The following is a 270110-nucleotide window of genomic DNA, read 5'->3' as shown; positions in this document are numbered from 1 at the left end:
TACCTGAGAGTGATTGCAGTCAGCCTGAAGCAGTCTGCGATTATTTGGTGACAGGTTGCCTCCATCCAGGCCACCAGTGCATTTGCAATTGAAACTCTGGGTTTGGGCAACTGGCTGCTGAGTTCCAGTGCATCCCGCTGATGGTCACTGGGATTTTGATCTGAGGAGTTTAGAGGCTGGATGAACACCCTGGGCTCTAGTTTCATGTTCCTCGAGTTTTACTCAGCAGCCTTTTTCAAAGTAGCGGGTTACATGGTCATGCTGTTGTCAAACATGCTATTGCCCTACAGGGTCATATTTGATCTGCTTCACCATTTAGATTTATGGTACTTGCTTAAGTAACATTAATGCAAACACTAAAGGTTCCCCTGAAGAAAAATTTATTGCATTGCATGACTGAAACCGATAGATAATATGGTGTCCTTGCGGTAAAAGGTCCCAGTTTTTCCCAGAAACATTTTGGAGCAAAAATTTTGTCTGTTGAATCACCACAATTTGCTCTTGCAAAACCAAAATCCATTATCCAAAAAGCAACCAGTCACCATTATGCAAAACATTTGAATCAGGATTCTTAAGAATGTAAAATCCTTTTAAAGCAATGTTTCTATTTTTATCAGCTTTCCAAGCATCACTGCTAAATTGTGCACATCTCAGCTTTTGAAAATAACATTTACCATTATGCATTTACCATTCACAGGCCCTTCACACCCCAAGCACACCCACACACGATTTTTATTTTGCCTCAGCTGAAACCGAGGAAGGATTGAAATAGAGAGAAAAGGCTCTGTTTACAAATATAACCACCTCAAAGCTGATGCACATGAAGCACTAGGACAATGTGGGCATGAATCTCTACACTATCTCCCTTTATTGTATTGCTATGCATTCAATAACGGTAACTAAGGTCTTTCATGTAATGGCAGAGAGGACTCTGCGTCCCACATAAAATAGGCTTATAGGCTACAAATCTTTCACTTATAGTTGCTTATTGTAGTCGCAGCACTTCAAACATCCTTATTCAAGCTTATAATGGAAAACGTACTTCACGTCAACTCAAACAGGTAAATTCAACTGGTATTTGTTTAGAAACAACAGCAAAGTGATGGGAATCTTCAAACTGATGTTCTAATAGTACACTGAAGTACATATTTTGCTGTTATTTTAGTGACAAGCTGTTTTTAAGTTGCCCCCTGTTATTTTTTTCATTTATGTCTGAATGTACAGTTTTTCACCTGTTAGATGTCAACTTACACCTTGAAACTTTAGAGTGACTTTGGTGGCTTTCAAACATGAGTCTGTTCTACTTGAACCTGTCCAACTAAATCTCTGTGCAAAGGCTGATTTCTCTCTCCAGTTATATTTTTACGAAGCAGAATAAATCTAGCCAGTCTAATGGTGCCCATTGATTTATAAATGAACAAGATCAAATTCTTTGGCTACCAACTGTTTAACAAGAAACCCACCTGTCACTCGGAAATAGCCACATCCCACTCGTTCTTAATCTTGACTCACCTGATTCATTCAATCTCTCAAGTCCTCACATCAGAGTCTTCCTATTTCTTAAGAAAATAACTTTTAGGTATGTGTTCATCTACTGCGGATTGTTTTTGTTGATGATGTTTTTTAGAACTGCCACTTCATCTTTTGTCCTCCACTTGTCCAGTTTCCTCAAATTTTTTAGAGACAACCTGCACACCATGCTGAAATGTGCCAGCTTTTTGGGAATCACCAAAATTAGTGAAAAAGCAGAAAATGTCCAAAGAAAAACTTTGAAAGACCTTCTTATAGCCTGAAGAACTAATGCTCAAGACCACTTTAAAAGTTACACGAAACTCGGGCTCCTTGGAAACAAAATATAAAGAAATGAGAGATGGCTCAAGACTTTTGCACAGTACTGTATTAGACCTGAAGGATTTGACAACTGTATTTCTTTTCTCTAGCTTCATGGGAAAGCAAGGCCAAAGAAACCCCTGATGTAGCTTTAAAGGTGAGGCAATGAACCGTATGGATGTGGTTGTGTGTGCTCTCTTTAGATATTTGCTTAATTGCTTACTGATCAGTAGGAGGCAGATAGCCGGACACTGAGTTTTGGAGCCATCAAGAAACAAAACACGGTCAATACGTGACTTGGAAACGATTCAAAGCTCTGTTCCAGCACTCAATCAAAATAATATTCATAATGAAATTATAATAACCTTATTGCTTGTTTACATTAATGACCCTCCATCTCTAGGAAGGCAGGCAACCAGCACATACACATAAGTAAAGTACACACTGTTAAAGTCTTTTTTTTTCTGAGCTTTCCTTTTTTCTTTTTCTTTTTTTACATCATCTTTAAATAAATGGAAAATGTCCGTAAGAGTTCTGTAAAACGGGGTCACCAGGGTGTTATCGGCGGAAACCCTCCGAGCTCTTTTACTTCACAGCTTCCCTCATAATGTGCGAATTTGCTGAATCACACAGAGTAATGCAGCACAACCGATTCCATGATTCAGTCATCGGCCGACCTGTATGCGATATAGTACAGTGATGGCAGCACATACTGTGTGATTCACCAGCACTCACAAAGCCAAGTGTGACTGTGAGGCTGAGGGTGGATGGAGGGCATGTTTCTATCACCATCCAGTGTGACTCAAATAATCAGTGTAGCAATCTTAAAGTTACACTCTCGAAATCTTGTCTTCGGCTGTCACCCATTTACGGCCCTCTCAGAGTTTCACATCGGGGTAAATGTGAAAGCTTGTTCTTCTGCAGTCCCATCAAATAGGAGAGTAAAGGGCACTACTCTTCCTGACTTTCTGGGTTGTCAGTGCTAACGTTTCATAGTGTGACTTCACTGCTGCAAAATGTCAGCTCATCACAAGGTCAATGATAGCATCTACTGCAAAGTGTTAGAAGTAGGGCTTCGTACCTGCTGTGGCTCATCAGAAACAGAAATCATTCATAGAACTTGCTCCTGCATATTCATGAACCCTGTGACCACCTGGGCTGTTCCTTCAGTCCATTTAACCTTGAAGAGCATAGCAAGAGTTTCTTCTGGCTTTCTGCACAATGTGAGCTCCAGCATGCAGTTGTTACATCTTTTCTCAGTGTAAATAGAAAATAGGATTTAAAACCTCTGGCGTCTGAGGGAGTGCCATGAATTACAAATCACAGCTTTGGCATGAGACTTATGAGAAAGTATGAGTCACAAACTTGAGATACAGAGTTTGAAATATTTGTGGCTTTCACCAGGCAGATGTGGTCTAATATGGTTGTGCTGTGAGCACTCTGGGAAGTGCAGGATCCAGCATTTAGTTTTTTGGGAGTTTTTTTTTTGTTGGACACTTTGATAATTAAGCCATTTTCAGATCGGGTTTGGTTGGGGTTCACAGTCCCGACCTATAAATGTTATTATTTTGAGCTTTTAAAAAAATAATTCAATAAAAGAAATGTGGCCAGTGTCCATTAACTGTAATGTGCTGTTTCTGTGTTGTGTATACATGTTGTGTGCACACTCTCTGAAGCCCACAGGGTTGTTCTCTGCTTGCTCTGAAAGACAAAATATCCTTCTTCTTTTTTTCTTTCTATTTCAGTCTCGGGTCATGGCACCATCTGCCTTCCTGAACACATTCAGACAGTGTGTTTTTAAAACAAAGTGCATGTGCACTTTCAAGCCATCTTTCCATCATCATCTTGTGGATCCTGTTTAATTCTCCCTTCACTTCTCCCTACTTCAATGAACAGCCTGGAAGTGCCAGATATACACACTCTGTGAAATACTGTAATAACAATGATAAAATCTGAACATAAAAAGCTGTGTCACTGAGGCTGTGGGCGGAAAGCGGGCAATTATCGCAGTATTAATTTTAAGAAAATGAGGTTCAGAGGGAGGAGGAGGAGGAGGAACAGAGAGGAATTATTTGTGGTGAAGAGCCTCAGCTGCAAGGTGACACAAACATGACTGGAATATGAACAAGCTAACCCTCCTGCACTTACCCACATATGGATCAACAGGATCTGTTAGAGACAGTGGCACTGTATCTGTCAAACACCAGGACAAGTACAAATTGCAGGCCTGTCTTCAAACAGCAGCATATTTGTGTGTGATATGTTTGAAATACAACGATTAGAGCCTGACGGATGGTGGAAGTTCTGGATTATGTACTTACCAAACCCACCAGCAGTTAGACACTAAGTGCAAAAGATCAGCTTTGGCTAAAGAAATACTGGCATGCATTTTCGTTACAGATATAGAACAAACCGATTTTCTTAAATTAATAAATATAAATACCTCATGGTATCCTGTGCTACTCTCATTCTTTTGCTATTTAATCTTCAACACAATGCATAAAACTATAAAATGCTTTCTTAGTGATGATTATTATTTTCTATGAGCCATTATGGGGCACTTTAAGTCTTTTTTAAATAATTAAAATTAATAGGGTAAATAAGTCTGAATTGATTGCACATAAAGGAAATATTTCAAACCTCTTTTGGTTTAATGCTGATGATTAGCGCTTACCTCAAGCACCTCAAATTATTAAAGATTTCCTAAAAGCAATCAAAAAAGAGTTCAAAATACATGTTTAGTTATATATTCAACACATTGTTGGTGGTCCTTTTGAACGAATTACTGCTTCAGTACAGTGTGGTGTGGAGGCAATCAGCTCGTGGCCCTGCTGTGTTATTGAAGCCAGAATTGCTTTGATAGCCTTCAGTTCGTCTGTATTTTCTTCCTTGTAACAATACTCTGTAGATTCTCCGTGGGATTCAGGTCATATGAGGTGGCTGGCCAGTCAAGTACAGTAATAACATGGTCAACAAATCATTTGGTAGTAATTTTGGCACTGTCCTCCTGGTAAAGGAAGTCAGCATCTCTATAAAGCTTTTCAGCAGATGGAAGCACGAAACACTCTAAAATCTCCTGGTAGACGGATGCATTGACTTTGGATTTAATAAAACATGCCACCCCAAATCATCACAGACTGCAGAAACTTTACACTGGATACAAAATATACTTTGATCTGAAAATAGGACTTTGAACCACTAAGCAACAGCTTGGTTCTCTTTCTCCTTAGCTCAGGTAAGACACCTCTGACACTGTCTGTGGTTCAGGAGTGGTTCGATATTGTGTGTGACAGGAATGTGACAGTTGTAGCCTCCAGAAACTACTCCTGGTGAAGCTTTCAAAGTTCTTGAATTTGCTTTTCTTGTCAATCCTCTCAAGGTTTTGGTCATTCCTGTTGTATTTTCATCTTTTTATACCACACTTTTTTTTTCCAGCCAATTTTCCATTGATCTGCTTCGATACAGCTCTCTGTGCACAGCCAGCCTTTTAGTAATGATTCTCTGTGGCTTACTCTCCATCTGGAGGGTGTTGATTGACAACTATCAAGCCAGCAGTCTTCCACATGATTGTGGCTGCATCTACTCAACTAGACTGAAAGATAAAATGTATCGCTACAAGGCAACAAAATGCAAATTCATTATATTGTGGGTAATAAGTGGTTTTAGAAATAGCCCATCACTCTATATATGAATAGTAAATATTAATTAAAAATGTAAATATAAGTAAACTGAAAAAGATTTTACCTTCTTTTGATTCTCTAGCCCATTTTCTCTGTCGATATATAGAATTTCCTAAAGTACATAAGCAATATTGGGCAATGCTAGAAGCTAAGCTAGAAGTGGCCAAGGGTAAGCAGAAACACTCATGGTTCTAGATCTCTGTCGAGGACTTGAGCAAAAATTCACAGGGGGCCCCACCACCCAAAGTTCAGCATCATTATATTATAAATAATAAATTGTATAACTTTACCCTTTTCTGAAGAACCAAGAACAGCACAAGAAGGAGTAGCCTGCAGACCGGTTTGTACACTGCCTCCATCAACCACAGATGCTCTCTGCAGGTAGACATGCCGTCTGCAGACTGTCCCCGCGCTAACATGCTGAACCCCAATTTCAGCAAAAACACCCCGCCTACTTCGACAAAGTAAAACAGCGAATCTGACGAGCTGTTCCAACATGTTTCTTTGATTTACAACAGCTGTGTTTCCTTATATTAAGGGTAAGCTGTCTAAATGTGTAAATGTTAGTCATTTGTGTTAGGACAGCTCAGGTTACGCATCATTCATTCTGCAGATAGTTGTTTTATTACATTTTCATAATGTAAACTAAAAGGCTGATTTTTTTATTGCTCATTTTGCAATAGTACAGTATTATTGTGATACTACAACATTGTGGAACAGGTATTTGTAACACTGTGAAACTGTTCACCCGCAAACGGCAGCTGTGATGAACTACTCTGTCAACCTACATGCTGCACAGCTTTGGAAACAATGGACTGTGCTTGTCAAACTGTAAAAACTCTTTCTACATTGCCTCAAAAGCCATTTTCTGTTAATTTGTCGTGATAAACACCTGCTGTCAGGTGGGTCAAATGCAAACACGTTTCCCAGATTGCAGTTGTGCTTTAAATTTTAGCAACAAAACAAACAGTAATTCACCCGTTAGCCTCTGCGATGGTTTTTATAATCAGCTCAGTTGTGACTCACCTTCAGTCATGTTTTTCATATGTACCCATATTTCATATCTGTGTTCTCAGCTCTGTTTGATTTATACTTTCTGGTTTTCCCGTCACAGCACAGATGTGACTATAACTCATCACACGGGTGCGTGTAAACTTTAATCCTGAGGTCATCTTCTCAGATAATCGTGCCATTTCCTCTGTTTTTCCCTGACCAGGTTTCACTCAGGTTTAGCGATGACACAGTCACAGCTGGTGCGATGTTTTTCTTTTTTCTTTTCTTTTTTTCATCAAAGCATCCGAGCAGTGGGCTCATCATTCACCACAGATGGAGTGAATCAACACAAACACATGATGGCTATCTGCAGTACATCATACAGACACACAAGGATAAAAAAGCACACCGCTGGGTCAGAGTGAACAAACAACATTCATTTTAATGAACTGAACTTTTTCATACAGCAGCAGGGAAAAGGCTTTTTGAGGCCTGTCATATGAATTTAGCCGTTAATAGAAAAAGGACTGTGCATACTGACAGGGTCAAAATGGCTGTGTGATTTATAATAAGCCTGAGAATAATTTTTTAAAAGATGTTAAAGGTGGTAAGAGCCACTTCAGACAACTGCATTTTATGTGTACCAAGACATGCCAGTGATGGTTATTTGCTTTCTGTGGATTCATTTTTTAAAAATCTGTGATTTTAATTGGTTTCTGATTACATGCACAGGACACCTTTAAAGCCGTTACATATATGGCCAGTCAGTTATTTATATTAATATTACAGACAGATTTTATCTATGCGCATCTACTGAAATGATTCTGTCTCTCTGATGAAATTATGCCCAGTATTTACTCTTTTAAAATCTCATATAGCGTACTGTAAGCATATGTTTGACATTTCTGGTTATGTCAGGGACACTCCGTTAAATTAAATTAAATTACATTTTATTTATATACAGCATCAATTCACAACAATATACTTTTCACTGTAAAGTAAAGACTCTACAATAATATTGAGAAAGTTCCAACAATTAGATGACCCCCTCTGATTGAACACTTAATGACAGTGGCAAGAAAGAACTGTTTTAACAGGAAGAAACTAGGCTTAGGGAAGGGTAAACATCTTCCACTAATATGTGGTGGGGTGAGGGCAGACATAGACAGCACAGAGCAAAGAGAGACCTAGGATAAAACATTAATCAGTCACTGATTCAGCCTGGTCTTTTTGGAAGTGCACGTTTGGGCAAATTATATCAGTTATGGTCTTTTCTAAATAAATTAATCAAAATAAAGTTCCCATAAAGATATCCGTCTGGGTAATTAAATCCGACATAGGAACATACTAAAAGTCAATGATAAAAATTTCTACTTAATTTAATTTACTTGATTTTTTATTTTTAAGGCAGCAGTTTGTTGAAGCTAAACACACAGACTTCTCATTGAATCAGATACAATCTACAAAAGTAAAATAATACATTTGATTAAGTTGGTGTGTGACCATGTCTACAAATTAAGTAAGTTTTATAGACGTGCCATCGAGTAAACATCTGATGGCATGGTCTGACACTTGTATGAGGTTTTGAAAAAAATGTATAGGTGATGGCAACCATGAAAGTCCGGGCTTCTAAAAATAAAACACAAGAAAATGTTGTGAAACAGATCATGTTGCATGAATCCAGTGGAAAAGTTCCTGCAGCCAGTGAAGGCAGCAGTATTTTATTGTCTCATTTGGACCTTACAGAGTTAAAAATGCGCGTGTGTGCACGTTTGGTCATTGCATCTTTGTGTGAGGTGATTAGAAAGAGGAAGGTGACAGAAAAGATTTATTGACGGTTCACTTTCACATAGAGTATCTGGCAGCCTTGTTTATGTCCCTCCGGCCTCAAGTAAAGATTGTTTTGACTCTGCGCTAATAACGACTCTAATTTACACCACAGAGAAATGTCACCAGCAAATTAATTTGAACACTGTGTGCTTGTTTGTGACTGACCAGGCATGACTGTGAGTGACCTGGCGTGAGGCGGCAGCAGCAGATCTTACAAGACAAAGCAATATATGTGATATAACTTGTGGTTTTTGCTTATATTTTGAATTTAATTCGGTTTATTTCATGCAGGCATGACAGATTAGAGCAGAAATATTAATCTTTCCACTCTCCCTCAAAAGTTGCTGACTTACAAAAGCAGCTTTTATAAGCTTAGATGAGCTCAAGACAGACAAATGTGCCCAAACACACAAATAATCCAATCAGCTGACAAACTTCTGGAGCCACAGACGGCCAGTGTTTCCCGCACGATCTGATATCGTTATGTTGGTGTTGTTCCCAGATCAACATAGTAAATGTTGTTCCAGGATCAACATTGCAAGTGACCAATCAGAATGTTGTGACGTCATACTTTTGCGACTTCGGGAAAAACCGCAGTAAAACAAAAAACTGTACTTAAGCTGCGAGAAACCGCCTCTTTCCGCCGATCAACGGACCCTGACCCTAACCCTTTAATAAACACTAAGCAGAATTGATATTGTCCTTGCAACATTGGAATTTCATAAATGCACGAATGGCTTGGCGCGCCAACGAATAACGTCACAACAATGTGATTGGTCACTCTCAATGTTGTTCCAGGAACAACACCAACACGATGGTATCAGATCATCCATGTTTCCCAGTGTCCACGCTGTTACAAATGACATTCACTGACATTCTTAAGTCTTGAACTTACATTTCATATAAAAGATGAATGTAGTCTTTGTCATAACAATTAGTGCTGTCAGCGTTAATCTTGTTAAAATTACGTTAATGCCATAACCGCATTAACCGCATTAAATCTCCGTTAGCAAGCTAACGTGGATCGCCCTGTACCAGGGGCTGCATGGCGCTAACGCGTTAACGAGCTAACCGCGCTGACGCATTGGTGCCATGCAGCCCCAGGCACGGGGCGATCCGCGTTAAATCACTATTGGAGATTTGGCACGTTAATGCGGTTGTGGCATTAACCGCATGGCGTTATTTAAACGAGATTAACGGTGACAGCACTAATAACAATTGATTTTTACATCAGACAATGACATTAAAAGTGCTCCAGGAATACCATAAAAACAGTCGAGACATCCAATTCAGTTAAAAAAGCATCCTCAAATAAGAGGAGCTAAAGCCTAATAGACTGCTAATGGCTACAGCTGCTTGTACTGGCTAAAATGTTAGTCGAGGAAATCACTCCACTAAATTTAAGCCCTAAAAATGTAAACATTCCAGTTAAAACATCTTCAGCTCAAAGACAAGTAAGAACAGAGACATAACCCTCAAAAGGCTTTTAAAATGATTTTTTTAAATGACATGTGGACAAAAGAGCCACACTTCTCAAATGTTTGTTAGTCTTTATTGTGAGACCACAGTGAGAAGAGAAGACAGGAAAGCTGGGAGAAACACCTTGCAGTAAATGCCTTCAGGGCCCATTCAAACTTCGGTCTTTGCATTAGCCTAATATCATAAGGGTACCCTTCTTTATCCAGTGAGCTAAAATGGCACGCCACGGTGCATTTTAATACTAATTTTCTGGAGATTCAGTCTTTCCAATTATCACCATTTCTTCAGCACAATATTGCTGCTTCCTATTGTCCAAAATGTTCAGTTTGTCCTTGGGAAGCTTTCACCTAGCAACAGTAGAAAACTGAGGAGGAAGAAAGTGTTTGTCTGTTTCTTTAATCGGGAATGATGAAGATGAGAATACTGTCCACTCGCTTTACGCTTACACCGATTACCATCTGGCGTCCTCCGCAAATACACATGCTGCTGTGCAAGTGGGACTCCATCAAAGTGAATTTAAATGGTTTACAGTCACCGAAATTCGTCACTGGTACTTTTTTTTTTCCAAAGTGAGCCCCCACTAAGTATTTAGCATTTGAAATACACTTTATTTTTCTGCTCAGCAGTGAGTGCCCAGAAATGTGAAGTGTGATGATTAAGGCACCGGTCATTGCGTCAGTTCAGTATAAAAATAAGCCTTAACAATGTTAGTGATTATCTGGTCTTCAATATTAATTCCTCAGATTTATAACAGTTAAAAGGGCAGGTTTTTTATTCAGGGGCCATCTGTGCCTGTGCAAATGTTGGAAAACAGTACCTCTAATTATCTGGTGACACATAGTGGCAATCAGCAATCAGCCGAGCAGTTTCAGCTTGCATATAGCTGGGAAGGTTTATGTCTCTGCTTTTTCTATATTCATTGTTTATCTGTTCAAGACCAATAAAATCGAACAGGTGAGGGTTTTTTTAAAGGCAAACAAAAATTAATGACCCCTAATAAGTATTTACTGTAAGTAATACAGCCCTGCAATTATAAAGTTATCTCGCTAAAGTCGAAACTGAGGCTCCACGCCTATTTTTCATAATCGCCCGCCCAAAAAATGACGTGATTTTTCATTTGAACCGGACGCTGCTCTCATTCTCCTCGTCCATATGTCATTGTCCTCCACGATAATCCTAATTACTGTGCGGTCAGGAATAATTGCTTCCTCTCTGGCATCATTACTCTCCCTACTGTGGGTACTCTAACCACACACTTTTCTTTTTCAGTTTAAGATAAACAGCACATTGATTTCTACTCCGATCGGAGTCCTTCTCGTGTAACAGGTGGGATTTCTGACATTGTGCCAAAAAACAACAATCAACACCTTTCACTGCTGCTTCTGTCAGTCTACCACTCCTCTCTGTTCTTCTCACCCCTCGGCTCCCGTCTCCTCCTCTCCCCGAACTCTTTGCTCCTTGTCAGAAAAATACAATTTTCAGAGGAGATTCACGGCGATTGGGTTAAGAGATCATCACCCACTCGTGTGCGCCGTTCAGGTCAGAGAGGCAAGTAAGCGACGAGCATACTCGAGTCCCCAGATACATCCGGTTACCATGGCAACTGTACGTGAGCGACTGGAGTGCTCTGCGTTTGTGTCTGCGTGTGTGTGTTTAGCTCAGAGCTTCCCATTAATAAAGAGTAATCGAACGCAAAGACTTGAGCGTTGACAATACAAGGCCGCGCGGACGGTTGTGTTTTCATGTTTCTGACTGAAGGGCAAGGAAACAAAAACAAGACTGTGATGAAACTTCTTTGTACAGGGAAATCTTCCATAACCCTTTAAGAGTCAAACCAAGTAGTTCAATGAGAAACAACAACCGAAACGTTTTAGCAAATGATGGGGCTAAAAAGGAAGGGGTAACTTCTTACAAGACAAAACTAGCTCCCATGCTTATTATAAATGTGACAAATATATCAACGTTTGGGAGGAGTGTGGACACATTTTGCACTTTGGTTCAGGAACAATAAGATACTTTGTGAAGTGTGTGGAGCAACTTTCAGCGGTAAAAACTTTTTAGTCAACTTAGTCAAACTGATGCGGGAGGGCTGCAGTAATAACAGAAATTCAACACTTTATATAAATGCATTTAATTATTAAATCCATTATGCATTTAATTAAGTGAATTAAAACTGGTAATAGCAGCTGGTTAGTTTGTGATAATACTCATCACTCTGACCTACCTTTGCTGCTCTTGTCTTGAAGTTTGTGTCCCAGCAGCTGGTCGGGGTCACACTTTGGCCTCAACACTTTGCATATAACTGGGTAGCATTAGCATTTTATAGCCGATAGCCTGTGTTGTGTATGTTTTTTGAATAAACATTTTAGGAAATCCATGACTTTCTCTTCTATTTTGATTAGACTGAAAAGTTAAGGTTGCATGAGCCTCGTAGGATTTGTTTGATTGTTGGGGTTTCTCTCTAATACAGGCAACTGTGTGATTTTGCACTATATAAATAAACATTTAATGAGCTGAAATTGAATTATATTTAAAAAGATACAGCACAATAATGTAGGCAGCAAATTTTGATGTTCACCTAGACCATTCACAATTTCACATAAACTAACATTAACTTAATAATCAGAATGTTGTGGTTGACATTTCACTGAAAGAAATGGATAAACTGTAGAAATGGAAAGGATAAATGATAAAACCACATTCATAAATGTCAAAAAATAGCTAGCTAAAGCATAGCTAGCACTAAGAAATAAAGAATTTATTTCATAAATAAATTTAAAAAAAAATGAATAAAATGTTTGTAAATTTGATAAATGTGTGGTTGAATGACTAGCTAAGAGTACAAAAAGGTTATTTAAACACAGTGGAGAAATGGGTGAAATTAATAGATAACTGGTGTTAAATGGAGGAGTAGCTAAAAGTAGATGATAAAGTGCTTCAATGGTAATTTAACAGTGAAGGCCAGGTGAAACAGTAACTAACCATAATTGAGAAATGGTAGACTAAAAGCAGTTCTGATCCAGTTTAAAAGGAACATTTAGAAATAAAAGATGTTTTTGAGGTAAGCGTTTGTGTCAGACCACGCTGTGAGTGTACGTTACATCCTTTAACACAGGATGTCTCTAACCAATGGGTGATGTGATGGTGGCTACATCCAGCATTATATACACTCTCTTACTATGTTCATTATTTTATTTTGGCATGCTGATCAGTGCTAAACACAAATAAGTAAGCTGCAGCAAAGTCTATAGTACAATAGCTAGACAAATGTACATTTTTACCTGATAATGACACAAAATAAATCCACCCATTGTTACAATTATCCCATAAGGGAACATGTGTTGAAAGTCATAATGTAAATAAAGTACTAAATATCAGGGCAATCAATACTACTGTGTCATGAGATGCAAACTGAGAGGGCCGCTAAGATCATTTGGCTTAATTTTTTGGGAAACACTGATTCCATCGTAATTCACCCAGTGGTGAGATATAGGTGACAAATACGAGTCCTTATTTTGATTTTCATGTCATTTTATTTATTAATAACAATAATAATAAACTTCTAGCGTGAGAAGATTCACGAACGGTTAAAGGAATCAAACCGAGGTAATACGTGGATCCAGAATCGATACAGGATGACACATGAAGCTGTAGACTGGCCCAGCGCATAGGCGTTATATGCTGCCATGCTATATTTAAACCTTGGCTTCCCACGTAACACTACAAGAGCTGAGACACATATGTAATGACAGCTTTACTTGACTACACTGTGATATCACCCCCACCCCTCCCAAAGTACATCTACAGGCCTGTGTGTTGCCACATTGTGTTTAGGGCCAGAGTTTAATGGGTAAGCCACGGGCCCAGCAGCACATACGCTGACCTACATCTCAGCGAGGGCCTTATAGGGAGAGCATGGGATGACTCATACATACAGAAAGGAGAATGGGATTAAACACCCGGAGTGCATGGCACCAATGGTGATGTGATTAGGTCACGGCTGACCTGGTACACACGAAACTTTCATAAAGAGGAACAATGACATCAAGCCGCATGTCTCCAAAAGCCAAATCCGTGTTGCTCAACACAAAGACATTCTTCTCTAAAGCCACAAGGAGGATGAATAAGACTTTGCGCTGTCACCACAATGGAAATCACAAGAGATGCTCAAGTCTCTAATGTAATTAACAAAGAGCTTGCACAATCTTCATGTAATTTAGTTACAGCTGACCTAGTGACAATGCAATGTAATTGAGAGTGGATAATCAGGAGTGATTGATTATCGATCTGTGTAAACACTGTTTTTTTTCAATCAGAATTCAAATACTCTACGTGTGGGCAAAAGGACAGCCTTCAAAGTGAGCACGAAGGGCTCAGGGTGAGACTGCAGCCTGTGTCAAGACTTTCTAAGGTAAGCACTGGTGAGAAAGTGAATCAGCAAAGTGTGAGAGAAAACGGACCAGACTGACCTTTGTGCAGTTACTGGCTCCTACCTGCTGACAACATCTTTATGGTTGATGGCGTTCAAGGTTAAAGTGCAACTTTACACCGGCGTTCATCTTTGGTGCGTGTGTGCTGACTATAAATACCACTTTTACAGTGACAGCAAGGTCAAGGATTTCATGGTGGGGGTAATGTGATGTAACAGATGCTGAACATTTCAAATCTATACATATTTCAAACAGTGATGAGAGGGCGATCAGCTCCATCCTAAAATTTACCAGTATCACTGGCCTCATGCGAGTGATCGTTCTCCAGCTAGCGTCAATTAAAAACTTCCTCACGGTTCACCCTGACACAAAGGACACGCACACACCTCTTCCTGATCAGTATATCCACAGATATTTTTAACACGTGCAACATTAGTGCCCCTCATGAGGAAATATATCTCCTAAGACTCCGAGTTCAAAGATACATTTGGATTTGGATCGTACATCCAGATGAAGGTAAAGCTCTGACTTATTATGAGCTGCCTTCAAGGAGTTTAGCATTAATGTTAAGGAGCAGTTTTACATTAATATGATTCCTGCAGAAATAAATTTGACTCCAGCTGCATGAATGAACATATTATGCCTGAACATATTAAAATATTATGTGTACTGGGACATGATAGGCTTAATGCATATTCTTGGGAGTTGTGTGTAAAGGGATCTCTTTGCAAAACTGACAAATTTCTTATTTATGGTTTCATAATGAATTTGCTCACCTGTGTGTGTACTTCATGAGCACAGGTTTAATTAATGCTGTGCTGTTCAAATATTATGCTCATTTTGCTATGATTTTTCTCAGCTGTGCAGACCTGTTCGGCTCTTCCCACGTCTCTGGAAACCTGCTAATTAGCGCTAAGTTCATACAAAAACAACACTACACTTCTTGGATGAGCTGATTGTTTATTTGTACTGCCATGGTGATTATTAAAGAGCTGCATTAAAATGCTCCAAAAGGCACCAACGGCATAAACACAGTCGAGAAATCTTGATTTAGTGGATGTAGTGATGAGAGGTTTGGTTCTTTTCAAAGAGCCAGCTCAAATGGCTCTTCAGTTCTAGGCCTTCTGTTGTAGCCTAATGGTTTGTATGTTGATAAGCAACTTTTAAATCAGTGTTTTTATAAACATTTACCACCACTGTGGAGAACTTCCATGGAGTTTAAAGCCTGGCCAATAGTTTGAACCCTATTGTCCTCCACAATGGACAATGTACCTTTGCACTATACCCGCTGTTTTCAGAGTGTCTCTCCCCTTCCTTCTTTCATACAATGGTATGGTCCTTGTCTGTCTTTGCATGTATGGGGGGCTGTATGGGGGACCATCAAGATAAAGTCCCGCCTCTGCCAGCTGAGCAGGACCGTCTGAAGATTCAGCTCTTCTTGTTCACTACAAAGAATCAGATTTCAGAGTCATCTCGTTCGCAAGCGACACATAACTAAAGTGAAGCCTTGCAGACAGGACGTCAGTCATTTGTTGGGTTGTTTTGAAGCCAACCTCAATGCACGTAAAGCTCCGGGTCCTGACAACATTCCTGGTCGTGTACTGAGAGACTGTGCAGTGGAACTCACTGATGTCTTCACAGACATCTTCAACATATCACTCATCCAGGCTGTCGTCCCCACATGTTTTAAAGCCACCACAATCATTCCGGTTCCAAAAAAGTCATCTCCCTCCTGCTTTAATGACTACCGTCCTGTTGCACTTACTCCCATCCTGATGAAGTGCTTCGAACGACTAGTCATGCAACACATCAAGACTGTCCTGCCCCCCTCCCTGGATCCCTTCCAGTTTGCCTATCGGCCCAACCGCTCAACCGATGATGCCATCTCCACTGCACTCCACTCAGCACTCACACACCTGGACAAAAAAGACTCATATGTTCGAATGCTGTTCATAGATTTCAGTTCAGCATTCAACACCATAATCCCCCAACAGCTCATTCAAAAACTGGTCCAGCTGGGGCTCAACACCTCACTGTGCAACTGGCTGTTGGATTTCCTCACCGGAAGACCTCAAGCAGTACGGGTTGGCAGTAATACATCCAGCACCATCATTTTAAACACGGGGGCCCCGCAGGGATGTGTGCTGAGCCCCCTCCTCTTCACTCTGCTGACCCATGACTGCACTCCATCATACAGCTCCAACCTCTTCATCAAGTTTGCGGACGACACAACGGTGGTGGGTCTCATTAGCAACAGGGATGAGACCGACTACAGAAGTGAGGTGAGACGCCTGGCCACGTGGTGTGCTGACAACAATCTCTCTCTGAATGTGGAGAAGACGAAGGAGATTGTTGTGGACTTCAGGAGAATGCACACCCAACATGCTCCTCTGACCATTGACGGAGCGTCTGTGGAGAGAGTGAGCAGCACCAAGTTCTTGGGTGTGCACATCACAGAGGATCTCTCCTGGACGTACAACACCACAGCACTGGCCAAGAAATCACAGCAGCGTCTCTTCTTTCTCCGCAAACTAAGAAGAGCAGGAGCACCAGCCCCCATCATGTACACTTTCTACAGAGGCACCATCGAGAGCATCCTGTCGAGCTGCATCACTGTGTGGTTTGGAGCCTGCAATGCGTCCTGCCATAGAACCCTCCAACGCATAGTGAGAGCTGCAGAGAGGATCATTGGTGTCTCTCTCCCCTCCCTCCAGGACATTTACAGCACCCGTCTCACTAAAAAAGCCCTTTGCATAGCGGCTGATCCCACACACCCAATGCAAAGCTTCTTCAAGCTGCTGCCGTCGGGGAGGAGACTGCGGAGTCTCCAGGCCAGGACCAGCAGGCTGAAGGACAGCTTCATCCATCAGGCTGTCAGGAAGCTTAACTCCCTCCCGATTCTGCCCCCTCTCCCCTCTCTCCTCCACGGTCTCACTGAACTCTGTCACACACACACAAACACACACACTCTCTGACTCACTCACTGGCCTGCACCAGTTACCAGTCACTTTGTGGAGCATTGGACTGCCATTACCTCATAAGACTTTGTTGTTACACTTTCTCTTACCGTACACTACTAAATCTCCATTTGCACTATTTGCCTATTTGCACTACTCTGCCTGGTTTACACTCAATGTCACTTACCCATTATATTGTATATTGTATAGCTTTCTTGTTATATGTAAAATTGTATTTATTTAAATTTTTACTTTTTAATTATTTTACTTGCATTTTTTAAATCACTTTTATATTTAAATATATTTAAATGTTCATTTGCTATTTATCTAGGGATTGAAGAGTAACGCAATTTCTATTCTCCGTATGTCCTGTACATGTGGAAGAATCGACAAATAAAGTTGACTTTGACTTTGAAGTGGCCATTTGAGGAACTGCATTTGGTCCAAGCGTGCTTTTTTTGCTGCTGATGACCACGATTAACATCCTTCCAGATTGTGGGTCAAAGAGCATTATGACTTTCAACACACAAGTGCAGTAACACACTCCTTTAAGGTGCTTTTGTAATATGTTACACTTTACAGCACCAGTGTGACCTTTTTTATTTTAGTATATTACGTTTGTTCTTGAGTGGAACGATGTTTAGTTTATCCACGTGCCATATAACAGCAAATTTGGGATAATAATCAGAGATGAACACTGACATTAGAGAATAAGACTTCACTACTTCTGACTCAATTTTGCAGTTGGATACATTTCCATGATGATTTACATAAACACATACTAAAACTACAATGTGACATAAAAGGAAATATCATTTGTTGGTAGTTTTCTGTGATATTTTGAATAAATGATGTAAACTAATATTTAACTACTTCCTCTAAGCAGCTTTAGGAATCTAAACTACATGTTTCCATTGATCAGCTTTGCTGTAGTTCAGCTTCTCCAGTGGGAAGTAAAAATAGTTGGTAAAACTATGTAGTTACCCTCACCACTGCCCAACATCCAAAGGCACCAATTTAATTATAATTTGATTTACTGACCCAACAATATACCCCAAGGATTTGGAATGGAGTCTATGTCTAACCATTAGCTTTACTGCCAACTGTCAAATGGCAAAATTCCCAGCTCCAGCTCTCTGCCAGAATACAAAGTGTTACTGGCTCAGAGTGTGACTTTCTACCAAACTTAATGGATACCTGTTTATGTGCTTTTTCCATATCCTCTGGCATTGAGAAAGGGAACCAATCAAATGGGGCAAGGTAAGGTAAGGTTCCTAATGTATGACTCCCTCCATCCTTCATTAATTCCATCTGTGAGGAAAGTGACTGATGTCAACTGTAAATGCTGGGCTCCCCCTGCTGGTTGTTACTATATTGCATCAGACAGAACCTGTATATTGCTTTGGGCTCACCTACTAAACAGGTGTTTGTCCACAGTAAGAGTAAGGGGTGAGCTGACCTGTCAGAATCTCTGGTATTTCTAGCCTGCCCAGGAACAAATGAAAAACATGAGAGGAGCAACAAAAAACACAAAATTTTAGTTTGACTGAATAATTCTTAGAAAAACCTTAATATGCATGGTTATTATATTTACAGTAACATAGTGGATCCATGTGTAGGTGAAGTGGTTGACACATGAACACATGAAAGATCACCGGTTTGAGACTATGAGGATACAGTCTAAATAAAGAAATACACAGTTTTTGTTACAAAGACCCATTATTTTAAAAACTTGCCTCCGTTTTTAATGAAGTAATAATGTACAACATAAAAAATGTCTACAAAGAAAAATACGATAAAATTACGCCACAAAAAATCTTCTGTTTTCCTGTGACCCATTTTGTCTGTTATGTTAAGGCTTAAATATTTTGTCAAACTCAGTCTATGGAGTTTCCTGAACAGAAAAACATAGAACAAACAAATTTTTTTTCTTCTTAACTTTGTCATAAGTTGAGATTTTGAAAATAATTTGCACAAAATTCTTGCAGGAGGCCTTGTTTATAAACACACGAGATACAAAATATCTAAATGAGAATAAAACGAACAAAATTTAAGTTCATAGTTATGATCGCTACTGTGCGTTTGTGTTTGGCAAGGCCACCTACATAGGTGTGTGTGTGTGCTGTGAGGAGGAGGGGGAGGGCGAGGCGGCAGCGGTGGAGGATGAGAGTGTGGACGGAGGGGGCTGCGGGGTGGCGGAGGAGGAAGAGGCGGAGGAAGCGGAGGCAGCGCTGGCAGCTGAGGATGACGTCTCTATCTTGCTGCTGTGCGTGATGAAGCGCAGACGCAGCTTCATGGCAGGACGCAGAGTCATGATGATTTTCTCCACCTAGACAAAGCACAAAAAAGGTGGAAGGATAAAGGATGAGAAGTGAATACAGTGATGTAGACAGAGCTAAAAGCAGGAACTAAACAAGAAAGGCAATTAGGTTGTGTCAGAGAGGTGCTTTGTAATTACCAGTTAAGCATCACATCAGTATTTATCACATTTGCTTCTTTAGAATTACTGCACCAAAAACACAGCATATTGTGTCCTGTGGTGGCTTGGAACAAACCTGCTCTTATAAAGTCGGGCACGCCTCTGGGATTGCACCTCAGCTCAAACTAAAACGGCAAAAAAGTGATGAAAACCAGCCAAGAGATGAAGTCTCAGGATCGCCTCTCTACTTTTTGAAGATGATGAATTTCTTTAAGCGGTAACCTCCAGGTCACGCTGGTGAGGTTTGCAGCTGAGAGTGAACACTTGAAAATGAAAATTAGTGCCTCTGAGCCTTAGGCCGGGATTCTCAATTGGTCAAGAGTGGAGTGGCCACTCCTGATCAGGAGTAAGCTGTTGCTCCAAATGGAGGCGTTTAAGTATCTCTGGGATCTTGGTGTTTACAGAGAGAAGGTACTGGGTTCGAATCCATGACAGCCTTTCTGCTTGGAATCTGCAAGGTTTCTCTCAAGGTAGCCTGGCTTAAATGGTGTTTCTAAATTACCCACAGGTGAATGTGAGTTCAAATGGTTGTCTGTCTGTTAGTCTGGTGGCAGACTGATAACCTGTCCAGAGTGTATCCTCTCTTTCACACTGACACAGGATAGGCTCCAGGTCCCTTGCAACCCCTGGATGGATGGGTCTTGTTCACGAGAGAGGGGAACAGACTTGTGCAGTGTTGACATCCATGCAGAGGCTACCTGCTGTTGTGAAGCTGTACATCTACGGTCCTACCCTCACCTATGTCTGTGAGAACTGACCAAAAGAATAAGATTGCAGATATAAGCACCAGAAATGAACTCCATCCAAACGGTGTCTGAGCTCAGCCTTAGAGATTGCGAGGGACTCAAAGTAGAGCCGCCACTCCTCCACATCAAGAGGAGGAAGATTGAGGTTCGGGCATCTGATCAGGTGAGATATTTCTGGCATGTCCCACCAGAGGGAGGCTCCAAAGAAGACCCAGGACATGAAGGAGAGATTACATCTGACAGGTGGCTTGGAAACATTGCAAAAAGAGGGAGGTCTGGGCATCTGTGCCCATGTGACTCAGATCCAAATAAGCAACAAAAAAAATGAATGAGTGGATAAATGGAGATAAAAAAAAACAGCAACTGTGTTTTGAGGAGCAGCATGCACTCAGAATGTGTGTAAAAGCCACAGATTTCTTGTCAGTTGGTTTTCCCTGTTTTACATGATGATGGTTTCATCATCTTCTTACTGCAGATTTTAGGGTATCTATTATTCAAAGGGTAGCACACTTTTTAATCTCTGTGCACATAATTACACAGTCCTACTGGCATGTCATCATTTCTCCAAACAAATTATATTTAGAGACTTTCTGTTTGGATTTATTTGAATTTCTGCAGCAGTTCCGTTTTCTGGAAGCTTTCATCTGCAACATAATAGGTCAATTTTGTGCACAAATCTAAGCTGCAGTAGTATACGGTGGATAAAAAAAAAAGAAGCAGAAAACAGGGTAACCCTTGCCTCAGTCAGGCCTCTTATTCAAACCTGCAGGGAAATTTCCGTTAGCAAGCGTGATATTTACAGACAAACAATGCTGTATGCACGCCTTCGCAGTGCAATTAAACAAGGCAATGCTGATAACTGCACTGTATTTAGAGGGTAATATTTAGGGCTCATAAATAATATTAATATGGTTCTAGTGCAGTGGTATCAAACATAAGGCCTTGGGGACAGAATCCCCTGATGATGATGCTAATCCGGTCACTGGACAACTTTAGAAAATGTGAAGGAGTGCAAAGATTTTTAACTTTCAACTGTATTTTCATCATTTTTACAGCGTTTCCTATTGATAAAGACTGTTTCCCCACACTGGCAATAACAGATAAACAATTAAATGACAGGAACTTTCCTGTTCCTGTATCCACTATTAGCGAGTTCACAATAAATCAAAGCTTCCGTTGCTCGCATGCAGTTGGTCCAAAATGCCACAGCTTGTATTAACCAGTGCTCGCCCATCCTGGCCTCCTTCCGCTGGCTCCCTGTTTGTTTTAAGATTTTATTATTTGCTTTTAAAACCTTTCCTGGATGACCACGCGTGTACTGTCTGAGCTGATGACCGCATATGTTCGCTCAAGATCGCTGAGGTACATGGACCATTTTTTCAGTAATCATCTCTTAATTATGGAATGATCTCCCTGCCCATCTTTTAGGATGATCTCCTCATTTTTAAAAAACTCAACACAAACTGGCTTTTAACTCACAACGACAGTGGTGTGTTCTTACTTTCAATATATTATTATTTTTATTGTTGTTGTTTTTTTATTGTTTCACTGATTGTGTGTGGTGTTTTGGTGCTTTGTACAGCACTTTGTCAAATTTGCATGTATAAAAAATGCCCTATAAATAAAACTGGATTGGATTGTTGTTGTGACACTGCTATGCTCCAAGGAGCCGTCAAAAGCTCACCTGCTCCTTCACGCTGTCTCCAGTGTACATGTATTTAATGTGATACAGGAAATCGCAGATCGGGTCCATGTAGCTGAGATGCTGACAGTGTTTGTCAACTGCCTGCAGCATCTCATAGAAGGCAACACCAATCTGAAATAGCAACACAGAGCAAAATGTACAAAAATCCACCAGGAGAAAGACAAAACTAAATGATATCTTTCATGTAAGATAAACAGAACGTCTGAAGTGTACCTCCAACATGCAACGCGTCCTCTCTTGCTGGAAGCGCTGAAGGAACGGCCCCACCAGGTGATACACGTACAGCAGCTGGAACTCTGTCTTGACGACTGGCTTCAGAGTCTCTGACAGGAATCTACGCAAAGACACAGAAAGACATGAGGAGAGCAAAAAGAAACAGTCTTACAGGATAGAAACAAGGAGAGCGCCTCACTTGGGGATCAGAGACAGCTGTCCGATGGATGAGTGATGCCACACGGCGTGTGCTAATGCTAGCACGTAGCTGCAGTTCATTTCACTGTAGCTCTGGTGGCAGGCGGTGAAGTCAAGCAAGGCAAAGGGATAGCCTGTCCACTCTGTCTCTGATGTTAATGCCGGAGAGCTGATCACAGAAACGATGCGGTCGTGGAGAACGATCCAGTATGGTTCCTGAAGAGGAGATCACAGGTTGTCACGGCGACAAAATCTGAACATCAGTTTATGGTGAAAGCTGAAAGTCAGAGTATTTTTCTTACTGGAAGTGCAGTGATCACAAGTCCAATGGCATTCATCCAGGCAGTGATGTTCTCTCTGGGGACCAGAGGCTGACTAAAAGGTGAAAGGAGAAGATGATTTTAGGGATCATTAAAATATTCTGCATACACTACAGAACACTATTAATTCCAAAAAGATGCCATTTAAGCCTAATGAGACCCATAAACTTTACAGTGATTGCACATGGCTTGCTTACTGCACCTTTTCAACACAACATTAAGCAAAGCGTTTCCCACATCTTTTCCTGGCACGGCCAAAGCCATCAGCTCCACACAGGTGACGTGCAGGGCGTGGGCCGCAGGGTTGGGGAACTCGTTGAACCTCCAGTCACAGTTGGGAAAAGGACCCGGTGACTTTCCCGCCATGGGTGAGGTAAAAGCTAAGGAGGATAAACAATCACCAGAGGAGAAAACAGCCTTCATGGAAGCACGGATGTTTTACTTGTTCCACTTTTAATTAAACGCATATTGTTTTCGTGGAGCACACGAACCCCATCCAACCGATTTTATCTTGTTTTTAATAACTCTTTTCTACTTTAACAACCCCCGAGGCTGCAATAAAATGAGCTTAGATGGATTAATAAATACAATCCCTCTTTAAAGCTATTAAGGGAGACAAGAACTCACAGCGGTAAGGTAAATATACTTTCCAGCAGCCCAAAAGACCAATGACTTTCCATGACCAGACATTGGTCTTTTGTTGTTAAGAGTGATAGATTAATGAAGGATATTGTCCACAAGGCGTCCAATCAGCTTGCAGTAGTAGGTGTCATCAGGGATCCACACGTTTTCTTCACGGGCATTCATGCCAAACCTCAGATAGGTTTCGCTGAGACACCAGCCTGGAGTGCGGTTGTCCTGCAAAATAAAACGTTACACTGATATCAATAATTGCGCATTAGCTATTCAGATACATGAATTAATGAATGTGTCTTCTCTGTTTACCTTCAGTGAAGACATGATGGCATGAACCAGTTTTCTCTTGAGGTTGGTTCTGTCTCTCAGGTGTCTCTCATAGTAGTGAAGGGTGTTGTACAGGTAGGTCACAGGGCGATCTGCAAAGAAACGCAGCGGTAAATACAAATCCCCAATTAATGGCAAAGTTCACCTTCCCTTTTTTATCCCAAAAAGCTGATTCTGATAAGTGGATGACTGGAGAAGTTACTTAGATGAGTGATGAAACATTTCTCCCACTGAATGAGCTGCCTGGGATTTCCTGTTTCAGAATGCGTTAAGACGTCCTAGTGAATCCAACTCCCCTCATCTTGGACCCGCACAGTCCTCCTTGTAGCCCTACTCACCGTGGAACTTGTACAGCCCTCCCAGATGATCCAGCAGCGTCTCCAGAGACTTGGAGACAGGAAGGAGCTCCAGGAAGCGGTGGATGACAATGTCAAAAACGGGCAGAAAGCGCAGACACACATTCCCAAAGTAGATTGGCAGGTACTGAGGCTGGAGCTGCATGGGAGGGTTGACTTGGTCTGCGAGACCCTCAAAGTACAACTTCTCTGGGTATTTCTGGAAGAAATGGTCATTTTAAAACAGATTTGATTTAATTTCTACATTTAACTTGACTTTTTGAGATGTCTCACAGTTGTGGAACTAACTTTTAATGGAACGTGTTCTGTCGCACGTATACCTTGTGGTAGCTCATGTGTTTGCTGTGCCAGTCGTTCTGCAGCCAGTGCTCGGGAGCATTCTCCTTGACAAAATCGTTGACTCGGTTTCTGAAGTCATTGGGCTTCAGCAGCAGCAGCTGGATTATGAAGTAGCAAACCTGAGCCTCGTTTCCCTCGTGGCTACGCATCGCCTGAAGGCAGAGACATGGACCCTTATCGTATTGCAGCATGGGCAAAGAAAAAGTGTAGAATCAATGATGTCTTTGTTACAGTATATAATCCTGTAGTTCTCCGTCTGTCCTCACCAGGCACAGAATGAGTCTATCCAGTGTGACTATGTTGTATTTCCAGACCATGTCATTGAGTATTTCAATGCACTTGTTAAGCTGCTGCCCGCCAGCTGACGTTGAGAACTCATAGACGAGGAAGTCGGCAAATGTGCGCACGTGAGCCACCAGTGCACGTGCTCCAATACGTTCCAAGACCCTGAGGGACCAAAAAAGAAATGGAAAACCCCCCACAAAAAACAGCAGTTAGCTCATCATCCCACAATAAGGCAGCTTTCTCCCTCGGGATCAATTAGTCACAGATGCTGTGTAGGACCCACCCCCGCCTTCCTGGTTAATTGATGTAAAATGTTAAATTTAAAATGCCTCAACAACAGAGATGAGATGCATCATTAACACAGGGTTCATTAAAATACACTCAGCAGTGTCTTTAATAGTGAGTGTAACCTGGAAACATAAACAAGTAATATTCTCGCTGATCACAGCTTTGGATTATTTAATTAAGTATTTCTTTTTTCCCCCGCTGCGCTCTACTTTTTATATACATGTGGAAGCTTAACTCATGTATAACAAACCTAAAGCCTATTTGGTTTATATGGTCCATCTCCAGCAGCATCTTCCACAGCAGACAGAGGAACAGTGGAGGTGAGCCCTGCATGGAGAAGTGGGTGATGATGTCATTCTCATTGGCCATCGACTTCCACTTCCTGTACTCCTCCTCGACGTTCTTCTTCAGATTGAAGCGCGACTCCTGAGGAACGTTGTTCTGCTTGAAAAACGCCTGAAGCAAAAACAGAGGTCCAGGAGTCACTACAGCAAGATTCAGACGTTTTATTTGACAGAGAAAAACAACAATAAACCACAATTATTACTTGAATATTTTGCATAACATAATATCTGCACCTGTAGTGGTGCAGGGAAGCAGGATAGCGTGTGTGAGGCCCAGTTATGAGGCGTAAAACTCATGATTGTCTGCAGGATGTCCTTACACCAAGTGCCCTGGATGGAGTCAGACCCTGTGAAGAAATCTGCACATACAGGAAGCAGGTGACAAATAAAACGAGACGGATTTCAGTCAAACACGATGATTAGAAGTGAAGCAAAAAGCGAAACAATGGCTAAAATGAAGCGGGAAGCAAAAAAAAACAAACCCAAAACAACCCTGCAAATGAGGCTTCAAAAACTGAGTGAGTACCGGTGACGTGTGTGGCTCTGGCCAGAGTGAGAATCAGGGCGCGATTCAGCTCTTCGGATTCGGCTGACAAAACTGTCTTTGGGTCATTGAGGAAGCGGGTGAACTGCGGCTGCACCTCCGAGCTCCCCAAAGCTGTGATCAGGCGCAGAGCTGTGCTCTCAACACTTCAGGACAAAGACAGAAAGAGGAATGATGACTCTTTTTCACTACATCATAATCCTGATGAACATTTTTTTGTGCTTAATTTGTTTCTCAGTTGAGTTGGACAACATGAGAACATGTTGTGTGGGACTTTTCTGTCTTCCACAGTTAGTTTACCTGAGTAAATAATTAGAATTAAGCAAATAACTATTTCAAACAGAAGGACTTAAAAGAATAACTTTCAAGTTTCAGATCATTTTCACTTCATGGTAGGAACATCACAAATTTCAAGTTCAAAGGCAATAAAGTGCATTAAAAGAGCACACAACACTCACGCTGCATTTTAATATTTGTTTTGATTTAATCTTTCGACTTCAAAAAGCAACAAAATGTGGAATTTTGCTTTAAATTTCTAATATTAGCAGGAACTAGCTATATGCGACACATGCTTCTACATTACCACAGATGTAGCTGGTTCTGGTTGGTCTGTGGCACAGCAGCCAAGCTGTGCAGGTGACTCAGCAGCTGGACTCTGTAGTGTGGCTGGATGTGATGCATCCTGTAACTGAACATCTCCAGTAATGTGTGAAGGATTCCCCACGCGTGAGACTTGAACACGTTGGGCAACAACTGACCTGGACAGACAAGAGTGTTTCTCATTATTTAAAACGTTTCTGGAGCTCCAAAGAGAATAAATAATAATGTAACTGTGTCCCAGTAAACTGTAACACTTGCAAATTTTACTAGCTCAATATATCGATAGTACTGCAAAACCCCATAATGAAACAGTATCATGTAAATAAACCTGCTTCCTCAGTAAATGTCATTAAAATGTTCATGATACTATAAATATAGAGATTAATAACACTATTCTGAAGCCTGACACATTCAGACGGCTTTATGTCGGCTATTTGCAGAGCTGGGAAGTAATGAAGTACAAATACTTCATACTTTACTTAAGTAGAATTTTCATGTATCTGTACTTTACCTGAGCATTTATTTTTCAGGCAACTTTTTACTTTTACAAATATCTGTACATTCTTCTCTTTACATTTTTACAACGGTTCAACTTGGGAGTTGGAAGTTGGCCTAAAGGAGTGCAGGTGTCCATATGCTATGTTTGCAGTACTTCAGAATCTAGCATCTAGCTATCTCTACAGAAATATGACGTGACAATCCCAAACAACTATTAGTCGTTAAGAAGTAAAATGATCTCCTCCTCAAATAAAATAACAGTTCATACATCTACAATTCAACATAGTGCAAACTTTAAGTGAGTTTTAAAAATAGACTCACTGATGAATCCTTTGATGCCCAGGGACTCAATTTCCATGTAGACCAACAATCTGCTGTACGTCTCTACCAATGCAGGGGCAAGAGCAATGCTGGACTTGGCATGGGCCAATTTGATGACACGCGTGGCAATACTGTGGATCAGACTGGAGACCGGAGGGCAGGCTATCAGGGATTTGAAGTAGAAGAAATTAATTAAAACATTCTCTGTGTTTTACTCATTTACCTCATCTTTGCATGCACAGTGAGCGAATCCAGCAGATTCATGGGCAGCGGAGTGACCGATCCCGAAGCCATACAGTTGGTGCCGGGAAGGTTGATCCTCATGGATCCATTTCCATAGATGGTCTCAACCAGGACGCCCATTGGCAGAGTGAAGCACTCCGAGTTGGTGCTATAGGCGTTACACAGCAGGGCGATCTTATAGTCGGACATGCCCAGGGTCTTGTTACGCAGCGACTGCTGAAGAAATCTAAAGAAAGAAGGGGAAAAGCGGTGGACAGAGAGCCGCAAAGGACGTTTGTCATTTTATGAATTCTGGGCGACATTAGCAATTAACCAGGTATGCCCTGTTTAGGGAAAATTATGACTTTTGAAGTATTTATTATCGCTAAATGCATATCTTTGTGAAAGACATACTCATGGTGCAGCTTCAGAGAGTGCGGTATGGGTATCTGCAGTTTGGAGTTGTCGTTCTGAGCTTTGCGGTTCAAATGGATCCAGATGCAGGTCATAGCGAACGAATGGGTCGACTGGGGTTTGTTAATGTCAGGAACTGGAATGCACTGAAGAGGAACAGAAAGCGATGGTGACACTCATACCACAAGCAATATTAGTCTATTGTACCACCCCAGTAAAATATTAGAATGATGAATATTTAAAACATAGATCTAATAAAAAAACAAGACAAAAACAAGATAAAAATGGGACAGTACAAGTTGCAATAACTTGTACCTCTTTTTCTGGGTAAAGCAGGTCAAAAAGCTTCATGACAGGCAGGAAGTCAGCTAAGGCGTTCTTCTGAATGCTTCCTGATATGAACTGAAGCAGGACCCACATAAGATGATCTCTCCCTTTAATGAGACCTCTACCTGCAAGCTGATGAGAACAAATAAGGGAAAAGAGAAAATAAATCATTAAAAACACATATACACAGAATTTAATCTGCTTCATTTAATTTTTTCCTTGTTAGTAACATGTTGTCAAACATATTTAATAAATGTTATGACACGTGCTACAACTCACTCCATTGCATACATTTAAACACGTCTCAAAAGCTTGAAAAAGGCAACTGAGCTTCTTAAAGTTTGGGAAGATGTTTCACCTCTCATCCAAGAGGCTTCCCCAGTTCACTGTAAACACATGTATTACACTCATGCCCCTAACTGACTGTAAACATGCTGTAAATGTTTTTCTTTTTCTCTCCTCATACCTTTTGGTGTAGCGACAGCACCATGTGAGGGAAACTTGCAAACTGAAACAACACAAAGAAGATGAGCTGGGAGGAGAGGTGCTGCCACAGCAGCTGACTAGTTCCTCCGATATCGGCGTCAAAGTGTTCCTCAGTCTCAGAGCGCTCCATGGCGTACACCACCAGGTCCACCAGCTGCTCTTCCAGCACCGGGCAACGCTGCTTATGCTGGGAGGGGAGGTGTGTTACAGGATAAAGAAAACGGTGAGAAGAAGGGAGGAAAAAAGCCAAAGGAGACAAAAAGAAGTGGAGTTAAGAAGAGAGGAAAGGAAGGTCGGATTGAAGGAAGAAAGACAGAAAGATAGACATAGGAGAGAATAAAAATAAAATCTTTAATAAATTACTTCACATTCAAACATTTTTGTTGACAGTTATTCCAGATACTGTTAAAAAGATCACTGCGTGCAGGACAGCATCTCCTTCTTGTGTTGTCACAATGGACTGTAGCCATATTCCAGTATTTACCCATATCCCTTAATATTCTGGTCCTCAGCTTGTGTTACTATACAGAAAAGAAGATGTGTTTTGGTCTTCTGTGAAATCTTTTACAGCTCTAATACATACAAAAGATTTAAAATAAGGGGTTTCATTCCATATGTGAAACAGTCACAAGGTTCACAAGCTCAGAAGTAGCTGTTATATCAGAAGATTCAGAAACGGATAGACGCTAAAGCTAACTAGTTTGACAAATAAGCCCATAATTTTCCTTTTTAATATAATTATATTATAGTCTGAGCAAACATATAGAAAGAATATTGGCCAGGATATCCATACTAGAATTTTTAACACTTCAAAATCTGTACTGGCTCCAGTATATCCAGTATAACCCATGCTCTATCATGAAGAATTAAAAAAATGCATCTATTTAAAAGACGGGTGGGATAAAAAGAAAAAAAAGGAAAAGAAATGGAGGATTAGTGGAAATGAGAGGGTTTTTAAATCTTTTTATTTTTCCATCTAATAAGGGTTAATAATGATAATAATAATAATAATGATAATAATAATAATAATAATAATAATATTACAGGCTTCACTTACAATCCACACAGCCCCTGTTCTACTGTATGAGGTAGCTGATATTTCATGTCGCTGGGTCTGTTATTTAATTTAAAAAGAACTATGATTTCATAAAAAAAGCTGCACACTTTCCTGACATATGGCCTTCACATTTGTTCCATCTTCTACATGTAAAAAGGCAAAATTAGAGCAGAAGGAGTGAGGATCTCTGCAGCGCAGGCATTGACATTCATGTCAGGCCTCTTAACAGAGCCCTTCTTACACTGAGACACGAGGGACTGAACAGCACAGCACGAACAGGTCAGGTACGGCACTAAAAGGCACAGCATAAAACAGCAAACCAGCCACTGCAACACATTCCCACATGCAGACTAACAGGTCTGGGAAGGGACAAAGGTGTGAGTGGGAGGAAGAAGAGTAGCTGTGAAAATGACCATCCGATTTTTCTTTGCTTTGGCCTTCGGCACAGCTTCTCTTCCACCGCAGGCAAACACACACATGCTCACAGAATGAGAGAGAAAAGGGCAACAAACAGATAGAAGAAAAAGAGTAAGAGAGAGATCCACAGGCATATCTGTTGTCTACAAATAAATCATGTACACAGATCACCCAGTGACATATTTAAAAACCAGCAATATAACCAGCAGCTAGTTTATACTGTAACTGATCAACAGCCTGACTAATGGGAACCTTTTTTTCTTCTTCTTTAAATTCTAACCCATCATGCCCCAGCACAATGTAATGAAATTGCATTTTCAGGAAGATATATTCAGGTAGCATCTTATTTATTAACATAACGCCCGTAATTAAAATGTTCCACTGACCTGCTGACAATAACCACAAACTATGCAAATGCAATAAAGCACTGCGGTCCTCACGGGCCACCCCCTTATTTAATTATTTTGACCTGTAACAAAAATCCAGTCCATCTCAAACCTGAAAAGAACTATTTGGTTTATGAGCCGCTTTACGGTGGCTCAGAGAGGTCAAACGCATTGCAACTTAAGAAAGCACGCCGCAGAAGCACACAAATCATAATGGAAAGAGAAAAAACTAAACAAACAAACATAAAAGAAATCACACACACAAATGTATACAACACAACAGAAGTGTTTTTTGGGGAGACAAAAACCAAAACATGCAAACGACTGCACTGAGACCTACTTACAAGAAGCTGAGGAGAAAAAGTTGCAGGTAATGTGTGTTTTAATAACGTGGTTTGTATAATACTGTAGATACATGTTTGCTATTAGCCATTTACTGTTAGCTTGTCATTTCCACGGCTCTTCCGTCACATTATCGTGTCCCCCAAAGACACTTTCATTGTGTTTCTTCTTTTTTTGCAAAGCGTTGTGAGATTTTGTTCTATTTCTGTTGTTTTTTGTGTGCTTTTACAGTATTTTTCTCTATTTTCATCCATCCGTCCATTTTCTTCCACTTATCCAACTCAGGGTCATGGGGTGAGAGACCCTACACCCAGGACAGGTCACAAACCACTGACATCTATGGACCGTTTATATACAGTAATTGACCTAACCTCACTAAGTCTGTGGGAGGAACCCAGACATAACCCACACAAACACGGGGAGAACAAGCAAGGCCTACATAGAACAGCCCCGGCATGATGGGGGTTCAAACCCAGGACCTTCTTGCTTTGAGGCAACTGTGCTAGCCATCGCACTAACCAGTTTTTTTCCCTATTTCCATTGTTTTACTTAACCTAGCTTGTGTTTTGTGTGCTAAACCTGGTGTTTTCCAAAGTTACAGTTTATTTGACCTTCCAGAGTCACCTTACAGCTTTTACTGGAAAGGAATAAGGTGAATGTAAGCAATACAAATTAGAGCCACTTTATCATTTTTGACTAATGCAATCCAGTTTGCTATCACAGTGCAGTAGCATTATTTAAGAGCTATCAACTTAAAATGCAGACTGGACTATAATTAAACAAAGCATAGCCAGCCTGCCTTTTATTTATGTAAAAAGTAATAAAGTTATGATAAGTTAACCTGTGAGGTGCCTAATATTTTGCTTGTCTACTTGTAGGTACAGCACAATGTTTCTGCGCTTGCTGTGGCACACACTAACCTTTCTGTTTGGGTCTGTAGTCTGCTGTAGTCACTGTCTGCCACACGGCTAGCTATTGCTTGATTTGCAAGCTTGCTCTTGGCTAACAAATATAACAATAACAAATTGCATTAATCACCAAAGACAAGAGCACCGCTTAGTCAAAATAGTTCAGTGTTGCCCCCGGTCAGCACAACAGAAAGCAGCAGCAGGTCCGACACGGGAGGACCTTGCTAACAACAGGCAAGCACCAGACTACATCCATACATGCAGTGCAGCAGGACTTGAAATGTCAACAGCAGGGTTTAAAGTCAGAAATAATTAAGGTCAACTTGTTAGCTGGGACTACATTTGCTCTTTTGCGGCTCAGAGGAGCTGCAGCTCTCTTAGTCTGGACTGTATCCGTATGATCAGTGTCAGTTAGCTCAGCTGACATTAGGATTGCTAACTAAAAATGTTAATCAACTGCGTCTGTTGGGCCACAATGAGGCAAAGTTGAGGAGTACTCATTAATAAGTAAATAGAATTATGCAGAAACATGCTAAGCACAAATCCAAGTACTAAGCATTACTGAGAAACTTGGAGCTTGAAAGCTTTCAGCTGACTGACAACCCCCAATATAAGAGGCTTAGTGGTAATCATGGCTAATCACAGACCTATTTTTCATCTATTTATCATTAAGCATTAATTTAACTAAGCCTAAATAATTATAATCAAGGTGCTTCTTTTTTTTTGCCAAGATCATATATACTGAATATTAACAGAAAATATCAAGGAGGATACAAAAAAGATAAGGTAAGGTAGAGATAAGGTGTGCAGGTGTGATGCAAAGCAAACAGGCATTATTAAAAAATGTACACAGCGACCTGTTAATTGAACAAGTCATGTGCAGTTAATGACTCAAAGTCTCCCTGGCTTCCCATTAAACTAACTGCTTTTTCTGGTAATCTTTAATATCTCCCTAACAGTGCACCTGTCAAATATTTATTTAACCACACCAGTCTACCATTTATGGAGCCCTGCTGTGTCCATCTCAAGCTCTGTCATGTTTCCCTTTTGTTCCACTTCAAGTTTTCTTCATTTCTCCAGTTTCAGGTCGTCAGTGTGCCTAAAAAAAAAGCTAAGCGTCCAATGAGCTGGTTAGTTGGGTCGGTCAGGCAACCAGGAAGAGGACATACCTGGGCAATGTTCAGAGTCTAGAGAGCGCATGGCAGAGAGACAGACAAATACAACACACAGCCAGAGGACAAAAGAGAGAGAAAAGGAAGAGAAACAAAGAAAGAGGATGAAACGGAGAGAGGAGGGGGGGCGAGGGAAGGAGAGACAGAAAAGAAAGTGGTGACTAAGGTAGCTAGGTTGTTTACTGTCTGTTCAGCACAGTTAGTTTCAACTCAGCCAATTCAGATATATAAACCAGATTCTGGGTTATTTACTCCAAGTCAAAATATAAAGAAATATCCATATACAGCGTTGATTATAGCTTTGTGTTAACAATCCAAGGAGCCCGGAAGAAAAGCGACTGGACTTCTTTAAGTTTCTTGAAGAAGCTTCGTCTTCAAAAAACTTAAAGTAGTCCAGTTGCTTTTCTTTTTAAGCTCCTTATATTGCCATGACCGGGATAACTGAGAACCTACACAGAAATATTTGTGATAATGCCAAACTGTCTGGATTCAATGACAGCTTGACACACTGTGTGGATGTTTGTGCTAAGTGAACTGGGCTGAGCTGAAACTGCATGAACCCAACAGGGCAAACTGACACCAGTGCATTATGGGCCAAGCTCACAGCGTTGCTTTACATTTGTTCTTATATAGGTGTGTTATAAGGACTACAAGGGAAACAAGGTAAGAGAGGTGTGACGGGAGAAGGATATAAGGAGGGTGGCAAAGAAAAGTGAAGAACCCGTGCCGAATTACAACGCAAAGAAAAGATCATGGAGGATAAGGGAAACAGCAAGAGCAGGAGCAGATAAAAGATGGTAAGATGAAAATAACGGGGGCAGGAAATGTGGGGGCATTTGGAGGTCTTGATATGGAGGCAAAGGGAAAAATACAAAAAGAAGATGAGGTTGTTTTACCTGCTTGTTGAGCCCCAACATGTTGCACACCATCTCTCTTGAATAAGGCTGTTCTAGTACATAGCGTAGCAACCCTGTCTGTGGCTCAAAAAGGTCCTATATGATAACACACAAATCACAATCAAACTTCTGTACGTCTAAAGGTGTGCGTGGTGTATAAGTCCAGCGCGTTTGTTACCTTGTCAAACGGCAGCATGCCTCTCAGAGGGAAGCGAAGAGTGCTGGGGTCTAATTTCCAGGAATTACAGATAGCACCGCTGTTATTCACCACTGGCAACAGACTGCATCGTCCTGTGAGGACACACGGACGCAACAAATGATTGTACATACCAGACTGACTACATGAGATAAATAACTACAAACTGTCTTTTTAGTTTTCATTCACTTTCTAGTGACTGTCCTATTAATAATAATAACACTTCAAATGATAAGCGGCATATTTAAATCTCCAGGAATCCATAAAAGGAGAAGCAACCAGTTCCTCTTACCACAGATAGAGTTGATCCGGGCTGTGGGTCTAAAACTATCCACAAAGTCTGATATCAAACTGCCCAAAAGCTGAAAATGCACAGACATGATAAGGAATTCACAAATAAAAATTCAGACTATATAGTGTTACATATAATGTTACACATAGCTACACAAACACTCACCCAGTGTGAGAGCTGCCCCTCTGGATAAAGTTTTCTAATTTCTGTGATAGCAAAGTAGGCTGGAAGGAGACAGGCGTTTCTGTCCAGGATATATTCTACCACCTGCAACATGCATAAATATAAGTAAACCTAAAAAGTATTCAAATAAACCATCAAAAATGACATATAATTCATTTTAAAGGTATAAAGATGGGTACCTCTCTGGCAGCCAAAAGCTGCTGGACTATAGCTGAGCTGACAGTGGTAGGAATAGTTTGAATTTTATCCAGCACAGCTTTCAACAGGTCCCGAACACCCTGACGCAACAAGTATAAAAGAATTCATGAACAAGTGTCTCACGTGGAAAGCTTAAAACGACTTTAAAACGTATGACACATTGTAGGATATTCTTCTAAAAGCCAGAGATCCCTGTTTAGCAGCAGTCAACAAAAATAAAACCACTGAAAATCAAAACAAAAAAGCACAAACAATCGAAGAATTGAAGAAACGAATTGGAAGAATCGATCCAGATGTGTCTGTGTGCTAGAAGTTTCGTGTCAGAGACCTTGTAGTCCACTCCCCCGATGATCTTGCGGATCAGCTTGAAAGTTAATGCCCACAACTGTGTTCTCTCCCACTCCAAACTGTCTGAGCTTATTAAGGCCACGCACACCATCCTAAAGATACGAAGATTAATGATTTAGACAAATAACATCAAACATAATAAATACAGTTAAAAACAACTCATTATTGGGATGTCATAAAACAGATAAATTAAATATAATAAATTAATATATGGAAATATTATAAATCATTCTTTGAACCCATTTTACTTCTTTAGGCGTCAAATAATCTCACACTATATGTATGTGTGTACCTGGGTGGTAAAAGACTGGTCTCCACAGCCATTGCCAGACAGTCGTAGAGGAAGGAGATCCTCTTGGGGCTGTGCTGACTGTGTATAAAGCGCACAATCCATTGCACACACTGTTCATGAGACTCCTGCAGAAAGACATTGGAGCAACTGAGAAATCTCAGCCATGTAGGTGTGAGCAAGTGGGAGTGTATGTGTGTGTGTAAAAACCTGTGGCAGGGTTCCCCAGTACTGTCTGAAGGCTCCAAGACAACTGATCAGCTTAGTCCTCTCATCCTCTGGAGTGTCCATAAACATCCTAAAAACACACTTCTTAATTTTAGCATTTAATTTTGCTCCATACATTTTAATATACACACACCGGCCACTCTGTTAGCCACATCTTTTCAATACAGTTATCTAATCAATCGATCACACAACATCACCTAACTGCCTTTAGGCATGTGGACATGGTCAAGAAGACCTAGTTAAGTTCAAACTAAGCATAAGAATGGGGAAGAAAGGTGATTTAAGTGACTTTGAACATGGCATGGTTGTAGGTGCTAAACAGGTTGGTCTGATTATTTCAGAAACTGATGATCTGCTGGGAATTTCCCCACATATACATCTCTAGGGTTTTCAGAGAATGGTCCAGAAAAGAGAGAAAAGGCAGCAAGTAGCAGTTCTCTGGTGGAAAATGCCTTGTTGAGGTCACAGGACAATGGCCAGATTGCTTTGAGGTGCTGGGAACAAAAAAGCAACTCCGATAAACACAACCCCCCTATTCAGAAGAGCCTCTCTGAACACAACATGTCAAACCCCGAGGCAGATGGACTACAGCGGCTGAGGAACATAATGGATGCCGGTAATGTAAAATAAGAACAGGCCACTGAAGCAAAGCAGGATAACACAGCATGTCTTAAAATTCAAATTACATCAAACTAGTTTCTCGAACATGACAATGAGTTCAATGTACTCAAATGATCTCCACAGTCACCAGATCTCAATCCAGCAGAACACTTTTGGGGTGTGGTGAAACAGGAGATTCACATCATGGATGGAGCAGCCAACAAATCTGCAGCAACTGTGTGATGCTGTCATGTCAATGTGGACCAGAATCTCTGAGAAATGTTTCCAGCACCTAACAAAGTGGCCTGTGAGTGTATGTATGGTCTTACTGCTGAAACATCCAGCAGCACTACCAGTGTGCAGTAACTTAACATTACACCTTTTAAAGCTAATAACAATGCAATTGCAAATATCGGGCGTTATTAACATGAATTCAGAGCAGCCTTACCCAGCAAAGGCCTCTTCTATCATCTCAGTTTTCTAAGAAAAGAAGGAGAAAATAAAAATACATTAACGTAAGTGAAGATTTGTGATATTAACGGTGCACCCATAGCTGTTAATTCTCATGTTGGGGACATAAAGTAAAAACACCATCTGGTTATGTTTAGGACTGCTCATTTGCAATCCAAAGTAAGTTCAGTAAATAGAAAATACTACTACAGTTATCTGACATGCTAACTAATGTTAGCTCGGCTGACACTCAGTAAACAAAGGTGCAAGTTACCACAACATCTTCAAAGATGCTCTGAAGCTGTGTTTCCATCGAAAGCGCCATGTTTGCAACCAAAAGACAATTATTCAACGAACCATCCCAGAATTCAAACCCGTTACTCCTCTACGGGAGCACAGACGATAACCACCCCATCTAGCTAAATGCTAAAAGGAAGCAGAATGAAAGCGGCCGCATGAGAAGCGCGATGGCAAAAACAATCCGGGCGTGCAACGGAAACACAAGTGGGACAGTTCCGCCCCATTGTTTCTTTGCTTAATTATTATTATTAGAAATTGTAATTCTCATACGTCAGTAATTTGCAAATAATAAAGTTACACATTAATAATATTTTTTCCAAATATTTATCACAACGCTCGCATTTTTGAGTGTTTGAAATCTGTATTCAAAAATTCTGTCCCTTCACTAAGACAGGTCTGTGGCCACAAGATGTCACAATGGACGATGTTTGAGCACCTGCTGTTCTTCTCGATATTTGCTAATTGATTTTTCCATGTTTTGTTTATAGCTTTCGTGAGGTTCGTGGTGGAATAATTGGTGGTGTGATGAAGAAGAGTAAGAGTAAATGTTTACACTTTAAACAAAACAGCTTTCTCTTTGCAAATGGGTTACCCAGGTTTAGCTCAGTAGGGTCAATATTAATTTTTAATATCTAATCTCATTTGACAGTGTATTTAGAGAGAGAGAGAGGATATTAGCTGGGGGGAAACGGACTAAGGAAATAACACGGAGCACCTTATTACTCAGGCTGCTATCCGGATAAACACCACAGGAACATCTTAAGGAAACTGTACCTGTTCCCACATAACAGCCTCCACACGCCACACCACCGCAAAATTAAACACAGTTCACTTATTTATTTGGAAATGGGTCACGTATAATGTATTTTTTCTTTCCACATATTGGAGTGGATCTAATTGTTTACTAAGTACTTGTACTTAAGCTTAGATTTTTGTAGCCTATTATCTCAATAGACGTCGACACGCCCACGCGCGGCTCACAGGTGAACTGTTCACAAACGAGTAAGGTCACATTCCTTTCCCCAAAAGGAACAAGGAAGCCTGTCAGGTCGCAGGGATTCCTTTAACTGAATCCACGGGGTTTTATTGGTTGGCAGTTTCACGTAACCCTTCCGACTTCAGCTACATTCTTTCACTTTAAACCTTGAGTGCGTGGTTTTAATTTCCTTTAATCGAGAGAACTGCGGGCAGGTGTACTATGAGGAGGAACTGGGGGGAACCTGCCGAGGGGATTGGAAGTATTTGCTTTCTTGTTTTTGTGAAAACATGACGACTCCGTACAAAGATGTTGGCTATATTCACATTATTCATTTTTTATAGCCTGCACTCCACAGGTAGGTCTGCATTTAAATGCTAATATCTATTTTCTTTGTTGTTACTTTGTGGCTGCTGGGTTTCTTTGTTTCCACTGTTTCCATTTTGTCCAGTTAGTTTTATGGCGTTTATTCAGTTTAAGCGGACTGACTTTTATACTACAACAATGCACCCAACGATGAGATCATTAAAGAAATTAACACATTGTAATTTAGTTCTTCCACATTAAGTGCAGAAAGCGGCTGTTAGAGCTACAAACACGTGTGGTTTTGTTAACAAAAAATGTATTAGTCCATCTAGCTCTACTTTAAGTGTAAACTCACTTTACAGACTCAGGTTTTTCATCCTGAGATCAAAGCATAAAACACATTATTTGATCTGTGTGCAAAATGTACTCTGGATAATCTTCCCATAGAGAATCTTTAATCAAACACTTTTATTGTGTTTGCCTACTTGAAATGATTTATAAGGAGCTAAGTGTACTGTGTGAGGTGGAACAAAGTCTGAAAGGCAGTGAATCATAGTGACAGCTCACACCTTATGGTCATATGTGGACAACTAGTTGAATAGTACCATTAAACACAGGGGAAGTTTAAAGGTCAGTCAGGACAACTAGAAGCTAGTGTATATTCTGATGACAGGCACCTCACCTCTTGTCTCTTTCCCCTCAGTCTCCCAGTCTGTTCCCAGCCCCATCAATGTCACCTTCTCTTCTGTAAATCTGAGGAACGTGCTGCAGTGGTTTCCAGGAAAAGGCAATTACGCAGATGAAACGCTCTACACAGTGCAATATTCCATGTGAGTAAATGTTTTAGAATTTAAATAAAAATGTATAGTTCCCAAGAACTAGCCTAGATGCAGTCCCAAAGGGATTTATTGGCAACAAAAAAAAAGTTCCAGCAAGGCTAAAAGAAATAAAATGCAACACGATCTCAAAATCAGTCTGCCTTGTTTAAGTTAATTTTCTTTATTGACTGTGACTTTAAGCAAACTCTGCTCAACCTGTGCAAAAGTTCACCTCTGAATGTGTGGGTCTTTGTCTTTTCCAGCTATGGAGACAGAATTCAAGGTAAGAAGGGGAAACGGGTGAACTGGAAGGCAGTGCAGCACTGTACAAAAATAGTCCGGACGTGGTGTGATCTAACCAGTGAGATGTGGGATGAGAACCAGGGTTACTATGCCAAAGTTCGTGCTGTGGAGAGGGGAGCGTCTTCCAAATGGGCTTCTTCCAAATGGGCTTTCACACCCAGGAGATTTGAGCCAAAGACAGACAGTAAGTTAAAGAAACAAAAGCATTACATCATATTTAACATGTTTACACTTTAAACAATAGAGGTTTGTCCAACTTTGTAGCTACTTTGGGGCCCCCACTGCTTTCTGTGGAAATTGAAAACAACAGTGCCACCATCACTATGATGGGACCGATGAGGTATCCATCAAACAACCACACCCCAGCGCTTTCCATGGTGACTCTCTACGCCGAGATGACTTACAACCTCTCTGTTCGCAACACCCATCTGAACCAAACGGTAGGTATAAATCAAGTAGAAATATATATGACTACTGTAGCTTGACTCCGCATATAAGAAAAGTTTTAAAATTCTAGGAAGAGGTGAAACAATCTCTATCTGATGTTGCTGCCCTGAATTGCTTTCATTTCAAAAACAGGATTGTCAGGCACAAATAAAAACATTCATGCTAGACATTGTATTGAAAACTTCCTTGTAAAGCACTGAGTCAACTACTACAACTTCATTTTTTTTGTAGTTTTTTTTTAACTGCTTATATATGGAAAAGAAATAGTAAAAACTTATATGTGATTACTCATGAAAGTGGCCACTTTCTCATTACTTTCATACATTGTTTTCGTAAGTATCCAAAACATACAAGTTTCATTATATAATTTTTCAAGGGATCTTATATCTGTTTTCACTCTTATATGCTTTTCATACAAGTTTCACACAAGACGGATACAAACTTTAAGATTTATATATATCTTTTCCATATGGGTAGCTATGACGACAAACTAACCTACGCCCACAAAGCATAAACTTTTTGTTTTTTGTGCAGCAATTCTTTCCAAAATTCTTTCCCACTCTCTAGCACTACCTAATCTGTGCACTTGTTGGTTTTTAGCACCATTTCCCAGTTGTTGGCAGCGTGTACAAATACCGCCTGATGAAGTACAACATGGAATACTGCTTTTCTGCACAGTTGAAATTCTCCTCGATGCCAATCCACTGCCAGTCCTCTGCATGGCTCTGCATAACCACACCTCAAGGTACAACTCCATTGCGTGACCGTGTCTGTAAATGAGAATATTCGGCTCCCTGTTTGAAATGTAGAAAAAAATGTCAATAAACATGATATCAAAGCTGGAGAGCGATTAGTGTCTGTGCGGCAGGTGTATTGTACTTCCTTGTGTGAGCCAAATATGTCGGTCAAGGAAATGGTTCAGATGTTAGATTATTTTCTTTTCACATCACAAGCCCTGGATGAATAAATATTTTCACTCACTTCACCCTCTTTTTCTTTTTTTTTCTTCTCTAGACCCTGTGATTGAGCAGCTGCAGAGTGTGACTGTGGGTATTGTTGTTCCAGCTTTGTGCATTGGTATGATCATTGCAGCTGCCTACCTTTTCCATCGCTACCTGTCTGGGAAAGACCAACACAGTCCAAATATACTGGTAATAGAAATGCATATAAACATACTGGCAATTCAATACCTAAACAGCACTTAACTTTAATTAATGTAGGTTCGCTAAACTGGGCAATGCATGTTTTTTTTTTTGTTGTTGTTGTTGTTGTTGTTGTTGTTGTTTGTTTGTTTTTTTTTAAATACGAATTTAACAATTCACCTTAGGGAACCACTGACATAATTGCACTTGCAAACTGAAACTACTGCTTTGCATTTCACCTAAATGAGATATCTTTGAGTAGTGTTTCAAAGGTAAATTATCAAACATTTCATACCTTTTTCCTTCCCTTCCAATTTCCAGAACCCACCTTCTTTTCACAAGTCTCCTATTTTGTTCCCTCCTGAGAGTTCCAACCTCATCCCAATCAGCCCCATCAGCCCTGAGCCACCAGGAAACTTATTCACAATGTCAGGCCTTGAACACCCCATCTACTCTCTACAAGTTGTGGATCCCCCACCCAGCTACTCGCCCCAGAAGCATGAGGCTCCCTTGGATGATTTGTCCGTTGAGTACGGGGGTATCAGCATGGCTCCTCAAATCATTGTTGAAGGAGAAGAGGAAGCAAGAGGAGGGAATCAAGATGATGGAGACCGGAGAGTTGAGAGCGTTAACTCTGGTGGAGCTTACGCTCCTCAGGCTAACACTTCTTGGACATGCAAACAAACCCCCATGCAAACACATGGCCAGTCATCTGCAGGTTTACAGTCTTTTCCAAGATCAGCTACATGTGGGCTCAATAAAAAGAAGGATGGACAGATTGAAAGTTTACTGGTAAGCATTCGGTTAAATCTGCAAACAATGGAGGAAGTAAAAAGGGGAGAAGAGCTGCATGGAGAGGTGATCTGGAGCACACATAGGGAGGGAGTGGCAAACAGAGGTGTGGAGGAAGGAAACAACTGTGAAAATGTGCCTTTAATCTCTGCTTATGCCCCACAGAACATTCCAAACATGTCTGCCTCCTCCTCGGACCAATCTGACATCACGCTAGATGACTTTAGTGTCAATCATGAAAGAGGACTGCATGTACCTCTACTTTTAGAGAGAGGTAGAAGACGGAGTGAAGAGGAGTATGTGACGAGAGCTAGGTTGAGGCTAGATAATGTTTCTGTCAGCCAAGCAAGTGACGAAGAGGAATAGAAAGAGTTAGAACACGACAGGTGGAAACAGGGAGTGAAGTGAAGAAGGTTTTCAACAAATGGGACTTTGTTGGGATCCCCATGGATCAGTAGATGATATTCATCAGTAAAAACCACTAACCCTGTTCTTGAAAGATAATCCAGGAAACATGGCCAGTATACAGTTTCTCAGCTCTATTCAAATGCATACAGTGCGTGATAAAAGCAGCGTTTAGTACTTAGTACTCACTTAATAATGTTTATAGCTGAAAATCTACTGATATACACATGAAGAAATCATACTATGGTGAACTTTGAAGGATATGTATTTATCTTAATTACAAGATACACTGTATATTTTAATGTAATTTGTTTTGAATCTGTATTCATCCTCATGTAGCTGTCTGATAGTGACAGAAGATAATACAACATATGATCATAACCTAACATAACGAAGAAACTACACTTCATTCTGGACTGGTGTCTGACATATCTCTCTAAGATAATCAGATGTTTGTTTGGGTTTTTTTTTTTTAAATAGAAAGTACAGCAAAATCCTATATAGGAAACTTTACCCGTGTGTTTTCTTTTAAGGGTATGATCGCAGTGTATTGTAGATGTTGCATGACCGTACGTGTCCGTGTTTACTTGTAAAAGTTGAATTACAGTGGGTAGTTTTTCTTTTTGTTTTTTTTTTTTTTGTTTTTTTAAGAGAAAAAGCTTGTCCATCATGCTGTTCCGAGTAAAGCATTCAACCTGCTTTTATTTAAATACTGTGGACTATACACCTTTCGCTGTTGTGTTTGTGAAACGAATCCCTCGTTTTCACTGCCAGTAACAGCAGTATCTGTTCGGTAACTGGAAATGTTGATGTTAAGTGGAATGAGAAGTGTAACTGTACATGATCATGACAACATCTTTGATTAATAATGAGTTGTATGATCTGCAGTTTGTGTCCACTACCTTTGTGCCTTTGGGTTAAAAAAAACTGGTTAAATCTGTGAAATCTGATTATGCCATCATATCGTCTTTTGTCGCTTCTTCTGAACCTTGCAAATGTATTCCCATCTGCAGTATTAACAACATTATGGTTTTACCTTGTTCTTCTCCATTTTTGCTGTTTCTGTTCTGAGCTGAACAGAACATATTTTACACTTTGTCATTTAGAACTTGTCAGACTTGTTTACTGCAGTGAGTCCTGCATTCCAACACCAACAACACGCTTAAAATAGCAGTTAAAATATGTGATCATTACAAAGTACACAAAAGGCTTTCACTGGCACTTCTGAACATTTGTGCATAAATTATGCTTTGTTTTGACTTTTTTTGAAGGAAATCAGTGTGGTCTGTGTTAACACCGTTCCTCTTTCTGTGCCCGTGCTGTTCCTGCATGAAGTTGTAACTGCCCAAAATATGTTAATTTGTAACATCTGACTCATACCATCTCTTTGTAGCTCGATGGGACTTTCTTTTTTTTTTTTTTTAAATGACATCAGAAACAGCAGTATGCGACATTACGTGATGGCAGAGCTTCAGTTCATCCTTTGTCATTTTTTTTTTTTTTTTTTTTTTTTAAATAAATAGGACAGGGGGAATGAATGAGAGAAAGAGGGGGAGAGAAAGAAAGAAAACCAAAGGGGAGAAGAGACGGTGAGAAGGGGGGGGAAGAGAGAGAAAAAAAAAAAGAACTCCTGGGTCACCTGTATGGAGAAAAAAAAAAAACAAACAAAAAAAACAAACAGAGGAGACAGCAAACAACAAAGAGCAACATAATAATAGAGAAAACAAAGCACCATCACAATAAACTAGCTAGTCATAGATATCAATATTTACTAAATAATAAACGATATTGTGCAGCACGCAAGATAGACAGCGCACAGTGTGCTTTGAGGCAGCAGCCAAGAAAGCTTTAGTCCGCGTCTGTGAATACCCATGTGTGCATACCTGTGTGGATCAGCATGCTTGCATTCCAAAGGTTTCTCCATGTAATGATCTGCTAGGGAGTGTGGGGGGGCCACAGCCCCGTCCTCCAGGGTGTGAAGCGGGTATGGAGGAGATCAAAACTCCAGACATCCAGAGGCCCCCAGAACACAAGAGACCATGGAAGACCAACAGAGGGGCAGCCGCGCCACTGTTCCAGTAAGAGCTGAGGAGAGTCCCAGATGAGGGCTCGCCCAGCAGCCGCGGAGCAGAAGTCAGGGGGAGTTGCAGTGACGCGCCCGTGAGCTCCGCCGGCCCCCAGCTGTGCCTGAGTGACCGAGCCCCAGGCCGAGAGGCCGGGGGCACCCCATCTCCAAAGGGGCCCGAGCGAGCCCCAGGCCCCAGGCCCCGACAAGCGGCCGCCAAGGAGTGAGCCGGTGTGTACCCGGACGCCCACCCCCAGACACAAAGAACCACCAACACACCGACACCTGAGGGAGTCCGCCACCGGCAGGGGAAGTGGTGGTGGGTGGAGATAGGCCTCCAAACCTTGGAGGGCCTGAGGTGTCCCCAGAGAGGTGGCGTCTGATACCCAACCTGACATATAGACACAGACATACAGGCACACACAGACACAAACATCCATTCCCACCCTCATGCTCTCATATGCACTCACTCCACACTCAACCAACGTGGAGACAGACATAAAGAGACGCTGTACACACAATCACACTCCCCAAGCGTACTCTACAAACCGGGTCTAGGTACCCTTGCCCCTGGAGGGGGGAATTGCACCCAGACCCAGGTGGTGTTACCCTTTTCCCTGCGGTGGGGAGAGGCAGACCACCCCGACTCCGCAGCAGCAGGGAGGCCCCACACCCCAGACCGCAGTCGGACGGCCAACTCCTCCTACTAGCCCTCCCGCTCCAGCAGGCCGCAGAGATGGGACTTTCTGAGAATAAATTATTTCTTCCTGTAGAAGCTTAACCTTTGTGTTACTAAAACAACACAGAGGGGAAACAGGTACATTTAGTTTCTGACACCCACTTCTAACGTCCATTCTGCACACTGATAACATCTAAAACAGGTTGTTTCAGGTTAATGCATTTACAGAACTCAGTTTGGTGCATGAACTCTGGTTAACCGTTCATTTAAAACCATGATATCCATGTTGTTTCATAGCTTTATATAGTTTGTTGTCCAGTTAAACCCTTGTATTTTAAGAAGGCATTAGGACACTGTATACAATGCAAATGTCATAAACCCATATTTTACTCACAATGGAACACAGCGAGCATATCAAATATTTAAACTGAGGCATTTTACTGTTTCATGAAAACTATTAGGTTGTTTTAAATTAGATGGCAGCAACACATCACAATGTTTGGATGGGGGTATGGGGGGCAGCAAAAAGCTAGAAAGGTAAGTGGTAGTAAAAAATATTTGGAAGAGCATTTTGTAACTAATTATGTTCATTAACAACAAGTCAGTAACATGATAGAGTGTGAAAAGAGCATCTTACAGAGGCAAAGATTCTCAAAAGGTGAGCATGGGTTTGCCCAAAAAACTACATCTAGAAATAGTGGAATACTTTTAGAATGATGTTTCTCAGTGTGTAATTATGAAGACTTTATCTATAGTACATAATAAAGTACAATATTATCAATCTTTTTTGAGAATCTGGAGAAGTCTCTGTGCACAAGGGAGAAGAACAAAAATCAATATTGGATGACTTTGATCTCTGGGCCCAGTAGTAGCACCACATTTTAAAAAAAGGCATGATACTGTCAAAGACTCAGGAACACTTCCAGAAATCAAAGGATGCTGAGATCAAGCACGCTGTTCATCTGTTCTAAGCTGTTGTACTTAGCTTGTAATCCTCCTGTTGACAGCTTGTTTATACGCAGGAAACAGGTTTGTGCGAGCTTTTATTTCAGCCTGCATCTATGCAAATAGACAGAATTGGCACCAAAGTATCTGTTCTTAAATGCACATAATATAACACAATTTTGAAGTATGGTTAGACAAATGTTTCTATCTGGCCCACTCAAAGTTTGTGTACGTATGGATATCTGTTCCCTAAATCCTCCTAGATACGCTAAACAGTCTGCAAGGAACTTACTAAATGTCTATAGAGCATTTGGGAACTATTTTTAAACACTCATATCCTTACTGATTATATTCATTATGTAGTAGCTGTTCTCAGAATAAACTGCCATTTACGTGTAACTTACATGTACATTGTTGTCAGTAAATTTTGCAAAAACAGTTTTCAGTGCAGTGGCACTTTGGGGTGGGTCACGGGAATATGTGAAGAACTGTTCCCCAAAAAGTAATGCTAATAGTACCTGTAATTCATTACTTTGTCCTATGCAATGAATATGTAGCTTGCAAAGAAGGAGACATGTATTTATTGTTCATTACTTATTATTCTTGGTGTTTATGAAAGCCATTTTTACCATCTGATTATATATAATTATTATATCAGATAAAATGTAGATAAAAAGATTGATTTCATAAATTAACATAGATGTCTCTGTTTTAATACAGTGGGGCAAAAAAGTATTTAGTCAGCCACCGATTGTGCAAGTTCCCCCACCTAAAATGATGACAGAGGTCAGTAATTTGCACCAGAGGTACACTTCAACTGTGAGAGACAGAATGTGAAAAAAAAAATCCATGAATCCACATGGTAGGATTTGTAAAGAATTTATTCGTAAATCAGGGTGGAAAATAAGTATTTGGTCAATAACAAAAATACAACTCAATACTTTGTAACATAACCTTTGTTGGCAATAACAGAGGTCAAACGTTTACTATAGGTCTTTACCAGGTTTGCACACACATTAGCTGGTATTTTGGCCCATTCCTCCATACAGATCTTCTCAAGAGCAGTGATGTTTTGGGGCTGTCGCCGAGCAACACGGACTTTCAACTCCCGCCACAGATTTTCTATGGGGTTGAGGTCTGGAGACTGGCTAGGCCACTCCAGGACTTTCAAATGCTTCTCACGGAGCCACTCCTTTGTTGCCCGGGCGGTGTGTTTTGGATCATTGTCATGTTGGAAGACCCAGCCTCGTTTCATCTTCAAAGTTCTCACTGATGGAAGGAGGTTTTGGCTCAAAATCTCACGATACATGGCCCCATTCATTCTGTCCTTAACACGGATCAGTCGTCCTGTCCCCTTGGCAGAAAAACAGCCCCATAGCATGATGTTTCCACCCCCATGCTTCACAGTAGGTATGGTGTTCTTGGGATGCAACTCATAATTCTTCTTCCTCCGAACACGACGAGTTGAGTTTATACCAAAAAGTTCTACTTTGGTTTCATCTGACCACATGACATTCTCCCAATCCTCTGCTGGATCATCCATGTGCTCTCTGGCAAACTTCAGACGGGCCTGGACATGCACTGGCTTCAGCAGCGGAACACGTCTGGCACTGCAGGATTTGATTCCCTGCCGTTGTAGTGTGTTACTGATGGTGACCTTTCTTACTTTGGTCCCAGCTCTCTGCAGGTCATTCACCAGGTCCCCCCGTGTGGTTCTGGGATCTTTGCTCACCGTTCTCATGATCATTTTGACCCCACGGGATGAGATCTTGCGTGGAGCCCCAGATCGAGGGAGATTATCAGTGGTCTTGTATGTCTTCCATTTTCTGATGATTGCTCCCACTGTTGATTTTTTCACACTAAGTTGCTTGCCTATTGTAGATTCACTCTTCCCAGTCTGGTGCAGGTCTACAATACTTTTCCTGGTGTCCTTCGAAAGCTCTTTGGTCTTGGCCATGGCGGAGTTTGGAGTCTGACTGTTTGAGGCTGTGGACAGGTGTCTTTTATACAGATGATGAGTTCAAACAGGTGCCATTCATACAGGTAACGAGTGGGGGACAGAAAAGCTTCTTACAGAAGACGTTACAGGTCTGTGAGAGCCAGAGATTTTCCTTGTTTGAGGTGACCAAATACTTATTTTCCACCCTGATTTACGAATAAATTCTTTACAAATCCTACCATGTGAATTCATGGATTTTTTTTTCACATTCTGTCTCTCACAGTTGAAGTGTACCTCTGGTGCAAATTACTGACCTCTGTCATCATTTTAAGTGTGAGAACTTGCACAATCGGTGGCTGACTAAATACTTTTTTGCCCCACTGTACAAGAACCAAGCGAACAAGCACTGCAGGCCTTGCAAAAACAGCCTGGGATAAGTTTGTGTCATTAAAGTGTCATTAAAGCGCTTTTGCAAAATTATATTTATAAAGTTTGAATAAAGTACAGCAATTAGCTTTTTTTAAATTTAGCACTGCCATTGTGTTATTACACAGCATGACTTTCACTGTTTTTAGGAATAAAATAAAATAGAAATAAAAAACACAAAATTTGATATGTAATGTATTATTTTGATGTATAGTGTCATTATATAATTGTTTATTCAGTGTATTCTGATTTTTTCTCCGCACTTCACTCTGATTACCCAGGTATAATTTCATGACAATATGCTTTTCTTTAGATCTTTGAATATCTGTTTACCTTCCCTTGTGTGTTCTGTCACTGCATACTTGCTTTGTTCAACAGAATTTGGCACCCAGCCTAAATAAAAGGGTAGTCATTTGATTACTAAGTTTGTTTGTTAAATTCTTTGGAGTCCTCGTATTCAAGTCATCTTCCTCCACCCACTGTGACAGTTTTTATGTGGTTTTAATTTTTTTGTTTTGTTTTTTACAATTCATTTTATCTTTTTGAGATTGCAGAGGTTTTAAGCTCTGTATACTTCACAAAAGACATAAATACAACCTGGCTTATTGTGTATCTCAGTGTTTAGGTTTTGCTGACACCTGTGTGTGCTTTATTGAAGAAAGAAAAGAAATATTCAATTGATGGAAAATGACAAGAATACTAAGGAACAATAACTCAAAGTTAGACTGAACTTATGTAATTACAAGTTTACCCTGAAGTCACATTTTTTTTATGGTAATGTGGTTTAGATTTAAGATGCTTATAACTTGAATTTTGTTCCAGGTGTCACAATATGTGATGAATGTTCAAAATATGTAGCTTTGAAGAAGATAAAAAGATTATTGTTAAAAGAGTAAAGGATAAAGTAAGCAAGTGGCGATTGTACCTAGTGCATTGTCTTTACACTTACCGCCCCTAATCATTTAAAACATTTATCATTCTATGTCCTGATTTGAAAAGTTGGTGAAACAAAATTAAGTTCTTTCATTCACTTGTGCACTTTGTTGTTGTTCCTGTATAAGTGATAGGAACATCAGGAAGAAGGAACAGAAGACGGTGAAGACAAGTGGCAAGGCAAGGGAACTGGACGAGTAGCTTAATTGGATCCCACAACATCCAATATCTCTGACATCCATGATCTCTCTGTCCAGAAGAGCGCATTCGTAGGAAATGTAAAGATACTGCGCAGGACCCTCAAACTCCCAGGCCCGTTCTAAACCTATATATAAAACAACAACAACAACAACAACAACAACAACAACAACAACAACAACAACTTATGAATATCGCATTTTTTTTGACACGACATCAAATACTTTTGTTTTACTTTTGTTTCTATTCCTAATACATGCTTAGCGCCTCTCCGAAGTGAAAGTAGAGACAATAGCGACATCTGCTGGTTAAACTGTAGATGACATAAGGTTGAAAACAAAACTGGGATAAGTACTTATTTAGAGAAGGACCCTTGTGAGACAGATAAATGATGTTTTACTTTAATAATACTGTAATTATTACTATATTTTAATTATATAGATTATTTTAAACCACACAAGCGGGTAAAAGGTCTTTCTTAAATATTATATAATGCATACATACGCTATCATTCAAGATCCAAACTTCCAGTTTTGCTTTGGGATATCAAATATCCTCATCTCAGCTGATACTTTTATCTACCTTTCATTTACCAGTCAGGTATGTCCCCACATGTTAATAAAATGTTGAAATATTCGCTTTACCTTTGCTACCCGCCATGATTTGAAAACCTTTATCGTGTCAATTCTTCTTCTGTGCCTAATTTATAGGCTGTGAAAGTTCATTTTTTACACGTTTAATTACTTTAAGAATGGGCCGTGATTAAATGTCTGATTCTGGATTGGAAGAATAAAAGAACGTATTTGAATGTATTCAGGTTAAATACAAAGCAGAGAATTTAAAATATTTGTAAGTGTATGAGTCAAGGTTATTGTAGTTAACTAAAATTGAACTAAACACTAAAACTAAATGTGGAAAAAAGTTGACCCTCCCCAAACACACACATAAAAAACTACAGGTTTTCTTTTCGTGAATTTAGAAACCCAAATAAAATAAAATAAAAATATAGAGGAAATATCCTCGACTTTGGATGCCTCCAAGAGTTTGTGTCCTTACTGGCATACTGATTTTCCTATATCTTGCCTCTGACATGTCCTCCATGCAATAATAACTAAAACAAACTTAAGCTTACACTGAATAAAATAACTAAAACGAAACATTTTCAAACAATGGAACTTAAACTGAAACTGGGAAATCCAATGTGGAAACTATCGGAAATTGAATTAAATTAAATTAACAACAAAATGTCAAAATAATATTAACAATAAACTAATTAGAAAATACAAAACTATAATTACTCTGATACAAGTTACTCTGGTACAATAATTGAAAGAAAGAAAGAAAGAAAGAAAGAAAGAAAGAAAGAAAGAAAGAAAGAAAGAAAGAAAGAAAGAAAGAAAGAAAGAAAGAAAAGGTTCAAATATTTCAAGTTATTTTATTAACCTTTAGGTGGCGCGATGTGTTTGAACTGTAGCTCCCCTGTCTCGTCTCATCCAACATGGCGTCGTCCGGGCCGGCTTCTCCAGCTCTCTCATCACTGGGCGGGTCCACGGTTGGTCGGGCTGCCAGCCGTTGGGCACTTCCGGCGGGCTCGGGTTTCCTCCGACTCGGCATTTAAATGGAACTGCAGGACATCAGCTGCTGCTACTTTCAGCTCGTGCTGTTATAGAAAATAACCGGTAGTGCTAGCAAGACAGTCTGCTCTTATTTCTAACTCGAAAACGACAAAAAAAATCTTTGTCCCTGAAGATTGTTTGCTCTGGTTGTTGTGTTGTTTTTTCCTTTTTGTTTTTGAGCAGAAGAGCGGGAGCGGCGGAACAATAACGGGGCTTGCTCTCCTGACAGCCTGTCGGTGCATCGTTTTTGGGATTCCTTTGCTAGCCCTCGGACGAAATTGAATAGCGGTAATGTGATGTTGAGTCAGAGCAGAATGATTTAGGCTTTTCTCGGCAGCGTTTGTTTACTGAGGTAGACTGGGGGTAAACATAAACAGGCTCTGCAGCAGAGGTGGCCTGGACTGGACTGGGAGGACCGATGGACTTGAGATGATGAACCTGAACGATCAGGTTTAAATTCTGATTGATTTACGGAGCGATTTGTTTTTAGGATTGTTTGTGTTTTGTTTGTTTTTACGTTGTACATATCACCACAGTGTAACGCCCATAAATAATCAAAATTGACTTAAAATATCATCAAAAAAAGTGTCACCACCCATTTAGTGCAGTAGGATAGCGACTAACGTTAACCATTGGACACTAATAGTCCTGTATTGTGTGTGTTAAAATACATTTTCAGGACAAACAAAATATCTCTATATTTATGCAGGTCTTATTAAAACATTTTCTTTAGTGTAAATTTGGTTTTGATAACTTAGATCTTTTTTTCGTTATAGATCATTTAATAGTTTTGGAATATTTCACTTTAAGCTACATTGAGGACACATTTAGTAGCCTTTCAGGTCAGTGACAAACAGAGTAAGCTGGCATAGATTTCTAGCTGATCAATAATTAGCATTTTTGATTATCATTACCTATCTGGAGCATAACTAAGTCTAATTATAAGTAACCAGCAGCGATGTTCAGCTGGCTTGGAACCGATGATAGGAGGAAGAAGGAGCCGGAAGTCTTTCAGACAGTCAGTGAAGGATTGAAGAAACTCTATAAAACCAAGCTCCTACCACTGGAGGAGAGCTACAAGTTTCATGAGTTCCACTCTCCGGCACTGGAGGATGCTGACTTTGACAACAAGCCCATGGTCTTACTGGTGGGACAGTATTCTACTGGCAAGACCAGCTTCATACGGTATGTTTGCTCACACACATGCAAAGAAAACCTTAGAAACAAGCACAAACAAATGAGGGAGAGGCTACCAAAAAAGAAGGAATGATAGAGAGAGGGAGAGCATGACACACCCAAGCTGACTTTTCCAGCAGTTTGACAGCAAGCGTGAGGAAGAGGTGGTCATAATTATGCACACAAAGCAACCAAAAAAAAAAAAAAACACAGAACAATGAGAACAAAACATTGTGAGGAGGCACACCTCCTCAAGCTTTATTGGATTCATAAAGGGTTTATTTGGCATGACTCCTACACAGGCAGACTTGTTGCATTTGGAGGCATTACTGCATTGTTCTGGAGCTCTCCCTGATGAAGTCAGACTGAAAGATGAGCATTACTTCATGAGTATTGGTCAAATAAATGTGTTCACTTGAGGCAAAGTTCAGGAAATGTAGGGGTAAATTGTTTATTACTGATTTTAATTATTGTGGAATAACAATAAGCAGCTATTTGTTGCTGATATAGTTTGTGAACTGATAGAGGTGGGCAGCGAGGCTTCCTTGTAGGAACCCACTGTTAGGACTCATGCAGAGCTGTTTTGCCCTGAGGTGCAGGAAGTCTTGACTCGCTCCTAACTTCTGCTTTTTACAGCATGGAGAAAAAAAGTATACAAACATGTGCTTTGAGTGTTTTTTTTTCCTTTTATTAAACCTTTTTAACTCTCTAATTGACCACATTTTCATGTCTTACTAGACATTTTGTGTTATTATATTATGTAACACACAGTGTCCTAATATGGTTTTGACATTGTTGTTGTTGCAACTACACATAGGGAGATTGATACACCGATTTATCAACCATGTATTGGTATTGGCTCAGTTTTTAACCTGTTTCTCCCATCAGTTTTATGCTGGTTTAATGTTTAAAGAGATAAAAGTCTTTAAAAATCAGGAATTCTTTGATTCCCTGGAACCAAAGTGGAGAAACAAACACAAAAAACAAAACTGAGAAACAATTGACCAAATTGTTGTTTAAACATCGGTATCAGCCCAGAATTTCCTAGTCAGTGCAACCAGCACATATGTTGCTATTTGACTGGTATTACTGAACTGGATCATTCCTTTTGTGCTTCACCTCATAATGATGTGTTGCTGTTCTGTCAGAGCACATGACCTGGAGTATCAGTGAAATTAGTGTGTGACGGTGAGAAGTGTTAGCAGCTGGGTGTCGAGCCTCTTTTGAGCTGCAGTCCTACTGCTAACATCTCACCCCTTTGACATAGACACACAATTGTGCGTACACACACACTTGTGGAGAGTAGTAGGCAATTAAGCCTTTGAAAGCCTGAGAGTGGATGCTGTTAGTGACTTCCTTCTGTAAGATGGGACCATCTCTGCTCCAATCTCTGCCTTCTCTCTCTTCTTCCTCCTCTGTGTCTGATTCCTGCTCTCCTTTCTCCTTCCTCTGTCACCACTCACGACACCATCCCAGTCAGCAGCCTGACCCCCACGCCACTGACATTGTAGCAGTAGGATGCAGAATGTACAAACTGCTGAGTAACACTTGGATGGAGCTGCTGCTTCTCTTTCATTTCATGCCCCATGGTCTCCCTCGGGGTTTGATGTGCTTGCATGGTCTGCCAAGCTACAAACTACCAGCAGTGTTATTCCCTACTTTGCTAGAAGTTTATTTTCAGACTTGTATAGCCAGTGGATTTAAACGAGACGTTACAGTGAATATGTTTACTAAAATAATATTTGTCTCGGCATGAATTAGAAAAGTCATAGAAGGATATCTGCCTGACAGAGACAGGAAATGGATTAAAGACAGGAGAAGCTGATGGAGGGTAATACAGTCTGACTGCCTTTGAAGTTATTCAGAGTTAAGCAGTCTCAACTTTCCCTCCGTTTGGGGCTGAATTTATTGATTTTTCCTTCTAGGTCTCACATTTTCTGTTAGGGGACTTTTCATAGAGCAAGCCAATGCCAGGATATACAATTTCCTTCAATATAGAATATAATAAACTGTAAATCTGGGCCCTCCTCATGTGCCTAAATCTGTTCATTCACAGGTAAATTTCAATATACTTTGATCCTTAAAACTCAAGAGATGCATCATTGAGGTTAAATGAAAACTGATATGATGGGAGCAGATGTATATATCTGGAGTGCACATACATGGATTATATGTGTGATACGACACATATACTAGTGCATATGTATGTAGTTGTGCACATGCATTACACAACCTCTTTATAGACAGAAGAGCTCACTGTACAGACATGTGTGCACAGAGATGGCTCCACCAGGCACTACTAGCTCCTTTGACAAGCTCTGACAAGGTGGATGTATGTCTGTGGATATCAGGGCACCATCCTTACACCTTGAAGCAGTTAAAATGTGCACGCATCCCACACCCTTATAGCTATAAATCTCTTTGCCTAAATCTCCTTTTGTGGTCTCACATTGCATTTTTGGGAGTGTGAAACTCAACAGAAACACACCAGCCTTCATTTGAAACATGTGTGTTGTCACTGAATCCACAGCTGAGGATTTAACCTTTCACATCTGAAACATATCAAATGGAAGTCAGCTGCAATGCCAACGAGGCCAGTTTAGTTGTGCTGTGAGTTAGTTGTGATACTTTTTTGCAGCAGAACACATTTGTGCACACCACTCCATGCATCAAATTTAATGTTCCTGTTCCCAAGCCGTTTTCACTTCAGCAGTCTGTGATAATCATTGATTAAACAAGCCTGTGGCAAGGCTGTATATTAACTGTTTGACCTCCACAAAGAGGAAGCTCTTAACCAAATTCTTACTAACTGGCAAGAATTAGACCATGGGAATGTCAATAACACTATATTCAGTGGTTAAAAAGAGTGGCTGATTGTGCAGCAGAAGATTGATTCAATGTTAATTTCTGGTTTTGTCCACTTTCTTCTTTTCATTTCCAGTGAACCAGTTCTAAAAAATAATAGCGCTGGAGTAGAGATTGAAATTGAAAGCTTGGCTTAAATTTTTAATGGAATCGGTTGACACTTTTGAGAAATATACGCCCTCTAACTGCAGTACCACTAATCTAAACAGTGTGAGAATATACTGTTCAAAAACATGGAAAAAAGGGAACTCTTTGAAAAGAGATCAGATCTCAATGGGGGGGAAATCATGCTGGATTTCTATAATGATATAGACTGGGTAATGTGTTTAAAAACAAAACAACGATCATCTTATGGATGTCTGAATTCATAGACATCCTGATAAAGTGTAAAAATGATTTGTCAGTCTCATTCATTTTGCCAAAATGTAATTGCAGCAACTTAAAATGGCACTCAGTAGTTTGCTTGGCCCCCAAGTGCTTATATGTATACCTGACAATGTATGCTCTTGATGAGTTGATGGCTGGTGTCCTGGGGGGATCTCCTGTTAGATCTGGAGCAGGGGATCACTCAGCTCCTGGGCAGTTTGAGGTGGTACTTGGCAGTGCTGGGCTGAAACATAAGGTCCCATTTAGGTCAGGTGAGCATGGGGTCAGTAAGTGGTATCAATTCCTTCATCCTCCAGGAACTGCCTGCATACTCTTTGCACATGAGGCTGGACATTGTAGTGCACCACAAGGAATCCAGGTCCCACTGCGTCAGTGTAGAGTCTCACAGAAGGCCCAAGGATTTCATCCCGATACCTAATGGCAGTCAGGGTGCTGTTGCCTAGGCTGTGGAGGTGTGTGTGTCCCTTTGTGGATATGCTTCACCAGACCATCTCTGACCTTCCACCAAACCAGCCATGCTCAATAATATTAAAGGCAGTATGACATATTGGGTGGCTGTAGCTCAGGTGGTAGAGCAGGTCATCTACTGATCGGAAGGTTGGTGGTTCGATTCCTGGCTTCCCCTAGTCTGCATGCCAAATATCCTTGGGCAAGATACTAACCCGAAATTGCTCTCCGATGCATTCATCGGAGTATGAATGTGTGTGAATGTCAGTTGTGCTTGTGCGAATGGGTGTGAATGGGTGAATGCACAAGTTGTGTAAAGCGCTTTGAGTGCTCAGAAGAGTGGAAAAGCGCTATATAAGAACTAGTCCATTTACCATTCTCCATGGCCTCTCCAGACCGTTTCATGTCTTTCACATGTGGTTAATGTGAAACTGTTCTCATCTCTGAAAAAGCACAGGGCACCAGTGGTCGACCTGCCAATTCTGATATTCTATGGCATCAGGCTGGGCAGTGAGCACAGAGCCCTCATGAAGTCTGTTGCTGGCTGTTTTGTAAGAGGCATTTACATCAGTGTGCATCACGTTGCTTCCACAAAGGAGCAGATAACATTCCTGCTGATGGGTTAAGGACTTTCTATGGTTCTGGAAAAATGTCAGTGGCCTTCATCTGAAAACAATTCCTGTTTCGGAGGTTTTCTTATTGATTCCCCTCTTTAGTGCATCAAAGCAGCTGAAACAGATTAGCAACCCTCTCTGCAAGCATATCAAAATCCTAGAAGTTTAACTGACTTGATGCTCTGCTCTAATTAAAAAGTGTTCCTTTATAATTTTTTTGATAACTCTTTGAAAAGCCTCAAAACCCGAGTTTGCCTTGTTTTTGGACTATGTGTCTGCGGTTAAGCCATGATCGTATGGTAACAAGACTGACAGTCAGGCACACCTCTTTTTGCTTTGTGGTCGCTTAAAACCAGTGAGGGGAAAAAAACTGAAAAGATGCAGAAATCTGTGCTTGGAAGTAACAGAAACTTTAATATTTGTTTGCATTTAAATCCACTTTATTGACAGAATTCCTCCATACTTACCTCACCTAATCAGAACACTCTTTTCCAAAAGCCCTTTATTGGTCCATGTGTTTACCAGTAAACTAAATTTTGCTTGTTTTGGATCTGGTCAGTGGCAGCCATCCAGTCTGTGATCATCTAAAATTCCCCCAATCTTGGTTCCAGCAGCGTCTAATTCAAGGCAGACATGTTTTCTGTTTTTTTTCTCAATTGCGTCTTACCATCCTGACCAACTTCATTTATCAGCAGAGTCAGAATAAAAAAAAAATCATACAAAATGAAGCAGAACTTTGAAATTAGAGGCTACAGATGCAATATGTATTTTAGGTTTTATCTAAAGATTGATGCTGGATCAAACATTCTAATACAAATGTATATATAACCTTTTTATAATACTTTATAATGCTGATCATAATCTTGTAATATCTTGTTGATCCTTTTTCACTATTGTTCTTTGTTCATCTTCGAGGAATTATTTCAGCATACTTAGAAAGCCTTTTTGCACAGTTGACTTATTCTTACACGGTGATTGAAAACATCTCCTCTCTCATCTTGTTTTGCTAACTGCTATTTCCTGTCATCTCACCCGCAGCTACCTGTTGGAGCAGGATTTTCCTGGCATGCGGATTGGCCCCGAACCCACCACAGATTCCTTCATCGCAGTGATGCACGGCGACACAGAAGGAGTCATCCCCGGCAATGCTTTGGTGGTTGACCCCAAGAAGCCCTTCAGAAAGCTGAATGCATTTGGAAATGCATTTCTCAACAGGTAGATGATTGATGGCCACACTCACACTTTCAGATGATGGTCTTTATTGGTGTGTACAGTGAGTTAAGTATTCAAGCACAGAGGGAAAGACCGAGGGAGCACAAGTGAGAATCCACACCGCAGCTCTACATTCCTTTGTGATTGAATTTCCCCCCGCTCACTGGTCAGGGTTTTCTTTGTTAATGGCTGTGTGAGAGACAGCCAGCAGTCTCTGTAGAGCCATCCTTCTGCTTAAAAGTACACTGGCAGAAGCTCTTATGGTAGTGTCCTCAGTGTGAGGATCAAGCAATGTTGAAAGGAGACAGGAAAAAATGATGTCTGTCAGTGGGGATTTAGAGGGTTCGCATTGAAGACGACCACTTACCTGTTCATATTTATTCAGCTGGATAAAACTAGGGAGAGCAGCACAGACGGAGGAGAGAGGGTAACTGAGATAGGGCCATGCTGATGGATGATTTTAAACTTGTGTCCTGGAACTTTCTCTCTATCTCATGTCTGTTTTGTGTGTGTGTGTGTGTAGGTTTGTGTGTGCTCAGCTTCCTAACCCTGTACTGGAAAGCATCAGCGTGATCGACACGCCAGGGATTTTGTCTGGAGAAAAGCAGAGAATCAGTCGAGGTAAGAAACACATTTGCTCAAACTTCTATTCTCTTCTGTTTATGGTGTGTGTGTATGTATGTGCGCGCGCATGTGTGTTTATCCTCTGCATCCATTGAGCTGCAGCCCCCCCCAGTCCCACTGAACTCTGAACTACAATGTCAGCATTTCCTTTGGACCCGTGTGTTTGTTTTAGCTTTTGCTATCAGGAGGATTATGCTTCATTCATTTCAAAGAACAGGAAGCTGTTACAAAAAGATGAGCTTTGAATTTGTTCTCCAACATGCACACATAAGTGCACACTGCCTGAATTTTAACACTTTTTAACTTTGTGGTTTTCTTAAGTCTCGCATGGAAATGAAAAAGAGAAAAACAAAATTATATGAGGTTCATTTGGATCAACTTTAATATAGTGTAAACAAAAAGGTGCAGATTTAAGAGGACTCGTGGGTAACCAAATGGTTGCACAGTATGCCATAAAATACATTTTAGGTTAAACTTTTTAAACATTTGATTGGATTTTGAGGATGCTTATGAATATTTATCATCTGTAGGTATTGTACAAGACATGCTAGATTGGGAATTTCAATCTTGAACTGTTTGCTAAGTAGGAAGGGCATGCAGCCAAAGAAGTGTAAAACTATTTAAGGTACCACTGTATGAGTCTTGCAGTGGTGAGAGTACAATGTGCTTTGATACCTTTTCTCTGGGAAGATTGACATAAACAAAACCCCAACCGTCTGACCTCTGTGTCAAATCTAGACAAAGACACTATTGTTCTAATCTAATATCATATACAGTAAAGCAGGTGTGTGTAATTTTGAGTTATTCCTGATAAAGGACGACGAGTGTTAAAGACTTCAGTACATATTCATGGCTTTAAAACCATGGTCTTACATTTCATACTTGCAATATTGAAAGCTTCATAACTGTCCCACCAAAGATAGACGGAACAAAATTGTGACATGTCAGAAGTGTGTGATTACCATCTCAGAGTGTGTTCGCTTCCGCGACTTGTGTCTGCTAACCTCGCAATGAAAAGATGCGCCGGTCAGTACAACACTGGCGTTTGTGTGTGTATGTGTGTGAGTGGAAAGAAAAACATAAACAGAAAACAAAAATATGTGAAAATGAATACGGGGTTTCAACAGCTGTCCTCCAGCTGTTATCAGGATTGCGCCACGAAGGATGAAGCATAGGAAGAGATAACGGAGGAATCACAGTGCACTATAGCCCTGGATTCAAGCACTGCTGTAACAGTGTAGTCCATAAATGAGAGAAAATCCAAAATAAATACAAACCTTTGTGCTCAGTTCTTGTTTTTTAAAGTCATTAGACATATATACTGCACATTCATTCCACTGTGGAAAAAGGAACAGTTCAAAGAAAACATTAAACGCCCCAAATTACCACCTCGTTCACGCCCATAATGTTGCCCTTACAACAAAGAGCGAACTGGTAGTTGTCAGATCTCCATTATGATGTGTGCTAAAATGCAAAAAGCTGATGATGTGAAGAGAAACTTTGCGTGGAAAGTTTTCAAGAATGTTCCCGAGCTGTCTCACAGGAGGATGTGTGTCCAAAGCTAAATGGTGGCATCGCTATACCAACCGCTAACATTAACCATTCCAGTTCTTTTGTTAAAGTAAGTCTTAATTTATTCTGTCCTGCACTCACCTCTCTGAGTTTCTTTCAAAGGCGAATGCTTTCTTTTCTTCCATCTTTTGTCTATTTTCCTGTTTCTCCCCCAGGCACTGTTTTGGTTTGCTATCCCAAGTAAAGCCTGAACTAATTGACTTTTGGCATATCCAGTATTGTCTGTCACCATAGCAAATCACTGATTATATGAATACTTGAAAAATAAAAGTAGTAATGGTGTTTTAATATAATAATTTTCTACGTTCCCGCTCCAGAGAGTATTTATTGTGTTCTTGTGCACGACCAGTACTGTGACATTTGGAGTCCTGTTATAAGATGACGTATCAGGAGGCTTATTCAGCTTTTGATTAAAAGCGAAAAAGTTCTGGTCACGCAGTTCAGGACATTACTTCATACCAAGGTTGGGTCTGCATGGATATTATTCATAACTTTAATGCTTGTCATGAGGGTTTTTGTTGTCTCCAGCTTTACTGTTAAGAAATGAAGTAAATCAGTGTTTCATCAACATTAACCAAATATGAAATTTATGTTTGGAAGTTGTTAAAAGGAACCAGACAAGCACCAGCTCTGTTTCACCTTGTTTTTCCTTTTTGGCCCAAGTGTCCAAAAAACGTGGTGTTAAACCAAATAAACAGCACAGTGAGGTGAAACACGGATACTCTGTGGCCAACACAAAAGAACAAATACAAGTTAAACTTAACCTCTGCTGAGTGAGCACAGCTGTGTTTTCTCTGGGGACTCTGTGTGCAATTTTTTTGTTATTGTGTGTTCATTAACTTTTCATTTAGTTCCCCATCATCATCATCATCATCATGTTTCATTTACATGTTCTGTGTCACATTCTTTCTCTTAGTCACTTTTCTTTTACTCTGTTTCAGTGTTTTTAAGAGTGCTTGTGTTTGTGTGTGCTCAACTGTGTGTGCGTGTCTGTCTCCAGAGGAGGAGTTGTCAGGCTATAGCAGCCTGCGCAGATGTCTTTATGGAGGTATTGTAGATAATAAATCTTGGCAACAACCAGCTGCAGAAGGCTTCAAATGATACCTTGACTCTGAAGAATTTGTGGGCTTTTACATATTCTTCACCAGCCTTGTCACGTGGCTTTGGGAAAAGTTCACCTTGTTTCATAAAATTATTATTAATATTATCTGTGCAGTTAGCTGACTTATAAATTATAATGGCAATTATTTTGGCCACTCATAAACTGTATATAAAAGATAGACATAGCCAGCAGGTCTGAAAATAAAGAAAATGTCGAGTTGAATCTGCTTTCTCTGTAATGGTCAGCAGGGGGCGACTTCTCTGTTTACAAATAGAACACTTTTAAGTCTTTTGTTAATACAAAATTGTCAAAGGAGCTTAAAAAGAAAGCGACTGGACTTCTTTGACTAACTTTAAGTTCATTTAAAGAAGTCCAGTTGCTTTCTTCTCAAACTCCTTACACTACCATGACCTGGATGACTGAGAACCTACACAGACATATTTTATATGATGATTTTTATTTGTTTAAATTCGGGTCAGACAGTAAAAGTGGTGATGGGTTTCTCAAATCCACAGCTAACGTGTGAAGCTTCAAAACTGGGCTTTTTATGATTTGACACACACACACACACACACACACACACACACACACACACACACACACACACACACACACGTATGGAAACAAATAAAAACATTACTGCTGCCCTATGACAATAGCCAGGGCTCAAGCCACACTGGCTACACCCATCCTTTATGTACAGTCTGTGTCCTTCTTATGAATTCCTGTAATTTTGATAATCTCCTGGGCACTTTTGGTCTCCACATTTTAATAGTCCAGGAGCATAACACTAGCATCACTGTCAGACCTCATGAGCATCTTACCTCCACTGTAGGCAGGTTATTTCACTTTGACTTTTCGCTTAGGAGCACCGTCCCCTTCACAGCTTAAAATTGAAGTGTTGCTTTAATCCCATAACACGTGAGAAGTGCACTGGGTGAAGAATATTCCAGTAGAATTTAAAAATATCAAGGTATCCATATCTCTTTTAACACCTCTTTCTCGTCTCGGCTCTGTTCATACAGATGCAGTCCGAAACAAATGCTTTACATACTTGCTGCTGCTAAAGTTTTTCTCACGTCCTACTGGGGAATGCATTTTAGCCAAGTGAGATTAATTTATTCCTTAAAATACCCATTTTTGTTAACAATTGAAGCATCATGTAAACATTAACACAAGAACTCAGATATTTGGACGTTTTGTTAAACACTCAGAGCCACCGTGGAGTGTAAACTGTTCCACTACTGGGCAGCAAGTATGTGAAATGGGGGCTTCTTATCACAGCTATGTACAGAAGATCAAATGTTGCTATGTTCAGAGCAAACAGCCTCTGAATGTAGGTTTAAATATGTAAAGGCATATTTTACGTGCATAGCTTTACAAAGAAAATCCATCTGATAATCCCTGAATTAACCTAAAACTATTGCTTACTCGTAGGATTTCTCCTGGGTGTTATCGCTCATAATTAAATACTGCAGCGCTGGACTGACTCTGCGTCTGTTGTGTGTCCTTCAGTGTTGTTTGAACACTAGAGCTTACTAATCCTTCGATCTACCCTTTGTTCTTTGTTTCCCTCTCATATCCTGTGGAATTCCTTCAGGTAAGCTAGCGTTTCGTCCTTGACTGAGGTAGAAAGTCAAAGAAGTCAGTGGCGTACACCTGCTGTTGGACTCATTCATTAATTCATGTTTACATGTTTTACAGAGGAAGCATTATTCATAGCTTTCTTGCAGAATGCCACGAGTACAATGCACGTGTTTAGTGTAAACTATTCATTATCAATCTTATGACAGATGGAAGTAACAGTCTGTAGTTTGAGGGCTCTCCCCCTATTGTTCAACTTTAAAAAGCCACCTTGTTTGAACATTGGCAGCACTGTTTTCATCAGGAAACAGACATTCTTTTCTCTCAACATGCTACAATATGGGCATAAGTTTTAATGCCTCCTCTTTGACCTGCAGCCATTGGATTTGTCTTGGGAGTATTTTTAGGCCATAATGATGTTCCTATCATAACTTGTTCTGCTGACTTTTACCTCTAAAGTTGCATGCATGTTCTCAGTCTGTAACTTCAGTTGTGTTGACTACCAGTATAACCAATAACTAAAGTGGTTTTGATGTGGGTACTGGATGTGGGTAAAGGATTGAGAGGTAAAAATATGTGTGTTCAATTATCTGCTTCACTCAGTGCCCCATCGAATTATCTGATATCCTTCTGATGTCCCCTCCCCGCTTCTAGGCTATGACTTTGCAGCTGTCCTGGAGTGGTTTGCAGAGCGAGTGGACAGGATCATTTTACTGTTTGATGCTCATAAACTGGACATCTCTGATGAGTTCTCAGAGGTGATAAAGGCCCTAAAGAACCATGAGGACAAGATCAGGTACTGTGGGATTCTTAAATTCACACCAAATATTTTCTTTCTTTTTTTAAATACTATATCATTGGTACCTGGGCATCCATGCAATATTAATGTGAGTAGCTTGTAATAAGAATCATCACCGCTCTCTTCTGTCTTTTTCTCCAGAGTTGTGCTTAACAAGGCCGACCAGATAGAGACTCAGCAGCTGATGAGAGTGTATGGTGCTCTGATGTGGTCACTGGGGAAAATAGTCAACACACCTGAGGTACGCTAAACTGGGGGTTTCTGTGATGGCGTTCATACGGTTTTAAGCCTGTAATTGATCCTTTCACCTATGTCAAAATCACAGAATTGTAATGATTTTTTTTTTTTTAAAGATTGCTTTGAAGAAATAATAATTTTAGCGTGAAATAATGAAATTAGGCACTTGATTGTTAATATTTGCAACCACATAGATATCTGCACATAAATGTGTGAAATCTGTGGCTGAGGTACAAGATTATAGACTTCCTTTTCTAGTCTGAGTTGAGTTGGTGCAGATCAATACGGAGACTAAAAGAGGGGCTGCGTTAGCCAAAATTGAATTTTTAAAACCACTGGCAATTGTACATGTATTTTTTATTGATCTGGATTCTTAAAATAAAGACCATCAGATGCAACTGGGAGCTTTGAACCAGATATTTGTCATCTGATATCCACGTAAGCTGGCTCCCACAGACAAAGTTTGCAGACTAGCCTGTGGGCTCACAGGTTGCAGAATTGTTAACTGGTTGTAGGAGTATTTAAAGACTTTATATTTAATGTTTTTAAATAATATCTGGGGAGCTATGATCCATAATGGTGGCCATTTGAAGGACTGTTAATGGCATATTATGTGAAGAATGGTCCAGTTTGCCTCTGACTTTATTTACTTATTTTTTGTTCTGTCTCCCTTACTGACAGGTGATTCGCGTCTATATCGGTTCATTTTGGTCCCACCCGCTGTTGATTCCTGACAACAGGAAGCTGTTCGAGGCCGAGGAACAGGACTTATTTAAGGACATCCAGTCCTTACCGAGAAATGCAGCACTTAGAAAACTCAATGATCTGATAAAGAGGGCAAGACTAGCCAAGGTGAGGAGCACCTGCGACACAGGATGTTCGAAACAGTTGACGTCAAATAACGCAGATGTTACGCAACATTTCCTACATTTAGTGCTGAGCTGTTACACCATGCTGACATGTTTAAGTTGTCAGTATCACCGATTTATCTGTGTGCTTCCTATTTATTGTGCTCAGCTGTGTTGTTCAGCTGTTAACCTTGACAGAAAGAGATGTTTCGCAGAACTAATAGAGTTAGATAAATGACAATGAATTGTTTCCCATTTCCTCAATGGACAGGAAGTTAGGTAGGCGACAGTCTGCTGCCTGTTGTAGTTCGAGGAAACACAGCAGAGGAAACGCACAAGTGCACACAGTCAAACACGCACAGGTTTATCACACTGAGAGTCGAGCACAGTTTTCCTGTTAGACAGCTGATGGGTGTTGGTGTGTTTTGTGATGAGTTTCAAGGACATGAGGTAGACCCAGATGCGTGTATCGCCGCAGTGACTGAACAAATTTTCTTTTCTTTTTTTTTTTGCACGTTTAGTTTCTGCTGAATATTGTTTAAACACTTTTTCCAGGAAAACCCTTTTTGTAATGAAAAGTGGACTCCAAATGTGAATTAGAATTTGTTAATTATTAAAAGAAATGCCCACAAAGGTAACAGTAAAGTGGATGACTAATCTGGTTTATGCAATATTAAGTGTCCTCAAGCTTAATGTTGTCACAGTGGCTTGTGTTACAGTTTACCCACTTGTCAGAAGCTCAAATATAATTCAATCATTACAAGGAGAACCTGAGACAATAAAACACATAATCTTTATTTTAAAGTAATCTGATTATCTACTTTGTATGAGCTCATAGATTTATTAGAGTGCTTCAGTTGTGTGTCTGGTTAAATATCACAGATAGAGATGTTTTTCTTTTCCTTCCACACATTTTTGCATCAGTTTTTCTTTGTGTCTCTTGTGGCCCTTGGAAGAACAAACAAAAAGAACAAGTCAATCTCATGACATTTAATAGGTGACTTTTTTCCCCACTCATAAAAAGTTAACAATTAACTACCTTTGCTGCACTTGATCCTGTTTTTACCTACTCCAAGCTCAGTTTTTCCACAGTTTCTTTTTTTTTATATAGCTCTTTACTTCTGCATACTTAGATGTTGCTTTATAGCATAATGTGGAATATTATAACAGACACGATTTTGAAGTGGAATCATTTGAATCATTTTAACTGAAATTTATAAAGAATTTAGTCTCCTAGTACCTGCTCATCAATTAATAAACATCAATTAGCACCTATAACAAGAATAACAAATAAAAGCTTAATGAATTCAAACACAGTTGCTTATACTTTCCATGTGAAGTCATCGATAACTCTCTTAATCTGCAGGTCCACGCTTATATCATCAGCTCACTTAAAAAAGAGATGCCCGCTGTGTTTGGGAAGGAGAACAAGAAGAAAGAGCTCATCGCCAGCCTTGGAGATATCTACAAACGCATCGAAAGAGAACACCAGATATCACCCGGAGATTTTCCGAATCTGAAAAAGATGCAGGTAAGCAGTGAAGCAAAGGATTAAGGTTTAGTAAATGAGGTTTTGACATGATTGGAATGAATGCAGGGGCTTCACTGATTTTAAGTTACACGAGTAGCGTTAGTTAATTGCAATTTTAGCTGATGTCTTGTTTTTTTTAAAAATCTAACAAGGAAGTGAAATAGAGAGAGTAGTAACAGTCAGAGAGTCACAGAGTTTTACCGTTTCCTGAGCTAACCACTGAAGTACAACACACTCAGCAGAGACTTTAACTGATGAGGGAAATGTTGATAATTGGTCTTTATTAACTTGTTGTTGTTATTATTATTGTCATATAAGATTGATCTTAATCCTTACTGCACAGAGACCTGTCAGCCTCTGATGTTGTGGGCCATTTTGTACATTTCAATAAGCTTCTCATAACGTTGTATACCACTCTGTATTTTGTGTTTCTCTATTTTCTTTTTTTGATCTTTGGAACAATACTCGATTTTCCTTTGTGTACTTTAAGATATTTTGTGGCTACAAATGGGATGAAACAGAGTTCCATTGAAAGTAGAGTGCTAACTGAGTACTTTAACTCATGTACATCACTTGTGCAGCTATCAAGCAGTATGTCGGTAGATTGATCACCAGCTCCTCCTGAAGTATCCTTGGGCAAGATATTACATCCATCAGAGTATTTTTGAATGTAATCAATCAGTTTGTCAATCCAATCTTTGTTTTGAACACATAAATAACAAGTATCAATGCACTAAAAATAAATAAACACAAAATCATTGAAATCCATCAAATTCACATGGAAAAAACATAAAATGTTGACCCATTTTATGTTTGAAAAGAAGAAGGAGGAAGTAAGGAAGTAAAAGTGTAGAAAACAAAAATGTATAGTTTAATCTGTGTGAGTGAGGCTTGTAGTAGAAAGCACTTTGAGTGCTATAGTGATATAAGTACCAGGCTATTTACTTGAACTGTGTAATGCTTACCTAATTGTAAATATTACTAAAGTGAAACTTTTATTGAAGCATATTTTATTGTTACTTCAGTGACTTAAGTAATTTTATAGAATACTTCTGGAACATTTGATTGACTACATCAGCATTCTTTACAGATGTGTATTTTAAAATGATCTTTATCTGTGCTGAGGGTATAGTTTATATATAAATTATAACCTAACTTGAGACAAACTTGTGTTTTTTCCAGGACCAACTCCAAGCTCAGGATCTCAACAAATTCCAGCCTCTAAAACCTAAACTCTTGGAGGCGGTCGATGACATGTTAGCCAATGACATCGCCGGCTTAATGGTCCTGGTCCGACAAGAGGAAACCCAGCGGCCCAACGCAGTAGTGAAGGGCGGCGCGTTTGACGGCACGTTGGACGGCCCATTCGGTCACGGGTACGGCGAAGGAGCCGGCGAAGGCATCGACGAAGCGGAGTGGGTCGTCGCTCGCGACAAACCTGCTTACGACGAGATTTTCTACACGTTATCTCCTGTCAATGGGAAGGTGACCGGAGCCAACGCCAAGAAGGAGATGGTCAAGTCAAAACTGCCCAATACAGTGCTGGGCAAGATCTGGAAGCTGGCAGATATCGATAAGGACGGCATGCTCGACGATGAGGAGTTTGCTTTAGCCAATCATCTGATAAAGGTGAAACTTGAGGGACATGAACTACCATCAGAGCTGCCTGGACACCTGGTGCCTCCTTCCAAGAGGAAAATAGCTGAATAAATGTAATTCAGATTACCCGTAATGACCTACTCAGCCCTAGAACCCATAGGTAGCCCCCTCCCTCTTCCCCAGAGAAAATGTTCTTTAATAGAAAAGGAGTCATCCTGTAGCAACAACAAGAACAAAGACAAAAAATTTAACACAAGTAGAGCTCATTTCAAGTCTTCTTCCTGTTCTGTTGCTGTTATCGTCTGATCTGTAGTCTTAATTTCCTAATTTAAGCTGCCAATGCATTCAAATGTATCTTCACGCGACTGAGACTGTTAGCATACTGGCTGCAAGCTTTGAGTAACAAAAAAATAAAAAACAAAGTGCGTTTACCTCTTCATTAGGATTAAACCAGATAAGATTAATTTTATAAAATTAAATAGCTTTTATTAGTGTTTCAAGAATGCAAACCATGGCTCTCAGCTTTACAGAATTAAAGCAGAATACTTGTTGGAGTAGGACAGGTGTTAGACATGTGCAAAAGAAGAAACACTGGAATATAAAGACATATATGTACGTTCAACTAAACTACTGGAAAAAGGAGAAATATTGCAACAATGTGAAGACAAAAATAAAGTCTTTTTCTGTTAAAACTTTACCTTTGGTCAAACCGATTTATTATTATGATGATTATTAGTATTCAGTTTACTCTAAGAAGTAAATCCAAATTAAATTATGTGTTTTTAAATGTAAACCAGAAGATTTTACATTCCTTGTACTTTGAGATAATGCGCACATACAGACAACAGAATGAAAACGACATCCTAAAGAGGAACAGGCCTGCGTTTCGTATTAAATGTGACGTGCTGCTCGACCTTTTGCTTTGGACGAAGGAACCTGTATGATTCTCATTAACACGTGCTGATACTGAGATTATAATAACAGACCATATTATGGGTGTTGTTTGGAAACTAGCGCGACAGCATGCTCTGAATAACCGCTTTGGTCGGACTTTGAATTTTGAATGGACACGCATCTATTGTTCTGTGTGGACACATCCTGGTTATTGTATGTATGTACAATGGTATCTGACCACATGTTATCAGTGTTATTATTTGTAGTATATACAGTATATATTCATAAGAGAAACATTATTAAAACTACTGAGGGTGGAGTATGTTAGTGGGTTATCAACTGAAAACTGATCAGTTATTCTTCACCTTCCTAAATAATGTAGTATAACCAAAAGTAATAGTCTGAAAGCACCGTTTGTTTTTATTGTGATGACACTAATTGACACATTTAACATTGTTCTATGTGTTTTTGCTGGAAACTTTCCATGTCACACATTGAAATTGTATACATGTAATAAATGTAATTCTTCTTTGCCATGTTTCCAATCCATCACTCTATTGACACACCAGTACCTGTGTGTGTGTGAGTGTGTCTCCTTAAATATAGCATGTTAGGACCATGTTCATGTTTGTTAACAGAGGTTTTATTGGGTGTATCATTAGATAACCCAACTCAAATAAGTAAAACTGGATTCCCACATGGCAACAAAAATCTTAAGCATGTCTTCATCGAAATGTTTCCAGCTCATGGCCGTTTTCTGACCCTCGTGCTTTACTGTGAATCAAATGCACATAAGAAGACTTACTGCATTCCATTAACTCGAGTTGGGAAATCGCACAGGCGTTATCCTGTTACGGCTCAAGTTTCGGAGGTGTGCAAGATTGGACTGGGGAAAAAAAAGACTTGGATGTGGATTCTCGTCAAATTCACAAGTTGTTTTCAGACCCTGTGTAAACACATTAAGTGGAAACACTAGCGTTACGGTATTTTGGCTGTTTTTATGCTGGTGATGCAGTACTTAAGTCTGTCCTTCACTGCTTTTCTGTCAATGTAAACAGGCCGACAGTGTAATAAAACTCATGTGTAACAACTATCTAAGTGTTGACTCTGTTTTCAAAAAGGAAATCATGTGCAGTATATATTTTGCACCCGCCCACCCAAGAAACTGAGGAAAAGATTTGGAAAAATGGCTATAAATTATTTTAGTGCAATTATAGCTGCAACACTGGAAGCCAGAAGACTCTGACATCATTTCTCTGATTTGCAAGTCCTCAGATTAATTCTAGTAAACTGAACTGTAACCAAACACGTGGATTTTTAGAGGAATTTTCATTTCAGAGGAAAAGTAGATCCTCTTTCAGGTCTAAGGTGTATCAGAACATAAAGAAATAAAAAAATCATCTGGTCCTTATCAGGTATGGAAATGATTTAAATACAACTCAGAGGAACAACAACGCATTAGACTGTCGAAATGCAGAAGGAGGATGTGAAAAACAATGATTCAGTAGCTCGTAGAACCACCTTTAACAGCGACAACTTAAAGTCATCGTTTTCTGTATGACTTTCTCAGTCTCTCACATTGCTGTCAGGAAATTTTAGACCTTTTTATACAGTTTGCAGGCATTTGTTTATGCACAGGTTTCTTATAGTTGATGACTGGATCATTGCAACATCTTGATTCGTTTCTCCTTTGGCCGTTCTGTTGTAAATTTGATGCCGTGCTTGGGATCACTGTTCTGTAGTTAAGATCCAGTTTGGACCAGTAACATGTGATCTGTTTACTGGCCAACAGATGACATACTTTGGTCTACAGAGGAGTTCATGGCTGACTCGGTAAATGCAAGGCACCCAAATCCTAGTTGCTGCAAAAAAGGCCCCAAATCATCACACTTCCACCACCGTGGTTGACAGGTGGTGTGAGGTGTTTGCGCTGATATGCTGTGTTTGGTTATCTCCAAATGTGGCGCTGTTCATTATAGCAAAACAACGTCACTTTGGTCTGGAAGTCGTGTGGTTTGTTCAGACGCAGCTTTGCAAAGCTACGCCGTGTTGCCACGATGTTTTTAGAGAGAAGAAGCGTTCTCCTGCTAACTCTTCCAAATAAGTCCTACTTATTTGGTGTGTTTCTAATTGTACTGTCATGAACTTTAACAGGTAACATGCTAACCGAGGCCTGTAGAGTCTGGGAAGAAGCTCTTGGTTTTTTTTGCAGTTTCTTTGAGTCTTGCACAATCAGTCTTGGGGTGAAATGGGTGGGGCATCCACTCCTAGGACTATTAGCATCTGTCTTGAATATTCTCGACTTGTAAATAATCTTCCTCACTGTTGAATGACAGGTTTGAAATTCTTTGGAAATGGCCTTATAACCCTTCCTAGATTGATGAACACTTGCTCTTGTAAGATCATTGCTGATGTCTATCCTCCTTGGCATTGACTTAACACACGCCTGAATGCTTCAGTTCATCAAACTGTCAAAACTTCTACTTTAATCGACGTGCTCACACTTGCTGATGATGCATTTTTATCCTTTTCTAAAGGATAAAATAAAATAAAAAATAAAAATAATAAAAATAATAAAATAAAAAGCATTAATAGGGTCAGTATTTGTTGAATAAATAATATGGCCTGATAAGTATAACCTTTAAGAGGGTTTGCTTTCTTTTTCACATACGTTTTTCCAGAAACTTGAAAGGCTGATCTATGAAATGCATTCAAGGAATTCTATGAATGTACAAAAAGCATGTTTTTTAAGCCCCCAGCCAATAAAAAATAGGGTGGAAGAAACTGTACAGTATGGAAACTGTCTTTCTTTTCTCCAGGGGCTTGTTCTTATCTCAGATTCAGTTCAGGGAGGTTTTCCCTTCTGTGTAACACCAAACACATGCTTAACTGGTGATAATGTCTTCTCTGACTAAATTCTTAAAAAGATTTTGTGCGGCACATGAGGGCACATTTCCAGATTGCTTTGCAAGTGTATCTGACGTGGACCACAGCGTGAGACGAGCTCCAAGTGACAGGAAACCAAGCATGGGACCACAGACATTACTCTATTATCTAGAGACTTCCATGTGTATGTATGTATGTATGCGGTTTATGTTTGACAGGAAGCCAAAACATTCCTCTGTATTATGACTTAAATTTCTCCTAAAAGATACCACACATGCACACGTGCGCACACACGCATGCACATATACATATACCACATAAAGTGAAGATGCAGCTCTCTTTTCTCGCACACAGGAAGTTCTGTTTTTGTCCCCCATTTCCTGTCTGTTGCACCTTGACCTCCATCACTCTCTCCCTTTCTTTCTCATGCGCTCACACACACACACACACGTGGATCCTTCACCGTAATATGTTTTCATATTAACATTATGTGTGTAGGTTAGTCTTGTAAGCGTTAACTTTTTACATTTTATCACCTTTAAGAACCCAGAGGGATGTTTCATGTTTAATAATGCAAATCAAACTGCATATGCTCTTTTTAGTGAATATTTTTAGTGTGTGAGAAGCACCCCTAGATCATGAAAAACACATAACATATGACAGGCAAAAATTTGTGATCAGAAACATAAATAACTCTGTGTAGCCTATTTCAAGTCCACTATTTTTCTCTTTCCTGCAAATTGTGGACTTCTACGACTGGCTGATGGATGTGAACCAGAAATAGACATAAACAGGCAGGAAGAAGGAATCCAGTATTCCAAGAATGGCAAAAACATGCTGAAATGTGTTTGTCTCTGTTTTTGGTTCATTGTTTGTCTTTTTAGCAGGAAAGAACAGCGTATTCTGAGCTGATTCCCCTTGTTCTACTAAACATGGCGCATCTGTCAGCGGTGATGTATGAACATGCACCTGTGTTTGAGTACAGTGGATGCGCGTGATTGATGCCCATGTTTATCTGGTGGAGAAGTACGCATGAGGAAGCCGTACATCAGGATTCATTTCATCCACTCGAGCAAACCGGAAGAGCGTTGGGTGGGGGTGATGCTCTTTATCTCATATGTCACAGAGGATGGTGACGTGAGAATTGCAGCCTTAATGTGATCTCTACTAACCAACATCTAATGGTCTTTAAAAGAATTTGACTCATGAATACAAGAATAAAAAGTTTTAACTTAACTTTAAACGTTAAACTTTAAAAGTTAAAGTTAAGTTAAATACTGAGGACTAAATGCATCATGTACAGTATGCACATACAGTCTGAATACAACCAAAGTATATCAAATAAATATAAAGATGATACAATATTAAATAATGCAAAAGGATAACATAACATAACATAAAGACTACACCAGGTGCCACTCCTGTCAGCTAAGAACAGGAAACTGAGGCTACACAGGGACAACATAAGTCAGGAAAATATACACTGCTGTCTATCAATGGTTCAGGCCATTGGTAGCGCTGTAATGGTTTTATGTAATGATATTTTCATGGCTCAATTTGGGCCTAACTGTGCGGCAGAGTACCTGTCTTCTGATGGCTGCTTCCAGCATCACATCATCTCAAGCTGGTTTCTTGAACATGACACCTTTGGGATGAGGTGGAACGGGAGATTTACATCATGGATGTGCAGCAAATCTGCAGCAACTGTGTGATGCTATCATGTCAGTATGTGAATAATTAAGACAGCTCTGAATGCAAAAGGAGGTCCAAACCAGTGCTGGTAAGGTGTACCTAATAAAATGGCCTGTGTTCTCCATGTTCATCTCTGAATGATCTCATTTTAAAACGCTACCTACGACTCTTGAGGTCAGAGGCCAAGTGCTCCTCGTTTCTGAAGGTTTGCATATCCTCTCACTCCTGATCTGAGCTGGCCTGGAAACAGGCATGTCCTGCCTGTATGACACATACTCATGGTAGCTGCTTCTTTTCATCTGCCAAGCATGAGATTCACCATGAGGACGCAACTTGTGGAAAGTTCACACTGCTATATCACACTGCTATATTTATCATCTCTTTGACCAGCCAATAGGAGTCACTATAGTGCTGTGACAGGGACATGATGTGTCACTGTTTCCACTGGCAAACAATGCTAATTTACAAACTGAAGTGTCTCAGGAAGCGTCGGTGCTGCTCAACAATGAGTCTGAGACTCTGTTGGAGGGAAGCGCTCTCTAACACATCGGTCATTGTTTCCCATATGGTCAGATGGAGGCCTTGGAAGAGACCAAAACATCTTTCATCACCTTTCCCTGTAAGTGAACCAAACCAACAAATCACCCTTAGGGTTCAGCGCTTCGGGTTTTTCCTTCAATTCTTTGATAGGTCACCTTTCTATAAAAAGGACCGCACCAGGGATCTCCCACTGTATCTCTCCAACCCTTTTTAGTTGGCACATCCACTTGTGAGTCATGCAGTGTGAGTGTGGCAGAGGGTGTAGCAGTCACCGGGTCGGCCGAGTGGTGACACCCGGCTGCTAATTGCGTTCGGTGTCCATGGACACAAAGTGTGAGAAGCAAAGGACGACAGCAAAACAGAACACAGCCGTTCAACTTCGTTTTTGTTATTGCTGAGAGTATTTTATTTAAATTCATTTAATTAATACAGGAAATCTTGTCTTTAAGCCGTGTGTCTGTCAGGTAGTGAATTTAAAGTAGTGATCACAGAGTCAGACATATGTACTGCCTGCATTCAGTGCCTATCTCTAACATAAAGATAAGGATGCACCAAAGTCTCTGAATGGCTTTAAGCGAAGTATCAAAAATACAGACAATGCTCAACACTTTAAATGATTTGATGTCATGTTTGTCCGTCACATGACAGTTGGTGTGTGAGTGTTAGGCCATGTCCACATTTTCGTTTGAAAACGCATCTTTTTCTCTCCGTTTTGGCCTTCTGTCCACACTGAGACGGCGTTTTCGGTCAAGTAAAACGCAGCGTTTTGAAAACGCTCTCCAAAGCGGATACATTTGAAACCGTGGTTTTCGCGTCGCAGTGTGGACAGCGAACCCAGAGCCTTTTCGAAAACGACGACACATTTTAGTCATGTGATACAGTCAATTGACCAATTAAACTAAGATAGTGGTGGGCATCACACAGCAGTTGTTTTGTTTGCTCTCAATTCTGACAGCCCTATTAAAGATTAATATCAGTCTGTACATGCTCCCGATAGCTTTTCTTCAAATTCTTTAATTCTCACTCGCTTTTGCAACTTTGTACTTTTGTGTTACTCGCAGCAACAACTCCACCTCATTATTAGTCCATTTAAAAAACTCAGTGCTTTTCCTCGACATTTTGCCACAACCTTTTAAAGAGAAAGTAAACAAACGACAGACAGAAATGAGGCAGGTCAAATCGTCTTGCGTTTCACGCATGCGCAGTACTGGAACGTAAGCGATTTCAGCCGTTTCAATGTGGACGTACAACCCTGTGAAAACGACTGAAAACACTAGTGTGGACGCGGAGCGTTTTCAGACGAAAACACCGTTTTCAAATTTATCCGGGGTAGTGTGGACGCAGCCTCAGTGTTATATGCATGCATGTATGCATATATGACTCTATGTGTGTGAGTATGTGTAGAGTATAATCCCAAATCCTGGTGACCATTCCTTGAACTCCCCCCTGGCTTAAAACTGAAGCCAAGGACGGGGTGGACATCCTGTGAAAACAACCACACGCATGCCTTTTTTTCCCAAAAAATCTCTTCACGAACAAGTCTGACCTTTGACCTCAGAATCCTTTGGCCCTTGTGTTCCGGTGGACAAACAGCGGGGCTCCTCTGGTCTGTATGTTGAAGTGTCCTTGGGCACAGGTATCAGTTAGTTATCAGTTTCACATTCTTTTAACTTTCCCAGGATTTCCAGCCCCAAACAATTCCCTTCCAGGAAGTTTCTCTGTGAGAATCTTAGATAGAAATGGCAAGGTGCGACTAGAGTCTTCTTGATCTGACGCGAAGCAGGACAAACCATTTTTAGCTTTGACATTAATAATCATAATGCCTCTGGCGTCCAAATACGAGCTAAATATGATGGCAAGTATGTAATAAATTCATTGATGTGGCTAAATCTGTCTCTCTGTATGGAGATCTTGTTTCAGATGCGTGTCCACCCAAACTGTCTGTGGAAACAAAGGTTTGGTCAGAGTTACATAAGAGATGTCAAAATGAGGAATCCTCTGATATGATATCAGGGAACGTTATGTTTTTCAGAGACAGCAGGCACCAGACTGACTCAACTGCTGACAGCAGGTCTTATTTATTCAGGCGTGGACCGCAGCTAAACATCAGTATTGCAGTCACTTCTCACGTTCAGACAAGATTTAATGCATTGTGCCACAGTAATGTTTCAGTATTCCCACAAACTCAAACACATCATCTAAAGGCAGATATACACAGCTCCCTACAGATGTTTCTGATTCAGCTACTTTTACAGGCAGTTATTCTAATCATAACTTACTGTGTGAGAAGTCGCATTGGCCGACTGTTTTTACATGTTAAGTAATGCGATAAAAATAAAATTCTTGCCATCTTTAGACCCACGGAGGTGTCTCCTGGCACTGCTTAGGCCTAAATTTACCTCAGAGTCACTTCCCACCAGTCGTCCCCGCCGCTCCACTGTAGTTCTGATTTATCCTTTAATTGTCTCATGGTGGGTTTGATGTCTGAGTGTAAAGCAGAGTGGGATTTCTTTTTCTTCCTGTGGGCAGACTCGTTGTCGTGGAGCACCACTACGCTGAGGGAACGCCGTATCCTTTGATGAATGAGCATCCGTTATCTGAAGCAGTCAAAGATCACCGTGACGAGAGGAGAGGATGTGCAGAGAGGAGAGGGTGTATGCTGATTCTTAAATGTTTTCTTCCTTAACAGAGAGACAGGATGTGCACTGGGCAATCATACAGTAATTTGTAATAAAATTACAGCATGGTGGTGGTCAGGGCCCGGTGGCGCCGGTGTCCGGCAGCCTCGCCTCTGTCGGTGCGCCCCAGGGTGGCTGTGGCTACAATGTAGCTTGCCATCACCAGTGTATGAATGTGTGTGTGAATGGGTGGATGACTGGATGTGTAAAGCGCTTTGGACTAGTAAAGCTATACAAATACAGGCCATTTACCATTTATTTTGAATGACTGAACTTTTAGCAGACCAGTCACATTAAGTACTGACAGAAGCTCCATCGTACCTGTTAGATCTGCTTCTTCCAATTACAATAAAAATACAAATGTAGAAACAAAAATGTACAGTACTGTGCACACGTCTTGAGCCAGCCCTCATTAGATCCATGTAAGATTTTCTCTTCTTGACTGGGCTCATGTGTGTCATTCTTTCTATTTGTAAACACAATAGCTCACAAAAAATCTTGAGTTAATTCTTATAAAACTTTTGCAGAGGTGTAGAATGAGGTCATGTTAACAATCCATTAAATTTGGATTACATCCATTGAGGTCATTAAAACCAGCTTAATGACTTATTGGTTGTCATTGCTTATAACTTACATCGAAAGTACGGCGTAAAGATTTAAAATATCTAGATATATTACTTTGCACCTCTGACCTCTTCTTCAGGGTCAAATAAGTTCTCATTTTCATTAAATTTTCATTATTTTATTTTTCAAACTTTTATTTGTATTATATTATTGTATTGCATTACAGTAACAGGTTATAACTGTTTATAGACATAACAATTTGAATAAATGTACAACTTTTCTGAATACATTTATTTTCTGTTTAAAAAAACACTATTTTTTAAATTGTCATTGTTTGTTTTACTAAACAACTAAATGAATTCTACAAATATACTAGATCCACATAGAAAAAAATATATTGTACTAAAAATAATAACACTACGTCAAATTATGACAAGTATATTAAAATGAGTTTCAATAATGTAAATAACAGAACTTTTTTTTTTACTGCACTAAACATTTCTTAAAGTACCTTTTAAAATAGAAAAAAAATGAAATTATACAAAATACCCTTAAAAGTAAATGCGGTCTTGTATTTATTTTTAAGATAAATACCATTGTTAGTCAGTAGTGCTAGTTTCAGTCATTGTGCCTTTTATAAGGTTGGGGAAACGTGGAGTCAGCTAACAGTGAAGAAGTCGGGTTAGTGCCAAAATGTTTCTCCCACTTAAAACACGACATCCAGATGAACATAATCAAATTTCAGGGATTTCCTTACCTGAGTGATAATTATTTATCAAGACTTGTTTCTTTATATTTTGCTACTACTAACAAATACAATGTAAAATTGGTTCTTTGATAAGTTATCTGTTATGTGCAGACACAACATCGGTTGATCCCTTCAGTTTGTTGCCGTTTTGACGTTTGAATGATTTACAGGTCAGTCTTTAGTTGGAGGGACTGGACTGGAAATGAGTGAAAAATTAGCCAATGTCCAAAGACAAACTTTGAAAGGCCTTCAGAAAACCTGAAGAACTGTTGCCCAAGAGCACTTGAGCAATAGAAAGTTTGGCTTCTTGGAAGAAAAGTATAAAGAAATGAGGGGTGGATCCGGACTTTTGGACAGCACTGTGAGCTGCGTAAAAATGTAAAAGAGCAAAGAAAAAACACCTCTCTACATATCCCCACTGCCACCTAATGGTCAGCAACACATCTTATTTTTAAGATAGGCGTTTATATATTTAATTCAATCCAGTTTTATTTATATAACGTCAAATCACAACAGCAGTTGCCTGAAGCCAAGTTGTAATGTGAGGTAAAAACCCCAACAATGAAACTACACATTCATCTGTTTGTTTGTTTTTTGTTGTTTTTTTAATTACATTTTTTAATACAGATAAATTTTTTTAATCAATCGCTTTCGTTTGGATAAAAAAATAAATTCATGTTCCAGTTTGGAACAAAATTAATTCATGTTCCAGGAAGCCAAAGGAGTCCTGGATTGTTTTTAAGTCCTGGTGTGTCGCTGGTGTTTGACTGTGTCGGTGTATAATACAGCAATGTAGTGGTAAAAACTGAATTTGGTGTGTGTCGTTTGGTGGTTTGCTTCTCTGAAAATAATTTGTATCTCAGGCCAACTGAGAACCCACAGATAATTCAGAGCAGGATGTTTGACATCGGTGTCAAAATGTTGAAATATGGCGACTCAGCACCTTACTCATGTTGTGATTTCCTGCATCTGTCCCTGTGTTTGTCATTTACTATATTCTTCTTTCTCAGCAGAAAACCACTGGCTTTGCTTCACTCTGCTTTTACCCATTTAGCATCTTTTTTCATGTCTGGGTTGTAATCAGTCATTCCTCTTCTTTTCCTATAAGTATCCATGCATTATTCTTTGCGACGCTTCCATTAAACCTCTTCTTTTCTTTGTTTATCCCCTAGAGAGTGGATTCATCTTGCAAGACTGACACCTTTTTTCAGTTTTAAAATAAAAGCAATCTAGCACTCTATCAAAATTCATAAAATCTATTTGTTTATAGTACCATCATGTTCATGAAATATGGTAGTTTTTAGGTAATCTAGCTGAAATTTCAATGCTAGATACAGAAAAAAGGTGACTTTTGCAAACATCAGAATAAGACACAACCTGAGTTTGCTTTAAATTTATCATACAGAACTTAAAAGATGCCTAACGAGGTAATACGTTAATGGCGTTACGTTACATCATGTCACACACTTTAACTTTGAATCGGCTAAATCACTTAAATCTGTTCTCAGGTGAACTTTGAACATGGGGACTTTTCCTGTCACCAAATCATAGGGGAAAACTCCGAGGTTAAGATAGCACAACCTGTGGTGTTCATTACCTGTGGTGCTGGCAAGTCCCGCCTCTTCAATCCAATCTGCAAGCGGGCTTTCCGCTTCAGACTTTCCGTTAAAACCTCGCTGGTCTCGAATATCATGTCATGTCATGTCTTGTGCAGGTTTTCAGTTCTTTCCTGAGGAACAAAACCTTTCTGCACCGTCACCAAAAAAATAGAAACTAGACTTTGAACCGTTCCTGAGTCATCAAAGACTGAAATTAAAAGTCTGAAATGTTTATGACTGTATTTCGTCTACAACAACAGGACATCATCTAAAGCCATTTTATATTTATGTCTTATGTTTTTACTGGTCACAAGCTTTATATGTACATCTACAATAAACCCTCTTGAGGCCTTCTAACTTTGATCCAGTGACTAGATACATGACAGTAAAATTTCCCCCATGGTGGTTACAAATAAGTGAAATTCTATTGTCGAAGCAGATGTGTTACTCTACTGGGTTTCACACATGCACATGTATGCATTTATATTAAAATGCACTCCTGCCTGTTTCAAACCACAGGTTTCAGTTCGAGCTAGTGTAGGGTGCAGTTCTGCTGAAGTCAGCCTCATGGGGGGTTTTCTTTTTTCTTTTTTTAAAATTTGTTTCCATCCCCAACTCATTAAAATTATAATAAATATATTCAGATTTTCCCTCTCGATATTTTATCTTTATCTATACATACTGAAAGAAACAAAGTATCTAAACATATTGTACAAATACAAACCCCAAACCACATTTTTATTGTGCAAACAGCTCAGACACACCGATAACATCAGCATGTGATCACCAAATATTGAGATAAAAATCAAACAATTAGTAATATGACTTGGCAGAGATGTGATTTGCTGATGCTGGCCTGATATTAAAATTTCCTTCACACATTAAAACCACCTCCATTATGATCTTGTCTCGTGTGTCATAGCAGCTGTTTGATATTGACCTACTTTGGAGTTTCGGTGGCTATTTATTGCCTAAACTGTGCTGCTATCTCAGTAGAGAGCAGTGGACTTCCTGTGGTTTAAAGGTTAGTAAAGTGGGGACCAGGAACTACAACATATGTATCCCATCGTTTCCTGTTATCTCTGAAAAACCTTTAAAACACATTAACAACTTCTAAGAACAGGATACGAGTACAAAATCCGGAACATTTTAGAATCACAAACCCATTCTTGTGCATACCTTTCAATCCCACAGCACTCATCTCCACCCTAACAGTGTTTATATCCGATGCTGCTTTATAATAATGTCACACTATTAAGTATTAGTAAGATATTAGTAAGGTGTTAGTAAGTGCTTAATTACTTCTCCTTAGTGTGCCAGTTATGAATACAGATATGTTTATCCATTTGTAAGGGTTACACCATGTACAGCTATCACTATTACTACATCACTGCTAGTAATAATCACAATCTTAGTCATAATCATAGTCATAATAATATATCTATATTTATAAATCGCATGAGAAAGTGGAGTAATGCTTTATAAATGATGAATTAACCACTTACTAATACTGTAGTAATGCTCAATAGTGTGGCATTATTATAAAGTGCTGCTGGTGTTTGGATTTCAAAGCAAGAGTTTGCATTAGCATCAGTTTAGTCATAAATGCTGTGAATAAGCCAGAAAAAGGCTTTCTAATAGATGTAACTACGGTCAGAAAATCTACAAAGCCGCTGGCAGACAGGTTGTGGTTGCAAAACCTGATTTTTTTTTTTTTCGTTTGAAAGAGAGCCACTCTTAAAAAATACACTATAAATTTGATCAGGCCGGGAAACAACTTATTTAAGACATTTTTCCTGACACATTTATACCCAAATATGTGTAATTTTATCTTATTTTATTTTAACTCATCTTATCTTATCTTGTAACAATGAGACAAGCTTAAAACCGCAATGCATCTGCAGAATGCACAATTATGCATATGCTCAAGTACAGATACGCTCACACATACAGCAACATTAGGTGACTCAGGTGGAGAAGTTGTGTTTTCAATTTCAGAGAAACAGGTTTCAACCACAGCATCATTTGCCCTCCTCCCCCGATTCTTCTTTCCCCTGCTGACCACATAACCGCACTTTGTTTGCATGTTAGGGAGTTGCAACTCATATATTTTTGTAATGGAACTTGTTCTGCTACCTTGTACATGTTCTGCACAGAGACGCATGCACGTATGTGCACACGCGTACACATGCATATGATATCAGCTTAATAAAAGGGAGAGGGGCTGTGAGAAAGAAGACAGACACCGAGCTGTGCAGGTGAGCAAGCAGACTGAAGAGAAAAACAGAGACAAGCAGGACAACAACACCAAAGAAGAAGATGATGATGATGAAGAACCCCGTCATTCTGATGGCCTGCATCGTTCTTTTGTCGTCTCTCGTTACGTCTGACAGTAAGATGACTGCATGCTCCTTATTTTTCTCGTAAAGGGCAAATTGCTCCTCCTTTTCTGTCTTTCAAAAGTCAAAATTTGGTCATTTGAACTTTTTTTAAATTAAGCGTGATCGTGTTTGCTGAAAGGCCAAAAAAGGAACCGATTTAAAAAAGAAGTCTTAGATGAACAAAAGCTAAAATGAAAGACATTGTTATTCTTAAAAATACAGACAAACTGAACTGAGGCCTCTTAACACAACATTACTGCAACAATCATAGTCCTGTGATTTTGAAAAGTTCACAGACACACAAAACAGCCAACTGTAAAAACAATTTTACGGTGATATAGTGACATAATTTTCCACTTGGATTTCTTTTAATAGTTCTTTATATCTCTATAATGTTTTCAGGCACATTCGGTCCGGAAAAATGCTGTTTTCAGTTCCTCCACAAACGTTTTCCAGCCAACAGAGTGACGAGCTTCGAATACACAGACAAACGGTGTGCAATGGAAGGCGTGCTGTAAGTGACTCCAGAGTTCAAAATAAGCAGACTATATACAAGTTGTCAGTATCATTAATTTTTTGTCTCTGTTTTAGCTTAAAGACGGTGGGTGATAAACAACTCTGTGCTGATCCAACCATGCAGTGGGTAAAGAAAATCATTGAATCCATCCAGTCGAAGAATGCCACCACCCCAAGATCAGCATAACCGAGTGTGAAATGAACATTTTAATAACAGTATAACCAAGCAGATCTCTTGGTGTATGAATCTATTTTCAAACCATCAAATCTTCAGATTGATTTTCTTTTATTTGTCTGTGTATAAGCTATTGTACAGCAAAACATATACTGAAAATGCAAAATAAAAAAATAAAAAAATAAAATGAAATTTATTCTACAGCTTGTTTTTGTTTGCTTCTATTGTGAAATCCGAACTTTGATCTAAAAGAATGAAATCCTGCATTCGCTGGGTTAATACACACTGCATTGCCTCCAGTAAAAGTGAAGCATCAAAGTGTGATGTGGTTTCTGGTTGATGAAGCCACATGAAATTTTAAAAAGGAAAAGAAAAGAAAAAAGAACCACAAAGAATAAAACTAAATGCACACAGTAAAAAAAGTCAATTACATTACTTCGGAATTATTATTGTCATTGCTATTTTTACAAACTTTCTTTTAACCCTTTCTTTTAATCTTGTAATAAGATATTATTTCTGGCTGTGATGTATCTCTGTGGCCAGCAGATGTCGCTCTATTCTCTATTTTATTTCTTTGGCAAGGCTAAAAACCTTTCATAACCGCTACTGAATTTCTCCTTCTCTAAATGAACTGTGGCAAACAACGAATTGTTTAATCTCATCTGGGTTATGAGGATTGCATCAGCTACAAGCTTCTGCAGAGGTTTCTATCGTTAAATAACACTGAAATGAAAGACGATTCAATAAGAAGACATTTAAAAAAAACAATAACAACAACAACACTGGGCAGCTACAAACTAAAGCAAAACGGTCTTACTTTTCTGTCAAATCTCTGTAATTTTTCAAAACAAGATGACCTGAAATTCTCCCTTTGCCCCAGAATGACGCCTCAGATGACATCAGCGCAGTGACATCACCGGCCAGATTTTCCTTAAATAGTTTCAGACCCAGATTTTTATTTCCATGCCCTAATGTTTCTTCACGAGTGCGCGCAGCCTTCTGAGCGTACGATCTGATTGCTCCATAAAAGCTCACAACGCGTGCCTTATTGACGCCACAGGTGACCCGTCAGGAGAGATGGCGTGATTAGATTTTGAAGGACCTTGCTGAATAATTTTACATATTAATAAGGGAAAAACAGAAGGGACGCGGGCCAGCTCGAGTGCTCCTTCTTTGCAATTGCGATGATGGTTTTCAAAACACCAAACTAATGAATCGGCAGCACAAGAGCTCAGCGTATTAGGGGATAAATGGCTGAACAGCTTTGTTAATCAGTGCTATATTTAAACCACGCCTCACATGGCTTTTGTCATGGTAATAAAATCCTCATTCAAGGGGCCAAGGAGGGAGTTATGGAGATGCCCTGTCAAATTTGCATGAAGCAGGTCTGTCAGCTTGACCTACCTGTAGAAAGTAGGGCAAGAAGTAGACAGCCTCAAGTTCTGCAATCACCAGTGGTGAATTTTACACAAGTGAAATTAGAGTTAAAGTACCAGACATCAGGAAAATGCAAAGTTACAGCACAGAAAAATGGCTGATATTTATCAGCATGGCGCACTTTAATTATTTACCTGCTCGCTATCCCAAACTGCAAATCTATAACCTCCAATTGCAGAAAACCTCGGAGGCTCTCTAAAGTTTTAATGAAAACCCTGAAAAGGATAAGCGGCAGAGAATGAATGAATGAATGAATGAATGAATGAATGGATGGATAATAATTATTGTTATAAACTGAGAAAGTGGTTTATTTTGTACCTTGATGGCAACAACACATGTCAAAAAGTTGGGCCTGGGTCATGTCTGTGTAGCATCCCCTTATTTCCACAACAACCTGTAACATCAGTGAACTGATGCTGTGGTCTGGGGAAGGCCTCAGAGGGGACTGGCAGGTGGATCCCCACGTACTAATGAGAAGGAAATGCATTAAAAGGAGGAGGTGTGCCATGAGAACAATGGGTTGTAGTGCAGGAAGCATATATAGACAGAGAACTGGAAGAAGAGTGTATGAGGTGTGGTCTCGCTCCTGAAATTTAGATAAATAACCTCCACTTGTGGATGGCACAGTGAACTGTGTTCACAGACAGAGAGCCCATGCACTGATTTCCATGACAGAATCATGTCTGTGTTTAATGCAGCACCACGTGAAGTTCACGGTCATTCAGTATTGATTTTTGATCTTGTTCTTTGCACACAGGGATTTCACCAGATCCTCCAAATCTTTGAAGATATTTACTCTTTGCAATTTTATTTTGAGAAATTCATCAAATTTCATCCCATCTTTACTTCTCAGAAACTCTGCCTTTCTAAGATGCTCATTTTATACCCAGTCATGTTACTGACCTGTTGCCAGTTGCCCTATGTAGTTAAATAATGCTCCTCCCACTGTTTGTTTTTAATATGACTTAATATGACTAATATTATATTCTGTTTTCACTTGCATTTCAGTGTCCCAACTTTTTCCAATTGGTTTTGTAATCAGCCAGTCACTTAGCAGAAAGTCGATGCATTTAGACATGTAGACATGATCAAGGCAACTTGCTGAAATTCAGAATAGGGAAGAAAGGTGATTTAAGTAAACGAATGCAACATTGCAGTTTCTCAGCTGGCGTGAGTATTTCAGAAGCTTCTGATCTACTGGGATTTTCCCACACAACCATTTCTATGATTTATGGATAATAATCCAAAAATATCCAGTGAGCAGCAGAGGAAAGTGGCCAGACTCCAGCTGATAGGAAAGCAACAATAACTCAAACAACAATCAATCATTACAACAACGTATCTGTGAACACTAGAATAAAGTATTTAAAGTTATAACTTCAAGAAGGCTTGAGTTTGTGCTGAGTGAGCCACTCGTGAAGTGTCTTGAACCTGCATTATTTCTGAAGGCCAGCAGGAGGCGACTCCTCAGTGTTCATGGTAAAATGAGCCTACTGTTCACTTGATTTGCTACCCCAGTAAATGCTTTCCAGATGTGTTTATGGTCATAGCGGCTAGTTTCAAGTTCCTAAGTAAAACACATGTTCGTTTTGTAAATTATGGCTCCATGTAGTTTTAAATAAACCATGAATCAAGAAGGGTATGTTTTACTGCAGGTCCACCTGATTTTTATATGCAATCTGTGGGGTTTTTTGAATGAAATGTTGTTTGAGGTAAAATGTCACTCACTATTTTGTCTCCAAGACTTCATCAGAATGTTTCCCGGCCTTCTGTGCACAAAATAGTGCAGTCTAACTCGCACTGAGGTATGACAGTCATAAAATGGTAACCTTGGGCTGAACACAGTGTGCCTATCTTTGCAGCACGTTCCTGCTGTTTCACCCAAACAATAAAAGAATGTTTGTTCATTAAAAGCTGAGTGAAAACTCAATCCACTGTGATACACTTGAATGAGGAATTCGTGCAGCGTTAAGAGACGCAAACAGAAGGAAAACATGGAGACATAAAAGCCAGCCAGTCAGCCGAAGGATGGAGATGAAAGGTGGGAGAAAAGAGTGTGTACAGTCACCGTGGTGATCCGGTCTGAGGTGAGGAACACAATGGGATGCCATCAGCGGCAGCAGCGCACACACGTGCATGTGCACACATGCATGGAACACACATGAAGATAGAGGCGTGTATAAATAGCTGGTGTGTCATGTCAGCTTTTCCTGACAGATGGGATCAACATAAATTAAACCCTGAGAGAACAAAACTCTGTGTGTGTGTGTGTGTGTGTGTGTGTGTGTGTGTGTGTGTGTGTGTGTGTGTGTGTGTGTGTGTGTGTGTGTGTGTGTGTGTGCAGCAAAACAGATATACAAAGAAGTCAAGGTCCACACAGCTGAATGTTCAAGCAGCATTTGTTCATGACAAAAGTGTGACTGCATGTGGCAAGCCTATGCCACATGCAGTCAATCTCAACTATGACAGGAGTCATGCAGCTGTGGGATGTAAGAAACAAAAGAACTGTAAGAAGGCTAATTTATTGTTATAATTAAAGAAAGATAACAAACCAAACTACATCAGTAGTGTGAGTGTAAGCCACTGACTGCTTTATTAGATACCACAACTCCTTGTTAATGTAAATACCTAATCAGCCAATCACATACCAGCAATTCAATGCATTTAGGCACGCAGACATGGTCATGGTGACCTGCTAAAATTTAAACTGAACATAAGAATGGGAAAGAACGGTGAACATCTTATTTGATGTGGCATTGTTGTTGGTGCCAGATGGACTGGTGAGTATTTGCTGGGATTTCCAACACAACCGTCTGGAGGGTTTGCAGAGCATGGCCTCACAAAGAGAGAATATCCAATGAGTAGCAGCTCTCTGGGTGAAAATGACTTGTTTATATCAGATGTCACAATAGAAAACAGGAAAAAACATTGTCTGGTTTGATGACTCATGATTCCTTCAGTGACATTTGGGTGGTAAGTGTCAGAATTTAGTTTAAACAACATAAAAGCACGAAGTTCAGGCTGGTGGTGGTTGAGGATATTTTCTTGGCACCCTTTGGGCCCTACTGCACTGCAATAAGCCTACTTGGTTAGTATTGCTGACCACATCCATCCTTTTATGACCACAGCGTACCCATCTTCTGATGGCTGCTTCCAGCAGGATAACACATCATGTTGCAAATCTCAAATTATCCAACAATGGTTTCTTTAACATGAGTTTACTGCACTCAAATGCCCTCCCTGGTAATTGGATCTCAATCCAATAGAGCACCTTTGGGATGTGGTGGAACCAGAAATTCATATCACGGATGCGCCAACAAATCTGCATCAAGCTATTTATAGAGACTGGAGTATAACTGCCAGAATATCCTTATAACCTGAATCCAAACAGTAGTATTAAACTGTTGTAGCTCAAATGTACATTTTTCTTACAATGAGAAATTGTTTTTGATTACAATTGGCTCACTGTAAATAAATTATGAAATGTTTTTTGTTTTTTTAAAACACTGTATTACTTTTCCTGTAATGTTGTCATGGTAATAAGCATACACCACATGCCTTTGGCTCAACAATCCAACGATGACTGAGTTCATCGGTCCAGATTTCTGAGAGTCCTGGACTTTCAGACACATAATAATGCCGCTTTGCATAACCAAAACAAAAGAGAAAACTACAGCCGAGTCGGCAGTTACAGCACCGCCCGTGATTCAGAGATGAGAGGAAATTAAAAGTAGGGATTGAACTGAAATTAGTGGGAGAGATGGGAAAAATAGGAGGGGGATAGAGAGGGACCACAAAGTAGAGATCAATATCTTTTGTATAATTACCTTCAGCTTCCTGGGTTGCTAGGAAACCAAACAGAAATGAGAGAGAGAGAGATGTAGAGGGAGAGAGAGAGATGAAAACTGAGACCGAGATTAATTTCAGGCTTTCGCAGATTTGCAACTGTGTTTAAATAAAGCTCGCGCGAGCAGACTGGAGAAGTGGTGAAGAAGATGAGGAAGAGAAGTTGAAAAGTGAGATATGGGGGATTAAGTGGAAGTCAGGGGAGGAGTGGGGGGGTGGTATGTCAGTATTTCAGCTATTACATAGCTGAAAATACTGACAGTGATTGTCTCTTCGTCTGAGCTCGCTCTCCACTGTTGAGTTTTCTTCTTTTTTTCATCCCTCATCTGCTTTGTCTCAGCTTCCCGTCCTTCTCCTTTCTTTCTCGGTTTTGTAAACCTGCTGTAAACCCAGCTGTGTATTCACGGGAAAGAACAGCAGGTAGCTTTGAAAATGAGCGCTGCAATTACACAATCATTACACAATCCATCAGTTGTAATTATCTATATTACAGACTGGGGACATTTGTAAATGTGTGTCTTCTCTCAACCATTATCTGACGCTCACATAAAGCGCTCGTGGAGATGTGTGAACACATTAAATAAATGTAAACAAAAAGGACTGGGCTGTAATCAGTTGGATTGGAATTAAGCTGCAGGAAAATCGTGCAAAGGTTTTCTTTAGGGTCATCATGCAAGATAATTTAAGCAACAGTGTGTAATTTCTTGCATTAGCTTTATGGATCGACTTCATTCAGAGGCAGCAAATGATGGCACTGTTCCTTTAAATGGAGGGGGACAGAGGGAGAGAAAACAGGGAGAGGGAGAGAGAGAGACGTAGTAGAAAAACGGGGGTCGGTGTGTGCGCTGTCTGCTCTCTGTCTTGGAGAGGTGTGTAGGATTAGCAGGATTTTACTGAAGAAAGAAAGAAAAAGAAAGAAAAAAGAGAAAGAAAAAGAAAGAAAATAAGAAATTGCAGCACATAGTTTGAGGACTTTACTGAAGATGTTGAAAATATTTTAAGGAGGCTTCCTTAAGGACATGCTGGACATGTATGGGAACAAACAGACGATGTCACTGACTTCTGATGATGGACACAGTGCTTTTTAAGGACTCACAGTTGCAGGATTTTGAAACTTCTGCTTTGTTTGAGACTTTTTTCCCTGATTTAAATTTACTTTTTCAGACGAATCTCTGCATCTCCCTCATATGTTCTTGAAGACAATTGCTCTCCTGAGACGTGGATATGTGTGAACATTTGTTAAGCTGACTTTAAAAATATATCTCATCTCAAATAAAATTAAATATGCATTGCTTTTCTATAAACAGTTTAACCCTTTTTGCCACAAATTCACATTTCTAGCTTGTTGCTGCTCCTGTTTATTTGCCAGTGAATGTGTCATAAGCTGTGAGTGGAGAGCCAGCTGATGACATGAACTGCTGAATATTTAGCTAATCCTCTGTGGATACAACTATTTTTGACATTTATTTTTGCCCTCATCTAAATCCTAATCCAGGGGAAACAAATCTCACCCACTCACCTGAAGCTGCTTTTAATCTAAAGAGAAAAGAGAGATGGCACAGAAAGACGGAGGAACGGAGCAGGGGCGTGTCAAAACAGATGATAATCTGGGGACTAAAGCCATGTCCGGGGGCCCTACAGCAGGTGGAGGAGTGGTGGTGGAGGTCAGGGAGAAGAAAGGCCCCCTGAGAGCTGCAATTCCCACTATGCCTTTCCCCTTGGCGGTCATCTGTCTTTTTCTGAATACCTTCATACCTGGACTTGGTAAGATAAATCACACTTTCTTTTTCTTTCCTTTTCTAATTCCCTCTAATTTCACCTGGTTTTTGATTTGGTTTGGGGCTCAGGTGCAAACAGTCAGCAAACTCACAAGACGAGGTGTACAAATGTAAAGGCAAAAAGAAAAAAGAAATACTACATGAATTAGATCAGAAAACTCAGAGGAGTGAAAAAAATAGTCTCCCTGCTTGTATTTTCCTGACTACTTCCATAAATGTGTGAGAAACGTGCTAAGAATAAGACCCCACTCACACATTGTGTTACAGTAAGAAGCACACGGGCTCAGTCTGCCAGGTGTTAATAAAGTCCATGCAGCTACATCATCACAGCAGGTAGACACATCCTCACTGAGGACACACTCAACATGTGTCATTTTCATACAAAGCTCATGTTATGGGAATCACATGATACACAAATCCATAACTAATCATCACAAATTGATGATTGGACACAAATTGCATTTTTTTTCTTTTAATATGTTATTTAGAAATGGTTTTTTTCTTACTACAAAAGTGTATGAAAGAGCTGAATTAAGCTCCTGGAGCTGACAGCATAGTACTTGTAGATTTATCCAAATTGAAACTTTAAAAAAAGGATTTTATACATTTAAAGGCATTTCACATTTAGTTAAATCTGTAGCAAAAAATCCCAAAACAAGAAAACTAAAATATGAATTTAAATGACAACAAAGCAGCAGAGCTGAGTCTGACTCACTTTAATGTGTGCACAGTTCACCCACACATTCTCAGGTGTGTGATGAAGCCGGTGGTCTCGCTGTGTGTGTATTTCTAAGCAGACATTGACCGGGTTTGCAGCTCATTAGCTAATGGAAGGGTGTTTCTGCCTTCTGTTCTGCCTTCTCCATCTAATTCCTCCACTTTGTCACATTATGTAACATCTGGTAGCTAATGACACACAGATACGCTCATCGCCACTACATAACAAAGCCCACCGCCGCCGCCAGACTGATACACGCGCACACACAAATACAGATATAATGAGCGGCTGTCAACAAATTAATACTGCTACATAAGGCTTTGAAAGACATTTAGTCACACGCGTCCGCACCCCGGCATTCACACACAGCTGTTTACTCATCAGTTCAGTGGTTTGATTCAAACGCAGCAGAACGTCAGGAGCTGATTTCAAGAAAAAGTAGAATATGTAGAAAGCAATAAAGTGAAAGTCACTATGAGGAAAAAGATTTGGTGACATGCGGAAAACATCAGTTATAAGGAACATACCTGAGCTCAATTCACCAAATAACCAAGGGAGAGCCTTCCCCCTCCCCACATTTCCTCCCCCTCTGATCTAGTGGGCATATCTCATGGGATTCATACTCCTCCCTACTCTCGCCGTGTTTATTTGTTATACTTCCATCTAAAAATAGCCTTCAAATCCCAACTATTTTCTCACATTCATTCCTATTTTCCTCTCTTTTGACTCACATTCAGGACTCTGTTTGCTGCCACCTTTCTTTAAGTGTTGAATTGTTGACTCCTCGAGACTGCCACAAACATTACAACAGGGTCAGCAAACCCCCGCTGACCTGTTTTCCCTTTTCTTGACAGGAGCACAAAATTGATCCCTAATATGTGCGGAAAGTAGCACGGCAGCCCTTCATCGAAGAGCGTGTGTTTACAGTGTGTGTGTGCGTGTATGTGTGTCAGTTTGCCTGAATGCATTGACATTTCATTGAATAGCTGTTGCCATGACAACCCTGACTAAAATGAACACAATGCATGCATGGCAGTGTGTGTGTGTAGTTTGGCTCTAACTGACTGGGACTGAAAAGAGCGTCTCGATCTATTCAGCCTGCCGACAAAATAAAATTTAGAAATGTGTAATTGAATTTGGACATGAGCCAAAGCCTCCCAGACATTCATGTTCATGCAAAGGTACAACAGGTCAGGATAACAGGTGATACAGCACCTGGCGCAGTAGTAACTATTATTGGTATGACATCTCTGGCACTATTACTACAGAAACCTAAAGATCCGCTCCAGGTTTGTTTAAAGACAAAAGATTCTCCTTTGTGTCTGATTGTTGGGGCACACTTGTCCTTGAGTCAAAAGCATTGAGATAAAGCAGCCGGCCTGCCTTGAGTCTTTCAAATGTGACAAAGTATGTCTAATAGTACTTCTTAAGCTGAATATTTAACATGTTACATACCATTTATTTAATCTCCACAAACAGATCAAGTGTAAAAACTTTGCACGGAGCTGTGTAACAGTGGTGTCAAAGTCAAACCATTTCATGCATAGTAGGCAGTTCACATATCATGTGGATATTGACTAGTAGGCTCAAATCTAGCCAGACGTGTTTCCTCAGCCTCTAAAATCAACGACTACACCTCTGTGTTGACTTTCAGGATTTAAACAGCCTCTGTCTCACAAGCCTACGTGATTAAACTTTGCATTAACCCCACCTCTGCCTGCTGACATGTTAAGAACAAGAATCTTATATCATCCCAGCAATGTAACAGAGACTGAGTTAAAAACTACAGGCGAGTACCACACAAGCTGTTTGCAGCTTCAGTGTAAACTGATACAAGAGCTGTAAATAATTACGCACACTTACTGTGGAAGAAACTCCGGGTCACTGGTTGCATTACGATATTTGCCATAAGAGGAGAGGAAAGTGTGAAGCTTTAAAACACTTAAGTATGACTTAGTCCTCTCAGTGTGTGTGTTCCTGTGAGATTGACTGCATGTAATATTAGAGACACTGCAGTGTGTCGTTGCTGAGTTCTGTTGATATCTCGTGTCTGAATTTTCATGTGTTTACTTGCACTAAAATTAGCAGTGTTCCTCTCTTACTCCACTCAGTCTCACTTGTCTACAGCACTGGGCAAAAGCAATTTGCATGATTAATGCTCATAGTGCACACGTTTTCATTAAAAATACTAATTTAAAACATAATCCAGTAGTGTATGGGTTTTTTGTCAGTCCCATTTCTGCAACTGCATTACATTTTCTGATACTAGAAAAAAACAACAACCCTCAATTAGCATTTTTTGGCATCTGGCAGCTTTTCCTCATTCTTTATTCTGTATTCAGTGGTCGCTCAAACTAAATTCTGTCACATAAAGAATACATTCAATACATTGAATTTGACATGTAAAACCAACAGAAATAGAGAATGTTGCATCATATTTGCAGGAAATGATGAATATAAAAAGAATTGGAGTTTGTGATGAATGTTTTTTATAAAAACAGGTACATGTTAATAATCGTTGTTTCACTCAGGTTGGCGTTCATTCTTGGTCTAATTTAGATACTAGAGATCGTTAGCTTGCCAGCTTGGGTCATTCAATTGGAGAGGGACTAACCGAGAGCTACATGCTCTCTCGTCACCAGAGCCGAGAACGCTGCTTGTTGTCATTAGCTTTCTCTAAACTGAGGACTTTATATTTGCTAAGACAGAATGTGTCATCCTCCAACAAATTCAAACGATGTATGACAAGGAAGAGAGCAGGGCGACAAAGCACAGGCTGACCTGGATATTTGACTTAGTTTCATGTTAAATATGTGTTCACAGGGCAAGCCAATTGAGCCAAAGACATGCTGTTTTGCTAACACTTTACTGGCTGCAAACACAAAAACATGTAAAGCTGCTTGAAGTTCTTTAGTAGTAGGTGGCTAGCTACTCTGCAAGGGAGGGAATGTTATCCATAGTTTTGTTATAACCCGTGACTTTTGAGTTTAAAAGCAACACTGGCAAAGATGCGCTGAGTAACAAAAGCAATATGTCCAGTGAGGTGATACTCCTTAAAAGTCAGGGGCAGGTTCAGCCTAAAAATGCGTTGCAAATGGCTGCAGGCTGAAAAACATTTCACTGAAAGACTGTGCAACTGTCTATGAAGTATGTTTGTTTTTCCTTTGGTGGTTTTGTCAGAAGTGTTACCCAATCAGCAGCAACTATTTTAAAAATCGTGTGGTATCTAAAAGTCAGTGCACAAAATGAATCAGTTGTCACTGGTCTAACACGTGGGTGACATAACAGTGTGTTCAGTGCACAACTGCTCTTATTTACAAAATAAATAAATATATGGTACTTTTAGTTAGGGATTAAGTCAGCCTACTTCACCATTTTTTGAGGTCATTTGATAGAAAGAAAAAGAATATTGTACACAGAAATATACATTGATTCATGTCTAATTGTTTAGACGTTTTTTATTAATATGTTTTCTTTCTATCCACCCAGCCTGCAGATAACTGAAGAACCCTTATAACACGAGTAACCACATAAATTGTAACTGTTACTGAAAAATATTATGCGATTACTGTAACATGTTTCTTTGTATCATGTTACACTAACACTGGTTATAAACTAACATTCCAAGAGCTAATGTTAAGCTTGAGTGTCATAAAAAGCACACTTACTCTCTGATAGACAGTTTAATTACACTGAATGATAGTTTGCTAACTCTTCAGGTCTAGCAATGTTTTATCTACTTTAGAGAACTGCAGGTAAAAGAGGATAAGATCAGCAGAGGCAATAAGCAGCTAACAGAGGCTAACAACAGATAAAAGAGGCTAAGAGCAGCTAACAGAAGCTATGAGCAGCTAACAGAGGCTATGAGCAAGTAAAAGAGACTAAGAGCAGCTAACATAAGCTAATAACAATTAACAGAGGCTAACAACACGTAAAAGAGGATAAGAGCAGCAAACAAAGGCAATGAGCACCTAACAGGGGCTAACAACAGGTAAAACAGGCTATGATCAGCTAACGGAGGCTAACAAAAGATAAAAGAGCCTAAGAGCACCTAACAGAGGCTAACAGCAGGTAAAAGAGGATAAGAGCAGCTAATAGTGGCAAAAACTGTAGCACTTACTGACAGAGAGGTTCAGTATATCCTCAGCAGGTCACCTCAATATCACTGTGATATAAGTTACTGACTTGTATCAAACTCCTTCAACAAAGTTTTACGGCCTCCTTCAGAGTAAAAAAATACGTACACCAGCTACCCATGAAACCCAGTACAGGAGAGTTGACTGCAATCTACTGAGATCGAGTGGTGAGATTTAACAAATTGTAATTTTAAGGCACATTTTTTCACAAGAAAATGCTGAATGCATTTTTTTTCTTTAGATTTGAACTACCTGATGATCTTTCTTTCTCTCTTTTCCCTCAATATTTAATTTTTTTTTTAAAAACAACAACAAAACTTTATCTAAGACTTGCAAACTATAGTCAATGGAAGGAGGAGTTTCACATCTATGTAAAGGGGGAGCTTTTCCCTTTCCACCTGTCAGCTTTAAGGTGGACTGGCCTTAAAGGTGGAGTACCTCGATACTTAAGTGATACACCTGATTACTGGTTATTTTGAGTTGGTATGCAAGTACCATTTCATCTAATCAACACAGCTTTACAGTTCACATCCTCCGTTGTTTTCTGGTCCTTTCTCTTCCTTCCTGTTTTCTCTCTCCCTTTATGTCTGCTTCTCTTGCTGTCTTGACACTCTTACACTCCATCATTAACCTCCCACACTACCAGTGGGTGCTTTGTAGAGTTCTCTGTGTAATTATAGTAATTAGTCTGGGTAATATCTACTGACACACATAGACACAAACACGCATGTACGTACTCACAATATCCCACATGCGACATACAACGAAGCCAAGAGCTTTTCGCACCTAGAGGATTGTTGGATTTCTCTAGCAAAAAACTGAAAGATTTATTCTGACTTTATTATTGCATCAGCTCAACGTATATTGTTAAGCAAAGTATATTGTTAAGCACATATATTTGTTCAGGTTTTGCCCAGCTGCAATTATTTAGCGGAGTATTTTCCTTATAGTTAGCTCTGTGCTCTTTGATTACATGCTGACTAAAATGCTCTCCACTGATCAATTTACTGTTTTGATAGTTTTAATATGATCTAAGAATTAATCCAACATATAATAATTTTGGAAATATATTTAAAGTTATATAATTTTTTCCCTATGCAAAATCCTCTTATTAGACGGATTCATGGTAATATTCACTTGGCAAGTGATCATTAATGCCAAAATGATAATTTGACTTAATAATTTGACTTAATTTAAACTTATTTAATCAATGTGGTTTTATTTGACAAAGTGACACACTGATAAATTCGAAGAGCCCAACTCTGCAGTTCTTATAGCATTTTAGTATCTTTCAGTTGACTGTTTTGGTTTTACATTCAGTTATCCTTCATTATCCTGCTTTCTCAGATTCAAATATTTCTTAATTTCGAAGAATGAACTTGTAGGTTTTGGTGTGCTGAGCCAAACAAATACTCCAAATTGTTTTGCTTTTTCAAAAGCGGATCTAATATTTAGTTGCATTGCTATTTGATAAATTATATTGGAACAGACAGCAAAAACTTCATTGGGAACACCTGTTCAACTGCTTGTTAAGACAAATATTTAATCAGCCAAACATATGACCAAGACAAGCAGCTAAAGTTCAAAGCATCAGAATGGGGAATAAAGTTTATTAAAGTGACTCGGAACATGGCATGTTTGTTGGTGCCAGTTCGGCTGAGTATTTAAGAAACTGCTGATCTACTGAGACTATCTCTAGAGTTTACAGAAAATGGCCTGAAAAAGAAAAAATATCCAGTGAGCAGTACTACTCTGTTGGGATGTGAGCGATGACTCAAAAATGCCTTATTGATGCCAGAGATCAGAGGAGACTGCTTCAAGCTAGGAAGTAAACAGTAACTCAGTAACTCTTGTTACAACCAAGGTATGCAGAAGAGCACATCTGAATGCACAACATGTCGAACCAGGAAAGAGATGGCGACTGCAGCAGAAGACCACACTACTCCTGTCAGAAAAGAACAGGAAACTAAGGCTACAACTGAACAATAAAGGCTGCTTGGTCTGATCAGCCTTGATTTGTGCTGTCATGGCAGGTTAGCCCTGTGACAGATTGACAGCCTGTCAAAATGCCACAGCCTACCTAAGTATTGAAGAATTGAGGGGTTTTGAAGGTAAAAGAGGGTCCAAACTAGTACTAGTAAGGTGTACCTAATAATGCATCCAGTGAAAGCGACACATGTGAACAGTACCTGACAGAGACCGCTGACGTTGGAAGTCATGCAGAAGAAGTAAAACTAAACAGACCATAGAAATCCTTCTGTGCATGCCAAAACTCTGACGGAAGTGATGCGTAACCATTCAGCTACCAGCTGGCTGTCAATCACAGCTAATGTCTGGAGGTGGGCAGCACCTAAGGCAGCCAGAGCATCTGCTGGTGGGTGTGGCCTCTGTGACCTGAAAATTTCTGCTCCTGATCAGACCACGTCGGTCCTGGATGGACTCTCATTTTAGCCCGCTGTTGCTCTTTCTGCTCGAGGCTTTGAAATGAGCAAAGAAAATATGAGGGTTCATCTCTTCCTTTCCACCAATTTATATACTTACTTATCTTACTTTTCTGTGACAGTCAAGTATAAGCCTTGTGAGAGTAAATATTACATTTTATGTCATTCAGATTCATCAGATGTGCTCGGACAATCTGGCAGTGCTTCTGTTGAAAGATTCACCACGATACAACTGTCTCCAAATGCATAGTTAATGAAAGAGACTGACACTGGATGGAAATTTTGAAGCAGAGAGAGAGAGAGAGAGAAAAAGAAAATGAAACAGAGAAAAAAGTGAGAAACTAACTTATACATGAGCTGGCCTTTCCTTTCTACTTAGAAAAAAAAAGCACACACAGCCGGCAGCCTGGCAGAGCCTGGCAGAGCCTGCTCCTCCCTCCCCCCACCTGTTCTGCTTGCTGTGTTATTTGAAATTCACCAATGTGACAAGAAATGGAGCTGGCAGAAAGGGAAGGGCCAAGGCCATGATGCACACAACGCCCACCAGGCATTTCTTATGTCGCATGCAATATTCACAGTATTTAGTCTTTACAAAAAGCCTGCGGAGAGCAAGCCGGAGCGTCAGCTGATTGTTTGAACAATTTAGGCTTTTTTAGGTCTTAAAAAGGTTCTTTGGTGTTGTGACTTTGAGAAAATACTATACTATCAGCTATTTTAAGCTCAACAAGAACTTGTGAGTAAATATGACCTAATTAAAATATGACATCTGCAGCATCTTTACTTTAAACACTGTGGGTCTGAAATCCACAAGTCTGCAAAATGATTTAATCTGAGCATTTATATTCTGCAAATGTCACAAGAATTGAATTTGTCTTCTGTTTATAGGTTTATTTTTTGATTTTAGTTTTTATGCACTCATTGAAAAACTGGACCCAGAAGGTTTCCAGAGTTGTATACGTGGATGCTCAAACTCGTGCATACAGTTTCACACAGAGCATTTACTGTGCAGGGGATGGTCTCCAGGCTTTCAGATAGCAGAATAAGGAGTGCGACTGGACTTAATTCAGACAGATAAGAGTTGAACATTGAGATAATCCTGTTTCAGCTCTATTACAAACAGCCAGTATATGTGCTTTTTCTCCAGGGCATAGAGACATCGCTGCAATGGCCAGGTACCTGCCACCGGGAAAACCTTAAGTACTGACTCTCTCTCTTAGACACAGAAAAAACACCCCAAAACAAAACATAGAGAACAGCTTCTTTAGTCTAGCTTCAGTTATTTCTCTGCGGCAGAGAGAAACATTTTGCTCTTCAGGTGTGACTGGTTGTATCACCTTATACAGCTGCTTTTATTTCCATGCACATCTTTACTGTATACAGAGATCTGACGAAGTACTGAGAGTAAACAAGTAAATAAATCTGTTTTAATAAGTGTTTTACTACTTTTACTACGTTATATTAATACTATTAGTGCTTTTAACATCTTAGAAATTGGGCAGCTCTCAACTGCTCCTATAATAATAATAAAAAAACAAAACTGAATGCATAAAATGAAGTGCTGGTTTTTCTTAGCCCAGAATGGGCCTCTGAGGGGGTGACTGCACATTTAAGCTCAATCATTTGACTCACTGCTACTGCTACACAGTAGCAGTGAGTCAAATTTCTTTTGTTAACAGTAATCTACCACTTTTCATTTCTGAAAGTTTGAATAAATATTAAGATAACAACTATTGTTGTACTTGAATTTAAAAAAACAACAAACAAACCCCAAACAGGCTTTAGGCAAGGCAAGGCAAGGCAAGGCAAATTTATTTGTATAGCACAATTCAACAACAAGGTGATTCAAAGTGCTTTACAGAGACATTAGAAACAAAAACAAATAAAAAGCATGATTTAAAATTGATTAAAACAAGCAAACAAACAAACTAACTAAACACACACATTTCACACCTGTTCACCTTTACAAAATCATTGTTTACGGTGATTTTGCTTTCTTAATTGGGATGGGACAAGGGTCCTGAAACTAAAACAAAAAGATGATTTTTCACATTTTAAGTGTTTCTTATGACACTGATTTAAGTTCAAGGCTTATAAGTTCCTTCTTTTGTTCATATTGGACCTGATGCAGTACAGCGGGAAGCAGTGTTGGGCAAGTTACTTGAAAAAAGTAATCAGTAACTAATTACCGATTACTACCCCAAAAAAGTAATCCCATTACTTTACTCATTACTTATTTTCAAAAGTAATTAATTACTTAGTTACTTATTTACTTTTTAAAAACATGATTTACAACCTGAATAGGTAATAAAGCAATAGATCTTTCAGCCCAATTCTACTTTTTCTACATAATCCAGCATACAAAATGTAATCAAATGGAAAAGTCTCTTTTTAAAACTTGTTTTATTAGTTTTAATCTTTTAACTTTATGCATCAAGCAAAGATTTAGTTATATGCAACATTCTCTGACTGGAAGAAATTTGTTTAACATTTAAACTTATTTTCTGCACATTCCAGAACATAAAATAATTCTTTTTTTTGTGTTTCTCTGTGAGTTTCCCATTACGTGGTAGTGCACTCGGTGCTTGCTTGGAAGTTCAGGGTTTTTTTTTCGCTGTAAAAAGAAGTTTTCTTCCCACGCACAACGGACACTAATGTTTTTGTCACTTTTTATGGAATCAAACTCAAAGTAAGGTCAGTACTTCCACGCTTTAAACGCTGCACGCTCATACTCTCTCCCGCACTCGATATATGATCCATTGTTGATCTGCACACAGCTGTTGTCACGAACGTCGCACTCGCTTACGTCACTGTCATGAGACATTCTCGCAAAAAATCACGGTTTTAGTAACGCAGTAACGCAGCGTTCCTAAGGGAAAGTAACGGTAATCTAATTACCGTTTTTGCAATAGTAATCCCTTACCTGAAAAAAGTAATCAGATTACAGTAACGCGTTACTGCCCATCTCTGGCGGGGAGTAATGTCACGACTGACAGCTGCAGTCACAGAAAATCTTTCTTATCTCTCTTCAGGGATTAAGTACAGATGCAGTGCTGAGAAGAAATGCAGCATTTACTGTCCATGACTGTGTGTTTCAAACCAATAAAGAGAGATGTTCTGGTTCACTACTGTAGCAGACTGTAATTCTTTGATGGATTACCATAACATTTTGTAAATACAGTACTGCAAAAAAGTCTTATATCACCCCTCGTTTGCACAGATCTAACGACCTTCAACACAACCTGAAGTCTCTTAGACAAGCTTTGATGTAATTTCTTTAAGAAGTCTTCAGGAATAATTCTCCAGGCTTCTTGAAGGACATTCAAAGCTGTTTTCCTGGATGATCACACACTGCTTCACTAATGTTGAGGTCCGGTTTCTGGGGAGGTCAGTCCATGACTGATACTTCCAGTTTTCCTTCTTTAGGTTAGCTTCTTGAGAGCTAAACTTCCACTGAGAAAATTTCTGATTCTTTGGGAATCAGCTTGTTGGTACAGAATTATCTATTTTATATCTGTCCAATTGTGTCATGTTTTGGCATTCTTGCATAGATTGTTCAGGACTTTCCTGGAAATGAGTGGAAAAGCAGCCAATGTCCAAAGAAAACCTTTGAAAGACCTTCAGAAAGTCTGGAGAACTATTGCTTGAGACCCCTTAAAAAGTAACAAAACAATCTGGCTCTTCAGAACTAAAATGTTAAAAAATTAGGGGTGACTCAAGACTTTTGCACATTCATGTACATTTAAGGTCCTTTAAGTGTACTCATGCCCTGAATAGCTGTCTACAAATTACTCCACATGATTTTGTTGAAGGCTTATTGCATTCAATATATCCGCATTTGTCTCAAAGCACTAAGTTGTGTAAGTGCAATTTACCTGTGTGATGTTTCTATTTGAAACAATAAAAAAAACCCTTTCTGGTTCATTTCATCCGGAGTCTGTTTTGGCCTCGCTGGAGATTAACCAGAATGGAAAACTCCTCAAAGGTTTTTATCATGTCGGACTATAAACATCGCAGAGATATTTGATAGCAAAGTACATCAGAACTGTTAAAACAATAACTTCTTGGATTGTTTTTGGTAACAGTATGACTTGTGGTGTTTTTCCCACAGGCACCTTCATCTCAGCGTTCACAGTGCTGTGCGGCGCTCGCAGTGAGCTGATCTCAGAGCGAGGTGTTTGCTGTGTATTCTGGCTCAACGTAGCAGCAGCCCTGATTCAGATCCTCACAGCTGTTATCATGGTCGGATGGATCATGAGCATCTTCTGGGGAATGGACATGGTCATCCTGGCAAGTCAGTAGCAGCTACTAGTGTCTGTGTTTGTCTTCCCCTTTGCTTTCTTTTCTCCACATGTGTCACATGCACTTTTAAAGTTAGTTTCAGCAAGCAAAACATAAGGTCCAGGGACCAGAATTGGCCCAGTAAAGAGTCCGATCTGGCCCTCTGAATGGTTAAAATAAATTAGCATAAATTTTGATTTGTGTTTTTCTGTGGATCATCTGTGGATTAACAGAAACTTTTGTTTAAAATTACAGGACAATCTGGGCAATGAGCTACTGGAACTTTTTCCTGTAATTTAACAGATTTTGTTCTTACCATTTAAGCACAGATTTCTTTCATTTAATACGAAACATTTCTTTGTCATGTCAAAAAACTCAGACATACTGTTGAAATTACACTTCTTTTCCTTATATTGAGTTATTTCATGGGTTAAATGTGTAGTTAAATTTATTTACACTGACAGAAAGGGGAGTTTCACCGGTCTGGCCCAAATCAGCCATCGCTGATGGCAGCCAAAGCCCTCCCATGTGCTCCAAAAATTACTCTGTTTGCACTAAATGCCCTCCAGTAAATTATCTTTAGTTATTTAACACTGACCTGCTGCTGTTAAAGCAGAACTTATTTTATTTCACTTAGGAAATATCAAAGCTAAATATTGCATCCTCAAGACGTGGCAGAGCCGAAAAATGAAATAACATAATTACGACCCATTTTTAAAGAATTGTATGATCAGCTGGAAACCAGGGCGCTCGGTGAGATTTGTTGCTGGTTTGGGTCTTTTCTGTGGTTTTTATTGGTGAAAAAAATAAAATAAAATAAAATAAAATAAAGCAGGATAATAGCAGCATTATCCTTCAAGGCCTGTGTTGCAAAGGGATGCAATCAGTGGCTCTGGATTACAAAGTTGTTCAAAGGATTTTACATAAATCGTGCAGAAACATGAAAGAAAGAAAGATGCAGAGAACAGACATGAAAAGGTTGGGTAATTTTACCACCCTCTCTGTCAGGAACTCAGCCTCTCCTTAGGCACTGATGCATGAACAAGTGCACACACACACACACACACACACGCACAAGAGTCACCATTGTCTCAGTGCAGCCTTTGAATTATCCACAGCCCTGTAAGTGTCCTTATGTGAGGTAGCCTAATTGCTGCCTGCCTGCGCCACCAGAGTGTATCGATTCGCACACGCCTGCGAGAACGTGCGTGTTTGTTGTGCGCGAGGTACAGTAATTGTGTGTGTGTGGGAGTGAGCGCCCCCCCCCCCCCCCCCGGTGTGTTTTTGTTCACTGATCCCCGCTGTTTTTCAGGCCTCTGGGCACACATCTTCTGCAACTGTTACTGTAAAAATCATTCTCTGGTAGCATGTTGAATATTCGGGTTTGCGTAAGATGACTGTTTCCCAGTTGGACTGAAATAATGCCGGCTGTTTATTTAGAAGATCAGTTGTTATTCAGTTATTCATTACCACAATACGCGGTAGCTTTGAGAGTTCATGCTCGTATGGGCTGATTCAGCTTTCTTCCTCTATGCATTTAATGCCTCTGAAAATGTGGTCTCTGTGTGAGCTTCCTCCCTCTCTCCCTCTAATGAGCCTGTGCTGTATATGATCAGTTTCCTCTCTCTTCATAACTCCAGCTCCACATACATGGCTGCCGCCCTCTTCTTTTTTTCCCATCTATCTAATGATCGTGGTGTTATCTCCCTCCCACTGATCGCCTTCCATCTGCCTTTTTTCTCCATCCAGTGATTGTTCCTGTTTGATCTTCTCATATCTTTGCTTCCTCTCTTCCTCTCCTTCCTGCTCACTCTCACATAATTCCTCCCACTCGCTGCCCGCTCCCCAGTCTTCCTCGCCACCTCAGTTTCTTCTTCAGTTTTTGGTTTTCACTGGTTCCCGTCTCCATCTCTCATCCCATCGATCCAGTGGATGAGGGTCACATTACTGTAAATGTGTTCATTTGATCATGTAATGTACCCTGCCACTCAGATGTTTGAGCTCACTTCCAAATGTCCTTGCTTTTAAAGAAAAATAAGTTTAAAAAAAAAACAAACAGACAAACTTTAAATTAATTTGAAATGCTGCAAGTTACAAATGATTTATGGTTATTACTGGAATATCTACTTAAGCATACAGATGATCATTGTCAGCCACCACTGCTCCAGTACAAAAAAATACTGATTATAATATTTAATAAATATGAGATGATAAATAACTGATTATTCTGTTAAACAATAACTTTTAAACTAAAATAAAAACTCATTTTGTTTCAACAGTGAGGATGTTTACGTTACCCCCAAAACTGCTGCGTTTATTTGTAGCTCAAAAGGGTTTCATAGTTCATACTGAACTGTTTTCTTTGAACTACATCAGTGCTGTCAGCTTCACACATCACCTTAAAAACAGTGAAACGTGTTCTCACTAACCGTCTCTTGTCTCTTTTCTCCCCCTCTACGCTGCTCCTTCACGAAAGTTTCTGATGGTAGGTGTCTCTTTTTTCCCTTCTTTTACAACCAACAGTCCCCCACTGAGTTAATAAAACTGCGGAGGATGTAGAAGCAAGTCAAAGAAATAGCGAACAGCGAGCTTTTTTTTTTTCTAAATTTAACACAGTTATTGTAAGCCAGAAACAAACAGTTACCCTTAAAGGACTTCAACACAAATCGGAACGTTCTCACGATCTTGGCAGCAAGAGTTTGGCAACTCACTGCTTTCTATTTGTGTGACAACGTCCTGCTCATCAGTGGACTGAGCTGTCATGGAGCCTGGTCTGCTAAGCTCAGTAAATGTTCATACACATCCAGCCATGTTTAATCCGACATACCTGATTCGAAACTATGGTATCGCACCATGTAATATGACTAAAAGCTTAGTGACGGCTTTACTAAATGAGCTGAGTTTACCCATGGTGTGTGTGATTAAAGAGCTCCACAAGAATGCTCAGTTCTCATTCCCAGAGTTAACCATGCATTTTCTTAACTGCTTGTCCATCTTCAGGGTAAGGAGGGCTGGAAGGACCAGGAAAATCCCTGGATAACCATGCCTGCCCATTTGGAAACACCATTTAAGCCAGGCTTGTCCAACTCCAGGCCTCGAGGGCTGGTGTCCTGCAGGTTTTAGATCTCACCCTGGGTAAACACACCTGAATCAAATGATTAGTTCATTACCAGGCCTCTGGAGAACTACAAGACATGCTGAGGAGGTCAGTTAGCTATTTAAATCAGCTGTGATGGATCAAGGACACATCTAAAACCTGCAGGACACCGCCCCTCGAGGCCTGGGTTTGGACACCGCTGATTGAAGCTAACATGCATGTCTTTGGACTGTGGGATGAAGCAATGTTAGACGCATTTAGAACAAGCACACTCCAGGCAACTGGTGGATTCTGAGTTATTTGTCATGGATAACAACATTAAACAAAGTCTGCATGCTTGTTCTGTTAGACAAACCCAAGTCTGCTGCTCCACTCACATGACTCCCTCCTCCCACTTTAACATATATCCAACACACCGCGTAATCACAGTACTGCACCTAATCTGCCAGTACTTATTCTAATGCAGAGGGTATGGGCATACATAGACTCTTCCAGGAGTTAAGCTGCTGCCATCACTGCTGCTGCTGCTGCTTACAGTGTTTCAACATCTTCCCCCGTCATCCTGTAGGTTTTGGGGGAGATTTGGAGCTTTTTCCTATAGGGGAAATAAGCATTACCTTTCCTCCCTCCCCGCAGAGATAATGCTTGGTTTATAGTTCTGGGTTAAATGTGCGGCAGACCTAAAACACTGCAAACTACACTTTGCACCTTGCCAACCTCTGTGATAGGTCTATTTGGAAGTATTGTGCTGCACAAACACAGTACATTTGCTTAACTGTATTAAACTTGCTTGTGCAGTATAGGCACATGCCATTATCTTGATGCCGAAGCTCTGTTCTTGTTTCTATTGACTCTTATTTGCGCTTTATTATCTCCAAGCCCAGCATGTTCAGCTCACCTCCACCTGTGATGGCAAAAAGATGCAGAAACAGCTGTGCAAAAGTATCTCCAACAAACACAGGATTCAAAGCAGCCTAGTTTTGCCCCTCATGCCTCGTGGTAGTCCCCACCAGGGTCCTGCCAAGTTCCGCTTTCAATTTTGCCAAATTGAATGAAATGAAGAGTAAAATCATGACTGCTGTCAACAGTTCAAAATGAATGATTTGTAATTGCATGCGGGCATTTAAAAACCTTTTTAAAAATGATAGCAGGGACACCAAATGATAGAGAGCCTTGTGTTCCCTCCCTCCTCAGGCTGCAGAGACCAGGGCATTCCTCAGGATGTGTGAGGGAAGCCGCTCTCATGCTAGCTGGTGGGTCGCACGGACAGCTTGACCTCTTTGACCTCCCCAAAGGTGACTTTTTCATTAGTAATGACCTTGAGCTGACACCATGTAGAGGCCGAGACGTGATGAATGGATTCATTAATGAACAGTGAAGCGAGAGGCTGCCCTTCATGGAAATCTTTAATCGCTGGCTGCTGATTGGTCACATTTACGTTTGCCGAAAATTATACTTAGCATTTACAGCCACAAGAAATATAAGGGATAATAATGATATTAATAATGAATAAAAACTACATGTGTTGACTTTGTTGAGTAATTATAAAAGTGATGTTGGATTTTTTTCATTGTTCTTTGATTTAATTGCCAAATATGGATAAAGGAAAATTTGTGAGCTGCTTGATTGAGCTGCCCCAGGACTTTTTATCACATGTTTTAAATGTTGTATCAGAGACTACCTTTAGCCTTAGCTTCTAGTGTATTGTGGCCTTTCCCTTACAGTTTTGTTATAATATCAAATCGCTAGTCTTCTCCATGTAATGTCAGGATATACAGTAACAGCCACAGCGCTGTATGTCCATCGATCTTCATACAAAACAATCCCAAAACTCAACATCACAGCACATGAGCCCGGGCTGTGAAACACACGTCTTCCTGTGGAGCATGTCATGGTTAAAATACAACACCATGCTACGCGATATTCACTCAACTCTGAGTAAAAACTCATGACAATGGATTGAAAATCTGCAACCAGGCGATTATCTTATCCTTGCTAATAAAGCTAATATGTTTTTTTGCTGGTCACATGATGTGCGTGAGCCTAAAAAAACCTGAGAAAAACCGAGTTAAAAATGATTCATTCTTCCTGATGAATATTTGATTTGAGTTTTCATACCTCTTAAATGTGTAAATCAGTGCCAAAGGGATATAGCACATTATTCCTGCACTGTATCTAATTAACAGTCTCAAAATATCAGCTCCCACTATTAATCACTCTGGAAGACACACTGTCTGTCACATTATGATGAAGATAAAGTTACAGGCCCATGTTCGAACAGCTATTGTTTGTTAATTGATGAGAGTCGGTGGAAGCCGCCAGCTCCTCCCATTAGAAACTCCGAGCTCCCTTTTTGAAACAATCAGATCAGAAACATTTAAAGCTGATTAATTCACTGTTTCGTGTCACATGCAGCCAAACGTAAGTGGTGCGTTTGTGTGATGGATAATGTGCAATATTCAAGAGGGAGACTGAAGAATGTGGTTCAGCTGTGTAAGTGGTCCTGAAGCTAAAAGGGGGAGAAATGTGCATCACTCTGTAAGTTGCGGTGGAATTGTTGAGCCAAATAAAGCCTTTCCCATGATACCCCATCAGCTTTCTCATGCACCACATCATTGCCCTATTTCCCTTAAAAAAATACCCAAGAGTATAACAAGTCAAAAAGGCTATAAAAAATAAAAATATAGTAAATGACAATGAAAAACAGTGTACTAGATCAAAATTATTAAGTGTGTTGGCAGGAAATAATTAATAAAATCAGGTTCATTTATACCCTATTTCTTTCCCTGATCACTAAGACTTTAAATGCAGATACCTTCGGGGAAGAACATTAATGGCCGGCTAGTGTACATTTTTTAAGTTATAATAGAGTTCTGTTTTTTCTTTGGCAAGAGCCAGGACTTAAGGGACTGAAAATGCTTACGTTTAAATCACCATCAGCTATTTTATGTTTAGACCTGATTCTTGTGGGTGTGAAGTTTGGTTTCTCGTTGATGTGTGACTGAGAGCAGTGGTAGGGTTTAGCTGGGAGCGGGCCACCACAATAAAGACTCTTAAAGCGATGAATCAGCCCGACATTTGTCTTCAGTGTAGCTGTTAATGGTACTGACTGCAACAACAATCACTTAACTGAGTGGTGCAAGGTCAGTGTTGCTTCAGGATGTGTTTTACATTAATAGACAGCTTATAGAGATTACGATAGAAATGATAAAACGACCTTACAATAGCAAATAAACAGCTGCAGTGTTACACTGTAAAGCTCAATCACTCACTGGCCATTTCATTAGGTTTACCTCACATGGCAGCAACTCTGTCCATTTAGGCATGCAGACATGGTCAAGATGAAGATCAAGATCAGAGAATGGCCAGATTTCAATGGCCAAACTGATAGGAAGGCAACACTAACTCAAATAACCTTCTCTGAATGCACTACACCTTAACGCACATGGGCCACAGCACTCATGCCACTCATGTCTGCTATAAACAAGAAACTGAAACTAGAGCTCACACTGGCTCATCAAAATTGGACATTAGGAGATTGGAAAAATGTTGCCTTGTCTGATGAGTCTCAATTTCGGCAGCAAAATGCAGATGGTAGGGTCAGAATTTGGCATAAGCAACATAAAAGCATGAATCCATCCTGCCTTTTTTAAAAGATTTAGGCTGCTGAGTACCAACTGAGCATTGTTTAAAGACCACAGCCTCCACAGTGGCCACAGTGTACCCGTCTTCTGATGGCTACTTCCATCAGAATAACTCACAAAGCCGAGGTCATCGATTTTTGAACATGACAGTGAGTTCAAATGACCTCCACAGTCATCGGATCTCAATCCAATAGGACGCCTTTGGGATGTGATGGGACAGGAGATTCAGCCAACAAATCCACAGCAACTATGTGATGCTATCATGTCAACATGGACCAAAATCTCTGAGAAATGTTTCCAGCAACTTGTTGCATTTGTGCCACGAACAGTTAAGGCAGTTCTGAAGGCAAACGTGGATCCAACCCATTACTAGCAAGGTGTACCTAATGAAGTGGTTGTGACTAGTCTACTGACTAGAGTTTAAACAATAGCAAATCTCACCAACAGCACTTTACTGTATTTTAACAGTGGAATTTGTTTGCTGCTGAAAACAGTAAAAATGCTCCTCAGAGCGTTTTAAATACAGGTACGCGAATCATTTCTTATGACATATGAAATAGAAAAGTGGACTCGTAATAATACAAATTCATTCATTCATGTGATTTTTACCCCATACTTTGTAATGCTGATAAATCACTTTGAGTTTTTTTTATGATATTCGTTATTTTAGACAAATGCCTTTTAGGAAGATTTCTGTATTTTAGTTGAGAACACCAATATTTTTATGTTTTAAATGTGCACATGTCGTACAGTGTTAGTGTGTGAACATAGAGGTAATGATAATGATGATGATGGTAATGATGTCTGTAATGGTGATGATATCTTATGCCTTACAACGGACTGATGTTCTCTCACATGTGTTTCTGTATGTGTGGTGCTGGAGTTTCTTTTCAAAGATCTAAATATGAAACAATTTTGTCACAATCTTGGTTTTTTTTGTGTTTCTTTAGTGTGTTTAAGGGGGAACATTAAATAGATGTTGTGCTTTTTTTAAATTGTGGAACAGTATTTTTTTTCCTGCATGAACCTTTGGTGTCAAATGACCACTTGCATAATTTATGATTGTGGCTTATTTTTGTGGCTTTGCTGCGTCGGTATTAAGCAGTTTGAGGCAAAAGATATAAAAGTCTTGCAATTAAAAGTCATTTTAGTCCAAATATGGGAAACTTGTAACTGTATGGTGCGTGCTTTGTTGAATCAATATATGCCTCAGTCATTAACTACAATGACTTCTTGCACATTTATTAACTGCTTCCTACTAACCTAACAGAAAGACTTCTTGGTTATTCATCCTCTAAATTAAAGGTGTTTCATATTTGTGGAGTGTCTCACCTGCATTCAATCTGGTTTAATAGCTGCAGTCTCTGTTTTTCATCTGGAAACCATAAAGCAGCATTTATGCTTTACATTTTTATGTAAATAAATCATTTGTGGATGGACTTTCATTTGACTCGTATTTTTGAACACGTCTGCTGGTTGCAGACCGTGACATGTTTGACATTTATCTCCAGTATAAACTTGATTGTTGAAAGTCTGTTTCATCCAGAAACTGCAGTAATGTGCAAAAGTCTTGAGCAACCCTGTATTTCTGTATATTTTGCCCCCAGACTGTCTTGTCATTTTTAAGACCAGTGGCTCAAGAACTGCTGGTCTTGAGCAATAGTTCTCCAGACTTATTTTCTCTCCCACTTATTCTCAGTCCAGCCTTGTACCTTACCATTTTCATCTTTATGTTTGATTGTTAAACCATTTACCATTGAACTATGAATCATTCAAGCATAAGACAGGCACCAACTAATCTGGGTAAATTCCCAGATGATTAAACATGCAACCATTTTGCTGGTAATAACTGAAATGAGTAAAGAAAATCAACAGCCTATTTATGCAAGATAATTCATAATTTTATTGGGGGGCGGTATATTGTTTGGGTCTGATTATTGGGGGGCGGGGGGGGGGGGGGGGGTATATTGTTTGGGTCTGATTATTGGGGGCGGGGGGTCATAACCCCCCAAACCCCACTGGAAATTACGCCTCTGGAACCACTGCAATACCATCTGGAAACCTTTTTAGCATGACAATGAGACCGGACCTCAATATTATTTAGGCAGTGTGGGAGCATTTTGGCAGACCAAAAGGGGGGTGCTCTAGCAATGTTACTAAAAATTAAATAATTAATTATTGTTGAAATTGCGCTTTTTAAAGGTATCTTTGGTTGGTCATCATCTGTTCAGGTTATTATAATTATTTTTCCTGGTCCAGCCCACTTGAGATCAGATTTGCTGTATGTGGGCCAGGAGTTAAAATGTGTTTACCAAATATGAGGTAATTTAGAGTTTATCTGATTTAGAGGCTGAGATGTGCAGGTCTTGATTACTTCATAAAAATTAACTCCCATGTTGCTAAAAATAAATAAATAAATGTGTCATTGACCTTCTCCACACTTACGAGGACAAACCTGGTGCAAAAACACGCTGAAGAAAACTGGTAAAGGCTGTGCAGTAAGAGCAGTTTGGCTTTTTGATTGTACTCAGGCTTGATTTTGGTCACCAAATAAGGATTTCTTACCCCTTGCTTTTTCTGACCAGATGTCTCTTCCACGGCATCCTACTAACACGCCCACCATCCTCTGTGTCATGTAAACACAGCCACAGTTGAGACAAATCTCTTTCAGCTCAGCAAGTTGGAGTGTCAGTACAGACATTCATGGCACTGGGATGAAGCACAGCACCTACGTGGGCTAGAAAAACGTCTTAATCCAAACATGGATGCTGGATGCCCGTCTTAACAAACTGCCACACAGCCAGGGTTTATAAAGTAGTTCTAAAAAGTATTTTGAGTTTGATAGACAGGATGTTCAGATAGATTTTCTAACATTATTATACAGTATTGTGTGAAAGCCTTGAGGCACTCCTAATTTTTTAACATTTCTTTTCATTTTTAAAGTGATCTCGAGCAATAGTTTTTAGGCTTACTGAAGGTATTTTTTTCCTCTGGACAGAACCTGAAAAATCCACGAAAAACATCAAAAATAACACCCTTTGATGGGGATAAAATAGCCTTTTTGCACTAACAAGGCAGTTCTCAGAGAGCTGTTAGCTAAAAACTTATATATCTCGGCATGCCATGCAGTGTGTCCTTGAGGAAGCTGGTATCTGGTACAGGGCCCGAGCGATGAACTGGACCACTAGTTGATCCATCTACTGTTGATCCAAAATGGCCTCAGTGGAAAGGTGGCAATCAGGAAGCCACCGTCAAGAAAGGGAAACAGGGAGAAAGGCTGAGGTATTCCAGATTACACAAGAACTGGACTGAAAGTCAGTGTCAACAGGTCTTAGTTTTCATTATATCACTGTAACCATTTTCCTTTTTCTTAGCAAAACGTGCAGAAACAAAGGGTAGCTCAAGACTTTTGCACAGTACTGTTTATACAAGCAGACTGTATTTGACTAGATTTAATAAAATAAAACCCTGATCAAGCTTTCCATACCAATACTTAATTGTTGTATAATTAGTTTGACTATTTTCTAACACAATAAATACATGCTTCAGGGTCAGAGGTATAATTTATGACCTTTCATGTGTGCATTTATATGAATCTCTCATGCACACACACACACAGCATTCAGTGTCAAGTACATGCGCCTGATTTAATCACTGCTGCTGTGTGTAATCTCTCCCGCCTCTGCACACCGGATATTTTTAATAAAGCAATATTGTACCTGCAGCCAGCTGAGTTCCATATAATTATCCGTCTGGCTTCAGGCTGCTTATGTTTTGTTTTCTCATCAGGATGTTGTCTCTACTCCAGCGGCTGACCTGTCAAGTCGCTGTGGGAGAACACGGCAGCGCCGTGTGCTGGATATTTAGTGAATTACATCAGGTTCTTCATGCACGTCACACTGAAAGATGAAAGCACCGGTTAACTGAAATTACTTGCAATAGGTTTGGGTTTCTCCAAACGAAAAGTATCACAAAGAGTGTGTCTATCGACGCCCACTCGCCCCAAAGCAACTCACCTCCCTGTGCGCAGGTAACAGCATGATTTATTTGCTCGGATATTTTAAGTGTGCGGGTTCACATCGTCTGAATATTTCAGCGTGCCTTCTCATTTCCCAGGCTCTGTGCCAGTTCCTCCACTGCTGGCCAAGACGTAGCTAAATAAGGAAGATGACCTCTCTCCCTCTACTGTGTTTTCACTCGTTTTCTCTTTTAAAAACAGATTACAACCTAACCGAGGGGCCAGCACACATCAAAATCTGGGTTATACACACATATGCCTGGGTAACAGTGATAACGTAAAGCAGGGACCACACACACACACACACATAAACCCACACAGAGACACCCCGACCAGAGTAGCTCAAACATTTACTCTTTTCATATATTTTATTACAACGTTCAGTTAAGAATGCATTTCGATTACAAAATTGAAACCCTCTGCTCAGTGATGCTTAATATGAAATATAAAGTAGAGATTTCTAGCTACAAACCATCTGCTAGAAACATCAGGCACCTTGTTTTTTCCCCCCCCCCATTTTCACACCATATCATCATAACAGTATTCACACAGCAGATCACAGAGAACTTTCACAGTCACACACCAGTTAGGAGGATTTTTCACCCAAGGAGGGGTGGAGAGATTACCGACTTGTGGGAGCGAGCCAAGCCCACAAGCTGATCTTGTGCGTTATCAGGACGAGCGCTTCCCATCCAGGTAGTTTGTGAACATTCAGGTCCAGTGTTTGATGTGTGAGCTATGACCTGTTTCTTCTGGGAAACATTCATTTCTAAGCAGAGAGCAACATGGATCCATGTGGTTTGTTAGTTTCTGACTGAAAATAAGGAAAAAAAACAATTCAGATTCAGGAAATCTGAATTATGTCTGACAGAATTTAAATTTTGAGCAACAATGATGCTAACTTGGCTAGTTAGTCCATATGAACACTGTTTAAAACCCAAAAAGAGGACAGAACCTATTTAAATTAGAGACTTTCATCCTCCTGTGAATTAAGCTTGACTTAATCTCATGCCCAAAACAATTTCCCTTAGAAGCTACAAGCTATAAACAACATCATTTAGTACTGTCTGGCTGCATTAATACACAAGATCCTGTATACTACATATACATATGCTAAAGTCACACATTCTTGTGTGTAAGTGCTGAGAAATATCACTTTGTCACCCCCTTTAAAAAAAAAAAAAACTAAACTAAACAAAATGCTTGAATAATTCTCATCATCTCTATTTTTATTTTATTAAAAAAAAAGACTGTAATTATCTGCAGTCTGCTTTTAGACCAATACCTATTATTTATAGCCATAATATCTAATTAAATGTGTTTGGTTTTTTTTTTTTAAAAAGAAGCAGAAATACCTGCATTGTTATTCTGGCCTAAAATGAAAGCTTAGTTAACGCAATGCAATGTTGTGACATTTACGGTAAAGAGCAAACTTTACAGTGTATCCCAAAGCTCAACAAAACACAGCAACATAAGATGCAAGAATCATCGTGAAATCATCAAGAGATGCAAATTCAACCTTTTTACACTCAGTTTACACCTAAAACAAGGCTGCTTCTCTCCTTCACTCTTGTCTCTTACAGCTTTTTTTTCTTCTGGCCTTAAACGCAACACGCACACCATGTTGCTGCTCCCTCTTTCAAACCAAAAATGATGGGTGTTGATATGTATGCGGGTCTTTTCATTGGATGCCCAACACGCTGGCGCTCGACGACAGTTTCCTTCCTCCGTTTTGGTATCTATGGACACTTTTCTGTTGGCCCCCTTCCCCCCCATCCAGTCCATCATAATTCCAAACACAGATTGGTTTTATGCCGAGTCAGACGGTGGTGTGCGGCCTTCCCAGTACTTCTGATACGACATTTCGAACATCTCCCTGCACTGCAGCTGAGCATTCAACCGGGAGCAGATGAGGAACGAGCCGCCCATCTTACGGTGGAGCGAGTACGTCTCCTCCGGGGGCGGGGTGAGCCGGTGTTTGAGCATCACGGGGATGAGGTTGTGGATCCTCTCGGTGGTGGACTGGGAACCGAAGTCGAAGGGCACCGAGGAGGCAAAAGCCTCGCCGAGGATCATCACTGCATCCACGTGGGCATTCACCATTGCCTGGACAACACACGTAAAAAAACAAAAAACAAAAGAACAAAAAAATTTAATAAACCAAAACACATGCTTAACACATTATGTTTGCGCACTTTTACAACTCTCATTTACTTGTTTATGGCTACTCCACAGTGACAAAGCCATCATTTGTAAAGCAGAGCAGGCAGAAAAAGCTCAGAGATCATTACCTTGGACTCGTAACCGGTCAGGAACTTCATCTCGATAGATTTCTTTAGTACTCCCTCCCTGTTGCCCATGGCAGCTGAACGGATTATCTGCACAGGACACACACAGGTCGCACATGTCACTCTCTTTTTCTTCATTCAAATTTAGATTCGAATCTCTTGCGAGGATTTGGGTTGCCATGAATAATTAGGGTCTTTTAACACCTTCTGATTTGGCATTAAGATCGAGTTCACCAATCATCAGAGGCAAATGAGTACAAGTGTGAGTTACAAAATGTCAACATCAGCGAAAAAACTAAGACGTACATCTCCCCTCAGGGTTTACAACTACTGGAGCTTTATGTTGTCTCGTCTCTGGATTACTGCTAGAAATATTACAGCTGCACCTGCACTGTACTGCCAAAAGGATTCGCTCATCTGTCTCCACATGCATATGAACTTGAGTGACAGTCCATTCTTAATCCATACGTTTTAATATGATGTTGGCTCCTTTGCAGCTATAACAGCTTCAACTCTTCTGGGAAGGCTTTAAGAGTGTTTATGGGATTTCTGATTTTTTTTTTTTTTTAAAGATTTGTGAGGTCAGACACTGATGTTGAATGAAAAGGCCTGGCTCACAGTCTCCACTCCAATTCGTCCCAAAGGTTGTTTATCAGGTTGAGTTCAAGACTGTGGAGGCCAGTCAAGTTCTTCCATACCGCTCATCCATGTCTGTATGCACCTTGCTTTGGGCACTGGTGAGCATCATGTTGAAACAGAAGGAGCCAAACCCAAACTGATCCCCCAAAGTTGAGAGAATGAAAGAAATTGTTCAAAAAGTCTTGGCATGCAGAAGCATTAAGAGTTACTAAAGTCATTTAAGGCTTGACAATCTGAGATTAACATCCCACAGTCAGAAGATCAACACAGAAAAAGTTAGTGAAGCTCCATAAAGAGCATACATCATCACCATTCATGATAATTATATAGCAGCTGCCTGGTCTCACCTCTATGTAGACATCAGTGAAACATTGATCAAATCCTCTCGTGGCTCCAAAGTCCAACAGCGCCACCTAGAGGAGCACACGGCAGTTACCATTTCCCATTAACTGCCAACTTCATATTACTTATATTTACAGCTGAACAAACTTCATGACAACACACAACAGGTTGTACTGAAACTCACCCTGTGCGCCTGTGGATCATAGAAGAAGTTGGACCAGTTTGGGTCAGTCTGCATGTACCTGAACTCGAACAGCTCTCTGACACACAGAGTCAAGATGTTGAGGCAGATCTGAAAGAAAAGACAAAGGTATACATTCAATCTGCTGAAAAGAAACACATGCCAGATTGTACTCGCTTTTGCTTTTTTGTGGTGTTTAGTGTGTTGACTGAACTGGGATCCGCTAAGAAAGGAATGTCTGCAGTTGAGAAAGCCCCTCTGCACAAACTAACTTGTGTAATCATAACCATCCGTACCTCGTTCTTCAGCTCCTGAGAGAGGCTCTCGGCTTTGTCCAGGGGAAATCCAGGAACGAGTTCAGTAGTGAGAACATGGCGGCTGCTCAGCTCGTCTATCACCTCTGGTACGTAGAAGAACGGATGGTCCTTTAACAGCTCCCTGAGCCAGACGTGAGCAGATACAAAAACACATGAAATACAACTTAAGAACACAACACTCCACATAGAGTGTTAAGTCTATATATAAAACTGGCTAGCAATCACAGTCAGCCTGACCTTGAACCCAAGCAACGGACATTTAAAAAGGGGGGTGGAATAAGCTAACCATATCTGTGTAACCCGAGTGTTTCAGGGGTGACGGAGAGCAGACTGCACAGTGCGGAGAAAGAACAGAAAGGAGAATCGAGCCATGATGTGAGCTCAAATACTCGATCAGTGCATCAGGGATTCTGTCGAGTACGATAGTGTGCTGTCACTGGCATGACAGTTAGGTCTACAGTCCACTTTATCCCAGCACATAGATTAATGCAGCCTTCCTTTTAACTTGGAAGTCAGACCTTGGAGCTGGGAATGACTGTCACACACGAGGTGACTGTGTTCCAGTGAGTACGAATACAGGCTCTGTTTTGCTCTGAAGCCAGGTGGCGCCATCACTAACAATACCTGGAGCACAATGCAATGCTGCAGCATGGTCGGTTTCTCTGTGCCTCGCTGAATTAGAGAGTCACAAATACAACTGCTGCAGCTTTACTGCCATTTATCCTGCTTGAATCACGCAGTTGGGGTTGGTGGGACTTCTCAGACTTTTGTAAGTGGCAAGTTCCACTTGAGGGGCTGATCATGACCCAGAATTCAAGATTTCTGATTTCCCATTTCCAGTGTAATATAGCATTAGGCTCAGATTCCTGCACGTGAATTCATGACAGCTAGACCCTACACCTTTTATTTCTTAAAGGTTTAATCAGGTTTACATAGACTGAGTTTTAGAAATCCAGGATTTAAGATATGTTTATGAAATATGGAAACAAAGCGATAAGTTTTCATTGGTCGGGTGTATTGCTAAATTAGTAGAAATTCAAATCCACTCAGAACCTCAAATTTGACCACAATCTGGGTGAAGACCTATTAGGTGATCACTAAAATCTGAGCAATGCCCCAGGAAAAGCAATTCTTGTAAATTGCCATAGCATGAGCTCACGAATCCTTTGGCCATATGAGCTAAAAATTATTTTCTTTAGTAATTTAATTAAAGGAAAAAATATTTCTCAAGCTTGGCTTTCAGATTACAACAACACTTGCTGCATAATACCTGAACTTCCTTGCACACTGGGCTTCTCTAATATAGTCACACTCCAGGGCTAGCTCTTTTCTCATGACATCTATCAGGTGCTCTGGAAACAGACCTAAAGACACAAACAAAACAGGACAAAAACATTGGGACTAGTCGTGGAAACAGTAACTCAGAAACAGGTAGAGAGAAGCAGACACAGGGAGATGAAGAGGATGCTGTGTGTGTGTGTGTGTGTGTGTGTGTGTGTGTGTGTGTGTGTGTGTGTGTGTGTGTACACACCTTCAGGCAGAGCATTGCTCATATTCAGCACCGTCATCAAATTGTTGACATCACTGTTGATACTCTGAGCCACACCAGGATACTGAAGACAACAGACAGAGAGAAAAACTTTCAAACACTTTGTTTAATTTGATCACACAATCATATTTAGTATAAACAGTTAGCAAAGCAATAAATCTATTTTATTCAGTAAAAGCATGAGATAACTGGCTCACATGTTCCTCTGTAAGGAAACGCATCCATCTGATAATCAGATTATGCGTTTCCTGTATGCATGCAAGTTTAAGCGAGTGTTGACAACACGAGGACGCAGTGTCACATGTTTTTATCCTAACCTGTATTTTCATGGCCACCTCCCTGCCATCCTTCATCCGTGCAAGGTGAACCTGCCCGATGGACGCTGCCGCAAAAGGGCGTTCCTCAAACATTTCCAGCTTGTCCCTCCAGTTTGGGCCCAAATCGTTATTCAGTGCTTTCTGCAGACAGACAAGAGCAAGTAGGATTTTAGCATCACTGGAAAAAAAAGTCTTTCAAAAGAGCCAGGGGCAGGAATCACAATGTAATACAACTTAAATCATTAAATAAAATATAAGTTGCTGAGGAAATGGCATAACTATCAGTCTTACTGTCATTTGTTTGATTGGCATGAAGTCAGCACTCTGTCTCACACGCTCAAAAATCTTGGCAAGATGAGGATTGATGAAAGCGTCATCTGAAACATAAAAACATCTTGAGATCTTTAATTACAGATTAAGTTAAGTGGTTCTCAAACATTTTACCTGCCATTCCCCTCATAAAAGCTAAAAAACAAACCAATGAAAAAAAAAAAATCCAAACATGCTCCTCTACCCACAACTTTGAGCAATCATTGAGCATAAAGAATGACCCCAAGTTCAACTCTTGTTAAATAAGGTCAGCGTGATAACATCAGCAAACCCATTTGCTTATTTTTTCACTACCATATTGCGTTGCATAACGCAACCTGAGCGGCACCATTACTTTAGAAAAAACCCCAAAAAACATGAACGACACACAGGAGTGGGTGCTGAAACACGTACGAAACAGGCACCAGGGCCTAATCATCAAAGATCAAAGTAACATTTAGACACTGCGTGATGCAAAAAAACATTCTCTCTCTCTCTGAGCCAGTGTGTGAGGGGCAGCTCTCCCGCTCTCTCACAGGCCAGTGCACAAACACAGATCCTGCTCTTAGTGACTGTAGTGCAGAACTGAATATGTGGATATGCCTCGCTACAGTCAGAGGACTCTCGTTGATTTAAGTGCAGCCGGTTGTGAGAAATCTGAGAGAAACATGCATCAAATACAGACTGAAAAATGCAGTTTTTGGCTGACTGGCTTATGGGTCACCTGTTCTTATCAGACGTGCTTTATTTATACTTGCAGCTTAGAGACGAAAAACTGAGTCAACTTAACTTTACAGACATGAGTTAATGATCAAAGGCAACGGTTTGCTAGCTGATTGTGAAGCTGTGGGTCCGCTTATAAACACAAGCTGAGCTGTCAAAAGGAAAAATCACAGTGTGAGTGTGAGAGCAGTCGGAATATAGAGTAACAGCACAAATGTAATTGTGCAATTACTCAGCAATTTATCATAAACAATTAAGCCAGACACATCGATATAATGTGTAGATTAAATTGCTGTGTAGTTTCCTACTAAAATGTGTAGTAAAAGTACAGTTTAGTACTTTGTTTAATGGGACTGAAAATTGTAGATACTACATAAATAGCACATACAGCAATCAAGCTTTAATACTCATAATAATTGCCTGATTTTACTGCTTGAGTACAATAAACCACATCATAATCATAATCAGCGAGTTAAATCAGACTCGCTGTGTAAACTGATAGATTGCCAGTGTCTAATGTTGGCTTTGGCCGGCGCTGCAGAAGATATATGTAACCAGGATTAAAGACTTTATTAACAGTTTCAGACCTCTCGAGGTTAACACAGTTTTGAGTGCTGTGCTAAAAGAGCACAATGGCTGAACAGACAATCATCTGCCCAGCACTGCATTCCCGCCATGGCAGATAAATGTCAGCAGAGGACAAAGACTGCAGGGATTTCTATCCTCTGCATATAGTCAACCGCAGACTACTATTATTATTATTATTATTATTATTATTATTATTATTATCATCATCATCATTTCCATTTCAGCTTTTTACATTTTCTGTGAAAAGAGCAGAGAGATTGTGTGTGTCCACCCACAGAATATTACATTAACCCCTGACCCAGCCACACTTCGAAACTGCAGTTTGTCACCACTTGAGAGACATGGTAACACTGCTCAACAGGTCTCAGCACAGTGGACTGACCTGGTCTTTTTTGAAGCCGCTGCCTTCCTCTCTCCTGCTACCGTCTTCATGGCTTATTATATTTACTGCACTGCACTGTTCAGGCAAAGATGGCACGAATACCAAAGGAAAAGGTCACCAAATCAAGGTTGGGCAGAGGTAGCAACAGAGCTAAACAAAGCTGTGATGACGGGTTTACTGCTGTTACCTGACACGGCTTCATTAACTCACTGGTTGTGTCGTTTACTGCCGCTGGCCTCGCTCTCGGATTATCTGTTTGTGTACAAGCACTGACCTAAATGCAGGTTAGAGCCAACACAGAGCCGCAGTATAAAGACGGCAAAAAAAACTAAACAAAAACAAACAAGCTCACCAAAAAGTCCTCTGTCCCAACTCTTAGTCAGTTTACAAGTTCTCAGCTACTACAGCACACGGTCAAGCTAACCTGCACCACAATAATCAGCCTGAAAACTGTGATTTTATAGAGTGTTTCCCTTCACATAATCCAGGGTAAGGAATGCTTTTTATTCACCAGCAGAAAACTTTAAAAAAAATCTAAATTTCAATGCGACTATGTCCGTCTCTCACCTTGAATGCTGAGCATCTGTCCCAACTTTAATGCAGCTCCTCTGACTTTGCACAGAGTTCTGACAATGCGCTCAGCGTTGGCCTCGGACAGGAAAGGGCTCGAGTCCAGAACTGCTTTCCTGTTTTCACCTGAAGACAAAAAGAAGTATTACATTTGCATGTAGTGCATTTTGTTATGCATGTTAAGTGTTTTATCCAATCAGCAGGCCAATAAACAATAACTGTAAAAATCATACTTACTTTTCTTAATTGTGATTACATAAAACGTTTCACAGATTTCATTAAGTATTTGTATGTATTTGCTTTTTTCCATACAGACAGATTTTGCACCTGAAGTGCTTGTTTGGTCATGTGACACATATTTTGAATTTAAACTTATCCCCACATAGTTGTCTGATCTCCTCTGCTATTTTTTTTTTAGCCTTTGAACATTTTTATTGAGGCTTATTTTGATAACTTGATTGATAATCTGCTCCAGAAAGATTAAAAAATTTGCACTGACCATTAAAATACACAGTGTAACAAATGTAGGCCGTGCAGAAACTAAACATCAACAAAAGTGGCCACCGTGATAGTAGTCGTAAGGTCGTCGTGCCCAATTAAACTGTCAATTCTACAAATATATATGATTGTGGGATTTGTATACGCCATACAGATGTGGGCACTCACATTTATATGAAGTAGGCAATGTTTCTGCAAAGTTTTGTCAAGACTGGTCTGTGGTCTTGTGTGCACAGTCAGGTTCACAAGCTCTTGTGTCACATTTACTGTTTTTCTTCTATGCAGCAACACAATTACTTTAAAATAAGGCAACAAGGATTTGACTGAAGGACAAACGTTTTAATTCAAGGATTTAAGAGAAATATTTCGTGCAACATTTAGGAATTATGGACAATTTTTAGAGAGTCCTTACATTTAAGCCTACCCCGTATTTGCAATGTGCAGGACTACTGTTGTGTATTTGTGACTTACTATATAAGCTATATGCAGAACACTGGCAGTGCGTAAAAACAAAAAACTAAAAAAGAAGAGTTGAGCAGTCCTGCTAGTGATGCATGTGACTAGCCTTATTAAGATAGGCATTCATGCTAAGGATGACTATCTTGCTTTTCCAGCTTTACTGCTAGAACATGCATATCTTGGGAGTGATGTTACTCGCAGCTCCAGTATCCGACTTCTGTGGTAAATGGGACGCAGCGCTGTGGATCTGACTGTACCAATGTGTGAGGGGTGTGACTGTGTACGTGTGTCAGTAGGTCATCAGGTAGTACGCTCTGGTACATCTGAAGCTGCCTTCAGAGGCTTTAATGAAGATTACACACACACACACACACACACACACACACACACGTTCAGTGTGTGCCTGGGATTAAAGCGCACACAAAAATAAATAGCAACAAACAGATGCATAAATGCCACAGATTTACGCCTGTACGCTCTGTTTCAGCTTAGCCTGTGTTTCAGGATTAGCAGGTTGACGAAGCAGAGCAGGGACGTCTGTTTAGGGGGCAGGCTGTAAGGGAGATGGCCTAATTGAAGTGTGCAACATGTAATAACATGCAAGAGGGATTGGTGCTGAGGGCAATTCATAGGAATGCTGCTGCAAAATCTCTGCATGTTGTTACCATAAACCAAAAACAAACGCACCGTGAGGAGTCCTCACCACAACATTACTAAGATTTTTTTCTGTGTATACTACTGTTAAGAACAAGTGTCATGTAAAAAATGAATAAATATGCCAGTGTTTTAAAAGCAAACGGTGAGGTTTTCATCCATTTCTTAGCTGTAACGTGTAAATCCCGCTCACTGCTCGAGCCACTTAGGCGTGTGTGTGCGTGTACGCATTTCTGAGTGTTACCTTCTGCGCCGTTTTGTCTGATGCTCTTCTTGGCGAATTCTGCTAGAGCTCCAATACCCAAACCTACAGCCAGACCTGGTGCAAACACACAGAAAAACCAAAACACATACCAATGTATTACAACAACAAAGACCAATGCGTTTTCATCATTAACACACAAATACAACACATTTTAAAGCACTGAATGCGTCATCTGATGATGTTCTGCTGTTTTTTTTTAATTGATGAAAAGAACAAAACAAAGCTCACATCTACACTGACAGTAAAACACAAATCATGCAGCGTATGTATAAAAAAAAAAATCCTTTTAGTAAATCAGAGTATGGACAGGCTGCGGCTTTAACGGGACCCTCACCTCTGCTCTGTCATGAGTGTAAATAACCTGACTAAACGAGGCCATCTGTTGCAACTGCTATCACTCCTATCAAAATAAAACATATGCAACAGAAAATATGACAAAAATAGAAAGCAAACAAAGCCTTTGATCGTGTCAGTATTTGGCAATGGCTGCAGTAGTAACAGTTGCATCCAAAACATGGAAATAATGTCAAAAAAAACTGAAAGCTTTTGGAAAACTCAATCATGTTAGAAATTAGAGGATTAAAAGAAAGAGTTTGCGCAAGTGGGCGGTTGTTTGTGAAGTTCCTCTGAGCTTGCTTCTAACTTACATAACTCAACGTTACATAATCAGTTAGTCAGCGGCCTCTCTGAAGCAGAGATGCAGCGGTGGACGGACAAATGGGGACGCGGTGTGCTTCAGTGTCATGTATACAAGTCAACTGAGCACTTATTCATCATTGCTTCGTGTGTGTGTGTGTATGAGTGTAACTTAACGTGTAACTTTTCCTTTCACAGTAATGTCATGTGCCTGTGTTTTGTTTCCTGGTTTAGAGAGGATTTGCAATGCACAGATTTAAACACTGAATATGAGGCAGCCGGTTACGTGACTGTACCTATATAACTGTATGATGTCAGCATGTGCAACTGTCAAGCCAAAGAGAGATCAGCATTTCCAGCAGCATCTCTGAGTGACATATTTTGTTTTCCAGACCACGCACAAGTGTCTGTCCATCATTCGATCTCAAGAAAAGCAACGTGTTTGCAAAAATGACTGCGGTGCTTATTCTCGTCAGTTTATTTGGTATTCAGAACCAAACTGCACTGTCAGCAAAACCTTTGGAAGCGGTGACTTGAAAGGCAACGGCGAGAGGAGGCCGATGCCACGCAATGAATCGGTTTGGTGCTTTTTGCCTTGTCCGACTTTGTTGCCAAATGTTGTAGGGGAGTGAAGGACGGGGTCGAGGCCAGGCTCATGCATCGCCTCCTCTTTTCAACACCTTCTAAATGTTACCGCTGTCAACATGCTGAATCATCTCAGCTCTCTACCTGTCGCGGCTCTCTGCAATTCCAACTTGTTTGGAATGAGCTGTGGCTAAATTCTGCAATGTCGACGTTCCATGCTGACTTATGTGAGGCTGTTCATGTTTCACTTCTGTCCACTTTATATTCTCGTTCACATTTCTGGCTCCGGTTTGACTCTGTGCCTCCTCCTGACAGATCCATCATCTGTCTGAGGAGAAGTTCCTAACACAAAAGCTGCCGATCAGTTCTCTTAAACTACTTCTGAGGCTAGCTGCGAGCTCTTTGCTGTGCTTGTGTGAACATTAGATGTCTCGTACTATTAATGTGTGAACAGAATGTAATCCAACATATAAAAGCTGATCTCCCACAGCGCTCTCTGTTGCCTCTGAAGTGTTTATGCTTGCTGCTGAGGTCTTTTTTCAGGACCTTGCCTCTGCTCTCAATGTTCAACACTAGCAACATTAGCTAATGTTAGCTTAGAAATTGCATCCCCTAATCACCAACGTCAACAAAAAGGGTAAACTCACACTGCAACACAAACTCCACAATAAAAAACAACACAAAAACAAAGAAACAAAATAAAACACAAATGTTGCTAGCAACAAGGTTAGCAAGAAAGTCATCCAACGTCAGGCAGCTAGCCTCTAGTGTTGTAAGGTAAGTCAACAAGTAGCAGGCTGATGACTTCAGTCATTTTCTGGAAGATACACATTGAACCTTTGGCTAATGGTTAACTCACCAGCCACTTTATTAGACGCGCTCAATTGATTACTAACACAAATGTCTAATCAGTCAATAAAGTCAACGACAGCAATCAAGATGACCTGCTTAAGCTCAAACTGAGTATCAGAATCGGGAAGAATGGTGAGTTAAAACTGGGGTTTTCCCCACACAACCATCTCTAGAGTTTACAGGAAATGGTGAGAAAAAAAAAGAAAGTATGCAGAGAGCTGTAGTTCTCTGGCTGAAAATGCCTTGTTGATGTCAGAGGTCAGAGAAGAGCCAGACCGCTTTGAGCTGACAGGAAGGCAACAATAACTCAAAAAAGCACTTGCTGCCACCAAGGTATGCAGAAAAGCATCTTCGAACGCAAACCACACTGAATCTTAAAGCAGCTACGCTACAACAGTCTTAGATCACACCAGGTGCCAGTCTTGCAGCTACAAACAGAAAACTGAGTTGCAATTTACGTGGGCTCACCAAAAATTGACCAGAAGAAGACTGGAAAAACGTTGTTTGGTCTGATGAGTCTTGATTTCTGCTGCAGCACTCTGATGGTAGGGTCAGAATTTAGCGTAAACAACATGAAAACACGGATCCATTCTTGGATCTGTGCTTCCATGCATCATTAAATACCACAACCCACTTTTGGAATGGGGTGGAGCGGGATCATTCGCATCATGGACGTGCAAATCTGGAGAAACTGTGCGATTAGATCGTCTAATTCTAACCAGAATGTCTAATAAATATCTCCATCACCTTGTTGCATCTATGCCGCAAATAATTAAAACAGTTCTAAAAAATAAAAACAGGTCCAACCTCATACTGGTGTGCATAAAAAAGTGGCAAGTGAGTATATTGTAAACCAGACAGAGAATGTTAAATTTTAAAAATCAATTTTAGATTTTTTCTTTAATGTACATAACTGAACTGCATTAATTTATTCATTAAATGTGTCACAGACAATAAATGGAAAACTGTGAACGTGGTGAAATAGTAGATTAACAACAGCCGTGTGCACTACAAAGTCAAACACATTTCATTCCTTTTATGGCTGCACGATTGCAGAACTCCCTTTCAGGCTGCCGGTGTCTCGCTGTGCCAGCTTGTAGCTGCCTAACAGGGCATGTTTTTATCTCAACAGGAGCAGATTAGTTAAAGAAAAGGCTGAGGAAGCTTGACCTCATTTCTAGAGGTTTTTGTTTTGAGTGCGGCTCCAACGTCTGACAAGCATGTTACACACATTTCTCAATGTCTTGTTTCCTTCGGTTCCTTTAAGGGCTTTGTTTTTGTATTCGCTGCCATTTAGAAATGGCCTTATGTAGTCACGTGAATTTATTAGTACTGTCTTAACACCAGTGACCTCACCTAAAAAGGTAAGTGGGAGGTTAAAAGATTACAAGATTAGGTGACTAGAATTTTACCAACTCAGTTTTTATATATTATTAAGCACAAAAAAAGCTCAACAATTAGACAACATTTCACCAACACAACTAGATCTTTCAATTAATAGAGACTCACTTTGACTTCTGTGTAATCAGAAAGAACACACTCTGTTTTCAAATATTAGTTTGAATGTAGGACCCAATAAATGTCATCTGGACCATTAAAAGCTGAGGTCTAGCCACACAAAGCTTTACTTTGCTGCTGATGTATATGCAGACTTGCACGACTACAGATACAGTCAAATATTAACATCCACTGAATCATCCATGACTCAGACGCAGTGTAATGCTGTACCTCCAAAGTTGGCCAATCTGCTGATCCGGGTCACGGGCACTTTCCTCTCTCTGGCTCTCTCACTCAGCTGAAGAAGACACAACGCAATGTGACTTTCCATTAAAATTTGAAACCAATAGCAGAAATTAAGCGTTTAAACGAGTAGCTTTGTGTTCAAGGAACAGGAAATGAGAAAGAGGAATTACCATCTGTTTATGTGGTTTTCCATCAGTCCCCTTGCTCTCTCGAGCTTTCTCGATGTCTTCGGCCGTCAATCCCCCCATCGTGGATGGGTCCTGATGGTAGCTCCTGAACTGACTGACAGGATGCTGAAAGTAAAGCTGCCTCCACACATGTTTGTTCATTCTGTGGTTGTAGAGCTGACGTCCACTAAGATGTCTGCCACAGAGAAAGCAAAGAGAATTACCTTAATCCCCCATAACCGGCAGCAGTGATTCGTTTATGGCACAACCATTCTTACCTCACATCTTGGTGGTAGGATCTGGTGTTCCCACTGAACTGTTTGCTGGGGTCTTTGTATCCTTCAAATACTGAGTGTTTCCCACTGGCATGCTTCGCCCCTGTTGCTGCGTCATCGCTGCTTCCTGAGTGATCCACTGTGAAGTCTGCACCTTCATCCCTGAACTCTGAAGTGTTGAATGTGCTGTCATCTGGAGGAAAGTCGAAGTCGGACTCTGAGGAATAGCTTTGCTGCTGGCCGGACATTTCCTTTAGAGACAAATGCATACATTTAAAACAAAGTCAAAGTACCGTTATGACATTTATTAAAATACACAGTATTATCTGCACAAACCTGGATTTTTACCATGGCTGCCGAGATGCCTTGCTCCGCAGCTGATTGGACACTTTGGACAGCAGCGCCTATTCCTGGGGCTGGTTATACAAATACAGGAAACTTCAAGTTGTTTTCTGCTAATAATAAAGCAACTATTGTGTTAATATTTTATAAACTTCATTATGAACAATGCATCTTAGTGTTCTGGTTAAAATTAGTCAACTGAATATTGCAGAAGGCCCTTCGTTCCTGTGGCCATCCAGTTTCCTGGACCAATTCCTCCTTTTTCTTTATTAACTGTAAAACTTTCATTTCTTTTAAAACTTGAGCAACAGTTACAAAACAGCTTTAGGATGTCCTTTTACGCAAGGCTACTGTGCTGTTATTTAGAAAATTATTCCAAAGTCGTCAATCATAAAAACGATTCTGTTTGCCCTCAGTGGACAGCTTAATGCAGACAAAAAAAAAAAAGCAACAGCAAATAGAAAAACAAAAACAAGCACACAAAACACAACAGAAGTGTTCGGGGACATAATAATGTGACAGAACAGCTGAGGAAGTGACAGAAATGGACACACTTAAAAGAACAGAGGGTTCGTCAGTGCTGTGATCAAGAAAAAGATGCAGGTAATGTGTGTTTTCATTGCATGACTCATATATATAATACTGTAGACACATGTTTGCTATTAGCTTATCACTTATCCCTTCCACAGCTCTTCTGTCATGTTATCGTTTCCCCAAAAACGCCTTTTCTTGTTTTCTTAAGTTGCAGTGCGTTTGGTCTCTCAGGGCCACCGTAGGATTCTCTTCACCCATCTCACCTGATCCCTAGCATCCTCCTCTGCCACACCAACCCTCTGCGTGTCCTCCTTCACTACATCCATGAATCTCCTGTGAGGTCTCCCTCTTTTCCTCCTGCCTGGCAGCTCCATATTAAACACCCTTGAACATCATCTGCACATGTCCAAGCCTTGCCTTTTTAACTTTGTGTATAAACCTCTCATTTTGAGCTGCCCCTGATGTGCTCATTTCTAATTATGTCCATCCTGGTCACTCCCAATGAATGTCTTAACATTACATTACAAGTTGGGCTCCAAACCAAACAAGTACTGAAACACTAACAAAAGTTCTTTAGCTGCCTGAAAATTAGACATGCCACGTTAAAGAACACTCGCTATTTGTTATCAAGTTGTAGATAGAAGTCAGTTCAAGCACTTACAAACATTTACTTATAACTTTGTGACTTTTTACACTACAGTACAAATGAACTTCCTGTCAACACGTTTTGGCTATAAAACTGACACAATTTGAACATTTCATTTATCAGTGACAAAATGCTTGCTACAGGGATGTCAGGATTTCTGTGTTCTCATTCTGAACCCTGCTGCTGTCCAACATCTGTGTCTACTTTTGCCTCCTCAAACCATTTTCTTTTCTTCCTTTAGCTCCTGATAAACGCTGAGCTCTAGGCTCCTTATCCTATCAGCAGACTCGAGAAGGAGTCACCTTCACACAAAACACAGTCAATACAAAGCAAATGAATTGGTTTTCCTCCCAGAGGGGAGGGGATTTAACTGGGCTGTGCCTCATATCATTTGAATGAAAGTCAGTTTTGGGGTCGCTGCAAGTCCCACACGGAAATGTCTGGTTTAGTAAAGTGGGAACATGACTACCAAAGAAACAGAAAGATAAAAGCACAGGGAATATTGTTCAGAAACATACCTGTCCCACTGCGGAGGGTGTTGGTCTGAGTCTCTACGACTGCCTGGCTCAGCTTAGCCAGGCCTCGCATTAGCAACATCATATCACCTGCCATGATGGACTACAAACAGAAGACAGAAAGACAACAAAACAGAGAAAAATGTGGGGTGAATGTCATCCTTTGATTCCCCTGGAAGCTCCGACACAAAGCAGTCAGAGATTTTAATGTGTCAGTTTACCTCTTCAGGGAAGATAAAAAAAAGACCATAGAAACAAAGAAGGCAAATGGAAAGAAATAAAACCCGTTGTCGAGTCACTGCCAACAGAAACACTCACAAACATACACAGCTGTCACATCTTGAGAGGACTTTAATACTCTGTCTAAAAATACCCATGACCTCCGATCCCTGTTTGGGCACACGGAGGCACAAGAAAGGGAAGGCGAATGCTTGTAAGCTGTGAGTATGCGTGCATGTGGTCCAGGGCTGCATCTGAAAATGTCACTGGAAACAAAACGGGAGGAGAGCAAGGGATAAATCTTTCAGCTATTTTTGTGCACGAGTGAGTGTGGGAGCACGTGTTGAGTTCATGCTCGAGGCCCACCGTCATATTTTATGCCGAGCGACGGGACGACGAGGCTGGTTTTCTATGAATCTAAAAATGTCGCATCTTCCTTTCAGGAAACAACCTGGTTATCTTTACAGACTGTTAAAGCTGTTGCTATTGTGATGGCAACGCTTGAAAGCAAATCTCAAGATTGAGTTAAGACACGAATAAAACTTGGGTTTGTTTCAGGCTTATCTAAACAGCAGAGCCACCGCTGCATTCCTGCCTCTTACAGCTTGCTGCCTGTTTTTGTTACAATGTTACAGGTGCTGCTTTGTGGGCGTGACAACAGGCTCCAAAACAGCTTGGCGAGGATTTGGGCCTGTGGAGAAAGCTGCTGGGGCTGTGGCTGAAGGAATCTACGCAACATATCAATAAGCGTGTATGTGAAGCAGTGCACATACATCGCCTGAGTCAGAAGTGGGTCATCCATCCTCCTTCAGGGCTGCTCTGTTTTCAGATGGTGGATACTTTGTGACACAAGGAACTAGGGCTGCTCAATTAATCGAATTTTAATCACGATTACGATCTGGGCTTTCAACGATCATTAAAAATGACTGAGCCGATTATTAGCCCCTCCCTAATTTATCCGCGACACCTTTAAGGCCGGTCCGTGAAAATATTGTCGGGCATAAACCGGTCCGTGGCGCAAAAAAGGTTGGAGACCGCTGATTAAGAGGACCCGAGGGAAGCTCGGAAAGCTAAGCAGAAGTTATTTGGAGAGTGACTGCCGTTGGTTGAAAAGAGAGTTTAAAAAAAAAAACTTCAGTGGTGTTGCACACTATTTTATATTATTTTTTAAAGTCATTGTTAACCCTTTAAAGCCGGTCAGAGCAGCACGCTCCGTTTTGCGTAACTATTTTTAAATCCCTGTAGAACCTGAACCGTGTAAGCTAGCGCAATAATTTGTTTTGCATATGAAACCGGAGGAGTTGTACTTACATCTGATGCCATCAGCTTGTCCTCGCTTGCAGGAACAAAAACATAATATTCCAGAAACACGCTTCGCCGTTCCTATCAGCTGTTCGTAACACTTCCCACAGTGAAATGATGCACATGCTGTTTTCTTTGCAAATTTGCATCATAGGATTGTTTTTTGTTTTTCCTGCAGTATATAAAAATTGCTGTATCTCCAAAATAAAACTATGAAGACACTCAAAATAAATTTCCTGTGGTGGGAAACTATTTTTTGCAACTTTATTGTATTTAAAGTTTTGAGGGATAAGCCTCTTAAATTTCTCCAAGTAGAAATATATGTAAACAAAACAAAAGCGATTTTCAATTTTTTTTGTAGTTTATTGCACTTTTTTGCAATTTATGTAATTACTATGGACTTAATACATACATATTATTAAAATATGGGCTATAACAGTTGTATTGATGTATAGCAACTTGAAATGCTCCCACAAATGGCACTACAGCATGTAAAAAAAATAATATAAGCTCTGGTGGACTTGGTTCTATAGTAGGTCTTAAAGGGTTAAATAAATATCGTCAAATAATCGTGATCTCAATTTCAGTGAAAATAATCGTGATTATCATTTTTGCCATAATCGAGCAGCCCTACAAGGAACCAAGAGGAAGGGGAAGAAATGAAGAGTTTGTGGAAAGACGTGATAGGATTTATTCTTTTTTTTTTTTTTTAGATCAGTAATATTTGCACTGGAATAATCATGTTTGAGAAATCTGAATGCTCATTTTCCTTCACAGTGTTTAAGATTAAATTTAAAGATTAAGTTTGAAAGTTAAAATAGCTATAAAGGGTACAGCTAATTCATCTCGTTTTTAAGGTAATTTCAGTCTTTGATTTTATTGAAATACAACACTCTTTCCAATTACAAAGCTGTGCCATCTTAAACTTAACTTCCCACAATGTGCCTCTTCCAAGATCCCTTACTTGTTTATTTAGACCTAAATCTGTAAAAGACAAATCTCCTACTGTACTTAGACTCCACGGTTATAAAATCAAGATTCAGAAACACTTCAGGGGTTTTTTCTGGCTTAGAATGTGCCCTGGTCCACATTCATTACAGTGCCGTTGATTTTTCTCTGGCTGTGACTAAGATGTAATTTTATTGCCAAATGTAATCGGCTGAGCAACTTCCCATTTGCCAGAGTCGGTGTGTGGCCTGTGTGTGTGGGCCCCGAGCCCTCATCTCCAGAGGAGGGAAACTAAAAGGTATGATTTTGGTAATAGCGTACTGACTGTGTGGCAAATATGCACACCTAAGCCGCAGCTGTTGTCTGCTGCTCAAGCTGTTGTCTCACCGTTATGGAAATAGCCCAAGCAGTGTTAGTCAGCGTCTGAATCCTGCTCAGTCCACCTCATGGCTTCCTGACAGTCTACCATCACTTGCCCTTGACAAGCGTTCCTGAGCCAAGAGTGGGAAATGTTTCCCGTTAACTTTGCAGTGGCGTCACCACCGTTTATGAGGGAAACGTGAATAAACTCACGTCGTCCTGCGAGACTCCTGGAAAAGAAGAGTCTCTCCCATTTTAATAAACTGCACAATCAAAGGCAGTTCCTGCATTAAAAATAATGCAATCACAGCCAGCTGTTACACTTTTATCTGTTAGCACTTCATAGAGGCTTAGATTGACCTACCTCACTTTTATGTGTACATAATCTGACATGGTAAAATGGGAAAGCATGCTTCTCTATTTTATTAGATTTTTGGCCAAATTAATGCTATTAGTTGTATCACAAGAGACCATGAAACACATTATAATATATAACAACTAAAACTTTTAACAATAATATAACATCGAGGTGATGATGGGTACTGGGACTGACATTAAAAAAAAGGAAAAAAAAGAAACTTCTCAAAAATTATAATCGTCCATAGTAATAGATGTGTTATATGTTTTAGAGTGTTTGATTCTTGAAATGATTGCTCTAAAATGTTGTGCAGATATGAAAGTTGTACAATTACTACAGGAAACTATTAACAATAGTTTCAGTTAAAGGTTAACCGAAACGAAAACACGTACACGAGTGTCAACAATTGACTTCCGTTTATGCCAAATAAGCGAAATTTTATTTTTCCCGCAGTACCTGAAATAAACATATGCTAGTCACTAGGTGCACGCTCTTCCAAAAATGTATAAATTTGGAATTAAGCTTTAACACACGTTTTAACAGCGTAACGAGACACTACGGCCTCTCTTCTTTCAATGCAAGGGCACAACGACAGTTGTCCTTTTAAAACTCCTCCTAACTCACTTCCTCGTAGGCGACCGTGCACGAGACTTCATAACAACAAACTCGTGCCACGTTAAGGAGTTAAAACTAGCATTACGGCTGCTGCGAATAGCCTGCGCAGATTTCCAAATGTCCCGAATAAATTAGCGCTCGGTCTGCAGCTTGACAAAGTTTGTACAAGTACGGGGCAGCCATGGTCATGGCAGGCACGTCAGCACGCCGCTGCGCAGGATTTTTCACGTTCAGCTGGTTTGAGGCTGAAGCGACGAGAAGCGGACGAGGCCAACCAAAAATATACTTGACTGCGTACATAATAATTAGCAGCTAATGCACGATAGGTACTCACCAGCAGCTGTCGTGTGGGCTCTTTGCTGGTTTCCCCAAGTCTTATCAGATAAAGTGGCCCGCCTATGGAGAGTCAAAGCAGCCGATGTTTATTTGAGCTGCAGCAGCACTTTCCCGAGGATACTCTTTATCTTGGGAAACGGTGTGCTAACAGCAGGAGCTAAAGGTTATTAGCCGCCCTCCTCCTCCTGCTGCTGCTGCTACTGCTGGTAGCGTTTAATCCAGTTTGTCTCCCTCTCTCTCCACCATGAGGTCAAACCATATTTACCAACTTCTCAACACCAAGAACGGTGCGATGACGTAACCCGCTCGTGTGTCGTGCAGCGATAATGAGGAACGCACACACTAAGTCGAAATTTACCACATACAAGAAGGACGTACCAGAGTCCTTCTAGACTTTGGGGGGCTGGAGGGGCGGGACATGTACAACCACCATGTTTATTTTTCGGGGGTCCTCCTGCTTTATTATCAAAAGCTATGTACTGAAGCTAAATTGACATAACTTTAGCTTTACAAGACTCTGGTTTTTCTCCTCCCTCGCTCCGTCCCGCTCTCTACTCCTATTGGTCCTCCGCCGTCTGTTGACAACACAAGCAACGGTTGTTTGACGGGAGGCGGAGTTTAAAGGCGCGTGCTGATTGGTTTATCACGGAGAAAAACAAAGTGACGGTTAGATGTGACCACCGCCTGATTTGTAGCTGAGTTTACTGATAACAAGTTTAACTTTTACAAGGCGGGGTGGCGGCGTGGATAAAAGACTAATTCCACAAAGGTGTCAGCTATATAAACAAAAATACAGCCCTCGATGGTGAAATGGGCCTGTGCTTCCCTCTACTGTTGGTAAGAGGACGGTACCTTACTGGAGCGGCCATGTTTAATTAAATAAAAAATGTTCTGATTGGACCATTACATTGAAATGTCTAGCAGAAGAAAATAACTTCGAAGCAGTCTTTACTCAAAACAACAATAACGACACAAACCCAAACAAAAACATGTACACGCACGTTTCTTTTTCAATTACAGGGATGTTATTGTTTCCCCTGCAGTTTCGATATTGGGACAGCAGAGGGCACCGCAGAGCTACACAGCTCGTGTGACTAAAGGTTTTATAAGTTGTAATCACTTTCTAGACTCAATAAATTCACTTGTCCTCTATAGTGAACATATGATATATGAGACCAGGATGTAGACAAATTAAATATTCCACCTTGCATTCCAGTGCGGAATATGGGAAATAAGCTTGCTGTGAAACTCAAGCCAGATTTTATGACACAGATACACAACAAATGCAAGGAAAGAATTTGATGTCCCAGAAGTTTTGAAAGAATTGAAAAAAGAAGACTCACAGAGGCTTGTCTTTTTCACCCCTAACCTTAATAAAAGTGGAAGGGGGGGGGGAACCCCACATCAACCTCATCAACATCTCTGTTCAGAAGGTCCCATGAATCATTGCCTTTCTTTCCCACCAACTCCAGACGTGGCTGCTGTTGTGGACAGGTGTGATTTGAATGGCAAATTACCCTCATGCAAACACAACAATTAATGTGGTCAAAGAGAAGCTGCAGCTTGAGGTCGCTGTTGGCTTCCTGAGGATGGGCCACAGGAAAAACTATCCTTGTGCTGTCAGCTTACATACCAACCCATGCCATAGATAGGCAGATAGAGAAAGTGTCTTTTGACCTGTCTCCCTCCCCTCACCCCAATCAGTCACGATAGATAGATAGATAGATAGATAGATAGATAGATAGGCTTACAAAGATTAATAGAAATCACACATGAACACATTGTTCTTTCACCAAAAAATTCATTTTTCAAAGGAACAACCCAAATAAATACAGAAGCCGGCAAAGCCAGAACAATAGGATGCCTACTTACAAATGACTGTAGGTGCACAAAGGGGAGCAAAAGCAATAGTTTAGATGGTCTTAAAGGAATAGTTGCTGGCCCTTTTGGCAGCTAGTTAGCTTAGCTTAGCAAAAGGAAAAAGAACAGCTCGTCTCATCCCTGTGCAAAAACGGCAACATCTAAAACTGACAAACACACAAGTTTTATCTTAATCTTGATTGTTTAACCAAGGAACATTTCCCCCTATTTCTAGTTTTTTTGCTAAGCTACACTAGCCAACTGCTGGTAGACATTTTCACATTTAGCACACAAACAGAGAGTGGTGTCCATCTCTTCCTCAACTACATAACAACATTTCCCCACATGCCCAACTATTTCTTTAAGAAGGCACTGCATTAGGATTGTAGTCTCTTTCCTCATCTACTTTCACTGCAAACTTTAACCGAAAACCATGGCATTTTAAATTCATGGTACATTACAGAAACTGTTTAAGTATTACTTTTCATCATGAATGTGTTACATTATAAGACATTTTTCTCTTTCGTCCTCATCTGGTATGACGGTATTCCCCCTCAGGAGGACATGGCTCACTTAGTCAGATACTATAAACCTTTTTCAAGTTCAAATATAGGTTGTCAACAATGTCAGCAGTCTGCCCTACAGTTTGAGTTTTACTCATAATGCAACACAAGCTTGAGGACAAAACCCAAAAACAGTCATAAATTTCAAAATGTCATGGTATCCATTGATTTAAAACAAAGATTTAAATAGAAACAGAACAAGCTACAACTTAAGAACAAACCTTTCAAAGGGATAATAAACATGCACTCGTGAGAGGCTAAAGCACAGAAGCCCACATTTAAGACTAAGAGCAAACAACGCTTAAAAAGAACAGATTTTCACTCGTCTGACTTGGATTTGTAATATTAAGGCACTATATAGCTTAAATAAGATTGTTCATGGCTGTTAAGTGTTCAACAGGAGTCAACTAAAATAATGTTACAATAAAAAAAAATGGAAAAAAGTTAAAACTACATCAAACAAAATAAATCTTACTGTACAGAGTGAGAAGGCTGATAAGTGTTTGGCCACTGAAGTCAAATGAACTAAAGTTATGTTACATATGAAACAATATCCTCCGTCGCATTACTTTCTGCTGTGAGATGAATTGTTTAGCTCCACCTGATTGCCTGTTATTGCCGGATTATTGTGGATAATCCAGCAATAACTGGCAAGGCTGCCACTGAAACTTATGCGAGCAGCCTACATGATCTAAATCCTCTCTAAGGCTTCGTGTGTAACGGGTAATTCTGAAGAGTGAAGCAGATAAAAGTACTACTATTCTTTCCACACATTTTAAAACTGTGATCTGATGAGTAAAAACACTCTTAACTATGTAATTCCTACTACTTGAAAGTGTAATGAAGGGAATATTTTCAAAGGAATGGCAATGTGATGGAGTTGTGGTCAAACGTGTAAAAAGAAAATCCTGTGAGAGTGACCTTAACTGTGTTAAGACGAAAAGCAATTTATCTTAAACTACAGCCAAATCAAGGCTTTAAAGGTGAAATGTGGACATTTTTAAAGCCACTACAGTTATTATGTGATTACAGCATCTTTCAAATAACTGGGGAAAAAAAATTAAAACCTTCACCAGGGGGCGTCAATGTCAGACATTTTTAAATTCCTCACATTCCTCACACAAAAGGATAACCCTCTTTATCATATATTTATATAAATTCTTGTAGCAATAACCACAATTTAAAGGAACAAAGCCAGAAAGATTTAGGGCATAAGAATTTTCTCTGTGCTCTTGTCCAGTCTGGAAGTACTGGAAGAGAAAGTAGCATGTAACTAATGCCGCCCTTTAAGGGGAATTCGTTCAGAGCACAGAGATATGGAAAATCACCTCTAAAAAAATTAAATTGATAGATAGATCCATAATTCTTTAAAAACTGAGAATTAATTTAGTTAAAAAATGTTTTAGGGGCCTTTGTAAATATAAAATTCAATCTTTTACATAGTAACGTTTAGCAGGAAACCTCAGGTGCAACAAAGAACGTTAATGATACCGTGTTTTCTGGTTTATGAGGAACTGAGACGTTGTTAATGTCATGAGTTCCACTTGTGCTTTTTCTGTCAAATGCACTATTAAGACCTCTTAAGAAGGCGAAGACAACAAAATAGAAGACTAAACTTTTGACGTTCTGAAGGTTATGTATGGATTCGGCCATGTTTTGGTTTTTTAATAATTGTGTTTCCAACATGAGAACAAGTGTCTGTGAAAGAGTTCTTGAGGAGGTCCCCAGAAGTGTTCCCCCGAGGACTGACGAATGAGTTGAAGTGGTTGTGTGTCCCGTCTTGATTAAAGGAAATCTCCTAAGCTTTATAAGTTCACCGTGGATGAAATGATATCCAGCAAACTATCGAGTCCAAAAAGGTAGCCGTCTTCTCTGTTCCCCTCCACCCAGGAAGCTCGGTGGGTCAGTTCCTTCCCCTCGGGGAGAGGTGTGGTTTTCCCAAAGTCAATCATCCAGACTTTGGCCTGTCCGTTACGGTCATGAACGAACAACAAGGAACTGCCGATGACCTGGCAAACACACAGAGAGGCACAGAGATGAATGAGATGAGAATACAGGAAATAAATAAATGTAAACAAGTTTCTTCTTTTATTAACACCCTACGTGTTTGTTTACGTCTTTTAGAAATCTCACTTCCTGTTTTGTGACATCAGTGTCCTTCATGTCAGCTAGTATTTATATTTGAATTTGGGTGTGTGTGTGTGAGAGAGTGAGCAGTCATGTTTCCTTAATAATTCAATTCAAGCTAAGATTGAACGTAAAATCAAATACAGGACTGGAGTATAGCCAATCTGAAAGTATGAGCTACGTGACATCTGAACATGTCTGAACTTGGACATTTACACAAATTGAGTGTGACAAACCCAACCTGTTTACAGCTTTATTATGTTAGTTAGTACATGTTAGTACATTTTGTTCAGAATTTCTTGCTTTTTGATCATAAAATTCCTTACAGAATAAACAAATACACGGTGCAGGCAATAGAAAACACCATAAATAAATGTATATGCACTCAGAACTCACATATTTGTATATGAAAAAATGTATACAAATAAACTAACTAGTGTGCCCTTACCTCATGAGTTTTGAAGAATGGGGAGATCTCCAGAGTGGCTCTTATTTCCTGCAGCCGAGACAGATAGATATTCTGAAAAACAGAACAACAAAAAAAAAACAAGCTTTAATGGCACGTTCCAACAAACCGTTAGTATTTTTTATCTGGCAGATCTGAGCTGTGTTTGTATGTGTTCAGTTTATTTCAATGATGTAAACAATATACAGAAGTACATTTAGGAAAGAAACGAAAAAAAGTGCAATACAAAATACACTTCGATATCGCTTCAGCTATTCTGATTCAGTTATATATCGAAACAAAGTGGGAAGAAGTGCAGAATATGGAGCGATGTACAGTCTAATACCTGCTTTTAATTGTTTAGTAAGCTGTTGTGGGTATTGTGCACACATTTCTATGTAACCTCTAGTCTTGAATTAAAAAATGCTCGGACTGGTTATGTGTTTTACAGCTTGGTTTAAGGTTAGGTTTACATTGTGGTTATGGTTTTGGTAAGATTCCAGGAAATGAATGTAAGTCAATGTTATGCCCTCTGCAGTGATGCGTGAGTGTGTGAGTATTACCCATGTGGTAATTAAACAGTATTCAAGGCCACTGACGCACATTCAGTAAACCAGACAAACACACTCACCAGTATATCCTTGTTTCCTTTTACAAAGTCGTGGAAGGCCGCCGTAACTTGTTCTCTCGTCTTTGTCTTCTTAAAATCTCTGTTCACCGTCCCGTCCTCCTTCTGCAGAGGAGAGGGTTAGCATGAAAACTGGCTTAATGAGAAAGTTCGACATTAGTTTTATTAGCATCAATAGCATATGACAAAAAACCTTTGGGGAAAATACAAGATAAACTGTTTAAGATGACTTTTCTATCCAATACTGAACTAGACGTACTGAAGGGAAGAAAGGCGCACAGGAGATGAAAGAAAGGGATGAAAGGGGGGGACGGAAGAAAGGATGGACAAGAAAAGCAGAGCAAACAATTTGCGGAGGAAAGGAAGCAGTGGGATATTTATAGAGGCTTAACCTTAAAGTAGCAAAAGGTCTTTGAGTCTTTTGAGAAAAACCCTCTTAGCGTAATTTCTGGAGTTGTTTGACAAACAATACAGCAACAAATAATGTTTCAGTTAATTCTAAATCCATACACTCTCATGAACATGTGACAAATGACCTGTAACAGTCATCCAGTTACTGTTACAGGTAACAAAAAGTAACAAAAATATATAAAATCAAAGTGTAAATTCAATGTATACCAATTAAGTAAAATGAATTTGAACAGATTACATTAAACATAAAATTTTACACTGTACCGATGGAAAATTAAATGTAATCCAGTTACTTAAAGTCAGCATTTTGTGTGTGAATATTTCTGAGGGTAAGCTTCACTTTCAGTATGTACTTTTATGTCACTGCATATGAAACCTGATGGGTAAACCAACTACTTAGATAATTTGTGCTCTTTCCATTTAAGTTGCTTTTTAACTGCCATTTGCGGGTTTTTGAAAGTTTTGAAAGTCATAGGCTAAAACACAAGCTTCTATTTAAAAATAGTCTTTTCTGGGGGCAGCAGCATTGGGGGGAGTGGAAGGTGGCGATGTGGTTTGTTGCAAGCTAAAAAAAAAAAGACATCTAAAAAACTGCCACGCGCTAATTTTCTGTTGGTCGACCGATTAAATAATTGTGTCAGCTATTACACCCTTTACCTTTATGTAGTCACATACAAGCTGCAGTTCTGACTGCCAGTTTAAGAATTCTGCACATGAACTGAGAGCCGCAAAAGAGAAATGCACACATCAAACATTTTTGTTCAGTTTTTGTAGTAGTAAAGTCTGTAGAAGAAGATCAACCAGTTTGTTAAGTTAGGAATAAATTAGCTTTTTCTTATTTTGCTTGCTGCCAGGCAACAAGATACTATTTAGAGACAAAACTTCTTTTCCCTTTACTGTTCAAGTCTGGGTACAGAAAACACACACACACACACACACACACACACACACACACACACACACACACACACACACACACACGCACACATACATTATACCTAATTATCCCATTTTCACATATTTAATAGAGACAAGTTGACACAGACACATTCCCATTTGCAAAGAGAGGCAGTGAAGCGCAGTCAGATGCAGTACTTCTAGCGCACACACACACACACACACACACACACACACACATTTCTGTTTCTGGGGGATAACCCTTAGAGTCATGGCAACAGACCACCGGGAGGCTGTGAATGTCCTTATATAGCCACATCCCTCAAGGAGACAAAGATTTGTGTGAGTGTGTGTGTGTGTTTGAGCTCATACAATGTCACTTCCAGATGCTGAGGCCTATAAAGCTGTCACAGACAGGCCGTATGTGCAACAAAGGCATTCATGCACAAACATATACTTGAGAGGAAGTTTCTGGTCAAACAGGAAGTTAGATCATGACCCTGGGAGATAGACGCACACAAGATCCTAAAATAGAAACACACAGAGAACTGGAAGAAAAGAGGGAAGGAAGCCCCCCCCCCCAGTCTCACCCGCACACCCACGCACACCCACACACAGTCTTACCTTGACCCCCTCTATCCTAAATCCCAGGGTTGCTGTTGAGCTAATAGTCTCTCTCCACTGCATGTATCTGGGTTTGGTCACTGCCTTCTTGTCATTTTCCTCAATTGTAGGTGCAGCAGGATCAACTTCAATCATTTTCTGATACATGTCAGGTCTTGGAGAGGGTTTCTTGCGAGCCTTGGTCAGCTCTTCCTCAAGGTAGGTCCTGAAGCACAAAAAAAAAAAACACCGCACAGGTGATGAGTGGTGAAAGGAAGAGGAGGAGATAGGTAGGCAAGAGATGAGAGGTAGGCGGCAAAAAAGAGAGGAGGAGGATGATCTGTTTCCAAATAACATGACACAGCTGTTTGGAAGGAGTTTTCCTCACAGATATTTGCAGCAAAATTTACAGCTGATATCTTATTTTTCATCAGCCTTATCTGTCATTTTACTTTCCAAGGGTTATAAACACTTGACATGTGCAAGAATCATTGACATGTTAGCCCTTTTTGTGAAGAAACAGGAGCTCTTTAATTGAAATGATCTCATTTATATAAAAACAACCATGGTTAGCCAAATCTATCGAAAAATAAAAAAGGAAGAGAAATGGTAAAATTAAACCAACTGATCAGACTTTGTGTACAAAAAGGGAGCATTACAGATATTTCTGATGGTGTTACAACCTAATACAGTTGTTATTTTGTAAGTATAAAGGTTATAATAACTGCTACAACATTAACCATTTATAATCTCTAAACTGATACAGTTTAGATATATATGGATGGATATTAGGGCTGCTCAATTAATCGAATTTTAATCACGATTACGATCTGGGCTTTCAACGATCATTAAAAATGACTGAGCCGATTATTAGCCCCTCCCTAATTTATCCGCGACACCTTAAAGGCCGGTCCGTGAAAATATTGTCGGGCATAAACCGGTCCGTGGCGCAAAAAAGGTTGGAGACCGCTGATTAAGAGGACCCGAGGGAAGCTCGGAAAGCTAAGCAGAAGTTATTTGGAGAGTGACTGCCGTTGGTTGAAAAGAGAGTTTAAAAAAAAAAACTTCAGTGGTGTTGCACACTATTTTATATTATTTTTTAAAGTCATTGTTAACCCTTTAAAGCCGGTCAGAGCAGCACGCTCCGTTTTGCGTAACTATTTTTAAATCCCTGTAGAACCTGGACAGTGTAAGCCAGAGGTGGGACCAAGTCATTGTTTTGCAAGTCTCAAGTAAGTCTCAAGTCTTTATCCTCAAGTCTCAAGTCAAGTCTCAAGTAATGTCAGGCAAGTCAGAGTCGAGTCTCAAGTCACTGGTGTAAAAGTCCGAGTCAAGTCACAAGTCTGAAATTTTGAATTTCAAGTCCTTTCGAGTCTTTAAAAAAAAAAAAAAAAAAAAACGAAAAAATAATGTTGCAGTTATATGCTAAATGTAAATATTAGACCATGTAATTTTAAAATCTGTGTTTTTCTCAACACATGACAAAATAGTGAACTTAGAAAATATACACAAATTGTGAAATTGCACCTCTTTAAAATGCAGCTCAATTAAACCTAGCTCCAAGAATAGTTTTCACCGACAGTTCTGAGATAAGCTGCATGTTATTCTTGGATGCGCTTGTAGGACCAGCTTTAAAATCGCATGACAAAAATATCATACACATTAAAAAAAACTGTATCACCAACGTAGCCTGGACAACATTTGCTAGTTAGATGAAGTCAGCTATCTCATCTTAGCATATTTATATGCATATTTATAATCATACGGTTCTTGGAGTGAGTGCATACACTCATGAAGTTTAGTAACTTCAGGTCACTGCAACAAGCCCAGGTACAGTTTACCGACGGATGGGTGCAGGACCTTGAAACGCACCGTGTAGAACGAAAGACCATCGTACGTATCATAAGTTTACCAGTCTCACAAATTGTCGTCATAAATACACATTCGTTAACCGTTTATTAATAGGACCTTTGAGCTCAACGGTAATTAATTAGTAGTGGAAATAATTTCTGGTTCATCACAGAAATGTAGCAGTGACAATAATATTGTACGCTGTAATCGTACTGGGCAATTAGTGATACAAAAAACCTGTTTTATCCTGTGAATAAAAGTATATGTTTTTGTCAATGTACCATAATAACAGAAGCGAAACGCAATATTGTGTCAGGACAATTCACTATTTATGCACAATAAATAAAGGAGCATAGCGCGACAATTTCTGTTCAGCGCCAGACTTGCTTGTAACCTATATCACCAATTATGTTAAGAAAAATGACGTATTAACTACTAAAAAACACTGACCTTCGTGTAAATGCTTGGAGCAGACTAACCTGTGAGCTGGAGGGTTCTGGGACGTTATATTTGATCTTTGAATGGCTGCAATCCAGGCCATCCGTCGTCTTTGTTACTTCGGAAACATGGCTCGAACAATTTCTCTTCAACGACGTAATCCGATAACAACCGATCTCTTTACCCGTCGGCTTCCAGTGGCTGTCATGCGACCGGCTATTGCAGTTAATAATACAACAGCTTCTTGACATTTTTGTGTTTCTTTTTATCACTGTATAACTGATTTTAATTGAAAGCCTGCGTGCGCTAGTACCGCTTGCCACGAGTTCCCAGAATCCTTTGCGGTTCTACCCGTGAATGACGTCACATTTTCAATCTCTATATAATATGCATGTTAAATTTTATATTTGGGGTAAAATATCAAGTCTTTTCAAGTAAACCGGTTCAAGTCCAATTCAAGTCCCAAGTCATTGGTGTAAAAGTCCAAGTCAAGTCACAAGTCTTAGAACATTTTTTCAAGTCAAGTCTAAAGTCATAAAATTAATGACTCGAGTCTGACTCGAGTCCAAGTCATGTGACTCGAGTCCACACCTCTGGTGTAAGCTAGCGCAATAATTTGTTTTGCATATGAAACCGGAGGAGTTGTACTTACATCTGATGCCATCAGCTTGTCCTCGGTCACGGTTTCGTTCCACATATAGCTTTGCAAAAATTGCATAAAAAGCGCTTGCAGGAACAAAAACATAATATTCCAGAAACACGCTTTGCCGTTCCTATCAGCTGTTCGTAACACTTCCCACAGTGAAATGATGCACATGCTGTTTTCTTTGCAAATTTGCATCATAGGATTGTTTTTTGTTTTTCCTGCAGTATATAAAAATTGGTGTATCTCCAAAATAAAACTATGAAGACACTCAAAATAAATTTCCTGTTGTTGGAAACTATTTTTTCCAACTTTATTGTATTTAAAGTTTTGAGGGATAAACCTCTTAAATTTCTCCAAGTAGAAATATATGTAAACAAAACAAAAGCGATTTTCTATTTTTTTTGTAGTTTATTGCACTTTTTTGCAATTTATGTAATTACTATGGACTTAATGCATACATATTATTAAAATATGGGCTATAACAGTTGTATTGATGTATAGCAACTTGAAATGCTCCCACAAATGGCACTACAGCATGTAAAAAAAATAAAATAATATAAGCTCTGGTGGACTTGGTTCTATAGTAGGTCTTAAAGGGTTAAATAAATATCGTCAAATAATCGTGATCTCAATTTCAGTGAAAATAATCGTGATTATCATTTTTGCCATAATCGAGCAGCCCTAATGGATATATATGTAAGGTTCAAATAACCCTCACAAACAGGCCACAGCGTTAAAGCCATCACAGTTACTTATGTACGTGAAATATAATTAATCGCTTTATCCTCTCAGTCGCCGTGTTGTGTAAGGATGACTGTGTCACCATGCATTATTAATGTGTTCTCTCACCTTACTCCCATCTTACAGTCCATCACACATGGGTAGTCAAACTCAGCCAGCAGATCCTCCATCTGGTTGTATTTCTGGCCGTCTTTCTCTACGTCTCCATGGTAACCAGGGACGTAGGGGCGAAGCACGTCCTTCATCAGGAGGGACAAGCAGCGCTGCTCACATTCACAGTGTTTCTAAAAGATACCATTAAGGAATCAGCGTTTTATGCTCTGCGCTGCAGATCATTCAGTATGAAGATTTTTAAAGTCAGAGTGGATTTTAAACAGATTTTTGCGCAGTGACACAGAGCTGCTTAAGGGGCCGCTAAACGGTTGCTTACTTTTAATATCCGTCCATTTGCTCCCGCCTTGAAACTCCCTGTGAAAAGACAGAAATTCATTGTAAATGTGCAGAAAGAGTCCTGAGTAACTTGCTGTAGGTCATCGGGAGCAAGTGAGAGTAGAAGCTGTGACTCGTTTTACAAGTGAATGGACAAGACAGCAGTTCAAAAAAGATGTTTACAGATGTTTCCAGTAGAGACAGAGTGCAATTAAGTCCCACTCACACTGGAGGAGAAAACAATTATTGGCTTTGTGAAGTTGCCTCTTCTGTCAAATAGCAAAGAAAAAAGAAAAAAAAGGAACAATCCCTAAAAGCTGCAGTGTACAGGGATGCAAGAGCAATAGGAAACCCAGACAACCCAGACCAAATTTTTATAAATTACCAAATCAAAATCTTTAACCTTTAATGAGAAAAAAAACTGAGATGGGAAAGCCTGAGAATGAGAATGCTGCTTCCTACTGTTGTGATAATGATTTTGCCAAATGTCAGTTTTAGGCTGGCATATTTTTACAACTTAATCAGCACAAATATAACCAGCTACATGTATTTTGTTACCATTTTAGCCTTCAGATGTTTACTGCGTGCCCACGTTTTCCCCTCCACTAGCCTAGTTTTAGGAATGACACGTTGTGCACGATCTCTATTCCCAAGTATTCCCACAGACTCGTCCCCTGAGGGCCCTGACCACAAAGAGCCGGCTCCAACAAAGACAGATCTGCCTGTCTACATATTTTCTAAGAAAAACTGCGTCTGAGCCCACCACCGAGACAAAAAAACCCCTGGCCAGCTGACCACCAGCAAGTACGTATGACAGCGTGTGAAAGAGAATCCCCAAAATTAAAACTATATGAAGCCAAATTTTATAAAAAAAAATCAAATAGTATGCCTGATGAAAGTTGTATTCTAGAAGTGCTGATTTCATACGCTTAAATGGACAAGCCCCCAATGAGTTTGCTGTTTTAGTTCTGTATTTATTCAGAGAAACCTGTGTGTGTGTGTTCCTGTCTAGCTATCTTTGTGAGGACCGAAATCTGCATTCTACTATACTTGTAAGAACCAACAGTCACAAGTTTGAAGGCCTTTTTGAGGCTCAAAATGTGGTTTTAGTGTCAGGGTTACAATTAGGTTATGGTTAGGCATTTATTTTAAATGGTTAGGGTTAGGGTAAGGGGCTAGGGAAACCATTATGTCAACGAAGGTCCTCACTAAGATAGCTGAACAGGCTTCAGTGTGTGTGTGTGTGTGTGTGTGTGTGTGTGTGTGTGTCCTACCTGCATGCCCTGCCAGTTGGATCCATGGATATTTCTTCTTGAAGGACATGACAAACGGCGACCAGTGGACCATGTTTTTAATCTTCTTCCAAGACTTGTGCTGCAAACACAAACATGTACATTGTTGATTATTACTTACTTGGATGTGTTGCTTTCACATTCAGGAGGAATTCAGCCATAAGCTCTGCCACAAATGACTCGTGTACCATAAAGCTGCCTGCCTAAGTTCTTTATTTTAGTTAAGCTATTCATGATCACTAGCTCAAGGCTCTCCGACCTCAACCCGTTTAAACCAAACTCCACTGTTTGTAAAATGAGTGAGTGCAATATTAATATTTGCTCTTCTGCTTATGCAACTTTTGTAAAACATCAACTTCAGTCTACTTCAGTCTCAGAGGGACTGTACTGCAAGTTCTCCTCTAAACCTTTCGGGTGATCCAGTGTTTAATGACCGTGAGAAAAACAAGACTTTAAATCACATATGTGCACACATACCACACGCACGCACACACACACACACAGGCGGGTATCCCTGACCCTGGGGGAGCTGCATGGTTCTCCCACACTCGCTGTCATTCTTTTTTATTGCAGTGTTTTAGAACATTTTATCTAAACTCTGGAGGATTGGGCTGGGGTTTCCCCTAGTAACACACACACACACACACACACACACACACACACACACACACACACACACACACACACACACACACAGTGTTTCTCCAAAGGCTCTGCCTGTCCTTGGCAAGGACACATTGAACTGCGGGACTCCTGCCACACATAGAAACACACACGGACACTCATTCACAAAATGAGGCCTTCGGTCTCTGACACACACACACACACACACACACACACACACACACACACACACACACACACACACACACACACACACACACAGCTTTCTCAACATAAATATGTTTTCTCTGATCTGATTCATATCCATCGTTCCCTTTCTCTAGCTCTTAATCTTTGTGATAAAAAATGTCTTCCTTTCAACAGCAATATCCATATTTCAGCAGAAGAAGTAGCCATGTAGAAACATGTCAAAGAGTGGTGTTTAGGCCAAACAAGGGAAACTACAAGAAATACTTTACGAGTAAATGAACCACAGGTTATTGTCACTTTAAATGGCACTCTTAACCAAACCTCTCAAATCCATTTGAGCATGGATTTGACTAAAATACTCTTCATTTCTTGTCCTCTTATACTCAAGTAGATGTGCTAAACTTGCAGCCTGTTGCACCTCACTGAAATGACAAACTCTGGCTGAGTACAATCTTTTATGCTTGCAGCATTACATCAGATGGAAAAATTCCACGTCTTGTTCTGTGGGTTTGAACAACGCTTGGCTGTACCACACCGAGAGAGTAACAGAGAGACGCGGCAAAAAAAAAATCCAAAGGTTTTTATGGCATCTCTTCAAACGCAGTACAAACAGCCTATTCTCAAATAAATAACCTTCTATGATAAGATGCTTAGTTTTAAGAAATAACACAAAAAAACTGAAAACGTTCCACTGGTAAAGATGTGTCCTCTCTCACACAAGAAAGTTCAAACTGGTCTTGTGAAGGGGGGAAATAATCTTGTGTCAACAAATTACTGGAGAGGAGAAGAAGAGAAAGGCGAGAGAAGTAAGGAGAAGGATAAGATAAGAGAGAAGAAGACCATAGAAGGAGATATATAACCCCATGTCACATAATCTCGACCTGATGAAAATTCATCAGCTGATAGCATGACTATCTATGGTTAGATGCACGGACACACACAACTTCAGGCGCACACACTTTCTCCCTCCCTCCTGGCCTTACTGTCCGAGGCAGCGACGAGTCACATGAGGGGTTTTTGCTCTGCACCAGTGGAGGATCAAGAAAAAGAAATAACCTCACTCCCACTAAAAGTACAACTCTCACACATTCACATGTGTGTAGGTCAGCCGAAATGACTCTGAAGAGAGCAGCAAGGCTTGAGTCATCATCAGCACGATGAGACTTTTTGAAGCAGAAAGTTTAGTAGCGAGGTTTAGCCATTTCAGTGTGTTGTGCAATTTAAAGAAAAATGGAAAAGCCTCAGTATGATTCAAAGCAGACTAAAGGTGACATCGAACAGAACTCTGCATGTGTCAGGATATGTAAGTAAGACTAGACTGTCAACTTCAGAAAAATGGGTAAAAAAAACATTAATAATCACGAACACACTTGGTGGCCTGCACTTTGTAGACCACCAGCAAACGCCAAACAGAATGATAGTCCCCATCTCCTTTTTTCCCCACGCCACTTTTAGCCAGTTAGCGAGTGAGCTGCGGTGTCGGGCTCCAGCTCATAAGTAGCAAAGATCTGCATTTTTCTCCGTGACATCTTTCTACCACGTTGCCCACTGACAGCTTTGTGTGTGCGAGCTGTAGAGGGCAAGAGAGAGAGAGCAAGAAGGAGAAAGTCTGGAGCAACTCAAGTGTGAGTAATAACAGACATGGTTACCGTGTGCAGATTTACGAGCTACAGACATTTAAATTTCATCAGAAGAGGAGAGGGAGGTCTGTAAGACTAAAAACAAACTTCAGCCTGCAGCTATCACAGCGATAGTGCAGGTATATTATTGCACAATAAAGTTTAAAAGTGGAGTAGAGCTGTCAAGCATCACAAAACATGAACTAAGTCCAGCTATGAGAGCATTCTGCAGAAAGCCTTTACTCAAAAAGAGGCTGTATAGGTGAGAGTACCTGCTGCCGTTTGTGGCGGCGGTGGATGATGGCAATAATACAGATGGCTCCAACTGATAAAATAACACTCCATACCGAATACAGCCATGTAGACCACATCATGACCAATCATGTGCCACTCAGCTGGAAAAACCCTCGAGAACGATTATCCGTCCGGCTCTCCCGCAACACGCCCAAACTTGAGCTATCTGTGCCGAAAAACCGAGCACCTCAGGCTTGCATACTCCTCGTTCTACTCGTGCCCCCACAAGATGTACACATATATGTCTGTGTGTGTGTGTGTGGGGATAAACACTTGTAGATCATTTGTTTGGCAAAACAGAGGACAAACATAATCTGGACATGCAAATACCCACAAAGGTTGCAAAGGCACGGACAGAGTGTGCGTGATTGGAAGAGAGTCCGAGGGCAAAATCCTGGAAATGCAGAGAGGTTTCGTGGAAATTCAAAATAAACCTGCGCGTTGGTGTTTATCTGCTTTTAGTTGTTACGTGTGTCTGAACGCGTCATTGCGTAAACCTCTACGCTTGTCTTGAGGATGACACAAAGAAAGATTGTGACAGAAGCTGCAACAAGGGCTAAAATAAACTAAAGGAAACATCCTAAACAGCAGCTCCCACACACTCTGCGCCGAGCCGCTGAAGCTACTGCAATGCACCTTCATCCTGTAACTCAGCACTATTGGGTGCAGCAGAGTGTCACATTTGAATTTTACATGGCTAGTAAAAAGAAAACATGTAAATAAATCTGGACATTCTCTGTCTGTGATTATCTTCTGAAACAATAACTTACCAGCTGACAGATGAATATCACTTTTTATAAGCTATTTAGAAAGAGTTACTTTACAAAACTATTATATTTTTAATTAATAAGTTAACTGTTTCCTGAAATAGTGAAACTGTCTCACTGACAGTAAAATAATAAAAAAAATTACAACCAATTAGAACATAACAGATACAGATTAACCTCCAAAATGTTTGGCTTTTTCTTCATCATTTTTTCAGGGCAGATCATTTACACCAGGGGTGTCAAACATAAGGCACAGGAGCCAGAATGGTATAGACTGTCAACTGTATTTTCTTGAATTTTTTCCAGCTTTCCTGCTAATAAAGACCTCCAAGGCCATTTATATCACACCAAAGTAATACATTAACAATTAAATGGCAAAAAAGTCCCTGTTATCCACTATCTACTACAGAAATGTCTGCTTTTTAAAATGTGTCCACTGTAAAACAAATAAATAAACAAAAACAGAACGATTTTTGTGAATGAACTAGAACTTTCTGCTTTATAATTACAGGACAGTCTGAGCAACGAGCTACCTGAACCCTTTCTGTAAGTTTACACTTTTATCCCAAAGAATCAATTATCATGTTGTAAAACCATGCAGTTTAATTTATTAATGAGTAAGTTAAAGTACATTAAATGTAATTAAATGTGCAGTTAAACTTCTGATAGGAAGGGAAGTTTCAGTAGTCCGGCCCACTTAAGACGAAAGTGAGCCTGTAAATGAGTGTAAAGTGAGTTTGACATCCCTGACTTACACAGTTGATTAATTTGTATCTTCCTAATTGCCACAGCACTTATTTACACTGTCGTCCCTTTATAGCAAACCCAGCATGGTCTGCAAACTGTCCTACCTACTTTACAGCTTCATTGTTTAAACACTATGACGACCACTTTTGACAGACTTTGAAACTCCTCTGATGACTGTATGTGATCTATTAATACATGAAGCATTCATCTGGTAGTGTCGGTGTCTCTGGTTTTTTGTTCTGTTTTGTATGTGTGTGGTTTTCCGCACATTGTTTCATGCTTATATGCAAATTGCCAGTCACCAGATATGTACTGGAAGAAATGCATAAATCCTCTAGGAAAGGCACGTATTTTTAACTAACTGCAACCCGCATTTGACATAATATATTTAGTAAGGTTTAATTATCACTATTGTTTAATAAAATGGCCTTACTTAAGTATGCACTGGCGCTTATATAGCTCTTTTCTACTAAAACAATCAAAGCACTTATACAAGATGTCTCATTCACAGTCATGCTTTTATCTACGTCTAAGTGCTTTCTATCTAACATTCACACGTCGATGAATGCAAAGTGGAGAAACTCGGCCCAACGACACTTTAGCATTCAGATTGGAACAGCCAAACATCAAACCACCAACCTCCATCCTGAGCTGTCTTGAAAGTTCTGGCACCATGACTGCAGTCAGTAAATGTGTTGATGACCATCCCCGTGCAACATGTTACTACATGTTGCTCCCCTTTGCTCTCCCTTCCTACATTTCTGGTCAGAATTCGCTGTCTAAAGATAAGCATTCACAGGGGTGTGTTTTCGTGGGGAGGATCACACATTACTAAGAAACTGGATGCATGTTGGGCAAGATGATTATCAAGTACTCTCTGTCTTCTTCAACCTGATTGGATGAATGCCTTGCATGCACTCCTATTTTATGAAAATACTTCAGCAAAATAAGTTTTAAACAGCTGCTGAATATCTCTTTACTTTAAATGAACATCAGCCAGTTCAAATGCTGCTCGGCAATTTCCAGAGATCTTAACTTTGTGGGAATGGGGACTGGAGTGACTGAACGCTTTGGCGCTTAACCAAAATGCGTTGCACGGATGGCTCCGCAAATTAACTGGCAATGGGAAGGCTGGAAATAATGGATCCTGTGGACATACACGAACTTAAAGGCAAAGTTCCTACCCAAATTTAAATAAAAGCAGGAGCTGTAAGGGGAAACTTGAGCTGATCTCTTGAGTCATCAAAACAGCTTAATTGAGTTCTTAAAATGATTAAAGATTACTTGTACAAAGAAAACATCTCCCAACACTTTCCAGCAAAATCTCCACTTGTGTTTTATAAACAGTTTGTTGTGTTAAATAATGAATTTAGCTATAGATGCTAAATTTGGCCTATGTATTACACCAAAGCATGAGATGCAATAAACCAAAACAAACTGTGCACATTGTTACACCCGTGTTATTAAACGCAACCTATGGGTTTGCTACAAGTTTCCAAGTGTTCCCATGCTTGCCTCTGGCTGTTTGAAAAAGTACTTATGTTTGCACTTAATTTGTTTAAGTTTGCATTTTAAAAAAAATAAGGAAAATGAAGATGCGTGCTGCTTGCCAAATGCTCTCTGCTCACAAACCTCCCTGAGAGTCAACACGCTCATCTTCTCACTCTCTCCTATCTCCTGTCCCCAGACCAGCTGGATGACAAGGGGAGAGAGGGAGAACTAGTGAAGTTTCCATTGAGAGAGACAGAAAGAGAGAGAGAGAGAGAGAGAGAGAGAGAGAGAGAGAGAGAGAGAGAGAGAGAGAGAGAGAGAGAGATAGGGGAAATGGTAAGCGAAGGAACTTCTTGCAGACAGGAAGTGGGGGGGTTGCCGCTTGCCTCAGCGACAGTATTTTCCACATCCGCCGCTGACTACAAACAAAAAACGACAGAAAAAAATGGCCTTGCCCTCTGTAAACGCATGGACGTTTTATTGGCCTCTTGATTATCATGCCTACAAAATGTGCATCACGTTCCTCAGCACATGCGTGCAGACATGCTCTTGTGCAAAATTTGCATTAGGCAAGTGACTCCTATAGATTCTACAGCTGGAAAATTATTACACGCAGTATTAAAACAATTGTTGTTGCAAACCATACGCATAGATGATGTGGAAATTTGATATTTTTGTCTCGATCAGGAGGCCCAAGGTTATATAAGGCAACCAGATATCACTCATTTGCATGCAGGGAGTACAGAAAGAAGGGTGGAGAGTGATTTTTAAAAAAGCCTTGGGGGCAAAGGGTGACTCTGGGTTATAAATGTGTAATGTGAAGAAGCAGGGGAAACACTGATGCATGCTGATGTTTTCAACGGAGAGGCACTGAGGAAATAACAAGCCTGATATCGCTCACCACAAGGTCCCCTGCAGATACAAACACTCTAGCTGTCTGAGTCTGCAAACTTTAGAGGCACACACAGAGACTCACAAACACCACAATCACACTCACAAAATTAAACTGCTCAGAGTGTGATGCAGGCAAAACAACATGCTTGGAGAGAGCATGATAAATATCTTAGCAACCGAGGCTGGCCAGTGGAACAACAGCTTTGCAAAACTGACAGTGAGACAAAGGCGAGAAAAAGGGACACCTAAAAGAAAAAAGAAAGGCTTGATACTGTTCAGCTGGGTTGTAACTGAATGCTGCAGTCATAAGGAGACTTATTTCCAAATTGAGGTCAGTATGGAACATTAAAAAGCATATCTCTAGATCTAGGCTTCACTGTGAAACACCTCAAAATGTTTTCTCTTCTTTTTTTTTTTTTGGGGGGGGGGGGGGGGGGGGTTCTCAGTTTGCTTATGAAAACATGGTTTGTATGCAAGTATCAAATCTACAAGTACTCCTTCATGAGGTGTGCTCTACATCCCTTTTCTAATCATGTGTCAGAACCAGCAGGGGTTCCCCAGTGTGCTGGTATCCAAAGCTGACGATAACGCTCTGAGCCCAAATGTCAGCATCGGTAAGAGGAGTCTGACCTCTCCTCCACTGCCTAGAGCAAATCAAGTCTGCACATGCATGCTCCTTCACTCTCACAAAAAGCTCCAAATAAAGAATTGACCGGTGTTTCCCCTCTCAGACTTAACCAGGCAGGCATTCTGCAGCACACACCAAACTTACAGTCTCTGCCAAACACACACACTGTACAGCTGTGAGAGGGAAACTCGGTTTGACGTCACAGGGTTGCTAGGAAACTTACCGCCGTGGTAGTGAAGATTTTCCACTGCAGTACAAACACTGTGTGTGTGTGTGTGTGTGTGTGTGTGTGTGTGTGTGTGTGTGTGTGTGCGTGCCAATCAAATTGAGTTACAGTTGTGGACACAGAAATGAATTTTCTTTCAGTGCATTCCAACACATAAAAGCAAAAGTTTAGGGTTTTTGTTTTTTGGTATTGGGAGTGAGTTTCGATTCAAGGTTGGATTAACCAGGCATGGGAAAAATTTATGTTTGGGTCAGAGTGTGACAGCACTTTAAAGCATCAAGTAAAAGTTAGTTTAAGGTAGGCTTGTGAAGAAGAAAAAAAGAGTGCACAGTGTTGCATGAAAAGTATGTACAGCTAGTATCAGCCAGAAGAATTTGCAGTGTGTAGTGTGTACAGAGGGTGTGTCGATTAAAGCATCAGTGCATGTACATGTGTGTGTGTAGCTGTATCTGTGTGTGTGTGTTTAACAGTTTACAGATACAGCAGCATGGGCGTAGTCTTCATTCAAAAAGACATGTTTGTTTGCATATTGATCTGTTTAATTGCTACACCTTTTCAGCAAATGAGGACTGTGGTAAAAAATATGATGCAGTCAGAGCTTTACAGAGAGTAAATACGCACCATGAGTGACAACACACTGTCTGCATCATTTAAAGTGTGACTTTCATAAGTCCTGCCCCACTTCCGTTCCGCTGTAGCTTCTGCTCCACTTAACTTTAGTGTCTTACATCAGGCTTTACAGAAGCTGAGGCTGGAGTGTTCTCTACAGCTTTAACAAAACTCAAGCTCCTATTTTATTAAAAAATGGGGAGAAAAAAAATGAAAACATTTGTGTGTGTCAAAGGTAATTTTGCAAATTTAAATAGAGCTGTGAAAAACAAAAGACGCCCAAACTTTAAAACTTCACAGTAACAGTAAACACGGCAACATGCTGCATAGTTTATCTGCCATCTTACTCTCAGAATAACCGGCAATTTAAAGCTGTGGACTGGTAAAAGTTTTTAGGCCTGCCACTAACAATGAAGCTGCTTTCCATGTAAGAAAAGAAAAACAAAAGAGTGAAATTACACTCCAAACAGCCAAACAGTATTTTTTAAATTTTTGTTGTGATATCAAAGATGGCCGAAAATCTTAACTTTTAGGCGCAGGAACATTCAAAATGTTTAATGATTAATAAACAATGGAAATATTTAACTTTTACCCTGACCAAAATAGCAGGGTTTTACTTTTCTGTAGCTGTTGTAATATCAAGTTCATATTTTCATTAAATCGATCATTAGGATCATTTGAACCGGCGTCTAAATCGATGCCATGATTCTTACTGATGCACACAATTTCAGTTTAACACTATTTAACCAAACTAGTTAGTTTTCACTTACATGTAAGTCTATCAAGATCTGTTTAGGTTTAAACTACTCTCATGTGGATTTTTAAAGAGAAGCAAACGACTGACTGTCACCCGAAGTAAGTCACTGGTGGCTTAATTTTTTATTCCACAGAGCTCAACTGAAATCTTACAGAAAGAAAAAAGGTGCTGATGCCAATCTATGGCAGGTGTCCTTTTGTGAGAAGTTAAGTAAAGCTATGGCAACGCTGGCAGCGCCTGCAGTGTGTGTCTTCTAACCTTGGAAAGATGCCCACCAGTGAAAAGATCAGCCAAACAGTGTCTATATATGGCTCTGTTCAGATTCCAACCCCTACCAGTTAAGCGTGAACTGACTTCATATAATCCAAAAGCTAACAGCAGAAGCACGTATTAATGAAAACAAAGGTGAATTCAGTGGTGAAGAATACAAATGCAGCTACATTTGAATACAGAGCATAAACTTTATCTGGGGTTAATCTATTCAAGGGGAGCACATTTGTGTCACACACAAACTTTCATTTTTAAAAAGCACGCATGAAATTTTATCATTTAAAAAAATCTCTTTTTGTAGATCTAGCAGTGCTGGTGCTACATTTAACTCTGAATCTATGAATTTCCTATTAGGGTTTCAAATCCTTTATTAATAATATCCCCAAACAATATCCGTGCAGTGTCGTTTCCTTTGGAAAATGCCACACAATGTGTATCCCTGCGCCAAGCTGCCATTAGAAGAAGGCTAAAAACGATTTTCCCTGTAAAGCCAGCTGAAAACAACATGGCTAATATGCAGTACACTTTGTACAACTTTTCCTGTCGTGCCCTTTTTTTCTGCTCTGTCTCTCTGCCAGTTTTACTGTCGAGCTCACTTTGTTTTTCGTTCTTTCTTATTCTCACAGTATCACTCCTCTTCTCTCTCTCCCTCTCCTCTCTCCTACATACCTCCCACACAAGCGAGCATGCTTTATGTGTTTCTGCACGTTTGCCTCTTGCACAGACTCACCAGGTTTCCTTAAAACTGTACGGATCAGGAACTGTGACAAAAACATGAATAACCCACACGTTTGACATATCTGCGCCATGAAGAGCTTCTGTCGCTTTCTCTGCCTGGATAAAACCAAAAACAATGACCGGAAATATGCAAAGAGCAATACAAACAATATTCAAATCCACAAGCCAAGATCACTTAAACAAATCGTTTGTAATGCGAGTCGGCTGGTGAGAGCTAGGATATTGGTTTCGGGTGGGGTCATTCGTTAAATATGCAAGAAAAAAAGAACGCATTTGCAAGTGAAAAATCTTTGGTCAATCTACCATCTCATTGATTTCATGCGGTAATATGGCTATACACTGAATATTTCAGTAGTTTTTCTGTTGCTGTTTTTAATATAAGCACTTCTTTCTGAAAGCCAGAAACCGATTTTTTAGCACTTATTAAGTGCTAAACAAGAGCCAGCTCTGGGACTGGCACACTGTGTAAGAAACATTAAAAGCAGTTATACAATCCTTCGTTAAGTCGTGTTTCAAAGCAGAAGTGAGATGGCCTTGTGAACCTTTGCTGGCTACAAATAAAAACACATCCGCCCACCCACCTACACACACACTACATACCCAATCAGGCCTCAGCCTCCTCTCTGAACTGCATCCAAGTGCAGGAAAAGCCTAAGTGTGTGTGACTAGCAACTTCTCCAGCTTTCCCTCATTTTGATCCCCCCCCCCCCCCCACACACACACACACAGACACAGGTTGGGGCACAGAGATAGCTTTGTTATCGTGAATGTCAAAAAATTACTCAGGCAGCGAGCACAGGCCAATTGATACAGAAGCACAGGGCAACATGCACAGGCACATTGAGGTGCACAAAATGAGCCATACAATGAGAGGCTTCTGGTTTAAGGTCGCACTCACGGGCCCCTTTGCTTTCATATAGGCATATTTTAATTGCACTGCAACACCCGAGTTATAAAGTTGCCTTTGGGCGAAGCCAAATGCACAGTCAGCAATGATGATGTTTTCTTCTTTTGATGACTAACGCTGATCCAATGTGCCATTTTTTCTGTTACTGTATTGTGAATGTAGTGATTGCATCATTCGGTGGGAGCCGATTATGATCGGTGTACGCAGTGATTGTTTACTACAGGCTTGTAAAAAGATTTGGGGAAAAAGCACACTGATAAGCATCATTTTTCAGGACAGTTGCCATTAGAGAGTCTCGCAGAAACAAACTCCTTCCAGGAAAAGATAAGCTACAACATCACATCAGCAGGTTTAGTGTTTCGTAACCTGTTGGACTTCCATTAAAAAAGAAGGAAAAGGAAACTACATGGTGGAGGAGATGCTCACATGCTAATATTAAAAAAGTAGTATGCTTACAGTGTTTCCATTCATACAAAGGACTGTATTTATTTTACTAAAGTCTCAAATCTGAAAAAATTTCACAACAACCAGCTTGATGCTTGATCTGAAAAAACAAACAAACCCCAAAACAAAACAACAAAAACAACAAAAAAAGCAGACCAATAGATACACCCAGCATTACCACAGTGCTACTCCTGGCATGGCTTAAAAATATTTTGAGATTATCTTTGTTGATACAGTCTCATTATTTTATTAGTGACAGTCATTTATCAAAAATGTTACAAAACTTTAGCTTTTCCATTATTTTCAAAAATTTTTAATGAAATGTTCATATTATTCACACAACTTAAAATTCAGTGCTTAACGTGATTTAAAAAAATCTCTGCTCCCCTGCAAGAAGCCAAAAAGGGACAAAATAGTTATTTCTTTTATTTATAGTTATTTACCTAATTAGTTTGAACTTGTCAGCAAACTACGAGTCTTTGTTCTCATTCTGCAATCCTTAATGACTGTGCCAGTTTCTTTCATAGTTTCTCGTCTATTACAGTGGGTGTGTTTCATGTGTGTGTGAGGGGGCAAGCAGAAACAGGGTGAAGAGAAGAAAGCAACAATGGAGCTAATCAGAAATTGTCGACTCTGACCACAATAATTGTTGCTGAACAAGTTTTAATTAGCCTAAAGCCAAAGCGGCGCCAACCCCAAACATCTGTAAGTCTGATGGGAGTGAAGCTGACCACACATGACGCTTAACAGCAGCTTAATTTCAAAAGCTCAAAAGTTCAAAGACAATCTGTTAAAAGAAAGGTGTGCAGAGTTAGCGCCATTGCAAACCATTTACTCTCAACAAAAGTAAGAAACCGAGGGCGGGGGGATACTACATTTTTCCTACATTTTCTCAACAAAGTTTGGCATGCTACAACTACACCACCAGTTTGTCAGTCAACAGTTCATAATCCTACATCCTACAGTATCCTTTCCTCCTAATCAAAAAGTTTTGCATTTTTTGTCATAGTCACTTACTGATACAGCTATATATAGTTGTTGAGAAAAGTGCAAACTTTCCAGCTTAGCTCATCCAACGGGAATGGTTGTGAGACCCTGACATGAAAGAATGCTGTGGTTATGAGCTAGTTAAGATCATACTCCACTGTGAGGTCAACAACACAACTTCCATAAAACTTACAACACCATCTTACAACATGCCAGGCAAGTCTTTTGGTTTCCTTTTGTGCATACAGCTTCTGTATGCAGCGCTACATGAATGGACAATCTCTGTGGTCAGACCTTCAGTTCACAGATCACACTTCAATTGTAGCGCTCAAGATGTTTGTTCCATTATGATGCATTAGCTAGGAAACTCAAGCTCTTTGAAGCATGCTTCAAATGACCAAAACCAGCGAGCCTCTGAATGGTTGGAAAGTCATTAAAATGATGGCGCCACTTGTATTAATTGTGATATGGCTGTAAGTATGTTGGTTCTTTGAGAGGAAGAACATTATTATCTGTTCCCTAGCTTTCAAGAAGAACCCATCCCTGACATTTCCTGTGTGCATTTCATGCGACAGTCTTATTAGAAGTTTCCAATTAAATCAGGTCCACTGAATAGCCAGCAGGCTGTAGATACAGTGACAAACAAGCTCAAATCTCAGATTTTGAATCCACTTACTGCTTTCTGCTGAGAACTGAGGAATGCAGGGTTGAGAAGCTGTTCTCCTTTCTCCGTATCACTGGAAATATCCTCCTCCGACTCCTCCCACGAAGAGGAGAAACCGGCTGAGGAGGCAGAGGACGATGACAGCTTCCTGAGAGAACGAGTGGAGTTTGGCACGGGGCTAGAACTGGGGCTAGGCGAGCAGCTTCGCCCCTGGTCTGAGCAGGAGCCTTCAGAAGTTTGAGGCTGGTTTTCCAAACCGTGGTCAGTTACTATGACGGCAGGGATGGTAGAGTGGTTTGAGGTGTGCTCGGTCATGTCGAGCAAACAAGGGGTGCTCTCGCTGCTTTGTGCCTGGGACATTTCAGGATTAACCTCCAACGTGTGTCCTTCTGGCTGGAGCAGCATTTTAGTACACAACAGGTCCTCTTTCTGATCCATCAGATCTCTTTCATCTCCGAACAGTTGCTTGCTCTCTGTTTCCATGTCCCTCAGTACTTCTCCCTCTTTTTTCTCTGTGTCTGTCATTCGATCTTTATCAAATGTCTCAAGAAAACCTTTATCAAACAGTCCATCTAAACAGGGAGTTTGCTTTAATGTTTCTGAAAGGCAGTCATTTTGTTTAATCAGTGTCTTGTTGTCTGTATTTGATTTAGTGCTGCTGCTGTCCCTCTCACCATCACTCTTTCCTTCTTCGCTTCTTTCTCCTTCCTTTGTTTCTTCATCCCTTTCTCTCCCATTTTGGACAACAGAGGGGGCTTTAATTTCTTGTGGGTGAGTCATTAGGTGATCCAGAGCTGTGTTTCCTTTGCCAGGATCAGAAGGAGTTTGTTGAGTCACTCGTCTGGGAGACCGAGGGCTGCGCTGGAGCTCACTATTAAGTACCTGGGCACGGATCCCGGAAATGTGGGCCTCAAAAATGCCAACTTTTCCCCTCACCTGCACAGAGAGAACATTGAAACTACGGTTTGATTGTCTTGGTCTTACTGCAGAGAATTATGCTTTGATGCATATTTGTGTTTTCAATATTTGGTTTAAATAGTTTAGGATTTCACAGGTGTAGCAGAGCTTTGGAAAATGTCAGAAAAATAAACAGAGAAGAAGTAATTGAAAAAATATCATAACAAAAAACACCAATATTAAGAAAACACAGCAGGAATGGCCCACGGCGCTCAAATTTTCCATCGCCTGGCATTAAACAGAGTACTTGAAAAATGGGCCACTGGCACGCTACAACTTCAGTGTGTGACTGTCTGCAGTTTCACAGTCAGTTCTAAAGTATGTTGGCATTCCCCTCAGTAAGAATAAGGAGAAAGAGGGTGAGGGAGCATAAATGTCAGGATGAATTTAAACCAACAAAAGTACTTTTGTTAAATTTGTATTGAAATCAAACTGAAAGAAATCTAATTCTGGTCCCTCTTTTGTTTAATCAGTGCACAGCAACCTCTAAAGAAGCCAAGTTGCGTAAACTCACAAGCTTCAACATATTATAGAGTGCCTATTTTCTTTAATAGTTTATGCATGATGAAAACCATTAAAAGTCTTAAATGGAAGTGGATTATATTACATAAAAGCTGTATTTGTTTTAGTAAATCCCACTAAGTTTTGCAACTTCTGTTTTCAGGAAGACCTGATGAAAAATCCTGTAACTGTTTTATTGAATGACATGCAGACAGCTTTTCGATATACATAAAAACACAAGGAAGAAACAGCTGAAAATGCATGTGGCCTACCTTTTACTTTTCACCCTCATCACCTACAGCTGTGTAAGAGTAGCTATGGTGGCATTGACGTGACTGCCCCAGCAAATCAAATTAAACCAGGAAATCCTTCTATTTTTTATTTAATTGCTTTGTTGCATAACTGCATTTTTTGGATGCAGACAGAAATGGTGGTAGATGTAGCAAGTATTCCTAAAAAGCTGATAAAACATGCTGAGAATGAGGATGGACATAATTGAAAAGCACAGGTCTGATCACCTCAACGTTCTGCAGCTCTCTGTGAATCTGCAGCAGCTGCGCTTGGCGTCTCCTCTCTTCTCGCTTCTCTCCTCCTCCCGTCTCTCGTCCCCTCTCCTCGTGGCCGTCTTCGTCCCCTCTATCTTCACCGCCAGGCGAGCTCAGGCGTCGGACTCGCTGGCCCACATTGACTCCTAGGAGCTCCGGGCTTCGCGGCGAGGGGGAGCGAGCGCGAGGTGTGGGGCTAGGCGAGCGCAAGGGTGAAGAAGGGAAGATAAAGGTTTGACCCAAGCCACGAGGGCTTGTCTAAAAGGAAAAAATACAAAATAAAACAACATGGGATTTACTAACAGGAAATGTAAAACAATATGAGCTGTACAATATATAAAATATAAATAATCTAAGCAGTTTCTATTTCGCATTCCCATACTGAACTACAACAAGTGGAAATTGTAGCATCAAGGTAAAACCTAGTGTAGTTTCAGTGAGCTAATTAAATTAATCTCAGTTGCATACCACTATTATCTATCTTACTGGCATAAGCTTTCAAGGTGTTTTACTGTTGCTCTAGTGCTTTTGTCTAGACAATAATCTACTAGAAAAAGCTGGAAAATACATGAACAGTCTCTTCAGATTTTGGTGGATGTGATGAACAGGCTACCTGTGGACTCGTTGGGCTGTAGAGACCTCCTCCCAGTAACTGGCAGTAGGTGCTCCGATCTGGAACTGGCAGCACAGGTCGGGCAGCTGGTGTGATTCGGGCTCGAGAGCTGGCACTAGAGGAGCCTGGCTGGGTGTGAAACTGATTACCACTGTGGAGATGTGATGTGGAGAGACGATAAGAGAGAGTTTATTTTTAGGTTAATGTGCTTCAATAGGTTGTAATTATATTAGTGACTAAATAGGACACATCAGTGAAACCTAGACTTGAAATAAAGAGGACATTCACTGACAGCATGCCCATTAAGTATGTGTCCCTTAAAGTTATTAATTGCTCTCTAATGGAGTACAAACAAAAAAAGAAATCCTGTTGGTCTGGTTTAACGGCTACATCAGCAGCTAAATATGTTTAAAGTATACAATTCCCATGCGAAAACGTTCTGGGAAATCTGTGTATTCTCTCAACTGTTAAAAGCAAATGAGACTTTTGAGAAATCCCATACCTGTTCATGACTCCGTTTAGGTTCAGGGCAGAGGCTGCCATCCCCGCGGCCAAGCCAGGGGCTTTGAGTGCTGGGTACACATCTGACAAGCTCCCCTGTAGCTACAGGGAGGTCTGGAGATCAGCTTTCAGTGGTTCCTCTGCATATAATCACAGAAAAATCTGTACCCAGTGCTAAAAAAAAGTCAAGAGAAGTTTGTTTTAGTATGTCAAAGCCCTGTTATGACTAAATATCAAAATAACAAACAGTCTTTAACATAATCCTTTGTACATAAAAGTCCCTTTCAAACACTGGGCCTCCGATTTTCCATTAGTAACTGTGTGATGGACAAAAAGCATAAAACAGAGAGAAAGTGAAGCAGATAAATGAAGGATAAATGCTGCAAGATAAAACATTTCAGTCACTGGATAAAATTTGCAGTTTTGGCTGTCAATGTTACAAAAATGCAGAGATTTTTATGGTGCTCATTTCAAAATTTGAAAAGCCAATTTATTCCAGAGTTCACAGCTCATCCATCAGGGCACTGATCTTTTTTACACCAGGTTTTCGTGCTACCGTATACAACTTTGTTATAAAAGGACCGGTGCCACAACTGCCAAAATTCCTCCCAATCAATCTCTCACTATTGTTTTGCTCTTCTCGGTGCTGCAGCACTTACACTTATTTGAGAAATGAGCTGCAGTCTAAACATGACATGACATTCCTTCAGGGGAGAGGCCTGCAGAAAAATTGCTGAACTGAGGAGACATATAAACCAGCCAACGTGGGAGAGTGAGAAATTATAGTTAAAATGATGGTGTCAGTGTTACAATCCAAAACACTTGTGCATAGTCCCCTTATTACCTGACAGTAATTAATTAAAGGTGTTCCAGAGTTCAGTTCCTCTTCTTTTTAAAATGATTTATAAAGAATCATATTATTTTAAACTAACTGTTAGAAACATGTTATTGTAAATAAATCAATATTCTACTGCTGATTCTTCTCAGCCTATTTAAATCCCATTATCATGATGTGACACACAGAAATGTGCTGTCACCGATTAGTACTTCTCTTTTTGCAGTGGTATTGGTTTTTGGTCCTGCACTCTGATTGGCCAAATTCAAAAAATAATAAAAACATTACAATATTGCAGAAACTGTGTATCTTCTGGTTTATTTTGATTTATTTTTTGCATAAAAAATAAATGTTAGATTCGTATACAAATTCTTTATTTTATTTCTAATGTAAAAATCATCTTACAAAGCCAACTAAGTATACTGACTTAGCATATATTAACTCACAGTTAACCTTGAACTCAAGAACAGAATAGGCTTTCTATTATATAATCTATTGTTTCAGTCACATACACCTCAATGCATGCAGTTAAGCTGCATAACAGCTTGTAGTTCCATGTCCTGCAGTGGAAAAAAAAGCCATGCAAATACTGTGCAACAGAAGTGTTTGATTTGGAGTGGTCAACTGCGCAGCGCTTTCAAACACGTCTAATTTCTCAGTGGCTCCTACTTTGTTTCAATTTTATTCAACATCATACTTTAAATTTCAAATGCTCAGCTTCAAGCGAGACTGATAAATGAGTGTAGATATTAAGTGTTTTTCCTTCTGCAGCTGAGCAAGATATTTTAGCAACAGTGAAATGGAATGTGGTCAGCCCAGGTAACATAGCTTAAAAGAGACAGAAACACACTGTATATTTTTCACACCAAACAACTAGTTTGCAGGTAAGAACACCCAGCTGAAGCCTGTATCTCTAACAATCTAGAGCTTTTCAGATCTTTTCAGTCAAGTTGGCTTCTCCCAAGCATAACAGGATTCTTGTTCTCGCCACCTTGCCAAAAACTGCCTTGGCATGAGTTTTGATTCCTGGTAAGTTAGACAGCAGTTTATGAACCAGGGGGTAAAGATGGGATTTCCTCGTTGGGTTGTGACGCAGTTAGATAGAGGCAGAAAACAATCTGAATGTCTCGCCTCTCGAGTACTTCACAAAAACCACCACTCCTACTTTTTCACACTGTTTAATCACTTGTCTGTGCTTTAGTCTTAGTGGAAGCAACACAAAGGCCCACAGGGGATGAGGGAAGTCTGAGAGGGAGACACGGAGACAGTGCAGGATTGATAAAAGAAGGAAGAGAAAGGGGGGAAAGAGAGGTCCTCACAGGCTATTTTGGTTGTCTTTTCTGAACCTCTCATGCAGAAGTAGGGGATTTACTTTCCATGAAACAGCTCGGAGTGAGTAATGAAAAGGCACTGGGCACCAGAAACTATTTTCACACTTGCAGATGTGTAGCTGAAACCCAAAAATCTATCTCCATCTCAGGACAACTCAAAATGTTTTGAATATTTAGCTTCGTGGGGTTTGTTGCCCCACTCGGACCATTTAAATTTAGACTGTTACTAAAAGAGAAATTAAAAAGTCTTAAACAACTGACTGACCGCTTCATAAAGTGGATCAAGGTGCTTCAAATGAGATGAGTCAGATCATATATAAAGCAAAATGCATCCATTGTGCCACAATGGCCTAAAAAAAGGGGCAGGGCATTTCCTGAAAGACAACATTCAACAGAAGAGAAATGAATTTGACAGCTACACTACAACATACTTTATTTCTTTAAACAAACCCTGTTGTCAATACACTCGCATTACCACACTTAAACCACTTCAGAGTGTTGTCAGTGCTTTAGCACAGCCTAATATCTCACACACACACACTGAGTGGGACTGCGCGAGCATTCAAACTGTCCGCTTGCCTACACAAGTGGGCAATAAACCTACATGCAATACACTAATAAAAAGGCAGCTGAAGGGAAAAAAAGTGTGGAACATGATGATGATGACGATGAACACTCCTTGGAATTTACAAGCAGATATTATCAGGATGGGTTTAACAAAGGTAAAAAGATGATATATTACAGTGACATCTGTTTCTTTGTGAGCTTTGCAGTGTTTACCCTTTTAAAACCTCTCTTTGGGTATTAGGATATTCTGGGCAATGTTACACTTCTACAGTTTATAGTAACTTTGAATGTTTATGTGACTGGTTTAAAAGGATTAAGCAGTACATAAGCAGCTTCTCTTTACAATACATCAACAGATAGATGGGTTTTCTAAATAAAACTGCACATATAACGATAGATGAGAGTGTCCATATCACACACTCCTAGCAGATGGAACACGCAGAGCTCAGTATCTCATTTTCAAAGGGCTTGAGTCAGAAAAATTATAAATAAACTGAGCTCCAGTGATCAGCAATTGTTCTAAAAATGAGGTATTTCTTAAAATTTAACTTTTGCTACCAGCTTCTCCAGTATGCTGATTTGCTATTTTACTGTTACACATTAAAGATAAGGGAATATGTGGGATTTTGGACTCTTGGGTGGGACAAAACAATCATTTATTTACACCAAGCAAATATTCAAGGGAAGGCAGACAGATTAATCAGTAATGAAATAAACTGTATAATCTAATGCTATTATTTATCTCGTAATAACTACTATTATACAAGCTATTGGGTTATATAGCCGCTCAAATTATGGATCTGCGTACAAATTGATAAAATTATTTATATAAGGGAATTTATTTATTTTTTAATCTGTCTGCTCTAGATTTATTTTAGAAGCAAAAGTTAATGACATTTAAAGGGTGGCCTATGTAAGGCACAGAAATGTGTATATAAAGACTTTAGAATTTTGTCTATTTAAAAAATGACTTTAACCACTTTTAAAGTCAGTGGCTGTATTTCAGTTTTCCATGAATGGTTACCTCTTGCAGTCATTGAAGGCTAGTCCAAAGCGATTAGATAAGGTATTTGCAATGATTCAGCTTTGATAATTGGGTCCATTTCTGGATTCAGCTCCCACAAAATGTTCTAAAACTCCAGGTTTGAAAACTCAACTTTAGCCTGCACGACGCTGCATAAAACACAAAATAAGGGCAAAGAAAGAAGAAAGCTTCCCCACGTTGGCTTGGCCTCTCAGCCCACCAAAGAGGATGCTACCTCTCCGTACCGAGGTGCTGGTATTAAACTGTAATAAAGCTACATCCAGTCACGGTGCTGCTGTGATGGAGGTCATGCCGGTGTTATCTTACCTCAGCCCTGTCCTCTCCAAAGCTGCTGCGGGACGCTTTAATCAGTCTGTGATATTACGGTCATCTCCAGCAGCAATATCTCGATGATGAGTCTTCGCTGTCTCTGAGTGTGACAATCGCAACAGCAAACGCACAAAGGCAGCACCAGTCTCTACTCCTGTCTCGTGCGGTTTGACTTTTTTTCCATGAACCAACTTCGACGCAAACGCCTTTTCACCAAAAAAACAAATTAAAAAAAACCCTCTTCAACAGAAGAAAAAAACTTTAAATGTCCTTTTCTTCTGTGAGCATCTGGTTGTTGGTGAAGAAGACTTTAAAGCATTTCAGAGTCGGTCCAGTTGAATTCCCGTCACGGCTTTGCTCTCAGGATAAGCACTTTCTGGTGAGGTTTCTGTTGTCATGTGTTGCTCGCTGCTCGTAGTAAAGCGCTGTTTGTCTGAGTGCTTGAAGCCGGAAGCAACCACGGAGTATCGCTCTCTCTCCCCTCTCTCTCTCTCCCTCTCCCTCACTCTCTCTCTCTCTCTCTCTCTCTCTCTCGGTTCACTGCAGGGCTAAAAACTGAAAAGCCGAACGCGAGCCGTGTTCTCTCGCTTTGTGGACGCACGTGCACTCCTGCGGGGAAACCCTCGTATAAATACTCACAAGCGCGCGTGCTGAAAGTTAATTAAAAGTAGCAGTAGCGGTGGATTTGAGTTAAAAGTGAGATACTGCTGACACCGCGGCTGTCGTCGTTATCTTGTAGGTTCTTCCATCTAATTCAAATTAGCTTTATTTGGCTTGACAGTGATTAAGGATATGCATGACTGCGCAAGCAAAGCAGGTAGCCTGCAGTATTTAGGAATCCAGTGTTTTGTGGTTATTACAGCAGGAAATATTGTTAGTGAAATGTGTAGGCTAGCTAAAATTAGCTGCAGTTCACAGACAGAATTACCCTGATCAGAGTGTAGTATTATTATAATATGGCCTTTAGTGTTACTACCCGTTTTTTACGAAACTATGGTAATGATACTTTATTAGAGCTGGGCACTTTATTAGGTTGTAAACCCTTAGAATTGCCTTCAGAACTGCCTTATTTCTTCATAGCAAAGATGCAACAGTGTTCTGAAAACATTCTTCAGAGATTTTGATCCATATTGACATGGTAGCATGACACAGTGCCTGCTCCCATTCCACCACATCCCAAAGGTCCTCTACTGGACTGAGGTGGAAGCACTGTGAAAGTACAATATGAGCTTAGTGACAGTAGGCATCAGAAACTGGTTACACTGTGGTCATAAAGCAACAATACTCAGGCACACTAATACACCACCAGCAGCACACTGAAGCGGTGATACAACTCAGGATGGATCCACGCTTTAATGTTGTTTATGCCAAATTCTGACCCAACTATCTGATTGTTGCTGCGGATTTCAAGACTCATCGAACAGGAGAGGCACCCGGTGTGGTCTTCTGCTGCTGTTGTCCATCTGTTTCAAGGTTCAAAATGTTGTGTGTTCAGAAGATGCTCTTCTGCATACTTTGATTGTAACCACTGGTTATTTGAAGCAGCCTGACCTTTCCCTCCTCACCTCTCTGGTATCAATGAGGAATTTTCATCATGAAATACTCAGACTAACTCATCCGACACAATCAAAGCCATTTAAATCATCTGTTATCCCCACTGTGATGCTCAGTTTGAACTTCAGCAGCTCGTCTGCCCCATGTCAACGTGCCTAAATGCATTGAGTCGCTGCTGTGGGATTGGCTGACTAAATATTTGCACTACCAAACAGTTTAACAGGTGTACCTAATAAATAGTCAGTGAATGTATATGTATGTGATCAGGGAGGGCATTGCTAATCTTGTCTGTTAGATGCGCACTTGTATAGCAGTGGAATATAAATTAAATCAGACTTGTTTCAAAATAACTCCCAGGTAATCAAGAGTAATTATTTGTGCCTCCCCCCACAGGCTGTACACAATACAAATGAAACTGCCAAAGTACATAATTGCATTACAAGCACGATCAAATCCGGCACACAGAATGGGTGTAAATGAAAACTGTGTAGGGCGTGCTAACCTTTTTGCAGCCTCTTTGAAATGTATTAATACAAATTTAAAAACAAAAGGCCCTGCACATCCACATGTGTGTTCTCAGTAATAATTGAATCATTAGTTACCTGGAACTGCCTGGAGCTTAAAAAGCCTAGTTATGTGATGATATATAGCTATAGTTATGTAAATTGTCCCACCCAAACAGGTGAAAAATAGCCAGCAGGAGAGGCAGGAACCTGTCAAATGAGCACAAGCGGGAATACACCATGAGAAGAGGTGTAATCACACAACGTAAGTGAGAAACACCTATGCAGCTCAAGTTGACCCTTCATCAGTCTGTCTCATATAATGAACATTGTACTCGTTGTGCTCACGTGCGACATTATTAGAAATGTAGCAACAGTTAAAAAGGGGATGATGAAGTTGTTTGGATGTACGGGATTGTTTCTGTGCCTGTTGTGAATCTGTTTACTCTCTGTTTGGATGCCAGGATAAAGAGTCGTGCTGGAAATTGTTGATTTGAATGTGGTCTGTGATGCAAGAGCAGTAAAATGAATTCTCCAACCACAGAGGACAATACAGCAGCGCCGTGAGTGACCGAGGTAGCACGAAAGTTTAGTTCACCAAGACATTGAAAAATCAGTTAATTAAGAAATATCTCATTATGTTTGATACCGAAGTTAATGTTGCCATGCTGTAGAAGGAATGTGTAGCTCAGAGGATCAGCAGTATCTGTACTTTAAACAACAAGTCGCATGTGGATGGGCCTTCAGCAGTAGATGTTGCTTTTCCCAGATTGTTTTGTTGTCATTGTTTTTAATCAGGGGTTGAGATCCTGATAACAAGCAGCTTGGCAGTTTCATCGGGAGTCCTGCTCTGATTGTGAATTTCATCAATACTGACACACCTCTACAAAACTATGTACTGCATATAGCCATCAGTATAAAGGCTCAGTAGCTGTAGTATTTCAATAGCTCATTAGTTTGTTGCCAGTTTTTCCAGTTACAGTTTAACCTTGTCTTAGTTGGAATATGCAGGGCGAGGTGGAAAATGCTGTGCTGTGTTTTTATCTTCTTTGCTATAATTTGGCCTTGAGCTTGAACCAAGTGAAAACAAAGCTCTATATTAGCTTCCTAAGATGTTTATCAACACATAGATTTCAATCAGTACAATCAGATGTCAGGTACCAGAATTTTAAACATTTTTTCTTATCACAGGGGCGTAGTATGAAAACATTAATGTTGGTTAGGGTGTCATATGGAGATAATTGGTCACAGTATCAAACTGTGGTTAGACAGGTTTCTTATCCTAATCCTAGTCTTGTCCTGGTATGAAATGCTTGAAATATTTCACATTTTTTCCAGGAAGGCTTAAGTGGGACTTTGTGTAGAGTGCAGAAGAATGAAAAACCCAAACAAGTCCAACGTGTTTCCATTTGAGGAAACAATGTGTCATCTTAGATAAATGCATTTAGTTAAGGACAGTAGTCATCTTTGCAAAACATGGCTATGTTTTTCAAGCTTTCACACTTGGCTAGCAATATTAAAAGAGCTTCTCTCATCCCACATGAAGTCAGAGGTGACACTGGTGATAAAAGAGTAGGTGCTGCCCTCTTGTGGTGTGTAAGTAATCTGCAAAATGGGAGCAGACTTAGGCTGTAAAGAGTACATACACTGCTCAAAAAGTAAAAAATACAAAATGAAAGGAACACTTTTTAATCAGAGTATAGCATCAGGTCAGTTAAACCTCTGAGATATTGATTTGATCAGTTAAGTAAGAAGGGGATTTTTAATCAGTTTCTGATGCTTTGGTATAAATTATATTTACAACAGGTGCACTAGAGTGGCAAAAATGAGACATTTTTCCCTGACTGTTTTTTTAATCACTAGTTTTGCATTTGGCTAGGGTCAGTGTCACTACTGGTAGCATAAGGTGATACCTGAACCCTACAGAGCTTCCACAGGTAGTCTAACCCCTCCAGGATGCCACATCAATACGTACCACTGCCAGAAGGTTTGCTGTGTCCCCCAGGATATTCTTAAGAGCGTGGAGGAGGTTCTAGGAGACAGGCAGTTACTCTAGGAGAGCTGGACAGGGCCATAGAACACCCTTAACCCATCAGCAGGACTGATATCTGCTCCTTTTGTGCAAGGATGAGTCGAAGAGTCCAGGTATTGTGTTTTGCGTGTTCTCTCGTGGATAAAATATGGGTTTGTGAGATTTACAAATCAATGCATTCTGTATTTATTTACATTTTACACAGTGCCACAGCTTTTTAATGATTGGGGTTGTAACAACTTTAAAATTGGGATAATGCAGGTGATATGACATGGAACATAGACCCATGAGAAACATGGCACTGCACAAGAGTATGACAATTGCTTTGTATAATCGTTCACTCTTGTAAATTTCTGTCTTTGAAAAAGTTTAGGACATTTCAAAAGTCAAGTAAAGCTGTCAGCAAAATGTGAAACAACGATTATGACTTTATGTTCAAAATGTCTATATTTTGTTGAAGAGATAACAGCTGTAGCATAACTAGGACTAGGCTGTACTTTTGTGTAATACCACTTTGTACCACAAGATGATGCAGTGAGACAGTGTAAGGTTTATTAAATGTAAATTGTGTAAAATCTTGCCTTGCAGTAAACTGAATTTTTTCATTTTTATTTTTTAACCTCTCACTGCTGTAGGACAAAATACTTCACCGCTGTCCATCTGTAGTGAGTGTAGGCTGTCCGCATTCTGTTAACCTCAGCGGGTGTCCATATCATTATGTTTGGGAGGCTTTAAACTTTGTGAATTGAGTCCAGCACGAGTTGATGAGTCAGTGAAGCTCACTTCTCTCTAGTGATAGCGATACTGAGGTGAGTAATTAAGGATATCCTGAACTTTTCTGTCATTAAGCGCTGTTGCTAGCTGCTGTTAGCCAGCGTTAGCTAAACTTTCCTAACATTGTTGGACTTGGTGTATTACCTCTCACACGATGTGAGGGAAAGTTTGAGTTTTAGGACACTCAAGCCTAACATTAGCTGACAAGATGTTAGCTTATAGCCAAGTATTGTTGTTTAGGTCGCATGTCTGATCTGCTGACAGTAAGTAAATATGACAATAGCGGGAATAGTTTTCATGTTTTAGAGCCTTGACTTCACTTCAGGAAATTAGGCTTGAGGCGAGGAGGAAGAACGCATGAGTTTGTTGGGAGACGTAAATACAAGATGTATATTTGTTTGTTTATATATTTATGAGTACAAACAAACAAATTTATGAGTACAATATTCTAGGTGATCGTGGCTCAAGAGTTGGCAGTTCGTCTTGTAATCAGAAGGTTGCTGGTTCGAGCCCCGGCTCCGACAGTCGGTCGTTGTGTCCTTGGGCAAGACACTTCACCCGTTGCCTACTGGTGGTAGTCAGAGGGCCCGGTGGCGCCAGTGTCTGGCAGCCTCGCCTCTGTCAGTGCGCCCCAGGGCAGCTGTGGCTCCAATGTAGCTTGCCATCACATGTGTGTGAATGGGTGGACTACCGTAAGTGAAGCGCTATACAAATACAGGCCATTTTCTATTAAATAAACTCAAAAAATGACTGTGTCATTAAGAACACTAAATTATTTACAACAGTGACTTGAGAAAAGGCAAAACCACAAGGAAATTAAAAGTGGGGTTAAAAATAAATACCAAAATAGCAGCAGGCATTTTTAAAATATTCAGCACGTCCATTCATAACAAGCTGGTTAGCCCTCACGTGAAAAAGCTAAACATCACTTTAACGATCATTTGTAGATAATTTAAGTAGCTGATATTCTTCTGGGTAGCTTTATATATAATACTAAAGCATAATTTACTGGTAGATTCATATTTTATATTACCATTTACTTATGCAAAAGGATTAGTTGCTACAGCTTTAAGATAAATAAAGCAGAGTACAAAGTGCAAAAATATATAATTCGCTGCTGTGCTGTGGCACACCTGTGCCCAGATGTGAGGTATGTTTCCTCTATGTGATTAAACAAGTGCAAACACAGAGCTGAAACTATAGACTGTAGCTTGGTGACACTTGAAGAACAAGTTTCTAAATAAACAAGTGTTTTATTGCTGCTGATAAGCTAATGATGGGCGACTCTGCAGAGAAAGCTCTCTCTGTATGTTTCAGGCATTCCCATACTACTTCCCATCAATGTACATATATATTTTAACATAACTTTCTGTTTATGGCTTCCCGCTCTTTATTGATCTGTAGATGAAGTTGTTTGTCTTTTCGAAGTTTTTTTTCTCTCTCTCTTCCTTCCTCGACTGACACCTGATCCTGGAGTTTAGAGTTACCACACACAAACACAATAAGAGGCAGGGTGAGGGAGTGAGAGAGTTAAAGGCTGACTTTACATAACAGCAAATAGGTGTGAATGGATAAAGAAGTATTTGTTCAGTGTTAAGGTATTTGCTGAAGATAGAGCAAGAGAAGTAGACTTATTCAGGGAAGTCTGCAGTCCACTCAATCCTCGCCTATCAGCTGTTTGTCAGGTAAAATCCATCTCAGTGTTTTTGCCTAATGTGGGTGTACTGTCCTGTCTTAGCATGTGTTTAGCATAGAAGCTGTACATCTCTTCAGCTTGTAGACTGCAGGCAACAGAGGTGCATAGACAGCATACCACTTAGCTTAGAGAAGTTTCACTGACTGTGAAAACGAGAAATGGTTTGCAGTGAATCAGGGGTATTGTAGGGGGGTGTTTTAGTGTATTTCTGTTAAATGTGATTGTGTTTCCCCTTCTATGCTTGGCAATCTTCAGGACTGATACAGGTATTATATTCCCCTTGTGCATGTTTTATTTGCCATTTGTGTTGCCATGGATGAAACCTTTTAAAATTCGAAAAATCACCCCTGAGAAGTTTTCATAGACATTACAGAACAAAAGACACATTTGACAGCTTTTATAATATTTACATATCATAGTATCATAAACTAAGTGTTGTTCCTACTCTTCAACTGATGATTGAGAAGGATTTTTGAAATGATTAAAATATATGGCATCACATTCAGCAACGGTAGCATGCAATAGTCTTGAGCCACCCCTCATTTCTTTATATTTTGCTTCCAAGGAGCCGGTAATAGTTCTCCAGGCTTTCTGATGGTCTTTCAAAGGTTTTCATTGGTTGCTTTACTACTAATTTTTTAATTTTCTGTCTGGTCCTTGTACCTTACCATTATCAGAGGCTTGAGTTTTTTCTTTTGTTTGTTAAGCCACTTAACTCTGGCCTGTGAATCAAGCATAACATTCAATTCAAGTGTAAAAAAACATCTAACTTAGGGGATCAAACAGTTTTTCAGCATTACTCAAATCTTGGTATATCTACGCATGGTGTGCAGCCCGTGCCCTTAAAAAATCGGAGGAAATTGGCAGGCCTAAAAACTATCTGAAAGTCCTTTCCTTGGGAAATAGGAAAGAAATACAGCAAAGCCCTGACACAGAACCTGAGTGATGTAGCTGGCCCCTTAAATGATCCATCGACTGTTCACTGAAACCTGAAATGGTCCCAGTGGAAGGGTGGCTTTCAAGAACCCGTTTCTACGGAAGGCAACGGAGAGAAAAAGCTGGTATGGCAAATTAAACAAGAACTGGTGTGAAAGTTCTGATAGAGTGATGAATCTAAATTTCACATTTTTAGTTCAAACTGTTTTTCATATGTAGAGGAGGTTAGGAGAGAGGTATAGCAATGAGTGTCCCTAGCCAACTGTAGAATCCGGTGGAGTCTATATTGTAGTTTGGACTGCATTTTAGTCAGTGGTGTTGGGGATCTTGTCAAAACTGATGGAATTATAAACACAGAGAAGTACTTTTAGATTTTGGTGTGCCATACAAAACCATCTGTACAACGTCTGATTGTCCACAGCTTCATTTTCCAGCAGGACAGCTGAATCTCAAACACACTGCTAATGCAGTAAAAACATACCTGGATAGAAAAACACACATTGCAGCACTATCAGTTATGGATTGGCCTCCCCAGCACCCGGACATCAGCGTTATTGAAGCAGTCTGAAATCATCTGCATGGTGAACAGAACAAACAGCAGTCAACATCCAAAGAAGAGCTTTGAATTTCCTGTTGAAAACTATTCCAGAAAACTACTAAAAGAAATGAGAAAAAAGCTTGTCTAAGACCTACTGTTATGAAGAATAAAGCTGGTCATACAAAATATGGACTTTGGACATTTCAGGATTGTATAAGCTGTTTTTGATTTGTATACTGCATTTCCATTTATTTTTGCACTTTTCCATAAATTGTAGCAAAATTTCAAGTAAAGTATAAAGAAATGAGATGTGGCATCTCAAATGAGATGAAAACATCTCAGGATGTTTTAACTAGTGTAAACTGATATTAGATCATAAAGATCTTGTATTTAAAAAAATCTTGGACTGAATTTCATGGGGGGTGGATTAAAAGAAAAAGCAAGCTTTTTTTGTCTTTACAGTTGTTGCTGATGATAATTACATGAACATCATTAGTCTGAAAGGATGCACCAATCATTAAATAATACTTAGCAAGCTTTTTTCCCCTAATAAAGATAGGGGGCTGATTAGTTTCTAAAGGTTACAGAGATAAATGTTTCTCAGTTTAGGATTTGAGGATGACAGGCTCATAGCTGGCTCGTCCTCATATGAGGGTACAGACCTGCAGGGCAATAGCTGATCTAGTGGGCAATGTTTTACTATCCAGATGGCTGTGTCAGAGTAATTCTCCTTAGAAGGGCTCGCCACTAATCCTCCAGAGAATCTGCACTGGCTTGATCTCGTGTTTGTATGTGAAACCAAACAGCTAGCCTACTGTAGCTCCCTGGCTGTGAAAATGCTGAAGTTCTCATTGTAAATGCCGTTGTATTGTGTAAATTGGAGCGCAAGTTATAGGTTTACTGGGAGGACACAGCTATCCACACTGTGAGCCTTTCTAAGGAGCAGAAAGCAAAGAGTCTACAGCTTTGCTGGGTGCTCACCATGCACTGAGAGGTTTCTGTAGGACAGAACAGGAAGGGATGAGATAATCAACAGAAGAGAGAGTGCTAGGAGAGAGAGAGAGAGAGAGAGAGTGAGAGAGAGAGAGAGAGAGAGAGAGAGAGAGATACAGGCACCATAGATTGAGTCAGGCTGATTAGGTGCAGATTCAAGTCATAAGATTGTCTTAATCTCAATGCTGGATCTATTTCTGCAACATGGGACCTTTGACAATCAGGTACACTTTTCAAGCTTTTAATATGCCTTCAGGGCTATAGAAAACCTAACTGCTGTTTACTGTAGTTTTTCTTATTGCGATCTTAGTCTTAATGGTGAGCCACACAAATTTGAATGTCTTAGAAGCAAGAAAAACGTTGACATTAAACTACACAGAGACAAAACCAGCCTTTTAGTAGTCTGTTACAGGGCCGTGAGATAAAAAAGGTTGAACACTTTAGGCACAAATGAAGGTGACTTTAACAGAGTGTGAGTAATTGTTGCGTTGTCGATGCTGTGAGGGGATGGGCTGTGTATGGTCTTTTTTCCCCATGGCTGGTCTGGATGACTCATAGGTGCAAAGGAATCAGCTGTGTCACCTTCACTGATGAGCAGACTCAATGAAACAGGGTTGTGTAAAAACCTAGTTTACCTATGCATATAAAAGCATGAACTCATTTTCTTTTTTTTTTAAGTGCATCCATGTGCAAATGTAGTGGATGTAGCTCATAAAATAAACATGTGGCTGTGATGTGAAATAATGCACGGGCTTTAAAGAAGTTTCTGATGCACTGAACTTCTCTGTGTTTCATCGTACATGCTCCTCTGGACTGCTTTGCTGCTGGATCAATGCTGCTTTGCCCATGGTGAGTCCACTGAAGCACACACTCCACTCGCCTCTCAGTTACCTAACTGGGAAATCCAGTCATCTTTTCCAGTTGAGAGAGTTTATGTCACACTATTTTCACCAGTTACTAATATTTCAATCATTCAGCTTTATCTTTTAGTTGTTTAAAATCTGCTATAAATCACTGCTGTCTTTGTGTGGCTGTTTACTCCTCTTTTTGTAGATGTCAAATCTGCATGCTGCCTTACTCTATAAGCCAATTACTTGAGCTTTGTTAATCTGGGTGTGCGCATTGGTGTTTATTTACGGGTGTGTTTAGCAGCAGCCGTGCTTCACATTATCCCCCCCCTCCTCCCCATGAATTGGAAATAAACTGCTTATGAAAGTGAAATGGAGGCTAAAAACTAATGCGCTTGATGTCACTTCTGTAGGATGGGTTAGAAATCACGAGGAACTGTAATTAGAAATAAACTAAGCAAACCCCAAGGCTAAGCATGTTAATAATAAATGCATAACTTAAAAATATAGTCTGTATAAATAGTTTGCCACAGAAAAACATGTCTTGACCAACTCACATGCAAAATTTTAGAAACAATATTGAACCCGTATTGCATCATCTTATTCTTTTGGCTGCTCCCTTCAGGGGTTGCCAAAGTGGATAGTCTCCCTCCATCATACCTCTCTCTAGCATCCTCTTCTGCCACACCAACCCTCTGCATGTCCTCTATCACTACTTCTATGAACCTACTCTGAGGTCTTCTTCTTTTTCTCCTGCCCGACAGCTCCATCATCGATATATTTTGTCCAACATATACCACCATCACCAAACTATACATCATAGCAGGTCTCACTATTCCTTTGTAAACTTTCTCTTTTACTCTTGCTGCTATTCTTTTGTCACAAATCACCCCTGAGACTGATCTCCACCCACTCCACTCTCTTTCTCCCCTCTCGTGCACTGTCTTGTTGCTTTGCATGGTTGACTCAAGGTCTTTAAACTCATCTGCCTTCACTACCACTACTACTTGTATCTGCAGGTTTTTCCTGTGTCCTTGAGGTGTGACTACTCATATGTGCTCCACATGTAGTTAAGTCAAAAATATGCATTACTGGACTTTACAGAGGTCTGTGCATTTTCCTGTTACTTTATGGCATTTGGCAAAAAACAAAGTATATTTTCAACTCAAATAAATTAAACCACAATAAAAAAAACAGTTAAAATCATTGGCTGACTAAATCTTTATTTACATTTTATTAACTGTTTAAAACTGTTTTATTTTCACATATTAAGCTAAAATTCGTCCACTCTTCAATGTCAAGTCTAAATAAAATTAAACCAGTCCCCAAAAAGAAGTAAAAAATATCATTAACATTTGCGTCCTCGAGAGGGCGCTACTCCGCTACATTTGTACTACCATATCCGCACTGAACGTCCCACTGACGCTAAAAGACAATACGTGCGACCAATCACATATCAAGATCTAATACAGTAATGGCTCTAAGCCAATGGGAGCTTGCGAAAAGATGTTTTTCACTGTATGGGGTGGGCCTTAGTGGATGATGGATACGTCTGCTTTGAGCCCTCGCCAAATCTTCGGTGTGGACTGTAGTTGAGATTTTTGGAGGCTGAGGTAGTGGGACATTCGCTATTTTTTGGAGGAGAACAGAGCACGAGTCCACATTTGGGAAAGTCTCCTCATACGCATCGTTGGAGATTAACAACAGGTAACGAATAATTTGGCCTCTTTTAAATCACGTGATTTCTACATCAGCTACTGCAGATGATTCATCGCGTTTTGGGGGTATTTTGTACGTAATATATCGGTAGCGTACTTAACCTGCGCAAGTACCTATTGTAACCAGACGTAGTTGTTCTAACAAGGCAGAACAAACACCGCGTTTGTTACTGAAAGGTGTTATTTAGAGTTCTGGTCATACCTTCGCTGTGAGGCGCTTCATGGCGCCTATCTCCTTCCATATTATCCCTGTTATCACCTAAGCTACCTTCATGCCCCTTGCTCCTCGCGCGCGGATGTGTTTAGGTAGTTAGCATCAAAGATTTTGTGAAGCAGGTAAAAACCTGCCTAGCTTACATTGATTATCTAAATGAATAGACCGAGTTTCCTTACTCGTGGTAGCTGCATTGGGTTTTAGTTAGGTGAATGCTACCGCTGAGGTAACGGTAACTTCACATTAACGGTTGGTTCGTCTAAACACGCCATGGTAATCGTTGACTATTCAAACATCCGGCTCCGTTTTTGCGGGACAATACGTGTAGCTCCTTCCTGCCGCTAAGTTAACAAGTAGTATACGGAGATTTAAAAACACCACGCTGTTCAGAGTGAGTATGCAATTACATTTTCTTTCTATTTTTTCTCCAGTCATTTGGCTGTGCTGACATGTGCTTTTAAAACCGTTTTCAAATAACTGGTATTTGTTTGATATAGTTTCGTGTTCGTGACTGGTTCACAAAGCTGTCTGGGAAACGCAGTCCACGTTGTTTGTTTACTGCATTTCAAAGAGGTTTTTAACCAGGGGTTTTAAACATAAGGCCCGGGGCCAGAATTGGCGCGGCAACTACTCCAAGCCGGTCGTTTGGACAGCTTTGGAAAATGTGTAGGTGGGGATAAATTTTGAACTTCATCAGGCTAAATACCCTCCTAGTGGTCATTTAAACAACTTTAAAATACTTAAGTAAAAGATAAACAAAAAAAGTTCACGTTTTTTCACAATCCACTGTGGAATTTTCTTTTTTTTAAATAAATAATTAAATTATTTAAATTAATTACAGGACACTGGACATTTAGTTACCAGTTAACTTTTTGTGCAGTTTTACACATTTATTTCTTACAGTTTAGACTCAAAGAGATGTGTTGAAAGACTTCTTTCATTTACTACATGTAGAAAAACTGAGAGGTACTGTTGAAATTCCACTTTCATTACTTTTAATTTCAATAACCTTATATGGCCCAGTTAATATAAAGTGAGTATGTTGCACATGATGTAAAATGAGCTTGACGTCTCTGGTTTAGGCTATGTTGGCTTGACAAAATACAATTGTTGCTCTCATGACCAGGATATTAAAGAAGAAGTGCTATTGGTGTAGTAACATAAATCTGTCTACATGCAGAACAGTACTTGTGTTTCTTATTTGCTTTCTAGACAACACCGTAGAATCTGTGCTTTGACGTATGGGAAGGACGTAGCTACTTTACAGACAAATGCAGGCAGACTGGAAAGAGCCAAGATTGTGCTGACTTGTAAAAACTCGGTGGCAACTAGCAAACGTATCTGTTCATGTCTGTGTGTTCAGTGCCACTGTTAACATTAATGAAGTATGCTGCTTTTCTAGAAGTTATTCTTTAAATGTCTCCTTTTGATCATAAAACACATCCAATATATCCACGGCTATCTGTGTTTGATGTTTCGAAGTACCACAACTTTGAGCAATACACACTGACTAATATTAGGACATCTAGCCATGTACTTGGGTTCCTAAGTGTCACTCTTAAATCTAATCATATGCCACAGTATGTGATGTCAAGTACCCATGACCTTAATCAGCGCCACTCCGCTTGTGGTGTTCTGCTCTCTATGTGAAAGGAAGGTAGGTCAGATAGTAATGAAGGACATCAGGACAGAGATAAAGTCATGGACAGTAGATAGTCCCAGGCTGTGCCCCTAATGCATACACTGGGATCAAAGGCCTAACTATTGTTGTTTCTAAAAGTAAATCAGTTTATTTCCCAGGCTGCAACAGTTGTTGTACTTCCATGTAGCTGTGAAGTTTTTTTCATTCAGTGCAAAGATTTTTTGTAGGCTAGAGAAGACTTTGAGGACTTTAGAGCACAGCAGGCCAATTCTGCCCTTTCATAAATATTAGTGTGGTGACATACCACTTTAGATTCTCAATAGATTCAGGCCTGCCTAGTTGTAGCTGTTGTTGGCTAAACAGATGGATGCAGTGTCATTGCGCTCACAAGCTAACATAATGGTGGAGGTGGGAAGCTGTTGATGTGATTCTTATTTCTCAGTGTGGTGTAGGCCATAGTAAGTGTAGTCAGTGATAGCCCTGCTCGAGAGGTAGGTACATTCAAAACAACCAACCACTAACTTTTTCTTGTGGGTCTCTCAAACATCACTCGTTAGTTATTTATTTTGACACTCACCAAAGACATTTTGACCTTCCGCAAAATGAAATTTACCAGAATGGAGATAAAAATTTTTTTTTTACCAGTTTGTTTTAAAGTGCGTTGTAATTGAACAAAGCTTAAAATGCATTTTTGTTTATCAGACGTTTCTATAACTATTGATATGCAGATCAATCATTCTTTGTGCCTGTTTCCAGCCCCCCAAAAAACCTTGTGCAGGGCAGTATGAGGATCTTTTAATTTCATTTATTTATTTATTTTAATTTGGAAAAGGGGACCTGATTATACTTTAACATATTGATACATATCCATGTGGGTTGCGTGCAGAACAACCAGCATGTCTGGCTTTTCTTCGGTTATTTAAAAAAAACAAAAAACCCCTATGTGTGGACTCTGATGATGCCGCACCTCATTTGACTTGGCATGAGTGTTTATTCTAATATCATGAACAGAACGTAGATTTTCCAGTAATGTCGTTTCCGTTGCTATGTATCTCTGTTTGAAAACAAAGAGCTTGTTCAGTCCTCATGCACACAGCTACTGTACATTAACAAGAAGAGTTTTTGGAGCTACCTATCAGCTGAAGATTTTCTTATGAGACAGCTGTGTTCTTAGAATTAAATGCAGTTTCTGAGCTTCTGTTCTCAAATTAAGAACGGACACCTATACAATTTAATCCAACCTAGTACAACATCAAAAAAGCAACTGAGGAAATAAAATATTATTGTATTTGGTGATGCATGTTGTTTTGCTTTGCAGGTGTTTAGGTTATTGTTGTGTAGCAGCACATGTTGCGCACTTAGAGGCAAGTATAACGTTTCAGTTTTTAAAGCTTTCATGATTAGCAGCCACAAAGCCACATTTTAATGGGATTGTGCAGTGGAACATATATTAGTCCACATTCAGTATAAATTTTGGTGCAGACAGGAAGGACAATGTTTTGTAAGCTGTAAAGGGAAGCCCAGAGGCAAGCGTGTCTGTTTCTGGGGTGTGTTTTTTCCTGTCAGGCTCCTCGCTGCGTGTATAGTTTTATCTATAATCATCGGTGCCATGTTCATTGTCAGGCTCTCAGGATGTGCAGAACAGTGGCAGCTCTGTCAAACCCACTAATGAGAAGCCTTAATTGGTTGTTCTGGTGGGAGAATCTGCTCATTAGATCTAGCTGGAACTTAACTCTGAGCTTGCTGGAGTGCAGAGTGCAGAAACCTTGCATTTCCTTTGGCTTTTGTTTTTGATTGTGTTTTTTTAGCTGCTTCCGCAACCCCTGTGAATATCTGTATTGTGCATTCTGTGTCAGTTTACACCCCTAAAACCTATTTAACTGACCCACATTGACATCAGTTAGTACTAGCCCACTTCAGTATTAGATGCATTAGATCTGGTAGCAAATATAATAAACTGTACACATTATCGATCCCCTACTGTTATCAGTTGCTTGCTAGCACCTCTCTAATAAGCAATCTTACTCTTCACTTAGGATGGGTGTACACAAGACTCAGGGGAAGTAAGCATTTTTTAGATAGTCACTGCAAGTTGAAAGGCGTAATGAAGGAACACTGACACATGTAGTGAGGAAGTAAGAGTCAAACACAAGAGGAGAAAGAGGGTGAGAGTGCCAGAGAGAGTGAAAGATATTGCTTAACCATTCGGAAAGGCTATGGGAACATCCATGTGTGTGTGTGTTTGTGTGCTTATGTGTGTTTTCATCCTGACCCTGTGGGTTCAACAGAACTCGTCACATCAACTCAGACGCACACAGATAATCCTGCTGTCCTTCATCAGTTTGAATGAGTTGTGCCGTGTTGTTTTTATAAAGTAGCATATATTGGGGGGGGGCCTTCACACATCCAGGTGACTGCAATTTTCTTACCCATTTTCCAGTGAATGAAAGTAGTTACTATAACCACAAAGCACACTCTGAGGCTTTCATCTTCTCCATGAGTGTAATGACATTTGGGGCAGTCACAACAGTTATTAAGGTGAACATATTGTACAGTGTGGCAGTCAGCCTCCACAGGCAGGTATTATCCTCTGTAGCTTTCACAGCCAGCAGGCACCACAGGACTCCGATTCACACAGAGAAGATCACAGAGGCACGGATGAATGGAAACTGTAATGCAGTGTTCAGCTTATTACCGCCACGGAGACGGTGAGTAGAGCAGTGTGCGGAAGGGGAATGAGGGATGGAGAAGTAAAGGGCGTGTTTGAAGGAGAGGGCAAAATGGAAGAGGGTAAGGTGAAGTCGTTTTTTTGAGGTTTAGCCACCTAAATGTCAAAAACGTCACATTTTCTTTTCTTAAATGCAAGCGTCCCTTGTAGTAGAATGGGACGCCCTTGTGTTGAAGGGCAACATCAGAGAAGAAAAAAGAAAGGGCAAACTGCCTTCCCTGGCAAGTGTCAAGCTCTGAAAGAAATGATAAAATAAAAACAGAAAGAGAGCGTGGGCCTGTGGATCTGGCCCAGAGCCAGACATAGTTAAAAAGAGATTAATCAGCAGAGGGTCACATTCTCAGAGAGAGGCTGAACAGACCAGAGGCAGTGGCTTCATCTTTTGAAAGCCACAGTTTGGGTCACAACACAAGACAGTCTTGGCACTGAGAGTATCAGCTAGAAAAGGCTGGTAATATTATGTTCTTGATACTGATATCATATCTTGCGGCATATCCTCAGGATTGCTTCCTGAAACTTGACAGTTGAAACTTGAAGCTTTTTTCAGGTTAATCTTCTCAGGGATCACTTCCATCATCTGTAGTTAGGTACTCTAAAAATCTATTCAATGAAAAAGTATAAAAGGCAAGCAAAGTAGCATAATGCATGATGACCTAGGGCTGTGTAAATAATCTGAACATGGATTAAAGAGTACTGTTATATTAATCATCAAATGTTCATTTGTTTATTTCTGTGAGTGCAGCCACACTAACTTGTTCTCATTAGCAGCCACTGACATGCTCTGGAGTTTGTAAAACATTTTGGAAAGAGCGTATTGAACCCATTGACTGTGAATTTGTGGGAAACTAACAGAAAGTAGGGTCAGTAGTTTTTCTCATTAGCCAGAAGTATTTGTGACAGAGTGTGGTAGTAAGGAGCTCAGAAACTGGCAACGAACAAAAGTCAAACATAATACCCAGTTTGTACATAAATATTCAGGTAATGAGACTTCTAAAGTCTTAATCAAAGTTATTGATACTTTGCTGTTTAAATTGAATCTGCCATTTTTCTTTCGGGATCTTAATAATCAAGACTTATCTTGACGGATGTACATGGTGAGGACTAGTTGACAATGTCTGTTTGTGTGCATCTTTGTGACGTCAGCACCTACTTTTTCTGCTAGCTATGTGCCTGCAGTCAAGTTTCTGTATACAACTTCACTAACTTCAGCATGACTAACTTCACTAGCAAGTATCTCTGCTCTCATTAGTGATGTACCTGTCATATTTGCCATGTACGAAAGAGTCTTGTTTTAGTTGCCAGCCTTGACTCTAGTTGCCCCCACCCTATATGTTTAAAAGTGAAATAGTACTGGGTCCACTCTAGTAATACAGCCTAGTATATTTATACATGAACAGTATATTTATACATGAACCTGACCCATTCAGATGTTGTTAATGTGGGATCTGTGGTCCTATGCTGGTGTACATTTGTGTAGGTCTTTGGCTATGCAAACTGAAGGACTATGGGTATCCAGCCATGTGTGGTGGGAATGCTGATTGGTTGAAAAGTTTGTTTGAACAGGAAAGAATGATGTTGGAGTTCACCGCATAGAAGGGGGCGGAGACAGCATGAGAAGCACAGACAGTTGTTTTTACCATTTGAATTTGCATCACGACAAAGAAGTTCATTGACTTTTATGACTTCTTTGTTCTGTTTGGCAGGGGCTTCACCATGACTGTAGAAAATATGGATGACCTCATAGGTTACCAAAAGTGAAGCCAAAACATGTCAACTGCCTCTGGTTGTTTGGCTATAGTATCGGTCATGACCCCCGACTCCTACGTGTTAGCTAGCAGGTCCTGCAATTGTGTGGTTTCACTGTTGTACAGGAAAGGAAGTGGAGCCTTGTTGTCAATCATCTATACAGTCAGTGGGGCTAAGTTAAAGGACCAATAACAGTGCAAACACATGTTTAGAGTGTTTAGAATATCCCACTGTACTGGATGTTTTACACGATTTTGACACCGTCCCCCTGGTGACAGTACACTACTACAACATACAGATGATGGTCCACAAAGGAGGCTTAATGGAAAAGATGTCTGAAAGTGGCGTCAGAAATTCATAAATACATGTTGTTTCGAACTTTGTTGCACTTGCTTTTCTGCTAGCTACCTGCCTGAAGTGAAGTTTCTTTATACAAGACACCATCCATAAATTCTGGAAGACAGCTTATTACTATAGTCCTCAAATCTGACGCATGTAAATCCTAATGGAGTTTTAATCTTTAAATCTTCTTTAAAATGACATATTACCCACTTTTCATAGTCTTGGGGATAAGTGTTTTTTTTAAAGCCCATAATATGACCCTCTTATAAAGAAAGAAACAGAGGTCCTTTTTGACATGTAGCCTTTGTGTCATACTGTACTAGCAATGACTGCCAAAATATTACTGTAAGGGAAACAAAACTTCTGTATGACATAACACAGACACACATGAATGTACGGATGTTTTGCTCTGAGTAATTTCCTGTTTTGTTTTTTTGTTTTTTGTAATTTTTTGTAGATTTGTGGCAGTTTCTGATGAAAGTAGGATACGTTAAACAGGTACTCAGGGAGATGTGTAACCAAAAATGCAAATTAAAAGATAGAGGTATGGGAGATTGGTTGGAGGGGGAATCGGGAAGAGAGTTACTTCCTGTTTCCTGGTTGGAGGTCAGAGGTCACTGATCTGAGATTTAGCTGAAATAAAATGACTAAATAATCTGCGGGGTTATGTCATTTGCTTGGACAATAAGAGATGGTCACATAAAGATGTGTGACTATGTGTCTTCACTTTAAAGGCAACACGGCCTTGCAGTAATTGAGAAAATGGCACAATGTTCTGAAATTGAGGACATCTTGCAGTGTTCACAAAAGGGATGGCTAATTTTAGATTTCAGGGTTAAGGTTAGTAGTTACGAAATGAATGGCAGGGAGCTGTGATGGTGGTGTGTGCTCATGTTGCAGTGGTCTGAATGCTCACTGTAGCATGAATGGAGAACATGCTGATTACTCCTGACGAGGGCTGCTGATTCTTTTACTTGTCGGTCACTCTGTGGATAATTGTCTTTCCTAATGCACACAATAGTCTTTTTAGTCTATAAGTGATCATAAAATACAAAAAACCCTCTCATCACAGTCCAAAAACTGCTTATTTTATCTGAGCAACTCAGTAAAACTATGCTCTTATTAGTATGTGAAGAATAAAAATCGGCAAACATATGTAACCAGTATGTGTGCCAAACAGACTAAATGGTTGAGGCATGGCATGTTTTGGTAGTTTTCTGACAGACTGCAAGGCTTTTAGAGTCTTTCTAATCAATACTTGATGAGCCGTGCATCCTCTTTAGGCTCTGGCAGAGGACTAGGATGTGTTTCGCTCCATCTAAATCAGCTTGCCACACAAGGCGACCGTAACAAAGAGCCTTGATGACCATGAAGTCATTTGTTTTGCCAGAGCACCTGTTGTCACCACCCTCTATGGGATATACATTGCCATAGCAACACCATACCCACAGCTTGTTGAGCCGCGCAGTTTCACCGTGGGTTTCGCTCTCTTCATCTTTCACTCATTCTTTATCACCTTCCAGCTAATGCCTACCTTTTTCCTCTCTCCCTTTCCGTCTTTTTCACCCACCTCCCCCCCTCTCTTACACACACAGTAAATTGTATCTCCTCTCATGTGCACTTGTGTGACCCACCCATACTTTCTCCCTTTGTCTCTCATTCACACAGACTGGGCACTTGCGCCTGACTGCTTTAATCGCTGAATAGGGGAGTTTAGCATTTCACAATAGCAGTTATGAGCTGACCCATTATTCTCACCCCCACACAGAAAGAGAGGCTCAACCCGGGAAGAGTAGATGCATGAAAAATACCATATAATATGATTAATTTATTGCATCGTTAGTCTGTGTTATGGCATTATTGCATAATTTTTGATATGTCATGATAATAAAGCAATAAATGAGACAATATTTTCATTAGTTAGTAGTTAAATAATGCCAAAAATGACAGCACAAAAGCCTTATATTCACAGGTTGCAGTTTCTAAATTGCTTAGGCAATGCTGCTTCAACCCCCGTATAGTAAAAGCATATTCCTGGTGTTTCTAAGCATTGTATAAAGAAAATATAATTTATACGTATGTAAATGAAACCCTCAAGTAAGTATTATTTGCAGGGGCATATAACATCCATAGACAGAGGTAATGGACTGAGAACTAGCACCTGTTGAAGAGTAGAGTTTAGTACATGAGACTTGACAGTAATGATATAGTGACTAAAGTAATGACATAGTATTGGTCACTTAAGAATTACCCAGGAGGTGAATTTTCATTTGTTAAGCTCAAACCAAAAGCAAAAAGGCATCAAGGAACAATTGTGTCAATGCCTGTGTTTATTTCAAGCCAGTGAGGTTGACATCAGGTGTAGTTGAAGAGAAAGAGAGTTGGGTGAAGGGATGACTGACAGACCGGCAGGGAGACTGACAGACACACAAACATAAACAGGGATTATCCTCTGTGTAATCCCCAGTTTGAGGGTCAGAGTGCAGTGTACAGAAACAGGCATGTTCTGAATTTTCACACCAGCAGTATGTGTGTACATCTGTGTGAGGGTGTGTCAGAGCGCAGTAGTCATCACACACTCAAAGCTCGTGTGTCTATTAGAGATGCTGAGAGTATGTTTTTACATATGTGTAAGAATCTGCTTTGTGTGTTTGTGTATGCATGTGTCACTGGATGGCAGATTGACAAATCATACAAGAGAACGGCAGAGATTAGAATTGTGTATCTGCTTGGTTATTTCAAAACAGGGCTCTGTAACTATCAGCTGTTCGGCTGTGGCGGAATAGTTTGGAAAGCTTTTAGCTTGTTTGGATGACTCGGAGCGATCTGCAACTTTTTAATTCAATAGGCACAACTGCATGCAGTTCCGTTGATTTCCAGCACTGTGTGTTTTGGACTCCATTTGACTCTGTCAGAAACAAGCTTCGCTGCTCAGTGAAATGCTTGAAAACATTTCTCAGTGCACAGCAAGACAACGGAGTGAACCACTCATTGACTCAAACAATGAAACAATGCAGCTTTGACATGAAGGTAGTCATTTTGCATCTATGTAAACAAGTTTTACATGTAGATAACACCTCTGAAGAGTTTGTAGGTTTTGTAGCAGCATTGTGTCTAGAAAAACCCAGCTCAGCATTTGAATGATTGTTCTGATATTTTTTTTATTGACATTCATGGTGCCAGTGTGATGTATCCCACCTACTAACAGGCCACCAACAGGCCAAATTAAAAAATTATTCACTGAATTATCTCTACTTAATTATCTTATGAAGCAGCTAGAATATATGGTGCACTCACCATATTTTAATATACGTTGTTGCTCTCATAAAAGCTCCTCCTTGGTATAATTTGCAGTGTTTCTGAGTTCAAATAGACATAAGAAGAATGTTTTTGCCCCTTTCGCCTGGCAGCTGTGACAATCATTCAGCTGGTACACATGAAATGGACATTGTAGTATTCAAGAATTCAGTGTGAGAACAAATCAAGAAACGGGCCCTTTGTTCATCCAGCACTACAGCAGCTGATAAGGGGAAAGCTGGAGGTTTGTCCTCTGTGCTGTGACAAAGTCCTCTGCAGTAGAAAAAAACCTTTGACGGTCAACAGATGCTGCAGACTTCAAGGTAGTATTTAGCTAGCTAGTTTTGGCTAAATGAGGAATCTGGTTCTCACTGACGTTCCACTATATGTGCGTATTTGGGTCCGCTGCCCAATAGTGCTGCACCCCTGCTTCCACCTCTAGAGACCAAATCTTTGAAGGTACTATCTGTGCTGCAGAAAATAAGTTTTCAAACACTTCAGGGATTTGCGCTCTTATGGGTGAAGGATCACCACTCTGGCAGCTTTTTCTGATTTCAGCTTTTAGGGTTTGTTTAATTCTGTTCAATAGGAATAAAACTAAAACTTTTTGTCATCATAGTGACAGAAAGTTTATGGTTCTCAGGACCTCAAAACTAAACAGCTGTGATTATTATTTTCATTTTAAATTAAGTTTAGATTGATACCTTGATGAAACAGTAGGTCTCAGGGCAGTTATCCAGAATATTCAGTCAGCATGTTGAAGATCCTGCCAGGAGTGTTCTAGTAATCCAAAAAAGGATTAATAGGTATGAGTGGGGTTTTTTTTGTCTTTGCTTTTTTTAAAAATACAGAACTTTGTAACTTCCTGACATTCACCGAAATGAATGAAAATAATGCTAAGGATGCTATCATGGCCTAGAAATTAGTTTGTGGAAAAACAGTATTTATTATTATCATTATTATTATTAGTGCCATGTATGGATTTTAACCTGCATGGGTAGAAGTTGGCTGCTGGTACTCCCTTTGCTAGCATTAGCTGACTTCTACCCTTTTAAGTTTTACTTTTACTTTTTAAATTTAAGTTAGTTAGATTGATAGCGAAATTGTGAACAACGACATCCCGATGTTCTATGTTCCCTATGTTAGATGCTTGCTGGATGACCCAATGACATTTGCTACCACTGGAGAGATGTTCATATCAGCAAATTGATCTAAAGTGAAGGCTTACTCTCTTTACTCATAGCTTTTTAGAAGCGTCGTGCACAGAGCTTCGTTCGCGTTGGCTGACTAAACCCGAAACACTCGCAACCATTTTACTTACTACATTTTCGTGTACTGCTTGCCGTCTTTCGTAGGTCACCGAGCTCGCTTGAATGTTCATTTTTGTACCATGCACGACAATATATGACCTCAGTTTCATGGTGGTATTAAAAATTATACGATCAAAAATTTTAAAGTCTGTAATTCAGTAATATTGCCTGACCATATAAGTCAAGTACAGTAATCACATGAAGAGGTGGAAAAGTCTTAAGTCAGTGTGTCAGTGTATCTGTTGCAAGTTGCAGTCTTCCTCATCTTTCAGAATCTGCCGAATCTGAGTAACTCTGCTTCATAGATGCATGCTTTGTGTTTTTCAGTGGTAGTATCATTGGAGGGTTGCTGTTGGTTCAGTGATGGTGGGAGTAGGGGGAGAAAAGTAGCTGTTGCGGTTGTTGTAGGTCCAGCATGAAATATCAGCTGCTAGTCTGATGTGCTATGAAACGGGTTTAGACACGGTCATAATCTCTATTGTCACGTAAGCTCCGTCCACTAATCTGTATTTTTGCTGTGGTAATCTCTTGTCTCCATGGGGATTTATTGTTGTAGAGCATGAATGCGGTTTCCATGGAAACCAGTTTGTCCTCTTTATTCTTTCAATTATGGCCCATAGAATCAGGAAGCGGGGTATGTTTTTATATTAGATTGAGGCTTGTCATATCTACTTTAGCAGATGAAAGTTAACAGAAATGTGTAGGCACTAGGTCGACGCTCTCTTTTCTCTCTTGTTGTACAGTTTAGCACCCACGCCTGTTTCAGCCTGTTGTAAATTTTTATCTCTTGGCCACAGTCCAGGCCAGGAAGTTGTCGTTACTATGATGACAACCCTAAAACCCAGTCAGACAGCAATAAAGTTGTAAGTGGAGAAGAATGTGTGTGTGTGTGAGTGTGTGAGACTCATGTGACAGCAGTCTAGTGTTTAAAAAGTGAGAACACCAACTCCCTACATGTGCGCATGGGTAATTTGGTAGAAGCAGGTAACGTAGGAGCATTTTCCTTGGAGATGTCGCCAGCATTAACTACTCTTTTTTTTTTCCTTTTTCTTTGTATTGTATATAAAATGAAGCTGGAAGGTTTGGCATTCTAAGCACACAAAGTAAAGGCTTAGTGTTTTAGTGTTTCAACAAAAGATTTTCAATATGAAAGCGAGAGAAAGACTTTTTTTTTTCATGGTTTTTAAAATGTCATTGTTGGAAAGGAAGATGCTTAATTTCCTTTAGTGATAAACACTGTGAAGGAAGGAAGTGAAAGATTGTGAATTGATTGAAAGTACAACTTTGTATGAGCTTTTAGGCATGGTTTTCATGCCAAAAGATGTGAACAACAGTGTTGTGAAAATGCAGTTTTCATGCTAATGTCCATTAGTAATCCAGCATAGTAGGCATGTCTGTGAGATTGTTCGCTCTCCCTCTCTCTTTCCTTTTTGGATCCTTCTTCAGCCTATCTCCATTGCTGCTCTTTTCTCACACACTTTTCTTGACTATCTCCACCCCCTACCTTCCCATGCTCTCTCATTTTCTGCCCTCATTTCTCTGAGCAATCGTCCCGGGGGAAGCAGAGCTCTGAGGGAAAGAGAGGAGAGGATGTAGGAGAGAAAATGGCAATGACATTTTGTAGGGCAGGCATTTGCTAAGAGGTGGGAAGGGAAAGGAAAACGAATAGAAGAACTGAGGCAGAAAAAGTAAAAGAAAGTGCAAACAGAGGGTAAACAGAACGTCAGAAGAAGGAAGAGAGTTGCAGGGGGGGAAAGAAGGCAACAGAAACAACAGTAGGTAAGGTCATTAGTTCGTCAGTTAATTCAGCCATTCAGTCAACCGTTCATCTGTAAAATGAGAGGTGTAACAAGCTGAGTGAGGATTTTTATTATTGGCAGATTTCTACTGCTTTGATGGTCTTGTGCAGATCAAGTAATTGAAGGAAGGTCACATTAAAGAGATGAGGCTGAATAAAATCAGAAAACCATATTTCTCTCAAGTGTGCAGCTGGCAGTGCTGTGTCTGAGTTTGTGTTTACAATGAATCTGCAGGCTATTTGTGCCTTTTTAGACATCTGGGTTATTTGAACGCTACTAATTGGCTGTGAAATAGGATGAAATGTACCACAGCACCCAAGCATTACAGTACATGCCTCTAGACAAATTCTGCATGAAAATCTCCTTGATGAAGCAACAAAACACATCTTCTGATGATTGCTTATACAGGAGTTTATGACTCAGAGTGTTTAACCCATATTTGACCCCGTTTATAAGAAACTTGGTCACAGTTTCCTGCCATAAACTGTCAAGTGCGTATATATGTCTGTGTATTTGAAGCGAGATTGTAATGTCACTGGTGTTTTTATATGGACTGTGGGAAGAGGAGAGAAACAGGAGGAGTGTAGAGGGAGATAATACGAGTGGGTGATTTGGGGGGGGGGGGGGGGGGGGGGATTGAAAGGGGCCCCAGGAAGAGAGGAGAGAGATGAGTGCAGAGATTTAGTGAAAAAGAGAAAGAGGCACCCTGGACTGGAGAGCAGAAGAGAGAGTTGTGAAGAGGGTGAGTTAGATAGTTGTGAGAGAGGTAGAACAAGGTTGCTGGTGTTAAACAGTTGCGGATAAGGAGGGCAAGTTTAAAGCAGGCCTAAGTGGCCGTGACGAAGCTCCACTCTAATGCCAGCTCACACAAACGCACACTTAGAGCTGGCCCATTGAGAAACAATGTTTCAAATGAGTATGAACTGCAGTTGGTCTGTAGTAACAGAGCTGTTGTGATGACTGACATAGTGGAAAAAATAGATCTGTTGCCTCTCAGAATTGGTTTAAAGTCTCTTCGTGTCTGTGTGGTACAGAGTTATTTGGTTGTTTGGTTTGCATTGTACGCTGGTCGTATTTTTTTTTCTTTTCTGCCGTCATAGTTTAGTCTAGTGAGACTGACCATGTTATTTTAAATGACGACCGACTCTAAAATAGACTTTTCCAGTAGATGCTACTCGTTGCATCTGAAACTACATCCAAATAAATGTTATAAGTAATACTTAATGTTATAACTCAATGCGAGTCTTAGAATCCAAGTCTTGTCACTTTAGTCGTCTTGGCACAAAGCCCAGGCAGTTATTTTAGATTGAAAATTTCCTGAATCTCCGGCTCCCTCATATCCCAAAATTGCTCTGTTGGAATAATATCTGGTGACTGTGGAGGCCATGTGAGTACAGAGAACTCAATGTCATGTTCATGAAACCAGTGTGAAATTGGTGATGATAGCAATTATTATTATTATTAGCGAGATTGTTGGTTTGTGTGGAGCTATTATCCTGGTTGCTAGGTTTAAAAATGGTGGTTGAGATTTTGTTTGTGTAGGAGCGTCTTTCGTGACTCATCAAGTAATCCCACTGACGGGCCAGTTAGTGGCTCAGATCACATGGTGCTCCGGTGGAGTAGGTACTAAAAAGCACCTGGTACCAGGAACTTCCACCTAATGGAAAATCTAAAAGTCAAGTCAAACCAATTAGGTGCTTGTAAAATATTCCCCACAACACTATATCATCACTGCCAGTCTGAACCGACGCAAAGATGGGATGGATCCATACTTTCATGTTGTTTGCGCCAGTTTCTGAACCTACAACTCAAATAGTGCAGTAGAGATGGAGACTGAACAGACAGGAAACATTATATGTTGTCCAATTTTGGTGAGCCCATGTGAGTTGTAGCGCAAATTTCCTGTTATTCCTTGACAGGAGTCGCACCTGGTGTGTTCTTCTGCTGCTCTATCCCATCTGCTTCGAAGTTCGATGTGTTGTGTATTCAGAGATGCTTGTTTGCATACCCTGGTGGTAATTTAAGTGGTAATTGGAGTTACCGTTGCCTTCCTATCAGCTTGAAGCAGATGTAACATTCTCCTCTGACCTCTGATATCAACATGACCTTTTCACCTACAATACCACCCCCCCTTCTTTTTTTAAATCTATGACAATTCTCTGTAAACCATAGAAATAGTTGTGTGAGAAAGTCCCAGTAGATTAGCAGTTTGTGAAATATTTAAACCACTTCAATCACCGTTCTTACCCATTCTGATGCTCCTGATGCTCACCTTGAACTTCAGCTGATAGTGTCTGTATGCCTAAATTTACTGCCATGTGAGTAGCTGATTAGAAATTTGTGTTTATCAGTGCTTAAACTGACTTATCTTATTGTGTACTTGTTAGAGTTAGTTTTTTTTTTAAATAAAACAAATAGTCAAAATTTAGTAAGTTATCTGTCTAAAAAATAAAACAGCTTTGTGAGAGGATTGGAAGAAAACATCAAAGCATAACTTGTTCATTAGGTCATCTGTGTATTATTTTTGTGTAAAATCCATCTCATAAATGTACTTCACCACTGGAGAAGTCAAACACATGGATGTGGAGATGAGTCCCACTTATCAACAAATGATAATATAAAAAAAAAATCACTTTTGTTGTGTAATGTCAGCATTTTAAAAGAACATTTTTTTTTAAAAATCTTTTGTTCACCTGTCTGCACAGGAACATAGTGTCTATATCCTTTCTGATGTTTGCATGCTACACATACACCTCCTTCTCCCTTCCCTACCTCATTAGCCGATCATGCGTAAGGAGACCTGTTCTATTTTTACTCCCGCCCCCTCCCTACACACCACTGGTGCTGGGTGGGTGGGTGTGCGTGTATGCACGTCCTCTCTTATTGAAGGTGGCAGGGCAGAAAAAAGAAAGACGGAGAGCGGGTAAGATGGTCACAAAATAAAATGCAGACGATGTAATGAATAATAGAATCATAGGAATGAGGCCAGGAAAGCCTAGTCTGGGTGATGGAGAAAATAGGCTGGGAAAGATTCGAACAACTGAAAGCACAGTGAATGATGATGACTTTGTAGTGCTTGATTTATGGTTAGCTTTTAGCCTGAAGCTACTAGATTAAAGGAGGCTGTGTGTGCAGCCAGGTAGGCACCCTGTGTGGATGGATTTCCACATTCCTGACCTTAACATGTCCTTACTGTTTGTGTCATCGCCACATAGTGTTATTAACAAAATTTGCGTCACCGCAAATGAAAGTGTCTGTTTTGTGATAGGGTGTGTGTGGACAGGCTGCCAAAGATATTTGGGTTGACGAGTGTGTGTGCTGACTAGGGCTGCCACAAACGATTATTTTGATAGTCGACTAGTCACCGATTATTTTTGCGATTAGTCGACTAATCAGATCATCATCCATTAGCTTACAGCTTTAAGTGTTTAAGGTCTGTGCTAACTAAAAATAAAGACAAGATGATAGTTTATTAAATTTTAATGAAATTTGCAGATTGTTTCGGTGAAGTTTAATAAACTCCTTGCTTTCTAAAATATAACAGGACACTGGAGTATATTCTGGAGCATCTCACACTTCTGATAATCAGCTGTCTGCTTGACGTTTATTCAGCTGTGTAAAAACTATAACTTTAATCTCAGCCAAACCGATTTACTCAGGAACAAATAAAATACTAAAAAAAAAAAGCCAAACAATAACATTTTAAGTTATCTAAGTGACTCATATATATTTAACCTGAGTAGCGAAAGATGGCGGTGGGTTTGAAAACGATTTGCGGGGAGTCCGGTGTTCTCACGGCGCTAGTGAGCCTAGCCCCCGGCTCGCTAACGAGCTAGTGGGTAACAGATGTCTCCGAAAACGTCGGAGCGCTTTTGAAAATATGTGGTGTCCTGATAAACTGAGCCGATATTTGAGGTTTACACAGCTACATTCTCGGCTGAAAACATGTTAAACGTTTATTTTGTGACCCAGAAAGAATAATAAGAGTAACATTAAAACTAACTAGCTGCCGCCATTGTTGGAAACTGCGCTGGGCCGCGCTATGAATTCTGGGACACAGCTGCTTCTTCTTCTTCTTCTTCGGGGTTTAACGGTAGCTGACATCCTTGTACATGCAATGCTGCCATCTTCTGTTTCAGTCCGTTATTACACTCTTAAATCCTGCCACTTATTCCTGCGTCTTTTGTGATCGTACAAAGTTTCAAACGACGCGTCGACTATTAAATCAGTCGTCGACGATTTTGATAGTCGACGTAATCGTGACTAGTCGACAAATCGTGGCAGCCCTAGTGCTGACCACAGCTGCAGGGTAAAACCAGTGATTCACATTACAAGCGATTGAGAAATTCGTCCTCTTTCTCTTTCTGTGTGTGTGTGTGTGTGTGTGCGTGTGTTTGTGTGATTGTTTGTAACCAGCTGTTGACCCAGATGAAACTTATTGTGTTGCATAATGACTTCCCAAACCTTCGTGTTTTTCTTTACTTGTGTAAAAACACAGTTGATGTCATTCATTAGCAGCTGTGAGCCAAAATTGGCTAACTTATACGAGCCTTTTTATTTCCTATGACATGTTTACAGACATAAGAGCTTTCTATTTTGTTTTATAGTCTGTTTTACCTCCAGTGTAGAAGAAGCACAGATCCCTCTCAAAGGAAAAAGAAACACAGAACCATGTGGCTCATTTATAAATGACGAAAATGTTGCATGCCATGAAAAATTGATATTCTTGCCCAAATAAGTGGTTGAATTCGGTCAGGTTATTCAGAATTTTTCAGTAATGTACAAAATTTGTATAATGCAAGGCATAACCAGTAAGCTAAAACTAAAGATCTATTTATTGTGTAAGTATCTGTTTAATGTGTTGCTTTTAAAACTTTAACTCAACGCTCTTTCATCGTTGTCACTTTTGCTGCAGGTTGATTTGTCACCATGACAACAGAAGCGGGCTCTGAGACGGAGGTGAAGGAGAAAGCTGAGGAGTCAGCCGCTGAGCCCGACCAATCGGAGAAGGCCACGGAAGATTCCCAGGAAGTAGCAAACGCTGAAGTAGAGGAGAAGGAAAGAGCAAAGGTGAAGGAAAAAGAGGGGAAGGAAGGCAAAGGAATATCTCGATACCTGCCAACATGGCTTAAGAAGCAGAAGTCTCAAAGCCAGGTGAAACTGGGTTCACACTGTTGTTATGTTATATTGTCACAACTCTGTAGGGAATTTTACTTAAATTATTTAGCAACAATCGTTTTTCAGGCTCATTTTAACTGCTGGTGCATTAATGAACTTTTATGTTAGATTTAAATTTTATTTGGATTTATTTGGGTTTTTTGCTAAGACCTCCCCAACGAAGGAGGACCCCCCTACAGAGGAACCTGTTAGCGAGGTGACACAGGAAGAGGAAGGGCCTACCCCAGAAGTGAACGGTCACGCTGAGGAAGTGGAAGAGAAGGAGGAAGTCAAGTCTGAGCAAGTGAAGGAAAAAGAAGCAGAAACTCATTCCAACGCCAGTGCAGACACTGAGGTACTGCTCACGGGTTCACTACAACACTACATAGCATATGCTTTAAAGTAGAGTCAGAAAACAAGATATCTAGTACTGTCAGGTTATAATGGTGATTTCAGAAAAAGAAATATAAACATCCCTTAAAAAATGGTTAAGCTTATTTTTACTTCTTTTTAAACTATGCCTGCTTCCTCCAAAATCTCATTCTGTCAGATGAAAAGCTCAATAACACTCAGATATCTATATAGCATGCAAACTGAAGAAAAGATGAAAAATCCTTGATTATGTCCAAAGGAACATAATCTGTCTGTCACCACTTCTACATCTGACTAATACGTGTTTTCTGCCAAGTCAGTAATGGTTTCAACACAGTTCCACCAGAGGTGGAAATAACCATGATACAATATTATCACAGCACTTCACTCGTGATATGATATTATTGTGATCTTTAACATTTTGATATATGGTTGATAGAGAGGTAGCTTTGTCAGGCCAAGTTTCCCCAGTGTCGGATGGTTTTTCAGTTGGACCGATTTAATGTCAGTTTGCTCGACTAATGTTATCTCAGGATGGTGATGCATGAGATGAGTATTACCAGAGTTTTTTACTTTATTTAATTAAATATTGATATTTGTTATTCCTGTATCGGTATTCTGTATGGATTTTTTCCACTAAAAAACAATGGTGCTAAAAATCTGGTATGAGCTCTCCGTTCTTTACAGCTCTACATCAGCTCATTGGCACAGTGTCAGTGGAAACAAAGTTTAGGTAACATATTATATTCAGACTTTTAGTATCAACCTTGTTTTATGTCAGAGAAGGAGACCTATGAAATGGGAGTAAAAGTATCCTGTAGCAGTTGCGTCGCTAATAACAGAATACATGTCTGTACCAGGGAATTGTGTGTACTTTACCTGATGGGCTGAGTGAATGGCTTTGCATTTCAGTCTCCTTATGCCTGTGGTAAATAAATTAAAAATCAGTATAGTCATTTACAAACCCTCATGGAAACACTAGACAGACTACAAGGCCAGTGTCAGTATTATTGTACCCTGTAACATATTCTTTAGCGGTCAGAGTGATTAAAGTTCCCCAACAGCATTCTGCTTTTGTTAACCAGCCACATATTGTGGTAAACACAGATGGTAAGAAACCCAACAACGAGATGTGATATTTTCTACAATGTTCAGACAGTGTTGATGTGTATTGACAGTTTACAGCAAACTGCTTAAAAATGCTGTTAAATTACCAGAGCAACAAAGAAACACTGGAGCATACACACACACACACAAACTCCTTTCTCCCTTGTGCACATGCACACACATGGACTCTTGCATCCACTGATCACATTAAGCCACCCAGGCCCACCCAGTGACATCAACATTTCAGTGATCAAGCCAAAAGAAACGCCTGCCTTTTCTATGAGCAAATTCAGACTAGAGGGGGAATTACACACGGAAAGGAAAGTTTGGTCTCAACAAGTAATGAAGATATTCTTATGTTTTTAAGAAGATTGCAAGTTTATTTATTTATTTCTTGCAAACCCTGTTAGCCTGCCAAGGAAGAGAAGGTGGAAGAGAGTGCAGAGAAAAGTCCAGAAGAGACCAAGGAGACAACAGAGGGAGAAGGAGCAGAGGAGGAGACGAAGGAGAAGGAGGGAGCAGTGGAGGCTGAAGGGGAGGCAGGAGAAGGCCAGACCTCCATTTTCCAGTCTCCTCTTCGTCTGGTGAGAAAGAACAAGATGAAGTTGGTGGTGTGTCACGTGACCCTGCTGGATGGGACTGACTTCACCTGCGAGGTGGAGGTAAGACTGTGATAAAATTCATAGAGCAATACAACCACAGTGTAAAACATGGCTAGTGTAACCATGTGAGATCAAGATAGTATGTTATGGCTCCAAATATAGTGTTTCCACTTTAATATTCTAAAGGTTTGCCTGTCATGGTACAAGAGTTCTCACACTTTTCTATATCTATCAGCAGTTTCTTGCTTCCTTTGAATACTGTCCTTCGAAATGTAGTTTGTTTCTGTGATGTAAGGAGGTTCCTCCAGTTGTTGACAGAGCAGGTCGACACATTGTCCATCTCATGTTCTTATGCGCGTCACGTGAGTGCCAGTTTGTCAATGATGTAATCGCTAATAGGATGTAAGATCTAGTGTGTGTGCACGTCAGTGTGTGCCTGTGCATTTGAGTATTTAACTTCCTTACTCAGTGTGCAGTAATGGCAGAAGCACCAGCTCACATTGTTCAGGGCGTAGTTCAGAGGGATAAATGCATCGCAAAGCAGAGCGAGCTGCAGGGGCTTGCCTGGGGACTAAAACACATGCACGTACGCACACACTCCCACCAGATTATGGGGTCTCACAGATTAGTTTTCGGCATCTGTTCCTTCCTAACAAGCACGTGTCTTAGACCCCCTACGCGCACAGTTGGACATATTCATTACAGATACATCACACGTGCATCAGCCTTATAGTGTTTCTGTTGGGTAAGAGAGGAGTTTTTTGTATTTTGCTAGTTTTTAATACTAAAAATGATGGTTAATAACATGTTCACCCAAAGACATGCACATTTTTTAGCTGTTCCTCTCCTCACATTCACACACTCTCTCACATTCAGCGGGAAGCTGCTCAGAATAGCCACTGTGCAGAACCACCGGAGCTGTTAACGCTTAAATCTTTGGTTCAACGACCCCTGAACAGAGCGCTGACCATTTCCCTTGCCAACATTTTCCCATTTGGCTTGAGGGCTTTTGTCGGTAGCCTCCGTGTGGCAAACCTGCATCCTAATCTACAGTATGGCAACGCCCAGCAGCGTGCCAGTGAGGGAGTGCGCTTGTTTGAATAGAAGCTGCTTTGTTTCACAAGAGATAACGCTGATATGGCAACTAACTGCTATTGTCCTATAATGCACGCGCACACACATACACACTCACACACATATCCATCCATGCCTCCCTCTACATGCTGGCATAGTTAGGATCGCGAGAGGGAGAGATGCACAATGCATTCCAGAGATTAAATTTTCTGTTTTGCCCAGCAGGGCCTCCAACACACACACACACACACACACACACACACACACACACACACACACACACACACACACACACACACACTCTCTCTCTCCCTGTCCATTCTTCCATCATCCATCTGTCCTATTTATTAACCCCTGGCATCAAATTCATCCCTGAGTAATAACTTAATGCATATTTTATTGGTTGTAGACCACTGAATAAAAACTCTAGCGAGACATTTTCTGACTTTGTTGAGGGTTTCAAAGAGGGAGTCTTAGTGTCACGTGGGCTTAATGCCGATTCTAAGAATTTTACTTAATGTTGGTTTCAGCAGGATTTTAGCATCACGTGGTTTGTAGTGTTTCATAGCATTTCATTAGGTACAGATGTTTCAGTTTTTAACACTGAGTTAGAAATATGTTTGAGCAGCAAGAAATAAACAGGTAATTCATCTTCTTTTAAATGACTGTGGCTCTAATCCCATTTACATAAACTAAATTCATAATCTATACGACTGCCTGTTGATATTTCAGTTGACCTCAGCCAGTGCCTTGCTTGAAGGCACTCTGGTGTAGACTCAGGGACTCTAAAAGGCCACGTTCTCAGATTTGCGTGTGCGTTGCGCATGTGTTTGACGGAGTCTAGGAAAATACCGCAGATGTTTTCAGCCGTCCCAGAACAAGAAGAAAAATGCACTCTTTCATCCCCTTCCTTTCACTCTCACCACGCTCCCTGCCCAGTCTATATGTCTCTCTGCTGAATAGCACTCAGTCTGTGCACCAGTGTTACACTGAGGCTGACTAACTGAAAAGAAACAAGCGTTATTTGATTATTTCATTCTTTCCCATCATTTTTCCCCAGCTGTCCACCCTCTTTCTGTCTGACCTTTTGTCTGCTTAAAGGTTGCGTGTGTGTGTGTGTGTGTGTGTGTGTGTGTGTGTGTGTGCGTGCATGCGTATGTAAGCATGGATGTGTGCTAAATGTCATTGTCATAGCTGAGTCTGGAGGATTTTATCGCTAACAGTTTTTTTTTTAAAAACTTTTAAAGGAATGTGTGGTCCAGATGGCGAGACTGAGAGAGAGCGTGTAAACCAATAATGAAACAGAAGAAAATGAAACACAAGGAAAAGAGAGACTCTGAGAGTGAGAGAGCTGTGGACAGGAATTTTACAAGTGTCTCATTTTGCCATAGTGAAAAGGTTATGAACTTAATCAGGGGTCCCGTGTGGTTCCAGGAATATTTCATAAGCTTAAAGCTTGATGTTTGAAACATTTTGGGGAAGAAGCTGGAAATATTAGAGTGGTTTATAATATTGTTTTAATAACAGCAGTTATAATAATAAAATAAATATAATGTTTTGTTTCTTTGCAGAAACGTGCCAAGGGTCAGTACTTATTCTTTAAGGTGTGTGAGCACCTTAATCTACTGGAAAAAGACTACTTTGGCCTGACGTACAAGGATAACCATGACCAGAAGGTTTGTATCCATAGACACACATACTCAGGGTGTAACAAATAAGTTAATAATGTCCTCATGAAGAAACCGCAGACATGGATGCTTTGATATTGTGTAGTATATATGGCAGAAGGTAACAGTCTTCTTTTTCTCTTTCCTTGTTCCCTTCTCATTCTAGTGTTGGTTGGACCCCACTAAAGAAATTAAAAGACAGATACGCAGTAAGTAGAACTTTTTTTTTTTTCAGGACGCTGACATAAAGACACTCAAGTCCATCCGTGCATCTCTTTCGCTCTGCCTTAATGACACAAGATGGCTTTGGTTGTTAGAAAAACAAGCATCTTTGTTATCATGTCAGCCAAAAGGCAATGAATAAAATATTGAGCTAGTAAAATGGGACAAGTGTCCACATATCAAAAGAAAAACAAACTGCATCACAATTAAGTCAAACAAAGGCACCAGAGATATTTGAGACCAAACAGCAGCAGTCTGGCACCCTGGCAGAGGTTACCAGGGTGTGATCGCTCTACTTTATTATTTATTGACCTCTTTATTGACTGTTGTTCATTTATCAAAGGGGGCTGAGGTGTTGGATCTCATCTTTTGTTGACTGACAGCCATTAAGGGTGTGGTATGGAGCAGTGAAGGGTATAAAGCTTTGTTTTATAATTGCATGCATGCAGTATGTCTGTGATAGTGGACAATATGCCCTATTTGTGACAGCATCTATAGTTTAATGAGAAGCTTAACGACAAACTGGAGATGAGCTCATCAAGTCACAGCTTCTGTAGTTTGTCATTGCATTTTTTTTCAGTTAAAAGAACTTTCATTTGGTGTTATTTCCTTGTTAGTTAATTTTTTAGATACAGTTTTGTACTAGCATTTCTCTATCACAGTGGTTCTTAACCTGGGTTCGATCGAACCCTAGGGGTTCGGTGAGTCGGTCTCAGGGGTTCGGCAGAGCCTCCACCGTAACATGCACGGCTCATTTTGTGCACCAATAAAAAACATATCTATGTCTTGAATTTGAAAAAAATCACATTTTATTTTTCACTAAAGAGGGGTTCAGTGAATGCGCATATGAAACTGGTGGGGTTCGGTACCTCCAACAAGGTTAAGAACCACTGCTCTATCATATCCACCTAAATCTAACATTTAAAGTTGACATTGATTTGTAATTGGTTTTACTGGGGTGGTGGACAACGAAGTAATGCCAGGTCAACATTTTTCTTGGTCATTCAGTAGTAATGCCTTGGGGGTGATGAAAGCAACCAAGTAAAGGGCATATAAAATCTATTTATTGTGGCACATTGCTTGCCATAATTGAGTATTACTAAGTATTGCAGATTGAGTAATACTCAGTCCTCGTGCAGCATTTTAATGGACCTAGACACTGCTGTTTCATATTGTCATGCCGGTTGGATCAGTCGACACAGTCACATGGACTGATTCAGAGTGCGATTCTGTAATTCTGAAAGTCACAAATGTTTGAAAATCTTCACTTCTTTTTGGTTGCTGTCCATTTCTTACTTCTCCTTTTTACACTATAACCAAAACAGGCTTTAACACACTGTCGTAAACTTGAATTTGCACTTTTAAGAGTGAGAACATATCATTTAGGCACATAAAATGTTTTTAATTAGTGCATGTTAGGTAGTTATGTCTGGGTGTGTTCAAGTGTGTGTGGCTGTCGCTCGTGGATGAGCGCTGTGCATCTGGCTGTGTGCTCAGTTTCTCCCGCTGTCTACGGATGTTTATGGCCAGAGAGAGAGACCGTACATGTGGGCTGATGTTCATTTGAGTTACTCATATTGCCTGTGTGCGTACACAACACCACGCAAATGACAGGGTTGGCACAACTCTGCTCTAAACTGCTTGGAGTTTATACTCAGCTGTGACTCTGTTTCACTGCATGCTGGGGTGGGATCTAAACATTGTAACTGAACCCTTTTCTGTTTTGTTTTGTTTCTTAAACGTGTTCTTGAAATATTTTTAAATGTTGCTATCTCTGCAGTCCTTGTGACAAAAAGTTAAACTACATTCTTACAAATTTCTGAAGAATTAAATGGTCATCTCTTAATGCTTGTCAGTAACCCTAAATAGGAAGCTTGACGTTACACTCAACATATGAAGAGGGTGTTTCCTACGGTACAGGTTATTTTAACAATATGGGTGTTGTGTGGGTGTGCATGGTTTTTAGGGCTGACACTGTAGAGAGAGAAAATGAGATAGTATAAGGTTACTAGAGTAAAGTAAAACATGATACAGTGCATGTAATAGAAAATGCTACAGAAAGTGCAGATAGATTTACAAAGGAGAAAAAGGAAAAACAGGGAAATTCATTTTACTCCAAGTGGCTGAGGCATCGTGTGCATTAATGTGTCTCAGCCAATAAAAACACAGCTTCGTCCCCCCATAAATATGAAGCTGGCTAGAATCAGATGTCTAAAGTAAAAAGATTTCCATTGCAACAGATACCACAAATAGAAAACCAGAAGTAAAACTTTCAGTCCTTAAGTTTTGGATTAGGACTTTTGAGAATTAAACGGTTTCACTGTGAGAAATAATGAGAAGATTTCTTTTTTTCTTCTTTTCAGTTTTGACATCAGTGTTGCAAAATATCAAGCAGAGAGCGCTACTCTGGATAAAATCCAGTCAGTAAACTCGTCCCATTTGTGTGGCTGTTGATACTTGGCAGCTTTCAGATTTTGTCCAAAATCAAATATACAGTTTTGGATGCCTCAGTCTGGTGATATTGTTTGCCATCTTAGTACGTTTGTAGCCAGTTCAGTTAATGCAATGAGAATTGCATTAGCTTACACTAATAAATTGGCTGGTGAGTGTAGATGATAAGCAGGTGGCCTCAGGTAGATAAGAAAGTTAAAATCAATGTTCTGGTTCTCTTGTTACTCCCACATAAGCGTCACTGGAATTTAAGCAAAGGAAAAATTAGTTTTCCCTTTTATAATAATTTTAAAGAAATGGTTTGCATAAGAAAAACTGAGCACAAGTTGACTGCTGGAGGATAAAATGGTCAGAGAACACCTTTAAAGCGCTCAGTGCTGCCAAAAAAATTTCTCTTACGTCGATGGACCTTTGAGGAGGAAATGTTTTTACACTGATGTGCGACTTTTCCAGATGGCGCGATCTTTTCTAATCTGTAAAAATAAAAAGAGATGACTGGAGACAAATTAGAACTGAAATTAAATTTGTGTGCTTCAACAGAAAACCACAGTATGACAAGGTGATGGATGTGTTAGTGGTCGTGATTAGGTCTTTGTTTATGATCAGTGAATCAGCATTTCAGTTTGATATTTGGTGAAGCTAAGAAAATAGGTTATATAAAAAATTCTCATTTTCTAGCTTTACTACATAATGATCTCTCTGTCTGTCTTTCTACAGGTAACAACTGGCAGTTTGCATTCAACGTCAAGTTCTACCCTCCTGACCCATCCCTCCTCACTGAAGACATTACAAGGTATACACACACACACATCAGGGTCTAACACCCAGTGTTTCCTTTAAATTTATTACTTTTTATTTGTATTGAACATAAAAAAAAAAAAAGTAGCATAATTATTACTGTTTCTGGGCTCAGAGTGGGTGCCAAAAATAATAATATTTTGGGTTGACCTTCAGACATTTAGGGGATGACTTATGTCTGTCCTTAGTTTTAGTTTGATTAACTCATGTTGGGATGCTTCTTGAGGGGCATGAACATGCAAAGTGAAATAGAAAGCACAGGATAGCAACTAGCACCAACACCACAATCCAGCACACTATCACACATAACTAAAATGACACATCACAAATGGGGGGAAAAGGCAGCTCTGGTATCAAAGCACTTATCTGGCCACATATCAAATAAGAGCAAAGTAGAAAATTGAACCAAAATACAAAAAATTTAGGCCCTACTATCAAGGCCAAAAAAAGTTTGCTTTGTGCACGTTATTTCTTTTTGCATTTATACATAGGCACACACGCACAGAGGCATGCTTCAAGCACACAGCATTTAGACAGAGGTTTGTGTCTAATGGAGCGGACCGCTTCTCTGATGGTTGCACTTAAAGGCTAAACAAGGACACACTCACACTGCTGTTGACCTGCTGCAAAAAAGTCCTAAATGTTCTTCGGCTCTGTAAGTCTGCAAATTTATAAGGAGCTCCTGTTAAGTTTTAACAGTCAGATTGCTAATCAGTGCAGTCCACTAGTTGTATTCCACAGGATTTTCCACAGACTGTATCCAATACCTATTTTCTATTCATTAATTATCTAATTAGCCATATTAGAATGGAAAAATGCAGTATTGTCCTGGGACATTATATTGACCTAGTTAACAGGGAACTGTGTAACTCAATGACTGAGCTTTAAGCCTCCCTGTCAGCAAGTGTCCATCCTGCTTAAAGTGACTTTGAAAGACATTTTCAATAGGCAGAATAACACCTTTGGGTCTTTGGGTTGTTTGAAGTGACGTTTCATTAGATAATGGATTCATGACCAGAGGGTTAATCGAGGGGACAGCTTACACTGTTTAAATCCACACGGCTGCTAGACAAGTCAGTAACTGCAAATATAAACATTATGATAGATAAGTATAACAGCAGTTGTGCAAACATCAAAGAAATTTAATCCATACCAGAGGATCTTATTCTCAGGCTTAAAAGAAGCACGGATGTCTTTAATATTTATTGTGAACAATAGAAGTGCTTCCACTTCAAAGGAAACTAAAGAAAAAGCTTTGAACAAGTTTTGTTCTTGTTTATACTTGACTTGGTTTCAACTTGTAATCCGTCCTTGTTTGCCCCCTTTCTTCTTTTGTAGGTACCTTTTGTGTCTGCAGCTCCGTGAAGATGTGGCTTCTGGACGGCTGCCTTGCTCATTTGTAACTCACGCTCTGCTGGGCTCATACACGTTGCAGGTACAGCATGTGTAATTATGTACTTGGATGCTGTGTATTTATTTATCTGCGTTTACATGCACATGTGTGTGATGTGCAGCCAGTGGATACGTAACTGTCTTTTTTGGAAAAAGCCAATTCGTACATAAGTTCTTTTTCTTTTTTTGTTCTTCTTCTTTTTTTTTTTTTTAACAGGCAGAAATTGGCGACTATGAACCTGACCAGCCTCGCCCTCTGGACTTCATTAGTCAGTTGACCTTCGCACCAAATCAGAACAAAGAAATGGAGGAGAAGATTCTTGAGCTCTACAAGTCCCACAGGTCAGTTAGGAAGTTCTTTTGAGTGTATTGTATATGAGTTTTATGTGTCTCCAGCTGTGCTTTAAAAAAAAAAAAAAATTTCCTGTTTATATTTGCACAACTGGACATCACACCGATTTGTACAAGGGAGCTTCCGTTGCGTAGCGTAGAGCAGTTTTACAGTGTCTGTCATGTAAAAGTGATAATAATCCACTTGAGGGTAATCGAAATAAGACCTTATACCAGCTGATTAGAAACAGGGGTTATCTAAACCTAACAAGAGTAAGTAGCAGCAGTAGAAGTTTGATAACATAGTCAGATTGTAGGCTCATGTTATCTGTCCTCATTACATCACAACATTTTTAATAGAGTAGAAAGAGATGCGCAAAGCACTTTACCATTCCAACACAACACGCTGACTTTTAGGCAGCCTGTAGACGATTGACTGTTACTTCATTAGAAAGATTTCCAGCTTAAATTAAATTATCTTGTGGTTTGAAGTAGTGTTTTTTTTTTTCCCTGTTTTACAATGTTAGAGTAAAATTTATGCTCAGTGTGTCTGAACTGCTACAGTGGAGGGCTGGTAAGGATAAGAACCGATTTTCATATTCAAACATTTCACATACGCAATAAAGAACTTTGTAGTGTAGCTATTGGAAGGCATTAAGAGACTATTTTCATGAACAAAGACTTCTACGTTTGTACGTTCGATTTGAGCCTTAACGGTACATTTAAACGGTACGACGGTACATTTAAGTTAAAATTAGAATTAAAAAAAAATACTTGCTATAATACCATTTAAGCAGAAAATGATCACTATATAGAAATATGAGCATTTTGAATTAACTGAGCCTTTTCTTTGCTTTTCAGGGGAATGACACCAGCACAGGCTGACACCCAGTTTCTTGAAAGTGCCAAGAAACTGTCCATGTATGGCGTGGACCTGCACCACGCTAAGGTATGAATAAATGAATGAACCCTGTCCTCTCCATTGTTGTCAACATCTGTGGCTGAGCAGATTCTTTGATGTAGGGAGAGGGTGTGTGTGTGTGTGTGTGTGTGTGTGTGTGTGTGTGTGTGTGTGTGTGTGTGTGTGTGTGTGTGTGTGTGTGTGTCAGCTGTGCAAACACTCGGGGAGGCCATTACCATGGGAACAGCCAGTGTTTCTCACTGGGATAGCAGGTCATCAGTGTACTGCGTGCATGTTTTCATGTTTGTCTCAGTATGTTTGTGTGTCTTTATGCAGTATAGGCAGAAAAATGAGAGTCTTATAGATAGAAAGGAAGGATGAGAGATTGAGAAGGGAAAATAAATGGAGAACAGAAATAAGGCCAGAGTGAGATGGGGACAAATACTTGAAAGGGGCATGCTCCACTTTTTGCAACACAGAGAACCAAGGCAAAGATAGAAAAGCAGAGAGAGCCTTTAAAATGCGGAAAATCTTTTTTCCTTTTTTATTTATTTTTTTATGGCATACCAAAGATGTGGGAATTCAGGGAGTTGATCTATTTCTGTCCTGTGCCATTAATTTGTTGCACAAGTCTCAGAATCCCCAGGGCCCACAAAGGAACTGTTTCAAATACTGGATGTCAAAACATTTTAAAAGCACAAATGTAACACACACTGAGTAATAGTATTTCAGGGAATTCATTATTTTAGCTGCGAAAAGGAAAAGATGGACACTAAAGAGAGATGCATTTGATTCGATTCCACCTTGTTCAACATTTTTTTTTTCATTACAAATTATTCTTTTCAGCAGAATTTTCAGCTTCTTGGCCTGTTTTCAGCGGAATTTTCAGGTTTTTCATCTCCTTTTTGCAGAAAGTTTAACAAGTTCACCTCTTTTCAGCACAATTTTCAGCTTTTTCACCTCTTTTCAGTTACCTGACAACCAGTTTGGCTCAGTGAGATGAGTAGCAGCCTTGAGACCAGGAGGCCCGAGTTCACCCAGCTCACGGCAACATTTCCTTTCAGCAGACAGTTCAACCTTTTCACCTCTTTTCAGCACAAATTTTAGCTTCTTCACCCCTTTACAGCAGAATTTATGGCTTTTCACCTCTTTTCAGCAAAAAATTCTGCTTCAACTGTTCTCAGCATGATTTTCAGTTTCTTCACCTCCTTTCAGCACATAGTTTTACTTCTGCTGTTTTCAGCAGATTCCACTACAAGGCATTCACACTGCATTTTCGCAGGAAATGCAACTTTTACTAGTTTTCTTTAACATTCCCTCTGTCAGTGTAACCAGCCAAAATATTTGAATGTAGCTGCAGCGCAAGGTCAGAGATCGATGAGCAGCTAATAGCATGGCAAGGCCATGTGATGTTTGTGTGCATGTGTCCTGATAAAACTGTCCATTATCCGCATATTGCATTCTCCATTAGTACAACAGATTTTTCCTGTGTTACTTCACTACTGTAATCAATACCATTAGCAGATGGTCTGGGAGCCTTAAAAGCTTTGTCAGTGTGTTAGTCTGCCAGCCAAATGCGTTACAGTTGTAATGAGTGTCACTGTTTGTGTGTGTGGTAATGGTGACCTTAAACAGTCTAATCAATCCATGCACAGTATGATCTGGCTTGGATAAATAGATGGTGTTTACAACAAATAATTAATCAAATTAATATATGTTATGCACATTTGTATCCTCACAGGATTCAGAGGGTGTGGACATCATGCTTGGTGTGTGTGCCAACGGACTCTTAGTCTATAAAGACAGGCTTCGGATAAATCGCTTTGCTTGGCCCAAAATACTCAAGATTTCATACAAGAGGAACAACTTCTACATTAAAATCAGACCAGGAGAGGTATGTATGCACACACGAATTAGGTTTACCTAAGCTATTTATTTTATCAATGTGCCCTTTTTACTGTTAAGAAAACGTTTTTTTTCTCACTGATATTGTGCTTGATAGACGGAGCAGTTTGAGAGTACAGTGGGATTCAAACTCGAGAATCACCGAGCTGCCAAAAGGCTGTGGAAAGTCTGTGTGGAGAATCACAGTTTCTTCAGGTAGACTGATGCATCCATACTGCCTGTGGAGTCACTTGTGTTATTTTTCTTGAAAAAAAGCTGTGCATCTTCCCAGGAAGTCTGTGAAGAAAGCGTATCTCAAAGTGCGTATTTGTTGCCTTAGACACAGCAGAAACACCCATATAGATAAGCCTGATGCCCGTGTTTGCTTTGCGTGTGTGCACATTTGTATGTTGTGTTTGTAGAGATGCCTGAGTATTTCTTTCATATCCTGTTCAAGGAGGAGTTGCCTGGAAGCATTTTGCTTTCCTTACCCATAGACTTATAAATGTGATGATCAGTGTTTCATTGCAAAATAAATTAATCTGAATAAGCTTTAAAAGTCATGTTTCTCTCCAGTACCACCTCATCTCTCTCCATCTCTCTTTTTGTCACTAGGTTAAATGCACCAGAGCCTCCTACCAAGGCCCGCTTTTTGACTCTGGGCTCAAAGTTTCGTTACAGCGGGCGAACTCAGGCCCAAACCCGCATGGCCAGTTCCCTCATAGACCGACCGGCGCCCAGCTTTGAACGCACGTCTTCAAAACGCATCAGCCGCAGTTTGGATGGAGGTAACAGACATGAATGCAACTGAAAGTGAGGCATATTTGATATTTCAGCTTCATTCTGAACTACGTCGAATGAATGGACAGATGGAAGGAATGAGGGGCAGATGGAAGTAGGGTCATGGATTTAGGCATTGCGCAGGGTCGTGTGCATGTCTGTGTTTGTACTGATGGTAAATGCTCGATGCCTGACCAGATACAGGAAATAGCTGGAGCATATGTTTCCTGTCACACAGTGAGAGACAGAGAGGGAGAAAGAAAGAGCTGAAAAGAATAAATGTTCTGTGGATCAAAAGTATGAAAACTTACAACAGAACAGCAGAGTGAAGAGAAAAACGCCAATTGTTCGCATTTTGTCAGCACAAAAGTTGTCATTAACATCAGATTTATAAATAACTGTAGTAGATCATCTCATGTAGAACGGTAATAAAACCAGCGTGTTCTCTATGTCTATAGAACTGTGATGTGGTTTTGGCTTTACCTTCTTTGCCTACACATTTGTTTTGTTCTGCTTTGTTATGGAGGGGTTCAAGATTCCCAGATTCCAATTCATGCAACTGTGCACCCCTGTTTAACATGTGGTTATACTGTTAGCTGATATCGCCCCCTGCTGGGTACATTATTCTACTGCAACTTGATGTTTTATACTTGAGTTTATTTTGGTGCATTTACTCTACTACACGTTTTTGATTTTATTAAATTTTTTTAATAAAAGAAAGCTTTTTAATAAAGCTTTTATTATTTTATTTTTTTAGCAATTATTTACTTGTTATAGTTATGCAAGTTTTCAATAAGTAAATAACTGTGATTGCCGTTTCTTTTGTTTCTGATCGCGTAGCACCAATGATCAGCATAACTGAGGCTGGCAGAGAATCAGCTGAGAATGGACGCGAGCCTCACCTGGAGCTCCACTCTGACTCAAAGGTGTGTTCATAAATCAGATGTAGCATTTGCAGGTACAAGAACAGAAATACGAGATAAAAATAGAATGCGTGTAGCTCAGTTCTATTTTTTTTTTTTTTTTTTTTTTGGTTGTTTTTTTAAATTTATACCAGTGAGTCTATGTTGTCCCATGGAAACGGTCTGTTATATCAAATAGAAATACAGTATGTACTGAGAGCTATAAATCCAGAGACAGTTTCTGCTGTTTCTTGTTACTGTTGTAAGATAGCAGTGTTTGCTTGCTTTATGTTTCTGTGAAACGATGAATATGTGTATTTTCTTTTCCGGGTTTGCAAAACTGTGACACTAGAAGTTAATCATGTGTAAACATAACCATTTACGCATCACTGTTGATAATTTGTGGCGAGTCTCCTCCACTCTGTATGTGTGTCTGATGACGATGACTTCTTAACCGTGGCAGGTGAACAAAGTCTGTTATTTCTACTCTACATGTCCCCCGCTACTCATTTCATATGCAAGTGGGTTCGATCAATTAAAGTCGAGAGTTGGGCCTTTTTCAACGGTTTTCACTGGAATCTACAGCTACAAATTCAAATAGATTTTTCTTTGTCCATTTAGTGATCAGGAATAAGTGACTACTGAGACACTGCGATATCAACCTTATCTAAGGCCAGAGGACAGCTATTAATTTGCCTCCACAAAATGTGAATGTATACAGGAGTGGTAGAGGTACATAAACCAACAAAACGAAGAAAGCCTCATGTCTTCAGTCTCATATTTTTAATGGTTTTCTTATCAACTACAACAAGTCTTAACAGAGCAGCTTTTCAAGTAGTCCAGCATTTTGCTCTATTGGCCTAACTGCTGTCCTCTACTGAGGAGCTGTGTCCCTCTTATTCATAGTGCTCACTACTAACTTGAGCCCGTCTCTGAACAATATATGAGTATACACAGATTACTGCTGTGTGCTGCTGTGCATGCCTCCTGTTCCAGCTCCCTTTCCTCACTCCCTCCCGTCTCCTCCTTACCCTCGCTCACATCCCAGCACTCTGGACTTGGCACCTGTCTTGGCCCTTTCAGTGGTGACACACCCTGTTGATACTTTTTCTGCCAGCACCTGTGCCTACTGTTTTCTGCACCTATGCTCTACCCTGCTATGTTCACTTGTAAGCGATTGTGGCGTGTTGTTCACTGACTAATGTTTTGTCTCTTTCCCTCTCTCTTTTTTCTTTCACACACTCCCTTTTTAAAAATTTTATTTCTTTATTTTGCCGTTCTCACACCTCTCTTGCATGTTGCCACTTGTTGCTGCCATTTTATGAAATCTGAATAATTTTAATTTTTGCACTCGATTATTTTGATTTGTCATTTAATTTTCATTTCTTCATGGCTTGCTCCTTCACTTTGCGGGTGTGTGCATTCGCCGTTGTTTGATCTCACCCATCTATCCACTCTCTGGCTCTCTTGTCATATTGTGCCCTCCCTCATTTCCTGCTTTTTCTTCCTCTCCTCTTGTGTCTTCCTTTAATTCTTCCCTCTCCATCAGTCAATCTTCATGTTCCCCCTCTCCTTCTCCTCATCATCCTCACTCTCATCCATCCCACCCTCCCTCGACTCCATCTCCGAGCTTGACCACGTCCTTTCAGATATCTCCGAAGATGAAGATCGTATCGACGACGTGGACTCGGCACACACGCTGTGGACCCTCCCCTCAAACACCCTGTCCTTCTTCACTGATCAGCAGTTAGCAGATCTTGAGCAGCTCGCACAAAACCCATCATCCTCCCAAACATGCTCCTCAGAGATTTTGAAATCTGTGGAGAGCTGCCAGGCTCAAACCAGAGCAACAGCTGGACTGCTAAACTGGCGAAGCTGGTTCTCTCTGAAGGGTGTGGTTAAATACGTTTCTTTTGTGTTTGGCTTCCTCTCCGTTTCAGGAAATGGAAACATGTGTCTGGCCACAGGTGCATTTTCAAGATTAATGAAGAAACTGCACCTTTTTTCTCCTGCTTTGTTCATGATGATGTTTAAGTGGGTTCCAAAATTAAATATTTGCACCATCACTGCCTGGAATTATAGAGTCTCCAATATGATTATGTCCAAATTAGATCAAATCCTTAACATTTTGACATTTAGATGGACTCATTTGGTAGCATTTCTTATCCAGCATCTTCCTCCAAAGATCAGTAATACAGTTGCTGCTTTATGTTCTCGTCCAGCTCAATTGAGTTTACCCAACATATCTTCTCTCCATCCATCAATACTCTCAACCATTGCTTCCCTCTCCTCTCTCCCTGCTCGCCCCTTTTCTTTTCCATCTTGCGGCTCTCTCCCTGCCTTCTCTTGCTCTAACCTCATTGCATCTGTACACCGCTACCTCCTGAATCCCTCCCCTCTGTTTCTGCCTTGCCTGTTAGTCGTCTTCCTCCTGGCAGTGATGCTGACAGCAAGCCAGTCTGTAGTCTTAGCCCTGATTTTAGCCACACCCCTCGGTCTGACCCTGTGCTACTTGGAGAAAGTTGTCTCCAGTCAAAGAAAAACCGCTTTGCCAGTGTTTCTCGATGACGGGCCCGATGATCAGTCTGAGAATCAGTTGAGCTCTGTTTTCAACAGGCAGGCTTCTCCTCTCACACCAACACACACGCCTCCTCGCATCAGGCACCGCACTAATACAGAGGCCACCTGGATGCAAGAGATGTGTGATCCAGCTGCATAAAAGCAACATGTATACACCTCCTGGTCCATATTCCACTCCCTCACTTTGTGTTTGACCTCTTTTTGAATGCATATGATGTCTGTCACCTCCTTTTGTTCATTTCCCCCACCAGCACTTCCTCTAGCTGATATATTTTTTTTTCTACCTCTTAATTCCTTACCGTGCAAACCCCAGTGTATTGTTTGAAGAAACAGAGTAGAATAAGATTAAATTAAGAGTTAGAACAGTGAGAAGACATTAAAAATGTATAGCACAGAGACAAATATGTACATTGCCAATATAGAGAAAAGGTCACTTTATTAAGAGTTTAAAATAATGTACAGAAATTGAGAGGAGAGCAGAGAGACTAAAAAAAAGGCAATGGTAATGATTAGTGATGTTCAGATCATTGTCAGAGTAGTTGCAATTAGAGGTTATTAATTGTAGAGCTCTGTTGTGGTTGCTCTGTGTAATATAAAACTGCTTAATGTCCCTCTAATCAGATGTGGTGACGTAATTATATAAATTACATAAGTGCACTTTTAAGGCAGTATCGATTATTTTTAAAAGTTATTTTCAGTTGTGTAGTTCTGCATAGAAAGGGTGATGCTGAGTAACTAATAGTTGATCACATGTTAGAATTGTACATACAGTTGCCTCCAGATGCCTATAGCACCTGCAGCTTATTGCGTTTGTGTATAATATGTAATAAACATTAAGACTAAACAGTGTTACACCTGCCCTGATCCCTGACGTTCAGCACTCTGTCCTCTACCTCTCTGCACTGATCAAGTCATTTTAGACAAAACTCTTCTAGTGTTTCTGTAGTACCCATCCTGTAAACCTTTAACAGTTTCACTATTTTGGACTTTGAACTCATTATGCAGCTAAGTATAAACGTAAAGCTGTAAATATAAGGCTGCCTTTCAGTCATATGATAGAAGTATACACACACTGTAAGCAGTTAGTAGCACCTTCTGTCTCCAGATCTTGACCACCTCAGCATCCTTTCCTGTTACTGTTCCAATGGGTTTGGTGCTAAGGTCACATGACCAGCAGTACTCCCTAACACTAAAGGTTGCTGTGGAAGAAAATAGCTTTTCCCATCATCCATTTCACTCTTTTCTTTCTTCGTGCCCTTGCCTCCTTCATTTTGTCCTGACTACCATCACCATGACTACGACACTGAAGGTTACGGTGGTGGACGTAAGCCCTGGCGATGCAGAGGCCATGCCCTCCCAGGTCTGTAAGGCCTGTCTTTACCCAGCATGCTTTGCAAATATTAAAGAGATCAGAATAAATTGACATTATGCAGCTAAGAACTAGTGTGAAGTGTTTACAACATTGGTTTTATGTTGCAATGGAGCAAACCTGTCCTTATTGTCTCCTCGACTTTACCTCACCAGCACTCACCTGGATCCAGTGAACTTGGCCCCCCTCAGGTTCATTCATCTTATTGGTTATTTGGTTGTGCATTGGCCTGTGGCCCGTGTGGGTTGGTTTACTGGTTGGGTTTATTCTTTTCCCAGGGTGAAGTTGCCCTGACTTGAATCTATGGAGGTAGTTTGGGGTTTCTTTTTTAAACAAGAACCAAATCTGGAATTTTATAACTTTAAAAAAAAGTTATTGACTCATGTTGCAATAATTTAAATTTATACCTCATGCTCTACATTTGAATTCCAGATTGGGTTTGACTCTTAAAAATAGATCTGGGCACTTTCACCCAACTGTTTTCACTTTCAGATGCTCTGCTGTGGCTTACAGTTTCAGTCTGGTTTCTGGTTTGCACCTGAGGTTCTTTTCGTTATTTTTGAGTTTTCCTGAAAGCGCAGTGTGGTTGTGATGGTTTGTGTGAACATCTGTTGGTGTTTTGACTGCTTTGGATTTTGCATGTTTACCATGGGTACGAGTATCAACAACTGTGACATTCATGTGGAATACCAAAATGAAAACATTTGTGCTTGTACCCATCATCCAACGTTCACCCGAGACATTTGGGACATTTTTGGTGTCAACATCTCACTTTTTTTTGGTTATATGTAATTTTTTTTGTTGTTTTCATTCTGTTAGTTTTGTTTTATTTTATTTGTGCACTGAATTTTCACCATACATTTATTAATTTCTTTTGAATTAATTATTATTTTTTTCATTGTGTGCTGTATGTCTGCCTTCCAGAGTTCGTTGAGAGTGCATGGGGACAATATTTATGTGAGGCACAGTAATTTAATGTTGGAGGTTGGTACTGGTATTGTCCGATGGCTGATAATGAGACCTACATGTTTCTGTGTATTCTGACGCCATCAGATCTACAACTATACTGTACAAGACTGCTGCCCTCTCGCACTCTCAGGCTCTGCGTGCATGCCCGCATGTGTTTGTGTGTGTGTATGTTTGTTAATCAACTCTGTACTCAGGTCCAACATCAACAGTTATGATCTTGGAAAGTTGAAAACATTTCAGTGCTAGTTGTCCTCATTCACATGGCAGCTCCTTTGAACAGCTCAACTTGGAAATTTCACTGTTTTTGTGATAAAACACAAATGTCACCTAAACAAGAACCCAACATTTCTACATGTGGAAAAACTCACAAGTCATCACCTAATTTGTCCCAATTCAACTCAGATATTTGGCATCTTTCAGCTTGATAATGTAGTTTCCACAGCTCTTGAGTTTGTGGGGTCTCTGTTTTACAAAAAAAGAGCTCGCTTTCTTTATCTGTCAGCAGTGGATGCTAAAACAAGCTACAAGAAACCGCATGACTGATCACACATTTCATACAATAGTTGTAGTTTTGTGCAGTTTTTGTCCTTTCATTTTCTCGTTGTTAGTTTCAGATTTGGTCTTTTAAATTTCTGTAATATTAGTCGGAATGTTAAAAATTATATTGCATTAGAAACAACACTTTGTGTTGGTAGTTAACTCAGTCTTAATAAAATATTTGGTCCTTATGATGTTTGAGTTGGAAACCTTTGCCACATGAAGAAAGACTTTTAAATAAATACATATTTTTAACATTTGTATTACATAATAAATTTTTTTGTTTTATTTCACTCACTTAGCTGTTGTAATGTAATGTTACTGTTGCAATGGCCAAATATTTAATTTTTTGTCTGGTCACTGAGTCCTGGGACAACACAATGAGAAAATGAGCTTTAAATGCACTACTGAGATTGTTTACAACATTTAGCCGTTATTTGATTCTCAGTAGTCCTCAACAGTTTGAATTAATCTAGCCAAGTATTATGTGATGGTTATGTTTGTAGCCAATGTTGTCTGAGGGATAGAGATGAGATTAAGGGTGTTCCTGACAGATATAATCCCCAACTAAACACTAAAAAGATTTGCGTATGTGCACAACAGCAACATCAGCCTCTTTAGACCTTTATTCTTCTCCTTGCTCCTTGGAATTAGTTGAAGTTGTGTCAGAAACCTCAGTTTTGTATCTGCACAACAGTACAGCAGAAATGGGCTCTTGCAGAAAATTTCCTTGACTGAGTGTTCACAATGGCTTCTCTGTGGACTAATGGTGACTTAAATGCATGCTCTGTGCATGTTGATTGCAGTTTTTTAAATTTTATCTTGTTGTATTCTGGATTCTCGATTGGTCAGAAGTTTGATTATTGCCAGGCAGCTGTGTCTAACCTGACTAATCCAGCCTCCCTAACACACATGAGGAGCTTTCTTCCTGTTTTCTGGTGATTGGCTGCCAAAAAGTCAAGTGATCTGTGGTGTGATAACATACTAAAACAACAAAACCTGTGTGTGAAGCATGGGGCTGATAGTGATCCGTTGCACTAGAGTAGTCTACACACTAATCAGTGTTAGCTGAAATGTTAAACGTGGTTAGAGCAGACTGAACAAGTATTTTTCTCCTCAGTATGTTGTGCCAGTGTCTCTGTGTTGGATTAAATCCTGCAGCCTTCTCAGTACATTAAGAAAATTTGTCTAATTTATCTCAATTTCATGAAATGTCTCCATGCTTGTGTGAATGAGATGAGGAACAGATGGAGGCAGACCTGGTGGAAAAGATACCTGATGTGTAACAAAACAACTATTACTAATGACATTAAAGTCAAATGGAAAAGTGAAAACTAATACTAAACTAAACAAATAAACTAATAATAAGTAAGCAGTCAGATAGGAATAAAGGGTAAGGGAGAGGCAGACTAGCACTACCAGCTCCATGCTCTGCAGATGCCATTCCTGGTCTGTTTTAAGGGAAAAGTCCTTACAAGATGGTGGGCCTTGTTTCACTGCAGCTTGCTGTAATTCATAAGTAATCAGCCGTCATGCACCAATTGTGAAACAACTCCAGTAAATCAGTATTTTCAGTGATTATCAAAAGACAACTTAGCTGTTTAAATGTCTTATAGGTCTTTTTTTACACTATATTTCAACCTGTCGCAGATTTGATGTGACAGAATTTGCTGATAGTGTGATACAGTCAAATGATCAAAATCACCGATATTGGCTGATATGTGGGTGCATCGCTAGTGATAAGTCATGTATATGATTTCAAGGCTTTTTAAACAATGCTGCAGTGAAGCACGGCGTCCATCTTGTTTCCCTTCATATTGACAGACTAATGTTCCTGTGACCACAATTTTTCCCTCCCCGTCCCTTTCTCCTTTTATCCTTCCCCATTTCTCCTTCACTATCCCCCTCCTTCTTTTCCTTCCTTCCTTCCTTTTCCCATCATTTTTCTGTCTCTTGATCTTGCTCTCCCTTTTTTTAAACTCTCCTTCTACTCTGGCTTTTACTTCCTCTTTTCCTCTTTACTTCTCACATCTCTTACATCCCATGTTTCCCACCTTTCTGATCTTTCATCACTCACATTCATGTCATTCACTCTCTGCCTGCCTCCTACCTCCCCTTCCCCTTATACCTATCCTTTCCTCCCCCTCCCCATTAGGACCATGATAAGACCCAAGAAGAGGTTCTGAAACACCAAGCTAGCATTAGCCAGCTAAAACGCTCCTTTATGGAAGCTCCACCTCCCTCTCCTCCTCAGCCCAACCAGTGGGAGAAACGGCTCACCTCCTCTCCTGCTACGATACGTTTGCAACAGCAACAAGTGGTACGTCTGTCTGGATGTTTTTGTCACTGCAAGACACATGAACTGCAGATAGTTTAGTCTACAACAATAGTGCAGGCGATGGAGCGTTATGCAGAGGATTTCAGTTGTGTCTTTTGCTGTAGAAACACAACATTGCAGTCCCTGTAGTAAAAAAAATGTTTTGACCTTTTTTTCTAATTCAAAGTTTTCTTCTTTTTGTTTTGGAGTGCAGTCTGTATCACTACACCCACTGCTTTCTTTTTATCGCTTATATTTGAATGGGTTTTTTGGAGTGTGCCAACTTTATGGCAGCAGATTTTTAATCTGCACTCTGTTACTTGGTGCCGTGGTGGTGTTTCCACAGTGTGTTCATTATAGCTCATCCATCACTTAACAATAATTTCTGGGTTTTCCTTTGAAGAAAACTGACCAAACATCAATAACTGTTCATTCCCTCCCAGCAGGACTGATGTTACGTTGGAGTTTTGACAGCACATGGGTTTCTACTTCATTTCAGTTCTACTCAAAACCAATTTTCTGATTTCTGTCTGTTTCTAGTTTACTCTGTAATAGTGGTGTAACAATTCTTGAAATCCACAGATTTGTGCATACTTTGCACTTTTGGATCCCCATTAGCTGACATCATGAAAGAGTAGTAACTTCTTTCTCTTCTTTTGGCTTTTCTCAGGTTATCCTATTTAAGATCTTATCTTCTAATATACACTTTGAATAGGTCTTAGCATTCACAGGTTTACACACTTTACTAAGAGTGTTGCTCAACAGCTGTTTCCCATCCATTTACACATCCTTATAACAGCAATGCAAAAACTGCTGTTACACATGCCAAAACAGTCCTTTACTGTGAAGTTTGGCTAATATACACACAGGAAGCAGCTACTAGCTTAGCTACTCCTGTGGCTATCATAAGAAGTGACTTCTAGAACTGTTACACCTCTACTATGTAATCATAAAGCATTTCTTTGTACATCTGTATGCTTTTGAGGATGATTTCTCTTCTTTTGGCTTTTCTCCTATATATGATCTTATCGTCTGTCTCATTTGTTCATGCTTCTGTGTGTCTTCTCTCTGTCCTTTTTATTGTGTGTTGCTATAGAGTCTTGCAGAGGAGATAGCGTCAGTTCTTTTCAGTAGACACACTGACATTGGACTTGATTCAACTGCTAAGGCTGCCTGCATTTTTCCTGAACCACCACTAGATGCTGTTAAAACTACAAGTTCAGCTGCTACTTCTTCTTCCGCTGCTGTCTGCAGTTTTTCTGCACCACAAAGGCCTCTTGCAACCCTATCTACCGCCCTCTCTGCCACTGAGGTGCTTCTGCTACTACCAAGCATTTAGGAGTCGCTTTACTTTAATTCAAAAACATAAACTACTCAGGATTGTTGGTTAAAGGGGAAGTTAATACCACAATCAAATATACATGTTTTTTCTAGGCTGTAGTGCTGTTTACTTCGTCTTGGCTGTGAAGATTTCTGCCCTCTTGAATATAATAGATCAACTGCACTTGGCTTGAGCTGCTCAACACACCAAAATTGTAATAATGACACATTTACTCACCTGGATGTGAACTCTATGAGCCATTTTCTTTGTACCAAACTACACCTGCCAACCAAAGCAAGGTAGATGCTTCCTTCTGCACAGTGATATGGCTAGATAAAACTACAATCTAGAAGAAATACATGTATTTTTGATTTTAGGGTCACCTGTACCTTTAACCAATCGTCTTTCTGTTTAACTTGAGAGTAAACTGACGTTTTGTAATTCTTCAGGTATCTAAGGATGCCTGCCAGATGCGTTTACAAACCAAAGGGGTTTAAGATGCCCATAATGCCTGCTGTAGATGCCGGATGAATGGTAGCGATAATTAGTTTGTGACGGCTCCATTCATCCCAAAAGAACGGGCACACAATGACCATAATGCATTTAATCTAAACCTACTCATCTATGAATGGGTGCATGGCTTTGTTTTTTAACATTTATTTTTCATATTTTATTTTGCTAGTGATTGTAAATATGTGTGAATTTAATGCTAATGTACTAATCTGCTCCGTTTTAGGATCTGTGCTTAAAAAAATAAATATATTAAAAGCAGCAGGTATTGAAGCAGCAGCTTTCGTAATGTAAAAAGAAAAGCTGAAATGGCAGCCAAATAATGTGCTTGGTTAGTGGCTTTTTTAACAGGAGCTTTTAAAACTACACAAAAAGGTTTTCAAGTGAGGACTGAATCCATTATGATGTATTTTCGTGGTCGTCTCAAAGACACTGCTGACTTCAATACCACGCTTCTTTTGCCTTTTTATGTATGTGAAGATAACCTTTTTTATTTATTGATGTGGTATTCTCTTTAATCCATCTTTCATCTTTTTGTTTTACCTTTTCTTTTTGGTTCTTTTATCCCGTCTCTTTTCCCTGCTTCAGGGAACCTTATGCTTTATGGGGGTTGCATGAAAAAACAGTCCACCAGGCACAGAATAAGAGACAATAAAAGTGAGGGGGATTGGGCACAAATAACAAAGGCAGCCCATTCCCACATGCCGTGATAACAGACATCTTAATACTGCTAACATTGATGGTGTGTGATTAATAATGTCATGCTAACTTCTCTGTCACGCAGGTGAGTGTGCCCCAAACAGAAGCAGCAACAGCTGATAACACGATCTCTGATACCAAAGAACCCGCAAAGGTGGTCCTGACCTTCTTCTATTAATTCCTCCAACCCTACATTCATGACAATTTTTATCCATTACTTTCTTCATGCCTTCATTCATTTTCCACTTGCAGCTTAAATTTTCTGTTCCTGCTACACCCTTCATTATCTGTCCTCCCTTTCTTGTCTCTTTGTCAACAGTTCTTCATCTTCTTCTGTTGGTGTTACTTTATTATCTTTTAACTGAGCTTAATTTTTTCCCATTTGTGTTCAATGATCATTTTATTCTTTTGTTTTCTTGTCTCCATGCGTTTGTTGTTATGGTGTGTGTGTGCGCATGTGTGTTTGCGCACTTCATTGTGTTTGTGTCTGTGAACCGGGTGTACATGCGTGCTTGTGTGTGTGTGTGTGTGTGTGTGTGTGTGTGTGTGTGTGTGTGTGTGTAGACAACCGAGGTTGAAATCGAGGAGACTGTTGTCATCCAAGAGATTTCCAGAGCTCCCAAACCTGGACTTGTCACGGTTGCAGCCAGTACCCCCGCTGCTCCTTCTGCAGAGCAGGAAATGAGGGAACAGGAAGTGGAAGTTCAAGAGGAAGCGGTGGTAGTTGAGGAAGCAAAGCCGAGGAAGGAAGAGAGCATTTCATCTGAGAGCGAGAGTGAAGAAGAAGCAGAGTACCATCCATATCTCCCTGTGTCCATCTCTCACACACAAATACCTGAGGAGAAGGAAGAGGAAGAAGAGCAGGAGAAGCAAGAGGAAGATAAGACGCCAGAGCTACAGGTGTTGGCTTCAGATGCTTCTTCTCTTCCAGCTGAAGTCATCCAGCCTGCAGAAGAAACCCGTCGAGAAGAAGTGGAGTCCAAGAAGGAGGACGACACAGAGACAGAGAAGACAACAAATGCCGAGGAAGAGAAAGAAGTTGAGCGTGAGACTGAGGAGAGCACAGATGATCCGATGGTGACGCCCGATGAAGCTCCTAACGGCCTCACCCTGCCTGAAGAGGGTGTGACTGTAATGGATCCTCGTGCAGAAGAAGAGGAGGAGCCTAAAATGAACGGAGAGCCCTCGCTCACTGAAACAGAGCCGCTGCCACAGGTTATTTGTTGCTCTGAGGTAAAGTCTTCACTGGGCCGACTGCGGAGCTTCCCCGGGCTTTGATCCCTCTCCTGCCAACTATAGAAACACCCACTTTTTTCCTTCCCTGCTTTTGAGAGCGCCGGTTTCCTTCCTGCTTGTGTGAATATTTAAGCCCCATGTACATCCTCACACTCATCTTCATCCTATGAAAATTAAAGCTTTATATTAGTATGCTCAAAACTGCCGAAACCAAGGAGCAGTGCTTTAAAGTTACAATTCACCACCATTGTTTTGGTGTTCATATTAATTCACCTACATGAATATTTTCAGTCTTTATTTTAATTTACATAAACATACATTTGACTTTCTTTCATATCTGCTGTTGTCAGATACCATTCATACCATTATCATGTCCCACGCAGTGTGGTGTGTTGCTACTGTTTTTTTTAGTGTTGTGAAGTAAATGGGGCCTAAGTGGGAAATGCATGGTGCTGTTAGGTGTGTTTTTGTTTTGTTTTGTTTTTCTTTTTGCTTTGCATGCTGCATTTTGATATGTGCGTATCCTCCGCGTGTTTGGCAGTGATGCTCCTCTTTCTGTTTAATTGGCGTGTTGTGGTCATCACAGAGACAGTGTTGTGGAAATCATCATTGCCAACCACTCATCTTTGTACCTTGTTTACATTATAGTAGCTCTTTGAGTCCCGCTTGTCATATTGGCTCATTTTTTTATGCACGTTGGTACAGTGCTAGGCTGCATGTGAACGCCAAAGATATCTCCATAGTTGTCCTTTGCCATAGCTCTTTTTATTACATTGCATTGCAGATGTTGTCTTACTTGTGTTTCTCATGGTTTTGTCTGCATGGCTTTTGGAGCTCTTGCTTCTGTGCATGAGTTTTGCTGCAGTGGCTCACATGTGCTGTTTACATCTACATGTACTGGTGTTTCCTGCGCAAAAATATTTTCAAAATGATTATGATAGAAGATGATTTTGAAGACAGATTTGTCAACTGCATAGATAAAAATTAATTTTTTTCCCCATGTCTGCCTCAGGTTTAATATATTAACTCTCTTCCCTCCCCCCACTCCTCACTCCTCTCTCTGCTCCCTCCCCAGCCGCCTGTGGTAAAGACAGAAATGGTGACTATATCAGACACGTTTGCAGCCCAGAAAACCGAGATAGCCACTAAAGAAGTGCCCATCGTACATACGGAAACCAAGACCATCACATACGAGGCTGCGCAGGTGCAAACACGAGAGAGAAAAAAAACGGAGAAGCTTGTTTAGTTTTTCCCCATGTGTGTCACCATCCGTGGTTCATATTGTTTGTGTGAAATATTTAGACCGATCGTTGCTACGTCAGCATTCTCCATGTTCCAAAGTGCTTCCTTTCTAGCTACAGTGCATGACGCCATCTTTTCATTCTGCTCCTACAGGAAACGAGTTTTATTTATTTATTTCTTTTAAACATCAGCTAATGATCTCTTTTTGTCTCTCTCAGTTGGATGGTAATGGTGATGGTGAGCCTGGAGTGTTGATGACTGCTCAGACAATCACCTCTGAATCTTTGTGTACTACAACAACCACACATATTACCAAGGTACGAACAGACACACACCCTAAAACACACACACGTTCATTTCTGTTGAGCCTGTGTCTTTGTGACATAGGGGAAATAATTTCATTATGCTATCTTAATTTAAATGCTGTACTGCAGCCATTTGCAAACTTCCCAATTTGAAATGTGGTGATCTTTTGTTGCAGACGCTAAAGGGCGGTCTATCAGAGACGAGGATTGAAAAACGCATCGTCATTACTGGAGACTGTGACATCGACCACGACCAGGTCAGTTTTCAGGGACGCAGCCTTTCCCCTCTGCTTTGCCTCGTGTTCCAACAACTGGGCTCATGGGGTCTTTTCTTCCCACCAAACGTGGATGGTGTGAAAGTCTCTAAAAGAGTCATCTTAGATAAATAAACCACATCCAAGTCCAAACTTGGCAGCTTTAAATTTAAGATCCTTGTTCTGCAGATTGACTCATAAGGAAATAATTTTCTCTCATTTAGAAGATTTAAGAGAATAGATGGGTTTCTGGGACATGTCAATCATGTTACTTGCAGTCTTAATGCTACGTTTTATTTTTGAATCACTTATTTGACACACGCCATCAGATCCACCCATATTCCACTCATTGTTGGAATCTGCTGCTGTGACTTCTTCACCACATCTTTTCATGTATAAAATGTTGGCATACTGCTTTTTTTTTTTCCTCCTGCAGTGACTAATTTCACATACTATGTTTTTCTGTGATTGTCACATTTCCTCAGTGACAGAGTACAGTAAAATACACACTGCACAGAGGAGATCACATCTCAGTTAGTCCAGTCCAGATGTATGAAAATTGATCTTTTTTAAATACTTTAAACTAGCTTCCTAAAGACCCCAGCAAAAATAATTGATCCATTCTGCCAGCCTTAATTTGAGCCATCTCTTAATTATCAATTATGCAATTTTTGTGCACTGTTTGCCAGATTCAGATACTTAAAAAGCAATACTAAAAAGTCTCATTGTCCATATTGGGGTGTAGCGATACAGGTACTTAGGCAGCGCAACATTTATTGAGAGTGGTTGCTAGCAGGTTGCCACAGTCTCCAGTAGATAACATGGAAAACTCCAGAGAGATCTTTTCACCTGTGTGAATAGCTTCATGGGAATTCATGTCAAACTGCATGTAGCCCTGAAATGTTTGGGACGGTAAATGTCTCTTTCATCTCTTTGCATGCTCGTCTTTTTGTTTAAGTTGCCTGTCTGGTTTAATTCGCTGGATTTACACAAAAACAACAGATTTGGATATCACTGAGATGGGTTTTATTTGAGTGAATTCTTCTTCTAAATGCATTTTACTTGATCCGAAGAAGTAAAATGTCACACTGACCGTAAATCCAGCACATATGTCTTTTTCTGTTTGCTTCTTCTTTTATTTTTCATTTAACTCCACCATTTCCCCCCCTCCTTCCCCCTCCACTGCCTGCTGTGCTCGGTGCTTCCACCATGTGGTTGCCCATCGGTACTGCAGGCACTGGCCCAGGCCATTAAGGAGGCCAAAGAGCAACATCCTGACATGTCTGTTACCAGAGTGGTGGTTCATAAAGAAACTGAGCTGGCTGAGGAGGATTGACTGAACTCAGGTAATGATAAAAATAGTAGCTTATCATCATCATCATCATCATCATCATCATCATCATTATTATTATTATTATTATTATTATTATTATTATTATTATTAATCTTTTTATATTTGATAGGGAAAGGTTTATTTAGCGGTGCATGTGGAGAAGCTGCTAAAGAAACCAGCTGCCATCACACATGCTGCAACAGTTGAAAAGAGAAAAAGGGAAAAGAGGCATTAGATTTTGGAAGGAGTACAAGGAGAACATTTTGATTAGGAAACCAGTGTCGTTTCATCATCGCAGTGCCCCAGGCTGATTACTCCCCCACCCCCCACCCCCTCTCTTTTTCCCCAGAGCTGAAGGGCCCGTCATGACTGTTTTTTCTTTGTCGAACGACCTTCATCACCCACGACGATCAGCCTTGACTGACGGGAGAGGAGGAGGAGGAGAAGAAGAGGAGCTTAAAGAACAGGGAGAGAAGGGTTTGACAAATGGACCGAAGTTGCCATTCTCTTCCTTTCTTATTGTCTGTGGTGCGATCTAAATCCCTCACTGCAAAACCAAGAAAAAGAAAAAAAAAATCTCTCATTGTTTCTGAGGGAACAAAAAGAACCACTTTGTTAGCATAACAATTGTAGCTTTTTTTTTCTTTTTTTTTTTAGTTGTGCTTTTTCTGTAACTGTTTTATAAACAGATGATAGCATGTTTGTCCTCTATCACAAAGATGAAACTAGGGATGCACTGATAACCAATCTGGATGAAACTGTATCCTGCATTGATCATTTTGTACCAGTACTGATGACCTTCAGCTAACGTTTCTTACAATAACAGCACGCTGAGATGCTCAAGTAGAGAAAGCTTTTTATCATAACAGTGAGGTTATGCACCTGTACTTGGGTTCCGGTGCATTGGCATAGAAAGGTAACTTGTTAAATTACAGCTCCCCCTCTTGCTTCATGGTGATGTAAATGGAGAGTAATATAATAGTTTATAAGGAACATGAAGGAAACAGGGTGTCACAACTTGGTCTGCTCTTTTTTTTTTTTTTTTTTTTTTTAATTAGTATAACACACTCACTCTCACATATTCACAGGTGAATGGTAGAAACGTTGCACCTCACATTATCACTTCTACTTCCTGATCATTAGAGAAGAGCGGGAGCTGTAACTTCAACATCTGCAGGAGAGTCATCCAGGTCTTTTGGTTCTGTTATTTCTTTTTTTTTTCCCTGTATAGTTATTATTCATCCACATTCCTTGTGTGTGACTAGCAGCCGAGTGAGTGCATTTTCAGTTCAATTCACTTTTTTTGCTAAACTGGAAGAAGAGACGGGTTTTGAACATTTTAAATAGGGTCGGCGAGCTTCAGCAGTAGTTCGAAAATGTAGGTGGAATAAATTCCATCAATTTTACAGTTTTAAATTTTTTTTAAGCTAAACTGAAGGTGGATTTGAACTGAAAATGACAACTTCTGCACAGTAAAAATGAAGGTTATCAATGGGAGCAGCTTTTCACTCCCCAGGCTCGTCCACTGTACGACACTAACCATTCCCGCTGGGCCTGAGGGGGAGCGAGGGAGACATAAACTGACTTTGGATTGGGAGACCGGAGCTGTAAAGTGAAGGATAATTGGGAGATTGCCCGATAAGTACCAGGGAATAAAAGAGAATTTGAATAATAATGCATGTTTTCTTGTATCCCACAGTGAAGTATTTTAATATTCTGAAGGCTTAATGCATAATGCAAAATTAACACTGCTATTTAAATTATTCAGAATGAGTTTTGTGCTCCAACTAGCACAGGTACCAAAATGAGGATGACTTGAAAGCAGCTCAGACTCAAATTAATGCAGCCTGCTAACTGCCAAGGAGCCCGTTTGCCGCCGTAGTTCAGCTCAGTTCATCGCCGGCTTCTTTTCATACCTGCTTGATATGATAGAGTATGGGATTAAATTCAGCATGTCTTCACGCAGTTTAATCTTCCAGGAGTCTCGAGTGAGTCTAGGTAGGACGCTACCACGTCAATTGGTTTGAGAGCGCGTGGACTATCTCTGCTCATACAGCGCGTCGGGCTGCTTTGTAACTGTTTCACTACAGCTAAACGTTTCTCTGCATGTTCTTTTTGTTTTTATTTTGGTTACATTTCATTCAGCCGATTTCCACGTTGTTCACAAAAAAACCGCAACGCTCTGAATCTGTCACCACACTTCAAACTGAGGCAAAAAAAACAAAAGTTACAACGCACCAGCCAAAATGCAGCTTAAAGGGAAGTGTATCAGAGGGTTTGAAGTGCTCTTGAAACCCCCTAAATGGAAACTCATTATGTTTTATTCATTTTCTGTCCTTTTACTCTGCAAAAAACAAAAAAAGAAAGTGAACTAAATTGTAGCTTTGTGTAAATATTGGGGGCATTAAATGTGCTAGGTGCTTGGTCTCGTGCATTTATTTTGACGCGCATTTTTAGCATAAGCAGCATAAAGGCAAAGTCATGTTCTCCTGAAATTTAGCTGATTGTAAGTGAAGAAGTGCCACTGATTTAGTATAATAAACATTCCACCTTAGACTGGTCTGGATTAATCTACGTCTCCCTCTTTGACTGGGCGTGTTTTAAATGGGAGACAAAAGGATATTTTATTTCATTTTTAGAAATAAAAAAGGAAGAAAAAACTGCTAATCAGCTTTTTAACTTGATGAGTAATCACTGCCCAATTTGACCCATTTTAAAACTTTTGTAGTTAAGCGTGCTCATCAAACTGAGAGCTGAAGCTTTTTTAAAATCAGGAAACGCAGGTCTGAGCTCTACTATGCAGTTAAATGACATTCCACGAGGGGGAAGCTTTAACCTCGAACCCTCTTGTAAAGAGACAAAGCAGCAGAAAAGCATTTTTTTTTTCTTTATAAAAATGTAAACCGTGCAACACTAGGCAGCTTTGGAAGCTTTTGATGTTCCAAAAAACAAACAAAAAGAAAAAAAGCCTTTGGTAATATCACAGTGACCACATTTGTAGATTTTTCTTTTTCATAATTTCTCATCTTTTCTCTGTGATCTAGTTGTTTAAAGGTGGGATTTCTTGTTCCCCTTCCATTTTGCATATTTGTAAAATTGTTGCAGTGTCGTTGTTTTTTTTGAAAACCACTACAAATGGAAATCTCTGCCACTGTTTTCCTTTTTGTACGTTTAGCCCCAGCTTTAACCGCTTTTCCGGGTTCTTCTGGGCTCTCTTAACCAATCACATGAGCTTTGAGGCTGCGGAATCGGATTTTCCCAAATGTGTCATGTTACGTTAGGTTACACCAAGAAAAGTTTTACCAACCTCTACGCCTGTGAATCCACATCAGAGAACGTTAAATCCACATGGTGTCATAGCAGGTTATAATTGGAGGATCCTCTGAACACTTAGATCTCAGGCTTTGTTTCACACTCTGGAGAAACGGGAAACCAGCACAGTTTTTATATTTTATTAATAAAATAAAACTCACACAAACAGAGGAAACTTTACAGAAACTCATTTTGGAAAACCTACCAACTGCCTCATTGCTCTCTGTTAGCTAACCAGTGATCACCAGTAGGGTTTTTTCTGTCTAGCAGCTTAAATGTCTTGTATCTCCCCCCACACAGCCACTCCTCCCCCCTGTGTAACACTGTTTAAATAAAGGATTGTTATACTCGCTTCATTTCCTCATTCATTTCCTTGGAAGTGTGATTGAAAATGTGTGCAGCATATTTATTAGACATAATACCTAAAACTTAAATCCATGTGTAAATTATGCTTTTTAATTCATGTCAGTCGGGTGAGGCAGACGACGTCGGTGTCTTCAATGTCCAGCATGATGTGGCCCCTCAGGAGAGAGCACATAGTGTCATATACAGAGGGTGTTCCTTCATTTGTGTTAAAATGTGTCCGTTCATGACTGTCAGGCGCAGAAATGAGATCCAGCATTTCTTCTGTGCCGTCCTCTGTGGACATGCCTGTGGGTGGCGCTGATGGAGCTTCTGTCCTGCGCTAGCTTCAACAGATCAGCGTCAGCTGTGGATGAAAGATTAGAGATGAAGACTAAAAACAGAAGAAAACTGGAATGTTATGAGCTCTGTGTAATATTTTAGTCTTTTTAACATTTACTATTGTAACTAGAATGAAGTTTAATTTTGTTATTTATACAATATTTTATATAAGTTTTATATATTCCACTTTGAATTAATTTAGACATTATTTTCATCAGTTGAAATCTTGGTGCCACAGGCTTGTCATTTCAGTTCTGCGTGGGGCGATGGTGTTGGTTAACAGAATGGCCCAGGGGGAAAAGCTGTTAGTGAGTCTGGAGGTGTGGGACCTGGTTGACCCAAGGCACCGACCAGAGGGCAGTGGAGCAAACGGGTGGTGGGTGGGGTGCAAATGGTCACCTGTGATGACCCTAGTTGTCTTGAGACTGGAGGATTTAAGGATAGCCTCCAGGGGTGGCAGAGGGTAGTAGATGATTTTTCTGGGCAGTGTTAATTTACACTGTGCACAGCCTTTTTTCCCTCAGTTATCAACTGAGTACCAAACACCCAGGCAGTATAGGAGAGCACGCTCTCCATTCAAGCAAGGTAGAAGGCTGGCAGCAGCTTGTGGTCCAGGTTGTTCTTCCTGAGGACATGGAGGAAGTGCAGCCACTGTTGGCCCTTCCTTACTAGAACATTGGTGTTGTGGGTCCAGGTGAGATCAGTGGAGATGTGGGTGCCCAGAAACCTGAAGGTGGAGACATATTCCACCTGTTCTCTATTGATAATGAGATGGGAGTGGAGCTCTCTGCGCCTCTATTACGAGTTCTTTTGTTTTAGGGACTGCCTGCTGTGCTCGGTGCTGCCACTGTGTGGTTGCCCAGCACCAGGCAAGTACTTAGGTATAATAGGCTCTGCTTAAAAAATGCTCAGTTGGTGTTAAGAGGCCCCAAACTGTGCCATGAGAACATCCCCTACATCATTATAGCACCAGCAGCAGCCTAAACTGCTGGTACAGTCTGATGTGCTGTGTGTTCAGAGATGCTTTTCTGCATACCTTGGTTGTAACCAGTGGCTATTTGAGTTTATGTTGCTTGAAGAAGTCTGACCAGTCTTCTGTAACATCAACAAGGCATTTTCACCAAGGAAACTGACGCTCACTGCCACTTTCCTTTTTTTGTTTTTATCTTTTAGCAATGCTGGTACCTTGTGTGGTACCAGATGCAGGCTTTTGAACTGAGTGCGTATAACAATTCGGCACTCAACAATTCACCTCTTTATGCAGTGTCCATGTTTTCCAAAAAGAATTTCAAACTTTGACCACAGAACAGTTTTCCACTCTGTCTCAGTCCAGCGTTCATGTTCACGTATGGCTTCGTCTTTGCACAATAAAGCTTTAACCTGCATGTGTGGATGGCACAGTATTCACAGACAGTGATTACAGGAAGTGTTCCTGAGCCCATGAAGTAGTTTCCGTGCCAGAATCATGTCTGTTTTTAACACCGTGATGGCAATTAACCTAATTAGTTGCTAAATGTTCCTCTGGCTTTTTCTTTTACTTTTCCAGCCTTTTGTTGCACTTTCCCCAACTTTGACACACATTACTGCCATTAAATTCAAAATGAGCTAATATTTTTCATCAAATAGTAAAATGTCTGTAAAACTCTTTCTACTGTTGTGATTTGCCATCTAGAACACAGACCCAGATTTGTTTCTCACCAACATAAATAGAAGCTTTGTGTAATTTGAGCACCACTGACAAACAGTATGCGTTTGATTACCTGTAAATGATTGTAATTAGCATGCGAATAAACAGCAGACAATGTAAAATCACAAAAAATTGCACACTTTCTTGCTTTGATGCCCAATCACGCCCAGCAGTCATTCCCACATGATTGTCTTTTAAAAACGGGTCACAAAAGAGTCAGATTTTCTCAAAAAGCAGCTGGAGTTCCCCATGATTGATTTTTCTACACATGAATAATCTTTTTATTAATATATCCACTTTGAACCAGAGCAGATGGTGAAAGCACAGCCATGATCATAACAGGATGTGTGTACACGTCTATGTTTTACGGCCGCACAAAGAACAAATGGGTCCGATTTAGCCGGCAAAAGCAACACCTGTGCACACATATAGATGAAGGAAAAGGCATGTTTCCAGGTTTTTCATGTGTTGAGTAATCTAAAGCCTGTGGCAGTCCTCTCTCACTACGCATCCACAAAAACCAGGCCAGTGTAACTAATTGTCAGAGTGTAGTTTAGTTTGGGTTCTTTGTTGTTTACCTGTGGGTCACGTGAGTTGTAATATACTGTTCAAATAATACTGTGAGTGAGTATGAGAAATGCCCACCCTGTCTGAGTTTCCAACTGAGGAGGATGATCAGTGCTAGCAGCAGCAGAGAGACAGACAGGAAGAGCATCAGTCCAAACAGCCACCCTGGAAAAAAGCTGCCTGCATCACTGTTTGACATCGTGATGCTTCCCTGCAGGAACAGAGCCAGATCAGCCCAGGGGGAAGTCAGCACAGCCATGTTAGTCCTGTGAAGCAACAGAAACGGGGAGAACATCAGGTCTGCTGTGGCGATATGATCACAGAACACATCAACGCGAGTACTTTAATGTGTCGGACCGACAACAGCTAAGTTTTAGGTTAAATAACAAATAAGTAACAGTAGTGCTGACGACTTTTCTTTCAGTTAAAGCCCAAAATCTCTTTGGTCTGCAGCTGCTTTTGTAGTATGAAGCATTTACAGTACAAGAAACGTACACTAGCAAGTACCAGCTTAACCCCCCACACCTAGTGTATCATATTTGATACATGAGTTTTTGAGACTAACCCCTCTGAAAAAAAATAAAATAAATAAATTTAGTAATAAATATTTTGCCAAAACAAAACCCAACAACAAATATGATATAAATTAAAACTCAAATATGTGAATTGGCCACCTCTCCCTGAGCCTGGGAGTTTTTCCTTCCCACTGTCGCCAAAGTGCTTGCTCATAGGGGATCATGTGATTGTTGGGGGTTTCTTTGTTTTATCATTGTAGGGTCTACCTTGCAATATAAAGAAAATAAAATTCAAATAAAATTGAATTGAAAATAGAACTTTATTTTCAGAATTACAATTGCCTGGCAATTATTTCATGGTTCAGGCTTTAAAGGGTTAATAAAAGCAGACTATTTTTAGTAGCCAAGCGTGTGTATGCCAATCAAAGGTTGGAATAAACACCAGACATCAAATAAGAAACATGTGTTCCAAATTTCTTTTAAATCGATTTCTCAGTACAACCATTCTGTGTGTAGTTTTCGCTTCTGGTTGATTGGTTTTAGTTAAGGGTGGAACTGAATAAACTTGTATACATTCTCAAACCAATGATCTTAGAACATACACAACCAGAGTAGCTGTCCCTTTGGATCAGATTCAGAATAAACTGTATTGTCATTGCACCGTATGGTTAAAAACTACAACACAACAAAAAGGGACATATCGGGGAACGTCTTTGATCAGCATTTAATCCTGATAGGTTTTCTTTTGAACTTGCCTAGGACATGCTGTGTGCTCATCAGAGGCAGCCGCAATCAATGACCATTGCACAGCTGCAGGCTGTACTCATCCAGGAATGGACATCTGGACACTACACAGATGGGTGATTGCTTAAATATGTATTTCTATATGATTAGAAGTGTAAACTGTGACAATGCAACACTCCAGACTTGCAGCAATGTTGCTTCCATGCTTGGTGTTAAAGCCTCTATAGTCTAAATTATGGATAATCCTTTGCAGTCATGACATTTATATATTTTGTGTTTCAAACACTGGTTTTGATACAAAGTTTAGAATGATATTTATTTAAAATAATAATTCCCTGCAGGTTCAGCTAACCTTGCTGAAACTTGAATCATAGTTTTCATCCCTTTCAAGCGGCCTTGTCGGTCTCAGTGCAGGTTATGAAATGATAACTGTAACATGTAATCTATTGTTCGAGTTCCTTCGCACGTGTTTTCCCTCATTCACATGAACATTTGCTTTTATGGATTCACTTGTGTCCATGTACACACAGTGCATTTGGAAAATATTCACACTGCAGAGTTGTTACTTTTTTTAAAACAAAGTATCGAGGGAAGGCTGCGACAGCTTATGTACACGTTATAAAGTTGTTTGATTTTTAACAAAATTGCAGTTTAAAGCTATTTTTTCCCACTTTCTCATTATGGGGTGAAATAAAAAATAAATCTGTTTTGGAAGAAGGCTGTAACATGACAAAATGTGGTCATGTGAGGTGCTGTGAGTACTTTCCAGATGCGCTCTGAGTGGCATGTTCCCAAAAGCTTTGTATTAGGAACAAGACTGTTTGATCTCGGTCATGGTTTAGACTAAAATACAAAAGTTCACGGCAGTTTCACCACTTTTTTTCTTGGTTGCCTGGGTTACGTGTCCCCTCAGAGGAGCGTTGAAAACATGCACGATGCAAGCAAGAAATGTACTTCCACTTAAAGTACAGTTCATACAGTTCATGTCCACGGACAAATAGCTTGCACATTTGTGACTGTTTCACTCTTTGGCCATGAAACCTTGTGCTCATTTTGTCCATACGAACGTGTACAGTCAGTAGAGATAAAGCAGGATCACCTATACAAAACATGAATCACACTCACAGTTATCATTAACACTACAACCAAATCTACTTACGGTTTTTAGGCCCCCAGTAATGCAGCTTTGAAGGCCTTTAGGTGGAAATGACCTACAGATGTTCTCCAGAGATTAATGAGTTTTGTCCTTGCTGACGTTAAGCTGTCTTTTAAAGAAATCAGTCAGTTGCTCCTGACGCCGCTGAGATTATGCAGGAAAAATAAATCTCGTGTTTTTATTTCCACAGTGAGAAAATGAGCTAAAAGAAGTCCAGTTCTTTGTTTCTTCTTTTTAGTGTGTTTGCTTCCTGTGTTTCTCTGTCCCCGACTCACTTTGATTGGGAGAAACAGCACTGCTGTTGACAATGTGAACTTTGTTCTGTTTCAACAGTCGAACCGTGTGATTAGTAAGATTAGTTTTACTGGACCGTGTGTGTGTGTGTGTGTGTTTAGTAAGAGGATTGGTGCATGTTACTGTATGCACTGGTGTCCTTAAACCGTTTGAATCTGGGAAATAATTTACATGTTATGCTTCTGTGCTTGTTTGTGTGCACTGTGGCTTTCTGCAGTGTTGATCATTGAACCTTAGACCTTTGTGCTTACTGCGTCATAAAAGAAAACCTCACAACACATGCAGTTTTTCAGCTGTTCTCTCAACTCTTTTGCCTTTCTCTGCTTTCAAACACTCTCTGCACCAACAAACACTGATGCCGTTTTGGTTGATGGCATCACTGATTAGTTTCAAACACAACTGATAACCGTAATCTGGACGATATCACTACAACATATCCATCCATCCATTCTCTTTAGTTTATCCTTATAAAGATTGTGGTGGTGGAGCGTCTCAAACAGGCTCTAGTGCTGGTGAGCACGGGGCCCACTAGAGGATGTTGGGTCCTCAGGCCACCCTCATGGAGTCTGTTTCTGATGGTTGCTCAGAGACTTTCACACCAGTGGCCTGCTGACCATGCCACTAAATCACAAAGAATGCAGTACTGAATCAGACAGTTTGCATTAAAATGCAGAGATACATGGCATGCATATGCAATCTGTGTAGGTTCTCTGTCATCCAGGTCATGGTAGTCTAAGGATCTTGAAAATAAACTAGCTGGACTTCTTTAAATTTCGTGAAGATGTTTCATCTTTTATTTTATCTAGCTACTTAGACATATACAATATATCTCCGTAATCAGTCACAGGCACAAGTTTGTTTTTTTTCTTGGCTCACAGGTCACACCACACTCACCACAAACTTTATTGGGTACACCTATTCAGGTGCTCGATCACACAAATATATAATCAGCCAGTCACATGGCAGCAACCCAATGTATTTAGGCATGTAGACATGGTCAAAAAAACACTGAAGTTCAAACTGAGCAACAAATTGGGGGAAGAAAGGCGATTTTGTTTAGTCTGACACGGTTCTGCCACATGGTTGGTGCCAGACAGATTGGTCTGACTGCTGATCTACAGGGATTGCCCCACACAAATATCTCTAGGATTTACAGAGAACTGTCTGAAAAAAAAAAGATCCAGTTATTGGCAGCTTCCTGTGTCAAAATACCTTGTTGGTGTCAGAGGATAGATGGCTTTGAGCTGATAGGAAGGGAACAGTAACTCAAATAACCACTCATTACAACCAAGGTCTGCAGAAGAGCACGTGTGATAGTACAAAACATTAAACCTTGCAGCAGATGAGCTATTGCAGCAGACGACCACACTGGCTACACTCAACTTCTCAGCCAAGAACAGGAAACTGAGGCTATAACTCATCCAGTCTCAACAAAATTGGATAATTCAAGATTGTCCATGTTACTTAGCTTAGTTAGTTTCTTGAACATGATCCAATAGAGCACCTTTGGGATGTGGTGGAATGGAGGGAGCTCTTGTAGGGTGTTCATGGTCTGTAGTCGTCTGTATCCATAGTGGTCGAAGAAACAAAGAGTGGTGAACCAGTGACAGGGTCATGGAGCGAAGTTGGCCCCTGTGGTCCAATCTAACAGGTGAGCTACTGTAACTCAAATTGCCTAAGAAGGTAATGCTGGATCTGATAGAAAGGCAAGAAAATACACAGTGCATCACTGTTTGTTGCTGTTTGGGCACCAACACAATATTAGGCAGGTGGTCATAATGTTATGCTGAGTGATGTATCCTTGCTTGTATGTGACAAAGTTTAAGTATCTTTGTCCTTTTTGCAGTTTGACATTCTGCTTCCAGTCTCCCCATCAAACATTTAAACAGAACATTGCTTTCAGGCTTTTGGGTGAAATCACAGACACAATCTGGCTACAGCCAGTAAGAACTCAGGTTAACTGTGTGATGCTGCCATCAACATCAATATAACTTATTAAGTTTGTTTGAAAGAAGGGTGGAAGCTGTGGCGTCTTTGAAGGTTGTATAGCGTTCTGTTTTTTTCTGGTAGTTTGATGCATGTATCATGCATGGATGTATACATGCATGTTTAATTAAATTAGGCAAATGAAAAAAACAAATGGAAAAACAAACAAAAAAAAAAGAACGCAAAAGTTACATTCATTATTTAGATATGGCTGATAAAACATTAATGTGGCTCTTGTGAGAAGAGGAATTGAAACTAATCTGTTGAAAAATCTCCTGAAAGCAGCCATAACCCTGGCTAAACATTTCCTCCCTCGACACGCAGGAGGAATTTTGGCCCATTTTGCCATTTCCTCTGGACTGAGACAAGCAACAGAAAAGAAGAAAAAGAAGGGTTGTTTTTTTTCCCAGCACCACTGTTGCTGCCAAACTAACCAGCCCTTCAGTCAGTCTTGTTTCTTTGTGATTGTCTCTTATTTTCTCTTGTGTGCTGCTGCTGACAAAGTGAGCGTAGATAAAATTCTGAAATGAAAGAAAATGCGCACAAGCAAGAAACAAGACCAAACTCGATTAACCAAATGTAATCAGCAGAAACTGGCTGGGAGCTGCCAGAAATGTGGCTTCTGCAATGGGTCGGGATTTTGGGACAGCAGTGATCCTGAGGCTGTCTCAGGAACACATTATCAACACTCTGGGTGTTTCTCCACTGTTACAGCCCTAGCTGGGCCTCCTGATACTGCCCTTGTGTGGGCTTGGTGTTTTTCTCTGCCTCCTCCTCTCTTGCTCCACCCCTCTGTCTCTCTCTTGCTCTTCTCTCTCCCCAGGACACAGCTGCTGCTCATTGGACTCATTTACCACCTGGGCCCAGTCGGCAATCATCCTCTCTGAGGTCATATAAGCTGGGGATGAGCTGTGAGCAGTGTGGGGTGTTCTTGGTGTGTAGTTATCCTGCCTGAAGTGTGGAGTTGTGGAAATAGTATAGCTGCTTTACGTGAGTAGTGTGGGCTTGTGGGCCTCGGCAGCAGTAAAGCTAGCTGCTAGTGATGGGCAGATGAAGCTTCATGAAGCACTGAAGCTTCATTTGCTCTAGTAGGACACCTACTGGACATAAAAATATTAGTTGGCATGAATTTGAAGAGTGTGGCATTTTGCACACAGCTTGTAAATGTCAACAACAAAAGGAGTGTGTAAAACATGTATATTGTAGTGATGGCAGTATACTGTGTATATTTATACTGGCAGTATGGAAAATGATTATTTGGAAATGCTTAAAATGGAAATGATCATTTACTGTGAGGTGAGGTGTAGTTGGGGTGTGGACAGTAGTTGTGCTTTTGTAACACTGAGGTATGGACAGCTACACACTGAGCCTCAGTCCTGCCTGTTCACATTTTATTCTGTAAAAACTACATTTTCACTGCTTTTATGACCTTTTTAGTGGGGAGAACATAGCTAGGATTTAATGATTTAACAAATCTTTTGAATCCTTTGTCCTCCACAATGCTAAATGGCTGGGAGTCCTCATTCACCATGCTAACCAGGTCTTCATCTATTTGAGATTGTTCTCCTGAGGAAAGACAATAAAGACAAAGCACAAATATAAATATCACACACGTAACTTATAACAGCTGTATAATATTGTTATATCATTTAGTAACATTACTGCATGCTATATTATCATGGCATTTGATGGCTCACCTGGTCTTGCTCCATAATCGGTGTTCCCCTTATTCTCATGCGAAGCTCTGTAGTGCCTAAGCATGGATGAGGTGTTGTTGTTATATCCCAGCTCCCTGGCACATAGCAAACACTTCACCTTGTACAAAAGTAAAGCCGCTTAACATAAATTGTATTGCACCATCAGTATTATGAAAATACATCTTCTGTAGAAATTTACATACCTTGTTGGGAGGAATAAAATCAAAATGTTCCCACACAGGGGAGGACATCCTCCTCTTCTTAGCTGGCTCCATTCTCTCCTGACTTTCTCTCCTCACTCTCATAAACCTCCAAACTGTCTCCAAACTCTCACTAACCGCAACTCTCCATCAAACACCTACATTTTGAATGAAGTCTGAGGGGTTTATATCGCTGTCATATCTCGCGGCAAAGTTCGAACCACTTCATGAACCAGTCACGTGGTACAGCCGGGCGGCGAGGCTTCGGACGTCATCATTTTCAGCTCCTCCCATAAATGAAGCAAGCCTCGATACGCGCATCGCGGAAACGCCCCCTCCATTACTCGACACAAGCTTCGACGCCTCGATACAGAACGTCACATCACTACTAGCTGCTGCTAGTGATAGGGTGAGCTTGTGGGCCCCTGGAAGTGCCTCCTCGTGGTGTGGAGTTTGTTTGGTTGTTGTGTTCTTTGTTGTTGCAACCTTTTTTCCCTTTTTCCAAGTGTTATTGGTAAAACGGCGTTGCCGGCTCTTTATGTTATGATTATCTATAATAAAGACTATTTTATTTACTAAAAACACCTGTCTGTTTTCCTTTCATTCTGTTCTGGACTCATTTGTTACTGGTCCCCTCACTCGCATGCCTAGACCCCTTCGGGGGGACGTAACATTCACATTTTTATTTCTGCCTACTTTGAAGTCAACCTTCAGCAAAGTGTGTTTTTGTTACCAACATTCACAGAAAAAAGAGGAATCCTGCCTCACCTCTTTGTCTGATTGCTGCTGTAGGTATGAGGCAGCATCCACTTTGATGAGTGGAGTTGGATGTGTGCATCTGTTTGTGTGGGCGGAAGATCATGTTTGTGTCGTCAGCACTGTGGGAACGGATCCTGTGTTTCATTGATTGTACAGTGAGATGAATCCAAGTCATCTCTCCCCGTCTGCCACATTGTGCTAAGGCCAAGTGGAGGGAAACAGCAAAAAGAACAACACACATAAACATCATTTGAGTTCACCATGATGTGTAAAACATTACAATTTGAAATCTGCAATATCTTTTCCTAAGTTTTTCTGAGTGTTATGTAACATGCTTGCTTGTGTGGAAAGATCTTTTAGTGGACGCGCAGCTTACTACATGGCCAGTGTTTATTGGTTTACCTTGATTTAGGTCCCACAGAGGTCACCTTCTCAAGGGAGACCTAGCCAAGGCAGCAGAAACACAAACTCCAAACATAATAAAAATACAAACAACTTAAAATGCAGAGCATACAACATGACATGCAATATGCATATATCCAAAACAAAAAACCTCTGATCTTTTTGCAGTGTTTTATGTCCAAGGTGCTTAATAAGAAAATCTGTCAACACCCTGGGCACATTAAAAGCAACCATTTGGAGGAGCGTTGCTGGTAACTGTTCAAGCTGATACAGAGAAAGTTACTGAGAAAAACTGTAAGTTAATCCAGTATTGTTTTATAGATTAAAAAATCCAAAACAAAACAAACGCCCATCAGGAGGTAAAGAGAGGAGTCATGAGTCAGAGATTTTGTTGCTGTAACAAAACATAGAGATGCATGACAAACTGAATAAAGATGTCAGGCATATACAGCATATTATCATAATCGATGCCAGGAGAACAATAACTCCCACAGTTTTTTTCCCCTTGGCATTAAAACGAAAGTAAGATTTAAACCTTGAGGCTGAATTGAGCACAAAAACAGATATTATTGCTGCTTTTGGCAATGATGTTTTGAAATTTGAAAAAAAAAAAAAAGTACAATTAATCATTGTACCTTATCATCAGTGTCTCTTTTCTGTTGCAGTTCCAGGAGATCAGCCAAATGATCAATGTAGTTGCATTTAGTGTGGGAAAGCAAGGAAATCAGTGCTTGCCCTTTGAAATCTAAAAGCAGACATCAGTTAAACCCTTCAAAAGTGAACCGATCTTACAATATTGCACATCCCCCACTTGTTTACTTCCTTCCAGTGAATTACTGCCTTGCTGTGCCTGTTGTCTCTGGAAGCTAGTTTGACTCTGAGCCTTGGGATATATAGTTTCTCCTCCCTTGTCCATGACCAAGAATGGGTTAATACTGACTATAATAATCACTAATGGTAAGTTGCTGGTCATTATTCATCAATCTTCCACTCAAGTATTCATTCAGTTAAATAAATGCATTAAAAAAAGAGAAAGGTGGTAAATATTTAATGTCCAACATTGTAATGATATTTTACTTTAAATGACCTCTACTGTCTATGAATCCATTACAGTAATTTAATGCCATCGATTTTCTACATTCATTTTCCCCACCAATTAGTTTACATCACTAAATATAATGTATTTTCATAAGAGCAAAGTTCAACTCTGTCTGGAGTATTCAAAATTCAAAACACTTTAAACATATCATATTTGAACCGAGCTGCTAAGGTTCAGCTCAACTATGGAGTGGAGTTGGTTTTATTTAGGTGTAACACACAACAATCTGTTTCTAGCAGATAATGGCTTGCCTGATTACATTCCATTATTAAAATCAAAGTAAACTTTATTGTCATCTCTGCTACATAAAGTAGAGTATATAGAGAGATGAGACGAGGAGGCTCCAGTTCCATTCAGTGCAAAAGACAACAATAAATATAAGAAGAGTAAGAAATAAATATACATTTTAAGACTAAGGGAAAAGTAAAAGGTATAAATATATACTTTAAATTAAAGGTAAAAGGATCAATAACAATCTAAATTTACAATTTACAGTTGAATGATTTAAAGTGACCTTGAAGTGGTTTAAAATGACCAGCGTAGCAGCGTCACAGTTTACTGTTTATTATGAAAGGACACAGTTCAGACCACTTAAAGTTACCGAGCGAGGTCTTAGACTGCATGAAAGTCATCAAGTCTCTGCAGAGTTGCAAACCTCCTCTGGCATTAACATCAGCACCAAAACTGTGAGCTGGGAGCTTCGTGGCGTGGGTTTACATGGCTGACCAGCTTTTGTAGGTGGCCCACTAGATCTGCCCATATGGGGTAGTTTAGTATGCCATATCTGTTATAAAAGGATAGAAGGATGGACCCACATGCTGAGCACTGGAAAGTTTTTATGGGTTTATCTTCAGCTTAGGGAATGAGAAACAGGTTAGGACGGACGGAACAGACTGCGGGCAAGCATGTTACCTGGCTGATGCAAGGATTTTTTGATAACTGAGTCTGTGCTTCACTCTTAAATACTCTGCTTCCAGAGCTACTGATGAGTTGCAGGTGAGTTGACGAGCTGAATGCCGACAGGTGAGTGACTGACTGAGTGGCAGGGAAACCACGAAGGAGCCACCTTGGAAAAAAAGTAAATGACAAAGCGGGAAAGAGAGCAAACTAATGATTGGCTTCACAGTGTTCATCTTTTATATACAGTCTAAAGTTGATCTGCATTTAAGTGTAGTGAAAACCTTCATGAGCCATAATGTTGTTGTTATAAATTGACTGAGATGACAGGACATAACATGTCATATTTAAATAATCCTGTATTTATATGATCTCATGTTGGTAGTGACATTCGTGCTGTTTAACATTCATGTGAATTTGTGCTAACAAGCTCCAGTCTGGCTGTCATTACAGACCTACTGTGTGTGTGTGTGTGTGTGTGCGTTGGTAAACATGTATTAGCTGGACATTTCGTCTGAATACACACCACACTAGAAGGACATTTTGAATTAACAGGACAGAGGCGGTGTCCTGCTAATTTTGACTGAAATCTAACAACGTAGAGTGGTTTCTATTGGTCCACTAACCCTAAAAAAACAAAAAAATCAAGATGTCGGTTTAATACATATAAACTTGATTTTGTGTTAAATCTGTGTATCACCAAGAGTGTCCCTGGTGGTAGCGTGTGTAATAGCAGGACCTCATGAATATTCACACATGTGTGAATAATAATGAGGCTTGTGTGTAGTTGTCCCGCCAATTCTTACACAGTCCTTCCAATTCACATGTGGGTTAGATAACTGGTAAATGTTCCAAAATGACCACACCAAATGAACCACTGTATGTTGAACTTAATTGTAATAAAAGCCTGCTTTACCTTGTTGGAAAGAAGACATATGAAGCTTTGCTTTTATATGAAACACTAAGGTTTTGTGTAATTATTCACAGTTATACTAAGTAAATACAGTTACGTACTTACAAAGTGGTATGAAAAAGTATTTGACTGATAAGTTATTTATTTTTTGGTTTGTTCTCTCATTTATCTGTTATCAGATTAGATGAAGAGAACCTGAGTGAATACAAATATAGGTTGTTTTCTATTATCTTATTTTTCAAGGGGAAATGCTTTCCTGGCCCTGTGTAAAGAGGATATTGCAATTCTAAAACAAATGTAAAAAAGAGTGACCTTTATTGGGTACACCTCGAACTGCTCGTTAACTACTCACTAATTGGGCAATCACATAGTGGCAACTCAATGCATTTAGGTGTCATGGTCCTGGGTCTCTCGACCCAGCATTTTGAGTTTGTGGTTATTTTTTATTCACTGTTTTAGGTCCTCTTGCCTTCACGTTTATCTGTGTTCCCTGGGTCTTGTGTTCACCCTTTCCCTTCACTGTGTGTTTTGTATTTATTGCTGTCTGTGTTTTGGTTTTTTGCTGCTCCATGCTTTGTTGTTCTGCTTTCTTAGTGTACAGTTTTGATTATTATTTTCCCATGTTTCGGTTATCATGGTTTGGTGTTCTGTCTCTGTGGCTGTATCCCAATTCAGGGTCTGCAGCCTTAAAATACGCAGCCTTAGCAGTCCACAAGGGCCGCGTACTCAAAGACCGCTAAGGTCGGAAGTGAGAGGCTTGTGAAATGGGACGGTCTAGGCTCCGTCGCACTGCTCAGGTTGCCTAGCAACCATGATACTCACCGCTGGAAACGTTTCTGTTGGATTGTGTGTCCACAGGTGTTTGTACTTTGCGTCACAATAAAATGACGGTAAAAGGCTCCGCCCACTTCCTATCCATGTCTCACCATGCAACGACTACTGTGAATGGACTGGAGAAGTGTAGTGGCAGAGTCCTCCATCAGAAATAAGATATGTGTGTTGACTTTTTATTCTCCCTCAAAAATATTATGCCATGACGTGGCCCAGAGCAGCTCTGCTAACAGGTTATGGGCCCAGCACGCTTCCGCTGCGCAAGTTACCGGCAGGTGTTAAAAGTTTGGCACGATTGAGTGAGTAAGCGTTTTTGTGCATCATGAGCAGACGCACGGCAGAGTCGGGCAGTCGATATTCCCGTTTGCAATTTGATGGAGATGAAAGGAAATATGAGATATGGGAAACGAAGTTCCTTGGTCATCTCAGACTACAAGGTTTGAAAGATGTCATCTTAAAGGCTGAGGGTGATGAAGAAGCCGATGGTGAAGATGATGACAAAAATGCAGAAGCATATGCAGAGTTGATACAATTTCTGGATGACAAAAGTTTATCGTTAGTTATGAGAGATGCAGTTGATGACGGACGGAAGGCCCTAAAAATTTTGAGAGGTCATTATGCAGGAGTGGGCAAGCCAAGGATCATAAGTCTGTACACCGAACTCACTTCTCTCACAAATGAAAAGAATGAAAGTGTGACGGACTATATTATCCGAGCAGAAGCAATTATCACAGCGTTAAAAAATGCGGGTGAGTCACTAACTGATGGACTTCTGATCGCAATGATAATGAAAGGTCTACCAGAGACGTTTAAACCCCTGATTGTGCACGTTACACAGAGTGAAGCAAAAATCACATTTTCAGATTTTAAAGTAAAACTCAGAAGTTATGAAGAAACCGAGCGAATGCGTGTGGCTATAACTAATGACAACGTAATGAGGACAAAAGTGCAATCAGACCAGGATTCTACTTCATGGCGAGCAGATGACCGAAGATCAAAGAATAATGAGATTGTGTGTTTTAAATTTTCGACTAAAGGGACACACTGCAAGAACGTGCCGATCTAGAGTATGGTGCAGTTTTTGCCGGAGTAGTACACACAAAGATGCGACCTGTAGAAGGAAGCTAAGACGGGATGAAGCGAGAGGGGTCGTGGAGAAGGACTACGCGTTCAAGACGGGCTCCAAACCCCAGAGGGTCCCGGACGGCGGCCAAGAGATGCTGAATAACCAGCTATTGGTGGATACGGGAGCGACGTCACATATCTTCACGAAGATCGAGAGTTTTAAGACTTTTGATGACACATTTCAACCCGAGGCTCATTGTGTAGAGTTGGCTGACGGAAGGCGGAGCAGAGGAGCTGCAAAGCGGCGAGGAGATGCTGAGATAAGTATGATCGACAGTAAAGGACGCAGCCACAAGGTAACATTGAAACAAGCACTCTACATTCCATCGTTCCCACAGGACATTTTGTCAGTAAAAGCAGCTACTAGTAACGGAGCCACTGTGGTTTTCAAACACGGGGACAGTTTTCTTAAACATGTTGATGGAACAAAATTCCCTATATATGAACACGAGAGACTGTTCTTTATAAACACTGTGCAAGAGTTTGAAGATAAATGTAATGGATGTTTTGATATGCAAACGTGGCATGAAATCCTAGGACACTGTAATTATGAGGATGTTCAAAATCTGCAAAATGTCGTTGATGGAATGGAAATTAAGGGTAAAATCAACAAAAATATGCAATGTGAAGCCTGTATACAAGGGAAGTTTATTCAAACTAGGAACCGAGAACCGGATGAAAAGGCCAGGGCAGCATTAGAGTTGGTACATACGGATTTGGCTGGTCCGATTACGCCAAACTCTAAAGAAGGGTTTAAGTTTGTTTTGTCGTTTGTTGATGATTATTCAGGTGCAACATTTGTATATAATCTGAAACACAAAAGTGATACAACTCAAGCAACTGAAAGATTTATTGCAGATGTGGCGTCATATGGGAAAATCAAGTGCATTCGTTCTGATAATGGAACTGAATTTACAAGCAGTCAGTTCAGAGATTTATTAAGTAGACACGGCATTAGGCAGGAAACTTCGGCGCCATATTCGCCTCATCAAAACCGAACAGCAGAGAGGAACTGGCGTACACTTTTTGACATGGCGAGATGCATGTTAGTTGAGAGCGAATTGCCAAAGTCTTTATGGCCATATGCAGTACAAACCGCGGGAGTGATTAGGAACCGATGTTTTAACAAACGCACAGGTCAGACAGCGTATAAGATGTTAACTGGAAAAAGACCTGATCTTTCTAGAATGAAAAAATTCGGATCATTGTGCTATGCTTATAAACAAAATAGGGGAAAGCTGGATCCAAGATGCGACAAAGGTGTTTTCTTGGGATATGACAAAAATAGTCCAGCATATTTGATCTATTTCCCAAAAACCGGGAAGGTTGAAAAGCACAGATTGATAAAAATACTAAATCCCGCGACAATGGATCAACAAACACAGAGTGATCAGATGTATGAAGATGAGGTTTATGAATCCAGAAAAGATGGTGAACCCAAACAGACGAAGGATGAGGACATTCCAGATGGTAGTGAAAGCAGTCAAACTGAGTCCGAGGTTAAAACTGAGGATAAAGTAGATGCTGGAGCTACACGTTATCCATCCAGAATCAGAAAGAGACCTGATTATTTGAGTGATTATATCACGGATGTGAAAGAGTGTGAAAATGAACAGATGCAAACTAGTGTTGATTATTGCTACAGATTGTTGTGTGAAATACCCACATCATTTAGTGAAGCTATTGTGTCAAGTGAGTCAAAAGAATGGGAAAAAGCGATGAATGAAGAAATTCAATCCCTTAAGGAGAATGACACATTTACTTTAACCACTTTACCAGAGGGTAAGAAAGCAGTGGGGGGTAAATGGGTTTATGCCGTTAAAAAGAACTCAGACGGATCAGACAGATATAAAGCTCGATTTGTGGCTAAAGGTTTTAGTCAAACAAAAGGAGTTGATTATGAGGAGACTTTTTCACCGACTGCTAATTTATCGAGTGTGAGAGTTTTGATGCAGAAAGTGGTTCAGGATGATATGTTGGTTCACCAGATGGATGTAAAAACCGCCTATCTACACGCACCAATAAATGAAGAAATATATATACAACAACCAGAAGGTTTTGAGACAGAATCAAGTGAGACTAATAAACTGGTGTATAGACTAAAGAAATCACTTTATGGGCTGAAGCAATCGGGTCGTAACTGGAACCAAACCTTACATGACTATATTTGACACAGAGTTCACTCACATGAATTTCACTCACATGTGCTGTAGAAGTGATTTGATTTGAGAGTTCAAACTCACTGCTGTAATGGCTTATGATGATTAATATAATAACTATAATATTGGCCATATCATATTTACACTGACTTTAGTCTCATGAACAACATTAGCTAATTGTTATTTACTAGCTAATCTTAAATGACTGCAGTACAAATATGAAGGCCAACAATCATGTTTTACAGTCCTGTGGTCTCAGCCTCAGATACTTATTAAATCACACAAAGCTCGTGTAGAAACAAACACACAAACAAAATATGTTCTCTTTCATTTCTGTCAAACAAAACTGTATGAAACGTTTCCAGCGATTGGTGTTATGGTTGCTAGGCAACCTGGGCAGCGCGATGGAGGCTAGACCGTCCCATTTCACAAGCCTCTTACTTCCGGCCTTAGCGGTCTTTGAGTACGCAGCCTTTGAGGATCGTTGAGGCTGCGTACTTTAAGGCTGCAGACCCTGAATTGGGATACAGCCTTTGTCTCATGTCAGTGTTTTCAGTTTTGCTTCCTTGGTCTCGTTAGCCCTGATGTTTCCAACCAGTGTTCACCTCCTGCCTCTCATTCCCCTCGTTATTCCCTGTGTATTTTAGCCCTGTATTTTCTGTGCTCCCTGTCGCGTCGTAAACGGCACTAATCCTGTGCTGTGTGTCTCCCCGTGGATTAGTTTTGTATTGTCTCTTATTTTCCAACCAGCAATAAAGCTGCCGTTTTTGAGTTTCACTCCAGTCTTCCGAGAGTCTGCATTTTGGGTCCTTTTCCTCGTTCCTGCCTGCACACAGCTGAACTATGACATTTAGGTATGTAGACATGGTCTACATACATACCTGCATGTTAGACCTAATCCCGAACCAAACTATTTAAAGCGGTATTTCCTTTAATTGTTGCTCCAGTTTTGGATATAATGAATTTATTTTTAGAAAATGGATACGTACCATAGGATTTTAAGGTTGCTGTAATTAAACCTCTATTTAAGAAACCCTCTTTTAATCAAGACAACTTAATGAACTATAGACCTATATCTAATCTTCCCTTCATATCTAAAATTCTTGAGGTAATAGTTGCCAATCAGGTGTGTTAGCACTTAAACAATAACGACCTGTTTGAAGAGTTTCAATCTGGCTTTAGAGCTCATCATAGCACTGAAACAGCTCTGGTGAAAGTTACTAATGATATTCTCATGGCCTCAGATAATGGACTGGTGACCATTCTGGTTCTACTGGACCTCAGTGCTGTTTTTGACACATTCAATCACAATATTCTCATAGAAAGGTTTGAAAATGTTGCAGGGATCAAAGGAACAGCACTAGGCTGGTTTAAATCTTACTTGTCCAACAGACTCAAGGTTTGTTTACGTAAATGATAAATCCTCTTCAACCTCTATGGTTACTTGTGGCGTACACCACAGGGTTCTGTACTTGGACTGATCCTTTTTACTATATATATGTTCCCTATTGGTAAAATCATTAGACAGCATGGGATAAATTTCCATAGCTATGCACACCTAAATCCTGATGAACCTAATCAGTTATAAAGATTACGGGCATGCTTGGAAGACATAAAAACCTGGATGTCTTCAAACTTCCTCCTTTTGAATTCCGACAAGACAGAAGTTGTCTTTGGACCAGAAGCTCAGAAAAACAAATTACTTGGTCAGTCCCTTCATCTGGATGGCATTAAATTAGCCTCCAGTAATAAAGCAAAGAACCTCTGTGTTATTTTTTGACAAAGACATGTCATTTAGATCTGACATGAAAGAGGTTTCTAGGGTCTCCTCCTTCCACCTCCGTAATATTGCTAAAATTAGAAACATCCCATCCAGGAGTGATGCTGAAAAACTAGTTGATGCCTTTGTTACTTCAAGGCTGCATTACTATAACTCTTAACTATCAGGAAGTCCACATAATGCAACTAAAAGTCTTCAGCTGATCCAAAATGCTGCAGCCAGGGTTCTGATGAATATCAAAAGAACAGATGACATCTCCTCCCGTGTTTTAAATGCACTTTAGAACAGCACGCAGCAACACTACATATGAGCGAGCGGAGGGAGGCATGGGGTCTTCACAGAGCCCCACTCTCTGCCAGCCGTCAGGGCGGGGGGGCCTGAAGGTGGAATTGGCCATCTGATCGAGGCCTGGGTTGCAGCGGCCCCCTGCCACTGCGGAGCCGGGGACGGTCTGCTTGATTTCCACCTCAGGGAGGAGGGCAACATCTGGGTCTGGGTATGAGTTCCCCCTCCGGGGCAAGAATACCTGGACCTGGGATGTAGAGAATGTTTGGGGAGTGTGATTGTGTGTACAGTGTCCATTTATGTCTGTGTCCACGTTGGGTGAGGGCCGAGTGTTTGTGGTTGTGTGTATGAGGGTGGGAAGGTATGTTTGTGTCTGCCGTACACATCACCACAAACAACACCACAAGCAGAGCACAAGTTTTAAGCCAGCGTGGTGTGATTATAGATGCCGTGCAGGTGGGTCCATCTCACATGCAGCGGCATCGCAGAACACGCCCCGCCACATACCCTCTTCCCCCGACTAAGACCGAGGAGCCACCTCCCCCCCCCCTCCATGAGCAAGCGAGGGAATAGGCCTGGAGCATCAGCGCCCCAGCCCAGCCACGGGGAAGTGACTACCTGGGCGTTCGCCTGTAGATCTAGCGGCGCTGGTGACGAGGTGGTTCCAGGGACCGCCCACGCTTCCAGCGGCACCCCCATCCCGCTAGCGCACCAGCCTGTGGCTCACCTGAGCCGGTCGTTCCCTCGCGCTGTCCAACAATTACAATAATTATACGGTTGCTGTAACAGATTGTAGATACAATGCAGGTGAGTCCATCTCACCTGCAGCAGCATCCCAGACCAGCCACAATAATAAAGATTTTTCTATTTCATTATAAACTTTGTCCTAATTATGTCATGAGTTTTTACTATTTAAAAAGAAAAAGAAAGCATCACAAAAACACTTAAGGTCATGAAAATTAATTGTATTGCTGCAATACTTAAATATCTGTGGTCTAATCTATTTTTATTCACCAATCTCATTGTAGCAATAATATGCCTTTTTGGTCCAAGTTAATTATTTGAATTTTAAAACTCTTTTAGCCAAATAACTTTGAAGTTGTTACTAAAACTCATCATCCCCATTTACTACTTTTGTTTCATTCTTTAAAAATTTAGAAGCATAAATATCAGTCTTTTGGAAAAATTACATTTTATACAGTATTATTAAGTCTACATATTCCAAGTGAGTTATGTCAGAATGCACTAGAGCAATTTAACTCTATTACATCATAGCATTCTATTTGCAAGAATCCCAGTGTTAATCCACTGTTCTTGGCCAATGATATCCACTCCTCAGCACTATGGGGGCGCTAATGTACATCTACGCTGGTTGCCAACCACCATGAACATTTAAAGAGCAGAAGAAGAAGAAGAGGACACTAAAGAGTTCAGGTGCACGACATGAGGATTTAATGAGACAGCTTTTATCTTACTGCTTTCGTGGAAGATCAGGTGAGAACCATACAAATTCCCTTACACATGATGTTTATATAAATATATTCATCCAATAAAGCAAAGTAATATAGGTTATTATATTACGTTCCGATACACCAAAGCATCTAATTTTTGACAGTTTAGCTAGCCAGCATGCTAGTAGCAAAAGTTTGACATTCTGTTGCTGTTGGTTTGATTAATTTTGGTTTTAGCATCACAAAACTTGTGGTTTTAAAACTAGTGAGATCTGTTTTCAGAAAATATTTTACAAATGAAACAAAAACTGTAGGACAAATATGCTTATTGTTCAACCATACTAAATCATTATTTTAATTTATAACTTTAAGAAATATAAAAGGTTAAGGAAATGTGGATATGAAAATTAACTCATTAAGATTTGCAGTAACCTTAGACCAAATAAAATATACGAAACAGAACTTCCACAGGTAGGGCATGCAGCCTCTGACACACAGTGATACAAGATAGGAGGAACACAGATATTTGGAACCTTTAGGGGAGCTCTCCCCAACATAAATAGATTTTTCGATCTGTTTATTTCTATGTCTACATACATTTTGTAGTATAATGTGTTATTTCTAAAGTCATTAATACCTGATCTTTGCAGGGGATGGCGGCAACAAGGCCACGGAGAGCTAAAATAAATCCCATACAAGATGCTAGGTATTACTGCTCCTTAGGTGAAGACAAGGCAGGATTTGATGTGAGGTATATTGATTCATTTAAAGGTGAGTTGATTCCAAAGAATGCAGTCAGCTTCTCAAAATAGAAATTTTTATGTTTTTTGTAGTTTTTTTGTAGCATACCATGCATGAGAAAATTAATAATCACGAATATAATTATACTTGTTTTATTATTATTATTATTATATTTCTATTTTTTCCTTGTCTTTCCCCAAGGAATTATGAACATGTTACATGTTCCAAAATAAATAATACAATATAATCAAATAAAAAACATATTTAAAAACAAGAAGGATTTTAATTAAATGGTTTATAGTTTATTGCCCAATTTGTTTTTGATGTGTGTCTTTAGGTCGCGGTGTGTTCAGCTGTCGGTCATTTCAAAAGGGAGATTTTCTTTTTGAGTACAGAGGACAAATCATAACTAAAGAGGAACAAGAAAACCGAATGAAACTTTACCATGATGCACTCAAGGTTTTCATATTTGATTTCAAGTTCAATGGAAAACAGTTATGGTATGTAACTGCTTTGATAAAGGATAAAATACATGAGGTTTACAAATTATAATATTCAAATAATATTTTGAATTGAATATTAAAATGTTATTCAGACGTTCTACAACCTAATATACTTAATGACTTTCTTTACAGAGTGTAATTGTTATTGTATACTTTTTGTTTTAGTGTTGATGCTACCAGAGAGGACGGCTCACTTGGCAGACTTGTAAATGACGATAATGTGAATCCAAACAGTAAAATGACAGTTACCAGAGTGGATGGAAGGCCCCATCTCTGTTTGTTTGCAATCAAAGATATTGGTCCAGGAGAAGAAATCACCTATAACTATGGTGATTCCAACTGGCCATGGAGAAGCAAGGTATAATGTAAATAGTACAGTATAAGTATAAATAGTATTAAATGAATAAAGGCTATACTGAAAAGTATGCATACACACACGGGTCCTGTGTAATACTCAACTGGACAGGTCCAGACATTAGGAGGACTGTATTCATCTTGGCTAGACCCAAAGACTGCCATTCATTATTCATGCTTCTTCCTTAGAAATCCAACATGGTGGCATCTCAGGCTGTGGATGAGATTGCAGCCAGTTCCTCTCCTAACGACGCAACAAAGGTAAATTGGAGTTTCAGTGTCAGATTGTTTTAGTTGTAGACTGAGGTGCTAGTTATTAGGCAGTATTGAGGTATGTGGGTCCTTGGTTATCTTGACCAAGTAAGATGCACGCATTAGGAGGACTGAGATTTGAAACAGGAAGTATAAACAACTGAGTTCTACCTACAAGTGCGCCCACACACACGGGTCCTGTGTATTACTCAACTGGACAGGTCCAGACATTAGGAGGACCGAGTTTCGAAATGAATTCAGATCAATGAGAGTTACTCTGGCAATTGTGCATACACACACGGGTCCTGTGTATTACTCAACTGGACAGGTCCAGACATTAGGAGGACTGTATTCATCTTGGCTAGACCCAAAGACTGCCATTCATTATTCATGCTTCTTCCTTAGAAATCCAACATGGTGCCATCTCAGGCTGTGGATGAGAATGCAGCCAGTTCCTCTCCTAACGACACAACAAAGGTAAATTGGAGTTTCAGTGTCAGATTGTTTTAGTTGTAGACTGAGGTGCTAGTTATTAGGCAGTATTGAGGTATGTGGGTCCTTGGTTATCTTGACCAAGTAAGATGCACGCATTAGGAGGACTGAGATTTGAAACAGGAAGTATAAACAACTGAGTTCTACCTACAAGTGCGCCCACACACACGGGTCCTGTGTATTACTCAACTGGACAGGTCCAGACATTAGGAGGACTGAGTTTAGAAATGAATTCAGATCAATGAGAGTTACTCTGGCAATTGTGCATACACACACGGGTCCTGTGTATTACTCAACTGGACAGGTCCAGACATTAGGAGGACTGTATTCATCTTGGCTAGACCCAAAGACTGCCATTCATTATTCACGCTTCTTCCTTAGAAATCCAACATGGTGCCATCTCAGGCTGTGGATGAGAATGCAGCCAGTTCCTCTCCTAACGACGCAACAAAGGTAAATTGGAGTTTCAGTGTCAGATTGTTTTAGTTGTAGACTGAGGTGCTAGTTATTAGGCAGTATTGAGGTATGTGGGTCCTTGGTTATCTTGACCAAGTAAGATGCACGCATTAGGAGGACTGAGATTTGAAACAGGAAGTATAAACAACTGAGTTCTACCTACAAGTGCGCCCACACACACGGGTCCTGTGTATTACTCAACTGGACAGGTCCAGACATTAGGAGGACTGAGTTTAGAAATGAATTCAGATCAATGAGAGTTACTCTGGCAATTGTGCATACACACACGGGTCCTGTGTATTACTCAACTGGACAGGTCCAGACATTAGGAGGACTGTATTCATCTTGGCTAGACCCAAAGACTGCCATTCATTATTCACGCTTCTTCCTTAGAAATCCAACATGGTGCCATCTCAGGCTGTGGATGAGAATGCAGCCAGTTCCTCTCCTAACGACGCAACAAAGGTAAATTGGAATTTCAGTGTCAGATTGTTTTAGTTGTAGACTGAGGTGCTAGTTATTAGGCAGTATTGAGGTATGTGGGTCCTTGGTTATCTTGACCAAGTAAGATGCACGCATTAGGAGGACTGAGATTTGAAACAGGAAGTATAAACAACTGAGTTCTACCTACAAGTGCGCCCACACACACGGGTCCTGTGTATTACTCAACTGGACAGGTCCAGACATTAGGAGGACTGAGTTTAGAAATGAATTCAGATCAATGAGAGTTACTCTGGCAATTGTGCATACACACACGGGTCCTGTGTATTACTCAACTGGACAGGTCCAGACATTAGGAGGACTGTATTCATCTTGGCTAGACCCAAAGACTGCCATTCATTATTCACGCTTCTTCCTTAGAAATCCAACATGGTGCCATCTCAGGCTGTGGATGAGAATGCAGCCAGTTCCTCTCCTAACGACGCAACAAAGGTAAATTGGAGTTTCAGTGTCAGATTGTTTTAGTTGTAGACTGAGGTGCTAGTTATTAGGCAGTATTGAGGTATGTGGGTCCTTGGTTATCTTGACCAAGTAAGATGCACGCATTAGGAGGACTGAGATTTGAAACAGGAAGTATAAACAACTGAGTTCTACCTACAAGTGCGCCCACACACGGGTCCTGTGTATTACTCAACTGGACAGGTCCAGACATTAGGAGGACTGTATTCATCTTGGCTAGACCCAAAGACTGCCATTCATTATTCACGCTTCTTCCTTAGAAATCCAACATGGTGCCATCTCAGGCTGTGGATGAGAATGCAGCCAGTTCCTCTCCTAACGACGCAACAAAGGTAAATTGGAGTTTCAGTGTCAGATTGTTTTAGTTGTAGACTGAGGTGCTAGTTATTAGGCAGTATTGAGGTATGTGGGTCCTTGGTTATCTTGACCAAGTAAGATGCACGCATTAGGAGGACTGAGATTTGAAACAGGAAGTATAAACAACTGAGTTCTACCTACAAGTGCGCCCACACACACGGGTCCTGTGTATTACTCAACTGGACAGGTCCAGACATTAGGAGGACTGAGTTTAGAAATGAATTCAGATCAATGAGAGTTACTCTGGCAATTGTGCATACACACACGGGTCCTGTGTAATACTCAACTGGACAGGTCCAGACATTAGGAGGACTGTATTCATCTTGGCTAGACCCAAAGACTGCCATTCATTATTCACGCTTCTTCTTTAGAAATCCAACATGGTGCCATCTCAGGCTGTGGATGAGAATGCAGCCAGTTCCTCTCCTAACGACGCAACAAAGGTAAATTGGAGTTTCAGTGTCAGATTGTTTTAGTTGTAGACTGAGGTGCTAGTTATTAGGCAGTATTGAGGTATGTGGGTCCTTGGTTATCTTGACCAAGTAAGATGCACGCATTAGGAGGACTGAGATTTGAAACAGGAAGTATAAACAACTGAGTTCTACCTACAAGTGCGCCCACACACACGGGTCCTGTGTATTACTCAACTGGACAGGTCCAGACATTAGGAGGACTGTATTCATCTTGGCTAGACCCAAAGACTGCCATTCATTATTCACGCTTCTTCTTTAGAAATCCAACATGGTGCCATCTCAGGCTGTGGATGAGAATGCAGCCAGTTCCTCTCCTAACGACGCAACAAAGGTAAATTGGAGTTTCAGTGTCAGATTGTTTTAGTTGTAGACTGAGGTGCTAGTTATTAGGCAGTATTGAGGTATGTGGGTCCTTGGTTATCTTGACCAAGTAAGATGCACGCATTAGGAGGACTGAGATTTGAAACAAGAAGTATGAAACCCCAACCCTAAATCTGGTTTGCATAAAGACGTAGTTCTCGGCTTGGTTGAAATGAACTCTGATGTAGTTAGATCGCATATTTGAATTTCAGCTGATCAAGGAGCAAGAATGAAGCTTACTATAGGAAGGAGCATGTAAATACAACCGAAACAATCGCTAAACTCTTTCCTGTTAATGCTAAGCACATTTATGTAACATTGTTGTGTAAAGGCCATCCGTTATGTCTTGATGGATTCATGACTTCATGATTTAATTATACTTTTTTACACTCCCAGTCAAAACTTTGGACACATCTTCTCATTTCAGAAAGAACAAATTGTAAGTCTAATCTTTTTTGGGTGTTGTGGGTCCACAATGAATTTTCTTTTCATTGTGGTTTTGTAATATATACCATAATATAAAACCTAGAAGAAAAAATTGTTTTGAAAATTGATCTATATACAGCAGGTATTTTTCCCTTTAAATTTTGCATTGCAAAAGTTACAAAAATTGATTTAATAGTTTTAGTAACACTTGAACAGGTTTTTTTTTTTTTTTTTTTTTTTCTTCCGTCCTTAACTCCTTTTTAAAGAGGAACCAAAACAACTATTTGGTTGTGATATTTTACATCACAAAAGTATGAATTTTGTTTTTGATTACACTGGTTTTTTTTTAGTTTTTTTTTACCAAACAGGACTGCGATCATGATCTAGTCCCTGACGAAATGTCAAGTTTAGAAAAATGTTTTGCATGTGGAGGACCTTTTTCGCCTCTGAAATGGAGTGGTGTGAGATGTGAAGGTAATTATTTAATTATGGAAGGTTGGGTACATTAGAATATCTTAAATATGATCCATAAGGAACACTATAAAAACTAATCCATAAGTAAATATGATATATGTTCATAATGAACCTTTTACATCTGCACTTTTTACATATTTACTTACCATGTCATTATTAAAGCTGCTATACCCAATTTGCAAAAACAAGTTAGCTTAACATATTTTTTTTTTCATGTTCATAACAACATTTTAACAAAGCATAGCTATAAATGTTGTTTGGAGATTAAAGAAAAAAAAATGAAGTGGTTCTGTTGCATTTGTCTAAAACCATCAGCCAATAACATGGCTCAGTCCAGAAAAACGATAGAACAGTCTTTCCTGACTCCTTAAATTCTACATTAACATGGCTCCACCACACTATGCACTGGCCTGTTTAGCAGCAAAGCACACCAGGGGGTGTGGCCTATGGATAATATCCAATGGGAGGGGGGAGCCTTCTTGACTGTGTTTATGCTTCCATCTAGCCTGTTTTTTTAAATTGGGGAAAGCGGCTTTAACTACCTTTCTTTTATTAACTTAATTTTTCTCTGTCTAGTTTGCTACCAGTCCTGGCACAAAAGATGTTATGTTAGCCACAAGGTGAACCTCACTGAACCTCTTCCAGAGGTAAGTGTTTTTGCAGAATTATTCTCAGTAAAATATGTAAGGTAAACAAAGTCTTACTTTGTGTTTTTGATTGTTATTAGGTCTTTAGTGAAGATAGTTCAAGTGAGGGGGCTTCATCAGAAGAGGAATATGTGCCAGATTCTATAGCTGACTCAGACAGCTCATGGGACAACAAATCAGAGCCTTTAAATATAAGTTGCAAACAAGTACAGAACTCTGAGATCTCCAGCAGTCAATCTGCTTGCAAAACGAAAAGACCTCGCCTAGAAAGTTTTTTAGAGAGAGTAGGACAAAGAATTTCAGAAGATGCCGAATCAATATCTGAAGATGGAATTGGCACAAGACAGCTCGACGTATCAGGGGTTATTGCCACAGCAGAAAAGTCTGATGCTGAAGGCATTGTTGATGACTCTAATACTACGGCTGAAGATTCCTTAAAAACATCCTCCTCACTAAGAAACAAAACATACTGCTACATTTGTGGAAAACTACAGACAAAGTTTACACGTCATTTAAAAACTCATGAGAAATCACATGCAGATGTTGCTCGAGTTTTAAGTCTTCCCAAGAAGTCCAAAGACCGTTTGAAAATGCTTTCTAAGCTGCGAAACAAAGGAAACCACAGACATAACTCGGAGGTCATCGCAAGTGGGATTGGATCATTAAAAACCAGACGCACATCAAAAAAACCCTACAAAGGAAAAGACTATATTCACTGCATTTATTGCGAGGCATTATATCTTAAAAGAGATCTTTGGAGACATGTTCGTAAATGTTCTTCAAAACCAGTGGAGGCCAATTCAGAGGGGGGACGAAAAAAGGTCTTGTCCCTGGCCTGTATGAGTGAGTCAGCTCTGTGTCAGCAAGTTTCCCCCGGTGTTTGGAAGATATTAGCTGTCATGAAAGATGATGAAATAACTTCTACTGTGCGAAGTGACTTCTCTATTCTTCAGCTTGCTCAATCATTCTTTAACAAACATGGGAAAGATCCCACCAAATTTGACTACATTCGCCAGACACTCCGAGAATGTGGAAGACTTCTGCTCACACTTCGGAAAGAATGCTCAATACACACTTTTGAGGATGCTGTAAGACCTGCAAATTTCAATGTGGTTATCAAAGCTGTTAAGAAGGTGTGTGGGTATGATGAAGAAAAGAACTGCTACTCGACTCCAAGCCTTGCTTTAAAGTTGGGACACTCACTGCAGAAAGTCTGTGATATTATACATTGCAGAGCACTGATGGCAGAAGACAGTGCACTGATAAAGTCAACCCAGAGTTTCAAAACCCTTTATGCTACAAAGTGGTCAGAACTCATCTCCCATACTGCATTAACCACACTAAACGAGCGGCACTTCAACAAGCCTTCCACACTTCCTTTCACAGAAGATGTTCAGCGTCTTCATAGACATCTGGAGAAGACTACAGAACAAGCACTGAAGGACTTGGAAGAGCATAGTTCACCAAAATCATACAGTGAACTTTGTAAAGCTACCATGGCAAATGTAATACTATTTAACAGGAGAAGAGGGGGAGAAATTTCAAAGATGACACTGAATGGCTTCCAGGAGAGAGACACTAGTACCCTGCACAAGGATGTTGCAATTGGACTGACAAAATTTGAACTTTACCTTTGTCAACACTTCAGTCGTGTAGAATTGAGGGGTAAACGAGGACGCAAGGTTGCAGTGCTACTTTCACCAGACATGGTGAATGCCATAACACGGCTGACAGAGAAAAGACAAGACTGTGGTGTTCTGGCAGAAAACATATTCCTGTTTGCCAGACCTCATTGTCTGACTCCCTACAGAGGACAGGACTGTTTGAGGATTTATGCGACTGAATGTGGGGCTGAAAACCCTGAACACCTACGTTCAACGCAGTTGCGCAAACATGTCGCAACTTTGTCTCAGATCTTAAACCTCAAGAATCACGAGTTAGACCAAGTTGCCAACTTCCTAGGTCATGATATTCGTGTTCATCGCGAATATTATAGACTTCCAGAGGCTACTACCCAGCTTGCCAAAATATCCAAACTACTGATTGCCATGGAGAAAGGGTCTCTCAAAAGCCTTCAAGGCAAAACACTTGAAGAGATTGAAATCGAAGGTAAAGTGGTGTTAAGGTTAAGAATTATACACGTTTCCTGCACTATAACCTTATAATTCATTAAGACAATCTTTTATTTTGTTAGATAACCTACAGTTGACAGATTCAAGTGAAGAAAGTGAGGTCGGAGCGGAGCGTGAGGAGGTCGGAGCGGAGCGTGAGGAGGTCGGAGCGGAGCGTGAGGAGGTCGGAGCGGAGCGTGAGGAGGTCGGAGCGGAGCGTGAGGAGGTCGGAGCGGAGCGTGAGGAGGTCGGAGCGGAGCGTGAGGAGGTCGGAGCGGAGCGTGAGGTCAATGAAGGAAATCTTGTATATCCACAGATTGGTAAGTACAATGTGATTAGTCTCAACTTTGTTCAATTTATGAAATCACATGACTAATAGACTTTATTACAGATTCTATAGATACTAGAATGATGAAGAAAGTTGTCAAGGAACCTCCAGGTATGTGTTTGTCATCATTTATTGAAGCTTTTACCTTTGTAACTACTTCCTAGACACTTTTGCTATCTTTGCTATCTTTATGTAAAAAAAAAAAAAGATAATTCATTACTATCATTTTTCCAGTGATTTTTACCTTTGTCCAAATGGTAATTTAAAGAAAGTCAAGGATCTTTCTAAAGACCAGCTCAACAGAATAGAAAGGTCAGTTTTGGAGGATGGTCAGGTAGGAAATGCTAGTTTGAACAGGTGATTTTGAGCTGTGATTTAAAGTTCTAGAGAGAATCTAATGAGCAGAGGAAGTTCCAGAGGGTGCAATTAGCAGTGGCAAAGGATTGTACCCTCAGATTTATGATTTTGATGATGGGGGTAAGGAGGTTAGTGTTAGCAGTGTTGTGGGAGAGTGACAGTAAAGACAATCCCTCAGGGTGGCGGGGGCGAGGTTGTTGAAGGCTTAAAAGTTGATTAGGAGTTTGCACTCAATACTATAGTCAGTGTGCAGCCAGTAATGTTCTTTTTAGGATGTGGTGATATAGTCTCTAGAGTGAGTGCAGTAGAGTAAGGGGGCAGCAGAGTTCTTAATAGATTGCAGTTCTTGGAGGTGAGTTTGGGGAAAGCAAAGATGCTGGGATTCTTTTTGAGGGTGGAGAGAATGGATAGGATTAGGAAGAACAATATCATTGGGACTGCACATGTTGGAAAAAATGTCTACATTGTTCTACATTGGCCAGGTTGAGGTTGTGTTGGGCATGTGCAAACAAGGGACAGTGAGGAAGGTTTGTTGAAGGATGTTAGAAAGGAAGCTGCCCTGCAGGAGACAGAAGGAGATGAGATTAATCAAGAGAGATGAAAATAGTTGGTGTGTGGAAGGCTGATCTACTACTCTTTATTTACCTGGTTTGCGCTTCTGAAGTATTCCCTCTACGCTCTCATCCTCTTTCTACAGTAAATCAGTGGTGAGTGGAAAGTTGACCAGTCACCGGAGTAGTGATGGGTCGTTCGCGAACGAAATGGCTCTTAGAGCTGGTTCTTTGAAGTGAACGATGCGAGCCGGCTCCTTATTGGGAGCCGTGGATTTTTTTTTTTTTACTTTCTCTTGCCCTCTCTCTCACTTTTTTCGCTGCACGTCAGCCTTGTGTTTGCGCTGAGTAGAGACGGGAGGGGCGCAAACAGAGCCTTGCGTTTGCACCCCTCCCGCCTCTGAGCAGAGGGAGGAGCTAGGGGCGGTAGTTACACTCGCAACAGCAGTAGCACACGAAAAGAGCAGCAGGGAGAGAGAGAGAAAGAGAGCCGGGAGCAACAACAAGAGACAATGTCGTCACATTAGAAAGGTGGAGTAAAGAAAATGAGTGACACCAAGAAAAGAAGCAAAATCTAGAACCATTTAAATTTTACTGACAATACATAGGCAGAGTGTAGAGTCTGCAAGAAAAGGATATCATATAGAGCACGGGCACCTGAAAACTGTCCACTCATCAGTGCGATGGGAAGATAAAACACAGTGAATTAAGTGTGATATAAGTGAAGCTGCCAGTGTGTCTACCCACTGAGCTGAGCACTGGGCACTTGGTATTTTTAAATTTAAAGTTTAAATTTTAAAAGTTAAATTGTAAATGGTAGGTTTTTGTATTTTATAATTTATTTTTTAAATTTTATGTGGAGTGAATAAATAAAAGCAGATTTATATAATGAACATATATACATAGAAAACACGTTTTTAAACATTAGTAATTCATTTTGTGCATAATTTTATATTGTTGTTAATAATAAATGAATGAAAGCAACAAAATAACCTGAAGAGCCGGTTCGGGAGCCGAAAGAGCCGGCTCTTTTTAGTGAGCCGAGCTGAGAGAGCCGGATCTCTAAAAAGAGCCGGAAATCCCATCACTACACCGGAGTCTTGTTTGGAGAAAAATTCAGCCTTGTATCTTTTAATATCAGCTGTAATAGCTCTAGCCATATTCCACATTCACATGTGTCACCTTAAACTAAAAGTCATAGTTGCGACTCTGGATTTATCTTAGAAACCATATTCAAGATTTCAAGGTCCATTAGTTGCTTGACCACATTCAGGAGCATTTGACATTACATTATAAGAGATTTAATACAACAAATATATGCTTACTGTTTTGTTTTGTTTTTCAGCACAAAGTAAAAATGGAGCGGGTAAGGTCATTGAACCCAACAGAATACTAAACAAGGAGATGAAGCCAAGCAGTAAGAAGAAAACAAATGAACAATCTGGTAAATGGTGACATGCATACAAAAGTCACTTAAGCACAAATGTAAACTTCATGCATTTTTGAACCCAGTTATCCACACCACCCAAGCCAGTATGGTGACTATGCTCATCTTTCTGCCAGGGACCGTACCATAATTCTACAACTTGGTTAGACAATTATATTAACCTACTTGGTAAGGTAAAACATAAATCACATTCAATGTGGAACAATACCTTGTATTAAGTAATGGGATAAATGTTTAAATTACTTTCCCTATGCCTGTTTTAATCTGTAATACATTTAAATACTTATCATTTTCAAAACAGCAATGCACCAAAACAATTAATAAACAAAGCAATGAGAACATATTATGATTTGGGTTTTTAATTTTGAGGATTCCTCAACCATTGGGCTTCTACATTATCTCCATACTCTGAACATCATCTTATTCCCATAGGCAGAATCTGGATAATATTGGAAAATTTGGGCTGGTTTGGCTAATTGTGGGCTGTAACCTGAACGTCTTGAAGAAAATTATGTTCACTAAAAAAACCTGAAGGCCCACCTCATGGTCAGGCAGGGTCCACCCTTGTTTTTAAATAAACATTTGAGTCAGACAGTTATATATGAAATGTTTGAGTATATGTTATACATTTCAAATTATTACAATATCATGCTATACATGTTTTTTGTTGTATAACGGTGTGTGTGGAATAAAATGCTCTCCATCCATAGTGATTTGCCATAGCTATTTATTGGAATTCTGACTTAATGTGGGCTACCTTTCAGAATTTTACATTTAAATAAATGTATTCATCCATTGTAATAAGTATTTAAACAGTCAGCATTACAGGATTTATACCAAAGAAACACTGTTACAACAAATTCACCTTAAAGGGGACATATTATGCAAAACCCACTTTTTTTTGTTGCTTTTGTATGTATATTTGGTTATGAATTGCCTCCCGACTCCTTAAGTGTAGGTTTTCAACAACTAAAAAAGGAGCTCTTTTAGGTCCCAGGTAGTGTATTTTGCACAATCCAGCATAATCACAGCCTCAGCACCTGTCCTCGTGGACAATGCAAAGGCCGTCTTTGGGCTGTGTAGACTAAACACTAACTGTTCTTAGCAGGGCTGTAAAACTAGTGTGTGCAGAACTCAATTCTTCGGCTTATTTGAAGGAAGCCGATTATCGCCATTATATTTTTGCATCCTACAACCATGTCAACTCACACAATTGAGCATAATACGTCCCCTTTAATTTAAAAATTGTTTAAAAAGTAGTTTGTTTACATTTATTTTTTTCTGCTTCTAGCTTCTCTGGAAAATGCAAGGAGGGTCAAAAAGCATCCTTGGTCTCCCACGGAGGTTGCTGCGATAATGAAGTATTTTGGCGAACATATCAAAAAAGGAAAACTGGCCACTATTATCGAATGCCAGCAATGCAAAACTGCAGAAGATCCTGCTCTGGCTGGTCGTTCTATTCAAAACATCAGAGATTTTGTGAGGAATCGGGGCGTGTCGTTGAAGAAAAAAGAAAATCCTATGTAGAGGAGTCTACATAACTCCAAAGTACTTCTTGGAGGAGTTACAAAAGATATTTTGTATGTTTTGGTTTCTCATTTATTTATTTTAGAATTTTACTATTAGAAGATTGGTAAATTCATTTTGTTGACACTGTTTTAGTGCATCTGATCTAAGAGGACATATAATTTTATATTGCCAGTTATTTTCATTTCTGTTAACAAAACAATCCTGTTTTTGTAAAATGCACTCAATTTGTTCCTTTTATTCACCTGTTGCCCTTTTAATACACACAAAATACATGTTTGTGTATGTGTATGGCCTTTGTCCTGTTAATAAAGTTAGCCCTGACAATTACTGTTCATGTCAGGGGGAGGAGCCAAGTTACCTAATTAGTGTTGTCCTCTTATTACACCATGTTGTCAGGTTCTTATATTTTGAGTTCTGGTGTGTTTTTCACAATTTTGAAGTGAGATTTGTGTTGTACAACTCAAATGGGATTTTTAAAGATGCACTTCATCTATCTAGCACAAGCGGAAAGGGGGGTCCGTTTAGTGTTGCAAAAATCTTGTTTGAAAAAATTGTCCTTCCAATTCACCTTTACCAGTATGTGTGTGTGTGTGTGTGTGTGTGTGTGTGAGAGAGAGAGAGAGCGAGGGTGTTCACATGCTGAGGGATGAGCCTGGAGCACAGAGTGATGATGATGATAAAAAGGAACTGGAAGGAAAAGACTAACATCTTAACATGTTTTTTTCTGGACACTATTGACATATTAGTGCCCATTTGAGCATAAAGGCCTTTGAGTGTCCGTGTGTGTTTGTGTACATATCATGGCTTCAATAAACCAGCTCCAACTTTCTCACCCTTGTTTTTGTTCTAGTTGTCATGGCAACCTCTTGGCCTTTTTAGCATAAGTTACATCGGGGGTCTCCGATGATGCTCATCGCCATAGTTACTGGGGCTTTGTTAATGAGATTCAAAGCTTCGGGCATTATGTAAGATGTGTGACATTTACCTCTGATTACTCAGCTGCAGTGTGTATTCACTAATATATCGATGTGTATTGACGCACACAAAGAAGGGAGGAAATAACACCAACCTCACTGATTTCAAATATCAACAGTAGTGCGGCTGCCAGGAAAAGCCTCATGGGCTTGAGATGGATTTAGGCTTCTGCATCAAGGTGTTACGGCGCTCTCTTTATGTGAACCCCTCCGGCACAGGAATTGATTTGCAGCGTGGCATAGGATTTAACTTGGCGACTGTCATATTACCACAATATTTAAATTTCAAATCATACTACCAAGTAAGGAGTAAGGAACAGATTACTGAGCCTCTGACTGCTGAGTTCACGAATGACTTAACAGCACAAATGTGTCACTGAGAGATTTTTGCAGTGCTTTTTGTCTGATTGTGTCTTTGGGGGCACTGCTGATGAGCATTTTTTTTTTTTTTTTTTTTGCATCAACATGATGCAATGCCTTGGTTTGTCAGCTTTCTGACTAAGCTAAAAAAGACCTCCCTGACAGTTATTTTGACACATACTCGACATATTTTTCTGAGTCACACTGCATATTATTTTCAAAGATTAATTTAAGTATATCTTTATGGGATCTCCACTGGAATTATTCACATTTTTGAGAACACACAAGCCACCTCCACAGTCCAGTCTCAGTATTTGTGGCTTTTCGCTTGTTGCCTCAGTATCGCCGACAAACTGTGATTACAGTTTTGAGGCAGTGAACATCAGTTCCTGTGGAGCTGCAGAGGATTAAATTGCTCCTGCGTTGTGTATTAAAGACGCTGTTATGGAGGTGAAGCAAGGAAATGAACTGAGTGCAGTTTTCTTGTTGCCGACCATAAAACTGCACCGCGCTTTCACAAAGCGATATGTTTATGTAAAGACAAATTAAAAGTAAACTCTGAATACTTGACCCATTTAGTAAGGAGATCCAGTAACTCTGTCATGCAGTGGTTGGGATTTTAGAACACCTTATTAAACCCTGTCACCTGTACCCTGATTTTATTATTTTGCATCGTGTCCTTCTGGTTGCAGACACTGTTATAACTTCCTTCCTTCTTTGATAAGAAAAATCCCCCAAATTACATCACCAAGCACTGTGGAGACAGCCGTTCATCAAAGCCCTTCTTTGATCTGTTTCAATTTTGGTGTAGCTCCACTTTGTTATTTTCTTGCACTGATCAAACAGCTTTCCCATCCCGAACTTGATTATCCATGTTTTAGCGATGGAAACAGATGAAATCACATCGCTCAAATCATCCAGGCGTCGTCTTACCTGCCAGAGTGGAACATACATAGTCGGAGACTGTTACAACTTTGAGTCATGCAAGCTGAGCAGTCACCACTTTAGAAATACAGTGTAACAAAATCCAAAATACAAGCTCAGCCATTAGTTCGATGTTTACAACAATAATATTTGCTTTTACTGAAATGTCCGAGGGGGAGATTAATTCATGTCCAGTACCACAACACCGCTCACTACGACCTTGGTAACACCTCATGCACTGTATGCATGTACCTAATGGAGTCACCAGGGAGTGTACATTTGTTGTTTTTATTTAAATCTCACACCGTACTGTACACAGTCTGCTTTGCCTCTGGTTATTGATGACTGTTTTTCAGCCGAGTGTGAAAGAAGAAAAGAGCAGAGGCGAGCGGAGCAGGGTTTCGGAATTGAAAAGAGTGAAAGAAAATTGAGGCGAGTCAGCAGCAGTCAGACAAATAAAAAATAGTAAGAGCAAAGTCATGCAGGGTGATGGTTTTTCCGACAAATAACAGATACTGCAGCTATTCCTGCCAACGTGCACACACACACACCTACAGTCCAGGTCATTTCATTACTGCTCGGTCGCTCTTTTGTTTTTTGATGCTTCAATGTAACGGTGGCATGAAGGTATATTTCATAAGAATTAGTCTGCAGTTGAAGGTATATTTCATAAGGTATATTTCTGGCATGAAGGTATATTTCATAAGAATTAGTCTGCAGTTGGACAGACAGGTCCAAGGGAAATGCAAAAAAGAAGAACACGCTGAAAATTATTTCTTTTTTTTTAATATGGCAATGACCAGTAATGGGAAAGAGGATTGAGGAAGTGTGTCCAGAGAGATTAGATGTGCAGCACAGACTAATAGCAAGAAGAAAAAAACCAAGAGGCGATGGTGGGTGGAAGTGTGAGACAGAGTGAGAGGAAGAAGTGATGGAAGTGAAAGAAGATGAAATGAACGACATGGAGAGAATATTTGGCATTTTATCTTCTGCTAATTTAATTTATTGCTTTGTCAGGCAGAGACGCTGAGAGACAAACACACAGTCATGGGGTGGGGGAACGAGAGAGAGACAGAAAACTGATGGAGGTAATTAATGTGTTTATTAGGCTGTTTTTTAAAAAGGGAAGTGATTGACAAGAGGAGAGACAGGAGGAGGAGTCAGAACAGTCTGGACCAGACAGCGAGGAAAGACTGGGAATGCGAGTGTTAGAGAGACTCGGTGGGTGGATGCAGGAGAGATGTGATGAAATAGACCCAAGGGAAAAAGAATTGGAGGAGGTAGGGGTGAGAGAAAACAATTGGAAGTGAGGAAAGTAGACTAGAGAGGAGGAGATGAGGCTGAGAGTGTACTTTCATACATCTTTTTAGTTTAGGGGAGCTCATTTAGATTGAATTAAAAGTGAGGAGAGAACAAAGGTGAGGACAGAGAGTAATAAAACAGAAGGAAAGCTCAAGAGAGGCTGACACCAACGACGGAAGCAGGAAGAGAAAACCATTGTATCAGCTAATCCTCACTACTGTTGATAATTTAGCATCAGGAGCAGCTTGAAAGTAACTAGTGTCCTTTATTATATTTACATGCACAAACATGGAGGCGGTGACGCTCCTTATCAGCTCATTACCATTGTATTTCAACACACAAACACAAAAACACCTCAGAGCTGAGATTAAGTTAGAACTTCATATTTCCGACTTAATCCTATAAGCTTCACTTCGTAGACACAGAGCTGCAGCCTTCTAATCGCTGTGATTAATTACAGTTGTGGCGCAGATAAACGGATATAATATACCAGCTGGAAATGTGAAACAAAGGAAATATTGCCTCCGGGAGAGATGTGGAGGAGATATGTGTGTGTCTTAAATGGATCAACATGAGCTGATATGAGAAACTTCCCAATTGTGCTGCTGATCCATTGTTCCGTGTCCCTTCGATTGCTGAATTTATAAAAGTATTTTTACTGTATGAATAAGTATTAATGGCTCCTTTGTCACGTAAAGGTAACATGTATTACTCATTACTCGTTACCTTTTTTAATAGTAATACAGGACGTTCTGTTGAATGACCGGGATGTAACGTAATTATTAGTTAAGAATATAAACTTACAAGCTGCAGTTCCAAACACCAACACAAATCTCTATCCTAATAAGGACACAAATAGATATTTATTTTAGTACTTACTTATGAATACAACGTGAACGTGAAATGAGACTTTAAAACTATCTCCATGGTGATGCTACTTAAAATCATGAACAGATAGAAACAGGCTGGAACCTGACCACCCAACACTGCCTTTGTTATCTGATGAAGTTCAGGCTCTGGCTGCTGGGCTGGGGTCTGCATACACTCAGCTTTAACATCACTCTGGGTTCTTTGCTTACTTTGTGTTAGCATGCTGTCTCTGCAGGTGCTTGCAATAAAGTTGTGTCATTAGTATAATGCAGCTGCTTTCATCCTGAATGGAGTTTGCACTTTAACCATTCCTCTCTTGTCTTTTTCTGTATGAAAAATAAAAGTCATGGTCATGCTTTAGACAGCTTCACCATTTTCCTCCTTCCGCGCACAAACCAAAATCAGCTGACTGTAGCACAACCTTTGTAACGTGAGCAACACATTATTGTAACTGTACAGGGATTAGTTGTGTTACAGTTACAGTTACTGCAACTGTAAGTCTGCTAACGTCTGCTTGAGTCAAACTATGTGGTCAGTATTTTAATGGTGAGTTGCTGAGAAAGCTGAAGTACAGATTAGTTTTAATAAACGTTTTAGCTGATGAAAGGTGAACCTAATCTGATGGGCTGGGTTTAAGAATCTGATCAGGTGTCCTTAGTTAGCCACTGGGCAATCATGTACCTCCGTGTAATCCTAACATCCGCCCATACATTGTTGCACCACTACAGAGGCCTGTAATATGAAGGAGGTAACTTCAGGATAAACCCTTGGTTTTCAGTATCACAGTTAGGGTTGCCAACCGTCCCTTAAAAAACGGAATCGTCCCGTATTTCGAAACAAAAGTACACGTCCCGTATTGAGCTAATAAGGGACGCACTTTGTCCCGTAATACAGTGAGAATCAAAAGTAGTCTATAAATGTTTATGGAATTAACGCTTTGTTTGAAAACATAATTCCCAGCCCCTCTCCTGCTTTGTGACCAATGAGCTGACAGCACACTTATGACAATTCGAGTATGACAATTCAGATTACCGCTCATCTCATTGGTCGAGGAAAGGTCGCTTACGGAGAAAATACCGGAAGACAACAGATGACCACAACAACAAGCATGGCCAACAGGGAAACAAACGCTGACACTGCGGTGCAAGTCTCGGACGACAGTACACCTAAAGCTGGGCAGACACTGTGCGATTTTTTCAGTCACGTTATTCAGCTCCTGCTCAAACTGCACGATTGACTCGCAGGGGTTAGAAGTTGGTAGGTCACGATGCAGGTCTCACACTATACCTCCCGATGCTCTGATGCGACCTGAGAGCTCACACTGTGCGTCCATAAAATGAAGGTTATAACAGAAAATCTGTCGCTCTCCCTCTCTCTCTCTGTCTTTCACTCACACAGACACACCACCACCATCAACTTTGCTAAATTGCTAATGAAAAACATTGATCAGGCAGCTGTGATTGAGCAGCAATGTAGATCCAACTATTTTCACGGTTGTTGTGGTCGTGATCATTTTGTGAGGCCACATTGGAAAGCTCATCCGAGCCTTTTCGAAGTTCTACAAGTAGTGCCTCCATCGCTTGTGTCCAGATCACACGCTGCACTGCCGTGCTGCTCCGTCTTTTTCACCGACGTTTACGTGTTTGCGCGTGAGCAGTGTGAGCGCCTGTGGTGACACCTTCACGAGCGATTGATGATCGGGAGCTGGTCGTGAGGTGTTAATCACTTCTCGTTACCCCACGTATACTACACGACGCACGATGAAGGCCAAAATCGGGCCGATCACTCAAAAATCGGCTCAAAATGGGCCTAAAACCGCACAGTGTAAGCCCAGCATTAGAGCAGCAATGTTTGTTCCCCTCAGAGAAAGGGAAGAATGGGAAAAGGAAAACACCTGGCTGGAAAAAGTTAATATGGGCATGTGCAGTGAATATCAGCGCTATGTGGCCAGAAGTGTGATAATATAATTTATTTTGTGTAATAAACAACTGCAAGGATAGATGATTACAACAAATAGATGACTAATACATAAAAGTAATACATAGATGAATAATGATGATGAGTTAAGATGCGTAATCATGGGAACAAGCGGGTTTACAAACAGGAGCAGCTGATTAGCATTAGAAAAGCTGAAATAATACCTCAACTGAAGCCAATTGTACTAAATGCACTAAATGTGCACTGTTACAAGAATATTTTTCTTTCTATTGTTTTCTATTATTTTAAGTTAAGCAGGACAGAGTTCTTTTAAAGAAAGATTTACTTATATTCTCAAAAGTTAAGCATGACAGGCTTCTGTTTAAGAAAGAGACCTGTTTTACTGTGTTAATGTTGTCATTTTGAGCTAAAAATAAATGGCTAAATGATCATTTGTTTCACATGTGTTCATATCACAAAGAATAGAATATGCATGTACTTAAATCAACTTCAAGTCAAATGGTTAAAAAAATAATTTCACACACAAAAAAAGAGCTACAAAATTCACCAAACTGGGAAGGGTGAAGACAACTGGGTCGCCCGGCCCTGGCCACGAGGTGTCCCTTATTTATTTTTCAGGGAGTTGGCAACCCTAATCACAGTGGCGTTTCATTCTTACTGGGGTACATTGCCATGGTAACTCATGCTGCAGACCTATCCTGCTCCAGAGAAGGGTATGTTTGAGATTTTCGTTAAAAGATATGAAAACACTGCCTTCTGACCAATCAGTTCTCTGGAAAATGGCATCACCATCCTTAGAAAATCCCCTGACCTCAGTGCTGAGAAAGTACCGTAATAAGGTTTTAAGTGCATCTAAAATGTTTTTTCTTTCCTGAAATAGCAATGAACATAGATTCTTAAACACAACTTTATTCCTTGATCTTGGTCCGCGGCCACAAATAACTGCAACGTGTTTATTGTTACATAAGGATTAAAAAATTATTTCAAAACAGGAAATATATCTGTGCTTGTGAACCTTATGTTAAATTTGCATGTAGACTAAGCCTGGTGTTGAATTTTGTTTTTATATTGATTTTTTCACTTGCTTTCAGACTGTGAAACACCGGCATGGCTGCTGCTGAAAGAAGGCGTTGTGAGCTAAACATTAATTTAATGAAATAAGGATTGCAATCTATGAGATTGCCTTGTTTGTAAATCATAGTGCTGTTATAGATAAGTGTCACAGTTGACACCCCTTTCATAAACTGTACGCATGAAGCTAGATTTAGGGAAACCCTGGCCTGACTTCTCATGGTTTCCTAAATTTATAAAGTTATTCTTTTCATATATTAAGTGGCAGCATGTGGAGAGTAATTGCAGGAGAACAAAGTTGTGCATAAATGGGTGTGTGTGCCCCTGTGAGACTTGAAGGTTAACAAGGCATTTAGGTGTAAAGCAAAACGACTCGTGCTGCTTGCCAGAAACAAAGAAACAATAAGCTGCATTAAGGATTGCAGTAACTTTGATATTTTTTTCTGACACAGCCACATTGACTGCCAAGAAGCCAAGAAGGCTCTTTATGGAGGAGAGGGAGGACACGGGTGAGACAGTGAGAGAAAAAACTTTTACTTACAAATTTTATGTAATATGCACGATCATTAATTCACCTCAGACAGCGAGAGAGCAGAGGTGCGTTGTAATTGAATTCTGTTGTATTAGTTACTCTGACATTTGAGTCTGCTGTACATTTATGCACACGCAGTGGGGCAGGAAGTGGATATACTGACTGAGAAGCGTGAGGGGGGTGGATGGAAACAGAAATACATAGACAAAGAGAGGATATGTGTGAGAGAGATTAAAAGGATGGACTAAAAGGTTATCTCATCCCCCTGATGATGCTCTTGTATTGAGTGGGGTCATTGAACCTCAGACAAAAGGGGCGAGGGGTATTATGGGAGAGGAGGGAAGAGTTTCCCAGCTGAAGTGAGGAAGTTACAATGGTAGCAAGGAGAGATAAAGAGGGTGAGGAAAATGGAAATGGGTTTAGCGCGCCACTGTTTCAGTTTCACTTTCATTTGTTTCCCTGTCTCTTCTTATCCACCATTTGAGTCCCTGTTGTCCTTTCACCCCCTGCCTGTTTTACACTATGTTCATA

At 40.1% G+C, this 270110-nt stretch overlaps 8 protein-coding genes and 2 long non-coding RNA genes across 29 annotated transcripts; 5 read left to right on the top strand and 5 right to left on the bottom strand.

The window, feature by feature from the left end:
• Positions 1–18718: 18718 nt before the first annotated feature.
• On the bottom strand, positions 18719–37299 carry med23 (mediator complex subunit 23). Its single transcript, XM_082505103.1, has 30 exons — positions 37084–37299; positions 36808–36839; positions 35742–35829; positions 35535–35659; positions 35223–35334; positions 34876–34974; positions 34679–34780; positions 34514–34583; positions 34204–34316; positions 34026–34121; positions 28828–29034; positions 28350–28493; positions 28035–28180; positions 27622–27867; positions 27399–27541; positions 26563–26737; positions 25962–26125; positions 25670–25794; positions 25342–25547; positions 24785–24965; positions 24500–24670; positions 24162–24378; positions 23806–23915; positions 23592–23718; positions 23063–23228; positions 22843–22915; positions 22542–22756; positions 22343–22463; positions 22109–22240; positions 18719–19528 (listed from the first exon to the last, which is right to left on the bottom strand). The coding sequence occupies exons 1-30, from the start codon at positions 37132–37134 to the stop codon at positions 19301–19303; spliced, it is 4185 nt and encodes a 1394-aa protein (XP_082361229.1). The 5' UTR covers positions 37135–37299; the 3' UTR covers positions 18719–19300.
• Positions 37300–37484: 185 nt separating this feature from the next.
• il20ra (interleukin 20 receptor, alpha) lies at positions 37485–43839 on the top strand. Its single transcript, XM_082505104.1, has 7 exons — positions 37485–38443; positions 39095–39221; positions 39473–39696; positions 39777–39952; positions 40560–40704; positions 40974–41110; positions 41423–43839. The coding sequence occupies exons 1-7, from the start codon at positions 38395–38397 to the stop codon at positions 42257–42259; spliced, it is 1695 nt and encodes a 564-aa protein (XP_082361230.1). The 5' UTR covers positions 37485–38394; the 3' UTR covers positions 42260–43839.
• A 7242-nt stretch (positions 43840–51081) lies between these two features.
• Positions 51082–69683, top strand: ehd3 (EH-domain containing 3). Its single transcript, XM_082505105.1, has 8 exons — positions 51082–52284; positions 57627–57803; positions 58324–58421; positions 63337–63478; positions 63623–63722; positions 64400–64570; positions 65933–66097; positions 67280–69683. Exons 1-8 carry the CDS (start codon positions 52058–52060, stop codon positions 67805–67807), a joined length of 1608 nt encoding a protein of 535 aa, XP_082361231.1. The 5' UTR covers positions 51082–52057; the 3' UTR covers positions 67808–69683.
• An 18684-nt stretch (positions 69684–88367) lies between these two features.
• stum (stum, mechanosensory transduction mediator homolog) lies at positions 88368–105401 on the top strand. Its single transcript, XM_082505778.1, has 3 exons — positions 88368–89415; positions 100833–101015; positions 105294–105401. Exons 1-3 carry the CDS (start codon positions 89205–89207, stop codon positions 105326–105328), a joined length of 429 nt encoding a protein of 142 aa, XP_082361904.1. The 5' UTR covers positions 88368–89204; the 3' UTR covers positions 105329–105401.
• A 6709-nt stretch (positions 105402–112110) lies between these two features.
• On the bottom strand, positions 112111–132832 carry coq8aa (coenzyme Q8A-a). Of its 2 annotated transcripts, none has more exons than XM_082506100.1 (17): positions 132654–132832; positions 128141–128240; positions 126437–126516; positions 126104–126351; positions 125829–126021; positions 125644–125710; positions 121822–121896; positions 119964–120092; positions 117686–117771; positions 117395–117535; positions 117060–117141; positions 116799–116892; positions 115508–115649; positions 115215–115322; positions 115036–115101; positions 114053–114139; positions 112111–113867 (listed from the first exon to the last, which is right to left on the bottom strand). In XM_082506100.1, exons 1-17 carry the CDS (start codon positions 132693–132695, stop codon positions 113571–113573), a joined length of 2037 nt encoding a protein of 678 aa, XP_082362226.1. In that variant the 5' UTR covers positions 132696–132832; the 3' UTR covers positions 112111–113570. The 2 variants fall into 2 exon arrangements, with proteins under 2 accessions (XP_082362226.1, XP_082362227.1); XM_082506101.1 differs by lacking the exon at positions 132654–132832 and adding an exon at positions 132274–132634.
• Positions 132833–134056: 1224 nt separating this feature from the next.
• itpkb (inositol-trisphosphate 3-kinase B) lies at positions 134057–177132 on the bottom strand. Of its 2 annotated transcripts, XM_082505671.1 has the most exons (13): positions 177060–177132; positions 173242–173334; positions 161180–161352; positions 160678–160828; positions 160038–160322; positions 158074–158997; positions 145189–145288; positions 143916–143953; positions 143594–143769; positions 139831–140035; positions 137902–138003; positions 137274–137345; positions 134057–136707 (listed from the first exon to the last, which is right to left on the bottom strand). In XM_082505671.1, exons 3-13 carry the CDS (start codon positions 161218–161220, stop codon positions 136504–136506), a joined length of 2298 nt encoding a protein of 765 aa, XP_082361797.1. In that variant the 5' UTR covers positions 161221–161352; positions 173242–173334; positions 177060–177132; the 3' UTR covers positions 134057–136503. The 2 variants fall into 2 exon arrangements, with proteins under 2 accessions (XP_082361797.1, XP_082361796.1); XM_082505670.1 differs by lacking the exons at positions 173242–173334; positions 177060–177132 and adding an exon at positions 165263–165993.
• epb41l2 (erythrocyte membrane protein band 4.1 like 2) lies at positions 176619–227910 on the top strand. 14 transcript variants are annotated; one of them, XM_082505659.1, is made up of 25 exons: positions 176635–176846; positions 194851–195005; positions 195262–195447; positions 196982–197233; positions 199819–199923; positions 200081–200123; positions 203305–203380; positions 204724–204820; positions 204995–205119; positions 205969–206056; positions 207750–207902; positions 208011–208108; positions 208508–208680; positions 209513–209598; positions 213464–213514; positions 213679–213714; positions 214448–214507; positions 217185–217349; positions 219962–220030; positions 220441–221109; positions 222188–222316; positions 222573–222671; positions 222836–222916; positions 224148–224259; positions 224596–227910. In XM_082505659.1, the coding sequence occupies exons 2-24, from the start codon at positions 194865–194867 to the stop codon at positions 224247–224249; spliced, it is 3084 nt and encodes a 1027-aa protein (XP_082361785.1). In that variant the 5' UTR covers positions 176635–176846; positions 194851–194864; the 3' UTR covers positions 224250–224259; positions 224596–227910. The 14 variants fall into 14 exon arrangements, with proteins under 14 accessions (XP_082361777.1, XP_082361785.1, XP_082361779.1 ...); XM_082505648.1 differs by having other exon boundaries at positions 176636–176846; positions 194851–195089; XM_082505656.1 differs by lacking the exon at positions 176635–176846 and adding an exon at positions 177374–177462 and having other exon boundaries at positions 194851–195089.
• Positions 225451–233212, bottom strand: LOC309689339. The gene is made up of 3 exons (XR_014271337.1): positions 232915–233212; positions 230575–230762; positions 225451–228267 (listed from the first exon to the last, which is right to left on the bottom strand). It is a non-coding gene; the product is annotated as an uncharacterized lncRNA (long non-coding RNA).
• A 1524-nt stretch (positions 233213–234736) lies between these two features.
• LOC309689466 lies at positions 234737–238316 on the bottom strand. The gene is made up of 3 exons (XR_014271387.1): positions 238250–238316; positions 237857–238045; positions 234737–234767 (listed from the first exon to the last, which is right to left on the bottom strand). It is a non-coding gene; the product is annotated as an uncharacterized lncRNA (long non-coding RNA).
• A 7606-nt stretch (positions 238317–245922) lies between these two features.
• LOC309689063 (uncharacterized protein) lies at positions 245923–261965 on the top strand. Of its 5 annotated transcripts, XM_082505212.1 has the most exons (13): positions 245923–246127; positions 248678–248832; positions 249440–249560; positions 249868–250030; positions 250199–250391; positions 250577–250648; positions 254532–254637; positions 255214–255284; positions 255365–257393; positions 257479–257715; positions 257787–257834; positions 259977–260075; positions 261370–261965. In XM_082505212.1, exons 3-13 carry the CDS (start codon positions 249443–249445, stop codon positions 261603–261605), a joined length of 3372 nt encoding a protein of 1123 aa, XP_082361338.1. In that variant the 5' UTR covers positions 245923–246127; positions 248678–248832; positions 249440–249442; the 3' UTR covers positions 261606–261965. The 5 variants fall into 5 exon arrangements, with proteins under 5 accessions (XP_082361338.1, XP_082361337.1, XP_082361341.1 ...); XM_082505211.1 differs by lacking the exon at positions 245923–246127 and having other exon boundaries at positions 247898–248832; XM_082505215.1 differs by lacking the exons at positions 245923–246127; positions 248678–248832; positions 249440–249560; positions 249868–250030; positions 250199–250391 and adding an exon at positions 254134–254176 and having other exon boundaries at positions 250581–250648.
• The last annotated feature ends 8145 nt before the right edge of the window (positions 261966–270110 follow it).

The sequence above is a fragment of the Aulonocara stuartgranti genome (assembly GCF_965226115.1).
Source record: "Aulonocara stuartgranti genome assembly, chromosome: 15".
Taxonomy (NCBI): domain Eukaryota; kingdom Metazoa; phylum Chordata; class Actinopteri; order Cichliformes; family Cichlidae; genus Aulonocara; species Aulonocara stuartgranti.
The sequence above is the reverse complement of the archived record's forward strand: the minus strand, read 5'-3'. Positions and strand labels throughout refer to the sequence as shown.

Excerpts from the sequence above, each read along its gene's own strand:
- med23 (XM_082505103.1), bottom strand. The coding sequence starts at position 37,134 with ATGGCGCTTTCGATGGAAACACAGCTTCAGAGCATCTTTGAAGATGTT. Across the intron at positions 35,660-35,741 it reads ACTGGGGAACCCTGCCACAG|GAGTCTCATGAACAGTGTGT; the intron begins GTTTTTACACAC and ends GTCTTTCTGCAG. Across the intron at positions 22,757-22,842 it reads TTGTGATCACTGCACTTCCA|GAACCATACTGGATCGTTCT; the intron begins GTAAGAAAAATA and ends TCTCCTCTTCAG.
- il20ra (XM_082505104.1), top strand. The coding sequence starts at position 38,395 with ATGTTGGCTATATTCACATTATTCATTTTTTATAGCCTGCACTCCACA. Across the intron at positions 38,444-39,094 it reads TTATAGCCTGCACTCCACAG|TCTCCCAGTCTGTTCCCAGC; the intron begins GTAGGTCTGCAT and ends CTTTCCCCTCAG. Across the intron at positions 39,953-40,559 it reads ACACCCATCTGAACCAAACG|CACCATTTCCCAGTTGTTGG; the intron begins GTAGGTATAAAT and ends GTTGGTTTTTAG.
- ehd3 (XM_082505105.1), top strand. The coding sequence starts at position 52,058 with ATGTTCAGCTGGCTTGGAACCGATGATAGGAGGAAGAAGGAGCCGGAA. Across the intron at positions 58,422-63,336 it reads AAAGCAGAGAATCAGTCGAG|GCTATGACTTTGCAGCTGTC; the intron begins GTAAGAAACACA and ends CCCCGCTTCTAG. Across the intron at positions 64,571-65,932 it reads AGAGGGCAAGACTAGCCAAG|GTCCACGCTTATATCATCAG; the intron begins GTGAGGAGCACC and ends CTTAATCTGCAG.
- stum (XM_082505778.1), top strand. The coding sequence starts at position 89,205 with ATGGCACAGAAAGACGGAGGAACGGAGCAGGGGCGTGTCAAAACAGAT. Across the intron at positions 89,416-100,832 it reads TACCTTCATACCTGGACTTG|GCACCTTCATCTCAGCGTTC; the intron begins GTAAGATAAATC and ends TTTTTCCCACAG. Across the intron at positions 101,016-105,293 it reads GGACATGGTCATCCTGGCAA|GCTGCAGAGACCAGGGCATT; the intron begins GTCAGTAGCAGC and ends CTCCCTCCTCAG.
- coq8aa (XM_082506100.1), bottom strand. The coding sequence starts at position 132,695 with ATGTCCCGCCCCTCCAGCCCCCCAAAGTCTAGAAGGACTCTG. Across the intron at positions 126,022-126,103 it reads TCCTACCACCAAGATGTGAG|ACATCTTAGTGGACGTCAGC; the intron begins GTAAGAATGGTT and ends TCTCTGTGGCAG. Across the intron at positions 113,868-114,052 it reads TGACCGGTTACGAGTCCAAG|GCAATGGTGAATGCCCACGT; the intron begins GTAATGATCTCT and ends TGTGTTGTCCAG.
- itpkb (XM_082505671.1), bottom strand. The coding sequence starts at position 161,220 with ATGGCAGCCTCTGCCCTGAACCTAAACGGAGTCATGAACAG. Across the intron at positions 138,004-139,830 it reads TTAGGATAGAGGGGGTCAAG|AAGGAGGACGGGACGGTGAA; the intron begins GTAAGACTGTGT and ends TCTCCTCTGCAG. Across the intron at positions 137,346-137,901 it reads AAGGAAACAAGGATATACTG|AATATCTATCTGTCTCGGCT; the intron begins GTGAGTGTGTTT and ends TCTGTTTTTCAG.
- epb41l2 (XM_082505648.1), top strand. The coding sequence starts at position 194,865 with ATGACAACAGAAGCGGGCTCTGAGACGGAGGTGAAGGAGAAAGCTGAG. Across the intron at positions 195,090-195,261 it reads AGCAGAAGTCTCAAAGCCAG|ACCTCCCCAACGAAGGAGGA; the intron begins GTGAAACTGGGT and ends TTTTTTGCTAAG. Across the intron at positions 221,110-222,187 it reads AGGTTATTTGTTGCTCTGAG|CCGCCTGTGGTAAAGACAGA; the intron begins GTAAAGTCTTCA and ends CTCCCTCCCCAG.
- LOC309689063 (XM_082505212.1), top strand. The coding sequence starts at position 249,443 with ATGGCGGCAACAAGGCCACGGAGAGCTAAAATAAATCCCATACAAGAT. Across the intron at positions 249,561-249,867 it reads GTATATTGATTCATTTAAAG|GTCGCGGTGTGTTCAGCTGT; the intron begins GTGAGTTGATTC and ends GTGTGTCTTTAG. Across the intron at positions 255,285-255,364 it reads TCACTGAACCTCTTCCAGAG|GTCTTTAGTGAAGATAGTTC; the intron begins GTAAGTGTTTTT and ends GATTGTTATTAG.